General features: G+C 31.2%; 10 protein-coding genes and 3 long non-coding RNA genes across 25 annotated transcripts in view; 5 read left to right on the top strand and 8 right to left on the bottom strand.

Moving 5' to 3' along the window:
* The first annotated feature begins 3136 nt into the window (after positions 1 to 3136).
* LOC134710799 (uncharacterized) lies at positions 3137 to 7372 on the top strand. Its single transcript, XM_063571201.1, has 3 exons — positions 3137 to 3560; positions 4494 to 4605; positions 7133 to 7372. The coding sequence occupies exons 1-3, from the start codon at positions 3314 to 3316 to the stop codon at positions 7362 to 7364; spliced, it is 591 nt and encodes a 196-aa protein (XP_063427271.1). The 5' UTR covers positions 3137 to 3313; the 3' UTR covers positions 7365 to 7372.
* A 6165-nt stretch (positions 7373 to 13537) lies between these two features.
* Positions 13538 to 37829, bottom strand: LOC134688181 (ubiquitin carboxyl-terminal hydrolase 14-like). Its single transcript, XM_063548655.1, has 18 exons — positions 37738 to 37829; positions 35715 to 35860; positions 35091 to 35123; positions 34243 to 34347; positions 28832 to 28935; positions 27997 to 28058; positions 27661 to 27791; positions 26788 to 26862; positions 26307 to 26371; positions 24162 to 24244; positions 23825 to 23856; positions 23197 to 23262; positions 22636 to 22728; positions 21975 to 22100; positions 21433 to 21505; positions 20630 to 20737; positions 17756 to 17830; positions 13538 to 13919 (listed from the first exon to the last, which is right to left on the bottom strand). Exons 1-18 carry the CDS (start codon positions 37751 to 37753, stop codon positions 13837 to 13839), a joined length of 1476 nt encoding a protein of 491 aa, XP_063404725.1. The 5' UTR covers positions 37754 to 37829; the 3' UTR covers positions 13538 to 13836.
* A 5403-nt stretch (positions 37830 to 43232) lies between these two features.
* LOC134710809 (uncharacterized) lies at positions 43233 to 56269 on the top strand. The gene is made up of 3 exons (XR_010106128.1): positions 43233 to 43413; positions 54713 to 54762; positions 56220 to 56269. It is a non-coding gene; the product is annotated as an uncharacterized LOC134710809 (long non-coding RNA).
* Positions 56270 to 64025: 7756 nt separating this feature from the next.
* On the bottom strand, positions 64026 to 80508 carry LOC134710816 (uncharacterized). Of its 2 annotated transcripts, XR_010106130.1 has the most exons (5): positions 80323 to 80508; positions 76007 to 76062; positions 74912 to 74975; positions 67307 to 67430; positions 64026 to 64182 (listed from the first exon to the last, which is right to left on the bottom strand). It is a non-coding gene; the product is annotated as an uncharacterized LOC134710816 (long non-coding RNA). The 2 variants fall into 2 exon arrangements; XR_010106129.1 differs by lacking the exons at positions 76007 to 76062; positions 80323 to 80508 and adding an exon at positions 75844 to 76000.
* An 85-nt stretch (positions 80509 to 80593) lies between these two features.
* LOC134688189 (ras-related protein Rab-23-like) lies at positions 80594 to 111909 on the top strand. Of its 6 annotated transcripts, none has more exons than XM_063548663.1 (9): positions 80594 to 80619; positions 88254 to 88322; positions 94734 to 95177; positions 96282 to 96367; positions 102951 to 103027; positions 104857 to 104936; positions 105407 to 105489; positions 106955 to 107041; positions 107930 to 111909. In XM_063548663.1, the coding sequence occupies exons 3-9, from the start codon at positions 95023 to 95025 to the stop codon at positions 108112 to 108114; spliced, it is 753 nt and encodes a 250-aa protein (XP_063404733.1). In that variant the 5' UTR covers positions 80594 to 80619; positions 88254 to 88322; positions 94734 to 95022; the 3' UTR covers positions 108115 to 111909. The 6 variants fall into 6 exon arrangements, with proteins under 6 accessions (XP_063404733.1, XP_063404745.1, XP_063404740.1 ...); XM_063548675.1 differs by lacking the exon at positions 80594 to 80619 and adding an exon at positions 80673 to 80690; XM_063548670.1 differs by lacking the exon at positions 80594 to 80619 and having other exon boundaries at positions 88116 to 88322.
* Positions 111910 to 115090: 3181 nt separating this feature from the next.
* On the bottom strand, positions 115091 to 121540 carry LOC134688222 (uncharacterized). Its single transcript, XM_063548711.1, has 2 exons — positions 121240 to 121540; positions 115091 to 115511 (listed from the first exon to the last, which is right to left on the bottom strand). Exons 1-2 carry the CDS (start codon positions 121454 to 121456, stop codon positions 115162 to 115164), a joined length of 567 nt encoding a protein of 188 aa, XP_063404781.1. The 5' UTR covers positions 121457 to 121540; the 3' UTR covers positions 115091 to 115161.
* On the top strand, positions 121529 to 125629 carry LOC134688228 (uncharacterized). The gene is made up of 4 exons (XM_063548725.1): positions 121529 to 121619; positions 122390 to 122440; positions 124075 to 124383; positions 125425 to 125629. Exons 2-4 carry the CDS (start codon positions 122399 to 122401, stop codon positions 125545 to 125547), a joined length of 474 nt encoding a protein of 157 aa, XP_063404795.1. The 5' UTR covers positions 121529 to 121619; positions 122390 to 122398; the 3' UTR covers positions 125548 to 125629.
* A 6044-nt stretch (positions 125630 to 131673) lies between these two features.
* On the bottom strand, positions 131674 to 154626 carry LOC134688235 (uncharacterized). Of its 2 annotated transcripts, none has more exons than XM_063548737.1 (21): positions 154527 to 154626; positions 146814 to 146931; positions 145420 to 145614; positions 144335 to 144468; positions 143512 to 143620; positions 142464 to 142624; positions 141667 to 141783; positions 141172 to 141280; positions 140187 to 140365; positions 139713 to 139817; positions 138960 to 139046; positions 138547 to 138670; positions 138082 to 138255; positions 136972 to 137196; positions 136346 to 136458; positions 135643 to 135712; positions 134857 to 135093; positions 134258 to 134500; positions 133466 to 133702; positions 132707 to 132793; positions 131674 to 132014 (listed from the first exon to the last, which is right to left on the bottom strand). In XM_063548737.1, exons 1-21 carry the CDS (start codon positions 154539 to 154541, stop codon positions 131863 to 131865), a joined length of 2991 nt encoding a protein of 996 aa, XP_063404807.1. In that variant the 5' UTR covers positions 154542 to 154626; the 3' UTR covers positions 131674 to 131862. The 2 variants fall into 2 exon arrangements, with proteins under 2 accessions (XP_063404807.1, XP_063404816.1); XM_063548746.1 differs by lacking the exon at positions 154527 to 154626 and adding an exon at positions 147247 to 147332.
* Positions 154627 to 182381: 27755 nt separating this feature from the next.
* LOC134710827 (PR domain zinc finger protein 14-like) lies at positions 182382 to 196308 on the bottom strand. Its single transcript, XM_063571226.1, has 9 exons — positions 195962 to 196308; positions 195375 to 195664; positions 188679 to 188783; positions 188082 to 188242; positions 186334 to 186601; positions 185397 to 185526; positions 184410 to 184536; positions 183548 to 183658; positions 182382 to 183017 (listed from the first exon to the last, which is right to left on the bottom strand). Exons 1-9 carry the CDS (start codon positions 196030 to 196032, stop codon positions 182853 to 182855), a joined length of 1428 nt encoding a protein of 475 aa, XP_063427296.1. The 5' UTR covers positions 196033 to 196308; the 3' UTR covers positions 182382 to 182852.
* A 9875-nt stretch (positions 196309 to 206183) lies between these two features.
* Positions 206184 to 215302, top strand: LOC134688250 (uncharacterized). Its single transcript, XM_063548759.1, has 3 exons — positions 206184 to 206599; positions 212708 to 212878; positions 214475 to 215302. The coding sequence occupies exons 1-3, from the start codon at positions 206539 to 206541 to the stop codon at positions 214681 to 214683; spliced, it is 441 nt and encodes a 146-aa protein (XP_063404829.1). The 5' UTR covers positions 206184 to 206538; the 3' UTR covers positions 214684 to 215302.
* A 4116-nt stretch (positions 215303 to 219418) lies between these two features.
* Positions 219419 to 233510, bottom strand: LOC134701680 (uncharacterized). Its single transcript, XM_063562847.1, has 9 exons — positions 233471 to 233510; positions 233124 to 233179; positions 232130 to 232252; positions 230554 to 230587; positions 228642 to 228730; positions 226487 to 226554; positions 225686 to 225748; positions 221789 to 222076; positions 219419 to 220331 (listed from the first exon to the last, which is right to left on the bottom strand). The coding sequence occupies exons 1-9, from the start codon at positions 233508 to 233510 to the stop codon at positions 219779 to 219781; spliced, it is 1314 nt and encodes a 437-aa protein (XP_063418917.1). The 3' UTR covers positions 219419 to 219778.
* Positions 233511 to 234314: 804 nt separating this feature from the next.
* On the bottom strand, positions 234315 to 242767 carry LOC134710834 (uncharacterized). Its single transcript, XR_010106131.1, has 3 exons — positions 242689 to 242767; positions 235495 to 235560; positions 234315 to 234428 (listed from the first exon to the last, which is right to left on the bottom strand). It is a non-coding gene; the product is annotated as an uncharacterized LOC134710834 (long non-coding RNA).
* A 4703-nt stretch (positions 242768 to 247470) lies between these two features.
* LOC134688256 (uncharacterized) overlaps positions 247471 to 255137 on the bottom strand; it is a 9331-nt gene continuing 1664 nt past the window's right edge. Inside the window, exons 2-11 of one of the 6 annotated variants that reach the window (XM_063548782.1) lie at positions 253304 to 253820; positions 252574 to 252626; positions 252286 to 252414; positions 251533 to 251596; positions 251050 to 251131; positions 250894 to 250954; positions 250241 to 250308; positions 248936 to 249676; positions 248477 to 248586; positions 247471 to 247979 (exon numbers count right to left, since the gene is read on the bottom strand). In XM_063548782.1, coding sequence (XP_063404852.1) covers positions 247513 to 247979; positions 248477 to 248586; positions 248936 to 249474 — 1116 coding nt within the window. In that variant the 5' untranslated portion in view covers positions 249475 to 249676; positions 250241 to 250308; positions 250894 to 250954; ... (3 more) ...; positions 252574 to 252626; positions 253304 to 253820 and the 3' untranslated portion in view covers positions 247471 to 247512. Of the gene's footprint in view, positions 247980 to 248476; positions 248587 to 248935; positions 249677 to 250240; positions 251132 to 251532; positions 251597 to 252285; positions 252415 to 252573; positions 252627 to 253303; positions 253821 to 255137 lie in introns of those variants that run through there. The other 5 variants (XM_063548771.1, XM_063548819.1, XM_063548811.1 and 2 more) reach the window with 5 other exon arrangements.

The raw sequence follows: 255137 nt of genomic DNA on the forward strand, positions 1-255137 counted from the left end.
GAAATTATAATACATTTATCTCAATCATCATTTGAAATATTACTGATTGAATTCTTACAAAATGTGTGAACATTTATATAGAAAGCACATAAAATTGGCGAAAACCTTTCTAAAATCGCCAAATCTCTAATTCTACTCCATAGATTTTTCTTTAAAAACTACATGTTGTTGATACATAAATTTCCGTTATAATGATGCAAAATAAAAATAGAGCCACCGACTTCGTTTTTACGGTACACATCATTCAAAGTTGCGTTCTTTGTGAAAAAATCCAACAAAACGTCGAATTAATCATACGTTAGCGCGTTGCAGGCTGTAAAACGTTGATTTTTGACGTTTTTCACTACCAACGGGGTAACAAATTTATTATAAGACAAAAAACGAAATCGGTGACCCTATGATTATTTTATATTATTAAAACAGAAATTTATGTGTCAACAATGTATAGTTTTTTAAGAAAAATTTATGGAGTAGAATTAGAGATTTGGCGATTTTAAAACAAGTTTTGGAAGGTTTTTCGCCGAATTTATGTGCTTTCTATACAAATATTCACCCATATTAAAAGAAATCAATCTGCAATTTTTCAGATAATAAAAGAGATAAATGTATATTTTTTTCGATTTTCAGTTGTAGTTCAACGAGCCAAGGTTGTGTGCAATTTTTTAGCCAAATCTGCGACATAGCCCATTTACTGTTCCTTGACCTTAAAGAGCCTTCCCTTGGTGACTCCTGTGTTTGGAAAAATATTTATCCGCATCAGTCAAAAGTAGGGCTTCGCTTGGTATATTTCAGCCATAGCGTTGTCAATTATTTTCGACTTATGAGTTTGAATGTCCCTTTGGTATATTTCGCCACTCTTTTGTAATCGTCATAAAAATTGTCATTTTACATTTTTTTTTAAAGTGCATATATTCAACTAAAAGTTAAGAATCAGTGTTACCCATCCTATGTTTGGGTCGCAAATATAAAGAAGAAAAAAGTGACAAAGAAAGAGATTCAAACGGTTAAATAATATATTTATTTATTATTTATCGACTTTAACTATCTTTCAGTAACTGTGAGTACTCATAGATCGGAACTTTGAGTCATTTGTCTATATGTTAGTTGATTTGTTTTTTAAACCAATTTTACAGTTGTTATTATGTTTGTGGTGTTACTGTGTTGTCTCTTTCCATGATTATGAGAAAAAAATCGCTCACAAACATGTTTACATTGTCATATTATTGTTCGTTTCTGTGTGTGTTGCATTTTAATGTTGTGTCGTTTGTTTTCTCTTATTTTTGAGATATTAAGATAAGACGTTGCACGGTACTTGTTTATCCCAAATTCATTCATGTATTTGGTTTAGATGTTATATTTGTTATTCTCGTGGGATTTTGTCTCATGCTTGGTCCGTTTCTGTGTGTGTTGCGTTTCGGTGTTGTGTCGTTGCTTTCCTCTTATATTCAATGCGTTTCCCTCGGTTTTAGTTTGTTACCCCGATTTTGTTTTTGTCCATGGATTTATGAGTTTTGAACAGCGGTATACTACTGTTGCCTTTATTTACACCTTCTGCTTTTAGAATGTGTCTTTTAAAAGTCAAAAGCCTGAAATATAGCTATTGTGGTTTGTTGATTTAAGGTATATTTTTTATTTTTTGTTATTGTTCTGTCAGAAATCAGACCGTTGGCTTTTTGTTTGAATTGATTTATTATTCGTCATGTCTGGACTTATATAGCTGACAACACGGTTTGGGTATTGTTCAATGCTGAATGCTGTTTGGTGACTTATCGTGTCTTTTATACTTGTTTGGTAGTATACCCATTATAAATCATTCTACATCGCCTTTAATAAAAATATGGTAGCTACTAGTATTTTACATTTTCGCAGTTTATTTAAATTACAATGTCTTCGAATATACAACAAATGCAACAGTAGTATACCGGTGTTCAAAAGTCATTAATCGATGGGGGGAACAAATCCAGGTTACAAACCGAAACCGATGGAAACACATCGAATAAAAGGGTAAAAACAACGACACAACAGAAACACTTATGTGTAGAAAAAAAACTGGTGGGAAGTATTCCCATAAGAAGTCATTTCCCATCACCTTATTCACGACAAAAATGGTAGCTATTTTACATTTTCCCAGTTTATTTAAACTATTATCTTTTCGGCAAATACAACAAAGGTTACAGTAGTATTCCGGTGTTAAAAATGGCATGAATTTATTGAGAGAGAAAAAATCCGGGTTGCAAAACAAACCCGTGAGAAACACATTAACTATAAGAGTAGATCAAAAGAACAACAGGAACACCAAAGTACAACAAAAACAAATGTCAACACACATAGAAACGAACTATTTGATAATAACGGTCATATTACTGACTTTGTACAGGATAGTTGTTTAAGAAAAAAACCCAGCTGAAACCATATTGTAACTTTCTGACACCAGGTATGTATGTTACTACAAGAATAATGCATATTCTGATTTGTCTTGTCCTCTAAATTGTGTACGTATCAAATGATCATTTTCACTTACGTAAAGACTATGCTTTAGGTCTTTCTCTAAGCGGCATTTTGTGTGTACTTTCTTCGATGTTTGACTATCTTCTTAACGTGATTGTTTAAGTGTAGTTAAATTTTGAAAGTAATTTAGTTTATTTAAACTGTATACATACGCATCAGGAAATTACTGCCTTTTCTAAAACAAATCCTAATAGATACCAGGATTTGAAATTTTGTATTTGCATCAGAAGAGTGTTTCGTCTACAAAAGAATTATCAGTGACGCTCGAATCAAAAAATAAATTACAAGGCCAAATAAAGGTCGAACTTTTAATTTACTTAAATGTTTGCCAAATAAAAAAATGACAAATACACATTTTTGAAATCGCAAAATCTTATCAATTTAAAATGTTCAAATATTAACAATTTTCAGAAAAATCTTTATATATTTCGTTCATCAGTTCATTCTTTTTAATATTGGATGTTGTTGTTCAAGGGGTGTTGATTTGCATGTGTATTTTTAAAAGGGATTTTATTGACAACATTTAATTAATATTTTTTATATATATAAAAAATATTATGGTTATACAAAACTTTTCAACCGTACGTTTGTGGATCATTAAAATCCTTCAAACTGTGTTATACTTTAATTTAATATGTATACAGTTAAGGACATAGATAATGAGTGTTTCATGTACCAAGTGAACATTCTTTTCTAGAACTTTATAACAATATAAAATAAAATTATGTGTTACAATTTTTGAAAACACAGAATCTATTATTGGACTTTTAATCAATTAATTTAATTTTTACTTTCACATTCAAAAATGTCGACGTGTCGGATTTATTTGTCTGGTGCTCATAGTACAGGGAAAACAACCATACTTAATGACTTAAAGCCTTTCTTGAACGTGCAGTTCGAAGAAGAAATTGCGAGAGGTGTGATTAGGAAATTCGGCTGGCAACGTGAGGATTTCTTACCCGAAACACAACCTGAAAATTTTCTTAAATTGAACGAGGAAATTATACGACGACAAATACAGACTGAAGAGGAAAATAGCTTTATGTCTAAAGGTAGCTTAATTTCTTAATATCTATATACTATCAATGGTTTTAAATGTTTAAAGGGGTTCCAGCTACGAGATATGAAAAAAATAGAAAATGATTTCATTCATTAATAGAATTATGATAATAAAATAAAAATTAGTTTTAGCAGTCCATTTGGTACAATTTTGTCATAATAAACAAAGAAATATTGCTGACGATTTATTCACTTGCTATTGAATTATTCGACTTCATTAAATCCTTATTCATGTGACATTCAATTTCACTTGGCTAGAGAATGGTTACGCATGCATAAGTTGTTCCACGTGCATGAGTTATGTTTGGTCATTAAAAGAAAAAGAATGTCAACATTGAAAGTGAACAGAGGTGAATCATTTCGTTGACGTGATTCTATCCACAAAAAAATATTCGCATGCAGGTAAAAATTTTAATTGATATATTTTTTTAACCTATAACATGAAATCAAACAGACATATTACAAACCAATTGCATGAGGTTGCAATCAATTTATATTTCTGGGTTTTGTGATCGTCAGCAGTATTCGGAGGTCATCTCAACAGTTAATAAAACAGCGTCTAGACTAAGGTACACACGAAATTTGGGTATAAATTATCGAGTACATGCTCTCTGAACTTCTTTTTTTCAGACTAATTGTAATTTGGCTATACGTTTCAGTATGTTATAAATCAAACATGAGAATTTGAGTCAAATTGGTGAGCATGAATTTGACAGCTAGTACCACGTTTAAATGAAAATGAAAATTGTGAGAAGATCCGTGTATGGTGGCTCGAATTCATTGTTAGAGGAGGTATTCTCCTTGTTCTTAGCTTAATAGTTAAAATCATACCACAGTTAAAGCAAACTTTTCAAGATACAGCATTTGAATAACTGAATTACAATCGATCATAGCAATCCAAATATACTACATGTATCTCTTTTCAGACTTTATTGCTGATCGTTGTATTGACCCTTTGATTTACGTGCACACATATATTGGAGATGAAGCATTGAGAAAACTTCGTGAAATACCAGGAGTATTGGAATGGACAGATAGGTAAATGTATTTCTTAATCAGTTACGGTATTCATTTTTTTACTAGTGGAAAGGTAACTTACATGTATGAAACATTAATTTCAGTCAGAACTAAAATCAAAAAAATACGACGAATAAAGGCAACAGTAGTATACCACTGTTCAAAATTCATAAGGTAGCACTCCACAGTTAGGTGTGTAGTTTCGCATTATGGCCCCTGTGGATTTTTAAAATATGAGAGCTAGTGTGAAATAAAATTCATTTTTGGATAGCTGAGTACTTAAATAGCCTTCGTATTGGGTTTATATGAACATCAAGATTATACAATGCATGTAATATAGGCTGTTTTCTGTATGACAGTCCGTATTTTCATGCCCAAACCATACATTGGTCCGGCAATTATTGTAATGTTTTTTTCCAACTTTTTGTCGCACGAACTTTGTGATTAGATTTTACGAAAAAATGAGGCGAAATACACCCATTTTTTATTTGATCATAAGGAAGATCTATGCAAACAGTTTCTAAAAAGGTATCACTCAAAGGCATTGAAATTCTAGTTTGATCCAAATTTTGGGAGGATATGTGACATGTTTACCCCCCTTTTTGCAATATTTTATTGTAAATAAATGCAGAATGTTGCCATGGATACACATAAAAGGAATTATTTTTCACCCTTTTAATATTGAAAAATGAAATCTATGGAAGATACTGATTACATACATATGCACATGTACAACACAAACAGTATATTAGAAATCCAGGAATAGGAGATGAGTAAACATTTTGTGGCTCATTTTTAATTTTATTTTCTAACTGTGATCGATAGAGAAAAAACAAATCCGGGTTATAAACTAAACTAAAACTGAGGGAGACGTATCAAATGTAAGAGAACTATGACACAACAGAGACACAACACCGAAATGTAACACACACAGAAACGAACTATAACATGTATAATGTAACAATGGCCATTATCCTGACTTAGTACAGGGCATTTCATGAAAAATGGTGGGTTGAACCTGGTTTTGTTGCATGCTAGAAAACAGCATAAATAGTAAAATCTTAAAAATACTGAACTCAGAGCAAAATCAAATCGGAAAATTCCTAATGATGGCAAAATTAAAATGACAAAACATATCAAAAACGAATGGATAACAACTGTCATATTCATGACTTGGTACAGGCATTTTCAAATTAGAAAATGGTTTATTAAACCGGGTTTTAAAGCGCTCTATTTCTCACCTTGTACGACAGTCTCATCAAATTATAAACAATAACTCATCATAGATACCAGAACTAAATTTTGTATATACGCCAGACGCGCGTTTCGTCTTTAAAAGACTCATCATTGCAGTGACGCTCCAATTCAAAAAGTTAAAAAGGCCAAATAAACTACGAAGTTGAAGAGCATTGAGGACCAACATACTTTAAAGTTTTGCCAAATACAGCTAAGACAATCTATGCCTGAGGTAGAAAGGCCTTAGTATTTCAAAAATTCTAAATTTTGTAAACAGTTAATTTATGAATATAACCATATCAATGATAATTCATGTCAGCACAAAAAGTGCTGACTACTGGGCTGGTATTAGACTCGGGGAAATAATTCTCCACCAGCAGTTTCAAAAATATGAACAAGGATAAGTAATGGCTTAAAGTGAGTTAGGGTATTACTTGTTAAGAATCCAAAACATGTAGTCTACTGTTTGCATCATAGCTATAAATCTAGGATTGATAGGTTGATGTTGTGCTGCTTATATAGTTGTTAAAATTGAAACATGTTTTGCTGGGACAACATGTGATAATATTTATAAACAATTTCATATATGTGGCCAAATTTCAGAAGAGGAAAGGAGAATAAAATGGATAAGATAGCTCTTTATGTACAGCAACGTTCAGACAATGCATTCACAAATTAATATATAGGACAGTACTATTTTAAAATCAAACACCTATTTCACTGTAAAAATTTACAAATTTGTACTTTTTCCACAGTTGTGGTAGGGGTTTGGTTTCGATAGTTAAACGTTTTTTGGTGCTCTGGAATGCTTTTTAGTAAATGACTTAAGCTTTGGTATAAAGTGTTTGCAAAACAAAACGTCGAAAAAATCGTAACGTTATCGCGTTTCAGGCCGTAAAACGTTGATTTTTGACGTTTTTCACCACCCGCAAGGTAACAAATTGATTAATAGACAAAAAACGAAGTCGGTGACCCTATGATTATTTTATATCATTAAAACAGAAATGTATGTGTCAACAATATATAGTTTTTTAAGAAAAATCTATGGAGTGGAATTAGAGAATTGGCGATTTTAAGACAAATTTTAGAAGGGTTTTCACCGATTTTATGTGCTTTCTATACAAATATTCACCCATTTTAAAGGAAATCAATCTGCAATTTTTCAGATAATAAAAGAGATGAATGTACTATTTCTTCGATTTTCAGTTGTAGTTCAACAAGCCAAGGTTGTATGCAAATTTTTAGCAAAATCTGCGACATAGCCCATTTACTGTTCCTTGACCTTAAATGATTTTTTTATATATAATTCCAGGTTAAAAACAGCTTTCATATTTGTAATAAAACCACAAAAGGAGTGTATTGTGGACGATGGAGTTCGACTTTCACCGAAACTTAAAGAACTTGATGTCTTTCACAACAGTATACTTCGGGAATACAAACTCCTAGGAATTCCTGTCTTTGAAATTACAGAACTTGATAGACAAAAAAGGAAAGCGTTTATATTAGAAAAAATACAGGAAAGATTTCCTAGTGTTTTGATTTAACTCCAACTTTAAGGTTAACATAATAACATTATTTAATTAGAAATAAAGCATGTATGACATCTCTTTTGTCTAACATAAAATGTATTTCTTTCGTTAGCATGTTTTTTTCAAATATATGCTGCACATAAATGTTTTACTTAAACTTGACAAGATCCTCCGCAAATCACGTCTTCTTTTATGCAGTGACCATTTTAAACAATACAGAAACCTATATAATTACAATTCTTAATTACCGTTATCCGATACAAAGACCGAAAATTTGGATGACCAGAACTGTAAGAACCCCATCAGACACTGGTAAGTGTCAATGGTAATAACTCAGGAACAGAAAATAAAACACGATTTAAGAAAAAATTATAACGAAAAGTTTTTAATGAATGATTTAACTCAGGTGTCTTATTTTAATATAATAAGTTATATATCCGTTTCAATATCTCAGAGATCAGAAAATGATGAGAATATGAATCACTACCATAAGACACCATGTCCTGTTTGCTCTATCTCATTTCAATGTTCAGCGAACTATTAAATTTGAATCAATATCCTGATTGGCAAATATTCTAGTTCGCATTATGATGAACATGTGTATAGAAACGTTGAAAGTTGATGCGAGTACAATTTTATGGTAAATAAACTGTTCTTAACTTTTGTATGCAAGACAAGCGTTTCTTTAGTGACGCTCGAATAAAAAATAATATAAATAACCAACTGAAGAATGGAGTTCATGAGCATAATGAACAAAAACAGCTATTCCTGGGGTGGAAAACTCATAGTATTTTGATAATTCAAAAATTTGTAAACAGTTAATCTATCATTCTGACCATATCAATGATAATTAAAATGAATATAGAAGTGCTAACTACAGGACTAGTGATACCATCGGGTAAGAAACCTCGTCTTAGTGTTAAAAATTTTCAAATTAAGCTATTCCTAGAGTTGAAAATTTGTAGCATTTCGATATTTCAAAGTTTTGTGCACAGCCAATTTATAGACTCATCATAAATACCAGGATAAAAAAATGTATTTTGTGTCAGATGTGCGTTTAGTCTACAAAACACTCATCAGTAAAGTTCGAATAAATAAAAGTGAAAAAGGACAAATACAGTACATAGGTTAAAGAGCATTAAGGACAAAAAAATCCTAAAGGTTTTGTCAAATACAGCTGAGGTAATCTATTCCTGAGGAAGAAAAGCCTTTGTATTTCAAAATTTAAAGTTTGAAAGTTTATTTATAGTAATAACTATATCAATAATAATTCCTGTCAACACAGAAGTGCTGACGACTAGGCTGGTAATACCTTCTAGGAATAATAACTTCACAAGCAGTATTATTAGGAACAAACAAAAAAGAATAGCCAAACCATCACTTTAAGGTTAAATGTCGAAGATTAAATTGGAATCTTATTTTACTTATTTATATACTTTATGTATATTATTTTGTATTAACCTGAAACTGTTTTAAAAAAAAGTTCAAACCTCTATTAGATATGTTTCATCTCATTGATAAATGAAGGTTTTAGACAAATAGATATGAGCCAAGGTTTACCAGAAAGAGATGCAAACATATATATCAAACTTCAAGCAAAAATCAATTGTTCAGCGAACAATTGACGGTATTTCCACATCAAAGTTATTGAAACGAAGCTAGTTCCAGTTGACTCAAAGTTAAAAGTTGCATCCAATCACAAGATTCTTTATACTGATGTGATAAATAAATGGTTTCTGTATACGTTTGAGAGAAATAAGAGAGATAATGTGGTACTACCGGGTAAGTAAATGTCACTTCCGGTCTCATATAATAGCTTCTTTCACACTGATTCCAAAAAAAGAGTTTCATCCGTTTTTTCGAAAGTAACTTTAGTGATAAATTAATGTATTTATATCACAAATATATATGGATTCCGAGTACTTTTTCATGAAAAAAAGTCAGTTAACCTTCTATTAAGACATTTCAGGGGCACTAACTCCTATAAGATGCCATTAGATTTTTTCAGACAAATATAACATATCTTCATTACAATAAAGCAAACATTTTTCACTTGTTCTTATATATACACATGGAAAAAAGTATTGCAACATCTTGGTTTTTTGAAACTTGAAAATTCAGCCTCTTATTTTGGATGGAATATGTTACAATATTTGTAAAATAATATTGAAACATAGTTTATGGTAACATTGGTATTTAAACGAACACAAAAATGTTTGAAAAAAATGATTTATCTTACCACAATTTAATAACAAAATGAAGTGTTTTTTGTACAAAAAAATGCATTTTACAACTTTTGCTGTGGTCGAACTTTACAATGTCAGACATTTCAAAATTAATATTAAGATGATTATTCACATCATGGTTGATCGTTATGCGCAAAAGAACTAGTACTTTGTGCGCAGCCTCCATTCAAACGATTGACCTCATCTTAACGTCTACTGATTCCTGCCTTAAGTCGACTAATTTGTTGCTAAGGTAGCAGCAACCATTTCTGATGAAGAGAATTGTTTATTTTATGACGTGTTTGAACTGCGGTGTCCTTTCGACCACTTAACGACCAATAGTGTCCCATATATGCTCGATATGGTTCAAATCCGGGCTACGATTGTGCCAGGGAAATGTACCGAATTCCATTTGAACAATGGATCTTCTTCCACGATGCTTATTTCCAACTTGTGCGAGCTCTGCACTACATTGGATACGGACAACAATGTGTCTGTTCGTAAACAAAGGTCCCCAAAATGTTCTTATCGCACGATAACCAGTAGCGATGAGTCGATCTCGAACAGTTCTTGTTAAAAGGCTCCTGTATGCCCACCACTCTCTTTTTAGGATTGTATTGTATGCAATGGGCTTCCTTCTGACCATCCTTCTTTATGCTTGATTTTCTCTAGCAGATGGTATAGGGGGGTCTTCTTGATCTCGGAAGATCTTTAACATCGTTTATTGCCTGACTTTTATTATCAAAACGATCTATAGTGGAATGACGATGACCAACAATACGTGCGGTTGTTACAGCGACATTCCTGCTTCTCTCAGGCTGAAAATCTGCCATCTTGCTGCAGTTAACAGTTATGGAGGACCCATTACAAGGTTTCAATCACAAATCTTTATAAACTTTGTTGTTAGTGTTGAAAACAATGTGGATAAAAACATCTGTTTTGCTGTTTACGGGTACAGTAGCTGCATGTGAAGATAAGAACTTATCGAGTCGATATTTATTGATCAAACTCTGGTGATATTTAAATAATGTTTGAATAGTTCTATTTTTGAAAAAATTATCACAAACAAATAAAGAATTTTTTTTTATTTCAATTTCAATTTGGTGTTGCAATACTTTTTTCCATGCGTTTATATATTTATATAAAAAAAAATATGAACCTAGGACCTCGAATCATCTTTCGAATTGAACGAGCAATTAAGTACAATACATTTTAGGCTTTCATTCATGTTACAGAGATATTGTAACAATGAAATGTCAAAATATAGAACATGACCTTTGATCTTGACCTCAAATTTATTTTTATGAACCCAGGAGCTCAATTACACATACCTTATTTCTGTATTACTTACTTTTCATATGATACATTGAGAAACAACTTATATCAAATTCAAAATGGGAAATAACTGTCATGGAGTCTACAAAATTGATTCGGTTAAAATTTGACAAATCATCCTGAGGAATGCAATTTAGTAAAATAAATTAGTTGCTTTCTTTTACGGTCACGTAGATTTCACCACAAAGTGTTTTGGGAGATAACTCTTACAATAAAGTCTTCAATTAAACAGGATCATGCTCAAAAGCGCAATAACTGTTAGATATCACATGCAAACAATATAAGAAACATCTTGCAAAACCACAAAACAAGTTTGGAAATTTGGCTGAGGAAGAAAAAATTTAATCAAAACAAATACAAAAAATCTTTCCACAAAATAGTGGAAAGACAAAATTCTGATGTCTGACAAATTTGTCTAATAGACATCTGGGGGAAGTTATTTTGTGGGTAAACCAATCACACCTTCTCCTTTCAAAAAATGGTATTAAATAAATCAATTCAGGGACAAAGCAGACTACTTAGTATTGGGCTGATTAAATCCTTAGAGATAACAAGTCCAGTAGATAAACCTATCAATCATAGATACCAGGATTAAAATTTTCTACAAAAGACATATCAGTGACAGGCAAATAAAGAGTTTAAAAAGTTAGTATAGAACCATTGGTAGAAAATTTGAATTATTCTACCAATTGGCCTTATTTGAGTGTACAAAACTCTTTTAAATTGCTTACTACCCCTAACATATTGGTTGAGACTTCTCTTTAGGAATTTCCCTCAAGAGGTAGGGTAAACACTTAAATGTATAAACAATGAAATAATATATATTTTCCAAGCATTTTTCTTCGTTTTATCAATGTTTGCAGTAATATTCTACAAGCATTGGATTATATCAATCTCTGCATTTTTTTCTCTGTCAACCTATTGGACACAGGATTTTAAATGAGGTATTTGCTGACATTAATGAAAGTATTTTTCAAATAAATGCATCTCATTGTTGGACCCAAAAGTTAAGTTCTGAGTTCACAATTCAGACAGAATCAAAATCACTTTCGATGTTTAAACCTTTCCATGAAATTAACATAAATTCTTTTATAAAATAGTTGATGCCACATGGGGAGCAGGATCTGCTTACTTTTCCAGAGCACTTGGAATCACCCTAATAATTTATGTGTTTTTTGTTTTAGTGTTTTAGTTTATATTGACTCATGAGTTTGAATATCACTTTGATATTTACCAACTATCTTTTCCTCAATTATCATATAATAAGGTTCACTAATAAGATGTACGAAACCATATGTAGTGAAACAATAAATGGATACTGGATTGATAAAGACATCAATGCAATGACTACATGATGCAACTCCTTGTTCAAGCTATCTAAACAATGAATGTCTGAACAAAATGTCCACTTAACTCTATCAAGTCATTTTGTAAACAGTTGGGTGTTCACTTTTGGTACTAATATTTGAAAATTGTCAGGATAATTTTTTTACAGAATCAAGGATTTCTTAAATTTCACTGTACAGTCGACTCTCGTTATCTCGAAGTCAGCCGGACCGGAGAAATATTTCGAGATACACATAGTTCGACTCAAACGAAAACCGGAAGTTTGACTGAACAAGGGACACAACTCTTGCCTAGCATGGTAAAGCTAAAATAAATCAGGGTGAATATGGGAAGGGGGTCGATATTCTGGTATCAGATCGATGTATTTGTATGTCATGGTCTTTCGTTATTATAATAACATTGTTTTACTTATTCAATTGTTTCAGTTACAATTGTTTCCTATGGCTTTTATCCGAGAGAGTAAGTTCCAATCGATAGTTTCGTTATTCAGGTCGTTTAAAGTTGACAAAATTGTTTATTCTCGGATACAAAAGACTTTAAAAAATTTAAATTCCTCTTCATTTTGTTTTATCTCACTCTTTCTTTTAATAAAAGAAAATACAACAAGATTAAAGACGCCGATTGAGTAATTTTTAGGTTATCATCAACGGAAGTCATAATCCTTACTTTATACACATCCAAGCTCATTAGTGTAAATCACAATTAATTGTTTTGATAACATTTTAAATACTTTTTCATGAACATAAACAATGTATCACTCATTATTTATAAAAATTCTATATAAGATAATCTTAGGTAAACACTCGTGGAAACAGCATGTCATAAATCAATACAGTGGTCAGTGACTGGAAATTTAATTACACGTGTATTGTCAGATTAACTCTTCAATCCATTTAAATGCCGGAGGTCATGTTTTGACATATGTATATTAGTTCGAGATAAATAATGAATTTTGAATGGTTTTGTTAACCTTGGGATCGTAAATTTAGTTCGACTCAACCGAAATTTCGACACATCCAATTTCGACTCATCAGGAGTCGAATTACATACATTTATATGGAACAAAGTTCGGGACCACGTGAAAACTTCGACTCATCCGAAATTTCGAGTCAACCGAGTTCGAGAAAACGAGAGTTAACTGTATATTAATAATTATGTTTTGAAGTAGTTTTCTTCATTTGTACATAATACCCATAAAAGTAGATATTATTCTACACACAATCAATGATGAAAACAAACTTGCTCCAATGTTAGCATTATGATTTGCATTTATAAAAACAATTATTGATAGTTTAAGTTTATTTGCACCAATTGATAGAGTCTTAAAAATTTACAAATGAACAAAGAACAAATGTCATATATATAACTTAAAGATTAGCATTCAACAGAGAACTTTTCAGTGAAAATACTTGCGATGTCCCTTATAAATTCATTACTGTCATTTTTTTAATACAATATTTGTTCCTATGAAAGACGAACATTTTTTCCAAAAGGAACTTTCTGAATAACTGATGGGACATTTAAATAATAGAGTGTTTGTTCAAGACAAATTGTCTTTTTTCTAGGTAATTTATTATTAATCAAGTTTCCATCTTTTCTTCCTCCTCTTCAGCCTCATAAATTCTTGGTCCATATAATAATACATAGGCTGAATGCCAATCACCTGGAAAATAAGAAAAGAATTGTTTAATCAAAAGTACTGGGAACATCAATTCATCCAAGAAAAAACTTATGATTGTTTTTGAAGTTTGTGCATATACATGTTGCAAAGCAAAGAAACTAAGAATTTGTTCAAAACTTTCAAATATGCTGAAAAACTATAAATATTCTTATAAATCTGACAAATTCTTTTTGTGTATTGTCTAAAATATCAAAAACTCATCAAAAATATATTTTTGGTCAATTACTCTTATAAGGAGAATGTTGATGGTGTCAGTCTTATTGGTATTGTTGTCATCTTTAAGCAGCTATTAAATAATTTTTGCTGTATATAGTTTTGTCTATCTTTTATAGATTAGATAATATGTAAAACTAAATAAATTGGTCAAATAATTAAAAAGAAGTAAATTGGTGGTTTCAATCATATTGGTATATATGTTGTGTACGAGTTGTTATGTTGTACAAATTATAATTTGTACAGATATTTGTACAGATTTTATGTACAAGTTATCAGTGTTTTATGAACTGCTAATAACTCAAATGGATAATGCAAGCACACAGTCTTTTGTTTCGCATATATATCTGTCATATTTCCACAACTACATGATACAGTCTAATACTGAGCTTTTGATGCAACAAACATTATTAAAACACAAAAAGACTTATTATGGATATGATTTTGGTATGTGGAAAAAAATAAAATTAGAATTTAAACCATTCAGGTGCCCTTATTTCCAGTTTGAAGCTACAACAAATCGGCATAATTTTATCAAAAATGTATATTTACTTGATTTTTTATCTGAATAAATACACATTTTTGGGGGTCTCACATGTCACTATGGTTCAATTGTAACTACATAAAGTTAATTAAGTGGTAAATTCAAAAGATTAATAAGATTGATTGGATCAGCAAACATTATTCACTATATATATACAAGTAAGTTTGAGATCTAACTTGTACAAATAAGGGGGAATTTAAATAAATAAACCTTATGCTAGGATTTTGAGGGCTTTAGTCACTTTTGCACGTCATGAAAATCAACCTTTTTTTTGTGAAACAGCAATTAAGGGACCTAGGATGTATGTTACTAGCTTCATCTTTGACGTTGTCCAATTTTAAAGGACTTGTAGGCATGACTGGCAGTCAGTTTGTATGATTTGACAGTATTGGCCCTTATTATGAAAGATTCTGACATGAGATGTGGAATCTTAGTTCACAATTTCTCTTCAGTTTGTTCCAGAGGACATTTTATTTTAAACAAGAAATCACAGTAGAAATTTACTTCTAATGATTTTATCACTGTATAATCATGATTATATATCGTCTAAATCGATATCTGTAAATCATTTCTATCAAGTTGGAACTGTATAAAATCTTTTTGGAACGAGTATAATGACTGAAAGGAGGTTGTAAACAAATCAAGAATATATAGATAAAGGTTACAACTTTCGATTTTAAAATGAAACGAAAACGGGAAGTGACACGTGGATAGTAAATTCAAAACGAGTCCGGATTCATCAGGAAATTATCATTTTTCGGTTTTAAATCCTTTAGTAAGAGATATATATTTGTCTCTCTAGTTTATTTGCTTCTAAATGATTTCGTATTTTACGGGTTTTTTTCAGGGTCTATAAATAGTTATAAGACTACTTTCACGCATGCGTAGCACAAAGTACAGGAAGCACCTGTTTAACTCGTGAAGACAATTTGAATGTTCTGAATAAAGTTCTATATAATATTTTTTAAATGGAAATTGTTGAAAGCTTATGATGGCGATTTATATCAATTATGACGAAAATGCGTTCAAATGACAAATCTACAACAAAGGATCTTCAAATTGTGATCGTTTGAGAAATAATGAAATTCAAATGCGAACTGTCCAGGGGTAACAAATTATTTCGATGAAATTACGAAACTATACTCCTGGTTTATGAAATGCCAACTGACTGATTTTCTTGGGGAAATAATTATAATGGTCAATTATGAGATTTATTAATAATTAATGGATTAGTGACCCATGGGACGGCGAAAAGCAGATAAGTTATAATCACAACTTGTAACACCTGTTGAAAATATTAATTACATGGGTTCATAAACTTGTAAAAAACATAGACAGGTAGATTTATAGTATTTTAATGAGAAAATATTTTTACACTGTCTTAATTTAAGTGACGAAATTGATTTGAAAAACTTTCGTCAATACGAAAACCCCATCGTAAATATCGAAGTGACGAGCGCTAGCAAAATCACTGCTTATGTACACAAGTAAGATTGGTTCCGACTTGAAATTGATAAGTTTTATCAAACTTCATTGAAATTGCCATTTTTAATGCAAAATACAAAAATGTTAACATTTTAAATGAAAATTTAAGATAAAACCCAACATAAAATAAAATACATCCATTGAATAAATAAAATAAATATGGTAAAACATCAACGCAATTATTTTTTTGTGAATAATATAAAGTACTGTTCCAGTTGAAGGTTGTTGCAGTTCAAACATTGTGATACAGTTGACACATGAAAAGACATTATACAATTATGGCCCGTTGAAAAGGTGAATATCCAAAATTGTCAACTCGAGAAGGTTATTTCAATAAGGGCGCAGCCCGAAGTGAAATAACTTTCAAGGGTTGACAATTTTTAATATTCATCGATTCTAAGGGGCCACAATTGATTAAGAAATAATTCATGGGGGCTTGAATATATCGATATTTTACCACAGGTTGGCCCTTTATGGCAAATATTTTACCCTGAGCGATAGCGAGGGGTAAAATATCGGCATAAAGGGACAACCCGTGGTAAAATCTAGATATATTCAAGCCACCATGAATTATTTCGATTCTAATAGGACAAATACGGCAATTGTTTTGGATCGAAGCGCTCTAGGTGGAAGCCATTATTTGCCGTTCTCATAAATTAAAGCACTTTTAGATTGGCGTAACAGAACGGAGCAAACAAAAAAAGTGACATGCTCAAACTATTCACAAAACTTATTTAGATAGATTTGGATGAATTTTAATGATAATTAACTTATATGTCTTCTATGTATAAAAAAATGGGCTTATACCACATTTTAGTATCGTTTGTTGACATTTCCTTATTGTGATGATTTTCGGTATCAGAAGCGTGTATTTTCCCGTAAAATGCTTAAATTATAACGTCATCATTCTATGACGTCGGGTACTTCATTCATGAAAAAACATATGACGTGGGAGTACGATCGGAACAGCCAATGCAATATATTCATATTTTACCACGGGTGTGTACTCAAAGCGTTTGAAGGACGTCATGTTAGAATTTATTATACCGAACTAACAGTGGAAAGGCCTTTCGAACAATTTCTATATGTTTTACATAACAAAGTCAAGGACAAGTTGACGTCATTTGAAAATACATTTGCGTTCTAGAATGTACAACAAAATAGAATCTTTTTGTAAAATATTAATGGCCCTGAAAAGGACTGTTACTCAAAAAGAACTATCATCAGCTGCTGGCACTCTATTCATGTCTAATGCCTTATTTCCTCGTCTCTTCTTTTTCTTCGTCTCTTCAAGTGTAACGTGAACCCTGCCATTTTGTTTATTTACGTCTGTGATGTCATAATCCTGGGAGATAACTCAAATACAAATCAACAATCTCAAAAGGTTATTCGCCGGTGAATAATAGGGTTATTCGGGTTATTCACCGCTGGTGGAATTTTTTAGGGTTATTCGTCAATTCCTTGCAATTGAATGAAAAACAACTGAATTATTCCATGTCACGTGATAACGTTTCATCCAATAGAATTGTTTAAAATATATGTAAGGTATAATAATACAGAATACTGCCATACATACCTCCTCCTGAGAGCCTTAGTACATCCTCTGCAGTCACAGGACTAACATTATCATCATCGTACATATACCAATCATCTGTAAATAATCACATTACTTAGATAATTAATAAAGATACCATTATTTTTATTTGTAGAAAACAATCAAATGAGTGATGATTTATGACCCAAAAAAATGTTGCATCAAAGACAAAAAGCTGGCAATAACAAAATCACTGCATTGTGTAGCAATTTCCTGGTTTAACATTAATACAAATATAAGAGTTCCATGCTTCTTTTTTTGTAGTTTTATGGGGTTGTTAAAAGCATTGAGTGTTTTATTTACAAATCATAATTCATTATAGGATTAAACACATTTTTTCTAGAGGTTATAGATGTGTAAACCGGGGCGATTAACTCACAAACTGAATAAAAGTCCGATGGACTTTTATGTCAAGTTTGTGAGTTAGAGATCCGGTTTACACATCAATAACCTCTAGAAAAAATGTGTTTAATCCTTATAATTTTTCAGCCAAACATACGCGATTATTAATTTACATTATTACTTTGATGGCTACTACATGTACCATCAGAAGCACAATGGCATGTCGTAACTAAGGAGTACACCGCCATCTTGACTTTCTAAAAACTGAAATGTCCGATAAATGCAACAGAATCTAAAATGAACTAGCACCTACCTCAAAAACTTCATTTTAATTAGATACTATCCGAATTTGAAGTGTACAAGTAACGAAATAATCTTCAGTCTGAAAGTTTTCAATCGTATGACGTCATGTTTTGCCATGACGTAAATTTGCCAAATCATTCGTGAAATTTCCTGGAATTTTATTTAAATTTTATTTTTATACATTTTGGGGGCTTTAGAGATTCATTTCATTTCTTTTTTTGTTGTTGTTATACAGTAGACTCCGGCCAATCGGATACCCAAAATGTCAGCTAAAAATATCCGATTGTCCGATATATTCAATTAGCCGATGAACGTATATTCCTCCAAGTTTGTTTTTTTAAATTGACAGACACAACCCTAAGATACCAATAGCTATTATAGCTGCTTTATTAATGGAAATTTGTAACTAATCTCAATGTTTTTTTCAGGTACAAGTTCGGATAAATCGGTTGATTGAGTAATAGATCGATCAGTTGATTACAATGTATTTTGTTTAACTGTCAGTCTGTTGATTTTTTAATTATGTGTTGATTATCTGAATAAAATATGTACCTCTTAAATAATGAGACTTGTTGTTTTTGCGTGATTTGTTTCATTTGTGTGTTAAAACAGGTAAAAGCTAAAAATAACTATGAATTCTCGGAAGTAGGCTACAGGTAAATCTATTAATAGCTTAAGAAGGTGATCGAACTCGGATCTAATTTTCTACAGTTTTTTATTTTTGAAACACATTTCCATTTCAAGTAATACAACTACTTTTATGATTATAAAATTGGACATCAAGATGAGGAAAATTAATTTACTTTTCTATCTTATCTGCCGTGGTTCAAAATAAAAGGCTGAATATTATGTAAATTAGGAAAATGGCGTACATGTGTACAAGTTACATAATTCTATTTCACCTGGGATATGCTATTGACACACGATTCCTTATTTTTACACGGGACTTTTATATATATTTTAATAAATTGTTGAGAAAGAGGTACTTTTCATTCATATTTAATAATTATTGATGAACATCACGCATAGTTTATTATTTCTGTCGTGTCCCTGTTTGTGAAGTAAATGATAACGATCATATTTTGATAAACACATAACAAACACATCTTAGGCAAAATATAATATCAGATTCATAAAATAAACAAGACAACAAGAAGAAACATGTTTTATTTGACTATAAAAGATCGTTTTATTAATAAAATGAAACATTTCTGTACTGAAATTTTCTTAAACTTCATAATGGCGCAACTTCCGGCTTCATTTCCTGTCAAGAAAAATATGAAATTATTTCAAAATATTCGATTGTACATGGTTTCACACATTTTTCATGAATATTCCTATCCAATTAGGCGATATATTCTAATAACCGATATTCGATTATCCGATGTATTTTGACTGAAATGTATAGGGAATGGTTCGGTGTTTTGAAATAATATTACAATAGCCGATATATTCGTTTAGCCGATATCCGATTAGGTGGAGTCTACTGTATATGCATTAGAATATAAACAACTGTTATGCAATTGTTTTATAATCTCAACTTGCTGAAAATCCCAGTATCCCTGCAAGAATGAGAATCGCGCATGAATAGATTGAAAAGCAGTTTCAGAAACATGGTTTATCGAAGTGTGAACCAAGAGAAAAATTCTAATTGACCAATCCAATTCAAGTATTTATAAATATGCAAATAATATAAGAATTATATACTTTTGTGTCCAAGTTACCAAAGAGGATAGTGCTTAATGTTGGGTTTGAGTATATACATGTGTGAGAAGTACATCAGGCAGGTCAATTGTTAAAAGACAAAATTTTATCACCAGGTGAAAGGTAAGTGACAATATAACAGATAAATATACAAAAAGTCTGTACAAATAAAAATGTGTACAAAATTATTACTTGAACACAACATACATAAACACAGAAGAAAGTTGAAAAGGCTCTGGATATAAAACTGTTGACTTAAATTCCCCATAATTATGGCAGTTGGATTCCCACTCCCTATAATCTGATAAAAACTTAGTTTCTGGTGCAAGCTTCCTTTTAAGACAAAAGTCGCAAATATCCAACATTACACTTTAGTTCGATAACCCATTTCTGAAATATACATCTTTTTTTTAAATCTTAACAAAATAAGTTGGAATATTTGTTTTCTTCATAGTTTTAGTTCCTAGTGCATTATTTAAGAATTGAATTGATTAAGACTGTACTAACCTCCCTTTCGTCTAACCCAAGCAACATAATGCCCACTAGAACTGGATCTGCCTTTATGTGTTAATACAGCTTGTAGCTCATAATACCCACTGTTGTTTGAACCCACATCTGAAAGCATAAACCACAATGCATATCAAAACATAATAGACATAGTCAGTCAAAATGTTACCTTGTACTAAAAAGCCTATACTGACAGGTCAGGATAAGAAAATATACTGTAAATTTTTAACAATATATTAAACTTAATTCAAGATTAAATTTAGTTAAAAAAAAATTGAGGTAATATAAAACATAATTCAAGTAGCTTTAAATCTACAAAATAAAAATGACTGCATTTTTAAAAGATGTGGGAAAAAAGTCCTGGTTACCTGTTTTAATAGAAAAATACATAGAATATAATTAATTCTTCAATTTTTTAAGAACTTAATATTATCTTGGTGTTCTAATGATAATTTTTTCAACTCAAGTATGAGTTTGATTAATGGCTAGGTTAAACCAAAGAAAGAAAAATATTGATTTACATTTATATTCTGCTTCAGTTTTAGAAGAGAGAGCAAAGACATGTCAACTTGAGGTTAAATAGTAGAATTGTATTTGTAGGGTGATACAGACTGTCACAGTATGAACTTGTACCAAAAAAAAATTAACACACTACATTGATCTAGTACAAAGAAGTGTATACTATCATCCATATAACAACTTTATCATCCTCAATAAGTATGATATATTTTACATAAACAAAACACACTGACTTAATTATTATTTTCCAATAAAAAATGTTCACAACAAATTGATCTTCTTACCATCAGGAAAAGAATAAGGTTCTTGTTTTAACTTTATTTCTTTCTTCTCATCTGTTTTACCAGATACTTTGGCCTGTAATATAAATTAAATATAAATAACCAATATTCAGAAGTTATTATTTCATATTATAGTTTTGTGTTATAAGCGAAAAAGTCAAAAAGTACAAAAATTCCAGTTATTTACTGAATGTGTTACTGGTTATACTTCATTAAACAAGGTTGACAACTAACAAATCAGTCAAAGGCTAATTACCGAAAGTGTAAAATGACAAAGGAAGTAGTCGAGTAAACAAAAGCTTGGCAATAGATGAAAAAAAAATTGAACTGAAAAAATTGGAAAAAAAGTATTCAGAACTTTTTAACTGGATGCAATCCCCTTTTTTGTCTATACGTCCCCTTGTGTATCTATCCATCACTTGTTTGGTCCCCTGACCATATTTTGAGCTGCAGACTGAAAAAAGGTATCAGTGATCAATAAACATCTCAATCAGATGAGAAGAAAACAAGTAAATTATAATTAGAACATAAAAGAAATATTTTACCTTTTGTAATTCTTCTGCCTTTTTATCTTCTTGTTCTTTAAACCTATCCCTCATTGGTGCAAGTTCTTCTTGTAATTTTTCTGAACACAGATCATATACATCTAAACTTATTGGAAATTTAACATCCTAAAACAGAGAAAATAACCACAATTACAAGTTCATGTAAATCTTTTCCAGTTGTAAAAGTAACAACTTTAATTTACATCAATGTCCTCAACTCTACTATTTAGAAACATAATATTCTCAACAATCACACTTCATATGCATGAACTCCATTATAAAAATAAAATGTTTTGTGTGGACAGTCATAAAGCCTTCCTAGCATACCAATACATGCAAACCTGTTTGTAGTATATAATTTGATAAACACAATCTGTGATCTGTCATGAGAATATTCATTTACTGTGATTGTGTATAATTTGAGAGTATGTATTTATACTGATGATGCTCATTACAACTGTGTTTAGATGAAATGTAATGCATATAGGATAACTAATGTTCTGCTTGTAAGATAAAGCTGACTTGACGATAGCTTCATTACAATTATCATGTTTATGGATGTTTTGTTCCAAGAAAGTTCATTTTTCTCATAATGTGTTAATATGATGTTTTTAGGTTACATATTACAAACTGGTACAAATCTTAAGGGCCAATACTATACCTTTAAAATTTTAGCATTAATAGCTTCTTTTTCTTTGTAATAAAACCTAACAAACTGAATAGCTAAATAGGCTGGAATTCTCTTTAATTTACTCTAAAAAAAAAAAAAGAAGAATAAAATGTCAGTATTTATATGTCAATCTATCGACTATATTAGTGCTGTAACTTGAAACTATTTCTGACTTTTGTAAACTTCACGTTTTCATTAACAATGATTTTAACTAATCAAAAAAGCTAAAGAAATTCTAAACACTTGCTTCATATATATTTATACATGCAGGAATCCATGTTTGTAATAAAAAAATCAATTATGCTTACGAGTGAATAAAAAGGTTTTTAAATTATACCCTTTCAACAAATTAAAAATTATTTCCAATATTTATTTAATTCAGTATATTTCAATATGCATGTACGTTTGAAATCACCAAAGTATACTTCTAGGATAGGAGTGAGGTTCAAAATAGCTTTTTTCACATATAAAAATTACAATTAAGATCAATACAAACTTATTAACATAATTAAAACTCAAAAAAGTATTATCATGCAGATAAGAAACACTTACCGATTTTTTATATACTGCATCTCTTCCTAGAGTAGGTGAATTTTTAGTAATATGTTCTTCTAACCTCTGAAAAGAAAACAATTGTATTATCATATGTCGTACATCTAACTGCATTATATACAAGTTCATGTATGTGATAAAGTTATAAATGGTATACTATCCTTGGGATGAATACAACACTATATTTAGAAATATACAAGCTAATGTCTTCAATAGTTTCTATAAATATATGGCAAAAAGGAAAAAAAATACATTTTCTCAAACATGGTAAACTCTTTTGTAAGTACTGACTAAAACATGAAGTATAAACCACATTTCAACTAAATTTGTCCTGCTCAAAATCCTACATTTGCAACCATGCTAAATGAATGGGTGCTTTGTATTTCTCTTTTATACACTCAGATTAAAATACTTGTATTACATTGAATTTTAACACTTTTACCTATATCTACTCCAAAAGATACAGGAAAATAAGCAATCTAAAATTGTATACCTAACCAAAACTCCTTTAATAGTCAGTGCAAACTTTGAAGCTATCCAATGTCACTAACCCATACTTAAAACGTAAACAATTGAAAGAAAATATTAGTGCCATAGATTTGTGAAGACTAATTGTATTAATACTTACAGATCTAAGACCAGTGTGCATGTATTTAACCTCTGAAAAGAAATTATGGCAAATATATATAACAATTCAATATTGCACACTTAAATTATTTTGTGTATCATAACTGGTTTGAAATTATTTTATTTCTGAAATTTTATTTTTAATTTTTTTCTCTCTAAAATTTCTAATAAAATTGAGAATGGAAATTGGAAATGTGTCAAAGAGATACTAAGTTTTGAACCAATCTATCTATTTTAAACAAATTCTCATATCTCTTACCAAATATATCATTTTTAATACATTTTTTTCTAATTTAAACATTATTTCAAATACTAATTGTACAGATGTAATATCTTACCTTTTTCTATAAAACAACTTAATTGATAAAACTTTTCTGTCGCATGTGTTGCCACTTCTTCTTCGGCCTCTTCACATTTCATTCTGAGTAGGGTTAAGGATAACAAAAATTATCTGGGAGGAATTTTTCAACCTTATTGTATTTAAACAAGCCCTTTAAAGTCATAAGAAACGAGTGACCGGTGAAAAATTATGTTCTTCCAAATCTTGAACCATGCATACAAACATCATAAACTTAGTCTTCTGTGCACGAATTTATCATTTTTTTCGTGTAAATTTCGTATAATCTCCTAATTTTTTTTCAATCAGTCAGTGTTGTTGTTAAAGTATGGCAGGTAATTAAAGTTCGTGTTTTGAAGCCGAAGAAGTTTAACGATGGTCACCTGTTTGTCAACAATCGACAAAAAATAAACAAAAAGCATGGAAAGAGAGCACGTGTTTAACATGTAAATTCAGATAATAGTTTATTTTAAGGACTTTCATGCGTATTGTGATCACCGGATTTTTACGAGATGGGTCACACTGAGGTCACTTTGCATACGGAAAATATGTCGGGGGAATTGGTTGCTGGAAGCAAGCAATTAAAATAAAGTAAACTTCTTCTAAATATGAATAAATTAAATAATTTTCTTCAGAAAAAGGTATATGTACATAAGTTTTATAATGAAAACTATCCATTGAGTTATAAAAAACATATGCATTATTTTATTTGATTTGAGGTTTCTTATGACTTTAAACTGTAGGTAGTTTATTGTGAAATGTTAGTGTAGCTCCCTATACGCTAAAACACAGTTGCGTGCACATCGATTAGGCATGCAAAAAAAAAGACGCAATAAAAATTTATAAATTGAATGTTAAAGGAAACACATATGTTTTCACTTTTTTAATTGATGAAATATCATTAAATAACGGCATTTGTTAAAAAAAAAAAGTTTTATTGGGAATTATGAAAAATTCAGACAGTAACTTGTATCTTTTACAAGATTTGAATTAGTAATACTCAGTCTAAGACATATACATGTTTATAGTTTTGAAGAACATTTTATAGTGTACGGTTCATCAGTTTGGAATGAGATGTACCAAACTGCATTATAATTATTAGAACCCTTTGATATCTTTGACAATATGCCGAGGCGATGTGGTCGACAGACTACTGGAGCCAATTGCCCTGCAAAGACGCCAAAACAGTATTGGAAAGTCTAATTATTTTTAGCGTTCATAGACCATATGATAAGGGAACTGGAGAGTGGAGTTGCGTCTAGTATTATAAGAAAATTGCTTATCTGTGCTGAATCTTCTTCATCGTGTTGTAGGAAATATACTAAACGAAAAAATATCAACATTGTCAGAGACATACGAAACTGACCTGGTATGTAGTTTTGACGAATTCAATTGGGAGGTCACACGTACGCTGGTTTATAACATTTCTTGAGTGATACTATGGAGATCAGTGTACTACGTATGTTGAAAACAAATTTACGATCAACAATGAACAACAAGAGTTACTAGCATTACTGCATATTCATCGGAATTTCAGTGTGAATATTGACAAAATAATAGAGAAGTTTGTTTCTGCCTAGACCCTAAGAGTCTATTTTGAGTTAATTCTGTATCACAAATATGTTTTGTTTATGTATTACTCTTTCAGAAGATTTATTAATAGTTTTCATAAACTTTTTTTAAGTCCTATCTACACATAGCTCCTCTTTTAACTGTCTTATGACGGAAAACCGAAAAAAAACATTTTCTGCATAAAAGGGTCCCAAATTTTTTTCTCCTCGCTCTGCAGTAGTTGCTTGCACATTTTTTTATTCTAGCTACGCCCCTGAAGGATCTAATTTCATTGTTCAGGAAAAGGTGAGCCATGAATAGAAGAAGATATACAAGAAAATCAAAATTCGTATTACCTTCAAAGGAGCAGCCATTGCTATCCTAGTTTACTACACATACAAATTTTGTAAATCTATGAAAACCAGTTCCCATAAAACTTCGTGAACCAATATTATCTTCCCTACATAACATTGCAAAAATGTCACTTCTGATAATTGAATCTTTTAATAAAGGTTTTTTTTCACTTTCCTTTCCTAAAAAGATTTTAAAATCTCACTTCTCTTGTCTTCATTGTATAAAAATTATCAAAAGATACGAGACATCAAATTCTCCTGATAAATACTGATCTACTAGGCCTTGACTGCTAGATGCACTAATTGCCTGAAATGATATATAGAAATTTTACATATTCTACACATCTTCTGACTGGCACAATTTCAGTAATAATAAATAAATGGATATTTTTCTAGTTGGCAGGAAGACATTGTTATAATAATAATAAATTATATCTAATCTTACATATATTTTGCACTGAAACTACTACTGTAATAAAGAGTCTGTTCTTTAACCAGTGAAGGAAACTATTGAACAAATGTGTGAACGATAAGTTAAAACTAGTCTGACCCCTGCTTTGGAGTTTAGAGCTTGGATATAAGTGGAGACAGGTGTTTCAAGCACATTCATCAATCTCCTGTCTTTCCTGATGGATGCAAAAGGTTATAATAATTCACTAATAAACAAAGGAAATTAAAAAAAAATAGAGAAAAAATGTTGTCAATTTGTATGCTACGAATTACCATTGGTTCTTTTTTTACACCAGGCACTTTTTGTTGTAGACATCGAACTAATTCTGTCCAACATTCATTTGCATCCTGAAATGTACAATAACAGTATATTTAAAACTAATTATAAAGAAACAAATGACCATTAATTTAAAAAAATATAATACACTTCTTTTTATATTCTGTTAAAAAAAAAATCAATATACTGACATCAGTTTGGGTCGATGCCTCTGCTGGTGGACTATTAGTCCCCGAGGGTATCACCAGCCCAGTAGCCAGTACTTCGGTACTGGCATGAAAATACGGATTTTTTGTGTTAAAATTTGCTGTTACAATATATTAGAAATTATTTTAAATTAAGGAATGTGTAATCATTTACGTTTTTTGATTGAGTTAAGTCTGCCAATTGATATTTTATTGTGTGTTTTTCTATGTTGTGATGTTATGCTATTGTTTCAGAAAAAGGGAGAAGGTTTGGATCCATTAAAACGTTTAATCCCGCTGCAAAAGTTTGCACCTGTCCTAAGTCAGGAATCTGATGTACAGTAGTTGTCGTTTGTTTATGTAATATATACGTGTTTCTGGGTTTTTTTTATATAAATTAGACCGTTGGTTTTCCCGTTTGAATGGTTTTACACTAGTAATTTTGGGGCCCTTTATAGCTTGTTGTTCGGTGTGAGCCAAGGCTCTGTGTTGAAGGCCGTACTTTGACCTGTAATGGTTTACTTTTAAAAAAATGTTATTTGGATGGAGAGTTGTCTCATTTGCACTCACACCCCATCTTCCTATATCTATATACATTAACTCCATTCAAATTAACTTCTCATCTTTGATTTTATTTATTATGAAGGTAACTATCAATTATTAAAGATTAGACTAGTTTAATACCTGTTGAGCATAGCCTCCATGTTCACTCTTTTCAGCAAATTGTGGGTAGGCCATATGTAATACTTGTAACATGATAATAGGTGGAATGGCGGTTCCAGACTTATCCATACTTAAAAACAACTCTTTCATAGCTGAAAAAGTTAAACAATTAATAACTACTATATATCTTATAGTCACCTTATTATTTACTTCAATAAATCTTAAAATTTATTGAATAAGGACAAATAAAAATAATACTCAGTATATTAAGCTGTGCGGTTATCGAATCAATTCAATAAAGAAACATGTGTTGTAACTGCTTAAATAAAAAATCATTAAATAGACTGAAGAACTTACATGCAGTAATAAGATCAGCTGAACCTCCAGCATCCGCTCCTACTCCTGAACCACTGCTGAATCTATGGATGAAAATTTTATTTATGGTTTAAGGTAGAAAGGTCTAAAGACGCATCTCCAGATTATTCTTTTTCATTCCCATTTTCAATAGGCAAATCTTTTTGTAATGTATAATGTATAAATTTTGTTATTCTTAATTATTGGAAAAAATTAAGTTCAAATGTTGAACTGATGATGTCATTTTTAATGTTAAAACCATGTGATAAACACTGAAACTTATCAATGGATGTGTCAACCTCAAAAGGCAATGACCGCCTGCAACCATTGAACCTTTGAATCAATTTTTTGTTTCCAAAATAATTGAATAGCATGTTTACCATTGTAACAAAAAGTATCAAATATTATCTAAACATTCTTTAAAAAAACGTTAAATCAATTTAATGAATATTGCTTTATTGTCCCGTTTTGTCAAGGCACCAATGTTTTAAATGTGTAGATAAATAAAGACGAGTAATGGCCATAAACTATAAATAGGCGTCTTCAATGTTTCATATGCTTTACTTGGAGTCAATAATAGACATAACAGACATCGGCAAGTCAGCAATTTCTCCATTTATAAAGGGGCATATAACTCAAGACAGGTAAAAGTGATGCCGCAAAAATTAAAACTTGATCTGTGCTTTGTGGTAAAAAAGCATTGTGTATAAGTTTCATAACATTAGGTTGAGGCAAACTAAAGTAAGAGAACAGAAACCAATTTTGGGGTGACGGTCAGACATACAGATGGACAAGGGTAAAACTCTATGCCATATTAATTATATAATACACATCTTACCTTTTTAATCCATCTTTGAGTTCTGGTATACTTTTAAGACACTGTATTGTGGCATTCATATAACATGTGTTCCCTAGATTGGTTAAACCAGCCGGTAACTTCATCTGGAACATTAAGGAATTTTATTGTCAGTCTTCATACACAATATTAGGCGACTTGTAAGTATATTTGATGTTGCTAAAAAGCAAACTGCCATAAGTTACATTGTCATAATTAAACTTGTACCCATTCAGATAAACAAAGTAAGTTATAACAATACCACCAATAATCCAAACATAATTGTCTTCACAAGCTTACATTCATGAAAATATGTACTGTAGTACGCCGCTAGATTAAAACTGACGAGGAAAGGTAACACATGCCCACCTAAAGCTCTTTTTATGAGAGCCCAGGTGGTCGTGTGGTATAGCGGGAGGGCTGCAGTGCAGGAGATTTGGTGTCACGATATCACAGTAGCATGGGTTCGAATCCCGGCGAGGGAAGAACCAAAAATTTGCGAAAGCAAATTTACAGATCTAACATTGTTGGGTTGATGTTTAGACGAGTTGTATATATATATATATATGCATTGAGTAAGTGTGAAGGACAAAAATATGTTTTTACAAAGTATACATATAAAAACAAAATCATAAAGTGTAATTTATTTGGAACTTTCTAAAAAGAGCTTCTAATCGAATTATTTAGCAGTATAGAAATTATTGTAGAATTAAAAACCCTAGGATATTTTGCACTTGTTATTAGATATTTTGCACTTTTTATTGGATATTTTTCAGCTTTTCCATTTCTTGCATACAGTGTGAATAAGATTTAGGAGTTTAGAATATGTTGATAAATATTCTTAGGCATTTGCATTAAAGAAAAACAAACAGGTCAAAATTCACCAATGATCTTACTTAAATTATAATCAAAGCGCGAAAGCGCTGTAAAGGCAGTTAATTACAGGTTGTGTGTATTTCTAGTCCAGTTATATCATTATCTTCCATAGAACAGAGGTGGTTTGTAGAATTTAAGATTTAGAGTTCTTTTGTACCTTAGTTCACCTATACATGTATCTATAGTCTACTGTTTACAGTATATTTTCTGTGCCTCGCCATGAAATGCATTTTTAGCCATGGCCTTGTCAGTTTGCTTTAAATTTATGAGTTTGACTGTCCCTTTAGTGTCTTTCGTCCCTCTTCTTTAGACATATAAGAACTTTTCCTTTTCAATATAAATAGACTATTTTTAATTATTGATTGTATACGCATATTCTATGACTCCCATAAAAAAATAGTTCACAAAGATTGACTAGTCTCTGTACTGTGTGTATAGCAAGAACATCAAGTAACATAATGGTAAATGTACAACTTTTTTGATGACCATACCTGCCAATTGTCAGTATTTGCAGAGTATTTCCCCCATCGAGCTCGAGGCTCCCAAATGGAAATTTTGTAAGAGCAATTTTGTCGACTATTTAAAGAAAACAATTAATTCAACAATGGCTATAAGCTTGTTAATGCAAGAAGAAGCCAAAAACCACATTAGAATATATTTGAAGGGAATCCATGACAATCGCCCCATTAGCAAATAGCCCCACTTTTTCACTAACTCGCCCCACTTTAAAAAAAAACCTGCCCCAACCTGGTTTACCAAATCGCCCCACTTGTGAACTGTGTTAAATCCCGTTAATATTACTCCTGCCAACTCGCCCCACCTAATAGAAAACGATAATATCTAGATAAATATATTATTAACCAGGAAGAATTTAGTAATGCCAACTCGCCCCACTTATGTAAAAAGATGTTATCCCATTGTATATAAGTTAAATTCTGTTAATATAACTCTTGCCTACTGGTCCCACCTAACATGCCTAATGGAAATCGGTGAAATCTAGATAAATATATTATTAACCAGGATGAATTTAGTAATGCCAACTCGCCCCACGTATGGAAAAAGATGTTATCCCATTGAATATAAGTTTAATTCCTTATATTGCATTATGATACAATTAACAGGTTTCTTTTCAATTGTTATGCAAATAACTAAGCTTCAAAACTTACATTTATTCTTCAGTATATATCAATAATAGTAATTAAATTAATTTTCGGTTTGTTTGTATTCTGTGTAGATTAGTTTTCATTAAAGTGGTGCGAGTTTTTATTTTTAATTTTATATATATATATATATATATTAATCTAAAAAATACCGTTTTTTTATAAGTAGGGCGAGTTGGCAGGAGTAATATATATATATATATATAAAACAGGGTTCTCGCTAAGGCGAGTCCATGAGTCCTGGACTCAACAAAATCTGTCTGGACTCACCATTTTCAAAACTGGCGAGTCCACAATTACATCAATATTGAAATATTTTGTATAAACTGAACACAGTTACCATGACTCACCGTGGCCAAAAATGACGAGTCCCTGGACTCGCCTTCAAAAATCCTTAGTGAGAACCCTGATTTAAAATGATTTAACCAATTTCACATGTGGGGCGAGTTGGCAGGAGTAATATTAAACATGATTTAACCAATTTCACATGTGGGGTGATTTGATAAATCAGTTTGTGGTGTTTTTTAAAAAGTGGGCCGATTAGCCAGTGGGGCGACTTTTCCTGCTTCCATTTGAAGGCCCCCTTGAAGGTTTTGTATGACTATATGAACCATCTTTCACGTAAAACCCCCATGTGCATTTTGAAAAGTTGGCAGATATGTTTCTTACTCCAGGCAAAATCTACCGGTATGAATGAAAAAGAAGTTTTCAATTAAGGCTCTGTGGCCATAACAGCTGTCTCATTAGCATTTTAACCACTTCCCATATTTGCAATTAAAACAATAGAAGAAAATTATTCAACGCAAAAACAAAACTTACTTGTAAATATGAAATTCTCTTTACGGTATGAGTTTTTCTCCTTGTTTGAGATTGTACAGTAGTACCTGTAACTGCTTATACCTATATCTTATTCACTTTTGCTTGATAAACTCACTAAATATCATATACATTGTACCACATCTCCTTATTTTTATATGCATTCCAATAACATGAACAATTGTAATTCAATTCTATATACCAAAGCAAAATGAACTGCACCACTTTCATTCACTAGTATGCATCTTTTGGCAAAATACAAGACTTTGTTCTTAGATGACACAATTAATATAATATATATTTATTGATAAAAAAATAAAATTTGGTATACAAATCTTTAACGGTATAAAAAAAAGCACAGCTGTGTCATAAATTGTGAAATTTGTGCTGAAAACATAGACATTGATGGTATTTGAGTAATTCCATATGTGAAGCTCAACATTAGCTCGTCAGTTGGTGGTGGACAGTTATAGTTCCTTTCTGCAGGCTAGGATGAATGACTTTTCAGGAAAACCAATTTCACAAATCAAAACTTTCCTCTAGCATGTCTAGATTTCTCCTACAATATTCATCCAGTTTAGTTCTTTTGTTTTAATTGGACACCGTCCTGATTTTTAATTTTGCAAACCATTCAGTCTCTTGCTTGCAAATGGTGCATGAAAATAGGATGGGTATGGCAGTAGACAAGTCTCTTTAAAGTGGGTTTGTGCCCTGAAAAAAAGTTTTATAACTTAAGTTTAATTGAAACTTGTGCAACACATATACCTAAATAACTATATAACATAGAAGAGAGCATCATTCGTGTCAATGTTTTGTTCCTGTTTACATTGTCATTGATATTTTTTCAGAAAACAGAGGCATAGCTCATGAATTCCTGTCATTAGACATTACATCCTAAATTAACATAATTACTGCTAGAATGATTATCAGTATGATATACGTACACTACACTATCATTGTACAGCCCAAGTCTTCAGTATATATAATTGTTGCATTCATTCACTCCTGTGTTCAGTCGTTCAAAAATTTCTAAACATCAACAAATGAACTTTAATAACAACAAGAAAACACTAGAAAAGATACGTACATACAACCCGTGTTTAAGTGTATTTGAAAGAGAAATAAATCTGGTTAAACGATGTAAAAAGGAGAAATATATCTGGTTAAACGATGTATAAAGGAGGAAAAATTGTAGATATTGCATTACGATGCGTTCTACCTAATAGCACGTGGATATGTGTTTACATATTTAGACTTGACCCAGTATGACCCGTACCTTGTAGGTCGCCGCCGTCGTTTAAACACTTGACTACAGTCGTGTATAAGCTACAGTGGCGGATCCAGAGGGGGGGTTCCGGGGGTCCGCACCCCCCCTTTATTTTGGCCGATCAATGCATTTGAATCGGGACATATGTTTGCACCCCCCTGCACCCCCCCCCCCCCCTTTGCCCTGGGCTAGCACCCCCCCTTTCGAAAATACCTGCATCCGCCACTGAGCTAGACAATAAAAAGCTTAAGCCTGTACTATTTGTGTGAAGTAAATGTGTTTGTTCTGTACATTTAAATTGTTTTACCTGATAGCAAGAACGTATATCTATCCGTTTCCTTCTCAATTCACTTTGTCAAATTCTTCGAGCTTCTTCAAAACATACGTATTACTGCGCGCGCCCGGAAGTGAAAAAAATATGAGAAATCCTCGTAAAATAATGCTATTTTCAATTTTGTGGAATCCATTTTGTTATATTAATTATACAAAGATATAAAAAGTTTCGATTAATTATGAATTTGCATATTATTATACGGAACGTTTATGGACTATTTTTTAAGTCGGTCATTTTGGCGGTAAATCATGTACACATACACACGTAGATTGGCTGGTACCCGATTGTAATGTTACACATCAAATATATCAAATAGCTAATACCCGGAACGTAGTACCGGGAACCAGGATAATACGTAGATAACATACATAACTAATACCGAAATTGAAAACGCTTTACGGTTTCTCGTTCATAAACCGAATTCCGCTTTGAATTATAGAAGATGCAATATTAATCATGTTCAGTCGACTTTTCATTGTTATATCAACGTCTGAACTAATTAAAGAATCTTGAGATGTCAGATAACACTTGAAATTGACCCGACCTCTTTCCACACGGAATATACAACTACGTATTGATAGTTTGTAGTCAGGTTGACTGCTTATAATGCAAAATACACACTTATAACAAGTTCTATAAAACGAACAATACACACTGATCGTTTCTTTAGTCCCCAATGTAAATGAAAGAAACAAAAACCATATCATACCATAAAAAGAAGAGGAGAAATTCGAATATTTCCGGATCTATTTCTGGCCAAAAGACCCCCAGCATGGATTGCGTATGAAAAGATGAACCTCATGACTTAAAAGTCAGGCCTTAAAGCACTGCCTTTAAAAATCCTTAAAAAGATGTATCTAGAAACAGTTTTAACTAGAAAAACATTTTAGAATTAAACGATTAAAAATCAGATAAGGTGGAACATATTCATTGTTTGTAAAATTCCATTAATTTTCCTTACTGCTGAGGCTAGCTGTTGTTCACTCATATCTTCCATAAACATTACTTTCTCTTTTGGTGCTTCTGGAAGTGCATCTGCACTCCCCATCATTAAAACCATTGCACCCTGAAATGAAAAAAATAATTTCAAACATAAATAAAATTTAACATCAGTTAAAAGTAAAAAGACCTCAAAAACAATTTTTTATTTTGTATTTGTGTTTACCAATTTCTCATTGTGATTTAGTACTTTTTCTTATGCTTTTCAATATGCTAATGTGAGGTCCGATATTCTGATGTAAGACCTGCATGACATGGAATGTAGTGATATAACACTGGTTAAGTAAATGTAACACAGAGTGAGAGGTGTATGTCAGGAATATCCTCTCATATATGTATTGTACAAATCTATCAAATCCCTACAGTTTACATGTAATTTATCAAATTACAAGAATAGAGTACAAAATTATCAAAAAATGTGTTTTATATTTTCTTGAGAATGTATTGAAAATTTATAGTTCTTAGATACATTGATTTCCAAACTGATATTGTTTCCATTGTTTACACTTTGTTATTGTGAACAGATTTACTGACAATACTAGACATTTGTTTTACATTTGTGACTTCAGGGTCTTTTATAGCTGACTATGCAATATGGACTTTGTTCATTATTGGAGGCTGTATGGTGACCTATAATAATGATAGTTAATTTCTGTATCATCTAGTCTCTGGTTAAGAGTTGTCTCTTTGGCTATCATATCACATCTTCTTATTTATATTGTAAAAGAATGTGTCCGTCTGCACTGATATATAACTGCCATATGAAATGTGAAGAAAAGTACAGCTGTATTGATCATCCATTGAACTTACATCTTTAAGTTTGGCATTTCCCCAACTGTCATCCTAGAAAAAAAGGGAAGAATTTTTAAATATCACTAAGAATTTTTAAAAACACTGTCATGTTAACTACATGTATATTTATATGATAGACATAGATATCATCTGGTATGTAATCCATAGAATTATAAATGGCTGATTTTGTACTTTTGTTTTTTCTTAGACTAATTCTTTTAGTGTGCCTCTCTTTGAATCTTTTTAATTCCACTGACTAAAATAATGAGGAAGAGCTTGGTACTCATAGAACTAGTTTTACCCTATCGTGTTAATTTTTAGAGGTTGTCATTATTTCTGGTGTTTCATCATCATTATGGCAGTCTGGTAACATGGCAGATCTTACATGGGAATCACTATTTCATAGGGACTTCATTCATTAATAATTTGCCTTGAAGTAATTGAAATCTACTATCTACATGTAGACATGGTAGACATCCTAACACTTGCAAAATTACTTGTTTCCATTTAAACTGTGGAATGACTTCTAGATGTTAAATTGATTTATTTTGTTATTGTACTATTTTCTCATCTATGATCCTAAAACATCTTTTATGTGCATAATTTTGAACGAAAAATAGTTTTCAAATCAGTCATATTTACCTTAACAACCATTCCCTTTAACATAACCTTCTGTCTATCAGGCTGCACACCAGATAAAGCAAACAACTGTGCTTTAAATACCTCTGGAGGTTCATCTGTGTTACACTCAACATCACTGAACTTTTCTTTACCCCACTTTATATTTACTATAATAAAATAAATAATTTGCATTTTAAATCTATATCTTTGTGACAAGTTTGGTGACTGTTGTCACAGCCTTCATGGTTAGAGTCCACAAGCTCAATGCTCAAATTTTAGTTGGAATCTGTTTGCTTGTAGAGTAGAATTTTACAAGTCTGAAAGCAATCTTACAAGCCAATGTCATAGGACTTGTGGTTAAGCATGAAGACTGCATTGATGTCTTCCACATTAATATGACTGTGGTGTTTTTGCCGTGAAACATTTTTAGCCCACCCTGGCCTAAGTTTGGAATTGTTCATTTTATTATTGAAACATATATTTATTGCTATTTGTTATTTTTGTTAACACTGACATCATGCAAGTTCTTTAACTTGGTCTAAATTCATGAAATTGTGTGAATTATATATTGATTTTGAAGAATTGAAATTGATATTCCTGCATAATAAATTATTTTATTTAGAACTCTTTGTTTATACACCGAATCGCTAATTATTCCATTCTGGATAAGTTCTAAAATTACACAACTTTTTCATCCAATTGAAGCTATCTGAGACCCTGTTTAAACAATACGCCATGCATGATAATTTTTAATGAGACCTGTTTAAACTACCGTAAATACTTCAAACAAAATATTTTTTTACTTCAATTTTAATTTCTTAAAAGTGGATCATATTCTATCAAAGTTACTTGATGACGGTTTTCTTAAATTTTTTTCTCCCTCAGCTCACTGCTGATGATCTTTTTTTCAACGGCCTGACCCAAACAGGAAGTTGTATAAAGACTGTTTTTCCCGCATTGGACTTAAAGCAAAAAGCCATAAGGTGTATTTGCAGCCTTGTCTACTATGAATGTAGGACAGAAAGTCACAGGACAAAAAGTCACAGACAAAAAGTCACAGACAAAAAGTCACAGGACAAAAAGTCACAATTCATTTTTTCTGATTATTATCTTTGAATAAAAATGCTTCTTTTTACAAAAACATTTTGGTATTTTTCTTGAAGTATTGTATATTAACCAACTTTGTTAGCAAATTGTATCAAAAAAATATCAAAGATGATCAAATAATTGTAAAGAAAACAAAATGTCAAAGTAGATTGGCACTTAATGATGGCTTCATGATGCCAAGAAATATGTCCTTTGCATGGTTAAAATTAAATAAATCTTCATTTTTCAAGTAAAATGATAAATTTCATTAACTTTAATATGAATATATGTATTAAAAAGTAAAAATTTCAAGATATTTTTATTATATATTCAAACAATTGTCAAAAAAATATTTGTGACTTTTTGTCCTATCAAATTTGTGACTTTATGTCCTGTGACTTTTTGTCCTGTGACTTTCTGTCCGTTTACCTCTACTATACACCTTATCGCTATTAGCCTTATCGTACAGCTGACTCGGCCGCTTCAACTTTTGACCCATACAACAAACACTTTTCAGTCAGACATTTTGTTTTATGAAGTCAAAATTTTACGGGAACCTGTGTGATATCCAGTATTGGTGGACAAATAATGATAAGGTGCATTCCGCTCAGGTAGTTACATTTGAATATTGAGATTTTTACAACAGTACTACCGTCAACCATCAATTTGGGTGAACAGACTTAGAACACTTTAATATTTTCCTGACTAACAATTACTGAAGGTAGGACATTTTAGCCAGGGAGAATAATAGGCAGATCGGGTCAAGAACTTCTGTGACCAACCTAAAAAGTGCGCAGTCATATTTTTTTTTCATAGGTTTTTAGTTTTAAAATCTTTATTTACTTAAGTATTTCAACAACAGAAAAGACCTATATTTTGAAATTTATGTTTCTTAAACCTGCATAGTGTTGTTCTAGACAAGACAGTCATGGAAACGATAAAATAACTTAATAACAACCTTTGTAAGTCGGCATTTTTTAAAAGCATGAAAAACAGGAAGTAACCGTCTGCATCAGTGCGCAAGTGTGCAAGACTCATCGCAGACCCGTACTAAATGTAAAATAAAAGCAATAAATAATAAATTTCATTTATATCCCTTAATCTAATACATTTTTTTTTCAATAAGATGTAGTACAGTATTTTTTGCTATTCTGACGTTCATAAAAAAAAAAAGAAAAAACTCGTATGAAGTGTTCATTTTTAGCAAAACTGTAACAACCTATCGTACAAACTGTTAAAACTTCTAAAGCAAGGTTGTCGACTCGCCGAATCTTCCCGAAGTCCTCCTTATTGGTTAGATTTGACTGACTAACTGTATTAAACAATCTAAATTCAAAAGAAATCATGATCAACACAAAAAAATAATATGTTATTTTTGAAAGAATTTGGAAATTATGAAAAACTGACATTCATAAAGATTGATTAACTCAAGGATGTGTATAGTGACACTATGACCATACAACTCCTTGATTAACTCTATAAGAATTATAAACTGAACTGTAAATTGAATGGCTGAGTATCAACTCATTGGAAATCAACTAAGTTACCCGTATATATAGCTAGGTATAGATTTTTTTCAGTTAAGAAGTTTACAGAATTTCAGATGGATTATTTCTATAATTTCAACATTACCATGCCCCCAAATTTCAAATCTACACAAACGTATAGGTTTCTGTGACAAATTTATCGAAAAGATTTAGTGAAACTGAATGGAAAGATTATGTATGCGGCCTGATTTCAACACCTTAAGGGCATACGATACAGTTTTGATCCTGTATTTACAAGTTGATGAAAATTTGCATATAGGCTACTTTTTACCTGATTAAATCAAATATGTAATAAAAAATATACCTTCATGTGCTACTTTTTGAGTAAAATGAGGTCGAAATTTTGTATATTTGCTCAAAATTCAGATTTCTGGCCGTATTTTTTCGAAAGAAAGACATAACTTTTTTGTTTTAAAAGATAAATACAAATTGTAAAGCTCCCAAACATTACAATATTCGCTGATAGAATTCAACTGTTTCTGTAAATCATCAGAAGTTTCTGCCAAAAGTACTGTGTCGTCGCGGCATTAAAGGATTACGAACAGCTTAAAACTAATTTGAAGTTTGGACTCAAATTCTTCAGAAATACGCTCAAGCCCACGCAGGCTTTTGTCTTTCAAAAAGAGTAACTGTTGCCGAGTTTTGTTTTTAATAACCTACATTTTGGAAATTGTTCAACTGACATTGGTAAGGATGACGGAATTTTAAGAGCATTTTCATCCAAGTATAGATAACATAACATGAAAACATGTGTATATCAATTTCAAGTTCAAATGCTTTATTTATAGACGAATCTTTGTATAAAGAGAACATAAGCTCTATTGAGGTTTTTTTTATCGTCTTGTTGCATCTACATCTACATCTACGACATACCTCGAAAAGGGTATTTTGACCCATCAATCAAGTATAAATTTTACTTTGACGTCTTCCAACATGACAACAAATTTGTAAATAACATAATAGCAATCGTTCCAAATTGTGCTCATAATTTATGTACATGCAGGTTCTGTTTAAGAAACAACATCTATCTTTTATATGTGTTGGTTAGACACAGTGGCGGATCTGGAAATTTTCATAAGTGGGGGCCTACTGACTGACCTAAGAAGGGGCCCGCTCCAGTCACGCTTCAGTGAATCCCTATATAAGCAACCAATTTTTTTCCCAAAAAAGGGGGGGGCGGGCCCCCTGGGCCCCCTAAATCCGCCTCTGAGACAGAAGAGCCTGGTGAGTTTAGTCTTGAATTCCTCACTGCTCTCAATCTCGAATAGTTCGTCTGGTAGTTTATTCCAGTCTCTGATGGTCCGAGGAAAAAAACTGTAATTGTAAATATCGTTGTTTGGCCTGATATGTACATATCTTTTAGAATCCGATTGATCGAGTCTCGAAGTTCTTGGTTTTAAAATGTGCGATGGAGTAGGTATAGCAACCTTTTCATGCATGGATGGCTTTATGAAAGAGTGTTAAACGTACTATTTTTTTTTCAGGTTTCTAAAGGCTCAATTCTTCTAAAAGTGTTGTAACTTATCAAGCTCTCTTGAGTTGTTCATAAGCGGCTTTTGATAAAGCGTTCTGCACGGCGCTCGACCATCTCAATCTGATATAAATATTTTTGTAGATGAGGCACTGTATGCAAGCGTATTCAATATGAGGTCGGACAAGGGCAAGATAGGCTTGTTTCTTGACTTCCTATGGACAGGATTCAACATTTCTTCGTATGAAGCCTATAGTGCTCTGTTTCCTTTAATGATAACATTGTTAACTTGTTTGTCCCATGACATTGTGTTGGCAAGTTCAGCTCCTAGGTATGGGTTTGATGCGACTGATTCCAGGATATGTCCATTGATTTTGTAGTTAAAGTTGATGGATTATCTCTTTTTGGTTATTGTAAGGACACAACATTTTGAGGGATTGAATACCATTTGCCAAGTTTTGGTCCACTTTACCATTTTGTCAAGATCTTTTTGTAGATGTTTACAGTCGTCTTTTGTTGATATCGCTAGGTAAAATAAGCTAGCACCTGCGAATAGGCGAATATTTGATGTTATGTCGCTCTCTATGTCGTTTATGTATAGGAGAAACAGCAATGGTCCTAAAACTGTTCCTTGTGGTACGCCGGGTGTTACTTTAGCAGTACTTGAACTTCCCCCTTCCTGTGTGACTTGTTCTCTTTGTGTCAACCTTGTTTCTAACCATGCAAATATGTTTCCGTCGATACCATATGATGCAAGTTTTTTCCCAAACAAACGCTGATGTGGTACTGTGTCGAATGCATAACTAAAGTCTAATATAAGCATATCGACCTGTTGGTTATTGTCCAGATTTCTAGTAATGGTCTCTGCTGTTATAACAATTTGTGACATACACGATCTTTTGCTTCTGAAGCAATGTTTGAAGTCCACAAGTAAGTTATGCTTGTCAAGATGGTTCATGATGTGTTTGAATATGATATGTTCCATTATTTTACTTGGAACTGACGTCAATGATACTGGGCAATAGTTGGCTGGTTGACTCTGATTCCCTTTTTTAAAAAGTGCGATGATTGACATTTGTAACTAAACAGTCCTGTGGAACCTTTGATCTTCAAATGATTTGGTGAAGATTAGCTGTAAATATGGTGATATTGACTTTGCACACTCTTTCAATATTCTACATGGTAGGATATGTTCCAAACAAAGCATTTAAACAAGTAAATTCAAACAGACGTAGTCCATAGAACCTGAAAAAAAAACTACTAAAAAAGTCATATTTCTTATTTTTTAAAGGAATTTTCCGATTGATTCATTCATTGCTAAGATTTTATTCAGCATTTGTCCTATTAGAATCGAAATAATTCATGGGGGCTTGAATATATCTAGATTTTACCACGGGTTGTCCCTTTATCGCTCAGGGTAAAATATTTGTCATAGAAACACACAAATTGCAATTTTCTTCTTAATTACAAGATGTTTTATTTTGAAAACACCATTTGCATAAGTTTTCAATTTATCTTGTACATAGTTATTGATGATATAAAAGGCATGGAGATGTTATTGTTACAGATCAGCTCAATTATCGTTAGTAAAGGATCCTTCAAATTAAGGTTTGTGTACCCTTCTGTGGCCATTTTTGTACGAATTTTTCAAACCTCAATTGTATCAAAACTACAGATATAATGAATAATAGAGATAGGCCATTTAGTACATATTCTAAGGGGAAACTTGATGCAAAGCATTATTTTTTACTGTTTCATTGCATTTGATAGAAAAAGAGGACTTTGTGGCAAATAAATCAACAACAACTATATCAGGTCTATAACTATAATACTATAGAAGTGCATTTAATGTTCAAAATATGAACTGTAGAACTACTTTTTGTCAAAATTCTTTCCTACCATCTGTAATTCGTGATTGGAACAGGCTTCCACGAGATGTTAGATGAGATCCTTCAAAATTTACACTTAAAAATTATATAAATCGAGATACTAAGAAAGTCCCCACATATTATAATGCTGGTTGTAGAAAAGGCCAAATACTTCACGCCAGACTCCGGTTGAAGTGCAGTGGCTTAAATGAACACCTTTTCCAGACAAATTTTACAATCAATGCATTTGAATGGGGACATGTAATTGGACACTATTTGCTAGAATGTCATAATTATCGACTCATCAGAACACAAACCATTTCTACACTACCAATATATAATATACAAACATTACTATCAGGTAGTGAACTAATCAGTGATGAGGATAACGAAAATATTTTTAAAGTTGTACAAAGATTTATTTTAGAAACAGGGAGATTTGGTCCGTAACAATTATTTTTATGTCGATGTCGATTAAGATTTTGAAACTTTATTTGATGTAACCTTGTTTTCGAAATATTTGAAATAAAAAACATATTTCTCAGTTACATGCACTATAATTATTTAAATACGAGTTGATCACATTTTTTGATCAAATTGACTTCTGAGTAACGGGAAAACCACAGAATAAACATGTTAGCTAAGAACTGAAAATTACGTTATACGAGTTTCTAATACTATGTTCCTAATTTTGTCATTTTTTTAAAAAGGGAGACGGATTTATATAAGTTTTTCTTGTTTCCGAATCCCTGTATTTCATATTGTATAATTATATTTCGTGCACTTTTTGAAATAAAATATTGTTTAAACTAAATAAATCAAGATTTTTATAGATTTTTTTTTACAATCAATGCATTTGAATGGGGACATGTAATTGGACCCCCCCCCCTTTTTGTCATGGGTTAGTAACCCCCCTTTTTAAAATGGCTGGATCCGCCCCTGACATCATGTATATACAACATTAAATGGAAGTTTTTAACGACATTGACTGGCTATACTATTACAGCCCTTGCACGGTCGGCCCTGGCTTGCGCCTTTTGGGGCATTAAATAATGTATATACAACTCGTCTACACCATCTATATATATATATATATATACAACTCGTCTAAACATCAACCCAACAATGTTAGATCTGTAAATTTGCTTTCGAAAATTTTTGGTTCTTCCCTCGCCGGGATTCGAACCCATATATATATATATATATATGATTAATTGGAGTCGAACGCACCCGTGAGTCACGTGCGGGATCATGGCGAAGAAAATTGTTCAAAGCAAACAATAACATGTATATATATAAATACCGAGAAAGAAAAAGTTCAAATGGTGGAGAAAACAGAAGACAAGGAACATTGAAAACAAATTTAAGGAAAAGTCGTTTCGTTTATAATCACGGTAGATATTTGGTGTGCCGAACATGAACACTTTCAAGTAGACAAAAAATTAGTCATCACGCAGTAAATTATTTAGCTTCCGCAGTAACCACCGAGTACCGGAGGTATATAATATACACGGTTCCTGATACAATCACCGTAACTATCACCGTGGTCTGTGCGCATGCGCAAGAAACGCCCACCGAATTTCCTACTTTCATTTTTGAAAAATCTTCTATTTGGAGATAGATTTGTACGCATCTATTTACATTTTATCTGCGAAAGAAAATACACTTGCTCAGTTGCTGAAGTGGCTCTCTTTCTCGTCCTTAAGAGCACACATAACTTCTAAAACGTAAAAAAAAACATGTGAAAGGTATGAAAAATAATGCATTGTAACAATGAAAACAAACATCATCTTTAAATGCAAAATAACATTTTAAAGGAAAGGAGGCTTCCCCCCCCCCCCTTTTTCCTTTTCCAACTACAAAATGTGATCTGGTTCAAAAGAGCCGGACAATTAATACTTTTCATGTGTATGTGTCAGGTCAGTGTTCATAGGATGTGGCCGAAATGTTTTCTTGGGGAGTTCAGAAAGTTTTAAAAAGATTGTTATGGATCGTGCATGTATGAGGGGGGTAGGACCTTTATCAGGGGTCTCATTGGGGTGTTCCGATCCCAGATCCCGCTTACTGTTTTATCAGATTCCCGTATCCTGCTTACACTATATACGTAAGCAATTCTCATTTTTTTGTCATTTCCCTGGTCCCGCAAGACCTCATTTCATGTTTTCATGACACAATAATTTGTCTTTCACGTGTCATGCTTACAAATGAATTGGCAATCCCATGTCACGCTTAGACATCAATGAGACCCACTTTATCGGGACTCCAAGATCAGGTGTTTTTCGGGATTGACTATTTAGGGATCCAGGAATTCTTTTTTTGAATTTCAGGATGTCGGGATGTCAGGATTTAAATTCGGGATCTCAGGATTTCATGTTTTTAAGCCCAAGATTTTGGGATCAGGACTCCTCCTACCCCGGGTCATGTATGAGGGCGATACTTGTTATCCCGGGAAATCTTGGTACCTCTGTCTTAATGAATAACCGTAAAATAAAATTGCCAAATGACAATTATAACCTTAATCACCACTCTATTCATCTATCAACACACTGTATATATTTATCACCATTCAGTATTAATCTTCATTCTGTATTAATCACCACTTTTTACAACACAATATATCTATCACCATGCTATATATTTATCACCATTCTGCATTAATCACCCCTTTGTACAACACTGTATACATCTATCACCATGCTATATATTTATCACCACTCTAAAATCTATCAACACACTGTATATATCTAAAACCACAGTATATATTTATCGCCACTTTGTACGACACTGTATATATACCTAACACAAACAGTGTTTAATTTAGATCTTTCTGTATATATTTTTCATTATTGAGCACAATATATATATCTATCACCATCTACAATATCTATCACCTAACTTTATCTCTCTATCACCATACTTTATCTCTCTATCACCATACTTAATATATATACCACTTCAGATATATATATATATGTTTACATGCACACATATAAAAATTGTGGTTTTTATCCATCACAATCATAGGTTTGAACGTAGTTTTCAATTTAGACTTGTTTATATAATTTGCGAAAGCAAATTTACAGATCTAACATTGTTTGGTTGATGTTTAGACGAGTTGTATATATATATATATATATATCCACTAACTATCCACTAACTATATATCTATGTCCTTACTATACATCTATCACATCACGTAATCTATCACTACACTTTATATCACCAATCACCACTTTATATTAATATCACCACACTGAATATATATATATCACCACTTTATAAATCTATAACTGCTTTATAATTCAATCAACACACTTTATATAACTAAAACCACTGTATATAACTAATCACTGTTCTGTATAAATATCAATTTGTACAATACTGTATAAATTAATCACCAAAAGATGTTTATATTTATATCTCTCTGAATTTCTTTCCATACTATAGACCTCAACTGCCTCCCTTTATATGTTTATGGCTTCATTGTTTATATTCATCGCCTTGCTATATATCTTTTAGGTAGCTTCACATATCTCTTCCCACAATTCATATATCTATCACCTAACATTATACACCAATCACCCCACTTTATATATCTATCACCTCACTGTTGTCTTTCACCATACTATATATATGCATCACAACTCTTTATAAAGCTGTCACCACACTTTATATCTAGCACCGCACCTTATTTATCTATCACATCACAGTTTTACCTATCATCTCTCTTTATATTTGTATCACCATACTGAATATATCTAGCACCTCTCTCTATATATATGACTTTTCTACATTCTTGTAATCATGCACATGTTCTATGTACATGAAAATAGGAATATGGTATACTGTGAAAGTACTTTAATTCGTGGGTATCAATTTTCGTGGTTTGAGCAATATTTACATGTTCGTGGGTTTTTAAATTCGTGGATTTTTTTTTTCTAAAAAAAAGATTGAAAAATTAAAGCCTTCAGAAACGAAATTTACAAATAGTCTGGATTGAAGGAAATTGCAAAGTAAATATTGACCTGTGTTAATTGTAGTGATAACACTAATTAACCCATTATAAAGTGATCAACAGATCTAGATAAAAGACCATCAAAGGTGTTAATTAGGCCATAAACACGTCACCTAAAGAAAACAGTAACATAAGCAAATGCACTAAATGTATCTTGAATTGTCAAATAATTCTTATTAAAATAAAGCCCAGTATTAAAATATTATTTCCCATATGTACGAGAACTATGAAGATATAAAATGAACACTTTATCGTACTAGCATATCAACACCAGAAATCTTGACTAAAATCGATCAAAAATATTTTTATGAGAATTAAAAGATCAAAAGTTGTACAGTTTAGGCAGGAATATATATATTGACACGTATATTGTTAGGTATACTGTTCCCAGGTTTAGGTTATAAAAAATCAAATGAGTGTACTCCTGCATGCGGTTGTAGTTCCGTGACTGTTATTAAAGTATTCTCAGATTTGGCGTTATTCTATATTCTCTAGATCATATCAGTAGTCAAACCTACCGATGGGGATCTTTGCATGTCTTGATTTGGACAATGGTTGTTTTATTTCGTTGGACACTTAAATTCGTGGATAAAGTCATCCACGAAAACCACGAAAATTGGTACCCCACGAATAAAAGTACTTTCACAGTAATGAATGTTGGTCAAACAACCTTATTGAATACATGTATATATCCTTTAGTAACACATTTTTATAGTGACTATTTTAACACATGAAATTTCATTTTTATCATACCACACACTGCATATCTATTGCAACAGTCTCTTTATCTATTACCATACTCTCAATATCTATCACTACGTCCCTTTGTGTATTACCACATTATAAACACCTATCAACTTACTATCAGCTCACGGTATATATCAATCACTACACTCTATAATTATCATCATACTGTTTATATCTAAAACTTAATTGATATATCAATGACCTGAATAAATATTTAACACCCCAATTGATACATCTTTCACCTTTCTTCATATATCTATCATCTTACTTGATACATTTATCACCTCACTTTATATATTTAGCACTTCACTATAGCTATATATATTACTATACTTACTATATATACATATATATATCAATCACATCACTTTATTTATATATCTATCACCTCACTTTATTTATATATCACCTCACTTTATATATCTATCACCTAACTTTACATATTTTCCCCTTAACTTTAAACATCTGTCACCACAATGTATATTTATCACCACACCTTGTATATCTATCACCACCCTTTGTATATTTATCACCTCATTTTATATATCCATCACCACAATTTTCATATCTATCATCACACTTAATATATTTATCATCACACTTAATGTATCTATAATCACACTTAATATATTTATCACCTCACTATATACATCTATCACCACACTGTTCATATGTCACAACACTATATATCTATCACCACACTTTGTATACCTATCATCACCCTATATACATCTATCACCACACTGTTCTTATGTCAAAACACTATATATCTATCACCACACTTTGTTAATCTATCACCACCCAATATACATCTATCACCACACTGTTCATATGTCACAACACTTTATATATCTATCACCACACTCTAAATATCTATCACCACACTTAATATATCTATCACCACACTTTTGCATATCTATCACCACACTATTCATATGTCAAAAACACTTTATGTATCAATCACCAAATTATATACATCTATCACCACACTATTCATATATCAACTAACTTTATGTATCTATCATCACATTTTATATACAGTCTCTTTATCTTTTACCATACTCTCAATATCTATCACTACGTCCCTTTGTGTATTACCACATTATAAACACCTATCAACTTACTATCAGCTCACGGTATATTTCAATCACTACACTCTATAATTATCATCATACTGTTTATATCTAAACCTTAATTGATATATCAATGACCTAAGTAAATATTTAACACCACAACTGATACATCTTTCACTCTTCTTCATATATCTATCATCTTACTTGATACATTTATCACCTCACTTTATATATTTAGCACTTCACTATAGCTATATATATTGATATCCTCACTATATATATATATATATATAGATATATAAATAAAGTGATGTGATTGATATATACATATATATATATATATCAATCACATCACTTTATTTATATATCTATCACCTAACTTTACATATTTTCCCCTCAACTTTAAACATCTGTCACCACAATGTATATATATCACCAAACCTTGTATATCTATCACCACACTTTGTATATTTATCACCTCATTTTATATATCCATCACCACGATTTTCGTACCTATCATCACACTTAATATATCTATCATCACACTTAATATATCTATCATCACACTTGATATATTTATCACCTCACCATATACATCTATCACCACACTGTTCATATATCACAACACTATATATCTATCACCACACTTTGTATATCTATAACCACCCAATATTCATCTATCACCCCACTGTTCATATGTAACAACACTTTATATATCTATCACTACACTTAATATATCTATCACCACACTTTATATATCTATCACCCCACTTAATATATCTATCACCACACTTTGTATATTTATCACCACCCTATATACATGTACCACCACACTGTTCTTATGTTACAACACTATATATCTATCACCACACTTTGTTTATCTATCACCACCCAATATACATCTATCACCACACTGTTCATATGTAACAACACTTTATATAACTATCACCACACTCTAAATATCTATCACTACACTTAACATATCTTTCATCACACTTTATATATCTATCACCACACTTTATATATCTATCACCACACTATTCATATGTCAAAACACTTTATATAACTATCACCACACTCTAAATATCTTTCACTACACTTAATATATCTATCACCACACTTTATATATCTATCACCCCACTTTATATATCTATCACCACACTATTCATATGTCAAAACACTTTATGTATCTATCACCACACTTTGTATATCTATCACCACCCTATATACATCTATCACCACACTTTTCTTATGTTAAAACACTATATATCTATCACCACACTTTGTTTATCTATCACCACCCAATAAACATCTATCACCACACTGTTCATATGTCAAAACACTTTATATAACTATCACCACACTCTAAATATCTTTCACTACACTTAATATATCTATCACCACACTTTATATATCTATCACCCCACTTTATATATCTATCACCACACTATTCATATGTCAAAACACTTTATGTATCTATCACCACACTTTGTATATCTATCACCACCCTATATACATCTATCACCACACTTTTCTTATGTTAAAACACTATATATCTATCACCACACTTTGTTTATCTATCACCACCCAATAAACATCTATCACCACACTGTTCATATGTAACAACACTTTATATTACTATCACCACACTCTTAATATCTATCACTACACTTAATATATCTATCACCACACTTTATATATCTATCACCCCACTTTATATATCTATCACCACACTATTCATATGTCAAAACACTTTATGTATCTATCACCACACTTTGTATATCTATCACCACCCTATATACATCTATCACCACACTTTTCTTATGTTAAAACACTATATATCTATCACCACACTTTTCTTATGTTACAACACTATATATCTATCACCACACTTTGTTTATCTATCACCACCCAATAAACATCTATCACCACACTGTTCATATGTAACAACACTTTATATAACTATCACCACACTCTAAGTATCTATCACTACACTTAATATATCTATCACCATACTTTATATATCTATCACCCCACTTTATATATCTATCACCACACTATTCATATGTCAAAACACTTTATATAACTATCACAACACTCTAAATATCTATCACTACACTTAATATATCTATCACCACACTTTATATATCTATCACCCCACTTTATATATCTATCACCACACTATTCATATGTCAAAACACTTAATGTATCTATCACCACACTTTGTATATCTATCACCACCCTATATACATCTATCACCACACTTTTCTTATGTTACAACACTATATATCTATCACCACACTTTGTTTATCTATCACCACCCAATAAACATCTATCACCACACTGTTCATATGTAACAACACTTTATATAACTATCACCACACTCTAAATATCTATCACTACACTTAATATATCTATCACCACACTTTATATATCTATCACCCCACTTTATATATCTATCACCACACTATTCATATGTCAAAACACTTTATGTATCTATCACCACACTTTGTATATCTATCACCACCCTATATACATCTATCACCACACTGTTCTTGTGTTACAACACAATATATCTATCATCACACTTTGTTTATCTATCACCACCCAATATACATCTATCATCACACTGTTCATATGTCACAACACTTTATATATCTATCACCACACTCTAAATATCTATCACCACACTTAATATATCTATCGCCACACTTTATATATCTATCATCAAACTTAATATATTTATAACCTCACTATATATATCTATCACCACACTTTGTTTATATATCACCACCCAATATACATCTATCACCACACTGTTCATATGTCACAACACTTTATATATCTATCACCACACTCTAAATATCTATCACCACACTTAACATATCTATCACCACACTTTATATATCTATCACCCCACTTTATATATCTATCACCACACTATTCATATGTCAAAACACTTTATTTATCTATCACCAAATTATATACAATTATCACCACACTGTTCATATGTCATAACACGTTATGTATCTTTCACCACACTTTGTATATCTATCACACCTCACTTTATATATCCATCAACACACTTTTAATATCTATCATCACACTTAATATATTTATCACCTCACTATATATATCTATCACCACACTTTGTTTATCTATCACCAACCAATATACATCTATCACCACACTGTTCATATGTCACAACACTTTATATATCTATCACCACACTCTAAATATCTATCACCACACTGTTCATATGTCAACTAACTTTATGTATCTATCATCACATTTTGTATACAGTCTCTTTATCTTTTACCATACTCTCAATATCTATCACTACGTCCCTTTGTGTATTACCACATTAAAAACACCTATCATTTAACTATCAGCTCACGGTATATATCAATCACTACACTCTATAATTATCATCATACTGTTTATATCTAAACCTTAATTGATATATCAATGACCTGAGTAAATATTTAACACCACAATTGATACATCTTCCACCTTTCTTCATATATCTATCATCTTACTTGATACATTTTACATCTCAATTAATATATTTAGCACTTCACTATAGTTATATATATATTGATGTCCTCACTGTATATACATATATATATCTATCACCTCACTTTATATATCTATCACCTAACTTTACATATTTTCTACTTAACTTTAAACATCTGTCACCACAATGTATATCTATCAGCACACCTTGTATATCTATCACCACACTTTGTATATTTATCACCTCATTTTATATATCCATCACCACGATTTTTATATCTATCATCACACTTAATATATCTATCATCACACTTAATATATTTATCACCTCACTATATACATCTATCACCACACTGTTCATATGTCACAACACTATATATCTATCACCACACTTTGTATATTTATTACCACCCTATATACATGTATCATCACACTGTTCATATGTCACAACACTTAATATAACTATCACCACACTCTAAATATCTATCACCATACTTAATATATATATCACCACACTTGATATATCTATCACCACACTTTATATATCTATCACCACACTTTATATATCTATCACCTTATTCATATGTCAAAACACTTTATGTATCTATCACCAAATTATATACATCTATCACCACACTGTTCATATGTCACCTAATTTATGTATCTATCATCACATTTTGTATATCTATCACATAACTTTGTATATCTTTCACCTCACTTCATACAAATATCACCCACTGTGCATTGTCACCACACTATGTATATCTTTCATCTCACTTTATATATCTATCACCTCATTTTATATATGTATGGCCTGGCTGAAAATATCTTATTGACTTCACTGTTAATACTTTTTCACCACATTTTATATATGTATCTATTACCTCACTGCACTGTTTAAATCAATTACAACACCATCAATACTTGTCACCAGCCAGTATATATCTTAATACTATTCTCACTCAGCAATAGTGATGGTAAAGTTTTTTTAGAAAATGATACTCAATAAAAGATATATATAGTGTGCTGGTTGATATATTCCACGATTGCTACAGTCACTGTATTCATCACCACACTCTACATATCTATCCCAACACTCTCAATAGCTATCGCCATACTATGATTATCTATCACTACACTCTCCAAAGCCAACAGTCGTCATTATGTATATCATAATTGTCTGTATTTATATCATAATAGCCTCTATTTTTTTATTGAGTTAAGCCTGCCAATTGATATTTTATCGTGCGTTTTGCTGTGTTGTGATGTCATGCTATTGTTTCAGAAAAAGGGAGAAGGTTTGGTACCATTAAAACTTTTAATCCCGCTGCAAAATTTTTCACCTGTCCTAAGTCAGGAATCTGATGTACAGTAGTTGTCGTTTGTTTATGTAATTTATACATGTTTCTCGTTTCGTTTTTTTTATATAGATTAGACTGTTGGTTTTCCTGTTTGAATGGTTTTACACTTGTAATTTGGAGCCCTTTACAGCTTGTTGTTCAGTGTGAGTCAAGTCTCCGTGTTGAAGGCCCTACATTGACCTATAATGGTTTAATTTTTTAAATTGTTATTTGGATAAAGAGTTGTCTCATTGACACTCACACCACATATATCTATCTATATATATCATAACAGTCTCTATGTATATCCCCACATAATAAACACCTATCATCTTACTTTATTTATCCATCACCTCACTTTATATATCAATCACCACAAACTCTATATATCTATCCACATACTTTCGATATCTATCCCAACACTCTCTATATCTATCCCCATGCTTTTGATATCAATCCCCACAATCTCTATATCTTTCTCCTCAGTCTCTATGTATATGTCCTCACTATATAAAACCTACTCCATTACTTTATTAATCAATCATCTTACTTTATAAATCAATCACATTCTCTCTTTGATTATCATCAGACTTTCTACATCTTTCCCACAGTTTCTATGTTTATCGCCACATTATATTTAATCTACCACCTTAATAAACATACATATCACCTTAATTTATATATCAATCACCTCACTACATATATCAATCACCATACAATCTCTACATCTATCCTCATACTCTCTATCCCCACAGAGTTATGCATACTTTCAAATAATAAACACTGATCACCTTATTTTGTATACCTATTACCTCACTTTATATATCAATCACCACATTATCTATATCTATCCCCATGATCTCTGCATCTATCACCCACTCTCTATATCTACACCAACAGTCTCTATGTATATTTCCACATATTAAACACCTATCACCTTACTTTATTTATCAATCACCTCACTTTATGTATAAATCACCACACTCTCTATATCTATCCACATACTCTCTATATCCACCACAAATATCTCTCTGTAATTATCCACATATTAAACACCTATCACCTTACTTTATTTATCAATCACCTCACTTTATGTGTAAATCACCACACTCTCTATATCTATCCACATACTCTATATCCACCACAAATGTCTCTCTGTATATATCCACATATTAAACACCTATCAATTTACTTTATTATCAATCACCTCTCTTTATGTATAAATCACCACACTCTCTATATCTATCCACATACTCTCTATATCCACCACAAATGTCTCTCTGTATATATCCACATATTAAACACCTATCACCTTACTTTATTTATCAATCACCTCACTTAATATATAAATCACCACACTCTCTATATCTATCCACATACTCTCTATATCTATCCACATACTCTCTATATCCACCACAAATGTCTCTCTGTATATATCCACATATTAAACACCTATCACCTTACTTTATTTATCAATCACCTCACTTAATATATAAATCACCACACTCTCTATATCTATCCACATACTCTCTATATCCACCACAAATGTCTCTCTGTATATATCCACATATTAAACACCTATCACCTTACTTTATTTATCAATCACCTCACTTAATATATAAATCACCACACTCTCTATATCTATCCACATACTCTCTATATCCACCACAAATGTCTCTCTGTATATATCCACATATTAAACACCTATCACCTTACTTTATTTATCAATCACCTCACTTAATATATAAATCACCACACTCTCTATAATTAATCCCCATAATCATTGTATCTATCCCCACAATCTCTATGTATATCACAACATTATAAACAGCTATCACTTTTCTTTATTTAACAAACACCTCACTTTCTTTGTTTATCCCTATATTCTATATGTACCCCGCAAGTCTAGGTGTATCTGCACATAATAAAAACCTATCACCTTACTTTATTTATCAATCACCTCACTTTATATATCAATCACCACATTCTCTATATCTATCCCCATGATCTCTGTATCTCTCCCCCACAATCTCTATGTATATCACTACACTATATACACCTGTGCCTTTAGTTAAAATACCAATCACCTCACTTTGTAAATCAATCATTTCATTTTATATATATCACCTCACTCAAAATATCTATCACCTCACTGTTTATATTTTCACCTCAATTTGTATATTATGTCTATCACACCACTGGGTATATCTCTCAAAGCACCCTATTTTTACCAATTTCAAAGTGGATATGAGCATAATAATAATCTACTTTTCTGTACAGAAATCTGTTTATGTGTTTTTAGATTTTAAACTAAAAATTCCTCAATGTGACACCTATCATTGTTATTTTTTTTCAGAAAAGGGAAACTAGATATTTGAGAGATAGAAAATAGAAGAAAAGGAAAAGGTAATCTTCATTGATATTGATTTTGTTATACATATGAATGTAAAGAGTTAATTAGCAATCAAACAATCCTGGTTGAAATGAAATAATTGAAAAAAAATGTTTTTTTAAAGAATAACTGCTCCAAAATGTCATGCAATATTTTATGTAAATATCATGTCAGGTAACTTTTCAATAAAAGTAGCAAATATGGTATACTAAATGTGGGTCAATAATTCTAACATTCAAGATGAGTAAACCTTATAAATATATTGCTCCAGTGTTATTGTACTTGTAGCATTGTCTACATAATACGTCTGCTGGAACATACATAATGTATATACCACCACATATTATGTATCTACTACATCACATGATATAATTATGGCCACATATAATATAGCTACCGCCACACATAATCAACCACCACACTATTTTGTTGATCACCACACTGTTTGTCTATCATCTCACTGTGTTTATGTATCACCACACTATGTTTGTCTATCATCTCACTATTGCCTATCACCACACTATTGTCTATCATCACACTATGTTTGTCTTTCACCACACTTTGTTTGTCTATCACCACACTGTGTTTGTCTATCACCACGCTATGTTTGTATATCACATGTTTGTCTATCACCACACTATGTATATATAGCACCACACTTTGTTTGTCTATCACCACACTATGTTTGTCTATCACCACACTATGTTTATTTATCATTACAGTATGTTTGTCTATCACCACACTATGTTTGTCAATCACCACACTATGTTTGTCTATCACCTTACTAATGTCTATCACCACACTGTGTTTATCTATCACCACACTATGTTTGTCTATCACCACACTATGTTTGTCTATCACCTCACTATTGTCTATCACCACAGTGTGTATATATATCACCACACTATGTTTGTCAATCACCACACTTTGTTTGTCTATTACCTCACTATTGTCTATCACCACACTGTATATCTATCACCACACTATGTTTGTCTATCACCACACTATGTTTGTCTATCACAATACTGTGTTTGTCAATCACCACACTATTGTATATCACCACACTGTGTTTGTCTATCACCACACTATGTTTGTCTATCACCACACTGTGTTCATAAATTACCACACTATGTTTTTCTATCACCACACTATGTTTGTCTATCACCACACTACACTATATACACCTGTGCCTTTAGTTAAAATACCAATCACCTCACTTTGTAAATCAATCATTTCATTTTATATGTATCACCTCACTCAAAATATCTATCACCTCACTGTTGATATTTTCACCTCAATCTGTCTATCACACCACTGGGTATATCTCTCAAAGCACCCTATTTATACCAATTTCAAAGTGGATATGAGCATAATAATAATCCACTTTTCTGTACAGAAATCTGTTTATGTGTTTTTAGATTTTAAACTAAAAATTACTCAATGTGACACCTATCATTGTTATTTTTTTCAGAAAAAGGAAACTAGATATTTGAGAGATAGAAAATAGAAGAAAAGGAAAAGGTAATCTTCATTTTTATTTATTTGTCTATCACCACACTATGTTTGTCTATTACTTTAGTATGTTTGTCTATCACAACACTTTATATTTTAATCACAGTTTACATATTCACCAACACATTCTTATTACCAATTCTAGATAAAAAGAAATAGTTATGATTAAGCCTTGTTTTCTCCCTATATTGACATTTCATAAAAAAGGTAAATCATGGTTCTTTGAAATGCATTTCTAATGAAAAAAATGATTTGAACTTTTCATTTAAATGATTGATCTCACAAATGAATTGTATTTCTGCATTACAAATTTTACAATTTGATACAATCTGGGGATTATTTTCTGTCTTTGCATTGATGAAACACTCCTATTTATTCTCAGATGGAAAATGAATGTCAACTGTTTGAGACATTTAAATTTTGTATTGTATTAGACTAATTATTTATTCAACTGAACCATATATTATTTTGTAGGTTAAGTGCTGGATTTAGTGCTGGACACACAATTAAGAAAGAATAAGAACAAGAATGTCTTTACAGAATAGGGGAGACTATTTTACTGCACTTAGATTTGTGTTTTTGTTATAATTAACTGATATTGTAATTTGTCCTTGGATAAAATATCTGCAATGTGGAGGACAACTGAACTGTGTTCTTATATATTGAAGACCTACAATCATTTAAAATGCATGAACTTTATACTACTGGAAAATGGTTATCATTCAAGTAACAAACACAGAATTTATTTACATGTATAAAATGTTATCTGAAAGGTGAAAGGTGAAAGTAAACAGATTCCTGGTTGTTTGAATACAAATCAAAGCAGTTGTATTGTATAGTTAAGAATATATTTACGTTGTTTATGCATTATATATTGGAATATTTAGAATTGTACAATATGTTTAATTTTCTGAAACCTTCGTTCTATGTTATGTAGGTTTGATTTTCATGAAATAAAAAGTTCTAAAATTTTATTATTACTTTTACTTAATATCAATGTGATTATTTTCCAGCAACAATTGCTATATGATTGCTTTTCTATATATATAATGAAATTCTTCATCACTTTATTGACAAGAACTAAATATTGTGTCTATGATGATAATAAGAAATTGTAAACAGTCTTATGATAGGGAGACTTGGAATATCTTGAAATGGTTGTATATTAAACTCATGAAATAGAGTTATTGGTTTCCGAAATTTTTCAGATTATTCAGGAGGGAACATCTACAATCTTTTATGCACATTTTATATATTACCGACTGTAAGACATACATAGGTACTTTAGTCAGGGTGAAATATCCAAAAGACACTTACATAGTAGGGTGTATTATTGATATTTGAGCGGGAACATCAACAATGCATCATACACAGTTCTATGGTATTTTTCAAACTGCAGGAGATATATATATAAAGGTACACTATTATGGATGATATTCTCCATGAAAATTTATTCAGTAGCTGCAAGTGTCGAACTACGATGACATCTACAATGCTTCATACACATTTGATATTTTACTAACTGTAAGGGATATATAGGTTTATTAGTAAGGAAGAAATTTTTCCAAGAACATTTATACAGTAGGCTGCAAGTGTTGATATTTAAGAGGGAAAATCTACAATCCTTCATACACATTTTGTATTTTACCGACTGCATGACATATACAAAATGACAGAAATATGAAATATTTCCAGAAAATTATAAAGCTGTGGTTTGTGCTCATAGTTGAAGTCCGTACTGTGACCTTTAATTGTTAATTTTTTGTGTCAATTTGGTTTCTTGTGGAGAGTTGTCTCATTGGCAATCATACCATATCTTCTTTTTTGTCTAGCCTGCAACTTTTGTTGCAGAAAGCTCGACATAGGGATAGTGATGCGGCGGCGGTGTTAGCTAACTTCTTAAAAGTTTATATTTTAGAAGGTGATAGACCTGTATGCTTCATACTTTGTATATAGATGCCTCATGTTAGGAAGTTTCCGTCAGTCACATGTCCAATGTCCTTGATCTCATTTTTATGGTTCAGTGACCACTTGAATAAAAAGTTAAAAAATTTTGTAATGTTGAATTCTCTCTTATTATAAATAATAGGATAACTGTATTTGGTATGTGCTTACCTTGCAAGGTCCTCATGCCTGTCAGGCAGTTTTCACTTGACCTCGACCTCATTTCATGGATCAGTGAACAAGGTTAAGTTTTGGTGGTCAAGTCTATATCTTAGATATAATAAGCAATAGGGCTAGTATATTTGGTGTATGGAAGGACTGTAAGGTGTACATGTCCAAATGGCAGATGTCATCTGACCTTGAACTAATTTTTATGGTTCAGCGGTTATAGTTAAGTTTTGTGTTTTGGTCTGTTTTGATAACTTATTTCTCATACTTTATGCAATAGGTCTACTATATTTGTTGTATGGAATGATTGTGAGGTGTAAAGGTCTAGCGGGCAGAAGTTATCTGACCTTGACCTCATTTTCATGGTTCAGTGGTCAAAGTTAAGTTTTTAAGTTTTGGTCTTTTTATCTAATATTAAATGCCAAAGGTCAACTTTATTTGGTGTATGGAAATATATTATGATCTATATGTCAGTCCCGCAGGTTTTATTTGACCATGACCTCAATATCACGGTTCATTGCACAATGTTCAGTTTTTGTGTTTTGGTCTATTTTTCTTAAACTATAAGTAATAGGTCAACTATATTTGTTGTAAGGAAGCATTGTTAGCTGTACATGTCTGCCTGGCATGGTTCATCTGACCTTGACCTCATTTTCATGGTTCATTGGTCTTTGTTTAGCTATCTTGATTAATGTTAAGTTTATGTGACAGTTGTAATAAAGCTTTTTACTTAGGACTATCAACATAATACCAATGATTAGTAACGAAGACAAGATATATCAGTGTGTGCACTCTTGTTTATAATAAGGAGGATGTAAGTGGTGATATTTGAGAAGGAACATCTACAATCCTTCATAAATAGATATAAGAAGATGTGATATGAGACAACTCTCCATCTTATTAACAAGTGGTAAAAGTAACCAATTATAACATTTATGAATCAAAGTTCTGTCTTCAACACAGAGTTTTGGCTCACACCGAACAGCAAGCTATATAGGGCCCCAAAATCATTAGTGTGAACCATTTAAACAGGACCACAAACGATCTTTTTTAAATGAAAAAAACGTGAAACACTTATCATGCTTATGAACCACGTCAACAAACAACAACCACTTAACATCAAGTACCTCATTAGGACAGGCGAAAAAAACAAATGCAGTGGAATTAAATGTTTTGATACAAAGGTACCAAGCTTAACCCTTAAATGAACGATAGTGTGACATCACAACATATAAAACCTCACTATAAAATATGGATTAAAATGGGTTAACTTAATCAAAGGACATATTACCACAAACGTGAATATATACACTGAACGAATGAGTTTGTTATATGCCACAATGTTAATACAAAATCATTAAAATAAGGGATTATATGTTAAACAATTTCACAAGGATTACCACAACCTTTATTGTAAAGGTACACATTTGGGAGTTTACCGACTTCAGGAGCTATAAGCTACTTAGGTATAATTGAAATCTATCAATGTACATTTATACAGTAGGCAGTATGTGCTTGAATTCGAGAAACAACACCTACAATCCTTTGTGTACATTTGATATAATAAAAAATGTAAGATTATGGTTAGAATTTGTGAATCTGCACAAACTATCGTATCGTTTATGTTTGCACCACCACAAAACGTAAATCGTTAGTTCTTTATCTGTGTCTTTATCTTCAAGTTGTTTTTGTATTTACTTTTGTGGGACATGCGCTTCATCATATCTGCTCAGTATTTTACTCACTGTAATGATCACCATCTGCTCCAAAACTCCTAACCGAAATGTAATAATCTTTTGGCATAATGTTTACTCTCTAATGTTGTAGTGCAATTTATATGCTAGTAGATTTTTGGGTCAGAACTGTATGTGGGTTTCTTTGCCGAAGCATGAACGTATTTTGCAATAGGTTTATTTGAGAGATACACATTGTTAAGGATTTTTATAGTGAAAAGGATTTTGCGGTTTATACAAATTCTTGCCAATTTTTATCCACAAACTCTAAAAATCCTTCATTACCATCATTTATACCTTCTTATAATCTTAACCATATTATATGATATTTTACTACTAATTTTCTAAAACCATATATTTCAATAAATTAAACTTTCTCATGATCTTAACCATATAATCTTTTAGCATCTCATTTTTTATCAGATTTGTTATAGCGTATACTTTACACTTGGAGATACAGTAATATTCCCATGAAAAGCCAGAAATTGACTGGCACGCAAGCTCAAAATATAATTGTAGTTATCTTTAAGGCAAATTCGTTTTGGCATTACTTGAAAAAAAATCTGTATGCACTTAATCTGGTTAAACTTGGATGTAATTTTTTCTAGTTATCTTACTCAAAGCACATTTTCTTATATAAAAATGATTTATAAACATTAACAATTTAAAAAGCATGCAGTAGGACATATCTTTTGATAAAAGACAACTTATAATTGCAAGTCTCTTAAAACACACAACAGCAATAAACTATATAACTATTAAATATTATACACTGAATGGGCACTTTACACGAAACATGCGTCATAGGACTTTGAACACATATACAGCAATCCTTAAACGAACCTGTATTCACTGTTAATAAAATATCTCAATTATTTTATAAATATAAGGTTAAATCTTTAGTAGTTAATATACAATTTCACGAAAGGCTGTTCTCTCAGTCGCATTGATAAAAATGAACAAAGGCATTGTCTTCAAAATAACCGATGTTGCTTCAATTTTATTCGCTGTTTCAGACTGTTTTCCTTATTTTTATTTTTTAAATAGCAGACAAACTTGGTCCAAGTTGAGGAGTAACTTTTAATCAATTATGCGACAGTTAAATCAAGTGTCCATAAAGCACTTAACACTTTTTCAACATGGTATTGAAAAGTCCAACATTATAGGTGTAAATCATATTTTAACTGGTGTTTTCACATCAAACTTTAAGATCAACGGGTTATAGTTTATAAAGTATCATCATTCATCGAAACATTTAAGAAATTAAAATATTTTCTTCATTCCATTGTAAAATATGTTATAAATCTGAACATCGGACAGACGCTAAAGTAGTTTTTAGTCAAACAAATGTGTTAATGCTACGTCTATTTCTATTATTACTGAATAACTGAATGCAAACCAACAGAAAAATATATCGAAAACTTCTTTAAATCTTGTATCTTGTATGTAGTATTAACAAATATCAGTATTTCTTCAATCATTCTAAACCACCCACGGAAAAAGATATGTTTAGTGAAGATTTTTTGTGTGGTTTGTGTTGCTAAGTCTTTATGTGCTTTTATGCTGATGTTTGTGTTTGTGATTTGGTTTTTTTCTTTTTTATCCCTGATGTTGTCACTTTATTTCGACTTCTCAGTTTGTAAGTCCCTTTTATATCGATCGCCTCTCTTAAGCTCAACTTCTTGGAGGTTTTAAATAACTGCATCTTCTGTATGTTCCCTTCAAATCGACTGATGGTTGTGACTTCTTGATTTGCGTACTTCATTTCTATTTCATAGGTTAAAGGTTTTTCAAAATAGCCAGTTGTTATCCGCAACTAATAGCATGTCCTCTTCGGTCAGGAAAATGATGAATATGGCACATATACTTATAAAGACCCATGATGATATTATGTTAGCTATATATTTTCTCCATGAAAACTGTATATTAATGTTTGGCAAATAAAGTTAAAACGCATGACTGTAGTTTTATTTTTTTATTTTTCCACATTGTTCTTAGATTTGTTCGTGTGTTGTTGTGAACAAAAGTGTATTATCAAAAGATAGTAACGACCGTGTAGATTCCATTCACTACAAAACTTTAAAAATATCTACCGGTACCTTCATGATAGTTTTTGCTTTGAATAATTAAGACTTGATTCTCTCAATGCTAATATGAAGAGATCAATTCTGTCGGCTTATGTCTTTCGGGATTTGATATTTCACCTTATAATAAATTGCCAACTATTATCAAAATCATGAGATAACGTCTTTTGAGTAACAAACAAGTTTCAGCTAATCAACTGTGTCAACTCTTTAATAGTTTCAGTACATACAAACAAACAAAATACTCAGAATCACGGCTGATACAAGCTGGTTCCCAAACTCCAGAACAATACCAACTGCCTATACCTCTTACCATATCATAACCATAAACAAAACATATACAGACTGTATATGGGAATCACAGACAATAAAAAAAACCTGTAAATGTATCTTACAACCACCGAAATACAAAGACTGTTTTTAGAACCACAGACTATTTACATTCAGATTACTTTTAAGAACCACAGACAATACATTCAGACTGTGAAGGAGATCAACAAACAAAACACACTAACGTACCTAACAATTAGACAATTCATTAAGAACACATGCAATACATATAGGTTTAAGTGGATTAACGACCCACCTTTTATGTAAGTTTGTTTACACATTGTTGTCAATATAATGGAATTTTATACACCTGAGAGGTTAAGCTAGCTATAAAACCAGGTTAAAGCCACCAGTTTCTACATCAGAAAATGTCTGTACCCTTTCAGTAAAAAGACAGGTGGTATACCAAATATGTCTGTGTTTTTTGTTCAAACATCGTTATACATGAATAGAATTTGATGTGACAGTCATACAAGCGCTATAAAGCCAGGTTAAATCCACCATTTTTTGCATTTAAGAATGCAGGTACAAAGTCAGGAATATAACAGTTGCTGTTTATTCATTTGATGTATTTTATCATTTGATTTTGCCATTTGATCAGGAACTTTCAGTTTCTGCTTTTCCTAGGAGCTCTGTAATTTTGTTATTTTACTTCATACAAATGAAGCATATTCTTTTTGCTGTGCATGTTCTTATTTTGTGTCATGGAAGAATACCCATATCATGTGTTATTCTAATACATGAAGAAAATCTAGAAGTAATCTTTCAACTTAACATTGTTTCACACGTGCTTAAAAATTATACACTTGAAATGTGGTATGATTATCAAGAAGATAACTATCCAATGGAGACTTTCAAAAATGGCAAAACACATACCATATTGTATAATTTAGTTCAAAGGAGAAAACCAGCCATATCATTAGTGTAGAAAACTTGGGATCAACACATTCAGAAAGTGAGTAGGTTAAAATCAATCCAGTTTAGTCTGGTGTAAAATCATTCTGTAATTGCCAAAAGTGCATTTGATATAAAACATGTGTAAGGCAATTTCCTATATAATTTACATTTCCAAGGGACATTACTCATGGAGAAATAGTGGATTAATTGAAATGAATTTCAAACTAACCCCAATTATTGCTAAGATAAACCTTCAATATGAATTTCGTAGCAATCCTATGAATGATGTAAATTTGAAAAAGCTTTCCATGCAATTTTTCATATGATTTATATATCCAAGGGGAATAACTCCATCAATAATAATTGTTTGGCACTGATTATGACTCCCCTATAAAATGAATTCTAAACACTAACTTAACTAGGAGCTACATTCAGTTTAAAGGTAATCAAGTATAAAGGCATATTAAAACTGCTTCTGAAATTTCTAGTTGTTACAGATACAAAAAAGGTTAAAAAAAGATATGCATTTTTCACTTTACTAGGAGTATCCCATGTTGGCAAAGAACCCCAAGCATGAGAAGGAAAAATGACATAAAGTATCTAAGAACATAATATAACATGATTTATTGTACGTAGCTCTTTAATACTAATTGAATATAACTAAAACACAAATCTAAGTGCAGTAAAAATAGTCTCCTCTGTTCTGTAGACATTCTTGTCTCTCATGCTTTCTTAACTGTGTGGTAGGCACTAAATCTTGTTTAACCTAAAAAAAATTACAATATGGTTCAGTTGACCAAATGATTATTCCAAAACAATACAAAATTTAAAAGCTTCAAACAGTTGTTATTTACTTTATATCTAAGGACAAATAGGATGTTTCACCATTGCAATGGCAGAATCCCAAGATAATATCAAAATGTAAAACTTATAATGCAGAAATTCAATTCACGTGTGAGACCAATCATTTAAATGAAAAGTTCAAATCATTTTTTTCTTGGGTAATTACTTTCCTTTGATTTACAACTGTGATGATTAAAAGAAAAAGTGTTGTGATAGACAAACATAGTGTGGTGATAGATAAACATAGAGTGGTGAGAGACAATAGTGTGGTGATAGACAAACATAGTGTGGTGATAGATATACAGACTGTGAGGACAGATTTATACAGTGTGGTTATTGATTATGTGTGGCAGTAGATATATTATATGTGGTCATAATTATATATTATGTGTGGCAGTAGATACATAATATGTGGTGGTATATACATTATGTGTGTGCCAGCAGATGTATTATGTCGATAATGTACAATAACACCGAAACAATATATTTATTAGGTTTACTCATCATGAATGTTAGAATAATTGACAGACAGTTAGTATACCATATTTGCTGCTTTTATTGAAAAGACACCTAACATGATATTTACATATAATATTGCATAATATGTTGAAGCAGTTATTCTTTAAAAACATTTCTTTTAAATTATTTCATTTCAACCAGGATTGTTTCATGCTAATCCACTTTCAAATTGGTATAAGTAGGGCTTTGAGAGATATACCCAGTGGTGTGATAGACATAATATATAAATTGAGGTGAAAATCTAAAGAGTAAGGTGATAGATATTTTGAGTGAGGTGAAACATATAAAATGAGGTGATTGGTAATTTTAGTAAGGTGATAGGGTATATTGTGTGGAGATGTACATAGAGAATTTTGGGGTAGATATAAGGTTAATTGGGATAGATATAGAGAGTGTGTGGTAATTGATAATTCATGTGAGGTGAAAGTATGTACAGTAAGGTGATATGTGTTTATAATGTAGACATAAATAAAGGTACTGTGTTGATAGATATGGATAGCATGGGCATAGATATAGAATGTGTGTGGTGATTGATATATAAAGTGAGGTGATTGATAAAAAAAAGTATGGTGATATGTGTTTATGATGTGGTCATAAATATGGAGACTGTGGGGAGAGATGTTGCGAGTATGGGGATAGATATAGAGAGTGTGTGGTGATTGATATATGAAGTGAGGTGATTGATAAATAAAGTAAGGTGATATGTGTTTATTATGTGCAGATATACATAGAGAAGTTTGAGGTAGATATCGAAAGTATGGGGATATATAGAGAGAGGGTGTGGTGATTGATATATAAAGTATGGTGATTGAATAAATTAAGGTGATAGGTGTTTAATATGTGGAGATATACAAAGACTTTTGGGGTAGATATAGAGAGTGTGTGGTCATTGATAATTTATGGTAGGTGAAAGTATGTAAAGTAAGGTGATAGGTCTTTATAATGTGGTCATAAACATAAGAAATGTTTGGATAGAAATGAAGAGTATAAGGATAGATATAGATATTGTGTGGTGATTTATATATTAAGTGAGGTGATGGATAAATAAGGTAAGGTGATAGGTGTTTGTAAAGTAGTCATACACATAGAGACTGTGGGGAAAAGATATCTAGAGTATGGGCATAGATAAAGAGTGTGTGGTGAGTGACATAGAGAATGTGGTGATAGACATAGAGATGATGGGGATAATTATAGAGAGTGTGGTGATTGAGATATAAAGTGAGGTGATTGATAAATTAAGTAAGGTGATAGGTGTTTATTTTGAGAAAATATACAAAGAGACTTTTAGGGCAGATATAGAGAGTGTGTGTGTGGTGATTGATTTATAAAATGAGGTGATTGATAAATAAAGTAAGGTGATAGGTTTTGATTAAGTGGAGATATACAAAAAGACATTCGGGGTGGATATAGAGAGTATGGGGATAATTATAAAGAGTGTGGTCATTGATATATAAAGTGAGGTGATTGATATATAAAGTGAGGTGATTGATAAATAAGGTGAGGTGATAGGTGGTTAATATGTGTAGATATACAGACAGACTTAAGGGGTATATATAGAGATTATGGGGATAGATTACAGAGTGTGGTGATTGAGATATAAAGTGAGGTGATTGATAAATTAAGTAAGGTGATAGGTGTTTATTTTGAGAAAATATACAAAGAGACTTTTAGGGCAGATATAGAGAGTGTGTGTGTGGTGATTGATTTATAAAATGAGGTGATTGATAAGTAAAGTAAGGTGATAGGTTTTGATTAAGTGGAGATATACAAAAAGACATTCGGGGTGGATATAGAGAGTATGGGGATAATTATAAAGAGTGTGGTGATTGATATATAAAGTGAGGTGATTGATATATAAAGTGAGGTGATTGATATATAAAGTGAGGTGATAGGTGGTTAATATGTGGAGATATACAGACATACTTAAGGGGTATATATAGAGATTATGGGGATAGATAACAGAGTGTGGTGATTGATATATAAAGTGAGGTGATTGATAAATAAAGTAAGGTGATAGGTGTTTATTTTGTGGAAATATACAGACTTTTGGGGCAGATATAGAGAGTGTGTGTGGTGATTGATTTATAAAGTGAGGTGATTGATTTATAAAATGAGGTGATTGATAAATAAAGTAAGGTGATAGGTGTTTATTAAGTGGAGATATACAGAAAGACATTTGGGGTGTATATAGAGAGTATGAGGATAGATATAGAGAGTGTAATGATTGATATATAAAGTGAGGTGATTGATATATAAAGTGAGGTGATTGATAAATAAAGTAAGGGCGTAGCTTCTGTATAATGCGGAGATATACATGGAAACTGTTATGATATACATAATGACTGTTGGCATAGTTATGAAGATTGTAGTGATAGATAATCATAGTTTGGGGATAGCTATTGAGACTGTTGAGATAGATATGGAGAGTGTGGTGATGAATACAGCGACTGCAGCAATGGAGTAAATTATCAACCACCACACTATTTATCTGTTATTGAGTATCATTTTTTATAAAAAAAATACTTTACCATCATCACTATTGCTGAGTGCTGCTTGGTTGTAAATCATTTAACTATTTTTGTTATTTCATTTATCTTTTCTTCAATTTTCACCAATGACCTGTAAATCCCTGGAAAATCTTGTTTGGTATTTCTGTCAGAAGAATACAAATATAAATAATCAATTTTATAATTGCTACATGATAAGTGTACAATCTTATACAAACATATCTCAGTGGACATGGCATATCTGCATATAATCTTCCACTGTAAATTATACAATGACCAGTTCATTTCTCTCACTTATAGAAGATACAACAATAGCATATCGTCTAGTGAAAAACAGAAAAAGAATGATGATAGATGTAATCGTTGTGTTACTATAAATATGATAAGATGGTGATAAATAGATATAGATTGGTGATAAGTGTGGACTTAGTTATAGTTGGGTTATGTGTATATACATAAGGTGAAGGATAAGGTGAAGGATACACAGAACAGTAGTATGATATATACAGTGTGATGATATATAAACAAAAGGATGATATATATATATACATACTGTGTGGTGACATATATCAATGGTGTTGTGATTGATTTAAACAGTGTAGTGAGTTAATAGATACATATGTGCAGGGGATACATATATAAAAAAATATATATAAAATGTGATGAAAAAAAATCAACAGTGAGGTCAATAAGATATTTTCAGGGAGGTCATACATATATAAAATGAGGAGGTAGATATATAAATTAAGGTGAGAGATATAAAAATTGTGGTGACAGATACACAGTGTGGTGATTTATGTATAAAGTTAGGTGATAGAGATATAAAATGTAGTAATATATGTACAGTGTGGTGATAGATATATTAAATAAGGTGATAGATATATGAAATGAGGTCTATCTTACATAAAATGAGGTGATAGATACATAAAGTGCAGTGATACATGTTTAAAGTCAGGTGATACATGTTTAAAGTGAGGTGATAGATGAATAAAGTGATGTGATTGATATGTATGTACATATATATAGTGAGGTCATAGCTTATAGTGAAGTGATAAATATATAAAGGGAGATGATAAATGTAAGAAGTGAGGTAATAGATATATAGTAAGATTAGAGAAATAAATAGTTTGGTGATAGATAAATAGTGAGGTAATAGATATAAATAGTTTGGTTATAGATAAGTGTCTGGTGGAAAGAACATTAACAATGATGTCATCAAGATATTTTCAGAGAGGTGACAGATTCATATGAGGAGGGACTACATATATAAAGTGAGAAAGACAAAAAATATTGACAGTCAGGCCAATAATATATTAGCAATGAGGTGATACATCAATAAAATGAGGACATTGATATATAAAGTGAGGTAATATATATATATAAAGGTTGGTTTTAAATTATAGTTGTGTCTTAGATTTAAAAAGTGAGTTGATACATATGTATAGTGAAGTAAAATATACATAAAGTAAGGTGATCAATGCATAAATTGAAGAGATAAACAAAGCATGGTACCAGATGTTCGGTGTGGTGACAGATATATTAAGTGTGGTGATAGATACATAAAGTGTTGTGACCTATCATCAGTTAGGTGATAGATGCATATAGTGAGGTGAAAGATATATGAGGTGTGGTGACATATGACCAGATAGGTGATAGATGTATAGTGAGGTAAAAGATATATAAAGTGTGTTGATAGATATATAAAGTGTGATGATAGATATATAAAGTAAGGGGGTAGCTTCTGTATAATGCGGAGATATACATGGAAACTGTTATGATATACATAGTGTTGTGACATATGATCAGATACGTGTTAGATATATAAAGTGTGGCGATAGATACATAAAGTGTGGTGATAGAAACATAAAGTGTGGTGACATATGACCAGTTAGGTAATAGATGTATATAATGAGTTGATAGATATATAAAGTGTGGTGATAGATATATAAAGTGTGGTAATAGATGTATAAAGTGTGGTAATAGATACACAAAGTGTGGTGACATATGATAAATTAAGTGACAGAAGTATAAAGTGTGGTAATAGATATATAAAGTGTGGTAACATATGATTAGTTAGGTGATAAAAGTATAAAGTGAGGTGACAGATAAATAAAGTGTGGTGTTAGATATATAAAGTGTTGTAACATATGACGAGTTAGGTGATAGATGTATATAGTGAGGTGATAGATATATAAAGTGTGCTGATAGATGTATAAAGTGTGGTAATAGATATATAAAGTGTGGTTATAGATATATAAAGTGCTGTAAAATATGATGAGTTAGGTGATAGATGTATATAGTGAGGTGACAGATATATAAAGTGTGCTGATAGATGTATAAAGTGTGGTGACATATTATTAGTAGGCTGATAGAAGTATAAAGTGTAGTTATAGATACATAAAGTGTGGTGATATATGATCAGTTAAATGAAAGATGTATAAAGTGTGGTGATAGATATATAAAGTGTGGTTATAGATACATAAAGTGTGGTGACACATGATCAGTTAGGTGATATATGTATAGTGAGGTGATAGATACATAAAGTGTGGTGATATATGATTAGTTAAATGAAAGATGTATAAAGTGTGGTGATATATGATCAGTTAAATGAAAGATGTATAAAGTGTGCTGATAGATATATAAAGTCTGGTGATAGATGTATAAAGTCTGGTGATAGATATATAAAGTCTGGTGATAGATATATAAAGTGTGGTGATAGATGTATATAGTGTTGTGCCATATGATCAGATAAGTGATAAATATATAAGGTGTGATATAGATACATAAAGTGTGGTGCACATGATTAGTTAGGTGATATATGTATATAGTGAGGGGATAGATATATAAAGTGTGGTGATAGATACATAAAGTGTGGTGATAGATATATAAAGTGTAGTGACATATGATTAGTTAGATGATAGATGTTTATAGTGAGGTGATAGATATATAAAGTGTGGTGATAAATGCATAAAGTGTGGTGATAGATATATAAAGTGTGGTGATAGATGCATAAAGTTTTGTGACATAGGATAAGTTAGGTAATAGATGTATATAGTGAGGTGATAGATATATAAAGTGTGGTACCATATGATTAGTAAGGTGATAGATGTGTATAGTAAGGTGATAGATACATAAAGTGTGCTGATAGATATATAAAGTGTGGTGATAGATACATAAAGTTTTGTGACATATGATTAGTAAGGTAATAGATGTATATAATGAGTTGATAGATATATAAAGTGTGGTGATAGATACATAAAGTGTGGTGATAGATATATAAAGTGTAGTGACATATGATTAGTTAGGTGATAGATGTTTATAGTGAGGTGATAGATATATAAAGTGTGGTGATAAATGCATAAAGTGTGGTGATAGATATATAAAGTGTGGTGATAGATGCATAAAGTTTTGTGACATAGGATTAGTTAGGTAATAGATGTATATAGTGAGGTGATAGATATATAAAGTGTGGTACCATATGATTAGTAAGGTGATAGATGTGTATAGTAAGGTGATAGATACATAAAGTGTGCTGATAGATATATAAAGTGTGGTGATAGATACATAAAGTTTTGTGACATATGATTAGTAAGGTAATAGATGTATATAATGAGTTGATAGATATATAAAGTGTGGTGATAGATACATAAAGTGTGGTGATAGATATATAAAGTGTAGTGACATATGATTAGTTAGGTGATAGATGTTTATAGTGAGGTGATAGATATATAAAGTGTGGTGATAGATACATACAGTGTGGTGATAGATATATAAAGTGTGGTGATAGATGCATAAAGTTTTGTGACATATGATTAGTTAGGTAATAGATGTATATAGTGAGGTGATAGATATATAAAGTGTGGTGACATATGATTAGTAAGGTGATAGATGTATATAGTAAGGTGATAGATACATAAAGTGTGCTGATAGATATATAAAGTCTGGTGATAAATACATAAAGATTGTGACATATGAATAGTAGGGTAATAGATGTATATAGTGAGGTGATAGATGTATAAAGTGTGATGATAGATATATAAAGTGTGGTGATATATATGTAAAGTGTGGTGACATATGATTAGTAAGTTGATAAAAGTATAGTGTAGTGATAGATATATTAAGTGTTGTGACATATGTTCAGATAGGTGATAGATATATAAAGTGTGGTAATAGATACATAAATTGTGGTGACATATGATTAGTTAGGTTATAGATGTATATAGTGAGGTGATAGATATATAAAGTGAGGTGATGGATACATAAAGTGTTGTGACATATGAATAGTAGGGTAAAAGATGAATATAGTAAGGTGATAGATGTATAAAGTGTGGTGATAGATATATAAAGTGTGGTGATAGATATATAAAGTAAGGGAGTAGAAACAAAAAGTGTTGTGACATATGAATAGTAGGGTTAAGATGTATAAAGTGTGGTGATAGATATATAAAGTGAGGTGTTAGAAACATAAAGTGTGGTGACATATGATTAGTTAGGTAAAAGATGTATAAAGTGTGGTAATAGATACATAAAGTGTGGTGACATATGATCAGTTAGGTGATAGAAGTATAAAGTGAGGTGATAGATATACAAAGTGTGGTAATAGATACATAAAGTGTTGTGACATATGATGAGTTAGGTGATAGATACATAAAGTGTGGTAACATATGATTAGTTAGGTGATAGAAGTATATAGTGAGGTGACAGATATACAAAGTGTGGTGATAGATACATAAAGTGTTGTGACATATGAATAGTAGGATAATAGATGTATAAAGTGTGGTTATAGATACATAAAGTGTGGTGATATATGATCAGTTTTGTGAAAGATGTATAAAGTAAGGTGATAGAAATATAAAAGAGTGGTGATAGATATATAAATTGTGGTGATAGATACATAAAGTATGGTGATAGATACATAAAGTGTGGTAACATATGATCAGTTAGATGATAAATGTATATATTGAGGTGAAAGATATATAAAGTGTGGTGATAGATATATAAAGTGTGGTGATAGATACATAAAGTGTTGTGACATATGATCAGATAGGTGATAGATATATAGAGTGTGGTAATAGATACATAAAGTGTGGTGACATATTAATAGTAGGGTAATAGATGTATATAGTTAGGTGATAGATATATAAAGTGTGGTGATAGATACATAAAGTGTGGTGACATATGATCAGTTAGATGATAAATGTATATATTGAGGTGATAGATATATAAAGTGTGGTGATAGATATATAAAGTGTGGTGATAGATACATAACGTGTTGTGACATATGATCAGATAGGTGATAGATATATAAAGTGAGGTAATAGATACATAAAGTTTGGTGACATATGATGAGTTAGGTGAGAGATATATAAAGTGTGGTGATAGATAAATTAAGTGTGGTGATGGATATATAAAGTGTGGTAATAGATACATAAAGTGTAGTGACATATGATTAGTAAGGTGATAGAAGTATATAGTGAGGTGATAGATATACAAAGTGTTGTGATAGGTACATAAAGTGTTGTGAATTATGATTATTTGGGTGATAGATGTATAAAGTGTGGTTATAGATACATAAAGTGTGGTGACACATGATCAGTTAGGTGATAGATGTATAGTGAGGTGATAGATACATAAAGTGTGGTGATATATGATCAGTTAAATGAAAGATGTATAAAGTTAGGTGATAGATATATACAGATAGGTGATAGATATATAAAGTGTGGTGATAGATTTATAAAAGGTGATGATAGATGTATATAGTGTGGTGATAGATACATAACATGAAGTGATAGATACATAAATTGTGGTGACATATGATCAGTTAGATGATAGATGTATATAGCTATAGTGAGGTGATAGATACATAAATTGTGGTGACATATGATCAGTTAGATGATAGATGTATATAGCTATAGTGAGGTGATAGATACATAAATTGTGGTGACATATGATCAGTTAGATGATAGATGTATATAGCTATAGTGAGGTGATAGATATATAAAGTGTGATGATAGATATATAAGGTGTGGTGATAGATCTGTAAAGTGTGGTGATATATATATTAAGTATGGTGATAGATATTTAGAGTGTGGTGATAGTTATATAAAGTGTTGTGACATATGAACAGTGTGATGATACATGTATATAGGGTGGTAATAAATATATAAAGTGTTTTGATAGAAATACAAAGTGTGTTGACAGATATACAGTGTGGTGACAGATGTATAAAGTGATAAATGCATAAAGTTAGGTGATAAATACATGAAGTTATTGGATAGATATATAAAATGAGGTGAGATATATATACATATATATATATATAGAGAGAGAGAGTTAGGACATTAATATATATAGCTATAGTGAAGTGCTAAATATATAAAGTGAGTAATAAATGTATCAAGCAAGGTGATAAATATATCAAGTAAGGTTATAAATGTATCAAGTAAGGTTACAGATATATAAAGAAATGTGTTAGATGTATTATTTGTTGAGTTACATATATAGTCACGTCAAAGATATATCAATAGAGGTTTACATATAAACAGTGAGATTATAAATATATTGTGTGAGGTGATTGATACATAAGGCAAGATGATGGGTATTTAAAGTAAGTAATAGGTGTATATAATGTGGTGGTATATATAGATACTGTGGGGATATATATAGAGAGTATGGTGATTGTTATAGAGTGTGGTGATTGATATATAATGTGAGGTTAAAGGTATCTTAAGTAAGTTGATAGGTGAGGCAATAAGGAGATATACATAAAGACTTTTGGGATAGATATAGAGAGTATAGGTATAGATAAGTATATATATAGAGAGTGTGATGATTGATACACTAATTGAGGTGATAGGTATTTAAACTTAGGTGATAGGTGTATGTTATGTGGTGATATACAAAGAGACTGATGGGATAGCTATAGAGAGTATAGGTATAGATATAGGGAGTGGTGGTTGATATGTGAGGTGATAGGTATATATAATGTAGTGATACACATAGAGACTGTAGGGGTAGATAAAGACAGTATGATGATAATTATAGAGTGTGGTTATTGATATATACCATGAGCTGATAGTAAGGTGATAGGTGTTTATAATGTGGTAATATACAAATACATTCATCATAGATACCAGGACTAAATTTTGTATATATGCCAGACACATGTTTCATCTACAAAAGACTCATCAGTGACGCTCGAATCCAAAAAAGTTTAAAAGGCCGAATAAAGTAACAGACTGAAGCGATAGATATTGAGAGTATGGTGTTAGATATAGAGACTGTAGCAATAGATATGCAGTGTGTGGTATGATAAAAATGAAATTTCATGTGTTAAAATAATCACTATATAAATTTGTTACTAAAGGATATATACATGTATTCAATAAGGATGTTTGACCAACATTTATTATACCATATTCCTATTTTTATTTACATAATACATGTGCATGATTACAAGAATGTAGAAAAGTCATTGATATAAATATTTTGTGATATGCTGTAGCAGTTTTCCTAATAATTATTTTCTAACAAACCCTTCACCATCACTATAAACAGAATTGCTGAGTGCTTCTTTGTTATAAATCATTAAATTATACTTGTTATTTTATTTGAAATTAAATATACCTTTTTCTTTTCTTCCATTTTCACCCATTACATCTTTGTCCTTTTAAAATCGTGTTTTGTATCTCTGTAAGAAAAATCAAAATATAAATAATAATTCCTACATGAAGTCATTATAGGTTTACAAGCTTATACAAACATATATCAATGGAAAAGCAGAATTTGTTGGAATTTCTCTACCGTTTTAAAATTTAAAATATTAAGAAGCTATATAACCTAAGTTAAATTTTAGTATTGTACAAGTTTTACAACTTAGTTATACGGTATTAACTGTTTTATTGTATAAATTTCAAAATTGTTATAATCTAATCAAAGAAGATTGATGTGATTCATTTTACATCATGATCATACTGATGAAGGTTAACCAAAATATTTATAAATAATTACTTCATTACTGTTTTGTTTACTTTTAAGGGTTTAATTATATATAACAAGATGAGGTGGTGAAAGATATATAGTGTGGTAATTTATATATATAAATATGATAAAGTGGTGATACATAGATATAGAGTGGTGATAAGTGAGGACATATATATATATAGCAAATTTACAGATATAACATTGTGGGGTTGATGTTTAGACGAGTTATATATATATATATTGTAATTTTTGAATATAGTGCGGTGAAGAATATACAGAATAGCGATTATATATAACTTATGATATATAAGCAAAGTGGAGGTATACATATATACTGTGTGGTGACAAATATAAACAGTGTGGTGATTGGTTTAACCAGTGTAGTGGTAGACATATTAACAAAGTGGTGATGGATATATAGGGGTGACAAGTATCAATTGTGTGTTGAATGATATACATGTTAAGTGTAGTTATATGTACTATTAGTGTTGTTATATATATACAGTGTGGTTGTTGATATATATAGTGTGGGGATATCCAATATAATCATGATAGTTGGTAGCTAATAAAAAAACCTGAATCAATCCATTTCTTTCCTCTAGATACACCAACTGTATTTGAAGCAGTTTTTTCATGACATAGCTTCTTCTTCTTCCAAATATGATGAATATTCTGGCAAGTTGTGCATGATTAAAATGAATAATCAAAATGAGAAGCAGTTTTCTTCTTGATTTGTACCTTTGTATTACTTCCTTTCCATCAGAATTTATCAAGGTCCACTGTAGAATAGCAATCTGGAAAAATTCATATAAAAAATAACATTACAAATTCAGTAAATCAAAAGACATTCTACCATATCAACAAACTGTTATATAAAGCCCATTCTTACTTGTTAACATATATTAAAGCTGTTTTTTTACTTTTTAACATATAGATATATGAATCTTTAATATATAAAAAAAAAATATGTAATAGATCTATATAGTAAAAATAGATATACAGTATGTGGTAATAGAAATACATATAGTAATGATAGCTATTGGGAGTGTGGTGATGGATAAAGAAAGTGTGGTGATAGAAACATAACATGTGGTGATAGATTTGAACAATGTAGATCTATTCAGTTTGGTGATAGAATAAAAAGTGTAATGATAGATAAATAGTGTGGTGATAGATAAATTTAGTACAGAGATGATATATAGTAAGGTGATATAGATTTCTATTGAGGTGATTTAAAATTTATCAATATGGTGATATGTATTTAGAGAGTTGATAGTCTATATATACAGTGAGGTCATAGATATAAACATACAGTTGTAATAAATAAAAATGTAAACATCTTCTATGGTAAATATGTATAACATTGTATAAAGTCGTGATTTTATACAGAATGGTGATAAATATAAAAAAATGTATTGATAGAAGTATAAAGAAGTAATAGATTATTAGTGTGGCGATATATATATATATATTCATGTACTGTACTAAGCTGCTAGATTAAAACTGACGTGGAAAGGTAACACACGGCCACCGAAAGCTTTATTTTTGTGAAGCCCAGGTGGTCGTGTGGTCTAGCGGGACGGCTGCAGTGCAGGCCATTTGGTGTCACGATATCTCAGTAGCATGGGTTCGAATCCCGGCAAGGGAAGAACAAAAAAATTTGCAAAAGCAAATTTACAGATCTAACATTGTTGGGTTGATGTTTAGCAGGTTGTATATATATATATATATAAAGAGAGGTGATAGATATATTCAATATGTTGATATAAATACAAAAAGAGATGATAGGTAAAAGTGTGATGTGATAGATAAATAAGGTGAGGTGTTAGATATATGAGGTGTGGTGACATAAGACCAGTTAGGTGATAAATGTATATAGTGAGGTGAAAGATATAAAAAGTGTGGTGATAGATATATCAAGTGTTGTGACATATGATCAGATAGGTGTTAGATACATAAAGTGTGGTGATGGATACATAAAGTGTGGTAATAGATACATAAAGTGTGGTGATAGAAACATAATGTGTTGTGACATATGATCAGTTAGGTAATAGATGTATATAGTGTGGTGATAGATACATAAAGTGTGGTGATAGATACATAAAGTTTTGTGACATATGATGAGTTGGGTGATAGATATTTAAAGTGTGGTGATAGATACATAAAGTGTGGTGACATATGATCAGTTAGGTGATAGATGTATATAGTGAGGTGATAGATATATAAAGTGTGGTGATAGATATATAAAGTGTGGTGATAGATATATAAAGTGTTGTAACATATGATTAGTAGGGTGATAGATGTATAAAGTGTGGTTATAGATACATAAAGTGCAGTGACACATGTTCAGTTAGATGATAGATGTATAGTGTAGTGATAGATACATAAAGTGTGGTGATATATGATCAGTTAAGTGAAAGATGTATAAAGTTAGGTGATAGATATTATATAAAGTGTGGTGATAGATGTATATAGTGTTGTGATAGATGTATATAGTGTGGTGATAATGTGGTGATAGATGTATATAGTGTGGTGATAGATATAACATGTGGTGATAGATACATAAAGTGTGGTGATATAGATTTCTATTGAGGTGATTTATATTTATTAATATGGTGATATATAATTAGAGAGTTGATAGTCTATATATACAGTGAGGTCATAGACGTCATAGATATATACATAGAGTGGTAATAAATAAAAATATCTTTTATGGTAAATATGTATAACATTGTATAAAGTCATGATTTTATACAGAATGGTGATAAATATAAAAAATGTATTGATAGAAGTATAGAGAAGTAATAGATTATTAGTGTGGCGATATATATATATATATATATATATATAAAGAGAGGTGATAGATATATTCAATATGTTAATATAAATATAAAGAGAGATGACAGGTAAAACAGTGATGCGATAGATAAATAAGGTGAGGTGTTAGATATAAAGTGTGGTGACAGCTTTATAAAGAGTGGTGATGTATATATATATAGTGTGGTGAAAGAGAAAAATGTGAGGTCATTCACTGATTGGTGTATAATGTTAGGTGATGGATATATGAAGTGTGGGGATAGAAATGTGAAGCTACCTAAAAGAAATCTAGTGAGGCGATAAATATAAACAGTGAGGCCATAGACATATAAAGGGAGGCAGTTAATGACTATAGAATGGTGTAAAAGGTATTCAGAGAGATACAAATATAAACATCTTTTGGTGATAATATATACAGTATTGTACAAATTAGTATTTATACAGAACAGTGATAGTTATAAATAATGCTTTTAGTTATACACAGTGTGTTGATTGAATTATAAAGCAGTAATAGATTTAAAAAGTGGTAATACATGTATATATATTCAGTGTGGTGATACTAATATAAAGTGGTGATGGATAAATATGATGATGATACAAAAGTGTAGTGATAGATTAAGTGAGGTGATAGATGTATAGTAAAGACATAGATATATAGTTAGTGGATATCTATATCTGAAGTGGTATATATATAAAGTATGGTGAGAGAGAGATAAAGTGATAAAGTGACAGATATTGTAGATGGTGATAGATATATATTGTGATAAATAATGGAAAATATATATAGAAAGATCTGAATTAAGCACCTTTGGTGTTAGATATATATACAGTATTGTACAAAGTGGTGATAAATACAGAATGGTGATAAATATATACAGTGGTTTTAGATATATACAGTGTGTTAATAGATTTATAGAGTGGTGATAAACATATAGTGTGGTGATAGATATATACGGGAGCGTTGTACAAAGTGGCGATTGATACAGAATGGTGATAAATAGATAGGGTGGTGATAGATATATACAGTGTTGTATAAAGTGGTGATTAATGCCGAATGGTGATAAATATATACAATGGATTGATAGATTTATAGAGTGGTGATAAATATATAGTGTGGTGATAGATATATTTAGTGTGGAGATTTTAATATATTGGTGATATATAAAGTAGTGATAAATAAAGTGAGGTGATAGATATATAGATTGGTGAGAGATACAAAAACAGTAGGATGATATATATATACAGTGGTGATAGATGTTTGCAATGGTGATAGGTATATACAATGGTAATATATATCATGTATGTTTACCTTGGTGATAAAAAATAAATATTTTTTTATTATAAATATTGTTTTTATTATAAATATTTTTTAACTCGACATATCGCATTCCCGACCTGTTGATTATTTTCATTTCATCTAGGTGTGGTTAGTTTGATCTTACTTTGTAGTTGTTCATTAGTCAATATTTGATTATGACGTAAAATTTTCATGCTTTCATCTGAAATTCCCATTGTGACAACATAAAAAGACAGAGAAATATATTTCACCTCCAAATCTTGTGCAATACTATATTTATCCACTCTTGACTGTGTCAAAAACAATTGATTTTAATACAGCCTAAAGGAATGTGTACTTTTTTATCGTCAAGGATAAAAAATTACTGTTATAAATGTCATAATAAAAATATTGTCCATTGTGTATATTTTTTAACGGTTATTAGTGAAGACAGGGATACCAAGATTCCCAGGGGATTACAATTATCACCCTCATACATGTTCATGACCGGGGGTAGGAGGGGTCATGATCCCAAAATCCTGGGCTTAAAAACATGAAATCCCGAGATCCCTTATTTAAATAAATTTAAATCCCTACATCCAGAAATTCAAAAATAGAATTCCTGGATACCTAAATAGTCAATCCCAAAATCCTGAAGCTAAAAACACCCAATCCTGGTGTCCCGATAAAGGTCCTATCCCCCTCATACATGCACGATTCATAACAATCTTTTTAGACTTTCTGGACTCCCAAAGAAATCATTTCGGCCACCTCCTATGAACATTGACCTGACACATACACATGAAAAGTATTAATTGTCCGGCTCTTTTGAACCAGATCACATTTTGTAGTTGGAAAAGGAAAAAAGGGGGGGGGGGTGAAGCCTCCTTTCCTTTGAAATGTTATTTTGCATTTAAAGATGATGTTTGTTTTCATTGTTACAATGCATTATTTTTCATACCTTTCACATGTTTTTTTTTTACGTTTTAGAAGTTATGTGTGCTCTTAAGGACGAGAAAGAGAGCCACTTCAGCAACTGAGCAAGTGTATTTTCTTTCGCAGATAAAATGTAAATAGATGCGTACAAATCTATCTCCAAATAGAAGATTTTTCAAAAATGAAAGTAGGAAATTCAGTGGGCGTTTCTTGCGCATGCGCACAGACCACGGTGATAGTTACGGTGACTGTATCAGGAACCTTGCATATTATATACCTCAGTACCGAGGTATAATATTCGAGTACCACACCACCTGGAAAGGTAATGTTTAAATTGGGAATTTACTTTAAAATCTTTAAGGCACCTTGACAAGATTTATTTCTAGAGTAAAAGTATGCTCTTTTTCATTTCATTTGGGAAGTTCCAATGTATTTATTTAAGTAATTTTGCCGTAGATTGTGACAATATTTTAGTAAAGTATTTACAAGTAAAGGAATCTTTATTTAAATACGGGTTGTGTATATACATTGTACATATTCCCAGAGAAAACCACTGACCCTCGATGGGAAAACTGCTTATCCTAGTCAGATGAGATTGGAGTCAGTGCACCTGCACGAACGGGGTTCGAACTCACAACCTCAGTGTTGACTGGCTAGTGATTACAGTACTACTTGAAACTACTTAGATCACTCGTCCACAGAGGCCCCTAAAGATGTTGAGTATCAGTATTGTTCTCATACTCAAAAGGCAGTGTCTGCGCGTACCCACATGCAGGTATGAATAGTCAAATTGCCAGTCTAGGCTGCGCATACCCACATCCAGTTTTCTATTAAATGCCATCGGATCGGGAATGAAACTTGAAATATATATGGAAATTATCGATTATATGGGGATTTCGTGTAGAACGATTGAAGAGTATGAAAAATAATATTTTCAGATTGTATTTATTAAATAATGATACATAATAAACATTGCAAAATAAGATGCACAATGATGGAAAATGAAACTGTAAAAGAAAAACATGATAGATAATTAATACTATTATAAAATTTAAATGAAAATTTAAAGAATAAAACTTTAATAATTTAAAAATATACCCATATGATATTTTAAAATAATTACATTAGATGCATGTTTCATTATAATACGTTATTCTGATTGGCTAACTTCACATCACATGTTATTCCGTAAGCAATTGCATCACTCAATAAAACTTATCATTTATGATGACACGAGGTCCCACAATAAAGTGCACAGGTGAATTAAACAAAAAATTGATAGAGATCGTGTTTTAATGATCCTAGCTAAAAAATGTAATTATAAGTATTGAATGCTTCTTTTTGTAACTTTATAGGGTTATAAAAGCGTTGACTGTGCGTACATTTTCAGAATGAAGCGCGGAAAAATGTACTTCGGTCAATGCTTTTACACCCCTATATAAAATTTACAAAAAGAAGCGTTCAATTCTTAAATAATCTTTTAGTCTGACAAATGTAAAACAGAAACTGAAATTGTAAAATACTAAACTACTAAAATTAAAGCTTGAGTCTGAGACTACTATAACACATATAGTATGTTTGTTATAGTAGTCTCAGCTTGAGTTTATAAAAATTAAAGAAGCAAGTAATAATATCAATTTAAACCAATTATAAAAGATTCATGTAACTCATGAAATACTCCCTTCAAAAGTTACACTTCTATGCAAACAGTATTGTTTTTTTAACGTGGCTATACACATAGCCAGTTAAATGGTTAACATATGACTGTAATTGTGTACAAAGTGAATGCAAAAATTTCTGTTTCTGGAACAAGAGACTTGCTTTATGATTTCTTTCAATTCTGAGATTAAACATATCATTAATATCGTGAACGATTTACAATACAAAAACTAGAAGTTATTGACATAAAAAAAAAAAAAATGAAACGTGGCAAATTCGATCAAAAACTACCATGCCCTTAAAACAAATACCTTTTGTATTAGGCCTTTTTCCTGTCGAATTTGTTTGGAATTTTTTCCCACCATGAATGCAGGAAAAACTTATTCCTTATGTACTTTAAATCTTCTTTAATTTTTGTGCTACCGGTTCTTCTTTTCTCTGAAGCTGCTATAGACTCCGAATTTCTTTTATACAATTTAGAAATTTAACGCCTGATAGTTCTGTAAAAAAATTTCTAATGCATGATAAGTCTGATATGTCCTTCCCACATTTATAATATCACTCTTTTCCATTTTAAGACTATTTACTGTCAGAGAAAAAACTGTGCACTTACCTATATATATATATATGTGTATATTTATAAAAATTCTGAGTAGTTTTAATCAATTTATTCACTAATTGCAACAAATTCCGTATATATTTCACGTTTTATTCCCGATCCGACAACATTTTATTATAAAACCGTATGTGGGTACCCGCAGCCTAGAACTGCAATTTGACAATTCGTACCCGCATGCGGGTACACGCAGACCCTGCCTATGCAAAAATTATCTATCTGTCAGTTAGTGTCAATGTTTATTTGTTCAGATGAACAGAAGTTCCCCTGGAAACTTAGTTATAAACACGGTCATAATAAATTTATCTTAGTATTGAAAAAATACTCTATACCTGACCAATATTCTGATAGGAACATATACTGCCGAATTATTTAAAGGCATTTTTGTTTGAATATTTATACAAACTAGACATCAAAATATGACAAATTGTCAAAAGAGCATTTGTTTATTCGGCTATAGCTTTGTTTCAGTTGTTTTTGTTTTGTTTTATTGAAATACAATGTATATATTCATAGCAAATTTCTAACCAGGAAATAATATTTGTGTTTATCTTGTGAAAAAATAAAATTGATCTAAACCAAATACACAAATAAACCTTTAAAAATTCTACTTCTATTGGCACCAAGTTGCTTAAAATCAAATTTCTTAATATCAAATTTAAATCATTAACATGATTAATGACCTTAAAAAAAAATTCAATGTAGTCATGGTAGTTTCATATTAAATATATACATTGTAGATATAAACCTCAAGTGACAAATACAACTTTGATATAAATAATTGTTTTAAAGCATGTATTTGGCCATAGTTCTAGTTATTTTTTACATATACATGAATATTTAGTTTAGTTTAAACATATTTATTTATAGTGGATTGGGAAACAAGGTTTGCAACTTATATTAATCCCTTTCCACTTTGCGGGTGCGAGTGCTGCCTTGTAGCGCCATTACCCTACTCTTTTTCGAAATCTACAAGGGTGTCTTTAATGTGCAAGAGATATGGCTCTCTCTTAACACGGGCCAGCCATTTATCCTCCACCTTCTGACGGGCTATCATTGTTTCCTCAAGACCATACTCGCCAATGGTGTCAAGGGAGAACCGAAAATCGGTCTGTGAAATTTTCATCCTGGAACGGGAATCGAACCAGGAACCTTTGTGTTATTAGTCGGATGCACTAACCACGACACCACAGCTCTAACATGAATATTTGAAGCATACATGTCCATGTTGGTGTACCGTAATGGGTATAAAATCTCAACATTTTTGTTTTTACAATCCTTTGGTAAATAATTTTTTGTATGTTTCAAAGTTTCCAATAAATTGATTGAAAATAAATCCCTTGTTGCCAGTTCTAAGTCAAATATCATGAAATCCTGACTAAAAAAGTTCAGAGAATCTTTGAAGCAGTAAATATTGTAACTAATGAGTGTTTCTTTATTAAATACATTTGTAAATAAGGTCCTTGCTTTTGGAAGTTATTCCTATTTTAAAACCCAGTAGTGTAGAATCTCATGAAATGATGTTGTCAAATTTCTGGAAATTTAACATGAATTTTTATTTGATGTCAAATCAACATTTATATTTGAAACTATTGTTCACACTTTAGGCTAAGAATAGTATTCTGTTACAGCTTGGCTTGTGTTTTTGTTTCCAATCTTATTTAACTGTGATTGCCATGGTTCTGCCAAAGATTGTGGGTTTATTCTGGCACTCCTGCCTCATCCATCAATAAAAATGGACTGCCAAAATATGGCCAATATTCTTAAAGTGGTCTAGACACCAGCTATGAATAATTTTTACACTGAACTAGTACACATTTTTATGTAGGGGCCAGCTATGGCTTGTCTCAGGGTGCAGGATTTTCTCACTTCGTTGAAGACCCATTGGTGGCCTATGGCTGTTTTCTGCTCTTAGGTCTTAACTTGTTGTTGACTCTTTCACATATTCCTCATATCAAGTAATCAAATGCACAGTGTCCATTCCTTTTTGTTTAAGGAAAATTCTGTGTTCTTCAAATGCAGAAAACATTGCCTGCATAAACACTGAACATAAAATTTAAATGTGAGATTAATTATTGCAATTTTAAGTAATTTTGCATTCAAAATTCAAACATTGATTTGACTACAGAGTTTTTGATCCATTTTGTTGCTGTAAATAACTTAATGGGATTCTAGTAATCATGAAGAAATATAGTTTGATAAATTATTTTGTCCTTGTTGCAGCACAGGGGGCATTAGGTGTTACCTTTGTCTGTCCTGTTGGTTTGTCCCCAAAATTGGTTACCGTTCTCTAACTTTAGTTTGCCTCAACCAAAGGTTATAAAACTTAAACATGTAGTGCTTATTACCACAAAACACAGACCAAAATCAAATTGGAGGGTTTCTCTTTTACTGTTTAAGAGTAAGTCTATTTATAAATTTAAAAATTGCTGAATTTTTCCTTTCTATTCTCTAACTTTAGTTTACCTTAACCAAATTTTATGTAACTTATATACAATGTTTATAATCATAAAACGGTCTTAACTACATGGACTGTACATGTAAGTTCAGAAATTATTGTGTGCATTTATTGCAATTTTGACATTTCAGACCATTGTGATATTTAGAAAAGTCTTGTTTAATTCATATAAAAAAAAATTGTAAGGGTTCCGCGGAACCCAGTGTCTCGCCTACATTTGCTGTAAATGGCAGGCTCAACAAAAATGAGGAAAAAAATCAATAAAAATATTCTTCTTGATACAATCTTTTGATTGTAAGAATCTTCTGTCCAAGTTTGGTAAAAATCCAGCATAGTTTATGAATCTACTAAATGCTTTAAAAACTTTAACTGCAGACTTTATACATGTACATACAATGTATATGTAATGTTAACTGGAAGAAAAACTAAGTCCATTTAAATGTAAAATATGGAAAAAATGGATTTATTTTTTTACAAAATTTACTTCTGGATATTATCATGATTATCTTATGATCATAAATAAGCTTCTGTCCAATTTTGGTACAAAACCAGGATAGTTTAAGAAAGTTATTAAAATTTTAAAAACTTTAACCACAGAGTGAATGTAATGTTTCCCCGCAGAAAAACTAAGTCCATTCAAATGTAAAATATGGAAAAAATGGATTTATTTTTTTACAAAATTTACTTCTGGATACTATCTTATGATCATAAACAAGCTTCTGTCCAAGTTTGGTACAAACCCAGGATAGTTTAAGAAAGTTATTAAAATTTTAAAACTTTAACCACAGAGTGAATGTAATGTTTCCCTGCAGAAAAACTAATAAAATTGAGAATGGAAATGGGGAATGTGTCAAAGAGACAACAACCCGACCAAAATAAAAAAACACAACAGCAGAAAGTCACCAACAGGTCTTCAATATAGCGAGAAATTCCCGCACCCGGAGGCGTCCTTCAGCTGGCCCCTAAACAAAAATATACTAGTTCAGTGATAATGAACGCCATACTAATTTCCAAATTGTACACAAGAAACTAAAATTTAAATAATACAAGACTAACAAAGGCCAGAGGCTCCTGACTTGGGACAGGCGCAAAAATGCGGCGGGGTTAAACATGTTTGTGAGATTAAGTAAGTCCATTTACAAGTAAAATATTGAAAAAATGGAATTTTATTTTTTTACAAAATTTACTTCTGGATACTATCTTATGACCATAAACAAGCTTCTGTCCAAGTTTGGTAGAAATCCAGTATAGTTTAAGAAAGTTATTAAAATTTCAAAAACTTTAACCACAGAGTGAATATTTGTGGACGCCGCCGACGACGACGGAATTTAGGATCGCTTAGTCTCGCTTTTTCGACTAAAGTCGAAGGCTCAACAAAAACAAATTGTGAGTTTAAATTATTGTGAATATAACCCTGTCAAATTTTTCACAATAATAAGAACATGGCAATAATTTCTGAATTTACAGTATATGAATCCTGCATGGGTACATGTATGTGGAAGTTGACTCATGCATATTTACAAGTAGATATGTGGCCTTGAGAAACATTCTCCATTTGTTCTGTATAATTGAGAATAAATAATCTGTATAAAAAAGGAAATTTTATTATGAAAAAGGAAGAGATAGAATCTGAAATAATTCCAAATTAAGAGGATAACCTGTTATCTATTTTAAAGATACTGGCAGAAGTTTTTATAGCTTTGGCTAATAAGTCTTTGGTTGCAGTATTTTTTGTTGAACATTTGGGTACAGTGGTTAGTTCACTTCAATAGACAACTTTCGAGTTTGATGCATTTCCGCCAAAAATTATGGTTTAAGTGAACATCATTCGTGCGTTTAGGAGCATCGTCACTTCCATTCCAATGTTGAGCAAGTGGTTGAAAAATTACAATACTATATTGCATGAATTATTCAGCAAACTAAATTCTCAAAATTGACAATCAGCACTGCTGTCATTAGGGAATTGTGCTTAAGTACTTACAAAACAAAAAATATTTCTAGTTTACCCTGCACAACGACGATCACTAAGGCACTTGATGAATGTTGATAGTGCAGGGATACAGGCGACCTCCTCTATCTGGTAAATGATGTCACAAAGGCGCGCCTAATTGACAAGTTTTTTTCCGGTGACAGATGAACTCAAAAGTTGTCTACTAACTTATGTTTTGTTTCTTTTGCTCCCTAGGTGTTTTGTATCTTCTTCACTACAGTAACTTTTATCACAAAGTTTTCGGGTGCTCATGTCCTTCTGTGCTCAAGATATGTTGATATCTAAAAAAAAAATCACCAAAAATATAACAGACCCTTAAACCACCCTCATGACTTCGATAAAAAAGAACCAGATAGACAGACCATACATAGATAAACAACAACTAACAACAAATGGTCTAGATGGCCTATAACATGTATTTGACTTATACTAGTTTGATGTGGATGCCCTCCCCCCTCCTTTTTTTCCAATATTCAAAGTAGACCATATTAAAAGTTTTAAGAGAATTTTTGTTTGTACCTCCTTTGGAATCTCTACTGCTTAAGTATATGTTTCACATATATATATATATATATATTAAACTTTTATAATAATGAAGGGCGTAGCAGTAATTGGAACTTTGAAAAATTGGTAAAAAAGTATGGAGGAGGGAAATATAAATATGGCTTTTGTGAAATATTCTAGAAGTGGAAAAGTGTATGAAACATTATATGATATAGGAAACTAAACCCTGTGTGGAATACATAAATCCTGTGTGATCACTCTTATAATTTTAAATACTCTAGTCAGAAAATTGTATGCCTAATTATATAATTAAGAAACATACTTTTTTAATGAGATAAAGTATAAATCAGATAATAAGTCTGTGCCTTTAGAAAATCTAAGTTAATTAAGTAATAGATAAACAAAGAGATTTAGCATTGGATGTAATACTGTTATTTGTTGAATAATTAATGACTAAGAAGCTGTTTGTTAATTTTATCAGATTAAACAAATTATATAAAGTTGAGTATCAGTTTTCAAGTGGATTATAATTTATTTACATGTTTAAACAGGTAGAGAGATATGAATTTAAAAAAAACTTCATTTACATTTATACAATTAAGATTATCAATAATGCAATGAATGTGGCATAACTTACAGTTTGGAGATAGTATACATATTTCCTGATTGTTTAAAAGACTTTGATGTTGAAGTACAAACAAATTAATGGATACTTTATTATTGTTTCAGTTATAAGTGTAATGTTAGTAAACCAAGAGCAAAGACAAATCTACAGCAGATGAATGATAATTACCTACAGTAAGTTCTGATTGTTTAACAGGTAGCTTTTACATATAAATTGTTCTGAATTTTAATGCACATATAAAGCACAAGGTATTAACAGGCTATTCTTTCAATATGTAATTATTTTTAATTATGGAATTTTCATAATTTTTTGTGCTGGAAATTTTTAGTATTTTTTTTTAGTAAATTCCATGTTTATTTTCAGTCGTATCCAGCTGTTTTAAAAGGGATTGTTTCAACTATATGTCTCCTTTCAAATGCATTGATCGTCATCCAAAAAAAATGGGGGTTCCTACCTCTGGATCCACCATTGATTCTGTATTATAATGTTTTAGCAGTGCATAACACTTTCCATACAATGTATTTTGTATCGATAGTGTTGTCCGCCCCACAGTACATATATTCTATTGAAAATGTGCTATCTACTTTGTAATTGAAAGTTATGTGTGCAGCACAGAACATTAAGTTACAGAATAAGCATGAAATTTATTAAAAATTTCAAGCAGAAGAAATTATGCAAATTCTTTTATTTATAATAGTTCCAAGTTGAAATAATAGCCTGTTTATTCTTAATACATTATGTAGGTAGATGCATGATCTTTTTATAGGATACACTATTTGTATTATATTAGAATTTTAGTAATAGATCATCTCCTATTTATTCCATTGCATAAATCAAGTCAGTTTTAGCTAAAATCAGGTATTTGTTTGGGCATATACTAATGTACCATAAACTAGCTTGGTGACTTCATTTACAAAATTATACAGACATGACTAAAACCTAAAGGGGGTACAAGTATTCTTTGTTTTTATTTATATCAATTATTTATGGGAAAAACAATTATTTGAATTATATATCTTGACATTTAATCATAAAATTATAGACATATGTATAGTATATGATATTGTCAAATGATATATAGATAACTAACCCAGAACATAAAAACCGATCAACCAGAACCATAGCCAAGATGACCGATAATTAAATCTTCTTGTCATCTGTTTTTGTGTCAACAAATATAAGTGATTTCTGACAGAATACAAGTGTGATTATCAGCTAAGCCCACTCGACCTTATGTTGGACATGTTTGGTGGTCTTGCACCATATCTTATTTTCCTGGTCTTTAAATCATTTACTTAAAGATATAAGTAATGGCATGGACAAAGAAGAACAATATTATCAATTTTAGGTTCAATGATTAAGTTAGAGAATAAACAGATTATACAATCAATCTAAATACAATTAGCCATATGTATTAGTTTTAGGGTTTTATTGTAATTTAGGCTTGAAACTTTTCACTGAGGTTTTGTTATGGTTTAGAAAGTTATAGAAATATTTCCTTTTTGCAAATATACAAATGAAACTCTCTTTGCATTCACTCCAAAAAGCTGAACTATATGTTCCAATTGAATTTATTTGATAAAATAAACCCAAGTCATTAGGATTGTTATAATGGGGTTCTAGAAGGGCATTTTGGATGCATTTAAGAAATTTGGAATAGTTGGTATTTTCACTACTGTTATAATGTTTCTCAGTTTTCCAAATAAACAGGGTGATCACCTCATTCACCTGCATACATAATGAAACTCCTTTAATTTTATTGCGTTTTTAATATGACGTGCTGGCCTTTGTGTTAGATGATAGAGAACTCTTATAATTATCGTCAGTCATTTTGTTCTTGATAATCTGTAATATGACAAACAAAAATCCCCAGGAAAGCATGCTTATCTAAATGAAGGATCTTAGAAACAAATAATTAAAAACAGAAAGTGTATTGCATGTTGTCACAGTATTAAACAAGATAAACATGTAAGTCATTAACATTTGTAAAAACATCAAACAGATCTGTAATTATGTCTCACTACATGATAACAATTTATTATAGGCAAAAGCTTTTATTATTATGTAGAATAAACTGAATAACTGTTTTCATGGTTACTTAATAATCATTGAACTATCAAGTCTAGATACTGATATTAAATAAGAAATGATAGTATATATTTGTTTATATATATATTTGACATGATAGAAATGGAAATGCCAGAGAGAACTTTTAGTTTACTCATAAGTTTCATTACTAATATAAATATTTTCTCACTATAAATGTTACATGTCAGTTCTAATGAAAGTGTTCACATTGATAGGAAAAAATTGACATTAATAATCAAAATATAAAGTGTGTACTACTAAATAAAACAATTATCTCTATAGAGTATAATGTTATGTTCGATTATGTTGTAGTTGAGAAACTATGATAATAGATAATAAACACTCTTTTTATGCTGTTACTTGGTAATGATGTTAAGTTGCGTTGGTGGACAAATAGTATTGAATAAAAAGTAGAAAAAAGCAAATGGTGTCTTGTGTACTTTCCTTTCTGTTATAAAATATAAATGTTTATTTATAAAAAGTATGAGTGTTTGATATAGACCTATGCACTAGTAAACAAGTTCCATAAATGTTGTCACTTATTTATGACTAAAAAAAAGGATCAAATATGATTTTATAACATCAATGTTGTTAATTTAATACATGTTAAAAAAATGTTCAATTTGTTATGAATAAATTTCCATTTTATTAGAATTTATGCTTCAGTTGATTGTTATTCAATGTTTAAAAGTTTAATGCCAGTTTGTTATAACTTTCTTTTAAATTTCTTGTAAAATATGTCACATTTAGAGAGAAAATAATTGTCTTCCGAGCCCAGGGGTTTACCATACTGAGAGATTAGCTATTCAATCCTCACTTGATTAGATAGAGTTAATTAAGTTTTTGTTGAATTTTACATAAGGTCAGATGTAAAGAATTCTATGTATAGATATTTGAGTATAGATTTAGATTGTACAAAGTTAAGATTTAATCGGAATAGTATATAAATCTAAATGTCCTAGATCTTAAAATTGAATGGTAGACTCGTGGTGGTAGATAAAATAATATACTACCACAGTTCAATAAGCAATTTTCAGTAACGCAGGTAGCAGGAACATTCCCATATTAAAAACTTTGATGATCTTGGATTGTATACAGATAACTCTGTTGATAAAATATACAACTCATGTAAAGATTCTCTTCATGAATTTGTGAATATTGACGAACGTAACATCAGGATATCAATGTGAAACAGTATTGATATGGACATGTTGGGACACTTCATTATCTGTCCAAATCATTCCTGGTGATATTAACACATGGTTATACTTTAGTATTTATCAACATTATTTTATGATTGTTTACCTGTGAGGAATATTGGCCGTTATTCTACCTTTGTTCTGGTGCTATTGGAATGTAATCTAATTATAACACCTAGATGTAATCAGGTAATACTAAACTTCAATTATTAAACTTTCTTTTATTACTTTTCTGCTCAGGACTTTATTTGGTAAAGAATTTAATTTAGACTACATGTTCATAATAAATTTTACTTTAAATTAGAACTTGAGTCTTTATAATGTTTACATACAACTAAATATTGCTCAGTATTAAATTTAATGTGTTAATCTCGTGACAGAAGAGAAATAGGACTCCTTAGATGTGCTTTGGAAAGCTTTATAATGTGAGTAAAATATTGGAAGCAAAATTTAGATCAACGGATCATGAATGATAAGACAGAACCAATGATAATTCAAGACAACATAAACAAAAACAAATTTCTCTTTGTTTCAAAATATCAGAAGTTTAGAAGTTTTAGAAGTGAGGAAATTGACAAGAAAATATAGAGTGTCTGGTGTGATTTACTTAAATACTGTATTGTATGTCTGCAGATTAGGAAAAAAACACATTATAAAGCAATTCTAATTAATATACACCAGCTGTACATTCTTCAGCACAGTTTGAGGCCCTCCTCTCCATTCTTATGTTACCTAAACTTACAGTAACATGTCTGGTCTTAAACTCGCCAACTTATCTAAAATATTATTTAGCGTGTAATTTTTTCCTTACAGGACCTCTGTACATGTTGTATAGCCCATTTAATGTCCAATGGAGTCAAGTCAGTCTTTATAATAGGACAATTTGTCTATCTTAACAGGAGTATTTGTTAACATTTCCTCAACTAAATGCTGTTATTTGTTATAATAGCTTGTTAGTAGGACTTAAGCATACAAATTGAATTACTTTATATTTTTATTGTTTAGTATGTAATGTATATTTATGGAATAGACAAGGCTCTCTTTAAATACAAAGACACTTCATAGCAATTTAAATTGTTTGAATTGAACTGGAATTTAATTTTTTTAAATTGATATTCATATGTGGGGACTATATGTTGTAAGCCTAGAATCTATGTAAATAGGGGCAGAGGAGTACTTTAAAAAAAAAAAAGGTAAGAGTTTCATCTTTTTTTCAAAGAATTCAATAACTGCTACATTTTACACGTTTAAATAAGCAATTAGTAAAATGGATTCAATATGTACATGTGATATATTATAGAAACTTATTTGTTGTTGAAGACAGAATGTGACCTCTATATGGATTTTGACTTTGGGGTAAATTGGAAGCTGTCTTACTGATGTGGTCTTGTTAATTTGAAGAATTTTTGCCCAGTTTTAGTTACAATACAATGGAAAATTGTTTGATGTCATACTGTCAAGACTGTAAAAGAGTCTAAAGTGAGCCAAATGTAAACTTGAAGGTTATTTTTGGGGTCATAATGCAATAGCCATTAAAATGATCTCTATTCTGTTTCATATTTTGCTACTTGACAGAAATTATATGTACTTTTAAACTTGGCAATGAATCATTCCTTATTTGGTGTCTTGTTCAGAATTGTCTCATTTTGTAATCAAAACCAAGTCTTCTTAGTTCTATAAGACCTTAAAAGATTCAAAGTCATAGAATATTTTTGAATATATTTATAGAGAAACACATTGCACAGAAAGTTGATGTAAGCTGTTTTGTTTTATTCAAGAATTTACTAGGTCAAAGACAGTTTTAACTGCCTATTTGATATTAAGAAATAATGTACTAGTATAGGAAACACATGTGTGAAATAATTGGATAACATGATTGTTGCTAGGTTCAAATTTCTGTAAGGACAAATTTCAGTGAAATAAAGAGACTTTACAAAAAGATAACGACTAGGAGAACGATTTAGAATAAAAATTTGTTAAAAATGGTCATGAAATTTAATAGTATTTAAAAAGTACAAAAATGTACTTCATATCAGTTGTAATACCTCTGCTTCTGTAAACAGGTGATAACTACCATTAAATTGATTTATAGCAAAATATTACAATGAGATGGTTCTAGATGTCTAACAGTCTTATGTGGAGCACCTGTAAGTCTTGGTGTAACTGTGTAATAGACCACTTTTGAGTTCATCCGTCACCGGAAAAAACTTGTCAATTATACACGCCTTTATCACCGTCATTTGTGCGTTTAGGGGCATCGTCACTTCCTTCCAATGTTGAGCGAGTGGTTGAAAAACTATAATTCTATATTGTACGAATTATTCGGCAAATTGAATTCTCAAAATTGACAATCAACACTGCCGTCATTAGGGAATTTGTCAGTAAGTACCTACAGAGCAACCATTATTTCTAGTTTATCCTGCACAAAGACGATCACTAAGACGCTTGATGAACGTAAATAGTGCAGGGATACAGGCGACCCCCTCTATCTGGTAAATGACGTCATAAAGGCGTGCATAATTGACGAGTTTTTGTCGGTGACGGATGAACTCGAAAGTGGTCTATTGAATCTTTCATAGTTTTTAAAATCCAGTATGTTTAATATTTATGAAACAGCAGAAGGAGCATGCATGCCTGACTCAGCAGTTTCTTATATAAGGAGAAAAACATTCAAATTAATGCCTATTGTTAAGTATAAACTTAATCTGATTAATAAGTGGACAGGATTTTTCTTGTTTATAAATGTTAGAATAGTAGTTGGACGGAATACACAATATTAATGAATATTGTAAAAAGTAAACAACAAATATAATCCATTAGCCAGCTTTAATCAGCATTATAGAGTACTGAAATAGGAAGATGTCATTTGTGAAATAAGTGTTTTGCCTTTTTTAATGTGAATCAATAATACCTTTTAAAGTTTTGAAAGGGAAATTATATGATCTGCATTCATAGGATATAGGGTATGTTAACGATTTTTTGGTCCGATTGTTTGGGTGTATTGATTTGAGTTGAATTGTATTGAACATAAACATTTAAATGATGAAGAAAGTGGGAGACCATGAAATTGGAAATTTATAATAAGTCAACACAGTAGTAATGAATGACTACGATTTAACATAGGATGATGGAAACAGTTTGATCTTCTGACGTTATATTGTTATACTTACTCAACAAAGAAGGTGTGTTAAGACTATGTACCAGCACTTCCTACTTCAGAACATTCTAACACAGGGAGTGATGTAACAGTTTATGTTTGGATGAATAGTTATTTATTGACAATACTTTCAATTTCAGATTCATCTTTTAAAGAAACATACACTGGATTGGCAAGAAACAGGCATTTGGATATAAAATAAGCACCGTGTACAAACCTGCTACCGAAGAGCATTCACACTGGAACTTGTGCCTACCTAAATTAAGATTTACACAAACTTGGTGCACTAAGGTCCTATTAAGGTTCTATCACTGGAAGACATCACTGTTTGTTAAACATTATAAATTATGCTGTTGTTTCTGTTTGTTAACTGATGTTGTTAAAGATACATTTGTTTTATTTATAACTTTAAAATGACTGGGTGGTAAGATGAGAGAAGAAGAATTCGAAACGGCGATCAAAGTAGTAGTCGTGGGGAATGGGGCTGTGGGGAAATCTAGTATGATTCAGCGTTATTGTAAAGGAATATTCACAAAGGATTATAAGAAAACTATTGGAGTGGACTTTCTAGAGAGACAAATAGAGTAAGTTATATATCTTATTGTACAATTTAAATTATGCATATTTTGAATACATATTGAAGAAACTTCCAAACTTGTGTTAACCATACTTTGAAGGCATAATTTACTCTATGAATCTTATATCATTTCATATATATCATTTCAATCACCTGAAAATAGAGCAATCCCAGGATAGTAAGAAGTAAAAATAATACCGATGAAAAATCCTGTCAAGACTCCAGAGCTGGGCTTGTTGTTGTTGATATAGGTTTAATGTGGTTTGACTTTAGGTATAGATCCAGAAACTATAGAGCCTTTAATTTTACATTGAAGAATATGAATTAAGGAAAATGTTTACCCATTATAATAAAAAAAATTAAAACAATTTTTGACATTATAGAAACTGTATACACATTCTAAAAATGAACTCCTGTATTCATTATTGAGTTGTATAGTAAATAGAAAAGCATTTAATGAATGACACATTATCAGTACTATTCAAATGTAAAATTTAGATCATTAAATTCAAATTGATGAAATTCAAAACTAAAATTACTTGCATAGAAATTCTGCAATAACAATGTAAGGTTAATATATAAATGATAAAAATACTTTGATTTTTAATGAAATATCTTTATTTACCTAACCTTCTATGACAGGCATACACATGGGGTCTGTTGTCTGTCCCCATGCTGACTATAAAAGTGAATTTGGCACTCAACTTTCTTTTACTCTTTTTAGTTTTAGTGAAGTTATTGCAAAATTAATTATAAGAAAAGAGTTTGCTGAAACAAAATGTATATATTTTATATTGGTAAAGGGAAAAAGAATGGTAGAATTTTAAACTGTACATTGTATATACATGTATGTGAAAACCATATATACATTGAACCTAAGAAACTTAAGTTAATTTGCACCACAGCTATATCAACATTCTCTATATTTCCACTTTTTGTATTGTTTTCAAGAATGAAACAATAATGCCATAATTCATTGATAATTAGTATTTTCAGTTAAGAGGTTTCATGATACAGTTTGTTTTATTCTTTTACATCTATTCATCTTTGAGGTAAAAACATGGAACAAAACTTTGATAGGAACAATATACTGACTGCTTCTGTATTGTAGAGTTAACACTGAAGATGTCCGCTTGATGTTATGGGACACTGCTGGACAAGAAGAATTTGATGCCATTACAAAGGCTTATTACAGAGGTTTGTAAAAATAGAATAATAAACATATGCATAATTTTGTTTTAATAATAATATATATAGATATGGGAAGATGTGGTATGAGTGCCAATGAGACAACTCTCCATCCAAATAACAATTTGAAAAGGTAAACCATTATAGGTCAATCAATGTATGCCCTTCAACATGGAGCCTTTGCTCACACCGAGCAACAAGCTATATATATATATATCTACTCTAAAGAAGGGAATTAACATTGAGAATGGAAATGGGGAATGTGTCAAAGATTAAACTAGTTAAAATGCCAATATACATGTACTATTTTCTGCCAAAACCAAAATGCTGATCTAGAGTTGCTTTTCTCATTGTTGATTCAAGAGGGTCCCAATTTGGGATACCTTCACGATGAATAACAGTAAAAATTCTTTCCAAACTTTAACTGTAATTTTTTGTGCATGATGATAAAATGGACACATTCTTTTAGACGAAAACAAATCCACTGATTTTGACAAATCGTGTTATATAATTATTTTCCAAAAATAACAGTTACAATAATTATTAGCAATCGCTGATGTATCACCATAAAGATGTTTGGCAAATCACAGTAAAATTTTAATAAATTTGATGCTTATAAAAGCTAAAAAGAATGTTTGACGTCTCAAGTTAAAAGGCATTACTACCCTCATTCTAGGGGAAAAAGGTAGTGTTTAACATGTAGTATAATAATATGCACATACATGTAGTACACATATCAGTAAACTGATACATAAATGTAATTATTTTTATTTCAAATAAAGAAGTAAATAAATGCACTAGTTTTGTTACAACAGTATAAGAGTCTGGCAGGTGTAAATGTTTGACTTACAGACCAATAACCTTTTTGTATTGGTCACCATTTAGTCTGACTTACAGACCAATAACCTTTTTGTATTGGTCACCATTTAGTCTGACTTACAGACCAATAACCTTTTTGTATTGGTCACCATTTAGTCTGACTTACAGACCAATAACCTTTTTGTATTGGTCACCATTTAGTCTGACTTACAGACCAATAACCTTATTGTATTGGTCACCATTTAGTCTGACTTACAGACCAATAACCTTTTTGTATTGGTCACCATTTAGTCTGAATACTTACAGACCAATAACCTTATTGTATAGGTCACCATTTAGTCTGACTTACAGACCAATAACCTTATTGTATTGGTCACCATTTAGTCTGACTTACAGACCAATAACCTTATTGTATTGGTCACCATTTAGTCTGACTTACAGACCAATAACCTTATTGTATTGGTCACCAGTTAGTCTGACTTACAGACCAATAACCTTATTGTATTGGTCACCATTTAGTCTGACTTACAGACCAATAACCTTATTGTATTGGTCACCATTTAGTCTGAATAATTTCAGTATTAAAACATAACAGTAACAAAACTATGGTCCTGTAGAGCAGAATGCTATTAAAATAATATAATGTTGTTATAACAAAATGTAAAGGGTAAAATATATTTGAAATTAAAGTCGTCACAATGCCAGACTTATTTTTATGTTTTGTTATGCAAAATTGAAAAGATTTATTTAAAAGACCTGAATCACAGATGTTAAAATCTTGGGATTAACATTTTTATTTTAAGTACAGTTATGTATAATTTAGCTTTTCACTGTGTAAAGGCAGGGCCGATTTAAACCTTACAATCCCAAATAAAATACATTTAGCTGATTAGACTGGGTAACATGATTTATTATTTACTGTTTAGCGGAAGGAATTACATAGAAATCTTTCATGTCAATATTAGATTTGTTTTGAAGGTTTGAAAAGAGTCCACAATTTTGAGACTTATTAAAATTACTTTAAAGCATTTGATATGTTTAACCTGTAAATTTAAATTTAATGAATTTTAGACATGATATCTAAACTGCAAATGAAAATTTAATGGAATTTAGTTTATAACTATTTGATTTGCCCAAGTTTATTTGAATGTGTAAAAATAATTTTTTATCATGAAAAGTTGAAGTTTATTAAAGTTAACTTGGATGACCAACATTTGTAAATATTGTCTTTAAGTAGAATAAAATGCATTGGTAATGTTTACAAACTTGGGGAAGGAAAAGAACATGAAGAGTAGGTGTAAAGTGTTGTTTAATATGTAAAAATGTTTACATTGATGTTTGAATAGTAGTAAATCCATCGAGGATGATAAATTTGTACTTCCTATCATGCCTATATTAAAGGTAAATGACTTTCCACATATATAAAGGTTAAACTAGTCCAAATTATTTTGTGAAAATGCTTTCCTTTTACCTTTGAATTGGAAAGAAAAAAATGTTTGAATTGATACAGATTAATAGGTCCATTTAGTGGCAATTGTAAATTAAGTTTTGTAAAGCATTCATAAAGTTCAGATTTGCATATTGCATCAATTAGTGACTGACAAATATTTTCACCCTCATACATCATTTTAAAGTAACATTTAATTTGTATAAATGCATTCTCATTACATATAAAGGTTAAACTACTTACAAAAATGTAAGTAATCCAACATTTTGTAAACAAAAGTTTTAACTTAGCACTTTTGAATGGAAAAAATAGCACTTTTGAATGGAAAAAATAGCATAAATAATATGACAAATGAAAATATTTAAATATAGATAGAGAAAGATGTGGTGTGAGTGCTAATGAGACAACTCTCCATACATATATAGTAGGCAATTCCAAGGGAACAAACTGCTTCTCTTCTAACAAAGTTGTTACTTTAATAATGAGGAACACAGATGTCGCTAGTTGTTATGTATTGCCTGCTTTCTTATTATTTGCTAAGCATAGATATTTAAGTGGTAGTGACATAGAAGCTTGAATTTTGTTTACATCAGAAGTTAATTGATGTTTTAAATGAATGTCTTTGATCTCGCAATAGAAAGATGGTGTTTTAGATTTAAAGTAATCACAATTCATGCAAGATGTGCAGACTATTTATACAGTTATCCATTATTCACTTCTTACACATTTTAAATAAGAAATGAAAAAGAAAATATCAACTTTTAAGTAAATTGTTAGCGTTTTTGATAAATACAATTTCAGTTATAAGTCAAAAGTTTCACATTTTTTCACATGAAGTTAACAGGATTTATTATCTTATTTCCATATGAATTTTGATTTTATGTTTATGCACATTGTCATAAACAATAACTATAAATAAAAAAATATTTATTACGTTTTGAAAAACAGAACGAATCAATATTCACTTTTAATCTGACAAGTTCTCTAGACATGATAGAGGAGAGAGTAAGGGAATTATACTTGATAAATAAAATATATGCATAAGGAGGGAAAGTGGCATGCTAGTTCCACTATTTCTTTCATATACCTGACAAAGAATTTAATGAGCCATTTCTATTCTGCTGAAGTGCAGATACAATTTTTAAACTGCTCTTGATAAGGGAAAGGACAATAAAACATTAAACAAATATTGGAAACTCAAATTGAATGATTTTTATCTTTGATTATTTGATTTATATATAGATATCTGTATACAACCATGTGCATATTTTATAATCGATGTTGTTCAGTGCATTCTCTGATAACACCTTTATTAAAAAGCAAAGTAATCAAGGACGTGACTTTGTATTTCAACATTGATTTATGTTATTATATACCCTGATAAGTATTTAATTGAACTGCTTTTAAAACTTTATTACTTAATTTCTCTGTAGCAAACCATATTTCAATACAAGAAAATCAATAAAAAAAAACTAAAGCTATAATTTAAAACAGCTGATAAAAAAATATTCAATATTATTATAATTTTAGAAAAGAATGATAAACACAGCATTTATTTTTTACATTCTGTTTTTTTTTGGATATATTTCCTAACTGATTATTTACAAGATTGTATTTTTTTTTGTCCCTTGGAATTTGTGTCAGATTATTTTACAGATCAATGTTTAAAATTGTAATTTACATAAAACTGTTAAACAAAAATAGTTTCCATATCTCACACATATCTTCAGTGTATAAAAAAATCAAGGAAATCCACTTTACCAAAAGAATATATCTTACTAGTAAAACAACATATATATTTTTGCATAAGTTAATTAAAGTAAGAAAAGGGAGCAAACTGTTGAACCTACGTTTTTGTATCAACAATACCAAATGTCCCAAGTGCATGCTGAAAGTTGGTTCTTCTATAAAAGATCAATTACCTGTTGGAAATTACTGTAATGTAACAATCTGTTAATCAATGAACATCATCATTAATCTTCATTAATTGAAAGTTTATGAAAAGAGAAGATTGATTTTTTAATATTTTACAATTATCATGTCTGGAAAAATAATATCTATAGACACAGTAAAAAATTGTTTATATAGTTAATTTTTGTTGTTGCTTAATATAAAAAAGAAGATGTGGTATGATTGCCAATGAGACAACTATCCACAACAGACCAAAACGACACAAGCATTAACAATTATAGGTCACCATACGGCCTTCAACAATGAGCAAAGCCCATACCGCATACAGTCAGCTATAAAAGGCCCCGATAAGACAATGTAAAACAATTCAAGCGAGAAAACTAACGGCCTTATTTATGTAAAAAAATGAACGAAAAACAAATATGTAACACATAAACAAACGACAACCACTGAATAACAGGCTTCTGACTTTGGACAGGCACATACATGAATAATGTAGCGGTGTTAAACATGTTAGCGGGATCCTAACCTGGGACAGTGGTATAACTGTACAACATAAGAACGAACTATAAAAATCAGTTGAAAAGGGTTAACTCATCAGATAGACAAAAAAATAGTGGACGTGGCCGGGTACTCATACATCCCGACACAAAATGACACAATAAACAGATTTGAGAGTACTCACAGTTATCTGACAGCTAGTTCAAAGCCATTAACAACTAATAAAAAAATCATGCCTCTAAGACTGTTTTGATGATTTGTACTGTTAATTTTTGATGATTTGTACTGTTAATTTTTGATGATTTGTTCTGTTAATTTTACTACGCAGACCAAATATTTATACAGCAAATTATTTTTATTGTGTATCCTTGTTGCTTTTGTATTAGAAGTGAAAATCTATGATCAATTAACTATAATATAACCATAAACAATGTAGGCCCTGACATGATATGTAAATGTTTATCAATTGAAATGAAAAAATAAATGGCCAAACGAGAAAAACAAGAAAAAAGACAGACGGCAACCAACTACAACCAATAAATTACACGACAGAATGTGGCAGAGATATATATGTGAGCACTTATTCCCTCTCTCTAACAGGGGACAGTGGTACCGCAACACAACTTAAGAACAAACTCTAATTCTGTGGGAAATGGCTTAACATCAGATTTGCATAAAGCACACAATTTTTTTTTTACAAAAAGACAGGGCAGGGCAGGTTTTGCACGCTTTCTTTTGACAAAAATATGTAGATAAAGGATTATGTGTGTGTTAAAAAGTAGAATGTCATCATTCAAAGGTGCAGGCGTTTGTACCAGTTACTACACTAAAATTATTACAGATAAACTTACAATAGGTGCCGCTTTGAAGTTTGCATGCAGCAATGACAATAAGTCTGTTCAGATTAGAAAAAAAAATGACATCTTAATATTATATTTCTTTTTTTGTACATTCCTTTGTTGTAAAAAAGTAATTTTATTGTAAGCATGTTTATTCATTAATATTGACAATTCCTATTGTGAATTCTAATTAAAGACTAAATTTGAAAAACACTTTTGAATCCATTGTGTCCAAGTCCTAAATGATATCTTACAAAATAATAACCAATAATTAATATTGATGGAAATGAACCTAAGTAATCAATTTCACTATTGTACTGAAATGTGTATTGTGAAAAAATTCTACAGTAAAGTCAAAGCTTGAACCTGTTGAGTATATTGAACTCATCAAAAGTAATCTGAATGCTATTAAATACCACTTTGATATCACTTACTAAGATACTTCTGACATCATACATGGACTTCATTATTATTAATCAACTAGGCCATGGTATTCATGGTCAGTATATTATAGCTGTCATATGATTATGATGGTAGGAAAAAAAATGAAATAATATCATATGATGTTTCTTGAATATAGGTGTATCTTTTATCACAGAGTAAAAGTTTAGAAAATTATGACATTTAAAAAAAATATATCAATCAATTCAGTTTGCTTAATTCCTGCTGTCAAACTATAGGCTCAGGACAAAGTTAGTGGGTATGTTGTACATGTTATTCACTTCCATAAGTTGATTAAAGGAATTAATATCTTTATTGGTATAATTACCATATCACCACCAAGATAAATGTGATAAATGGTCAAATGGACATATTTCTGTAGGTAGCCAGGGTGGAATAATGCAAGTTAGACTGATGCTTGTACAAATTCAAGTGGTCACAATGAAATAAGTTGACATGGTATAATTGCCTATGAGCATGATGGGACAACTACACACCATTGTCCAAATGATGAGGTTGTCAATTCAAAAATGTCAAAAAAGTTTGGTTATTTCCACTCATGTGACTTTATAATCTTACCGTTATTTTTATGTTGTATATTGTTTAAAACAGAATATTTTCTATTTTTTCATAGGTGCTCAGGCATGTGTGTTGGCATTTTCCACAGTAGACAGAGATTCTTTTGAGGCTGTTGAATCATGGAAGAAAAAGGTAACATTATTTGTTTACCAAGATAGGGCAGATTGCTTATATTCAATATAAGCAACCACTTTTTTTAACATGGACTTGTAGACTTATAAATTCAAATGACATACCTCAAATATTTGCAAGACTTTCATCTGTCAGATATAAGTTTTTTTTTAAATTTTATTTTGTCATGCATATTTGCTGTAGTGCTTCAAACCTAAATGTATTTCGTAACTGAAACACTGCAAAACCTCTTATTTTATCAAATATTTAGTTTTATTCATTAAAGAAATTTTGACTCCAATTTTTGAGCCTTTAATTATCATGATATTGCATTATATGTACCTTATCAAACATTAATAGGAAAATGATTTTTACAAATCAATGAAACTAAAGATTTAAATTTGAGGTAAATATTGTTTTTTTCTGAGGAACAAGCTGGAACGAGATAAACTCAGGTGGTGTATCAGGTATAACAATCTAAGTGTACAATTTCTGTCATGTCAAAGGTTTATTGTTATCATGTTAAAAGGCAACAGTTCAAAACAAAACCATGTGTCAAAAATAATATATATTTATAGTTTGCTGTGATTGTATTATTTCACATCAAAATTCAAAACTATAATTTAAAATATAATTTAGGTTTTAAGTTATATACGGCTAAATTTTATTACTTTAATGTTAATATATTGAAACCTAAGAAAATAAATAAAATATCTGCATCTTTGTTCAGTATTTTCATTTCACTGGTAATGGCAGTTAATAAATAGTGCCATGTTTACATGCAGTCTGTAATGTTTTATTATTTAAACATTATCATAAATTTAGTTTCTACTGAGAATATTAATGAATTTGAAAATTGACTATTTATTATTGTTTTCTTTACCTTATGACCTTTAAGCTTTAAATGGGAGAAGTTTTTATTATTTGTTTGTTACAATAAATATCCACAGGACAGACCTTATAACACCTTTATTATCTAATTTGAATAAAAAGTTATGCTTCAAGAAAAGTTCAATATCTTTTTATCAGAAATACATTAAAAAATATTATGAGATATGAAAATCATAAAAGGTTCTATTTTAGTATTATTGTGATACTTTTAGCAAAGCCAACAAGTGAAATTTCACAATTAGTGAAATTTTGTCTCTAAAATTTGACAAAATCCAACAGTTTTCCTGTTGAATGATGTTTACATAACTCCCAAATATTACATAGATATATAAATGATGTTTCTAATTTTACATTTGTTGAATTTATTTTGTAAAAATAAGCAAGCAAATTTTAACTTATATTCCTAATAAAGCAATTCTGCACTTTGAAATACATGTATCTGATACTCCTTACAGTCTAGAAGAGGCTTTGTGGTTTCCTAAGGGCAAAGGAAAATGTATGATTCTGCTATTTATATTTTAAAGAGTCCACAAGGTGTTTAGAAATGATAAATACTGACTGTACACAACAACCTATCAGGATAAGTCATACACTAAATTCTGAAAAGCATAAAATCATAAAATCATCATGCACAAGAACATTGACATCTTGATGTTTAGGATGAAAACATATCCTTTCAAAGTTTGTTAAATTTAGACGGAAGATACCTTTGTGATATATAAAATTTTTAGCCATAGACAAACTAAAAATGCCAATACAAAAAAAGTGAGAATAACAACAACAGTCTAAAAACACAACATAGAAATACTAAAACATCAGTGGATGATCTCAGATGCTCTGAATTGGTGGCTAAATCCTATTCAACATTTTAATTGTTTACTATTTTTCAATATGCCCTTCATAACTGTTATAAATTCAATGTATTTTTACAATTTAATTGATTACGCTATTTTTTGAAGGTTGAAGATGAAGTAGGAGAGATTGGTATGGTCATTGTACAGAATAAAATAGATCTCATAGATGATGCTGTTGTAGAACCGTAAGTCACAATTAAAATTTGTACAAGAAAATTAAAATAGTTCATAAACAAATACGTCTCAAAAATCTAAGAACAGTAAATATGAAATAACAGTTGACATCTAAATATTTAGATATCAGAAAAGGGAATCATATCAAACCTTAAAATTTAGAAATTTAGAAATTTATTAGTAAGAAATCGTTACAAAATGTATAAAGAATTTTTCCAGCAAATACAGAAACTGTTGACATCGGTAACAACTGTTTCAACTACTATCAACAACACAGACATATAGAATAATATAATTGTGAAACAGATAATTTACTTCTCTGCATTATTGATGCTGTTTGATATATACAGAATTGATTTAAATTCTTACACATTTACTAGTCTTATACCCTGTTCTTTGTATATAAGTATGTTGACTATTTTTTTAATAGATCTCTCATTATCTGTTTAATTAAATATGTTTTGATATTGATATTTTACAGAGAAGAAGCAGAGAATCTTGCCAAACGATTACGATTAAGGTTTTATAGAACCTCTGTCAAAGACAACTTAAATGTAGAGGAAGGTTAGAAATTCAATTTATGTTTGAACAAAAGCTTTACAGAATTTAACACTCTCAATTATAGAAAACTAAAAATCTTATTCTAAACTAAATACAAAAAAATTACACTCACAAATGTAGATACATGAAAACCTATTGAAACCCATACAGGCAATACCGTATTTATTCTAATAAACGCCCCGGGGGCGAAGACAATTTCCAAAAAGGGGGCGTCAATTAGAGAAACGAATTTGTACCTTACTTCATTGACCTTTACCTGAATTTTGTTGAAACAGACTATAGTAACATACACGTGTTTCTTATTGTCTCCATTATCTATAAATAGCGTTTATCGGTAATGTGACCTCATCTAATAATTTGTTAAAATTTTCGAAAGAACAAACGTCATCATCAATGGAACATAATTTCAACAGCTCAATTAGGGGTTATCATGATTACAAAAGTATCTGGAGTTATGCAATCGGCGACAAACTAAGATGTGAACAAGAGGAAGCTAATCCAAACGATAAATTTGCCGTCAAACTGGTCTTTGTCATTGGAAATGAAGAAAAATGGGGGCGTTTATTAGAAGTCAAAAGTTCTGAACACACTATTTTCGGTAGGGGGCGTTAATTAGAAGGGGGGCTTTAAATAGAATAAATACGGTATTTTATACACTAATTATAAACAAGAAAAATAATTCCTACATAACCCTAAAAGTGTATACGCAGTCAAGTACTTAAAACCAATTCCTACATAAATAAACACAGGGAATTTTACACACAAAAAGGCATGAACATGAAAACAAATTTAAACAAAACACAGAATTCTATGCACTAAGTTGTGAATACGAAAACCAACTGAAACATTCACAAATAGTTTGACACAAAAAAGTCTTGAAGATGAAACAAATTGAAACCTTAACAAACAGAATTTGAATCTAAAAGATAGAAACATAAAAACCAATTTGGCCTCAACACAAGGTCAGGTGAGAGGAAAACCAATTTTGAAAAAACATAAACACACAGAACATTACAGAAATAAATAAGCAATATCAACACCAGATTGAACATAACCAAACAAGTCTAAGGAGTAGTTAACATAGTTATAATGAATTTATCTAATTGATTATTTTGAATTTTTCTTCTGCTATTTATGGAAAACATATAATGTTTTGTGTAAGAACATGTAATTCAATATTTTTATTATGTAATTGCAAGATCAAACCAGCTTATGAGGAATTATTTTTGTGTGCAAAATGTGAAATTTGTGCTTGATCAAAATTATAGAAAAAAGTTGAACTGTTCCTTGTGGTTGTTTTAGGATTAAAAACTGTTAAGGAATTTTTAATCTGACAAAATATTCAGTAATTTATAAATGATCATTTAGCATTTCTATAAAATTAGATTTGATTTAGATTTGGACCAATTGTGGTTAAAAAAAACCAACAATAAACTTGTTTTAAAATATAGAATTCTTTTATTTACAGTGTTTAGATATTTATCAGAAAAATACTTAGAACAGATAAATGAAGTTGAAGAGGAGGAAGAATATTTGCCAAAAACTATAGGAACAAGTAAGTTTGTTTTATATGAATGTATGAAGTCAGAAACAGGACAATAAACTAAAAAAGTCATCTTTGAACAATACTACATAGAAAAAGAAAAAAACACATGTAGCAACAGAATCATAACAGAATTATGTGCATACCTGACTGTATTGGCCTCCAGAACTTATCAAAATACTCAAACAACTACTGTCAATTCTTTATTATTTATGGAGTACCAATTTAAGGATTAAGTGCATATATATATATATAACAATAAACTACAAATTCTAATGTAGAAAAAAAAGTACACATTTTCTAAGGCTGGTAGGCAAATTTGGGAAAACCATGATATTGAACATCCACAAAAATGCAATGTTTCCTAGATCCAAAAAAAAAGAAGAGATGTATCAATGAAAATAAATGATTCCACAGCATCACAATACATAAACAAGGCTAATATGACTTCTAACTGAAGCTGTGAATGATATGAAGTATGCTAGAAGAGAGAAAAAAGGGCATGTATGAAAAACTAAGACTGTCCACAAGAAAATGTCGATTTTTATCTCACCGACAATGGAAGACATGAAATTTGAGATAAGGAAAAAAATAGGATTAAGATACCAAGGTGACAATCAAAATTCACAAGTCAAGGAAAGTGGGACAACTCAATGACAAAAGACTGTTTGAATAAATTGGCAACTATATGCTTGATGTATTTTGTTATTCCATTGTTAAAAAGTATCTTGCATTGGAACGAATAAACTTCTATATTTTCTCTTTTTCCTAAAATATATCACATTGACTTATTTTCATAACAATACATCTTAATATCGAATGTTGGAAAAGGAGATTAAGGATATATTTGAAAAGAACAACAATTGATGTTTTTCTATATATGGATGTTTTCTATTTTAGGTTTAATGGACTCTGAACCTATAAACAATAGTAAAGATAACCATGTGAAAGAAAAGAATGGTACAAAAAATAATAAACATAAATACAGAAATCATCACGATGATGGAGCAATCAAATTAGAACCTAGTAAACGACGGACAAAGGGCAAAAAATCTGTTGTTAAAGATAAATGTGTAATATTATAGTCTTTAGTCCAATGTGATATCATTGTCTGGTATAAGATAATTAGTGCTGTTCCTGACAACAGTAAATATCCAACCATGGATATTAAAGATATGGAAAGACCTGACCAATTGACCAATAGAGAATACTACTATAAGACAGTCTGGTTATGTAACAATTTTCACATTAATCAAGAGAATCACAGGAAAGCAGAAACATGTTTTACTGTGTGTGTGTCAGATGTTTTAAAAAAAATGATGAAGAAAACAAAGAATTTTGTGATATTTTGTATTATGCAGCTTTTTCTGTCTCTTAGAGTCTTAATTTTTTACCCCAGATTTTAAAATGCAGTATAATTTGTATGTGCAACTTTTGTTAAAACACTAAGAATGTATTTTTTATTTTATTTTTTTTATCTTTTTCAAGAACAATAACTGGGTTGGATTATCTCATTTGATACACATGTATGTGCCAAATTTTCCAAATAGAAAAGTGTTGTTTTATAACATGATAAATGATATAATATTATTATAGAGAAATTTCACAATTTGCTCTACATGTAAAATATGAATACTTTCACACATGGGAGATAACTCTGGTAATTCTTTCACAAATTTCATAAGTTTTAGAAAACAATGGTAATAATTATGAAAGGTTGATTAGAAAAATAATAATTATAAGTTAAACAAAACAGTGAACAAAAAAAGAAAACACAGACATGCAATAGCATGTTTATAAATGATATTAAATTGCCAAAGTTATTGTTACCAAATATTACTTTCAAGATTAGAATTAAGTTTTAAGTAAAGGTTTAAATTTTGTTTTTGTAATGCCAGTTATTTCGTTCATTATATATATATATGTTTAAATAAAAAGTACTGATTAAAATTTTATTGGTTTATACATAAATGTGAAGTGATGGTCAAAAGTGCATGATTTAAACAACAAAAATGCCACTATTAACCATGCACATAGGAAAAATTGACTGAAGAAGCAATCTTAGATATCCCATTTGCACATTTTGTTTAAAAGTTGTTAAACATGTTATATTAGGTGTCATATACCTATTAATTGGAAAATCTTGCTTTGAAATGTTTTTGTAACAAATATCCATATTGGTGATTTTGACTTTGTAATCAAACTAATATACACACTTTTTGTCTGCAATCTGAATATGCAAGAAATCATTTGTCAGTGTGAACATATTATGTGAAATGTGAAATGTAACCCTTTCTTATATGATGTGAAGTAAAACTAGATTTCCATACATTTCAATTTGTGTATTGATTGTATAAGGTTGTGCAATATTTCAATTCTATATTCACATTTTATAGGGTAGTTTGATCATAAATTAATGTGATTGTGACCTAAAAGTAGTTGTTCTTTCAAGAGTTGTGTAAATATTGTAATACCTTTGATCTGTATGATTTCTCGCTTACTTGCATTTAGTGTTGACTAATTCCATCACACCAGTCCTCTTATACATTCAGTTTAACATCGAACATAGCCAAAATGTTAGGTCGAATTACTTACGGATTAAGTTTTATATGAAATATATTGGTTTAAAAACTCATATCAAGTGGAATATATGTTATTTTTTACCATTAAAATCCTCTAAAATTCTATATTATTCTGAATAACCATCAGAAATGTTTCAATGAATTTCATTTTATATTGTAACAAATTTTAATTAGATTTCCACTCATAAACAATTATTCATGTACATTTATTATCACAATTACCACTACAATACATGTGACAGACCAAACATTCTCATGCAGAAAACTGTACTTTGTTGTCTTCACTGCTCCACATAGATTCTAATGACTGAAGGGTTCAAATCCATAAAAAGTGGCACTAAAGGGCAATAATCCAAACTTTAGCACAACTATCAAGATCATATGATTTTTATTTTTAAGTTGTAGGCCAGAGGCGGATTAAGGGGGTCAAGAGGGCCCGCCCCCCCCCCCTTTTTTTGAGAAAAAATTTTGGTTGGATATATAGGAAATCACTGAAGTGTGACAGGAGCGGGTCCCCTTTTAAGCTGCAAGTGGTTGGCCACTAATGAAAATTTCTAGATCCACCACTGTAAGCTGTTTGTACTTTTTTTATTTTTAAAGTGGATCCTGTCCTATGACTTAACAAACCTAGCTTTGTTTTTTTAAAAGCTTTTCAATTTCTGCAAGTGTCTGTTATTTCCTCTTAATAATTTGGTACAGTATTTAAGATTTTTTTAAACCTTCAAACAAAAGGGTGAAGGGTATGATAATAGCCAAAATTTTCTTATTGAGGAAAATTATTGATTTGCTGAATATTGACATTATCTTTCTTAAACAGTGATCTATTCAGTGTAAATTTCAGGTCAACCAGATGAATTCTGTTAAGTCATATAAAGGTCTGTTGCAACCCAACTCTTACCTAAATTTCAGTTTATTTAATCAAAATTATGTTTTGTAATTAGTTAATTTGTGTATCAAAGCTGCAAATGTGAGACCTTGATCTCATACTAGAAATCAAAATCAACTTGTCCATCTCTACTCCACTGGTCTCAACTAGAAGGAATATAAAATGTGTGGTTTTTCCATTTTCATGGTCAATGCTTCCTAATCATCTTTAATGGTTTTTATCAAGCAAAACAATTTACAGCAATTTAGGGAAAATCCAAACAGTAACTGAATTCATTGGAAGGATTCCTTGAAAAAGCTTTCAAAGATAAAATTTAGGACCACTGATGGTACTTATATCTAGTGTTGGTACTACAAATGTTTATGTATTCTTATAGTAAGTGAAAATTAAGATAAATAACAAGCAATCAAACTGGTATTTGTGATGTATGTTTTGTTAAAAAATGTTTGTTTTCAAGAATACAACATACCACATCTCACAATCTGTTTGAAAAAGGATTTATTAGATTTAACTGATGAAGAAAAAAAAATGTATAGTTTTATTTTGACTGGTGCTATAGCCTGTAGAATATTGCATTTGATAGAATTGTTTTATATTTTGGTGTATTTATCTGTAGACATGAGTGTTATGCTATATCTTAATATGGAAAACAGTAACAAGGGCATACAATAGTTTCCTGTTGGAATATCATTTTTATACCTGCAAGAGGATGCATGACTGGAACATTTTTATGTACATGGAAATTTTATCCCAAAAATATTGTAGGTTTACTACAATACTAAAATTGACTTGATGTTTTAAATCAGTAAATTTAATTTATTTAATTAATAAGGTACGTTGTATTCTACTTTGAAGTTAAGATCTGAAATAGTTGGAGTGAAATCGTTGGAACCGAAATTTTTTCTGTTAGAAAAAGAAAACTGTTTGTTTCCTGAATTGATATTTATTTCGTTTTCAAAAAAGTCTGTGCATTAACAGTTTAAAGGAGACGAGGTCATATGACTTTGAGATGATTTATAATCTCATGTACAACAATGTATGAAATGTGAAGTAATTTTTTTCTGTACACTGTTTGATCACTTGTTCAGACAGAAATGGAATCTGTTGTATAACAATACACATATCAAATCTATTTATTTTTAAATTGGGACCAGAATGTTATATATTCTATCTTTTTACACAGGGTTTAGTGGAAACAACTGCTGTCTCTAGATTTTATATAATTTATATCATTTTAAAGTTTTTTACACAAATGTTTCATAGTCATAAGTTTTTATATCATGTATAGATCTGTGTCACACTAATAGATCTGTTAATTTTTATTTGTACTAGAACAGTTACTGTACTTCTAAAGTACATGTTGATGAGTGTTTTACATGTTCATATATACATTAAATAATTTGCAAAAAGAATATTTGTTATTTTTATTCCTTTCATATTAGATATAGAGATGACTGATGAAATACTGGAGGTCAAATTATTCAAAATTGAAATAGTGTTAAAAAACTACAATTTAACATCACTTAGTATCAGGAGTGAAAAGTTTCAGTTTATTTATATGATGATGTTGAAATTTCATTGAATAACTAGATGCTTCCAAGAGTCTAAATTGCAGAGTTTGATTTATTTTCTCAAGGAGCAGAAATAGGGCTTAATGGAATACCATAACAAAATAATTTTGCTGGTTTTAAAGATGTGAACAGTAAGAAAAGTTTAGTCTAATGTGATCATTCCTTTTGTTTTGCCTCTGTAACTGATACGTTTGTAGTTGGAGATGTATTGTTCCAGATAACTCCTCCTAGTCTGAATGCTAGGAAGATTTCACTTCACCATAAAAAAAGAAGATGTGGTATGATTGCCAATGAGACAACTGTCCACAAAAGACCAAAATGACACAGACATTAACAACTACAGGTCACCACACAGCCTTCAACAATGATCAAAGCCCATACTGCATAGTCAGCTATAAAAGGCCAGATATGACAATGTAAAATAATTTAAACGGGAAAACTAATGGTCTTATATAAAAGAATAAACGGAAAACAAATATGTCACTAGCTGTTTGTAAATATATTGAACTTGAAGGTGTGCATCTGGTTAGGGTTTTAATTTTTATTAATATTTGCTCTTTTGGGAGATAGTTGAACTTAGTCATTTCTGGAGCATATGGAATGAAGCATTTATGGATAACTCCTGCTACAGTTTGAATGCTAGAGAACTCATCTCTTTTCAAACAGTTTGTACATATATTGAAGGTTTGCATGGTGTCAGGGTTTTGATTTTTGTCGAGCCTGCAACTTTTGTTGCAGAAAGCTCGACATAGGGATAGTGATCTGGCGGCAGTGGCGGTGTTAGCTCACTTCTTAAAAGCTTTATATTTTAGAAGGTAGAAGACCTGGATGCTTCATACTTTGTATATAGATGCCTCATGTTACGAACTTTCTGTCAGTCACATGTCCAATGTCCTTGACCTCATTTTCATGGTTCAGTGACTACTTGAAAAAAAGTTAAGATTTTTTGTAATGTTAAATTCTCTCTTATTATAAGTAATTGGATAACTATATTTGGTATGTGCGTACCTTGCAAGGTCCTCATGCCTGTCAGACAGTTTTCACTTGACCTCGACCTCATTTCATGGATCAGTGAACAAGGTTAAGTTTTCATGGTCAAGTCCATATCTCAGATACTATAAGCAATAAGTCTAGTATATTCGGTGTATGGAAGGACTGTAAGGTGTACATGTCCAACTGGCAGGTGTCATCTGACCTTGACCTCATTTTCATGGTTCAGTGGTTATAGTTAAGTTTTTGTGTTTTGGTCTGTTTTTCTTATACTATATGCAATAGGTCTACTATAATTGGTGTATGGAATGATTGTTAGGTGTACATGTCTAGCTGACAGGTGTCATCTGACCTTGACCTCATTTTCATGGTTCATTGGTAATGGTTAAGTTTTTGTGTTTTGGTCTGTTTTTCTAATACTATATGCAATAGGTCTGCTATAATTAGTGTATGTAACGATTGTAAGGTGTACATGTCTAGCTGACAGGTGTCATCTGACCTTGACCTCATTTTTTATGGTTCAGTGGTCAAAGTTAAGTTTTTTAGTTTTGGTCTATTTTTCTAATACTTTATGCATTAGGTCAACTATATTTGGTGTATGGACATATTTTATGATCTTTATGTCGGTTACGCTGGTTTTATTTGACTTTGACCTCATTTTCACTGTCAATTGCTAAGTTTCAAGTGTTTAAAATTGAGAATGGAAATGGGGAATGTGTCAAAGAGACAACAACCCGACCAAATAAAAAAAAAACAACAGCAGAAGGTCACCAACAGGTCTTCAATGTAGCGAGAAATTCCTGCATCCGGAGGCGTCCTTCAGCTGGCCCCTAAACAAATATATACTAGTTCAGTGATAATGAACGCCATACTAAATTCCGAATTGTACACAAGAAACTAAAATTAAAATAATACAAGACTAACAAAGGCCAGAGGCTCCTGACTTGGGACAGGCGCAAAAATGCGGCGGGGTTTGTGTGTTTTGGTCTGTAATTTTTTTATTTATTTATAAGCAATAAGTCAACTATATTTGTTGTATTGAAGAATTGTTAGCTGTACATGTTTGCCTGGCATGGTTCATCTGACCTTGACCTCATTTTCATGATTGATTGATCAATGTTTCCTTTTCTTGGTTAATGTTGAGTTTATGTGACAGTTGTAATAATGCTTTATATTTAGGTCTATCAAGATAGTATCAAGGATTAGTAAAGAAGGCGAGACATTTCAGTGTGTGCACTCTTGTGAATCATATTTGAACTTTTAGGACAAAGTTTATTGCTCCAAATTTCTAAATGGTTTGAGCAATAACCCCACAAAAGTTGATCCTAACCATCCCTTTATTGTATAAAAACATGCGGTATAATTTCAGCGAGATTCATAAACTTAAACACAAGTTATTGTCTAGAAACTACAAAGATGCTTATTTGGGCCCCTTATTCCTAAACTGATAACCCTAAAAATCAATTCCAACCTTCCTTCAGTAGTACTGAACCTTCTGGTAAAAAAATCTTGAGATCCAATTGCTTAAACTAACGTTATTGTCCGGACACTAAATGTGTCTTCGGACACAGACGCAGACCCAGACGACATGATAGCATTATACAAGGTAATTTTTTTTTGTGGTCGTATAAAAATGAGAAAACAAGAAACACTTATAAACCACATAAACAAATGACAACCACTGAACAGCAGGTTCCCCATTTCGGACAAGTGCAAACAAATGCAGCAGGTTTAACACATTTTAACAGGTGCCCTAATCTTGTTTAACATCTCTACTTGACATGAGTCCAGATGCTGAAGCACACACTGATACCTAAACAGCCCACCATTCAACTTTAATTAAACTGTTTTGAAGTTAAAAGCAATGCACAAGTAAACATTTAAAAAACTACAACTTTTGTGGTCAGTAAATATTAATAATAATCCTTTCGATGGTCTTTTTTCATGTTGCTAAGGACTGCATACCAAAAGCAGTACGTTAACTGGAAACATCAATTACTAAAAATATTCAATAATGTAATGCAAGAATAAGTAGGTTTTTTTTAATTTTATTTTTAACAATCAAAAAATTATAACAATGGAGTTGTTTAAAAATAACAATAACTATAAAATACCATTTTTCTCAGGAAAGTTACAACTATCAGTAATCATTTCTTTTAATTTTTTGCGAACCATTTTTTGATCATCGGCAGTACATTCTAAAATAATTCCCTGAAATCTATAATCAACAACAGTTCCTTCATCTTCAGCACATGCATTTAAATAGGATTTTGCCGTTTCAATGGCTGATGGTTTTCCTGATTTCATCTGTGCTTTTAAATTTTGTAAAATTTCATTTATTTTTTGAAGAGCGTTTTCCTGAAGGTCATTTCTTGGAGTTGTTATACTGACTTCAATTGTTAAACATCTACAGATAAGCCTTTCTGCATTTGCCTCTATTTCTTCTTTTTCATCTGAAAAAAAATATCAGTTTGAATAAAAGAAATATATTCAAAGTATTGAACCATACAACTCTGATATCACAAGATGTTTTTTTAACAATCTCTGGCAATTTATAGCTTTGGCATATTGTAAAAGTACTAGTAATGACATTTAGTCTTGTGGAAGACCATATTTTGACCTTTTGAGTTTTTAGTGTAATTAGGTTGCTGTTTGATTGGTATACTTCTTTTATTCAAATCAATAAAAAGATTTCTTAAATGTTCTAAGTGAAGCCAAATTTTTCGGCCTAACAATGACTTCCTAGGTAAATTTTTCAATTGAAAAGCTATTCAGGATCAGTTTACGTACATTTTGAATGTTGCTCAAGTTTAAAATGTTAAAAATGATTTATGCAAGTATAATTTACATTTCAAAATATTCAAGATAATTGATTTATAGACTACGGGATAGTGTACATTGATGATTCTAAGAAATGTTTTAAAACTTCTCGTGCAAGATCAGTTATTCCATTCTGTAGTAATTTTATTTAAAATATTTCTTCTATCCTGATTGACTTGTTGTATACATAAAGAAATATATGTCTTTTAGTTTCAGGGTATTGTTGTTGTACAAGTAATTTCTTTTACCATGTTTACTAGATAAACAAAGAATTTGTCTTAAATAGAATTTTCCCATGTGGACTGACACTTGACATCTTAAATTTACCAATTATTTTACATAGTTATGGGTAAAATGCCAAAATATCTACAATTGTAAATAACAACACTCTTTGGATATTAAAACTCAAGTGATCTTTTAAAAACATTAATAAGAGCAATTTTGGAATCACTTAAAGATCTATCAAATGGTGTACAGATGTCTATATATCAGTTTCTCCTTTAATCTTTAATAGAAATTAACATTAAATTGCTACTCAAACAATGTCTAATGAAAACTGACCAAGATTTTGGAAGTTTCCTGCAGTTACATCCGTTTAGGCAAGATCAAATAAATATTTGCTTTACGTTACTTTTTATGGTACATACTGTTTACATAGAGGGGACATGATCATCGCTTTATGGCATCCTTTCTTCAGAAAAAAATATAGAAAAGATTTATAAATTTCAAAATTAAAGCATATATATATATATGTCTATTCCATGCAGTGTACTTAAGATAAATATAAGTATAGGCTTTTTTTTCTTCGTTGTGAATACCACTGTCACCTTTATATAATTGTAATCAATTTAACTATTCAATGTCAGTTTATTGTCTTAATTTTGTATGCCACAACCATTTAATGTAAAAGTGTTTAACAGTTTGTGCTAATTAATATTGTCTATTGTTTAAAAGATGTTAATGTTTAGTATTTGTTCCAAAGAAATAAAATGATGTTCAACGTTTTCTGGGGAACTTTTGCTACGAAAAGGAAGGACAAATATCTGTTGACAGCATTTTAAGTAAATGCTGTTATAAGGCTGCATACTAGGATTTGCAGGAAAAGCCATCGAACTAAAAAGCTACATTCTTATCTATATACATGTACATATGTACTTATGTATGTATAAATGTTTAAATTATCATTGCTATGTTCATTCAATAATTTTGTGTTCATAATGATATACATTTTTTTTGTCAAATATGTGAACCGAATTATACAGGGTAATGAAGAGAAGAGTGTCCAAATGCATTGTATACAGACAATTTGCAAAGAATTTGAAAGATGTTAAAATCTGTGGCTAACATTGAAAGTTATTTTATGGTTACTGTCCATTTCCGTATGAAATTGGGTCCTCCTCTAGATATCCATATACAGTTTGTGGCAATTGTCTTAATAGTGAAAAAAATCATTGCTTATTGTTACTTCATGAACTTTTTGCGTGTAACTTACATTGTAGTCAAAATAATTATGACTTCTGGCAAGGCTATTTTAAATTTTTTCTGGGACGCATTCCTACGTAGAAAAGGTAGGAGTGCGTCCCAGAATTATTTGGACTATGGGCATGATGGGATGGGTAACTGTACCCAGCGGCAGTGCCATATTTATCATTTTTTATAGGGCTTCTGTACAATTAATGGTAAATATGATCCAAAGGACTGTTTTTAAGGTTATGGTTGTATTTTCACCTCAAAAACTACTCTGTGTGCAGACTTACCTGTGCTGTTTGGAAAGTTTTAAGGTCTAGCATCCACTAAATATATAAATGTTAAATGCATTTTGTGTTTAAGAAAGATCAAATCTTTCTTGGTTTGATGGGCATTTTTTTTCCTATATGCAGAAGGTGTAAAAATAAACATACACCTGAATTACTTTGAAACTGTCCACTGAGATAAACTCTTTAACTCACCTATAGTTGTGAAGAAACCTATTTTCCATGTCAATTAAGGACAATCAAAACAATACATTCATGGGGACAATTTAGAACTGGTTGACTCAGCAAAATATATAGGCATCACAATCCACAAAACTATTAATTGGAACACCCACATAGAGAGTATAGCTAAAAAGGCTATATCAACCAGGGCCTTCATCCAAAGAAATCTTCAGCACTGTCCCCAACAAACAAAAGCTGTATGCTACAAAACGCAAGTAAGACCATTGCTAAAGTATGCTCAGTCTGTGACCATTCGCCAACCTTAACATACAGAAATTAGAAAGTGTGCAAAGAAGATCAGCCTGTTGTGTATTGAACATTTAAACTACCAAAAAACCAGCAGTGTAACATCAATGCTAAAAACTCTACAGTGGCAACCACTAGCTGAGAGGAGGGCAAACTGCAAAGCAGCAATGATGTACAGGATAGTAAATGGCCTCATAGCAATACCAACGCTAGAGCTACACACTACATCATCTGTAGCAACAAACAACACAATTTCTCGTACCCTATGCCAGAACTTCATTATACAGGCATTCCTTTTTTCCCAGACAGCATACGGATAAGGAACAGCCTCCCACAACCTTTGATGGACAGTACCTCACTAGATGGTTTCTAGTAGGGGTACTGTTCTGCACCATCAGACGGATTTTAACTTGCATCTTTGTTGTCAGTTTTTACCTGAGGGAGCATCTCAAAGTTGCACCACAACTTAGTTAATTTTCCCACCTTATGCATAAAGGAAAAAAAATGCTCATCAAAATGCAAAAGAGATTTCATCTTTCTGCAGCACAAAATGCATTTAACCTTTATATATCTAGTGGATGCCAGGCATTAAAACTTTTCCAGGTAAGTCAATCAGTCAGGGGTATTACTTGTACAAGTTAATTTTATTTGCTTGAAGAAGTAAACAAAAAAATACATATACATTTATAAGTAAATAAATAATGTTTGAATAATCTCCATAATCTCTATATCACAATAAAAAAGTTATAAAATTTGTGTTTTCATGATCATAACTTTAAAAAATGTAATTATAAGTATTGAATGCTTCTTTTTGTAACTTCATAGGGGAATGCTAGTCAATTCGTTCCAAACCAGTTCGTTCCAGATTTGGACAATTCGTACCAAGTCAATTGTCAATTCGTACCAACTGATTTATTTTATTATTAATCATGCAGACTTAACAATTTGTTCCAACTGATTTAGTTCATTATTAATCAGAGTTAACAATTTGTTCCAACTTTATTATAATGTTTGTGTTCGTAAATCAACCCACTGTTCATGGCAAAAATTGTCAATTCCTTGTCATTTTTTTTATGTATATTTCATATAATAGATCGTTTTTCAATCAGTCTAAACAATTTGTTCCAACTTTCTTTCACTGTTTATGTCCGTATATCACTGTTTTTGTGTAAATCAACCTATAGTTCACGGCAAAAATCATCAATTTCTTGTCAATTTTTATGTATCATATTTTATATTTTCATATTAAAAGATCCTTTTTCAGCAATATCTTTGAAAGCTTTTATGGTTCGATTTTAACAAATATTTATGTTGAAAAACGCAGATTTATATGTACAATATTTGTTTATTTAGACATAGTTTTTTTGGGTTGTCTTTGTTTTTTCCCTTTTCTTGTCAGCTTATATCATATTTCGGGATAATCTGAATCTTTTGCAATAAAAAAAAATAAGTTTAAGGTTTACAAGTTTATTTGATATCATGTCATTGACACATATATATTAATAACAAAATATAACAACAATTCATTGATAATTGTTCAAAAGTCTTGCAGTTTTTCAGAAAGTTCTACTAGTCAATGGATGGCACAACGATAAGAGCAACGGATGACATCAGCTGGCTTACTGTTAGTTGCTGGCTTCTGTAGCTGTCCCACAGCTCCATCAGCTTGGACTGGGACCTCTTTGTGGCTGCTCTTTGGTAGCGCGTCAGTTTGTGCTCCGACACTAACTGGATCTGCATGGGTAGTTACCTGGCTTCATCACTTAATACTTTCAGCATCACATACAAGTGAAGGCTGGCACCCTTGGCCTTGCGGTTTAGTCTGTTGTGCCAGCCTTCCACGTCGTTGTTAGTACGAATGGGTTGGCCAAAAACAAACAACACACGAAGATTCCATGATGGAATGTAAAAACAATATCTGGAATTAGGAATCTTTTATAGCATCTATGTTTCATATATATGGTTTTTTTTTATTGGTTTGGAAGAAGTTGACCTATCAAAAATATGTATTCTATTTTCCACACCTCCAAGCCCACAATTTTGTTTCTTTTGTTTTTTATATTTCTTTGAAGTTACTTTTTTCGGTTTCGTACAGGAAACTGAGTAAAATTTTATATTGTAAAACATACACAATCGGTACTCACAAACTGTATAACATATGTATAATATGTAACTGATATTTCTGACGTTTGTTATTTATGTGTATGTTAACGCTATATACAACTTGTAAACTGTATATTTATGCATATTATACTGATAAACTGTATTGTTTAAAGTAAATACAGAATTGAGTAGTCACGATGCACGTAAGAAAAACATAGTGAATGTGGTATGGCTTTACTTATTATTAACAAGCATTTGGGACCCAAGCTATGACCCAAGCTAAGTGCGATATAATTCTTTTGATGACTGCATAAACAACTATTATGCGCACATCATTGGAATACAATAATCAATTATAATGATAACGAATTCTTTGAAAATAACACTAGGTAGTACTTTGTTCATTTTTAAAATATTAAATTGTCATGAAATACTTAATAATTAATTATTACCAATATATCATACCCTATGCAAATGGTTATTATTGTTAATACTGTTCTTGAATAAGTTGGAACGAACTGACAAGTTTTGGAAAAAGTTGGAAAGAATTGTTCAAGCAACTTGGGAAGAATTTGTTGGGACGAATCGGAGTTGGAACGAATCATCCAGATACCTCATAGGGTTGTAAAAGCGTTGACCGTGCACACATTTTTAGAATGAAGCGCTTCTGCGCTTCATACAAAATGTACTTCGGTCAACGCTTTTACACCCCAATGAATTTACAAAAAGAAGCATTCTATTCTTAAATATTTTTTTTACTTGAATAAGTAGTACCCTAGACCGAATAATCTGTCGTCTAAAAGCATTTTTGTTGTTGGTGCTTTTGTGACGACAGATTGTTTAACAAAAGCACCAACCAAAAGAAAAGCTTAGACACAACAGATTATTCGGTCTAGTAGTACCCCTGACTGTCTAGATCTGTACTCAAGAGTAGTTTTTGGCTTGTATAAATACACCCATATTTGTCCGTTTGTTATGATGAACTTTAATGTCACCCACACACACTCTTATATAGGTTCCAAGATATGTTGTTTACCAGTTGAAATTTCTAGGTTGAGATCATTGTCCTGTATTTTTTGGAGAGTTGCTAGAATTGTTTCTCTTTCTTGCTCCATTGCAATAGCCTGTTCTCTCAATTTTTCAACCCTCCTTTCCACATCGTCCATTAAATTACTTAAGTATGATTCCGAATTTTCAGATATTTGATCACATCCTGGGTATTCAATACTAAGAAGTTTTTCTTTAGCTGCCATAATGTCTTTTAAACTAGAAAGTGAAGAGAACAACAAACAGTTTTTAATTTCCGTACATTTTAAAAGACCGGTACGTTGTATGATTAGAAGTTTTCACTAGCTTCCTGTCGACAGGACAAGGTCATTTGTTTTTGGATTGAAGAATCTTTGAAAATCACAAAAGGTCAAGATTTTATTTTTAAAAACAGAAGAATCTGTCTGCTAGATTTAATTATGATTTGTTCTTTACTTATTATTTAATTTTTACTTCCTTTTAAGTTCAAATATAAAAAAGAAGATGTGGAATGAGAGAAAGTTCTCTCCACAAAACTGTCAAAAGTCCACAAATGACACAGAAATTAACAACTGTAGGTCACCGTACGAACTTCAACAATGAGCAAAGCCCATAAGTTGTCCCTAGAACCTTCTACAATGAGCGCATACCATAAGTTGTCCTTAGACTGGCTAGAGGCTGAGCCTTCACCTGTCACAGGAGGTTGTAAATTATATATTCTTGTAAGCAATAAGATAAGTTAGTCCAAATAATTATGACGATCTTGAAAAGCAATTATACTGCAGTCCCACTAGGCCCCGATCATACTACGATCTGTGTAAAAAAGGAAAATTAATTTGTTCTTGTAATCCTCGGGAAATCGTGGTACCGGGTGCTTGGGTGTATGATAGATATTTATTTTGGATTTTTTGTTGATTAAAATAGTCAATTTTCTATATATACTACATATTTATCACTACTGTTCATGTCTCAACTAGTTTTAAGTGATTTAAACGACTCAGAGAACAAACTAATTTTACTATCTAATCTATACTAACACTAAGAAACAAAGGAATGATAGCTAGTCAGTTTCTGAAATCTTGATATAGAGCATTGATCCACACAAATAATTAGATTTCCTGATACTTAAAAGTTTTATTTAAAAATTTGTATTATTTCAGGGGTTCACAATGCCAGATGCAACACGAGGAATTTATTTGGGACTTACTGAGGTTTGTTTATTTCTAGTTTCCAGTATACCTTCATATATGTAGGACTTGTGATGATTATTCTGAAACTTTGATGGTCACACTGATCTGCTATGGTTTGATTCTAAAGTGTGTGTGTCTTGATCACCATCACACATCAACATCCTCATCACATCTCTGGGTCCTACTAATATATTAATATGTGATGTACACTGTGCCATATACATGAAGTAATGTGTTATATTTTGATTCATACTTCTTAAATCACCTTTTCAACAGAAATGTGAGCTTTTGCCATTGTCTGTTGTCATCCTCCTCTGTTCAGTGTTTACTATTTCAAAAATATTCTAATCTGAAACTGTTGTACCAATTTTAACCAAACTTCAGCTGAATGATTCTTAGGGTATCTAGAATAAGTTTTTGTTTTATTTTCTGTTTAATATAAAAAAACATGATCACCATGGCTCAAATTAGAACACGGGGGTAAAATGTAGTTTTTGGCTTATAATAATAAATATCCCAAAATCTAAAGCATTAAGAGCAAATCTGTGTGGGTAAAAATAAAATGTTCGTTAGGGAGGGAAAGTTTTATCAGCTCATTTTCAGATAGATCTAACAACCAATTGTTGGGTTGCTGCTACTAAATTGGTAATTTTAAGGAAATTTTGAGGTTTTAGGTTATCATCTTGAATGTTATCATCATGATCATAGATAAAGATAAATTGTTAACAGAAAAATTGTTCAGCAAGGTAAGATCCACTAATGACTTTTTATATGACCAAAATTGTCATTTAACCCCTAAATGAGTTATATTGTCCTTCAAAGACAAATTTTTACAATTTGTTGATTGCTCATTTAGTTAGCTTACTTTAAAAACTACTGAATCAATATCAGCCAAACTCAAGGACTAAATGAGTTTCAGAGTACATGTATCTAGCAAAATTTTGTATTTTGTTTCCTTTTACATTATCATGATCATGTTCATGAACATAGCCCAACTATGGCTATAATGGTAAAATGCATTTTTTGCTTTTGAAGAAAAAAAGACAGATATATAGAACATTTAAATGGCATTCTTAATGATATATATGTTGAAAAGCACAAAATATCATTGATGAAAGGTTTAAGCAAAAATTACAGGTGAGCAATTCAGGCTCTTGAGGGCGTCTTGTTTTTTAATTTTACCCAAGTTTGTGTTGTAAAATTCTTATTTGTTCACACTATATGTAATTTCTAGATTGTAAACACTATATGTAATTTCTAGATTTTACACTATATATGATTTGTTCTTCATTCAATACACAGCATCTGGACATACTTAGAAACTTTTTGTTACAGCGTTGCAATCTAGTTATTGGGGTATTTTATTTGGTGCACACTCTAAGCATCACAAGTTTTTAGAGCTTTTGAAACTGACATAGACAAATACATATAAATGTAAATCTGTAAGACAACCAACATACTGAGAAACTAGTAATTGTATGAGATATATTGTGTTTCAAAATGAAACAGCTTTGTATTATATCTGTGGTTGATTTTTGTCTAACTAGTACAATTCAAATGTTAGAACAGATACATGTAAGCTTTATATCATTTTAAGTGAAAACTCCTGACTAAATTTAGTTGTTAGTGCTTGTAAATACTTTTTATTATTTCAGCCCTTTAGGGATCAAAAACGTGAAAAACCACCAGTGCCGTATTACAGGAGAGGTATAAATAGATTACTGAGGGTTTGGGATCAACATTATCCTGGACTTGGTGCTGGATTTGGTTTACCCCTGATTTACACACCTTTAACACCTGTAACTTCACAGTGGTACCATTGTCAACGAGATAGTAAGTGTGCAGACCATGAGATGGATTACTACAGATGTGCAAGTCAAGTTGGCCTGAGAAATGTACAGACAGGCAGAGAATGTCTAGCTGAATATGAAGATTTTAAAGAATGTATCAGTGGTTTTAAATCAGTAAGTCATAGGGTTTTTGAAAAATCCTGAATTAGAATTTGTGTTTTATGGTCAAAATTAACAGACATGTTTTCAGATTCTAGATGGGAAGGGTGTACATGTACAGGGGAAATGACTTGTCAACTGCAGATTGGTCAGAGTCAAAAGAAAGGGACATTTGACAAATCTGGAAATTTGAAAATATATTTACAATGTCAATACCCGTAACCTCATAATAAAAATCTTACTTCATGCCTAAAAATCCCACTAATATGTCCACTAGTACACTGTGCAAATTTTCATGCCTTTAACCATAAAGTGATCGATTTAAGGCCGTACGTTGACCTATAATGGTTAACTTTTATCAATTGTTATTTGGATGGAGAGTTGTCTCATTGGCACTCACACCACATTTTCTTATATCTTATTAATCTGACATAGACTACCGGTATACAAAACAAAGAACAAGAAAGTAGTATGATTTAAACTAACAGTTAGAATTATAGTTGTAGTTTTCTTCACATGGTTTAATATATATAAAACATATATGCTGAACATTTAGGGAAATGTTTTGTTGAAAAATAATTATTTTCATAAGTATACATTATTGCAATCCCCTATCATTGTTAGTTAGATGATTATCTCCCTTTAATACTATATTACATGAAAAGCCTTACAAGCTTAAAAAATTACATGTTATTAAAAAAACTTATACATAACCTTGTCTCTGTTGGATAGTTGTATTATTGGCAATCATTCCACATTTTCTTATTTTCAAAATTATATTGTACTGTGATTAAAATGCATTGACATATGTCCAATCATAAATGGAGATTCATACTTATTTAAGCTGGTCAAAACAACACATTGAACATACTGGAGAGTTAGATGACTGGATGGCTGGTAGAAAATATTATTTCTAGAAATGAAGGGAGGATAAAAGTATCAGTCAACTAATTTATTTCATGGCTTGGTTTGCTAAACTCAACTGGGTAGTGTCTGTAGGTCTTTTGTGTTCCTAAAAACACATTCTAATAATTTTTTGTTGTTGCATTTTTGCAGATGGAAAGGCGATGGGAGATGGATAGAGAAAGACACAGACAAGGAAGAGCTTATATTGACCCACCACCACAATTTACATGTGTTAGACCTTTCAATAGAGGACAAACAATGCATCTGGTTTAAAAGACTTCTTTATTTGTTATTTTATTCGTAGTGTATATTTGTTTGAATTAAGTGATTGTATTAAAAATAATTGGAAAATTCATTTTTGTATCTTGAATTAATGATCGTACAGATTTTTCCTTCATGTATTGTCATAGGTTGAAAAAGATCGATTATTAGTGATTATGGATGCAAGAAAAAAAACATGTTCAATTCCAAAAGAAAATCAACAGATAAATTAAAAACCTTGAAAGTCAATTTGAGAAACTAAAAAATACAGCAAGGACATAAAAGTTACTAATGGGTATATTAAAATGACATCTTTTAAAAGTGTTAGGACTTCCTGTTACTTAAAACTATAATAGAAAACACAGACTACATGATAATCTATACCAGTACAAGAAATACAAAACATGTTAGGTTTTGTAATTTTGCTATAAAGACCTATTACTGACCTTACTTTTAACAGACAAATTCACACATTCCGAAAGAACAATATTACAGTCTCGAGATTTTTATTATCCCTACAAAAGTAAGTTGGGAGAGGCAATAAAAAAGAATATGTTTGTTAGCTTTAACCCTACCTACCCAGAATATAGCTGCCTACTCAAAATAATTATTGTCCTGATGTGAAAAAGTTTTTTTTATTTATTTAGATAGACATGAAGACTAGAAACATCTGAATCTTCAATTTTTCTTTCCAGAAAAAACCTACTCACCCACTTTATCCATCTTTGGGTAGGATTTAGGCAAACTAAAATATTTTTTAGTGTAGTCTTGAGACTTAATCTTGCTGTTCCTTGTGAAAAAGTGAGAAGATACTAAGTAAGAATTTTTTTCAGCAGGCAACACCATCACAAAAAAGAAAATCACCATAAGATAGAAATATAAACATCACACAGAAAAATAAGGATTGAGCATCACAAACACCATTAGACAAAACTGCACACACTAAAATATGTCGCCTTCTTTACTTAAAACCGTTGATATAATATTGATAGTCCTAAATATAAAGTCATTTTTAATACAACTTTCATATGATCATAGAAAATGAGGCCAAGGTCATATAAACATAAGGTGAAACACCACTAATTTAGGCCCAGCCAGAAAGCACCTACCAGAAAGTAGTACATATTTAACACAAAATAGTTCCTAAGCATGAGTAATTTTCAAAATATGTAGAATATTTAGGTATTTTTGGTATCAAATGAAAGCTGAAGGACTGGTGATCATTGTAGAACACTTTTGGACTAATAATTTTGAATATTAAAAAAACTGCACCAAATTTTAAAAAGAGGGTACATTTTGTCTGTTTGTCAGATCTGAAGTACCTGTTTTGGTACATCTGAAGTTCCAGGAACTAGTTCTTTCTTATATGCCATTAAAGGTTTGTTGATTTTTTCAGTTTAAGACACCATAAAGTGTTGCTTTAAAATGCAATGATTGCCACTTTATTTGAACTTAGAATAAAAGAGGTGTGCCTGCTTGAAACGGAGGAATTTAACATAGAAAGCAATATGACCATGAATTAGTGGTGCACTTCCATAATGAAAAATACATGTACACTTACTAGGAATATATAGTTTCTAAGAAACAAGACTAATGAACCATGAAAATGAGGTCATGGACAAGGAACATGTGAAAGACGGAAACTTCGTAACACGAGGCAACTATATACAAAGTATGAAGCATTCAGGTCTTCCAACTGCTTAAATATAAAACTTTTAAGAAATCAGTTAACACTGCCATCGGATTACTATCCCTATGTCGAGCTTTCTGCAACAAAAGTTGCAAGCTCGACAAAAACATGGAAAACTCTGGTGTTCAGGAAGGGTCAGCTGTACACTTGTAACACACTTGTTACTTTTGTTTAAATACATTCATATTCAATGATAAGACATCCATCAAAAGAGGATTGATAAATGTATATTTTCTAATAAGACATTCAACAATACAAATACCATTAGTACATTAAAATACTTTTACTTTTAGACTTGAAAGAATGTGAAAATTAGATATGAAAACAAGGGTTATCAGGACTAAGGACAAGCAAAAATAACCAGAATAGACAATATGGAAATGGGGAATGTGTCAAAGAGACAACATATCCCCACAATAGAAAAAACAACAGCAGAAGGTCACAAACAGGTCTTCAATGTAGCGAGAAATTTCAGCACCCGGAGGCGTCCTTCAGCTTCAGCTGGCCCCTAAACAAATATATACTAGTTCAGTGATAATGAACACCATACTAATTTCTAAATTGTACAGAAGAAACTAAAATTAAAATAATACAAGACTAACAAAGGCCAGAGACTCCTGACTTGGGACAGGCGCAAAATTGCGTCGGGGTTAAACATGTTTATGAGATCTCAACCCTCCCCCTATACCTCTAGCCAATGTAGAAAACTAAACGCATAATAATACGCACATTAAAATTCAGTTCAAATGAGGTCCGAGACTGATGTCATGAGCATTGAATAAAAAAAATTACACAAAAAACATTACTAAAAACTAGTGTTGTCAAATAGCACACTTTTGCCTAACCGGTTACTCGGATAATCGTTTGACCAATTAACCAGTTAACCGGTAGATTAAGTTGATGTTTGAAGGACTTATCTATAGTACCCTACACATAAATATAAGAAGATGTGGTATGAGTGTCAATGTGACAACTCTCCATCCAAGTCATAAATTTACATTTTTATAGTACGTACGATGAATTGAAGTTTTTCCTTTGGCATTATAAGGCTTGTCTGTGAGGATTCCTGGCAAAGTTTTACTTTTAATATTCATATACATCGTATCAACTATGAGGTTTGTACTAACTTCAGATTGAAAAATTAAAAAAAAATTCTTCATCTCATAGAATTGAATATGTCTGAAACCAGTTCTTCTTTTATTTTCACCTATTGTCTCCGAAAAAATGTGGAGTGTTTCTATTTGAATTATTTTAGCATGTTATTCATACTATCAAGTATACATTGAGTACATTCACAATTTTTTAGTTAGCCTTTCTTTTAAAGTATGACAAAATGCTCATTGTTGAAGGCTGTTCGGTGACCTATAGTTGTTAATGTCTGTGTCATTTTGGTCTCTTGTGGTTAGTTGTTTCATTGGCAATCATACCACATCTTCTTTTTTATAAAACCTTGCACATTCAGATGTGGGTCAAGATCAAAAATGAAATACTGAAGTATATCGTAAAATTCTATCGAATTATTGATTTAAAGTTACTGTATACTAATACCTTCCTGGACTAATAGACATGTTCTAATTAATTCTATGTTTTTCAAATTAACAATATCAAGTAATATTATACAATTACTGTCTTTTGGTGAGGTAAATGTGTGGTTTTATTGACTTTTGAAAAACTGATATTCACTGAGGCCAACGGCCGAAGTGATTATCAGTTTTTCAAAAGTCAATAAAACCACATATTTACCGAAACAAAAGACAGTAAATGTTTTATTCCATATTACGAGAGAAATTAATGTAATGGAAAATATTTACCAAAACCAATTGTACATCAAACGTTTTTTACCAAAATTATACACGTAAAAGCACGCAACGTTTTGCCCGGTGAATATCCTTTTTCCGCAGGTGAATATGCTTATTTATTCAAAATCCAATTCATATAGAAAAACCTACTAATATTTTACCAATATGGAATAAACTGGACAATTGATCTGACAGATTAATTACCAGGACGATAATTTTTAAATATAACATAACTATTTAATGATTTCAATACACATTTATATCAAATCTATTAAAAATTTAAAAAAGTCTGGTTAACTGGTTAGCCTTTTTGGTATTCGGTCCTTCAGACTGTTAGCCATTGACAACACTACTAAAACCTAAAGTAATTGCAACACAAAAACCTTTTGAATCATTACCAGGGATGAAATACTAGAAAGCTTTTAAGACCCTAGAGAAGGTTAAACAGTTCTTGCGTCCCTTATGGCACCTATTGTGTTATTCATGATAAGTAAATATCTGTGAAAAAGTCTCATTTGGTAATGTTACAAAGTCTATTTTAGTATTGTTACAGTTTCATTTGGTATTGCTATTGGTAGTGTAACAATCGAAATAAAGGGCTGCGCTTTAGCACATGATACGCCTGTTGCTCTTTTAACTTGTCTTTTATGCTTTAAATGAATTTATATGATCAACTAGAAATAGTGTGAGCCTGTGAGCCATCATACAAAGGATCTGTTTTCACCGTTAAATGTCCGGTTGTTTTCGAATTTTATTTTTAATAAGACAGCATAAAATGTAAAATCTGACGAAATTGGTATAGTTGATGTAAAATCTAATATTTATACAAATCAAAAGTGATGTAACATTAATATATTCACTTAAGTTTCACCAAAGTTGCATAAAATCCCCCTTTTTTAAGTATAAAAATTCTTTACTTAAGAAAACATAAAATCTAAAATTTATAAAATGGAAAGGGAGCTTACATCAATAGATATAAACAATTCACCAAAGTTTCATGGACATTGGTGAAAGCCTTTTTGAGTTATTGTCCGAAGTGTTGACGACGGACCCCCTTTTTTTATGAATAAAACCCCATAAATCCAAAACTTAAAATCTGAAATTAAAAAAAAACGAAAGGGAGCTTACGCCAAAGATATAAACAATTCACTTAAGTTTCATGGAAATTGGTGAAAGCGTTTTTTGAGTTATTGTCTGAAGTGTGGACGACGGACCCCCTTTTTTATGAATAAAACCCCATAAATCCAAAACTTAAAATCTGAAATTAAAAAAAAACGAAAGGGAGCTTACGTCAATAGATATAAACAATTCACTTAAGTTTCATGGAAATTGGTGAAAGTGTTTTTGAGTTATTGTACGAAGTGTGGACGACGGACAGACCTACGGACAGACAGACGGACAGACAACGGTATACCATAATGCGTCCCGTCTAAAATACGACCGGCGTACAAAAAAGAGGACATAAGGTTATCATAAGTGATCATATCCTTTGTCATCTAAAACATATATATTTAATCAACCAAATCATGATGGCACCTGTATCACCTACAAAGGGATGACTTCAGTTTTACAACTTTGAACTCTTGATGCAATATAGCTTTCTAGTTTTTGTATCAAAGTTTAATTATCAACTGCTCCTTATTGCCAAACTTCTAGATATATGTCTAGATATGAAGCAGGGCTAAATGAATCTATTGAATCCTTTTTTTTCAAATACATGAGAAAGATACAGTCACCATTGTCACCAAACTTGAATTATTTTGCTAAAATCAGAGTTTTTTGGTTGTGTTCCTGTTGCTCATTCTTTGGTTTTCTATGTTGTTTTATGTACTATGGTTTGTCTTTTCAATGTCTTTTTTATGTTTAGCCATGGTGGTATCAGTTTATTTTCGACTTATGAGTTTGAATGTCCCTTTGGTATCCTTGCCTTTCTTTTAGCTAAAGGACATCATCTTATTTAGAATAAAGTGATATTGGAAAATGCTGGCTTCTTATATTTTTCTTTAGAAACTGTATAAATTAAAGTCTATCTCAAAATATTAAAGTTTGAAAATACACAGTTTTTTCTCTATGGGAATGTGATTGTATGGTGAAAAACCTTTCCTCCAAATGTAACAAATATGTCATTCAAATTTCAACTTTGATTTGGAAAAAAAGTTTTTCTGCCAGAAGGGGTATGACCTCTAGATCACACAATTCTAGTTTTCTCTCCATTGACCATTCTGTTTTGTGAAACAAAGTTGGACCAATTATATCAATCTATCATTAATAAGACCTTCCAATGTTGCTGCGAGATATTAGTGTATTTATAGAACTGCACGTTTCCCCACATTGGTTGCTTCTTCATAACTATTGAGCAGTTTTAAAAACCACTTTTGTACATAAAGTCATTCTATTAATTAAAAATGTTTCTCAAAATTTGTCACTTTTTACAAGAATGCACAAGCTGAAATGTTATGCCTGCTTGATTTAATTTTATGTTGAAATCAGTAATATGAAGGTTCATACAAAGATATCAGTAACATGCAAGGCAAGTTGAAAAAAATGTGCACAAATTCAATAACAAATAGACAACAGGTTAGAATCGTGCATTATTCAACAGATTTTCCCCCTGCAACCATTTTGGGAAATTTGCATTCTGACAACAAGTGTATTTAATTTTTTATTAAAATCAATTTCAGACTTCAGATATGCAACTTGCTTATATTATATAATGAGAGAAATATCATGAATATTATGTAATGAATAAATTTAGAAAAATTATCGTATTAATACTTTCATATCACAGTTTTACATTATAAAAAAAATATAGACGATGATTAGTGATTGTATTGAGAATCAGCCATCAGTCTCATCATTAAAATGTCGTTTAAATTGAATAGCCACATCATCAGTGGTTTTATGAGCCACCTTGAGGTAGATCATTAGTCCAGCAAATGCTGCAATTATTCCTAGAATAATCATTCCTATTGCTAAGCCAGCCATAGAACCTGAAAAAAAAAAGTTAAAAGATCAATAAAATAATGTGATTATTGTTAATTAAATCTAGCTTTTTTAAAGCAAATTCTTACTACTGGAAATTATCTAATGACCTAATCTAATTGTCTAATCGTTGATTCTAATTATTTGGCTACACATTATTAAATGATTATTGAAAACCTTAGTTTTTTTTCATTTCATGTACAAAATTTACAGAATTTCGACCTTTTTTTTTTTAATGTAGACCGAGGTTACAATCAAATTCTGTAAAAAAACACCCTATATCTTGACTTAGAAGTTGACTTTTCCACCTATCTTATACAATCTTTCATTTTTACTACATGTAAAACATTTTGGAGGATTGAAAATCAATAAGTCTCATTTCTTTTAAATTTTGTACTGATAAAACATTTACAGACGTTTCTTTGAAACTCTAGTATGGGAAGAAAATGGGTTCTTTGATAGAATATTAAATGTTAGGATAAAAAGAGTAATTGTGTTGGAGACACATATTTAATATATAATACTAATTTCATAATCTTTAACTGCCATTTTACCACTTAAAAATTTAATGAAGTTAAATTAAACTACATAATATAAAAATTGTGAATTATAAGTCATGATAAGACCTTAAAATCAGCAAATGTTTCTGGAAAAAATTTAATCAATTGATGATACTTAATCCATGGACATGTGACCTTACCTCCTGTGTATCCTGATTTAGTTGGTTTTGTATTATAATACTTGGATGGATTAGGAGTATATGCAGTTCCATCAGGGAAAGATTGTCCTGAAAAAAAGTTAAAAGAAAGTTGAAAAAATATCTTAATTCTGAAATGTAAATTAACATTAAGAATCAACAACAACTTATAACTCAATATACAATGTATATTGTACAAAGATGGTAAAACATATTCATATATTTATCCTTTTTCCAGACATCAAATTTAAAACTAGCTTTCAACTACACTATGTCAGCCACTTGATTATTTTTTTATGAGTATCCTTTTCACTATCTCCTTAAGTTTCAAAACATTTTGCTTTGTAGTTTCAGAGAAGAATATTCTGAAAATTGGATTCAAGATTCAAAGAAAAGTTTATTTAGACACTTTGTTTTTGATTAACTCAAGTGCAATCCTTAGATGTCCAACTGATTCTAAAGAACAGCCACCAGCAACCATTACTCAGCAGTGGCACTTATCATTTCCATTTTCACACAAAGTGGGAAACATTAATTTACTGAATGCAACTTCACACTTTTTTTCAGCATGACATTAAGGGTACTTATAGCATAGGGGGAACAGAGAGAGCTTTTTGGAAATTGTAAAAAAAAATAATCTGAAAGGTACTAAATAAGTGACAAGTGATGTTTGACACTATGACTCTTCATTGGAGTCATAATTGACTCATACTTCTACATATTAGTAACTATGGTAAACAAGTGTAAAGATAATTGACTTACTTGTATACAGATCACAGTATGCATTTGACTGAGCTATGACTTGACCCCCTTTAATGGAGTTAGTAGTCAGTCTACATTCAGTCAGGTTGCCACAGTAGTTAAAGCTAGCACAACTGAATGTCTCCTCTTGAACACAAAGTTTGGCACACTGAGAAGCATCTATCCCAGAAATGATTCTGTTATTTACTAGTGAAATCTGATATCTGGCTTTCTTCTTGAAATCATCCATATAATTTCCTGTAAAGTTGATATGTTTTAATAATTGGAAGTTTTTATCAGTTATATCTTCAGACCTTTCATGTTTCAACAAAAAATTCTTGTCTTAATTAAAATCTGCCCTAAAATGTTAAAGGTTGATTAAATTTAACATTAATATTAAAAAAATAAAAGAATTTCAATAAAATATATCTTATCTTTTCCATGTTGCATTTGCTTCAAATATACTTCATATTCATATAGTTATGTGGTACATAATTCAATGTTAAGAAATGAAAAATACATCATTTATATGTGCATTTAGGCAGAGAGCAAAACTATGGATAATATATGAGACAATGTTACTAGATCCTTATATATTAGTGTGTTTCTATAAAAGCAAATGCAGGTGAAATTTGCCATCAATGTATGTGTACTCCTTGATACATTATACTAGTAATTTTTGGGGCTTTTTATATATTGCTGTTCAGTGTGAAGCAAGGCTCTGTGACCCATAATGGTTTACTTTAACAAATTGAAACTTGTATGGAGATTTGGAACTCATACATGTACCACATTTTATATCTATTAACTTACTTGACCAGTGATTACAAAGGAGATCAGATTTAATATTGACTTGTGGTGCATCATAGTAATGTGTTTTTCCCAAGAAACAGGTTCCAATGTCTGTACAGAAGTCAAATGACTTGCAGTTAAATCCATTATAGTCCACACATAGTTTGGCACACTGGTTTTCATCAAAAATGTTCTGATAGATTGTGTCAGAGTTGGACAAAACAGTTGTTCCAGCAATCTTTGTGAACTTGGCTGTATAATCACCTAAGAAAACAGAATCATTTTTTAAGCATTATACTGGTGTATTCTTTCATGAAATGAAGCAACATTTGATTTTTTTAAAACATTTATACCATTTTTTCTAAATGATTAAATATTTTCTGAGGCATGTTATTTTCTAAATTTATAAAACTTTGTATCTTTTAAAAGATCTTCTTTTCATTAAAGCAAACTAAAGTTATCTTCTCAATATTACTTGTTTCAGAGGTAAGACAGAGGTAAGACAGACAGAAAATAAACCACTTATAATTCCCTATAAAGGTTTGGGAAGACTAATTTATGTACTGTATATCAAAGGCATTTCTTGCTTAAACATTTACATACAATCAGACAATACATACGGATATATAAATCAAATCCATTTTGATTTTTGATGAGTTTAGGTGTTTCATCTGGATGAATATGAGACAGATAACATGTTCCTGAGTTGTAGTCATATTCAAATGAGGAACACACGAAAGCGTCCTCAGTCACGCATGAGGCGGCACAATCATCCACAGACAATCCTGTCAAAATCAGGTCATCGAAGTTTGGTACTACCTTGTTGTTTAATAACTGGAACTGATTCAGTGTAGACACTATAAAATAATTCATAATATTTAATCAGCTAGATCTTTTTTTGCATTCCCTGTTGATAAATTTAATTTCGAAAAATATCCTATCAAATTATATCATGAGAAGTTACTACTTTGTCAATACAATGTACTTATTTTCATGTTTTGAGCAAAGACAAGTTTCATAATGATTCAAATTTGAGGAATATTTTTTGCAGACATACATTTTATTAAAGTAAGTTTTTTTTACATTTGTCCTAAAAAAACACAATTACTTGGAAAGTACTTCTACCAAGTCCAGAATATGTGTTATTACCCCCTGTTCCATCTATTGTTAATTCATAGTATGAAATGTAATCTGTTTATTCCACAACATTTTGACTTCTAATCTGAGCTAACAATACTTTCATGGTATGATTGCTATACCTTTTCCAATAAACAGAGCATAACAATGAGCTTCTATAGAGAAGTTAGAACTGACTACTCTTCTGCAGCAACAGGATTCAACCATAGATTATTAGTACTTACAATTTATTTGTCTTGTCATTTGTAACAAGAAGAAAGTAAACTTACCAGCTGATGGATTTCTACTTTGTCCTGTGGTTATAGCATTACTAACATCTGATGCTGTGTACTGCATATTCTAAATAAAAATTTTAAAAATCATTTAGTGTATTAGATTATATTATATTTAAAACAGTTTTAAAACTGTTAAAGTTGAAAAAGACTATGAATAGGAAAAAGGCATGATTCTATATCACAACCACACAGGTTTTCAATGATTTTTTTTTATAGAAAAGTACAGGAAATACCAGTAAGTCTCCTTCAAGTTTTAAAACAATAAATATATATTGTTCACTTCAAAATGTCTTTAATTCAAATCTTTAAAAACTTAATTATATTCAACCACCTAAAAAAAACTTGGTAAACATAGATAGATAAACTTAGTTCAATTTACATACTTAAATATTACTTCTACCAAATGGATAAGACACAAGCTTTTTTTTAACAAGAATGTCCTTGTTTCTTTTAAGGCAAATTCAGGTGAATTGCCATTAATGTATGTGTACTCCTTGATACATTATACTAGTCATTTTTGGTGCCTTTTATATATTTCTGTTCAGTGTGAACCAAGGCTCTGTGTTGAAGGCCGTACTTTGACTTATAATGGTTTCCTTAACACAAAACATAATAACAGAACATATCTAAAATGGGAGATAACTCTTAATTTTTAAAGAAATATTCTTCCAATACTTCACATTCTTTTCTGCTTTACCTTATTTGGGAAATTAATAGTTATCTGCACTGCTCCTTTTGTAACATTGTTCTTCAGATTCATCCAAGCTGTCTGCAATGGTACTTCTGGTTTGGAATTCATGTTTATTGTTTCTGAAAGTAAAATAAATCAAAAATTTACATCACAGAATGTTACTACTCTTCTGTTTGTAATAGTTTAACTCCATTATTCTTTCTGTAATTGACATTTCTTCTTGGAGTATTTTGGTTTGAATGCTATAGAATTATTATTAGGAATGCTTGACAAGTTCCATTCTATGGATTTATTTTGACTTACCGGGTACAGTTTTTCAACATTTGCTTTTATTTTATTTTTAATTTTGCCCAATTCTAATATTTTTTATGTACTTTAATTTTTACATTAAAACTTTCCCTACTCACTGTGACATGCAGCCAAGCATTGACAGTAAAATAGCACTTAGTCAAAACTACAGTAAGTCTTATTCAAAAAGGTGTAGAATATTCATTTTTCTTATTTTGGTGAATATACAGGCATACATAAAAGTTTAGATTGTACCTTTTTCTTTACTCCAGGATGTTTTATTTATTAATGGCCACAATACATATCTATTTTCCACCTGATCTCTATCATATCACAATACTTACTAAGGTAATGACTGCACTGAGCATTAGTTGCTAGTGTTTGTCCATCATCTTGTCCAAATCTACTGAGGGAACAAATCTGTGATGATGGACAGTAATCAAAACTGAGACATGTAAAGTTTGTATTAGTATAACAATAACTGGCACAGTCTTGTGCTGAAGATATACTTGTATAACTGATGTCATTGTGGTTCTGTAAGACCATGCCAGGAATCTGTTTGAATTTGGCTGAAAATATCAATAAAAATTAATAATTTGTTTGCTACTGTGGATTGATTATTATTTGTTGAATAACAATTTTCATGTATTTCATGAGTACATGTGAACCACGCAATAAAATGTTCAACGAATGGCAAATTTTCTAAGGCTTGTATGAAGACTTATCATGTGAACCAAGCAATAAAATGTTCAACGAATGGCAAATTTTCTAAGGCTTGTATGAAGACTTATGCAAAACCACGAAATTAAATATCTACAAACATGCAAGTTTACCTTTGTCCACGAAAATTGGTATCCACGAAAATAAATGAATCCACAGTATTTGACTATAGAAGTATTCTTGTCAGAGAAGAATTTGTTGGTAATTGAATTGAATTTACTTTCCTTTTTTAATTATCATTTACATAACTGTAATCTTCTTTCATGAACAGTCAATCACATCCATAGATACAACATGAGGACATTTTGTTAATAACCACCATTTCTGAAGTGAGTAAAATGCTATCACTTACTCAAGATAGCTGACAGGGAGTTATAAATTTTTTGCCGATAACCTGATTTATATCTATTGAAAATTCATGTCAATACACATAGAACGAAAAAATTCTTTTATTAATTCTGAGGGAAAAAAGAAGGAGTAAAGAAAACAAAATCATAAAAGTTTCATGGAACTTGTCTTGGCTGAGATTGCTGCTGTAAAAGTAAAAGTGAAATGTTGACAGCCTAAAACTTCATTTATGAGTCATTTATCAATTGATCAAAAAGTTAAAATATTGGAAATAAAAACCAGGTTAGTGTAAGATTTTTGACACTGTTCCTACATTTTTTTTTATGACTAGGAAGATAATGAATAATATAATTAATATCATTGAAACACATAGCATTTTAAATTACCAAGAACAGGTGCAGCGTCCACTAGTGTAGCCACAAAAAACGCTTTATCATCCTGGAAGTAGAACTGAGGGGAGGTAATCCTGAGGGGTGATACTCCTGTTGCAGCTGCCACAGCATTAAGTGTTTCAAACAAAAACAATTGTTTGTATACTCTTACAGGAGCATCATAAGTGCCTGAAATTAAATACACATCACATTTCATTTCTACTCAAAATTACAATAAATATCTAAACTTATTGATTTTGATCAAGAGTTTTGAAAAACTAAAGTATTCCTTGATATCATTACTGCTCAGATGGAAACCAAATAGTTTTTTTTATCAAAATTATGTAAGAAACTTATTTGAAGTTCAACAAATCATCAGATGTCGCTCCAATCACATGCACTTCTTTTCCTGTCAAAGGATAACAAGATAAATCACTGATGACAACAAAAAGGGGCACATAACAAATTTAATCAAATTACCATAAAATGTTAGTTTAAAACTGATGGTATCTGCTCCTGAAAAGCATGGACTGATATCAAATACTGTCAGCTCTGGGTTCTCTTGGTCAAAGTCGTAAAACATGTAGGTAATGGTCTGTGGTACCTACAAATAAAAGTCATTCAATTCTGTAAACACATTTGTTAATACATTTGTTTCATATAATGATAGCAATTGAATCCTTATCTAAAGTGAAAGTCAAATACAGCTGTCAGATAAACTTGTCCTATTTAAAAGTACAAGTACTTAAGCTTGTTGAGTGTGATGTTTTGTGATTCCACTAACTCCAATAATTTAACACTTGACTGTTTACAAAGACTATTCATTGTTATAAAATAACTGATAGTTATATTGAAAAATTTGACTCTATTTAGAGGCGACATCGGCTACTTACTGTTGGTAGTGTTACTATAAGTTGTATGGGTATATCACTTCCTCCTGGGTTAGTATTTCCATCATTATTTGAAGAAGTTTGGGTCATCTGAAAAATATATTACATTATGACATACTAGCTAAAGAAATAAGAATTATCTTATACCTCTTAGTTCATTGACCATTTTTTGTATGCCACATCCAAGGTTTCACTTAAGATTTTTCAATCATCTGTCAGGTTTTGTCATATGTTTATGAAATCACTGAATATGACTATACATCAAACATTTTTACAAGACATGAGCAACACTATAAGAGCCACTAGTAAAGCATGAGCTGCTTACCCTTCAATAGCAACAGTTGATTTTCAAGCAGTTAGTAATGGACATGTTTAGGGCCCTTTTTAGATTGCTGTTTTGTGTTAGTTGAGGGTCTGTGTTGAAGACTGTACTTTGACCTATAATGTTTTTTTTATTACAAATTGAATCTTGGATTGAGACTTATCTCATTCATGCTCATTCCACATCTTCTTATATCTAAAAAAACATCTTACAATAAATCTTTCATATCTAAATAAAAGTAAACTGACCTGATTGTGATCATCTAAAGTTAAAATTAAACAAAGTTAAAACATTTTTTGTAAACCATGACTACAGTTCAAGGACACATGCCAAATTGAAACTTCCAACCAAATGTCATCTGTATACATAACATGTTGGCTTGTGAATCTCTTTAAATAATATCCATATAACAACAATAATTATAAAGTACTTACAGCTAAGAAATAATATTCTAGTACAGCAGGATACATAAATCCTCCAAGAGAAAAGTCACTACGGTTTGAAATAAAAACATCACATAACAATCCTCTAGAAAATCTCTGAAAAAAATGTATAGCAAATATGTAACTTATCATGAGTTTTTCATTACCTAATTTGAATTTTCTTGTTATACATGTTATATGTAAATGATTAAAAGATGTTTCAAGTCCTGTTGAATAAACATTTAATTGAATTCTAAATATTTTACCTTAAGATTAATTTCAGGTACATGTATATCAAAAATTGTACATGTATCACTTTTCTATAATATATAACTCAACCAATGTAAAACCCTTAACTGGAAAGACTTAAATAAGTATACCATTGAGGGAAATAATAATATTAATGAAAACCTTGTTATAAGATTTATTTCAAACATTGGCTCTAGTAAAGATGTATTAAATATTCATGCAGTATGGTGTAATTACCTGTCCTTCAAATGTAAAGTTACTATCCAAATAGAAGATCTGTTTTGGTGTTTTCATTCTCATAACAAAGGCATTGGTAGAGATAGAATTAGTAACATTGATGGTAGAATCAAAAGAACCATTCTGAATAGGTATGATACTGCAATTCTGTAGAGCCTTGTCAATAGCATAAGCAACACCTGATTAAAAGAAACAAGAATGTGTCCATAGTACACGGATGCCCCACTCGCACTATCATTTTACATGTTCACTGGACCGTGAAATTGGGGTCAATACTTTAATTTGGCATTAAAATTAGAAAGATAATATCATAGTTAACATGTGTACTAAGTTTCAAGTTGATTGGCCTTCAACTTCATCAAAAACTACCTTGACCAAAAACGTTAACCTGAGCTTCACACTATCTCCTTCTTTGTTCAGTGGACCGTGAAATTGGGGTCAATACTTTAATTTGACATTAAAATTAGAAAGATCATATCATAGGGAACATGTGTACTAAGTTTCAAATTGATTGGACTTCAACTTCATCAAAAACTACCTCGACCAAAAACTTTAACCTGAAGCAGGACGAACGGACGAACGGAAGGACGAACGGAGGCACAGACCAGAAAACATAATGCCCCTCTACTATCGTAGATGGGGCATAAAAATCATCATTATAAAGTAATTGTGGAAAGCTTTAGTAAAATGTAGATCATTTAAAAGTTGAATGTATATAAATAACTGAATAAAATAGAATATATGAATAAAACACTTGTATGAATTACTGGTGGGATGAGCCACTAATATACAATGTAGGTCACTTTTCCAAGCTTAATGGTTTATGATGACATACCAAAATAACGATGAAACACATGAAAAGTTTGCAGAAGTATGAAACAAATTGATGTTTTACACAAAGTACAAATCAATCAAGATAGTACACAATGTCCAAAATAGTTTTCCAAATCTTTTTTATTTGTTAAAATTTGAATAGTTTGTGTACCTGTGTTGAAATCATGAATTTCAGCTGCGGCATCATTGTTTCCATAAGGCCATTGGCCACTTGGTCTAAAGTCATATCTTAGCAGGCTGTAATTGTCATCATAGTAAACCTTAAAGTAAAAGAATCATCAGTGAAATAAATATTCACAAATAAATGGTTTTCAATCTATTTGATTGTACAGATAAACAAGAAACATTAAATCTGACCAACGTACGAATCACCTCTATCAAGTCTATTATTTCAACCTGAGCACACAACTTCTATATAATTACAAATGCAAAGTAAAAAATAAGTAACAGTCTGGTACCCTCAGGGACTGACAGTTTACTAACAGTAGTAACAACTCATAAGAAATTAAAAAAAAAAACACAAAATTTGATTCCTGTGCAATTCAACACATGATCCTTGAATCAAATAAATCATCTTCATGGAGAAAAAATCTATGCTGCTTGAAATCTTTTTCATCTTTTTAATTCGTGTGGTTCTGATACTTACATCCACTTCTTGTACCCCACCAGTACCAATGATCTCCTCTCTATATATAAAGGCCTTATTTAATTGTGGTATCATTCTTGTCTGCTTTCTTCCTGGACAGACAACTCCTGATGGAGTCTACAATATAAAACATATTTCATATAATATTTGAATGAATATAAGAAGTAAATATTGATTAATATCCACATTGTTTAAAGATTTGACATGAACAGTAGAACAATGTTTAGGACTTTGAACCTTAGACTTCAAAGTTTAAAGTCATTCTAATTTATTTATGGCAATCTTTCTGATTGTGGACAACAATCATCACACCAAGTGTCATTAATATCTCTCAGACATTCAAAAGTCTTAAGTCTGACATTAATTTGTTTATCATGCAGATACTGAGAATAAAATTGTGTCATTTATGAAACACATCACAATGACAGATTCAAAATATTCCTAGTATTATTTATATTCACTCAGGCATTTGAAGGATAAGTTAGATAGACAGACACAAATATTCTAATTTTTTTAATCCACAAAACGTTTTGGTGTATATGTTAGCCTATCTTATATATCTGAATACAATATATTTCAGTGAATATTTCCATACAGTCCCATATAACACTAGAATTAAATTGCTATACATAATATAATTACAAAATTGTTCGGACACAGATTTTCAAAATTGTCATTCATAAAAATATAGTCCGAATATAAGCCTTTCATAGATAGCAATATCATATAAAAGAGTGAACTCAAATTTCTATCAGCCAGCAAAAACCTAATAAATGTAAAATTAATACATTATATACCTCAAAAACCGTGTGATCAGCATAAACAGCAGCTCTGAAATCTGTGTAGTCATAGTAATGATGTATTTTGTATGTGGTACCATCAGCCTGTATCATAACACCAGTTACTTCAGCACGAACTGGTATCTGAGGCCAACCAGCAGCTGTTACCCAGTTTTGATCTAATGATAAATAGTTTTTATTGTTATATCAAACATGTCTTTCTGATATATAAGTATTACTGCTATATGGTCAAGATTGCTTTCATTTTGTAATGTCCTAGGTGAATTAAAAATTTTAACTTTGCATCCATCGCATTATAATAATATAACACATTCAATCTAAATTTTGAATTGGAGTTAAACTTCCTTTGTTCTTTAATGTGTAGTTGAAATTGTATGATTAAGAAAATATAGATTCTATTCCATCCACATTTTAAGTAATTTTCAATAAACTAGTTATCTTGACAATTATACACATCATTTTGTAACTTGAAAATCTGAGTATATATCATTTATAAACTGCTTGACATAGACATTGATTAGATTGAAAGAAAGTCCACCTTACTGTGCTATGATGTTTGTACTGTCTTAAGTAGCCACAAAGCTAGGGAAATATATATAACCATTAAGTCAGTAACAATAGGATTTCATTATTTCCTGCAATCTTTACCACAAAATGCTTTTTCATTTAAGAATTGAATGCTTCTGTTTTGTAACCTCATTGTGTTGTAAAAGCGTTGACCGAAGTACATTTTTTATGAAGCGCAGAAGGCTTCATTCTAAAAATGTGTGCACAGTCAACGCTTTTACAACCCTATGAAGTTACTAAAAGAAGCATTAATACCTATAATGACATTTTTTAGCTAGTTTCATGAAAACCCGAATTTAAAAAAAAAAAAAATTTAATTCACCTGTGCACTTTATTGTGACCTCATGTTATCATGAATGATAAGTTTTATTGAGTGATGCAATTGTTTAAGGAACAACATGTGATGTGCAGTTAGCCAATCACAATAATGTATTATAATGAAACATACATCTATAAATGTAATTATTATCATATATACCTGTAAAGTAATAATCTAGAGTGAAGTTGGCTTTGACTGCTGCCCAGTACATACACGTTCTCCAATGATCTACATATACTCCTCTTATTTGGGTTTTCCCTATATATTGCTAAAATAAAAAATAACTTTTATACACTGCAATAAGACCAACTCTAGTATTGCTATGTAAGACCCCTTTTTTGCCAGATTAACTTAGATTACAAATATCCTATCTATATAATTGCCTGAAATATATCTCATTAATCAAAAGTAGACTTTCAGTCTGATAATCTCTACTGCAAAGGTTGTGATTTATATTATTCTTCAGCAATACTTTGTCAACATTTAATGTATAACTGGAGGGACAGGTATGTAAATTGAGAATCTTTCTGATTTATTGTGAAATTGTTCATGCAATGAGAGCCTGAAAGCTTTTAATAATCTGATAATATGATTATGGAAAAAAAGAATTTTGGATCTTTCATACTTGTCAGGATTAAATGATCCAAATATCAGAAAAATAAAATTCAGTGGTGGATCCAGAATTTTTCCTAAGGGGGGAGGGGTGTGTCGCTGACTGACCTAAGGGGGGCCCTCTCCAGTCATGCTCCAGCGATTCCCTGTATAATCAACCAAATTTTTTCCACAAAAGGGGGTGCCTGGGCCCCATAGGGCCTCCCCCTGGATCCGCCTATGAAAGAGCAATATCATATGGAAAACGTAAAAGATCCAAATAATGTTCCAAAATTTGCACTTAATGTTATCTTTTGAAAACTTGTTTTGAACATTTTCTGAATATAACACAACTATATATCTATTAGACCCACCCTCTACATACACATACCTCTCCAAATTTCTTTGCAAAGTGTAACACACCACTGGTAGTAAACACATGTGGTAATCCTTTTATAAACGATAGGCCAAATAAAAGATTATTGTCATCATTGGTCAAGTTGTGTACTACACAAGCCTGGTCAGCTGAAATAAAAATATCAATTAATATAGTAGTTTTATTAGAATCTTAAATAAAATATATTTTGTGAGGACACAAATGGGATATTTAATATTTTAATTTTTTTATTACAGAAAACAAATGGAAAAGACTGATTAGAAACTAAATATATAAAAAGTATGAACCACTTTTATTTATAAGTTAAGATTACTACTTTTCATAAAAATATAAGTAATATCTAATTCATTTTCATGTCTAACAGAAAATATACAGTTAATAATATGTTACTTATATTTTTTGAATTTGCATGAGAAAAAATACTGTTCTTATATTGTTGTGCTGAATCAAGATTTAAAAGTAAATAACAGTTTACTACTTAAACAGTGTTAGAATTATATTTTGAAGTTGCCAATTGTTATTGATACCTCACAGTTTCACACAGCCTTGTTTTATAGTTCGTTCTTATGTTGTACTATAACACCTCTGTCCCAGGTTCGGGTTAAGGTTGGGATCCTTCTTACATGTTTAACCCTGCCACATTGTGAATGTATGTGCCTGTCTCAAGTCAGGAGCCTGTAATTCAGTGGTTGTCGTTTGTTGATGTGTTACATATTTGTTTTTCGTTGATTTTTTGTACAGTTATTAGGCTGTTACTTTTCAAGTTTGAATTGTTATATATTTGCCATTTTGGAGCTTTTTATAGCTGACTATGCAGTATGGGCTTTGCTCATTGTTAAAGGCCATACAATGACTTATAGTTGTTAATTTCTGTGTCATTTGGTCTCTTGTGGAGAGTTGTCTCATTGGCAATCATACTACATCTTCTTTTTTATACTCATTGGGATTTTTACTCAGGTGTCTATGTTCAATAGCACTACCCCATGCATATAAACCCAGTTCTCATTCCCATTTAAACACACAAATTTTAACAGAAAACTATCAATTGAGACAAAATTATATTCCCTTATAATACTTACGTTCTACATAAAACAGCTGATCATTAGCATAATCAAAAATTAGTTTATAGATAGCTCCAGATCTCATTAAAGAAAGAGAAGCTTGATTGTTAGGATTGTCAAAGTATTCTTCTCCAGACATTGTGTAATTTTTGTCTATTATGGCAGCCTCAATTCTGGTCTGGAACGAAGAAGGTAGATTTGGAAATGGAGGAGCTGAAAAATAAAGAACAATAATTTCATCAAAAAGGCAGGATTCTATATTTACATATTCTACTAAGAGTTCATTTACAGACCTTATGAGACCCTCATATGTTGGTACATTGTACATGTAAGGTTGTTAAATGTCCCTTAGTAGGAGTAGAGTTAACTAAAAAACTAAAAGTCTTGGAAATAAAATTCTGTATTTTTCTCAGTAAGGTCAAATGAAGGTATCATGGATATTCGTCAAATGTTAAAGGATATATACTTCAATGCTTATACACAGACAGGATAGAGAAATATATGTCCTAAGGGAGCTACCATTTGATTTTTATGGGGGGGGGGGGGGGGGGCTAGGATGAAATTTGAAAAAAATAGGCAGGACAGGAGTTTTGAGTGAAAAAAAAAGGCAGGATGAGACACTTGCAAAAAAAAAAAAGTCACGCGACAATTTAGGTAAAAAAAGTCAGGATAAACTAAAAAAAAAAAGGCAGGACCGAACAGAGTGAAAAATAAAAAGGCAGGACAGAGATTACAGTTTAAAAAAAATGCAGGACAAAATTTTTCATCCTAGCCCCCTCCCATAAAAATCAAATGGTAGCTCTCTAAACACCATGTAAAAAAATGGGTTGAAACATGTTATGTACCATAAGGCATGATTAGAATTATATTGCCTTTTGTACTCACCATTCTTGTTGTTATTTATATTGTACTCACCATTCTTGTTGTTATTTCTATTGTACTCAACATTGGGTTTGATTTCTATTATACTCACCATTGGGTTTGATTTCTATTGTACTCACCATTGGGTTTGATTTCTATTGTACTCACCATTGGGTTTGATTTCTATTGTACTCACCATTGGGTTTGATTTCTATTGTACTCAACATTGGGTTTGATTTCTATCGTACTCACCATTGGGTTTGATTTCTATCGTACTCACCATTGGGTTTGATGTACTCAACATTGGGTTTGATTTCTATCGTACTCACCATTGGGTTGTTAATTCTATTGTAATCACCACAAGGGTTTTGATTTCTTTTCTACTCATAATTATGGTTGTGCTTACTATTGTACATTGGAGTTTGTTAGTTCTATTTTTATCGCCATTACTAGGGTTGTGATTTTATGGTTCTCTATAGAACTTATCAATACTCAATAGGGTTGTGAATTTTATTGTAACGATCATTAGGGTTGTGAGTTTTTGTACTTACCATTAGGATCGTTGGTTTGTGCATCTGTAGGTCTCTGACAGTACTGTGCTTGTGCTGTAACATATTGTACATACAATAATGAAACCAGACAAAGTCTACAAACAGCCTTACTCTTCCCCTGAAAAATAAATATAAGCACTATAATTAAGCTATTTTTTTATTACCATCTCATTTGCCATTATCCTTAATAAAATCCTTAACTAAATATTGGCACTGAAACTGTATTAAGACTTACGTTCAGAAATGAAAGAAATATAAATAATTATATTTAGATTAAAATATTACAAGCAAACACACTCATGTCACTGGAGAATGTAAAAAAAATGATTTTTTTTTTCTGTTGACTTGTCCGGTGTTGATTTAAAAATATCAAAGTGATAAAAAAAAAATAATAAATCACGATTGCAAGGGTATTTAAATAAAGTTACTTTACCTCCAAGATAACTTCAGAATGCTCATGCTATAGCAGTTCAATCATAAATTAACTATTTTTTTATACATGAACTTGTCACATTAAAACTACGACCGGAAGTCTCAATACTAATTTCCAGAACAATGGCGGAAGTGTAACTGAATGGACCCGTTAATTAACAAAAAAACTGCACGTTGTCTGTTTAGATCGGTTAACAGTAATGAGTTTATACACTGTGGAAGATTAAATCATTCATTCAACGTAGAAACATTGACACAAACCCAGAACAAATACTATTATAATACCAGTTCAGTTCAGTTCAGTTTCTTAATTTCCTAATTGGGGAATGTTGAAGTTTTGATGAGCTTTGGGCGTTCATGATGAAGGCAGAGACATGTAATTTGTAGATGTAAATGTCTCTCGTCGGACGCAATTATAACATTTACAAAAGAGAGGCGAAAGATACCAAAGGGACATTCAAAATAATGAATCGAGAACAAACGTATATTATATGACACACGGTAGTGTTATAAAAAAAGGATTTAAGTTTTTTTTTTAAATTAGATTGGTTGTAGTTTAAGAGAACCCTGAGTATTAAAACAGCAAGCCATAATTATAACATTGCAATTATCAATTCATCTTTTTTTTAATTTAAAATTTAAAAATTAAAATTTATCTTATTACAGCAATTTAAGTCCCTAACAAATTAAATAAAAAATGAATCCATAATTAGTAAAATGTATGTTTATATACTAGTACCTTCTTTTTTTTAATTATCTGGCAAACCATGGGACATGGACAAATGCATCCAAGAAGCAGACCCAGGGGACCTGTTCATCAAATTTATTTACAGCTACTTTTTTCATATTTGTAGTAAACATTTATTTTTATTACCTTTTGATTATTTCCATTTCTGTCACTTTTATGTTAAACAGTCTTCGCATACACGGTTTATCATACCCCTTTCTCTGTTTATTTTTGCTTGACACTTGAATCCTTTTTGTTAGGCAAAAATGACTAACATCGTAACATTTAGTAAGCACGCAAGAAATCGTCTTGTTTACATCATCGCTCCACTCAACTATGCCTTCGTTTGCCGAGCGAGCAATCAATACTACTAAAGACAAATTTAAAGTCGCTTCAAATAAACCAAGAATTTTAGGTTCGACTCTTGACTAGTCTGTTTCCCGGCCGTTATTGAAATTCTTGACAATACTTGTTAATATTTTTATCTTCCGAAGGCATACTGAATGTTTTACGGAGGGGACCAACCTAACTCTAAACAGTCGTAAAACTAACTTTTCATAGTATAGCACTGGTGTCAACGTGATGATCGTAACTGCAACTGCAACTGCAGTTACGATCATCCCAAAATGGCGGACACAAATAACAGCTTATTTTAAGATTTGTATTACGTCAAGAAACATTTTTATGAGCATTGCCATTGAAATATTTCTTCGGACAAGATGGAAAAGCAACAAGAAGAATGAAAATCGAGATACAAAAAATCACGATGATGATCGTAACTTTTATTTATTTTTATCAACGATGATCGTAACTGTCTGTTCCAACGAAGCATTTTCTGACAAATAAGGACAAATAAAGCTGTCTAGTATGCGAAAAAATGTACGTTATCAGCTGATATTGTGATAAGTACCGATTATCAGGTTATCTGCATGTTGATATCGTAAAATATCAGCTGCGAGACATAATATGAAGCATTTTGTCGAGTGAGCGTAGCGCACGAGATCAAAAGCCTTCATATTATGTCAAGCAGCTGATATTTTACAATATCAATATGCAGATAATCTGATAATCAATTTATCGGGCTATATTTGCGTGTTTAAGAAGTGTTTTCTTTGTTTCACCAGCACACAAAAGATGACTTGATAAGTTCGGGTCAAAGTTATTAACGTCGGTTCAAACATTATGACGTCGCTGATATGTCCGGGTCAAAGTTATTAAGGCCGGGTCAACGTATTTGACGTCACAAAGACATAATACGGAATAATATTAAGAGCTGAACAGAGTGATATAGACAGTGGGACGACCGATAATAATGAGGAACGATCACTGAGGGGAGAGTAACGTCCTATTGGTAAGTGAACACATGGTTATGACTTCCGCAGCGATATTTCGTATTTATTTTTTATATAGTTCAATATTAAAATGCATCGGGGTTAACAACTTTATATTGATTTGAGTATGTTTTATATAAATACGGTATTGGACAGTTCATATTAATGACCAGTTTATTAAAAATTAGAGGTTTTTCTAATTTTTTCCTAGTACTTTGTACTTCAAAGGGACAAGGGTACCTTTCGAGGATCTGGTATTTTTTAAGAATTTAGACTTTATAGTTTCTTTTATTAACAGATTTACGATATTTAAAGGAGAGGTTGAAAAAGTAAAGCATTAAGAAGTGTAATCATATCTGTTGAATGAAAGAAAACCAATGAAACAGTCAATAATTTAAAGGGAGCTACTATTTGATTTTTAATTGGGGGAGGGGTTAGGATGAATAATTTTGTCCTGCATTTTTTATGTTGAAATCTCTATCTTGCGTTTTTATTTTTACTCTATTCGGTTCTGCTTTTTTTCATCCTGATTTTTTTTACATAAACTAGTCATCCTGCCTTTTTGTTTTGATGTTCATCCGGCCTATTTTTACTCATTTCTCCTGTCCTGCCTTTTCCCAATCCCTCCCCCTATAAAAATCATATGGTAGATCCCTTATTGATATGTTTTGCTTAATACAACTTCTTCGACTAACTTCAATAATGCATGTTATATACCGTATAAATGTAAGGATTTGTAGCTTAAAAAATCTAATATGAACGTGTATACCATCTATTTCAACTTTTCCTTCTTTACATAAATAGCAAACCCATGGTAAATATAGGCAACAGTAGTCGAGTGGCGTATCCAGAGATTTTCATCAAGGGATGGGGGACTGGCTGCATAAGAGTAAGCCCGCTACAGTCATGCTTCATTGATTCCCTATACAAACAACCAAATTTCTCCCACAAAAAGATGAAACGAGCAATTTGACCCTCCCTCTAAGTCCGCGTCTGTAGTCTACCAATGTTTAATAGTCATCATTTGATTAAGAAAAAACAAGACCAGGCAACGATTTAAAACCGATAGAAAGTCATCAAAATAATGTAGATTCAAGCCTTCCTTTGCTTTATTCAGTTAAAGTTTTGGCCTGTATTCTTAAAATGTATTATGAGAAGGATATTTATATCAACTTCATATCAACGTAAATCCATGTTGAATGTTAACTAAATTACTCATAAGAAAATAATATTGAGGACATTTGCATATAAGTCTGCTAATCCTCCATATGTCATTTCTTGTTAGAATAGCAGTTTTCATTTATTCTTTGTCAAATTTTAAAATCATAATTTTTTTATCGTAACTGCTAAATATGGTGTCATTTAGTGATAAAAAACATTCGTAAATTTTGAGTTACGATCATCTTTTTATAAAAACCAAGTCAAAGTTACGATCATCTATAGACGAAGTTACGATCATCATCGTGATTTTTTGAATCTCGATTTTCGTTCTTCTTGTTGTTTTTCTATAGTTTATGAAACACACATTCAATGGCAATGCTTATAAAGATTTTTCTGAATATAAAACAAATATAAAAATAAGCTGTTAAAGTGGAGAAATGCCTATATTTGTGTCCGCCATGTTGGGATGATCGTAATTGCAGTTACGATCATCACGTGGACGCCAGTGGTACAGGTTTTTCATTGGAGTTATATCAACAAAAATATATTTTAACGTCATTTAAAAAAAAAGATATCTCATCAAGTTATATTATCTTATAATTTAAAATTAAGAATGAAAAAGGGGAATGTGTCATATAGAGACAACAACCGACCAAAGAATAAAAAGAACATCCGAGGTCCCACTTGACCACCTTTAAGTAAGATATGAATTGATTACATATGACAATCGTTTATTATCAATGCAGTATTAGTAAAAGATAACCTACAAAATAAATATAATTGTTGTGCAGTGCAAGATAAATAGATATATAAAATAATGTAAGAACAGAAATGATTTCATTACTCTTTAGTGTACACAACCGATTACGATTAGTGCTATCTACAATCCCTACTCAGACATACTGGTACACATATGAACATTTATATGTACACGTAGAGATAGCCCATATTGTAAAGAGTACCCAACGTGGGCAAAATTAACGGGTCAAGTTGTACAAGGCATTTTGTATCCGTGACAGTTACAAAACAATTTGTGTTCGAGAATTTTTATTAAAATTTAAACACGTTTGAAAATCGTCAGAAAAAGAGAGGCGAAATATACCAATGGAACATTCAAACTGATAACGGAAAAGTAGAAAATAAACTGACAATGCCATGCCTGAAAAAGAAAAAAAGACAGACAAACAACACTTCACAATACGCAACTTAGTAAATTTAGACGGAGAAACACGAACCCCACCAAAATAAGTTGGTGATCTCTGGGGCTCAGTCCGGAAGGGTAACAAAAGTAGATCTTTATGCACATGTGACATCCGTCATGTTGCTCATGCAAGTTAAGTTTGAAACCCGGTGATAAGTCTAATTCGATAGATCTCATGCGGGGAGAAGGGACGAGATTGTAGTTACGACAATTGAAACATATCTGCTGTCTTCTGTGAAACAGATATTACATAACGGTCAACCAACTCTTTATGGTGTCAGTAAAATTTACGAAGGGCTGATTTCAACGTCCCCCTTTTGAATTCTTTATTTAAAGCATAAGCATTCTTGTGACCAGCAAACACTGGAATGTTGTATCAACTGAGATATACATACTCAGTATGCAGGCGCTGCTGAAATGTTGCTACATAGAAATGGAAAGTTAACAATTTGGAAGCTGACATCATCTCCTTTGTCAAAAAGTTTTTTTTAACCGACACTCATTGTCAATTTCTAGGTGTAAGTCAAGATATGAGGCAGACTTAACTGTATCTGTTGTATCTTTCGATCATGGAATAGATGCGTTCAACATAGTCACCAAATTCTGAATTATTTAGTGGGAAAACATCATCTATATAGCGGAGAGTGAAGTTAAACATGTTAAAGCACCTGTCCTAAGTCAGGAATCTGATGTACAGTAGTTGTCGTTTGTTTGTGTAATATATACGTGTTTCTCGTTACTCGTTTTGTTTATATAGATTAGACCGTTGGTTTTCCCGTTTGTATGGTTTTACACTAGTAATTTTGGGGCCCTTTATAGCTTGTTGTTCGGTGTGAGCCAAGGCTCCGTGTTGAAGGCCGTACTTTAACCTATAATGGTTTACTTTTAAAATTGTTATTTGGATGGAGAGTTGTCTCATTGGCACTCACACCACATCTTCCTATATCTATCTAAAGGAAACTGCTCACTTCTCTTCTCTTCCTAAGAAGTTCCTGTTTGAAATCAGCCTCATATAAATAAAGGAACAAGTCAACAAGAAGAGGTACACAGTTGGTTCACACGGAAAAGGATAATTTGATGCAAAATGGTGAACCTGAAACTTAACTATGACACTATTGTTAGCATAGAATTTATACTTATTCTTAAAAGGAAATAAGGATTGTAAATATTTTCCACAAAAATTATAAGATGTGTTTTTTTAACTAAACTATAGTTTTAGAATCTGAAATAAACTATATAGGCCTGATTCCAGCGGTGTAAGAATAAAGCGCCAGTCTTAACAGACGGGACAAAAACAAAAGATGAACTGAAAAGCAAGGCTCCTTATATAGATTAAACTGACTTCACTACAAATTTGTAAATGGTGGTTTTTAGTATTGTTTCATATGAAAAAGACCAATATTTAATACAGTATTTTTTTCATAGTTTGTGAATGTTTTTAATATTGAACATGTCAAAATAAAAATGAAAAATGAAAAAGTTAGCTGATAATGAATACACCATTTGAGATGTTTATTCTAATTATCTTTAGACCAGTTTAAACAGGATATATTTTTAATTTTCAACAGTTTAAACATTACATGTTAGGGATAAAAAAAAAAACTGTTATCCCTGGTTCTCTTGAACAAACTGTCGAACCCAATATGAAGTGTTAGGCAAAGTGGTGTGGAATTGAAAACAATCTCAATGAGGTCATTACAGATGGAATAATTTTTTTCACATTCAAATGTTATGACCTTTCAAAGTTACTTTGTTATTGACTTCGGTATCATCAAACATTTCCATTTCGTCTGAACCTTTGATAACTATTAACTCTCGAAGTGAAAAGTCTAATTGCCAAAAATTTATTCCACACCATTGACATTTTCAAAAAATCATCTCATTCTTTTGCTCAAACAATATCTTCTTTTAAAGACAGTAACAACATTATGTATGTTTTATAGACAGATTAAAATGCTATAAGATAGTTCCAAACTACCATGCTTGAAACTTTAACCATTTGCATATTTTTAGAAATAAAATAAGAGGACAATAAAGATTAAATGCCTATAGGAAGTCAAACAATGTATCATGGTGTATTGTCTTGCAGACAGAATAAATCATTTGGGATATCTTTTCCCTAAGCTGCTTTTAGGAAAATCTTGTAAGATTTACGGTATTGTATCTAAATTGTTTAACAGCTCTAAAGAGAACTTAATTTCACGTTTAAAAACGTATGGTACATAAATACCGCAATAGGATATCGATGTTCAATAGTCATAATTTGTTAAAGCAAAAACAAATCCGGGTAACAAACTAAAACTGAGGGAAATACATCAATTATGAGGAGATCACTTTGTAATGAAATGGTATGAGCAAATACGTTGTTGATTCAAAACAAAAAGGGGAAGTAAACATGTTTTTCTTATTTATACGAACAACTTTTTATATGATACTGGTGAACGATACTGAAAACTTGCATATATACATACAGCATTGCATTGACAGTAAAAATACTGATATCCTACCAGTGTAATACTTCCTTTTTGTTAGAAAACAATTTTTCTAATCCTGTTAAAACCATTGATTTTTCAAAAAAAAAAATCAAAACTAAGCACACACTAACTTTAGTAAATTTTCGGTCAAAAGTTGATTCTTTGCATTTATATTTTATTTAGCACTGCGCAATAGTATAGTGTAAATTTCGCTTTCCGTAAAACAAACTATGTTGGGGCCAAGCTATTTGTATTTTGAGAAACATTAATAATACTCGGTGTACATTAAAAGACTACAAAAAGAGCCAATACAATAAAACATATAATGTATAAAATATAATAATTACTTATGTATATAAATATTAATATCTAAGGTATAGTACTTACCCCCATTGTTATCATTCAGTGAATCATTCAATAAAAGGTGGAAAGAGGGGAACGTTGATATGAACCCTGAACTGGACAAAGTGCATTATCTACCTATATAGTATGTAGTGATATATATACAGATGTGATAACGACCCTCTTATTCAATCAGTTTTCACGTTATCTTCTCTTTTAAAAATTAAAAACGAAAGAAAACAAAACAATAACGGAAATATTACGTTACAATAGTTCTGGATTGTACAGTGTATTAAAAAGACATTTGGCTATGTTGCAATTATTATGTACAGTGTTGACGAAAGGAGTCGATTTTGTTTCAGTTTATAAAGGATAAGAAACTTTTATGCAGGAACATTGTCCGCATTTCCTCTCTTGAAGTGACAAATTCTGAATGTCCGAAGTCCGTTAAATAACTATAATTGGACATATCTGACTTCACATCAACTTGCCCAATTAAACACATTTCTCCGTAAAACCAGCATGAAATATAAACACAAACACTATAGATGAAACTATCATATGTGCTCTTGAGACAGACAATTCAGACCTGTACATATTATCAAATGTATTTCATTACCGATTCCTTGACAAACTATCCTATAACCAAAAGTAAATGACAGACATATTATATGTCTTCTTCTTCGAGAGGAAAAAAAATCACAGATTCTAATGTGTAGAAAAATCAAATATGTTCACAGGTTTTGAAAATTAAGTCACTGTATGATCTGCAATAATGTAACGAAAGTTTTACCTTTGGTGTTTCAAATGTTAAGGTATGAGCAATTCTCATGAAGAAAAAAATCCATGAAAAGTCTTCGTCACACAAAATTTATACAATCTTATTTTCGTTTACTTTGTTACAAAACAACTACTGGTATCTAATTATGCGTTTCATAATAAAGCGATATATTCAAAGTAATGCTAGCATAATGTCACATACAAGATTTAACATGAAGATAAACTTTATGATGTCTTAAAGAACATTTCACGGCATTTCCTTAATATGTTTTGGGTTAGATTGATTAGATCATTTAAGTACAGTATCACTGGTATTAAAGAGATCATCGTAACTGCAATTACGATTATCCCAATATGGCGACGGCAGATATAGGTAAAATCTTTATGTAGTAATTTTTCTCAAATGTAGCATGTTTTTGTCAATAGTTACTCAAGATTTCAAGATTTATTAGGAAAACACTCAGACACATTTACAATGTGTTACAAGAGGTCATTATTGATAACATATATACATTAAATATGACAGAAATGAACAAGTGATTAACAAATTAATACAGACAAAATTTAAAGAAGAGAAGACAGTTTTCTGATAAACATTGACAATTTCTTATATAATTCAATATTGCAAAGTGACAAGAGACCTTCCATTTTTACAATGTTTGGATTATTTCTATAATACTGTGGTAAATATCTGTTTCTCAAATCTACTATCTCTGCATATTTACAAATAAATAATACATGATACTCATCACCAATATTCTCTTTGCATAAATTACATTTTCTTTCTGATTTTGGTATATTGTACATCTACCAGTTTCTATAGGCAATCGTAAGTTTGCAGTTCTAAATTTTGAAATCCATATTCTAGATGACTCTGGTGCAATGTTTTTCTATACCATTACATCATATTTGAATCGTAACGGTGCACTGGAATTGGCTAAGCGCTTTGAAAAGTGCTGTTGTAAAATTCAAGATGATAATCGTAACTCTATGGAATTTTTCTTGTTTGATAATCGTAATTTCTTTATCGGATAATAGTTACTGAAAAATAATTAATGTATCTTTCAGCATTTCAATGGTATTTTGTGTGTTAAAATGCAAATGTCCAGTTAATTGATGACATGGCCGTCGCCATATTGGAATAATCGTAATTGCAGTTACGATTATCTCTTTAATACCAGTGAGTATTGACTTAACATGTTTCATGTCTGCATGTGCATGTAAGTCATCAACCTTGTATGTACACGTCGGTTTTGTGGTGTTTGCGGGTGCGTTTTGTTCATTTCTAACTTGTGTAAAAAAAAAAAAGAAGACAAAAAACTAGAGGCTCTTAAGAGCCTGTGTCGCTCACCTTGGTCTATGTCCATATTAAACAAAGGACAAAGATGGATTCATGACAAAGTTGTGTTTGGGTGATGGTGATGTGTTTGAAGTTCTTACTTTACTGAACGTTCTTTTTGCTACTTTCAATTATCTCTATCTATAATGAACTTGGCCCGTCAGTATAGAAAAAATATTTTGTAAAAATTTACAAAATTTTACAAAATTTTTGAAAATTGTTAAAAATGACTATAAAAGGGCTCAACTGACAATTTTGGTCATTTGACTTTTTTGTAGATCTTACTTTGCTGAATATTTTTATTCAAGATAATAACCAAACTAGAGGCTCTAAAGAGCCTGTGTCGCTCACCTTGGTACATTTGTATATGTGAATAAGGACACAGATGGATTCGTGACAAAATTGTGTTTTGGTGATGGTGATATGTTTGTAGATCTAACTTTACTGAACATTCTTGCTGCGTACATATATCCCCATCTATAATGATTGGCCCAGTAGTTTCAGTTAAAAGTGTTAGTAAAAATTTACAAATTTTATGAAAATTGTTAAAAATTGAGTATCGATTCGTCTGAAATTTCCAGGGCAGATAGATCTTGACCTGATAAACAATTTAACCCATGCCAGTTTTGCTCTTAATGCTTTTGTTTTTGAGTTATAAGCCAAAAACTGCATTTTATCCCATGTTCTATTTTTAGCCATGGCAGCCATATTGGTAGGTTGACCAGGTCAACGGACACAATTTTTAAACTAGATACCCCAATGATGATTGTGGCCAAGTTTGGTTTAATATGGCGCAGTAGTTTCAGAGGAGAAGATTTTTGTAAAAGATAACTAAGATTTACGAAAAATGGTTAAAAATTGACTATAAAGGGCAATAACTCCTAAAGGGGTCATTTGACCATTTCGGTAATGTTGACTTATTTGTAAATCTTATTTTGCTGAACATTATTGCTGTTTACAGTTTATCTCTATCTATAATATTTTTCAAGATAATAACCAAAAACAGCAAAATTTCCTTAAAATTACCAATTTAGGGGTAGCAACCCAACAACAGGTTGTTCGATTCATCTGAAATTTTCAGGGCAGATAGATCTTGACCTGATAAACAATTTTACCCCATGTCAGAATTGCTCTAAATGCTTTGGTTTTTGAGTTATAAGCCAAAAACTGCATTTTACCCCTATGTTCTATTTTTAGCCATGGCGGCCATCTTGGTAGGTTGACCAGGTCACCGGACACAATTTTTAAACTAGATACCCCAATGATGATTGTGGCCAAGTTTGGTTTAATATGGCGCAGTAGTTTCAGAGGAGAAGATTTTTGTAAAAGATAACTAAGATTTACGAAAAATGGTTAAAAATTGACTATAAAGGGCAATAACTCCTAAAGGGGTCATTTGACCATTTCGGTAATGTTGACTTATTTGTAAATCTTATTTTGCTGAGCATTATTGCTGTTTACAGTTTATCTCTATCTATAATATTTTTCAAGATAATAACCAAAAACAGCAAAATTTCCTTAAAATTACCAATTTAGGGGTAGCAACCAAACAACAGGTTGTTCGATTCATCTGAAATTTTCAGGGCAGATAGATCTTGACCTGATAAACAATTTTACCCCATGTCAGAATTGCTCTAAATGCTTTGGTTTTTGAGTTATAAGCCAAAAACTGCATTTTACCCCTATGTTCTATTTTTAGCCATGGCGGCCATCTTGGTTGGTTGACCGGGTCACCGGACACAATTTTTTAACTAGATACCCCAATGATGATTGTGGCCAAGTTTGGTTTAATTTGGCCTAGTAGTTTCAGAGGAGAAGATTTTTGTAAAAGTTAACGCAGGACGACGACGGACGACGACGACGACGGACGACGACAGACGCCGGACGCAAAGTGATGAGAAAAGCTCACTTGGCCCTTCGGGCCAGGTGAGCTAAAAAGGTAAAATTTCCTTAAAAATTACCAATTCAGTTGTTTGATTCAACTAAAAATTTAAGAGCAGATAGCTCTTGACTTGATGAAACATGACATGAGTTTAAATCCAAGGACACCTTGTGTAGAAGATTATTAAAAAGAAGTAGAAGCTGTTGTTGGAAAAAACAGTTTCATGAAAAAGATGGCCAAACTGTACGACAAATGAAAAATGCAATTAGACACACATACCACCACCATTAAATTATAATTATGGTGAATATTCTGAGAACGTCCATTAAGTTCTGATCAGGGGTTTAAGAGAATTAAATACATATGTTGTCTGCTATATATCTAATTTTGTCGGACAAGTTAGTGTTGGAATCACTTTGTCTGATTGGCACTCACATCTTCTTATTCAAATACGCGGTTTGGTTTGTGGTAATGTGTACAATTTTGGTGATACCTGTTATATCTTATGTTTACTTTTTCTAGACAAAACTCACATTTGATGCAGCCTTTTCAAACATAAAAAGCACAAGATATTAGATATTACCAAATATACTTAACATTGAAATAGGTCTTAAAGCTGGCAATGAAATACATTGATGAACTGTATTAATTGTTATCAAAACCATATTTTACCCGAAGATTAGAGATTATTTTTTTGGGGGGAGAAAAAGTTGTAAACAATGATTTTTTTTTATTAATATTAAATTAAAGGATAGTTTTAAAGTGAAAACATAGATTTGTCAACAAAATTTAATGTGCTCATGATACGCATTGAAAAATGTTATATAATAAACAAGAACTATCTTTAAAAAAGATATCCGACGTATTTAAAATGAGTATATGTTTAAAACTATCATTTCGATAACCTTTAGAAGCACGATGACTTAATGATGCAGAACGTCTTTAATAAAATCTCCATCTGAATGTAACTACAAAAAAATCTTTACTAAGTCTGGTAATATTAAGGCAATAATATATAAGAATATTGTGATGACACCTAAAAAAAAATTGTCAAAAAAATCTAGTGCAAATAAAAAGAAACAAATATACATTTACTACTGTTTATGTTCCGGACCATATGAGTATTTGGACCATACGCGTATTGTCCGACCGTACGCGTATGGTTTGGTTATTAACGGCCGGACCATATGAGTATTTGGACCATATAGGTATATATTTTTTTCAAATTACATATATATAAACGTTTCAATAATTCAAAAACTTTATCTTAAAAAAACAATGATGGTTTAAAACATGACAATTTTTTAATTTTATAATCCAAAAAACTATGTGAAAAATTTAATATTGATGCCATAGTTAGTTTCCATTGCTAGTTACATTCGTGCATGTAGGCTTGGATGACAATCACTTCCACACGGTATCATAGCTTTTTTGCATTTGCAAGAAATTTGTGCACGATCTTTTCATTTACTCATTTTGTTTGCGAGTGAAAAACAAGCCAATGTTTTGCAGCGGCGTACAGCGATACCGAGGTCTTTGGCAATTCTGATATCTATGGTGTTTTTAAGAAGCTCTAGATCTCAAATATCGTAAAATGACTGCAATACACCATCTTCACAACACAACTTAAATAAATTAATAGTATGCTACTTTCCAGTGACTTCTTATGTAACAGTTCATTAAGAAATTTTTGGAATTTAATTTTTTAGTCGACATATTGCCATTTACTCGTAATAACAAATCGGAAATGACCATCGGTAATGACCATTGGTATAAAATGTGTTTACTTTAAATTTGACAATTAAGTAAAATTAACTATGTGAAACTTCTTATTTTTATTTAGCTTATCTTTTTATTATAATATAATGATAAAATTACCTATATGATGGCGTCTTTTGAATGAACGGTCATATCATATGAAGAGTTTAGAAGTATTAAAAGTAAACTGTAACAGAGTGTTAATTACCCCGACCATACGCATATGGTCGGACCATATGAGTATATACCCATATGGTCATGACCATACGCGTATGGTCCAAATACTCATATGGTCCGGAACTTTTACATTAAACTTAATTCATGGTTAACAAAGCTAGAAACTGTTGGTAGTATAAGTAGTATCTTTCTGTTTACATTCACCAAAATCCCGCGGAAATCTCACATGCGTAGGTGCGTTCATTTAAAATTATATAATTGTCCCGAATAAACAGCTGTCATGGATGCAAAGAGCTATTGGAGAAACAATTATTTTAATAAAAATATAAATCTTTGTAAGATCTAGTTCAAATATTTATAGTTTTTCACGAGCTTTCCATCACGAAATAATTTTCGAGACGTTTTTTCAAACACAACCAAATCACCCACCATGACAGCATTTTGTCCAATCACAGAAAGGATTTTCGAGCATGCGTAGTCTGTTGCCATAGTGAAGCGTCCTTAAGTTCAAAGTGCACAAACCGAAACTATACCGACTACGTCGGAAAAATAGGTTAGAACAAATGAGTTTTTACAAGGGCGGAGGCTTTATTGATAGTTTTAAAAGGAATCTTAAGTGTAAGCAAATGATTCGTAGCGGACAATAAAAACACAAAGAAAAACAGAAAACACCATGGCTGAAAGGAAAGACGACGAACAGACAAACAACATTATACTAGAGTACATTAAAAAAAAATACACAAAAAACTCAAAACTGAGCAATTTGAAAAGGTATAAAAGTAAGTATTCAGGAATGAGTAGCATTTGGTGAAGTCATTATTGAGGAAAAAGAGACGGTATTGTTGAAATATATGGTGATTTGTGACACAGGTATTCTAAAACGGTCAGCCAAATCATGTTTAAGTCCGTTAAACCCCAACTTATAATTTCACCAAAGTGTGAGTAATACAAAAACAACAATCCCTATCGTTCCAAGGACACTTTATATTCTTAGATATATGTCATATGTATCCCATTGTTGTCGTGTTAAGAAATAGATAAACCAGGAAGTTTGTCTCTAGTAGTATATTATATAAAGACTTCACTTAACATACATTTAACCTAACAATCACGAAACTAAAACAATCACTTTACAAATTGTGTGTGTGGATGTAGAGTTGTCTCATTGGCAGTCATACCCCATCTCTATATATCTACTTAAATGTGTGATACTAATATGTTTGACTTTTGTTTTTAATTTATTTAACAGTCAAAAAAGTTCTAAAAATGAACGACGTGGAAGATAGGAATGCCTACCTGATACGTGCATTTATTCCGTTAGATATTCTACTTATTTTGTTTATTATCATAGGAGTTACGGGAAATGTTCTAGTTATATATATCTATGGATTCAAAATGAAAACTATTAATGACGGTCAATACTTTATACCATACCTAGCTGTGGCTGATTTACTAGGAAGCATTATTTGTCCTCTGTTTGGACTATCGATGACTCTAATGCCGTTGACGTATGAAAATGATGTACTTTGTAAACTTGGATGGGTCTTTGGATCCGTTACAACTTTAATGTCTATTTTCCTACTTGTGACGATTGCAATTCAACGTTATTTGAAAATATGCAGGCAAAAAGGTCCTAGGATGACATTAAAATGGAAGAAAATAATCATGGTGTGTGCTTTGTTATTGTCAGTTGTTATCGGAGGGACGTCCGTGTTCACCAAAGGCTCAATCCCAATTCACAATACAAACAGAAACGTCACTGGACAGATTTGCAAAACCATAGCGGGTACTTTGTCTGTCGTTTATGATGGTATATTGGGTGTTGGTGCTATTATTTGTTGTGTGTTATTAATTGTACCGTATTGCTTAATAGCTCGGAAAACACATAAATATCTTATAAAGGAAACCCAATGCGAACTTCAAAAGCAAACAGAAACTAAAAATAAAATTACTGAAAATCAAACCAAGGAACATTCCATTTCAACTCCGGAACAAAGTGACATTGAAATGAAAACGTGTAAACTCAAAACTCATGAGAACCAAACCACACGCCATTCCATTTCAACACTAGACACTGAAATGCAAAGTGAAAATGATATTACTTTACACGACAACGAAGAACTATCAAATAACATAGCATTAGACACAGAAAACAGTTCTATGAGAAAAAACAAAAATAACATAAGTGAACAGCCTCACAAATTACGAAAGACAAACCGAAGGATCATTAGCCAAGTTACAAAAATATTCATGATTATATCTTTTATATTTATAATGTGTTACATTCCTAAAATAATAATCGTACTTTTGGAAACAGCTTCAACAACTTTCTGGGAGAATTCTACGGACTTTGAGAGACTGGTTCTAATGTTTGTGCATCAAGGTTATATTTTGAATAATATTGCCAATCCTTTAATCTATACATTTTTCGATGAAAAATTTAAAACGGAGATGAAGAATATCTTCTGTCATAGTATATTTTCAAAGAAAACCTGAAAGTAACGAGCTTGACATTTCTTTACAATACTTTTGAGAGAGAGAGAGAGTACCTTAATTAGAAGAAGTAGTACTCAATGTGGTACAATAGGGAACAGAGAGTACCTTAATTTGAAGAAGTAGTACTCAATGTGGTACAATAGGGAACAAAGTAAAACATTACACAAATTTGAAAATCTAGGAATTTTTATAATCCTTTAATCCTTTTTCGTACTTTATTTGGCCTTTTAATTTGAGATGAGGTTATTTACAAACACTAGGTCGATGACACTGCTGGTGGAGGTTTTTATTCCCCGAGGGTATCACCAGCCCAGTAGTCAGCACTTCTGTGTTGTAATGAATTATCATTGATAGGGTCATAACTATAAATTTAACTGTGAAATTTTGAAAATACTACGTCTTTTCTAACTCAGGAATATATTACCGTAGCTGAAGTTTGCAAAACTTTTATGAATTTTTAGTTATCAATGATCTTCAACTTCGTACTTTATTTGGCCTCTTAAACTTTATTTTTATTTGAGCGTCACTGATGAGTCTTTTGTAGAAGGAACGCGCGTCAGGAGCAAATACCAAATCTCATTCATGGTATCTTTGATGAGCTTATTGAAACATTTGTGAATTGGTTAAATAAATCAAAATAAGGATATTGTAAAGAACATATTATTGTTGCTTATATCTTTTTAAAAGTAAACAAGGAATAAGAAACCAAGTACGCATCCATACTTAAATATCTTCCGCTTTAAAAGTACATGTATGTTTTCCTAAAAAAAACATATTGAATTATTCGAATACACATTAAACATTTTTTACTGAAAGGATACAGCGATTTCCTAGTTTAGATCATAATGATTGTAATTCTTTCTATCGCACATATTGTTTTAGATAAAGTGTTTCTGTTGTTTTTCATAAAATAAATACTGTTTAAGAAATAATTCATGGAAGTCATTGAATTGTTGGAAATTTACATATGATCTGGGCCGTGATATTCGAATTTTATCCTGAGCGTTAGCGAGGGATAAAATTAACGAATATTACGACTCAGGCCATGTGTAAATTTCCAACAAATCTATTGCTTCCATGAATTATTTCGATTCTAATAGGACAAATAAGTTCATTCAAATACTGAAGCGAGGGTGTGTATGCTGTGTGTGTAGCTGTTCTTTTTTTACTCATTGTTAGATAAAGCTTAAATATTCTCACAAATCTTTAGCTTGCATTGATTATTTCGTTAAAAACAGCTAGAAAAAATATGTTTAAAAACCCAATATTTCCGATTTTTAATTTACATGTTTTTTTCGTAAGCTACCGTCAAATCCAAAATTGACATTTCGTAACGAAGGAGCTGCCATGTTGACTCGCTGAAATCAAATGTAATAGAATAGAAAACAAAATAAAACAAAACTTCCTTAAAATTCCATTTTAATACAATATTATACGAACTTCGGTGGTTACAAAAAAGTTTATATTTTTGTAACATTGACTAAATTTTGTTTTTATACTGCAACTTAAACTAGTATATTAATTGATATTTTTTAAAATCGTAACATAAATATCAAGCTTATTTTCATCCCTTTATGGACCCCAGATTGTAGAGAAAGTATTCCATGATGAAATTGACATTGCACAAAATATAGCTGTGTTACTATATTTAGGAAATAAACAAAACTAGTTGCAATATGTATTAATTCTTTTTATTATGCATCCAAATAAGAATAAAATTTCTTTTGTCTTTTTTTTTATTACAATTTCTAATACAATAAGATTATATTGTAACATCTATGATTATATAAAAAAGAAGATGTGGTATGATTGCCATTGAGACAACTATCCAAAATGACACAGACTTTAACAACTATAGGTCACCGTACGGCCTTCAACAATGAGCAAAGCCCATACCGCATAGTCAGCCATCAAAGGACATGATAAGACAATGTAAAACAATTCAAACGAGAAAAATAACGGCCTTATTTATGTAAAAAAAAAAATGATCGAAAAACAAATATGTAACACATTAACAAACGACAACCACTGAATTTACAGGGTTCCTGACTAGGTACAGGCACATACATAAATAATGTGGCGGGGTTAAACATGTTAGCGGGATCCCAACCTCCCCTAACCTGGGACAGTGGTAAAATAGTACAACATAAGAACGAACTATAAAAAAGTTGAAATTTTGTATATCTCTGAGTCTGCGCTAAGTATAGATATATCGAGAATTTTCACACAGTGCTGTTTACATAGTGAAAGAAGCACGTCATATTAGAATCAATTGTTTCGATGACATTTTGATATAGATAATCCCATTATAAACAACTATTTTATTTTGAGTCGACTTCAATCGATTGTCAGTCTTCTTGTCGAAGGTCGGAAAACCACGAAATAGCCTAAATGCGGTGCTTGAAAGTGACAATACAACACCAAAAATCAATCAAATATTTTGGGTCAAATGCGAGTCTGTTAAGAAACAAGGCAGTCATATTTTTTTTTATCTTTTTGTTTAAATAAAATACACATGTAGCATAATGATTATGGGACATATTTTTTTAACGGGTTTACTTTTTTGTTACTGTACTTCCTTGTTTAGGTTAAAAAAAATAACGTTTATCAATTTCTCGATGGCACTTTCAACATAATTAGATATAACAAAAGTCTATATGACTTATCCTTTCTTCGGATTTATATAAATGACATATGGAATCTTAGAAAACGTCTTGAATCGATGTTAACAGTTCAAAGGTCAACTCATGTATTTGTTCAAATTCAGAATTCTGTAAATTTGGATATGGGGGCAATTAAGCTGTTCTTTATTAAAAATAATTTGTGTGTAGTCTCCATTATGTTGAGAAGGGAGAAAAACATTTTTTGAAAAGAAATACATGTGGTGTAAATGTTTTAGAGGGGGCTCATGCACCCATCATTTAAAATGTACTGTTATTGTTGGAATAAAAAATTCTTCCGACATTTCTAACCATTCATTTATAATTTACGATATGCATGATAAACCATAATACAAAACATGCAAACTATCAAAATGCACACCTAATCAACTAAATCAGCATCATTTTAAAATAAACTAGACATGAAAAAGTCCCGAAGTTGGTAGTGAAATCCAATAATGAATTCTATAAATGATTTTAAAACAGTGTTTGACTTTAAAAAAGAGAAGATTTGTTGTAAGGATGTATAAAAAATTATCTTTTTTTTTGCACAAATATGAATGTATATGTGAAAATATGAATTCGTAATCAATGCAGTAATATGTGTTCATGCTACTCATTGTTTTCTTAAATGTATCATATGAAAAGAATGAAGGTATAGTCCAGTCAATCTAGCATACATTTGACCCTAACCCGAAAGTAAATGCAACAGAAAATTTCTTAGTTTTAATCTTCAGCATTATACAACAAATACTCACAAATAAAAAGTCCCCTTAAAACTATCTTGAGGAAGACTTAAAAATTTCTATGGAGATTTGCATTGAAAAGGGAGATAACTCTTGCAAAAAAAGGCAGACATATCAATTAAAATTGATACAAAATTATAACTTTACCACTTCTATTCATCAGAATATATTGATCCAGTTAAAATTCCTATGGAGATTTGCATTCAAAAGGGAGATAACTCTTAAAAAAAGGGAGAAATATCAATAAAAATTGATACAAAATTATATAACTTTGCCACTTCTATTCATCAGAATGTAATGATTCTTGATTTTTAAGAGGTCTTTAGAGTATGACAAACAACTCTAAAGGTGTTTTCATATCTTTTATCAAGCTATAATCTAGATTTTGTAATTCATTAGTTGACCATTTATTGAATTTTTCAACATGTCCAGGTAAAGAATCTCAAATTTAATAAAAATAATTAAGCATGTATTCTTCATTTTCTGGTGTAAAGTTTCTTCAGATAAGTAAGTTGCTGAAACAATATAATATACAGATATGAACAATACCAAATTTTCACATTGCTTTTTCAAAATTTGAAATTAATTTAATGAAAAGTGCACGAAAAAAATTAAACTACCCATAACTCTTCGGGTTTGTACATTTCATGATTTAACTTCCCTTCCAATGTTAATTTCCATAGGAAATTAAAAATGCTGATTTTGAGTCTTCCTCAAGTTAGATTTTATGAGACTTTTTTCTGTGCATATAAAGAGCATTGATTAGAACTAAAACATTTTCTGTTGCAATTAGTTTTAGGTTAAATCCTAGTTTGACTGGACTAGTATAGAACATTCTTGTTAGGGAGGTTACCTTTATATTTTTTAAATGTTCTTTTAGAAGGTCTCAAATAGAGACAGAAGGTATGTAGTAGAAATCAATAACTGTAAGTCGAGGAGAGATAGACAACACATTGACCGAACAAAGGAAGAATACGATCCGAAGAAGGTTCCGTTTGAGGCAACGTTTTCAGCTTCAAAAGAGCTTCATACGTCAAGATTGTATCGGATCTTAAAAGTTGAGATACTTCACATTTATTAGCAAATATATTTAAAGAGAGATAACTCTAATCATTTGACTTTTTATCTTATTTCAAAATATGCTTTTATCGGTTGAGATTGTTCTAAAAGTATTTTATATTACAATTTATAATCATATTGTAAGCTAAATTTTATATGTATATTTTTTTCATTTGAAAATTTAAAATAGCAACTTTCAATTCATAAATTGTGTACGTTATTTTTTGCTTTTAGCGGACGATATTTTTTTTAAAGTCTGCATAACTTATCCTGCCTTCACACATATATTAAAATTAACGGTACCAATTTTCTTGCACCAGATGCGCATTTCGACAATACATGTATCTTCAGTGATGCTCGTGGTCAAAATATTTGAAATCCAAAGGTTATATAAAAGATGAAGAGCTATAATCCAAAAGGTCCAACAAGTATAACATACTATATGAAAACTTGAAATTATGTTAACAATTATAACTTAAATGTCAGGTCATACAGTTGCTTCAATTTCAGAATACTTTTTGCTGATTTTTTTATTTATAAAAACCAATTTGTGAGTACTCTCCATTATATTACAAAGGTAGAACAACAAACCAAAATTTAAAGAAACAGATGCTGCATACATGTTTTAAAGGGTATTCAGGTGTCCAATTTTCATATGTATTGTAACTGCTGAAATGAACAACTCTTACCACTATTCTAATCAATGAATTATCAGATCACTATAGACATGACAAAAAAAAACAATTTCAAACAAGCCAAATATCATAATGTACACTTGACATCGAAATAATTCTTGAAGTCTGTAGTGAAATCAAATGATGAATTTTATAAATGATTATAGAACCTTTACAAATAAGTGCGAAGGGTACCTTGGTACGTTTGAAAAATTGTTTTATAATGTGTTAAATGGAGACAGAAGATACTTAGCGGACAATCAAAAATCGTTAGTCGAAAAAAAAACCAGATAAGACTTTGGCCGAATAAAAAAAAGACGACTATCCGACAAATAACAGTCTACAAATTAAAACACTACACTAATAATAATAAATTAGTTGTACCGTATTGTTTAATAGCTAGAAAAAACATTCAAATCCCTGCAATAGCATGACAAAAGTGAAGTCAAACTGCATATATATAGCAAAATACTGAAAAAGTAATCCGAGGACCATTCATTTCAAGATTTGTTATTGGACCAATAAATGTTAATAACATTACTTCACAAATCAAAGAACAACAATCTTGTGAAATGACATTATAGTTTGGAAAATAATTTATTGAATAATAATAGAAATAATAAAAAGAAACAGTCAAACAAATTATTAAAAAAATCAAATGATCTTGAGCCACGTCACAAAACATTAATATTTATATTCTGCTTTCTTCCTAAAATTACAATTTATAACAGAAACACATATTATTATTCCTTATCATCAAATACGACTGTCTTAAATACCAGTTGACCCAGTTATTAATCTCTCGGTTAAATATCACCCTGTGTTTAATATAACACAGGGTTAAATATTTTAATTGAGGGTAACGTAACGTAGGGTTGTGTGTTGTTCAACTTCTTTTTAACCCTTTGTTGCTTAACCCATGGTCAAATTTTCCATGAATGTTCATTTTCATCAAAATAAAGAACTACAACCCCGTTCCCTTTTTCACGAATGTAACCTACCGAATTATAAACCGGGTTTGTAATAACACGAACAACACGACAATTGCAACGTGTGAAGCAGGTTCTGATTGTCCTTCCAGAGCACCTGATATCACCCAAGCTTTTGGTGGGGTTCATGTTGCTTAGTCTTTAGTTTTCTATGTTGTATCGTGTGTACTTTTTGAATTGTCTGGGTTTTTTTTCTTTTTAAGCCATGGCTTTGTCACTTTATTTCCGATCTATGAGTTTAACTGTCCCTCTTTAAAATATGTCTGTCTTATAAAGCACGGCATACTCATTACTACAACTTTCAAGGCTTCAAAATATAAGCACAAAAAAAAGATATTTCCCGTTTTGGGCCATTGATTTTGCAGGAAGTGATATTTGAAATAAAATTTACATTTACACAATATCAAATTGTAACCATGTTTAGGAAATAAAGACATCAGGAAGTGTCTGAAATGCAGTATAAAATATGAGAGTGATACTGATATACATTAAACCGTCAAATGTAACACAATTTTAATAAAACCACAAATTGGTCAAAGGAGTTTAAAAATGGAAGACACTTTTTATTGGAATGCCTACTTAACTCGTTTATTTATTCCATTACATATTCTTTTGGTTTTGTTTATAATCATAGGAGTTGCAGGGAATGGTTTAGTTATATATATCTATGGATTTAAAATGAAAACTATTAAAGACGGTCAATACTTTATACCATAACTAGCCGTGGCTGATTTACTAGGAAGTGTAATTTGTTCTTTGTTTGGACTATCGATGACTCTTATGCCAGTGACGTATGAATTCGATGTGCTCTGTAAATGTGGATGGCTGTTGGGATCTGCGACAACTTGTATGTCTGTTTTCCTACTTGTAACGATTGCTATTCAACGGTATTTGAAAGTCTGCAGGCGAAAAGGATATATTCTGACATTGAAATGGAAGAAAATTGTCATGATTTGCTCTTTGTTCCTATCAGTTGTTGTCGCAGGACCATCAGTCGTAACCTATGGCTCAATCCCGTTTCAAAGTATAAACAGAAACGTCACTGGAATGATATGCGGGAACATTACTGGCACTGTATCTATCGTTTATGATGCAGTATTGTGTGTTAGTGTTATCATTTGGTGTGGGTTATTAATTGTACCGTATTGTTTAATAGGTCGGAAAACATACAGATATATGAAGAAAGGTAATCAAAGTGAAGTTGAACTGAAAAAGTTCAGTAAAAACAAAACTTTTGAACAACAAACTGAAGAGCAATCAATTGCAACACTAGAAAGTGAACTAAACATTGAATACAGCAAAAATTATTCCAGCAATGAACACTTATCTGATAAAATCCTAACAGGTCAGGGAAAACAATCAGTGATAAATTACACTAAAATTATAAAGAAACCGACAAAGAATTTAACAAAGACAAATCGAAGGGTTATCAGCAAAATTACAAAAATATTTATGATTATAACATTAATATTTCTGATTTGTTCTTTTCCAAAAATATCAATAACAATCCTCGAAACAGTTACAGCCGATTTCTGGGAGACAGCTTGCGACATTGAGAGGTTGGTTTTAATGATTGTGCACCAAGGCTATATTTTGAACAATATTGCAAACCCTTTCATTTATGCATTTTTCGATGAAACATTTAAAGATGAGATTAAAAATATGTTCTGTCAAAGTGTATGTGCTAATAAAAGGTACATACATACCTTGTTTATCTAGAGTATATTTGATATTGTATGAATATATTTTAATGTAGAATTTGGAATAAACATTAACATGAAACTTTCAGAAATTGCTATTTGCATTCAATTATAAGCATAACAAAAAAGTTGAATAATGCATAAAGGCCGTACGGTGACCTATAATTGTTAATGTTTGAGTCATTTTGGTCTTTTGTGGATAGTTGTCTCATTGGCAATCATACTACAACTTCTTTTTTATATAAAAACTGATACTTTAAGATCTTTAAGGATAACTACAGAAAAGGTTACCAATATAATATATCTATACTATAGATTACTTTTGCATCCTTTAAAGTAAGTTTTCTTAAAAGAAAGATGCATGAATTTTTCAAAGGATACCACGATATATCAATGAAGCATTAAATTGTAACCCCCCCCCCCCCCCTCCCCCTAAAAAAAGTAAAATAACTAATTTTAAGTTTTGATCAATGTTACTGCTTCGATCCACTACAAATTAAATGACATTTTTGATTAGTTTTACGATGCAAATAATACGCTTTTCGGTATGGCATTGAAAATTGAAAAATAACGCACCCACTTTTCATTTTTAATTCAATACTTTTCGACAGCATATCAGCAGAAGAGAACAGAGATTTTATAATTTAATATTGAACTGTCTGGTTTTACAAAATAAGATATAAGAAAGTTAGAGTTATTCCATAAGCTGAATGCGAACTTTAAATAAACTCATCATAGATACACGGATTGAAATTTTGTATTTGCGCCAGACGCGCGTTTCGATTACAAAAAGATTAATCAGTGACGCTGGAATATAAAAAAAATACACTTATTGAATCATCTTGACTCAGGAACAATTTCAATGTCAAGTATTAATAGAAACATCACTAAAATTAATCATAACCACATATGAGCAGGAAACGAAAAGTGAAAAAATCATTGCTTGTAGTTTAGATATAAATACACTGATACAAAAGGAAAAATATAAAAGTAGGCTTGAACATGACAAACAGACAAAGTAAATGCTTCCCATCTTTTGTGCATAACAATACAATATGGTTGAAAAACAAGATTTAAGTCGATTTTAAATAACAATAACTATAGAATTAATTTACTTGAACAATAGTCCGGAAACCAAAAAATAAAAAAACTAACTTTATTAATATAAATATTGTGATACAAAATCACCATTCACACGAAAATTAAAATGTAACAAAAAATCTTTAAAAATTTGTAATTGCGTCCGGTTTTTTTTATTTCGGTGTCACTCTATTTGTTAATAATCATACATTAATAAATTATTACAGGATAAAGCAGTAATATTGGCTTATTATACATCCTATTTTATATACAACTCAGTTTTAAATTATGAATGAGAATTGTTTGTATATCCATTCTATATTAATTTGAACCAAATCAGTATGGACAGGACGCAGGATGGCAGACCGGAATCGAATTTGATGATTTATGAATAAACTCGAAACCTATGGCATAATAAAAAGTGTTTGGTGTTATCAACCATAATAGATAATAAAGATTAAACAACATCGCAAAGACAAGTTGATAAAGAGGGGAATTTTTCGAATTTGTTCGTTTAGAATGCATATAAACATGTTTAGGTTGTCTTCCTTAAATGTATTTTAGCACCTCTTTTCAAAAGAAAATTGGCTAATGCAGGCGCTAGATGCTGATTTCAAGATTTTATTATAAAAATATGAAATAAATAAATAAACAGATAAAAAATAAATTGAAAAAAAAGCATGCACACATACATATACATAAAGGAGATATGGGTTAACTATTTTACCAATGTTATTTCAACTGATCGTAAGGACAGTCTATTTGAAGATGTGTGCGATAAGGTTGATTGCCATTATAATTATTATTGAGTTATAATCACCTATCAATGCACCGAAAGGATATACAAAAAAAAATGAGTGTATAATATGGCACAAATAACAGGACACTTCATTGATGAGTTTATCCAAAAACTCCTATCTTTAGATGGACTGGTCTTTAATAAGCGAACCGGTTAAACTCTTCCCCGTCAAGTGAAATAATTCAAGGAATAACCATCAGGCAAAATATTAGTGTTTTATTTTCATGAGTTATCAAATTTGAATTTTTCACCGTAGTCAGTGAACAACCTTTGAAAACACCAAATTAAATATAACAAGCAAAATGTTCTTTCGGGCAAATTTTGTTTTCATTACAACATTAGCTGTTGTTAACGAATTACGTGCCTTTGTTCATTAGGCAAGCTTATGTTTGGTTTGTCTCAACTGATAGATTAATAATAAGACTGAAATGAAAATATAATTTAAACCACAAAGTACGATAAAACATGTCAGCGAAAGCTTTTTCCCAATTGTTCCAATAAGTGTCAGATTAAAATGAGTTTCTTAGTTTAATATCATAAACTAAGGTTTGTACGTTAGGGACGACATCAAAAGATCGATGTAGGATAAAAAAAACTTGAATCAAATAGTTTGGTGGGGGGGTTAAAATTTTGCAAGTTTTGTTTATCTAAAATCGATTTTTACATATATCCCTATTGGTAAATCAATTTTTCCCAAATTAAGTTAAGAGAGGGGTATGGGGGCAGTGAAAAAACTATGTGAATTAAGGTATGTATCCTACATTGAACTTTTGATGTCGTCCCTTAATGAACTACCAACTCATATATATCCTTTGACCGACATTTTAATAACTATAAAACTTAACATTGTCAAATGATTCTCTAATATATAGACAACTAGAACACACCCGCGAAATCGCGGGCATTCGCAGCGTATTTGAAAGGATGTAAAGTGTTGTAGGAAGAAAATTTAATGACAAGTTGAGAATTTCAGGAAAAGTATCAAAAGTCATAGGTACTTGGGGACAGGAAAATGATTTTTTTAACCCTTCTCCTTTATTTCCTAAATTCCCATTCTTTGTTTTCTATTAATTTCAGTATGAACATACGTTTAGTGTACATGTATTATGAACATTCCAGTCAGGAGCCTGTAATTCAGTGGTTCAGTGATATTTGTTTTTCGTTCATTTTTTGTACATAAATAAGGCTGTTAGTTTTCTCATTTGAATTTTTTAACCTTGTCATTTCGGGGCCTTTTATATCAGACTATGCAGTATCGGCTTTTGTTTATTGTTAAAGGCCGTAGGGTGACCTTTAAATGTTAATTTCGGTGTCATTTTGGTCTCTTGTGGATGGCTGTCTTATTGGCATTCATACCACATCTTCTTTTTTTTGTAAAAAATTTAGTGACTTGAGAATTTCAGAAAAGGTATCAAAAGTCATAGGTAATTTGGGACAGGATAATTGTTTTTCTAACCCGGCTCCTCCTTTTTCCACAAAAAAAATCCTTTTTTTTTGTTTGTTCTCTATTAATTTTAATGACACATGAATAATTTGAGCGCTTATCTGTATATTATGAACATTCATTAAAGGGGGGCGGGGCAGAGGCGGAATAAGGAGGCCCGCCCCCGCCCTTTTCTGGAAAATAATTGGTTGCTTATATAGGGAATCACTGAAGCATGACCGGAGCGGGTCCCTCTTAGGCAGTCAACTGGCCCCTGCGTACGAAAATTTCTGGATCCGCCACGGCGGAGGGGCCCTGATCCCAATATCCCGGGCTTAAAAACATGAAATCCCGAGGTTCTGAATTGACATCCCGAAATTTCGAGAGAAAAAAAATCCCGGATCCCGAAATGGTCAATCCTGAAATTTCGATCTTAAAAACACCCTTTCCAGACGTCCCAAAAGTGTATTTTCTTTTCACAGTCAATTCTCAGTTTAATAATTGACCCACAGCGGTCATTGATATATTATTCAGACCCTCTCTATTTAATAAACCCTGTGACTGCCGTGGATAGTAAACTTGAAAATGATATCAGACAAAAAATACACTTTATTCGTAGTATATTTATTTGTTTTAAAGTAAAAAGAAAAAACGCAAACCGGAGGTCTAATCTGACATAGATTTCGTCCAATGACGGATATAATACAGAAAATACACTGTATTCGTAGTATTAATGTATGTTCAAACTATACAGAAAAAGGCAAACCGGAAGTCTAACCTGACTTAAAATTTCGCCCAATGACGGAAACATATCCGGACGTCTTTTTTCTCGTTTTTCATCCAAAATAACTCAATCTGCATAATAATATGAATGGATGAGAAATGCGATTATGCACTGTACCCATAGGACACAGAGGCATGATGATTAATTTATTGTGGAAAGAAGAGAAGTGACACCCAAAATCAGGTCTTCTCGTTTAATAGTATAGATAGGCAGAAAAATAAATGGAAAAAAACCGATACGTGAACAAGATAAATTAATGAATTACATTTAATATAAATGGATTGCCGTACAAAAGACCTTTGCCTACATTGTCATTTTTTTGTTTCTAGAACAACTCTCATTTTAACAAACCGTATCCAGCACAAGTGGTATACAGCTTCAACGATTGAATACAAGATCAAACATCCCTAGCAATCTTATTTAAAAAAAAAAATGATGTAAATGCCAATAAACAAAAAAACTCCTGAAATGTATCAGAATTATATTTCAAAAATGTATCTGAACTATATGTTAAAGGCATCATTGATTACTACTACGTTTAGCTCCTCCTCTTTTTAGTTTTTATATGAACATATGGCCGTGTGATGAAGTTTCAGTTTTAATAGAAGAATGCAAGCAGTACAAGAAAACCTCCTACGGATTATGTGTACAGACACCATAGGCATTTGAGGAAGAAAACATGACTTTGTTTATTTGTACAGCTGGACATGGTTACAACCAAAGTCATTGAAAATTAACACTAAAATCATAACTTATTTCTCGTCGGGCCCTTGGTTAGACAGGAAGTAAATGTAATAGAATTTACATAAATCAAAATTTAACCATATTTAGGAAATAAAACAGCAGGAAGTGTCCCGACTGCAGTTTACACTATAATAGCTACACTGAAATGGATATTAAACACTGAAATGCGCGATACGTATTTGTAAGACTTTATTATTGAATTTTTGAAAGTTTGAGGTGTTTTGAAATGAACAATACGATTTATTGGAATGCCTACCTGGTTCGTTTATTCATTCCGTTAGATATTCTACTGGTTTTGTTTATAATGACAGGAGTGGCAGGGAACGGTCTAGTTATATATATCTATGGATTTAAAATGAAAATGGTTAAAGACGGTCAATATTTTATTCCATACCTAGCCGTTGCTGATTTATTAGCAAGTGTTATTTGTTCGGTATTTGGACTATTGACGACTGTTATGCCACTGACGTATGAATTTGATATACTCTGTAAATTTGGATGGTTGTTGTCATCTGGGACAACTTTTATGTCTGTTTTCCTACTTGTAGCTATTGCAATTCAACGGTATATGAAAGTCTGCAGGCAAAAAGGTACAATGATGACATTAAAATGGAAGAGAATAATCATGATTGGCGCTTTGTTTTTATCTGCTGTTCTCGCAGGACCCTCCGTGGTTACCTATGGCACAATCCCGTTTCAAATCATAAACAGAAACGTCACTGGAAAGATATGCGGGAAAATAACGGGAACTGTGTCTATCGTTTATGATAGTGTGATGGTTGTTGGTGTTATCCTATGTTGTGGGTTATTAATTGTACCGTACTGTTTAATTGCTCTGAAAACACATAGATATCTTAAAAAAGAAGTACAAAGTAGATCCGAACTGCAAAAACGAAGAAAAAATGAAAAATTCGAAAACCAAAACACCCAGTCTTCAATTTCAACACTAGATAACGAGTACAGTATTCCTGTACAAAGCAACGAACAACAATCTAGCGAAAGTGTAATAGATCTTGATAACAATTCATTGAGTAATTACAGTACAATTATAAAGAAACAGTCAATGAAAATACGAAAGAAAAATCTGAGGATCATCAACAAAATTACAAAAATATTCATGATCATAACATTAATATTTTTATTGTGCTCTCTTCCGAAAATTACAATCACAATTCTGGAAACATTAACACCGAATTTCTGGGAAGATACACCTGACTTAGAGAGACTGGTTCTAATGTTTGTACACCAAGGCTATATTTTGAATAATATTGCAAACCCTTTCATTTATACATTTTTCGATGAAACATTTAAAACTGAGATTAAAAATATTTTCGGTCAAAGTATATGTACTAGAAAACGGTATATACTGTAAGACGATAATTAATAGCTTGAGTATTTTATTTTTTCAACATTTTATTGTGAGAGGAAAAAAAGCATACTAGAATTAACACTTGTCTTATATTTTATGAATAATACTTGGTTATGATGTTTCCCGATTTGTTAAATACTGTGGATTCATTTATTTTCGTGGATTGAGGAAAACTTGCATTTTCGTGGATATTTGTTTTCATGATTTTCCAAAAGTCTGCATTTAATCAAACAGAAAATTTGCAATTCGTTGAAAATTTAAATTCGAGGTTTCCCTGTACCCACGAAGTCCACGAAAAGTGGTATCCAACGAATTATAATGAATCCACAGTAAATCTATACTCATATAAAAAAAATAATGCCCAATTTGTTGCATATTCTTGCTTGTTTTGATTGAAAGGAAGTGATGGTACTCAGTACAATTCCTTTATTTTTTTTAAATCGTTGTTTAACTATGAATCTGTTATATATAATTCAACCTTGAATTTTTTTTAAATACTAAAACTTCTAAATAGATTACTTTAGTTGTATTTGGTAAAAAAATTAGAGAATTTTGGGTCCTCAATGCTCTTTAACTTCGTACTTCTTATGGCATGGCCTTTCTAACTCTTTTTTTTATTATTAAAGTCTTTGATGAGTTTTTAGGACATGAAATGTACGTCTGGCGCAAATACAAAATGTTAATTCTGGTATCTAGGATGGGTTTAATTATTGTCAACCTCTGATTCCACTGCTGATGGAGGTTTTATCACCAGCTTATTAGTACTCATTGATCATTGATATGTTCATAATCCTAAATTATTTGTTTACAAAACGTTGTATTTCTTGAAAAACTAAGGCTCTTCTACCCCAGGAATAGATTACCTTAGCTATTTGTGGCAAAACGTTTAGGAAGTTTTGGTCCTCAATGCTCTTCAATTTTATACTTTATTTTGCCATTTAAAACTAGAGGCTCTAAAGAGCCTGTGTCGCTCACCTTGGTCTATGTGAATATTAAACAAAGGAAGCAGATGGATTCATGACAAAATTGTGTTTTGGTGATGGTGATATGTTTGTAAATCTTACTTTACTAAACAGTCTTGCTGCTTACAATTATCTCTATTTATAATGAACTTGACCCAGTAGTTTCAGTGGAAAATGTTAATAAAAATTTACAAATTTTATGAAAATTGTTAAAAATTTACTATAAAGGACAATAACTCCTTCGTGGGTCAATTGACCATTTCGGTCATGTTGACTTATTTGTAAATTCTACTTTGCTGAACATTATTGCTGTTTACAGTTTATCTCTATCTATAATAATATTCAAGATAATAACCAAAAACAGCAAAATTTCTTTAAAATTACCAATTCAGGGGCAGCAACCTAACAAAGGGTTGTCCAATTCGTCTGAAAATTTCAGGGCAGATAGATCTTGATCTTATAAACAATTATACCCCGTCAAATTAGCTCTAAATGCTTTGGTTTTTGAGTTATAAGCCAAAAACTGTATTTTACCCCTATGTTCTATTTTTGGCCGTGGCGGCCATCTTGGTTGGTTGACCGGGTCATGCCACACAGTTTTTAAATTAGATACCCAAAAGATGATTGTTGCCAACTTTGGTTAATTTGGCCCAGTAGTTTCAGAGGAGAAGATTTTTGTAAAAGATAACTAAGATTTACGAAAAATGGTTAAAAATTGACTATAAAGGGCAATAACTCCTAAAGGGGTCAAATGACCAGTTCGGTCATTTGACTTATTTGTAAATCTTACTTTGCTGAACATATGCTGTTTACAGTTTATCTCTATCTATAATAATATTCAAGATAATAACCAAAAACAGCAAAATTTCCTCAAAATTACAAATTCAGGGGCAGCAACCCAACAACGGGTTGTTCGATTTGTCTGAAAATTTCAGGGCAGATAGATCTTGAGCTGATAAATATTTTGACCCCATGTCAGATTTCCTCTAAATGCTTTGGTTTTTGAGTTATAAGCCAAAAACTGCCTTTTACCCCTATGTTCTATTTTTAGCCGTGGCGGCCATCTTGGTTGGTTGACCGGGTCACGCCACACATTTTTTAAACTAGATACCCCGAAAATGATTGTGGCCAAGATTGGATTAATTTGGCCCAGTAGTTTCAGAGGAGAAGATTTTTGTAAAAGATAACTAAGATTTACGAAAAATGGTCAAAAATTGACTATAAAGGGCAATCACTCCTAAAGGGGTCAACTGACCATTTCGGTCATGTTGACTTATTTGTAAATCTTACTTTGATGAACATATTTGCTGTCTACAGTTTATCTCTATCTATAATAATATTCAAGATAATAACCAAAAACAGCAAAATTTCCTCAAAATTACAAATTCAGGGGCAGCAACCCAACAACGGGTTGTTTGATTCGTCTGAAATTTCAGGGCAGATAGATCTTGAGCTGATAAACATTTTGACCCCATGTCAGATTTCCTCTAAATGCTTTGGTTTTTGAGTTATATGCCAAAAACTGCATTTTACCCCTATGTTCTATTTTTAGCCGTGGCGGTCATCTTGGTTGGTTGACCGGCTCACGCCACACATTTTTTAAACTAGATACCACAATGATGATTGTAGCCAACTTTGGTTCAATTTGGCCCAGTAGTTTCAGAGGAGAAGATTTTTGTAAAAGTTAACAACGACGACGGACGACGGACGACGGACGACGACGGACGCCGGACGCAAAGTGATGGGAAAAGCTCACTTGGCCCTTCGGGCCAGGTGAGCTAAAAATGTATTCGAGCGTCACTGCTTAGTCTTTAGCAGACAAAACCTGCGTCTGGTGCAAATACAAAATTGTTATCCTGGTATCTATGATGGGTTTATCGTAGTGACTGAAACTGAATACCTTTTATCCAGTAAGATTCGTAAATCCTCGTGATTTAAAATAAACTACTAATCTAAATGGGACTAGTACAAGAATTAAACATAATATAATTATAAGGAGGAAAATAAAAGTGAAACAAAATAAGTGTTTAACAAAAAACACAAAATTACCGCGAACATTTTTAAGACATTATAAAATTATTTCATTTTGTTAATTGATTTCTATCTTTTGTTTTGTAAAACATTAAACACGATAGGGAACAAGTTTAAAGTTCAGTTTGAAGGACAGTAATAATAGATTTTTGTTTTTCTACAATAATCAGGAAACGAAAAGTGAAAACAATAATTGTTAGTTTTTAAGATGTTATGCACTGATACATTAATATTATTTATGCGCACATTTTTGCATTTAGTCATATCATGGAAGTAATATATTTCGCTTTATTTCCATAGTCATATACTCCGAAGTCATTATAGAGAAATAATCGCATATATCCAAAATATTACACTATTAAAACAATTGCACTAGTTTTGAAAGAAAGTGACATGACTCTTAAGAATTAGAAAAATTTCTATTCCCGTTCTATTTAAGTTTGTACAAAAGTATCACGGATTGCCGTCCGGATCAATAGATAAGAAATCCAATTTTTGATTCTAAAAGATGTTACTTTTTTTCATTAATTAAATTAAATAAAAAAATCGCATATATTAGTATAAATAGATGAGAACTACGGGTTTTTTTTTAAATTTGAATCTATATACATGTCATTTATGTACGTATGTTGTGATATGAACATATTTATTAGCACTTATTTAAAAGGAGAGAAAAAAGCTAATTAAACTGGTTCTAGATGTTAAAAGTGTGATTGAAAACTGTTTCCTGATGTTCAAATAAATGTCGTGTTGAAGTAATTTTCACAGTTTGTTAATGTTCTTTTAGATTATTGATACTATCCTAAAATGTAAATCCGATATTTCAGTCTAACTACTAGTAAACAAATAGTATAAACTATATAATCTGGCTGACCACTTTATAACAGTAAAACTCAAAATAGTCAAAACTGCTTCTCTATGATACATGTTAAGCAATGGAGCAAAAGCTTTGGTACACAATCGAAAACTATCGAATGATGATTGATTATGTGGAGTATCATTTCCTAGACGAAGACAAAACGTGCAAAGTAAGACGTTGGTATTCCTTACAATGGGTAGCGATGTCATCATATACAATTATTCTACATGATGATAAATTGTTAGAACTCGAGAGTATCGTAGCTCAGAAGTTGGTGTTTTGTAACTAACATGATTTAACATATTTTCCAGATGCCTTTCATAAATTAAAACATTATCAGGGAAAGTTGACCTTAAATAAATTTGCCTGTTCAGTCAGGAATATGACACTTGTTATCAAATAGTTCTTTCTATTTTTATTGGCGTTCGGTATTGTTGCACACCAGTATTCCGGTTGTTCCCTTGTTTTCCCTCTTATGGTTGGTGTGTTTCCCATGGTCTAAAGGTGTCAGACCACCAATTAAAAATCCCTATCTATAAATCCATAAATTTTACAATTTTTACAGCTTTCCTAATATTTTACTTTAAGTTGAACTTCATAGAAACCAGCTATATCCTGAATCGTACAAGTATCACCTTTCTACAAGCCAACCTTTAAAATCTTATAAGAAAGAAAAGACCTTCTGAACTGAGGTACCACTAAAATTAACCCCTGGTTTTATGGAAATTTTAAATTAGTAGTATGGTTACTTTACGTTCTTCATTGGATGGAGTAATTGGTGGTCTGACACCTTTGGTTTATAACCCAAATTTGTTTTCTCTAAATTGATATATGACTTTTGAACACCGATACACATGAGTACTTCTGTTGCCTTTATTAACATACCATGTCTGAGACTTTTACTATTCTTTAATGTCCCCTTTGGTCAAAAAGCTTCTGATGTTTGTACGTATTTATAAATCCATGGATTTCAATATTTCTCTCTATATATATATATATATAAAGAAAACGTCAGTAGCACCGATACGTCAGGATTTTCGTTCAGTTTTTTGTCATAGCCACCAGAACGACTATTTCCAATTTATAAGATCACAAAATACGATGTGTACCCATATTTCTTACTTAAAATGAACAAAAAACTATAAACAAGAAATATATTAAAGTGGAGCACGAATTGCTCGTCTTACAATAACAGCTGAGTTCACCCGCGGGTATCGGTTGTATTCATACTCTCAATCATAAGTTTTTATTTGTGGTGAATTTTGTTTGTCTGAAAGAGGGGCGAATGATACCAGAGGGACATCCAAACTCATAGATCAAAAATAAACTGACAACGCTATGGCAAAAAAACAACCAAAAAAAAACCCCAAACAACGAGAAAAACAATAGTACACAAGACACAATATGAAAAACTGAGCAAGACGAACCCCACCGAAAACTGAACGTTCTTTTGATTTTGTCCTGGAGTTTTTTTTCTTCTGTATTTTGAAAATAAAACAAATAAACATTAATTTTTTCATGTGGTTATCTTTAATGCATAAAACTAATATATTATAAATATCAACAAAAACAAACACAAAACATTCTTGATTTCATCAAATGTCCATTTTAATGAACAAAAACGTGCAGTATATATAAATATCGAAATAACAAATAACAATTATGTACAACAATAAAGTATCGTCACTCGACTATTATGGCTGTTCGATCCTCAATTTCTAGAGAGAAAATACAAAAGTTTCGCAATTTTTCTCCTAGTTTTGTTCACTTTGAGTGTAAAAACAGAAAAGTGGATCGAACTAGCATATATTGGAGTCACGACATTATGCTTTTAATTTTGCATATATATCTATTAAAATCGGATTATTGCTGTGCGTAATGCACAAAAAAACAAGAGCGTTATTTATATATATAAGTTGTGAAATATGTTCACAAGTATATGCCGTTTTGCATAATTCGAAAATATCTTCTCAGCTTAAATGCGTGTTGAAGTCACACTATCACCTGCTGCTTAGCACTTTTTATTACTGTCAACAATTTTAACGGTTTCACCAAACTCTCTATTCTATATGATGGTGTGAAGCCATGTGTAATTTAAGCTCATACGTATGTGGAAAATTCTTGCCACAAATTGCACATGGGCAAGGTTTATCTTTTATATGGGTTCGTCTCACATGACTGTCATGTGCGGCATGGGAAGCAAAAGCTTTACCACAATGTCGACACTGAAATGAATAAAATACAATAAATGCCTTATTACATTTTGTGCGTTTTCCAATATTTTGTTACTTTATATCACACTAATATGTGCTACTGCGTTTCCAGGAAAATGAATTCCTACTCTTTTAATTACTGCTATATAAGATTTTTGTAGTTTTAATTTTGTAATATGCTTATATGAATATTTGTTTAGAATGATATGTGACATAATAGTACTTAAACAATATGAAATATTGGCAATCTCTGGTATACTAGATGTGCTATTTTTAAGTGGTTGGGATATCTGAAAACATCTTTGCAAGACTCAGATGTAAATGCTGTTGGTAACATTTTTAACATTGAAACAGTTTAAAAATTATTATTAGATTATGCGGCATTACCTACTGCAGTAGTGCAATTTCTATAAATTATTATTTTGATCACCAACAAATTATAATTATTTTTTTCGTTAAAATTTAAACAACAATGGTCGGTATTTTTAATAATATACCTCTTTTGTCTTTTGTTTGTATTATAATTATATTAATATGCTCACCTTGAATGGTTTTTCTCCCGAGTGTTGACGTATGTGCGTGCGCAGAATACTGGATGCTGTAAAAGCTTTGTTACAATATACACATTTATATGGACGTTCGCCACTGTGGACCTGCAATAAAAACATTTGGTTTTGTAATTCCATGTGGTAAGCCATTGAAATATTAGGTCAATCGGGAAAAGCAGACCAACGAGTTAATAAATGAGTTAGATCTCAACGTCATGTAACAAATATTGGAGTCAAAAGAGAACATGTTTAAAATGTGATATGATTGTGAATCCCGCATTGTACAATACAAAAACACTCAGTACGATTTTAAAACTGTGTGAGGTAACCGAAATTATACATGTCATCCTTCCGTGACGCATTATTCGAACTTGGAACCGACTGGTCTTTACTGTTTCTTGTAAAAGCAATGTGCTTAGTGGAACAGAAGTCATACCAATAATAAAATCTTTGGGTTAACAAGTCCTTGGATCGAACCCTAGACCTTCCGCACTTGGGACGAGCACGCAACCACAAGAAAAGCGAAGAGAAAGTTGAAGCTCTGGTGTTTTAACCGTGTCTTATCAAATGTGGTCGACACCTATATGATATGTTTAATTGAATTTAAAACATAAAAGGAAAAGAGAGCATCGAAAACACTATAAGCTAGAAAAGAAACAAAACTGTAAGTTATACTGCAGGAGTGAATGACCAAATTTTGAAGAGGGGAAGTCAGTCTAGAAGTACCACTGAAATTGACTATGCTGAAACCTAAGGCTGTAAGGATGAAAATATTATAAGTAGTGAATGACAAACAACATACATCCTCAACTTGAAATGTACACACAATGAATTATCTTTACACTTTTAAGCTTACCCTCATGTGTTTATTAAGACTTGAGGACTGGCTAAAACTTTTCCCGCAAACAACACATTTATGTGGCCTATGTTTCTCATGTACATGTAGTATGTGAATTCTAAGCCTATCTCTTTTTTCAAATGACCTGTAAATTATGAGAAATAAAAATCCATTACAATTCATTTATGTTAAAACAATTAGAAACTACGCAAAAATAGGGTTGCATCTTCCTCAGGTTACGTTAACCTTAGAGGTTATTTGTTTATCTTGAGGTGCTTTTTTATGTTTTGTTATATAATTATGTATTGGCTTCACAAACTTTGGTTTCCGGTGTGTATAATTAAGGTTACCCAAGAAACATGATAACATATTAAAAGATTAAAGTCCGTCCTAATTTGTACAGTTGAATTGTTTAATGATACAAGATTTAAATATTAATTTTCTGGTTGCACTGGGAGCCAAATATGGGGCTTCTTTTTGGGAAGGACGCTAAATATGTTGATTTTTTTATGAAAGGACGCTCAAAGTGTTGCTTCTTTTACGGATTGGACGCTAAATATGTTGCTTTTTATGGCTAGGACGCTATATGTTGCTTTTTATGGCTAGGACGCTATATGTTGCTTTGTATGGCTAGGACGCTATATGTTGCTTTGTATGGCTAGGACGCTATATGTTGCTTTTTATGACTAGGACTTGATATGCGGCTTTTTATGGCTAGAAATGGCTTCTGTTATGACTAAGACGTTAAATGTGTTGCTTTTTTTAATGGTACGATGTTCATTATATAGCTGCTTTTATGACAGGATGCTAAAAATATGTTGCTTCTTTTAAGGATAGAATGTTCAATATGTTTGCTTTTTTTCTGGCTAGGACGCTAAATATGTAGCTTCTTAAATGGCTAGGAAGTAAAATATGTTGCTTCTATTTTTGGCAAGGACGCATAGTGTTTTCTATGTTCTTATATATGTTTATAAATTATATGTGTAATGTTATTTAAATTTTTACCTAGTGCACAGATGACATGGAAATTTCCTGTCGCCTTGGTCAACACACCGAGTATACTTCAGATGCTTATCTCTATAATACTTATAAGCAAACACCTTCCCACATCTTTCACATGAAAATCCTTCACTTGCTGGAAAATATTAGATTGGAAATATTGGTTCGGAATATACAATTTACATGTATTTCACAGATTTTTAACGTGTTGATCGTTCCAAAGAAGTCTGGCTTTAGTACAAACAGTTTTGATATTAAACCGTTTGGATAAAGTTTCTGTAAAGTATGCAAAATATTTATTTTTTTTATTTGAGAAGGGTAATCATGCTGCAAATATTTTGACGTCTGCACAAATAAAAACCTAGATAATAGTGTGGAAGATTTGTATTTGGTACTGTATGAAAAATAGCATGGTCGATGGGTTAGTTTTCTCTATTGATTTATTTCAAATTTTTCATGTCAATGCATTTTGTAGCCAATCATATGGTATGATGCTTTTTCTCATTGTTGATGGTCGTATGGATGCCAATAATTGCTTACATGCACTTCATTTGAACTTTGGTGAATAGTTGTTTCATTGGCAATCATACCACATCTCCTTATATTTAATGTTTTACTGCAGGGAGCCAGTGTATTTTAAATTGCATATATATCATATATTATCATTGTATTTTTTGTACAAAATCATAAATTATCGTTGTATTTTGTGCACAATTACAAATGTTAATTTTGTACAAAAAAATGACCTTTGTATAGTTTTTTCTTTTGATTTTAGGAAGTAAAAGGGCTGGGCGGTTAATAATTTTCTTTCTTTTCTTTTTTTCGGGGGGTGGGGGGGGGGGGGGGGTGGGTATTTCTAAAGTTTAATAATGCATTCTCCCTTAGATAAGTGTTTTTCTGTTATTTGTGTTATTTACAAAGTTTAACTAGAATAAAAACTAACTATTTAGTTCCTCGGGAGCGCCGCCATCCGCCATTTCTTTCAATGAAACTGGTACTCCCATAAATTGAAGATAACAGTCTCCGTACCAAACCAATAGTTCTGTGCCTTGTGGTATATCTTTACAGACTTCATAAAATATGTCTCCGTCAACCTGCATAGCGATCAAATTCTGCTCATGGGCATACCTTGCACAATTCACAAAAGACATCCATCCGCCTGTGGGACCACGCCCATCAACAAAATGACTAAGCTTGCCTTCATAGAAAATCTGTAAGTACAAAAACGAAGTTACATGACTGATATATTGAAATTATCTACAGATTGAGAACGATGTCCGGTTGTGAAAAATGTTTTAAATTTATTTTTTTTGGAAATATGTACCAACAAAAAAATATGAATATATCATTTATATACATTTGTAGATAATAATAAATAAATAATTATTTTATTATAGTGTCACGGGTATAGAGGGACAGGTATGGCACTACATTTGTACAAAAGAAAACGCAAAGATAAGAAAAGGTGGCATTCTTTTTGGAATTGCATTTGAATCCAAAATACTGGATATCCATCAATATTTATTTAGATGTTTCATTTTGTTGAATGGTAACATTCATTTCAAAATTAACACATATAATTGTTATAACGATTGAAATTTATTCATTTGTTGAGTTCATTTTTTACCGTCTTTATAATATAACAAGCTGATTGCAAAGTAATCATGACTAAAATTCAATAGAAATTATATTTCTTCAAATTTACTTCAACAAATTAAAAAAGTTATGACTGTATTTCAATGTGCATCAAAACAAATATTATAATAACGGATCATCTATGAAAACATTGAAAGTTCAGCATAACCAACACTAAAAATACTGTTATTTAATATTGACATGTTAAAGTGACATATGATTGATATGTACAAATCACTTCAACCTATAAAATAGAGAACAGAATCGTCCCATATTTAAAATAAATGTATCATTTTCTCAATACTGTTGTCATCCGTCACGAGACGGTGTCGTGTTCACATAAGTAAATAAAGAGGTGCCATAATGCGACGCTGTTGGTCTTTAATTGTTGCACATTTGCAATTAGTATTTATTTATAAAAATCACCTACCTGAAATAAAATGACAACTTTACAATGCTAAATCTTTGTGGAACATCACCGGAGTGATTAAAATGTTTAAACAGTTGGTTTAAATGTGCTCTTTTTCACTATTAGACACACGTTAAGTGTCTATTTTAATCAACTTGAAGTACTTCATTTAAGTGAGATGCATTTGAGTACACGTTTCGGTCCGAGCTGTAACTGGCATTGATATTCAAAATAATTTAATACTTCGATCGTAATGTTTATTTCATGAAATTAAACACGACTCTGAAAAAGCAGAGACATCAAAAATCTGTATGAAATAGTTAACCGTATATCTTTATATATAAAGAAAATAGGTTGTTTGGGAAAATAGATAAAAGTAAAATAAAATAAACAAATTAATAGAATAAAATATCACGTTATATAAGGTACGCTAGGAGGTACAAAATGTATAAACGATAGTTGATAATGATTAAGGAGAAAGGAGTTGTGTATACTGCAAATACGATTGCATAATATTCAGATTTTTTTACTTTCGGGTTCACAGCAAGAAGCAAAAAAATGTCCTATCTGAATTCAGGGTTCAATTATGCCATGCTAACCACTGTATGTCACTTTTTTTGTTACATAACACGATGTACTGTACTTACCTCCCACATGTAAGAGTTATCGTCGTTATTTTTGACTTCACTTGTGTTTACTGTCTTTCCTTTGAATGGACCAAACTTGGTACCCCGTGATATTACGGTAGATGTACAAAACACGCCATAATGGATGGTTCTAGCAAACAATGTTTGTAAGACTGTCAAGCCTGAAACATATCAACAGACATGAAAATAAGCATACAACAATAGTAATTACCTACATATATATATGTAAAGAATATGTATTTTCAGATACATGTATGAAATGTCCAATCTGCTGGGGTGTAGGTTAAAAATGTCTTTCTTACTCATTTTGCATATTTTCTAAATACAAATCTATATCCATCAAAATTTCAGTTTTAAACCATCCATGGACATTCATAATTTGATCATATGTTAGGATTGGCGTCAAAAATTATATCATGAACATAGGTATTTAAAGGTTCAGTTTAAAAATGTCCTGGTATGAAATAAATCCACAGAATTGGTACTTTTTTGTTGTTGATGAATATAAACTATACAACTACATTAAACCTATATCATTATTTCAACACAACCACTCGATTGTATAACTTTGTTTCTGTTTAGTTAAAGTATACCTACCATCTGGTATGTCCAATCCCGAGAGATCTAATGGTTTGATATTTGGAACTGGAGTTGAACTCTCTGACTTTACCGGACTATTTCCTGTCAGAATTCGGTCAATCCCTAAATCAAAGAAAAATGTGCTTGAAATAGGTTTTTTTCTCAAAATTATAAAGATAACTCTTATTTTAATATTTATATGTGTAGAGATTTTTAAATATATATGAATACAAGCTACTTTGGAAAAGATAAAGTCATGAACGATCAACGATATAAGTTTTGGTAACTTTATCAATGGTTTTAGTACTATGATGTTTTCGCTCGAACAATACCAAAGTAAAGTTAGAGTATGGGTGTTTAAATGGGATAGGCGTATTTATATGTTTGTCACGAATAAAAGAACATTCAAGACGGTCTACTTCTAGAATCTTTATTTGGGTAAAATAATTATTATTAAGTAATTGTAATTGCTTTACAACGCATCAGCAAAAGAAAAATTAATATATGGTGGCGAAAAAAGATTTTATAAAAATTCGTGCTTAAATCCACTAGTTTTGCTCAGTGAGTAATTCATGTTTTATATGTTGAATTTCGGCATATTGATTTAACAGTTAATCATTGCGAACGTGTGACTTTGTTTTGTCAACCATTCATCTTTAAAGACGTACAAGATGTTGCATTCATTCTAGAAGTGTCAGTATTTTTATTTTCTATCATACGTGATTTTTACTTAGGAGACGGTAAACAAGTCATGTGTACAAAAATTAATATGAAGTATTTAAATAAAGGCAATAGTAGTATACCCCTGTTCAATAGTTATAAATCGATGAAACTAAAACAAATCCGGGTCACAAACCGAATCTGAGGGAACAACATCAGCTATAAGAGGAATTTCCGAAAAGGAAACAACAGAATCAATGAAAAGCTACAAAAACACACTGCAACATACATATAAAGGACTATGTGATAACAACTGCCATTTTTTCTGACTTCGTACAGGACATTTCAAAAAAGAAATGACGTGTTAACCCTGGTTAAATCGGGCTAGCCAAACCTCCTGCTTATATGGCAATGTTAAAAGATACACCTAAAATGGCAGCATGCGTGACAGGAATGCAGTACAAATAAATGCAAGAAAACTCATGACAGACAAATACATTAATGAATTCTATAAAAGTACATTTCAACATGTAAACCACAAATTAACAACTAACAACTAAAATCAATTTACGACGGACCACAAATATAACTAGATGCAATAAATTACATTAGTCTGGTGTTTTTTTTAATTTAAAAAAATGTAAATTGTAAATAACAAGATACTAGTATTCAAACTGTGGCCAATATTCACTAACCCGAGGGAATCAGCAGCCAATGTGTAAATTTACTATTGATTCAATGTTGAATTTTTCTTAATCTCAAGGTATATTTAGCTTTAAACGTTTTTGGTACAGCTTTTCGAAATTTTACGTTTTTTAATGTCTTTGACTTCGGTTTTTTTCCTTCGTTCAAAATCTTCTTGCTCGAGCGCCACTGATGAGTGTAAGGTAGCAGAAACGTGCGTTTGACTATCAAAACTATATTCCCGGTATCCTTGATTTTTCAATATACATGATTTGTAACAATTGAATAATAACATCGCGCCTATATTTTAATAATGTCGTATAATTTATTAAGTTTGTTCTATAGTTATAGGTCGTCGGTCTGATGAAAGTCCCGGAATTCTATCATATGGTGTTTAATTCTCCTTGATATTATAAATAATTAGATTATTGTGTTAGGAAACATTCAGCAGGGATCGTTATCAAATTCCTGGAATACGAACCAACATTTCAAGTGGACTAAATATGATAAATACTGTGCTTTGTTCCAGGCAATCGAATTTAGAAGTCTTCTGTGAAAGAAGTAAGAAAATTATCAACTCCTTGAATAGTGCGCATGTGACAAATATGCCGCGAATTATCCTCTTGTGTGTTGAGTTGTGCATTTTGATTACAGATTGTGTAAACATAGTCACGTCAAGTCGATAATAAAAGCTCTCTAAAGATGTGATTTCTTCCTTATTTACGTCCCTACAGTTCGTTAATATTTACAAAATTACGATATTCTTAGATATGTTAAAATATCCACAATTTTACCAATATTCAGAAATTTCCACAAAAAGGAAGAGAAAAATCAAATGTATCAACAATTATGTGACAAAATTAATTAGAAATTCTCTTAGGTTTTTGGTATATTATATATAAAAGAAGCGTGGTTTAATTGCCAATGTGACAAGAGACAACAGAAATTAACAACTATAGGTCACCGTACGGCCTTCAACACTGGGCAAAGCCCATACATCTCAGTCAGCTATAAAAGGCCCCGAAATGACAAATGGTATTCATTCGAAATCTTGGTTTTGGTTAAACAAATAAATAGGGCGGTCAATAAATAAAAACTACTAAAAGAAATACATGTAAGTTACTACTTTTCGATGAAAATATACATAAAATGCCGAGAAGAAGAGAATCGTTGTACTGTTATAAGGTCAATATGATTATGACACATTACGCGGCGTCGTATGAATTTCTACTGTTGGTCTGAATGTTCATTTAATCATTTTAACGAACAATAAATGTTTTTTCAAGATATTTCTAGTTCCTTGCGACAGGTATTTCTTTACTAATATGCATGTAAATATTTCTTCAGAGATAATGAAATGAAAATATTTTGTTGAATAGGGGACTAGTTTTCGAATTAAAATTCTTGTTTTTAAACACGCTGTTAAGGGGATAAATAAATAAAAAGATTTGATACCCTCTTAATGCGATAGAGATTTGGAAAAGTATGTACCTAAGTTGAAAAATTTAGATTAGCAATTAATCCTTTGTTTCAACAATACTGACCACCACAGGGCTAAGAAGCATTCAATATACTGAAATCGACCAATGAAAAAGCTTTACCAAAGCACCTGCTAACGGTTATCCAATTAAAAGTTGACACTCTTTTTGGAGATTTCAACTTTATTATTTTAGTATATGACTGATTAGAAAAACATATTAAATCAAGAACAGTACTGAAAGAAAAGTAAATGAGATTTACATTAATTGTTTTTATACTATCCTTTGTGGATTTAAACATAATCTGGAATATGTTAATCAAAAAGATTTAAATCATTGTCCAACGCCATGAACTTCTTATAAAGTCCCTGCAGGAAGAAAATAAGAAGTCAGCATACTCGTATAATAAGTTCCTTGAATAATACAAATTAGTTTAATCTTTAATTATAAAACTTAAATGTGTGAATGCCCTTTCATTTGATTTATTTTCAACCTTTCATTTGCTGATGTGGCGTCCAATCCATTTTTTTTTCGAATACAATTATGTATTAAAATATTGAGGTATAAAAAAGAAGATGTGGTATGATTGTCAATGAGACAACTGTCTACAAGAGACCAAAATGACACAGACATTAACAACTATAGGTCACCGTACGGCCTTCAACAATGAGCAAAGCCCATACCGCATAGTCAGCTAGAAAAGGCCCCGATAAGACAATGTAAAACAATTCAAACGAGAAAACTAACGGCCTTATTTATATAAAAAAAAATGAACGAAAAACAAATAGGTAACACATAAACAAACGACAACCACTTAAATACAGGCGCCTGACTTGGGACAGACACATACATCTATAATGTGACGGGGTTAAACATGTTAGCGGGATCATAGATCACGAAACGATGTAATCTTTTCAAAACATGTATTCAAATGACCCTAAGTTTTCAAGATTTTTTTGGAATCAATATTTGCAGTTGACCGTGTGTTAAATTTTCGACTTTGGTGCTTTGATGGTTGATGCTGGAGTATGCTACAAACAACCAGACTACGAGTCATGCATAACATATTTATAATTCTATTGTTTCATAGGTTAAAAAAAGTTAAGGGTGATTAATTCGATAAATAAGTTTACAGTTTTTTAGGGAAATTTCCAACATATTGCTTCTATCAAATTAACTGATTCTAATTTCTATATGATATGTTGTTGTTGATGTAATATGCATAACGTTTAATTAGTCAAAATCATTAATATAAAAAGACATCTCTTTAAAGGAATCAACTGTTTGTTTCGGTCATATTTAATTTTTTGTCAGTTTCGATGTTTATAGTTTCTGCATGTCTATATATCTAGTCATATCTGTTAAGTTTCCGTGCTCACTCCCCAATCTGTTTTTGTTGTGAATCTAATATGGTTCCAAGATACTTTCTTACATATTCGAACTTTGTCCTAATTCTAGTAACAGCAACAAAGTCGGTCTTTCTGCAGGAACTCAGGGGAGGGGGACTAGGTTAATTAAGAATCTCTGTTTCCAGGTATATGATTTCCATTAAGTCAGATTGATTTAGTAGAAAATTAAAATGTTTAAATTGACAAATATACGATGGAAATCATTGATATCTAGTTTATTTTTTGCATGTGCATTTAACTTGCACCTTTAGTTCTGAAAAGCTGCTTGAATTGCTGGTTATACATGTATATATAAGGCTTTAGTCGTCGGAATATGGCAGCACAACCAAAATTATTTTAGTAAGGAATTTATTATCATTTTATGAATATAAAAAAAATAATGATAAACTTGATAAATGCGAGTATACATGTAACAATTTGTAAATTGCTCTATGCAAACCTTACGATTTTTTTCTGCATAAAAATTACTCAAAATCCGAGTAAATGTAAAACAGAAACGATGCTTATTTGTTATTTAACGGCTGAAGTGAGAAGTTTTGTTCTAAATTTTGATATCAGTAATGTTATTTAAAATGAAGGATCATACTGCTTTATATATCTATCGTATATGTTTACATATATCTTGAAATTTCCAATGTGCAGTTAGAAACATAATGAATAGAAATGTCTTATGGAAGGTCATACCGAGTTTTATGAAATAAAACAATATAAACATAAGGATATCTGGTATGATTGCCAATGGGACAACTATCCTCAAAAGTTCAAATGAAGTGAGTGTAAGCATTTATATGCAAACGTACAACCTTCAAAAATTTAAAACCCCATACCGTATAATCAGCCAAAAATGGTACTGACATGAAAAAATTCAATTCAGAAAATTAACAGCTTAATTTAAAACAAAACAATTTACGAAAAACGAATATGACAGACACGAACTAGTGGCAATCACTGAACTACAGGATCCCGACTTAGAACCGGCAAATATAGAATATAGCGGAATTATACATTTTTGTAGGGGTCAACCCTCCACAAACCTGGGACAGTGGTGCAAAAGTACAAGAATACATAAGAATGCATTATTGATTCAATGATTGTTTCTTTCTTTCCATCCGTATAACTATACTTTGTAGTGGCTGTGTAATTATCACGAGCATTTCTCGTGTATCTTTCAACTAAAAATGGTATGATAAATTCCGTCCAAAGCTTGTTTCAAACTGTATAGTTATGACACTCTTTATACATGTAGTTGTTAATTTTTATTTAAAATTGAAAAAAATAATCTTTATCTGTTTAAGTTTGAAAAAAAAAACTTTGAGTATACGATGCATGGTTGTGGGAAACAGTAAGGAAAGCACAGACGAGTTAATATTATTCCTTATGATAATTTTTTTTATATATAACTCTGAACAAAAAAGAAAGACGAAGAAAAAGACCTTGTTTATTCGTGTGTTTACTTCGAACGATACGTTTAAATACATAAGACATGATAGACCTGATAGCATTGTATGTTGCAACTTTACTTTGAGCTCTTTTAAAATTGTAATGGTAAACGCCAAATTGTGTCACCTTTAAGCGCAAGCTAGTGTTTTTGGTAAATACTTATGCGGTTTTAACATTGACGGTAAATGAGACTATATTAAGGATGTAACAAACATAAATTGTTTTTAAACATATTGTTTGGCACTTCTTGTTACTCACCTGTTGTGGTGTTAATAATTGTTTAAAAACGGAAATTTCTGTTGACAGAATGTGCATTCGAGACCTTATTTGCCCTTTAAAAGTTTATTAAAGTATGTGAAAAGTGTCAACTGAAACAAATACTGTAAATACATGTAATCTAAGAAATTTTAAGGCCAAAAGATAGTACAGTATTTTCTATATTAAAAAAAAAAAAATAATAGGGAAATATCAAGTATATTCAAGAACCATAGGAGTTATTCAAGGGAATTTGTGTTCTTTTGTACATAAGATATAATACTCATGAAGATGATAGCAAAGAATGGCCTCAAAAACTTAAAATATATATATTTCAGAATATTAACGGATTTCAACAGGAAACCAGAAAATCGCCTTTGAACAGACATCTCAACAAAACATTTATCAAGTTAATTTGATGTAAAGTACATTTTTTTCATGGAGCTTTTTTTCTTATTTCTTCATTTATATTTTAAGCTATTTAAAACGAACATATAACTTACTCGCTTTAATATTATTATAAGAAAAAAGTTAACGCTACGATTGAAAATTCTAATTAAAGATTTTGAGATAGAGGGAAAGGGAAAGAGAAAGGGAGGAAAACTCGCTCGTAGAAGGATGAACATTTACTTTTAATATCTTTTATTTGAAAAAAATGGGAAACTAGTTGATAGAAAAATAATATGAAAATGTCCAACTATATGTAACATCCATTTGAAATATATCAGTGTTGAAATGTACAAATCAAAAACATAATAAACAAAACATATAGATAAAAATAAGCTTACCGTGATTGAGGTCCAAACTTTTGATGCCTGACAATGCATGTCCTTTACACCGGTCCACTTTGTTCTGTGTGTACCCGTACAATACCATATCTAACTCCTCTCTACTAAAGTTAAATGTTGGTATACCCAGAGGTGGGACCAGTCTCGGATTGTAAAGCCTGGTGTGAGGAGGTTGTGAAGTGTTTGATACTTGCGATGTTGTCGTTTGTGATGGCATCGGGGACTGTGACATCATTGGAATATTGAACGGAAATTCTGGTCCTCCATATCGAAATCGCTCCATTTGCATGCTGAAATGTCCATTCAATGATGTTTCGTAATGTTTTGATAAAAAACAAATTTTTTTTTAATTTTTTTTTCCATTTATCTAAATTATTTATTTATTCAACCATTTTGCCTATTAATTTTTTTTCTTGATAGCATTTTCCTTTTATTATGATATTCAAATTAGATTTTATTTGCTTTACTTTCATTGAACTTATACTCATGGAATCAGTATATACTTTACATTGTAATTATTTTCACACACATCTTTTCAAATAAAATAAAACAAATTAATTTAGAATAATATTTTTTTTAAAGCATACCTCTGCAAAGGTGAAATAAAATGTTGCTGAATCAGCGGCATCATATTAGGTCTCTGTATGTTAACCATCATATTTCTGGTCTCTATTTGTCGCAATAATTGTCCCGGAATGATGAACAGATCAAATCTCGTTAACCCTCTAATCGCCGATTCTTTATAATAGTATTAAGGATTAATGTAAATATTGTCAATTATTTGGTCGGTTCATCATGATACGGCACCTCCCCGCGCCTGCGTCACGGTGTTGGTTCAATCAGATTTTAAGCAAGGGTACTTATATTTCATTTTCTCTAACTATATTTAAATTTAAAACGATACTTTTTTTGGCTAAGAGTAGTATATCTCATTCTTTCAGATAAAAATATATTTATTAATTCCGGATCTACAAAATTGACGAGGGTACGATTATCAGGTACAATTTAGTTTGTTGGAACTTTCCACAAAATATAATAAAAAGGAACATGTTTTCAGTCTGCAGAACTATATTTGCTATTTTAAAATTATTCTTGCTATTTTTTATGGTGATTTTTAAAATTTTAATTTATGCAAAAATAAATAACAGAAGTTGTGAAGTAAGTATTAAGAGAAATGAAACTATAACCAAAATGAACTATTTCATTAAAAAGAGTATCAATTAAAAGGTATGATCTATCTGACTAAGTAAAAACTTTTAAGACTAAACTGCATACCTACAAATATTTTAATTAATTTTATTTATTTCAACTCATTCAAAATCTTTCATTTAAATAAAACGGTATGACAAATGAACCCCGACTTAGTGTCGAATAGTTACTAACGAAAGTAAATATTTTCACACCTGAAGCGAAACAAGGTGTTGGACAATACGAGAAAAATGGAACCACAGATTTGTCAAATGTATGTGGTTTTCAGACTGACACGATTAATTAAATAACAATATGTAAATTACATTAAATAATATCCTAATCATTGGTATTAACCTATACCTATTGTCATTTACTTCGTATCTATTTGTTGAAAGATGAGTGATAATATTAAATTGCCTGTGGGAAGTTTTAAGGATTAGAGTCCCTCAAATTTTATACAAATAAATAATTAGATGAATTTTATATTTGTACAATATGGTGAGAGGAATTTGAAAAACTAACAGAAAAATAGAATTCCCATATACAGTAAAACATACGAATAGTAGAATTTATTTCAATGTTACAATATCATGAATATGCTGGGAGAAAATGCTTAGACATACTTTCTTTTAAAATATAGCTGTTGGCTATTAATCTTCTGTTTTATTTTACATTTTGGTGAAAATAATAAAATAATGTGAATCTACCATACACCCAAATTATATTAATTTGCCTTATGCATAGAAATGCGCAAATAAGAAGCATGAAACATTCAACGAAAGGTCATATATTTTTATTTTTTTTATTAAAATTTCTACTCGTAGTGGTAACTACAAATGTGTTAATCGTTACCAATGAAACTAATCTCTTTAAGTGTATATATATACGGTAGCCACTTTGTGGCCTATCAAAACCAAAATTTGTATTAGCTTTTTAGTCTTTAAAATTTGTTAAACGGTACGATTTTTTAAATCATGAAAAAGGAGTTTATGAAATTAGTCAATTCATTTTCTTTTCATTCTAAATTTTATAAATTAGCTTCTTCAGTAAGCAGAGCACTATTCGCAGTTGTTGTATTTCACAAAAAAAACATTATAACATGAGTTTAAATTTTAAAAAAAAAAACCTTGAGACAAGACAAATGCCACAACCTGCTGAATAAAAGTGACATAGTGTATTTTTTTTTATCTTGACAAAAGGACAGTCACATTGCAATGAGCCTGTAAAGCCTGAGCTAGTGATTCAGTGGTTACCGTTTGTTGCTGGTCATCATATTTGTTTTTTATTTTGTTCTTGTATCTATGGTTCAGGACTCAGTCCGTTAATTTTCATGTTTGAATTGTTTTACATTTGTCATTTTGGATTTTTATATAGCTGACTATGCATGTGTATGGTGTGTATTTAAAATTTTTGCTGAGGGCCGTACGGTGACCTACAGTTGTTAACTTCTATAATCCTCTATGCCTTTTGGTCTCAGGCGGGAGAGTTATCTCATTGGCAACCGTACCACATCTTTTTAATATTTTTATATATAATATTGAACTATGTAACATATACTAGTACTATAGAAGCAGTATACTGATTATTTATTGTGTTAGCAGAGAAGTATAGTCCACATTCCCGCAATGTGTTTAATTGAAAAGATCGAAAGATAACGAAATCTAGTAGGATTTGTTTATGAAGTTAACTTGATATTTCAACAATTTTACGTATTTGAATGATTAAATAAAATTGAGAATGGAAATGGGGAATGTGTCAAAGAGACAACAACCCGACCAAAATAAAAAAAAAACACAACAGCAGAAGGTCACCAACAGGTCTTCAATGTAGCGAGAAATTCCCGCACCCGGAGGCGTCCTTCAGCTGGCCCCTAAACAAATATATACTAGTTCAGTGATAATGAACGCCATACTAATTTCCAAATTGTACACAAGAATTTAAAATTTAAATAATACAAGACTAACAAAGGCCAGAGGCTCCTGACTTGGGACAGGCGCAAAAATGCGGCGGGGTTAAACATGTTTGTGAGATCTCAACCCTCCCCCTATACCTCTAACCAGTGTAGAAAAGTAAAAGCATAACAATACGCACATTAAAATTCAGTTCAAGAGAAGTCCGAGTCTGATGTCAGAAGATGTAACCAAAGAAAATAAACAAAATGACAATAATACATAAATAACAACAGACTACTAGCAGTTAACTGACATGCCAGCTCCAGACTTCAATTAAACTGACTGAAAGATTATGATTTCATCATATGAACATCAGGCACAATCCTTCCCGTAAAATTTATTATTTACGTGCAACTTGAATAATGTATATTACGAAATGTGATACTTTAAAATACTCTGAATATATATGTTACAATAAATTGACAAACATTGTACCTTGCAATCAGATTTAATGTTCTCATAAGTGCGTATAAGATTTAAGGCATATCTTCTATTGTATATACTACAGTAAATTTGCAAAAAAGAAAAGAATTGGTAAACTTCCTAGAAATTCTGGATTTAATAATAAAGCCCCTGGTTGTACACAAGGAATTTACAAAATCACTGAAATAGTTGAGAGCATTTTTTAAATTCACTGGTAACTATATATAGTTCTTAATTTCTTTAAAAAAAAATATAGCTTCTTTTAGATTTATTAATAATACATGCACTTTGGACTGTTTATCGTTTGTGTCCTATGATGTATCTAAAGACTGCCCTACGACATGTCTGATCATGCAGATAGAAGCTCTCTTAAGATTACCACCCCCTAAGCCGTCCCAAACCCGGCTATCATAAGCCTTGCCTTAGACGTAAATAGAAAAATAAAAAAAAATGTTTATTTACAGAATAAAAAGGCATAACAGTTTACATATCAATATGATAATTAAAATAAAAATGATTTAATATAATTTATAAGTTTTGTTATAATAAAGATAATGATAGTGTTTAGTTTTACTTATAAACTCGAAAAAAAAAAGAATAAAATAAATACAAATACAGATACGTACTGATTCTCGACTAGTCATAGAGAACATAACGAATATTTACATATTTACGATTATTACAACGAATCATATATGAATAACAATAAGATATCAAATTAAAAATTACTTCTGGGTATCTCCAGCAGTGAATCTCCAAGTAAGCGTTATTAGTTTTTATTTTGCTTACAGGTGAACCGGTGGTTTTCGAACAAAAAAAGCTAGTATCTATAATACCATATAGAACATATCTTATTCCAAAAAATGTCCCTGCCGGGTAGGTTGATATATATGACTTTAATCTTTTTGTAAAGTTAAATATACAGTTAGTGCGCAATACAATACGAATATATATGCAATATCAGAAAAATCTACTGAGAAACATTGCCAGTTATCTAATCTAAATAATTGTTAATTATTCAAATTTTTGTAATATTACATTGTTCGTAACAGATGGGTCCTTGTAATGAAAAAAGCCGACAATTTCTTGAGAACTGAATCGAAAATATGGTACTGCAAGGGATTTTTTTTACTTCACGTCTTTGGATAAAGTAGAATGTATTAATGATTATTTGTTGTATATTAAACATTTACCGGTTTTTTTTCCTAACATATGACTTATATTTCTTTCAAATATAACCGACATTGAACTCAAAGTTATAGACGTACACAGCTGGGTTAAAATCTAATTTATACATTAAATATTATCGGTTTCTCGCTATGATTCATTTTTCATAATATTTATTAAAATAATTTCTAATGAAAGACTTATAAACCCAGTTAAATAAACGTAGTACTGTATGCGCTTTGATACGATCCGACCGGTCTTCCTTAAACACACAATACTTTTGTCCGGTGAGTAATTTATCGGTGTTTTGTAAAAATAATAGTTATTTCGTTTGAGAATTAAAATACTTGTAGCGTAGGGTCATTTTATATAAGTTAGGAGTATTCGAAATATTTATTGATATATTTATTTTATTCGTGTATGTCCATTCTTACATTGATATATAATTTGATACTCTAACAAGATAAGATATTGAATTATTTTCGGCTGTATACATCTAAAATAAATATGCATAGAATGTAAAAAAGGAAGAAAAACATCAACAATCGTAAAGCATTATTAAATTATTAGATTGAGATTGTCGATCCTCTAAATATGATTTCGAAACTTATGAAACAACATTTCAGTAATTTTCCGCAGTATATATTTTTATAAGGCTTCAAAATTAGAGGGACCACTATAATTAAAATAAGTTTGAAAATGATAATTTCATTATCCTTATAGTGAAGCAATAAATTTACTTTTTGGAATAGTTCTTTATCTACGTTTCTTAAATATTTTATTAACATTTTGGTCAGTGGATAAGCTGACCTTGTTTTCGATAGAAACTGAAATTGACGTCTCTTGAACCACCTGAGCAAAAGTTTCCATGAAGTAGTTCTATGACTCCAAATCTAGTATGTTGACAATATCGCAGCTTGTTTTTCCAAGATGAGTTATTATAAAAATAAGGAGCTGGTGTATTTGATTGGCAATGAGATATCTTTCCACCAGAGACCAAATGCTCAAAACCCACTCCGCATAATAAGCTATAAAAGATAACAAACTCCCCCCCCCCCCCCAAAAAAAAAACCACCCCAGTTATTGAAAGTAAAAATCAACGATTCGGTTAATGAACATATAACAACAAGCGAAACATAAACATGATATACAATTACAAACAACAACAACTTCACTTTTAAAAAATGTGGAGGGGCTAAGCATTTCTACGACGCCTTGTTCTGACGTCGGAAATTACAAATTACGGATATCGCTACAGTACTATAAACGGTTGACGCATGTGTTTGTAACTTTCCATTTGCCGTTCTTTTGTTTACATGTATATCCCGTTTTCGTCCTTTGTTGGTCTGGTATTGACCTACATATTCTCAGCACAGTCCCATCTGTAGTAATCTTGCTTTTTAAAAGTTGTTCTGTTCTATTTTTTATATTTGCTTATATTTGTGGTTTATATTGTACATATTAGAAAATGCTCATATGAAACTGTATTGCTAATATTTAGGTTTATACAAATGTTGACCAACGTATATATATGTCATATGAGATTCCTCTTAGCATTATCATTTTGCAATTTACATATCCTTACCGTATATTTGGGAACTAAAATGCAAACTTAAAAACCTTCTAAATTCACATCAGAAAATATGAGTCAATTTGATTGGAGCTCCACTCCACTCAGTGGAATTGGTTTGGAATGTTTTCAGTTGAGGAAATAGTTAAATAACAAGATTTTAGCATGAAAATCACATACATACTGAGTTAGCGCCACACATTTTTCCAGTTTAAATTTTTCTTCCTATGTTTGCGTTTAAACGCAAACCTTTGCGTTATAACGCAAACCTTTGCGTTGTAACGCAAACCTTTTGCGTTAAATAACGCATTTACCTTTGCTTTATAACGCAAATATCTTGATTTCAATTATTCATTACGTTTTCTATATATGTCCGTCTGTCATTCACTTTCGGATGTGATTTACATGTACTTGTAGATAAAAAAAAAAAAAAGAAACATACATACATGGCCAAATCATTATAATAAATATGCATAGGAATAATGGAATACTTGAAGTGCAATTATACATAAATTAAGACTGATTTGTGCATCAGAAAAGTATATAATTTAACAAGAAAATAGATATAGTTTAGTATATAGTCATTATTAAATTGAAAGATCAAAAATAATGTCAATCGTTGGAGCAACCCTCCGCTATGCAGTGAAAATTCACCATGCTTCTTTTCGAAGCTTTACCGCTCAAAAACTATCATAATAATTTTACATGACGTACATTATATACATGCGCTTTGACACAAAACATGCCCATAATAACGCAAAATCTCGCAGTAAACGTTATCACTAGGGCGAGACTAACGGTAACCTCAAATACGGAACGGATAATCTGAATCTTACGTATTGTAAAACCTCCAAGTCAAATAGACAAAATGATCTTTCTGCTTTAAAATGAATTATTAATAAGGAAACATTTTTTTTTAAATCTCAGAATATGATCAAAATTCTTTGATAGAAAGTCATTGAATTTTCATTTCAATATAATGAAGTATTTTTAAGATGCTTGGATAGTACTTTGAATATCTAGAGAACATAAGTTTACTTTTTTAAATTGTTATTTGGATGGACAGTTGGCTCATTGGCAATCACACCACATTGCTTAAAATTATTTTAGTTGTACCTTTATAAACAGGATCGCTTCCGACTCTCCGTATTTACACACTGTTATTTTCATCATGTAGTACTGGTTCCCAAACCTACGGTTCCAACTGCCTCAGACATAGTAGATCTTAGATGAATTTGATTGTTTAAAGTATGCACCTTTTGGTAATTTTATACTCCCTAACGAATATGGGTAATTTTACATCTTCGGCTTTCATGTTTTTAGGTTTGACCGTTCCCGATGACGATAGATTCAAAAAATAGCTTTGGACGCATATCTAGTATAATCTACAATATTTATAAAGTGTTATTTCTTTCTGTATGGTTTTCATTGTATTTCTTGCATATGTACCTATTGTTAGTCTTATTGTCGAGATTAACTTGAAGGGACGGGTTGATATCTCACAAGAGAAGACTGCAGACTATTAGACTTTTTCAACATCTCTCGACACCGACTAATGACACCTACAATTTACAGGTAAAATTGATGGGTCGTCTCAAAGACAAAAACCTTCATGATTATCAATACGTTACATATTGGATTGGCGTCCGCCGATGTTATATATATACTCGGTGCAAGAAAATTGGTACCGTTAATTTTATTCAAAATATATATCAACCAAATAGATAAATAAATATATGTATCTGTCATATAGTTTTCTTATTTTGTATGTCTCATGTTGAATTGATTAAAACAAATTCAGCAACCATTCTGCATCCTGGTCCGCTTCTCCTCAATTTTATGATTATGTGAGTCTTTTACCAAATATTTGCCTCAAGCCAATAACGATTTATTTGATGGTGTAAAAGATTTGATAAAATTTCCAAAAATTATAAGAAAAAAGTAAATACTGGACTGTCCGTATCACACTTGTGAACACGACCAAATTGGTATTTTTCAACCGGTCTTCACCTTAGTTGATGTACATATCCAATTTCTGAATGGATAATCACATATATATTTTGAAGGTCTAAGGAAAATATCACATCTATTTTTTTTTATCAACGGCGGATTTCTCCGCTTCAAGATATTTTATTAGAGTTGGTGTTTTCACGATGAATTTTAAAGAAAAAAAATATAATTGACTTCTTGTTTTAATGTTACAACATCTAATCAGTACATATTTTTTTTACATACATGCCTATGGAATTTATATTTCAAGTCAGTGTTAGTTAACACTATAGAGCTCGTTGACATTGCAAAATCAATATGGTCAGTGCTAAGCAGGGGCTTGGATACCAACGGCTGATGTCCCGAAAACAACATACCTTGTCCCTTCGTCATATTGTTCTTCTCCTGTTCCTGGAAATGACCTTTCAATTTCTTACAAACATTTGATACACTGTCATTGCTGTATTTTGTTTTGTTTTCACCGGGTCAGAATGTGTTTCTCTATATCCATTTTGCGGAACAAAGTTTTGTACCTTTTCAGACACTTTAGAAACATGTGCCGCCTTTGTCAACAGACATAATAATTGTTAAATTAAATTTTAACCACAATTAAGCATGATTTGTTCTTTTATTTTTCACCAGGACAGCTAGAAGCTCAACGTCTCAAAAGATAAACTGTAAAAAAAATCAATGCTATTTGGACTTTGTAGAAAAATTGTATCATTGTCAATGAAAGTTATAAAATCAATAATGATTTCATTTTTTTTTATTTTTGAGACGACCCTTCACATTTTACCTGTCGTAGTCGTTCTCAACTGTAGGTGTCGAGAGATATTGAAAAGGTCTATAAGTGTGTCTGTCAAGCCAAAACCTCGTAATTTTCTTCTTCTTTGAAAACCGATGGCAATATCAGATCTTTGATAGTTACTGTTATTAGACAGGTCAAGTCAGGTCAAATCAGGTCAAGTGAGGTCAAGATCAGAAGAAATGAAAAGGTTTTATTTAAACTGTATGGGTTATTCCGCTTTTTACTGGATTCGGCATGTCAATGTTATTAGATATGGTATAAAATAAAACTATATATATCACTTCAATAAGGAGTTGTGGTACAATTACCTATGAGACAACTGTCCACCAGAGTTCAAAAGAAGTGGAAGTGAACAATTACTTTTATCATATTCAGAGGATTGACACTCTCAATCTAATAATTCAATAATACCGTACACGGTTGACTATAAAAGGTCCCGCCAAGTGATCACAAGTGATATGTTGTATGATTTGCATAACCATTGCATTTTAACGTTCTATATCCGAACTGGTTATTATTGTAATTTAGTCATATACTAGTCTGTTTCTTGTTTAAGAAGGATACTTCCTTTCCCCATTAATTCTTACCAGAAGACCCTCAATTTAACTTTCAATTGGGTACATTAGAGTTGTGTGTTCATTTTTTTCTTTATTTCCGCGCAGTTATAACAAATATGAACGTCAACAAGAAGCAAACTGACCCATATGAATAAGACTGAACTTTCAAGGTACAGGATTATGTATCCTTCATGGCGTGGCTCTCTGTACCTTTGCTCTTCTGTAAAACGGTATGATTTTTTTCTTTTTTTTCTTATTGTGGAAGATTTATACGCCAATGGGACAACGACCCAAAGACACACCTAATGACCTGTATCTTTTATTATAACTGTATCAATTGCATAGTAGTACATTTTCTACATATTTTCGTTCTGAATTGTTTTTTGCGACATTTTTTTTAATTACGGTACTGATCTTCAGAGAGGGAAGAGTGAGTGCTTGTCTTGTTTTAATAGAAAAGAACTTGGAACACTACGAAAAAAATAATTTATTGTAGATAACTGCACCAAATTTGTAACGTTTTTTATGCTTTCTGTCCTGAGTTTCTGTCTGACGTATTGCCACAATTATCTTTCTATTCGCATTTTCTTCATCTGATTTTTTTTTCTCAAGAACTCTATTTATCAACTGGCAAGATCTTTTTTTCTTCTCTCAATTGATAGTCATTTCTTTCTTACCGACGCTAAGCACAACGTGATGGTACCAATGCATGAACATTCATGGTCATACAGTTATGTTTCAAATATTGTAGATTCACGGCATTGTACAGTAATTGTTTTACTCTTAATCATTTTCATGGACATTTGCTGGCATGCATAGCAGACGATGTAACGCAAGAAGACAATGGATTTCGTTCTTGAATATCGAGTAAAACCGAGGGCCCAGATGACTGCAAATATTTAATATATGAAAAGTAATATAATTTGATACAAGTAAAATAGTGTTACACGCAGAACAAATGAAAACCAGATTAATCAATTACTATATAATGTATATGTTTAATTGATTAGAATGGTTTACGTTAGTCTGCTAGTAATTGATAAAATAATTCCTAATTTTAACCAACAGCAATGAAACCCCAATTTTTAAATGAGCAAATAACGACATAAAATGTTATTAGAATTTCTTACAGATCAATACACAAGATGTAATAAAACATTTGGAATCCGCCATTGAAAAACAGCTGTTATGTGTGTTCTTTTAGCTCAGTGTAATCGATTTTTCTTCATCGTCGTGTTGTAGTTATCAATGTACATTAATGTATAGATATTCTTTAATGTCTGCGATTTAGATATATAGCTCAAGTAAATAAACATTGACGAGATAACAACAAAATATTTCCACAGAAGTGAATTTTAGTCGACAATTCCATTGATATAATTTCTCTTTCATTTTCATTGATCGGAAGGAAATGGTTGTATAACAAACGATTAATGCTGTGTTTGTCAAAATCTGCTTTGTGTCAATTACTATTATGATGAAGACAACGAAATGATAGACATTAAATATGAACCACATATTTTATGGATTGTTACTAGCATATTTTGGAGATATTTATTTTGGCGAGGGTAAGTCTATTTGATGTGAATTTGGTTTGTGAATGTTTATTATCTTTTTCTGCGTAATATGAATTAAAGAAAATTGGGAACAACTTAACGACAGAAAATATGTATAGACTGTGGTCAACACACGGTCTTCAACCGTATAAACAATATGTCGAGCACTGTAAATCACTCTAGTTCACACAATTTGTGGAGAAAATAAACAATATTTCATTACCTTCACATTCTAAAAGTACAAGAATTTATAGACATTACTGAAGTAAACCACTAACGATGTTCCTTAATTGTAACAGATTAAACAAATTGTGGTAGGGTTTTACAAGATTTCTAGCAATCAACCCCCTTGTATTATATGTGTTAGGGTTAAACTACGGTTCAAGCACTCAACCCCGCCACCTTTACGATTTTTGTTAGGGTTAATAGGTTTCTATAACTCACCCCTCTTTATTATATGTGTAATGGTGATACTATGGTTCTAGCATTCAACCCCAATTTTATGATATGTTCTAGGGTTATAATAGGTTTCTAGCATTCAACATATAAAAAAGAAGATGTGGTATGATTGCCAATGAGAAAACTGTCGACAAGAGACAAATGACACAGACAATCACAACTATAGGTCACCGTACGGCCTTCAACAATGAGCAAAACCCTTACCACATAGTCAGCTATGAAATGCCCCGATAAGACAATGTAAAACAATTCAAACAAAAACTAACAGCCTTATTTATATAAAAAATTTGAACGAAAAACTAATATGTAACACACAAACAAACGACAACCACTGAATTACAGGCTCCTGACTTGGAACAGACACATACATAAATAATGTGGCGGGGTTAAACTTGTTAGCGGGATCCCAACCCTCCCATCACCTGGGACAGTAGTATAACAGTACAACATAAGAACGAACTATAAAAATCAGTTGAAAAAGGCTAAACTCATCAGATGGACAAAAACAAGTGGACGTGGCCGGGTATTTATACATCCCGACACAAAAAGACTCAATGAACAGATTTGAAAGTACTCGCAGTTATCTGACAGTTCAAAGCCACTAACAACCAATAAAAAAAATCATGCATTTAAGACTAACAACCTTTTAATAAATGTGCTAGTGTTATAATAGTATTCTAGCACTTAACCCCCTTTTAATATATGGCCTAGGGTTATAATAGGTTTCTAGCAATCAAGCCCCTATTAATATTTGTGTTATGGTGATACTAGGATTCTAGCACTCAAGCCCCTATTATTATATGTGTTAGTGTTATATTAGGTTTCTAGCACTCAGCTTCCCTTTGTTATACGTGCTAGGGTTGTACAAGGTTTCTACAGCAAACAATCAACCTTTTATAATATGTGTTAAACTAGATTTTAAGCACTCAACTTTTTTTATAATGTGTGAAAGGGTTAAACTAGGACGTAAGCACCAAATCTCTTTTATAGTGAGCTAGGATTGTACTAGGTTTTTACTACGGTTTTTTTCACAGTCAAACATTAGTTTAAGTATCTGTGTTCTGTTCTACGATTAATCTCTCGGTCAGCGTAAGTATAAGTATCTGTGTTCAGTCCTTCGAATTATCTCGCGGTCAGACATTAGTATAAGTATATGTGTTCTGTCCTACGACTAATCTCTCGTAAGACATTAATTTAAGTATCTGTGTTCTGTCCTACGACTAATCTCTTGGCCATCCGTTATTAAAAGTATATGTGTTAGGTCCTTCGACTTATCTGTCGGCCAAACATTAGTTTGAGTATCTGTGTTCTGTCCTACGACTAATCTCTCGATCAGATATTAATTTAAGTATCTGTGTTCTGTCCTTCGACTAATCTTTCGGCCATCTGTTATTATAAGTATCTGTGTTCTGTCCTAAGACTAATTTCTCGGTCAACATTAGTAAAAGTATCTGTGTTCTGTCCTACGACTAATCTTTCGACCATCCGTTATTATAAGTATCTGTGTTCTGTCCTAAGACTAATTTCTCGGTCAACATTAGTAAAAGTATCTGTGTTCTGTCCTTCGACTAAACTCTGAGTCAGACATTAGTATAAGTATCTATGTTCTGTACTTCGACTTATCTCTCGGTCATACAATAGTACAAATAGCTGTGTTCAGTCCTTCGAATTATCTCGCGGTTAGACAAAAGTATATACATATCTGAGTTCTGTACTACGACTCATGACTCGGTCAAACATTAATAAAAGTATCTGTGTTCTGTCCTACGACTAATTTCTCGGTCAACATAAGTAAAAGTATCTGTGTTCTGTCCCTCGACTTTCTCGGTCAGACATTAGTATAAGTATCTGTGTTCTGTACTATGACTTATCTCTCGGTCCACATTAGTAAAAGTATGTGTTCTGTCCTTCGACTTATCTCTCGGTCATACATTCATGACATTAGGATAAATATATGTGTTCAGTCCTTCGAATTATCTCGCAGTTAGACATTAGTATATACATATCTGAGTTCTGTACTACGACTAAACTCTCGGTCAGACATTAATAAAAGTATCTGTGTTCAGTCCTTCGACTTATCTCTCGGTCATACATTCGTATAAATATCTTTGTTCAGTCCTTCGAATTATCTCGCGGTTAGACATTAGTATTAACATATCTGAGTTCTGTACTACGACTAAACTCTCGGTCAGACATTAATAAAAGTATCTGTGTCAGTCCTTCGACTTATCTCTCGGTCATACATTAGTATAGATATCTGTGTTCAGTCCTTCGAATTATCTCTCGGTTAGACATTAGTATATACATATATGAGTTCTGTACTACGACTAAACGTCTCGGTCAAACATTAATAAAAGTATCTGTGTTCTGTCCTACGACTAATTTCTCGGTCAACATTAGTAAAAGTATCTGTGATCTGTACTACGACTTATCTCTCGGTCAACATAAGTAAAAGTATGTGTGTTCTGTCCTACGACTTATTTCTCGATCAACATTAGTAAAAGTATCTGTGTTCTGTACTACGACTGATATCTCGGCCAAGCATTAATAAAAGTATCTGTACGTGTTCTGTCCTACGACTAATTTCTCGGTCAACATTAGTAAAAGTATCTGTGTTCTGTACTACGACTGATATCTCGGCCAAGCATAAATAAAAGTATCTGTGTTCTGTCGTACGACTAATTTCTCGGTCAACATTAGTAAAATTATCTGTGTTCTGTACTACGACTTATCTCTCGGTCCACATTAGTAAAAGTATGTGATCTGTCCTTCGACCAATCTCTTGGTCATACATTAGTATGGATATCTTAGTTCTGTCCTTCGACTTATCTCTCGGTCAACATTAGTAAAAGTATGTGTGTTCTGTCCTACGACTAATCTCTCGGTCAACATATGTATAAGTATATGTGTTCTGTCCTACGACTAATCTCACGGTCATACATTAGTATAAATATCTGAGTTCTGTCCTTTGACTTATCTCTCGGTCAACATTAATAAAGGTATCTGTGTTCTGTCCTTCGACTAATCTCTCGGTCAACATTAGTAAAAGTATCTGTGTTCAGTCTTAAGACTTATCTCTCGATCAACATTAGTATAATTATGTGTTCTGTCCTTCGACTTATCTCTCGATTAACATTAGTATAAGTATGTGTTCTGTCCTTCGACTAATCTCTCAGGCATCATTAATAAAAGTATCTGTGTTCTGTCCTCCGACTAATTTCTCGGTCAAACATGAGTATAAGTATCTCAATCAGTTTCTTTTCAATGAACCATCGATATTACTGAACTTATAATGATCCTAGTCTTTAAACTGGCTATAATTAATTTATCAGGGGAATAGAATTCCAATAAGTCGGCTCATAATATTGCTTTCGAATCCTCTTGATATTTTGTATTCAGTCATTTAGAATATATCTAATTACGTTTTTCAAATTAATCGATAAGAGATTGTTTGTCCATGGCAACTTATTCTTAATTTTGAGTCCATGATGACAGGCGAAATTGTTAACTAGAACAATATCATTTTTAATATATGCAAACAGCCCTTTCTTGGAAACCTCCTAGCAGAGTTTTCCTACTATCATATCGCTTTTATAGTTTCAGCGTATTTACACATAACATATGCAGGTGACCAAAGTCGGAATTATGAAATTTTAATCGTTATAAATGGTAAACGGTTTTATCATCTACCATTGGGTTGGAAATATATGTACCTTTGAGATTCTTCTGGTCGTCAAAAGAAAATATGGAGCAGTTTTTCAGAAATTTTGATCTTTTAAACAATTGACTATTCTGTCACTGCACTAACATCCCCGTCTTTGCATTGTTTAGATTTAAGCGTTCCTGATGAAGGTAAATCTAGAGTGTATATTTCATTCGTACATGGACTGTGATAAAACATTCTTAATTTATGTTAGAGATACAATTTTACGCTTATCCGAGGAAAATTTTAAACGGAAAGTCCTTAAGCAAATGGCAATATCAAAAGCACAAAATCATCAAACGAATGGATAACGTATATCGTATTCTTGACCTGGTCATTTTCTTATGTGAAAAAATGAGGATTAAATCTGGTTTTATAGCTAGCTAAACCTCTCACTTGTATGACAGCGACGCTATGAGCTAATAGTTTGTAGAATGATTATCATAATGAAACTTCATTTAAGCATTCTACGTAAATGGTCAAATTAAATCTTACGTAAACGTCTATCTTCCTTTCTTTATCTAAAGATGCTTTGAATAGCAGAGCAATTGATACGCTTATCCAAAGCTATCATTTCATTGACAAGTTCTATGTGAAATGTATACAAAATCGATTTTAATGACAAAGTAAGTTCTTAATCGTGACTCAGAGATGTATAGAAAAAATATGTTTTCTTCTCCTGAATAACGTCTTGTTATATATATTTTCTAGACATTAATCACAGTTTGATCTCAATTTTACAGTTTGGCTAGATTCACATTTCCGTATGCCTTAAGAAACAGAGGAGACAAGTAAAGGAATAAGCAAATGTTCCATGACTTGAAGATGAATTAATAGTATATATTTAAAAAAAAAATGTCTTTTTTTTCTGTTTTGTCTTACAGATAGTCACTATTGTTCACCCGAATCTAACTATTACCACTTTTATATAAAAAAAAAACCATATCAAGGTCACATAGAAGGTTTAAACTTTGAAAGTTATAAAAGTTACCGTATACCAAAGTTTTTACCAGTGATCAAATGACATATGGGTTAACTTCTATAGGTTACCGTACGGCCTTCAACAAAGAGCAAACCTCAACCCACATAATAAGCTATCAAAGGTCCCAACACGAAAAATCTTACCCTATTTTAAATTTTAAAAAAAAACATCAACCAATAATGTGATGTTCGGGTTTGAGTGATTTAAAATGATAACTGCACAATCTTTTATACGAATACTAGATTATTATAAATATACATTTAATTTGGCTTATCTGATGGTTGAATCGTCCTGGGGGTTACGAATCATGCTTTTCCGTGTTTATTGATTCCAAAATTTTGTTGAAATTATTAGTAACTATCATTTAAGTGCGCAACCTGATAAAATAACTAAGCTGTATAATTATGCCACTACTTATTAAATATAAAATCTATATTTAATGATTTTCAATCCTCTACCAGTTGGTACTTTGTTGATCTTTCTAAGTTGATATTATTTCATCTATTTTTTCATCACATTATAGATTTTATTATTTCAAGTTTTCATGTTTTCCTTTTAATCGCAGAGTTGTCATATATTTAAAGGCTTTTTAGTGTTCGAACAGTGACTGCTCGTCGATATTTCCTCAAATAGCCTGTAAGCTTTCTTTACCTCCCCCCCCCCCCCCCCCCCCCTTGGGTGTTAGCTTATGTTAGCTTACAAAGGATAAGTTATCAGTAAATATACATAATATTATATTGTTATACACATTTGTTCACTCCTGATTCATATTGAATATATTTTGTTCCTATTGCACAAGAATAACCCGTCTTCCTTTATCAAACATTGCATTGTACGGAATAAGAAGAAACACTGCTATACTAAGTAACTTGCTAATTTTAGCCCATCAAGATAAAAAAAAAATGATGAATTTTGCCAAAAAAATACTTTTTTCGATACTGTATTATAATTCTATATAATTTTCTTATACTTTAAGCTGCAATCATTGATTGCTATGTCTGTTCTTCAAAGAATAACAGTAACCCTGCATGTACGGACCCATTTCATCCAATAAACAACGAGCTTTCTGTAGGCTGTCACCAAGGAATGGAGGGAAGAAAAGGACTATTTCCGGCCAGATATTGTATTAAAATGAAAGGAAACAGCAGTAAGTTAATTCGTTATATTAATTTGGGAAAGCTTTGATCAGAACAAAGAAATCGCCGGAAAGTGTGATCCATCAGCACAAATAAGTTCTAAATAATGACTTTAAATCTATACAGATTTTCATTTACTCCGTTTTGTTTTTATTATTTTTTTGAAACTGCTCTTTCAAAAAGAATGTAGATTGAGAGGCTCAGATTGATGACGAAAACAATGGTTGAAGAAATACATGAAATCAAAGCACAGGTTTATCTTATACCTTTGTAATTTGGTTTCTGAGAATAAAGATATATATATATCGCCAATGGCAGTCAGCAGGGTTAAAGAACATCAGTTGTTCGACCTATTAGTCAAATGCATTTTGTTTAAATATACTGTTTCACTTTTTTTGGTATTTTGGAAAATGTTGTTTGTGTTGTTTTTAGACCCTTCCACAACGAACTTTGTTTTACATGCACACGTATAACAATTGTGGTTTTTATCCAACGCAATCATAGGTTTGAACGTAGTTTTCAATTTAGACTCGTTTGTATTTTTTTATTTGGGCTTGTATCATATTTTCCCTCCGGTTTATATGATCCGTTCATCCTATATTGACTCTTAAAATCCAAGAGTTTATCTAAAAATGAGGGTACTTTTTCTAAAAATGAGGGTACTTTTTATATGGCCTTCCAAATACCTTTTTGATCCCTAACATCACTGCAGAGACATTTATTGTCGAAATCCGAATCTGGTGTACTAAAAAAATATTGACACCGTATGTTTGTGGCATAACATCGTGGCCACAAGTTAAAAAAAAATCTGTTTAGTATTTATATCAAGATCCATTTTGTTACATCTTGTGATCAATTTTATTTGGCAATGGCCAATGGCAGACAGCAGGGTTAAAGAACATCAGTTGTTCGACATGTTAGTCAAATGCGTTTTGTTTAAATATACTTTTTCACTTTTTTGGTCTTTTGGAAAATGTTGTTAGTGCTGCTTTTAGACCCTTCTACAACGAAATTTGTTTTACATGCACACGTAAAAAAATTGCGGGTTTTATCCAACGCAATCATAGGTTTGAACGTAGTTTTCAATTTAGGCTCGTTTATATAACTTTATATGATACGCAATAATGGCCATCATTTGAATCCCATGGACACATTACCCATTTACTTGTTTACATATTTGAAATGACTAGGTGATAACAAGCTTGTACGCCAACTTTCGTTAAAATATCACCGTTAAATCAACACTGTATTGTACGTAGTCTTTTACTGATGTTCACATATCGTAAATCTATTAGGTATAGAATAATAAAAGCAACACACGGAAACTGAAGGAATCAAATGAACTCTAAAAGGAGTGAGACAGGGATCGTCAACAGGGATCTTCTGTCTTGACAGATATGTGCACGCGGATTCTGTACAGTGGATAATCCACACCATGCAATACAATAATCGGCAGTTGATTGTGCACAAGCCTATTTGGGAATTTGTTTTAGTGCACTCAGATTATCATCATATCATGTTTGTTATTTAAATACTTTTAACTTAAACTGCATCACTTAAAAAATATAAAGTGACAATAACTTAATAATGCTTTGTATCTGTTACAGGTATAGATAATACACAAACTATCATACGTTATTGTTCTCTGAAGACATTCGACAACATGTGTGGAAAGTTTAAATTTGAAGGTGTTCCATATACAGGGTGTATAGTATCCTGTAACAAAAGAGCCTGTAATGGTAGCTCGAACAACAAAATACACGTGTTTTTGTGGTTATGTTTGATGCTGGTTATGGGATATAGCCAGAAAGCGTGATGTGATGGCGGTGTGTGAAGCTGAGGTGTGAAGAGCTATCTTAATTTGTCAAAAGTGTAAGGCGAGACACAATGCACATATTGGTGTGTTATTTGAAAAAAATATAGGCATTATGAACACTGATTTTTGAATTAAGTGTGCGGTTATCATTACGTGTCTATGATATCTTTTTCAATTATCATATCATTTACTTATTAATTAAAGTTTGTGTGAATAACTCAGAGAAAAACAATGAAACACTACCATTATTATATCACATACAATTTTAATGAGAGTTTGCTATTTTGTGATTACATGAAACACGACAAGAAGCAAACAAAATCGATAAAAGTTTTTGTGTTTACTATTTTTCGAACCAGGTACAAAGAAGTAATTCTAATTAACTGTACAAATCAATTTACTCAAATACTATTTGAGAACTAATTGAACTAATGTTTACCTTTTCATTCACTGTTATTTTATTTAATGGAAATGTGTTGTCTCAAAAATATCTACTTACTGAATATTTTTCGATTTGCTATTGTGAGCCCGACTGTTATTATGGTTACACTGTTTGGATGCAGTGTAACATGTATCTATATTCTCGTTGTTAGACGAGTCTTAATAATGGAATACCTAACTCTAGTTTTGTCATTGATCTCATCTAACTTCGTTTCAAAAGTTAAACCACAAAAATTCTAAACTCCAGGAAAAACTCAAACGGAAAGTACCTAATCAAAAGGCAAAATCAAAAGCTGAAACACATCAAACGAATGGACAACAACTGTCACATTCCTAACTTGGTACAGGCATCGTTGAGTAAAAACTGGTGAATTACACCTGGTTTTATAGCTAACTAAACGTCTCACTGAAAGTCGCATAAAATTACATCATATTGACAACGTTGTGTGAACAAAACAACCCTAGTTTAAAAGACTTAAGGATGTACTTAGGTGAAGTTTTGGAATAAGTGTCAAATGTTCGGAATCCTCAGTGTTTTTCCATACGATACAAGGGAAAATATTTTGCACCATAAAATCTATTTATGTTTTGACATAAGGCTCAATAGATCATAAAAGGGCATTTGACAAAATTTAAGTAGATTCCTGAGTTTCTTTCTTCTGATTTGAGACCCAAACAATAGCAACGCAAATGTATTCAGACAATTCCCGCCATATTTATAAATCAATTATCTCGAAAAGGACCTCCATGACCTATCATTTTGTTTTTAGCTTACTTTGATCCTCAGCTAAACTCTTCCATCTCAAAGTATCAATTTTTAATTCTTGATTTATTTGATTTTACCTTAGATCACTTGCTAAGTACATTCTTAATTATTCTGTCCATCCATTTTCCGTGCCAATATCATTAATCGGATTATAAAAATTAACAAAATGTTCAATGTTGCTGTTTTGTATATATATATTTATATTTTAATTTAAATGATGCTGAATGACAACGGATTAATAAATCATTATTTATAAAACGACAGTTTTTTTTTACATAATTGTAATGATGTCCTACTATACTGGTTATCGGTTTTATACTAGACTTATAGACAATTTAATTTACTGAATTTTGATAATAGAGATTAAAAATCAGCCTAAATCTAATGTCTGAAAATCAAATCCAACAGTGTTAGAATAAGATTTTTATGATGACATTTTTTTCACTCAAGGAGATTTGAACTCACACCATTAATGCACAACAGCACCAATCTGATTCTGCAAATATGTTGATACACTTCTGTGATATAAAATATCTTATCATAAATATAGTCATATTATAATTATACATTGAATTGTTTTACTTTATTTTGGTTCTCTTAACCATTACATTATTAACTTTAGGAAACCCAAGATAGAGACGAAAAATAACAATAACCACCATCTCTGTCAATAACATCGTATATGTAAACATATATATGAAGAGTTGTCTCATTGGCACTCATACTACATCTTCCTATAGTATATATACAATGGTATCAACACATACAGATTGGTTTATACAATATGATATGGTACATTGTATTTTCACAACATTTAAATAATACATAAAATGAATACAAAATTACAAAATCACAAATTAACAGAGAGAAAGAGAGGACGAGACTTAAAGAAGCATTGGAAAGTTTAATCACAAAAATACTGAACTACGAGGAAAATGAACCTTAATCAAATGACAAAATCAAAAGCTCAAACACATCAAACACATCAAACGAATCGATAACAACTGCCATATTCCTGACTTGGTACAGGCATTTTCTTACGTAGAAAATGGTAGGTCAAACCTGGTTTAAAGCTAGCTACACATCTCACTTGTATGACAGTTGCATTAAATTCCATTGTATTGACAACGATTAGTGAACAAAACAAACGAATATAACTTAAACATAGATACGGGATCTGAATCTTTGTATTATAAATGTACGAATAAGTTACTCGTTATCTTATTGATTGTTTACAACTGTTTCTAAAGTTATTAAAAGTCTATTGTATCTGTTCAATAAAACATTCATTTGTATGTTATATACTTATTGATACTAGATCTAATGTATTTTTGTGTTTAAAGACAAATGTTAACAAATACTTTTCGATCTTGAATACACATATCAATAAACTTCGACGAAATAAATCCATGTGATGACAAGAAGTTTTGCTTTTAAAAGCGTTCAATTGAAGATGCATGCATTGAAGAGAATTTTTAAAGAAAATTTAAAAAGGGTTAAAAGAAATAATAACTACAGGAGGACAGTCGTGTACACCATTAACACTCAAACTTGTTTGACTCCAATGCTTTGTATTAACACAACTAATATATCATATCGGCTTTAGGTTTCATTACTTTTATATCTCAAAGCTTTAAAAATTACTAGAAAACCAGATACTGAGGTCAAGCAAACTACGTATGTATGAATTAGAAAATAACCGTGTCATGCTTCATGCATGAAAATCATGTACTACAAAGATTTTAGTTCACTGAGACACCCCTGTAATTACTGTCAAATATTTTTTTGCGACAGACTTTTACTTTTGGTTCCTGAAAATACAAAACTAAAGAAATATTTTATGTAATAAAAAGTAAAATCACAAAAATACTGAACTCAAAGGAAAATCAATTTGGAAAGTCCATAATCACATGGCAAAATAAAAAAAAACAAAAAAACAAAACACATCAAAAACGAATGGACAAGAACTGTCATATTCCTGACTTGGTACAGGCATTTTCAAATGTAGAAAATGGTGGATTAAACCTGGTTCTATAGCGCTAAATCTCTCACTTTCTTAACAGTCTCATCAAATTCCGTTACATTTACATGATGCGTTAAATAAACAGTCACAATTAATAAAATAGTCCAAATATGGGTACATCAGTCATCATCGTATAACAATTTAACAGGACACAAAAACATCTACTATCTACGAACACATAAGTGGCTGTTAGTGTTTAGCCATTTTAAGTTCTCTAACCTCTGAAGACATACTTTTATAGATTTTGTATGTGTTTCGTAGAACTATTCAACTAATCAGACAAGGATTATAGAGGCATACAATAATAAATGGTTTTATTATTTATATGATACATTTGTCCTTCATAATACAACTGTCGTGTGGTTGTTATGATGTAAAGTGAATTAAATAAACGGTTACTAAGACCTACTGATATAACTAGGACAATTTTGACATCGTGTCATCACTACTTATTTCGTCAGTGCAGTCAGGACTCTACTTCGTCACAATTATCGCCCAATAGACAACTTTAGAGTTCGATGCATTTTCTTCAAAAACTTTTGTTTTAGTGAACACTATACGTGCGTTTACGGGCGTCGTCACTTCCGTTCCAATGTTCAATGTTGAGCGAGTGGTTGGAAAACTATGACGCTATATTGTACGAATGATTCGGCAAATTGAATTCTTATAATTATCTTTCAACACTGTTGTCATTAGGGAATTGGGATTAAGTACCTACAGAACGAATATCATTTCTAGTTAATCCAGCTCAATGACTATCACTTAGACGCTTGATGAATGTTTTATAGTGCAGGGATACAAAATGTTGGAGAATCAATTTGTGTTTTTACCTGTTATGATTTCCACCAAAACCAAGTGTCAGAAGCCTGACAGGTGCTGCAGTAGAATATGATTTTTTTTTATACTCTTTGATTATTGGATTAAGAACATTTGATTTTTCCCATTGTTGGTTTTTACCGTCCATCATTACTTTAGTATCATTGTTGAATTGAAGGGGCAATAAATATTCAGGAAGATTATAAGTTATTGTAATTTTCGCATCATCTGTCTATCCGTCTATAGTTATTCGAAAATCTGTTGAGTAAACATGGCCTGAGCAAGTAAACAATGTTCATCACAAATAAAAAAAATCAGAAAATAGTCGGATAAATAAAAGGAGTAGGTACGGTAAGGATCGATTTTGGCTTCAAATTTCAGGTTCATCAGACGAAAGATTTTGACCACTTTTTTAACATTCATTTGAATCAATTAGTATATGTAAAAGTCTTTCGCTGATTCAGTCATTAAAAACGATCCGATTCAAGCTCAAATATGAACAATCTACCAAATATGCCGAAAAATGTCACTTTTCAGATGTTTTTTTGTCCAAAATGAAAGTGGCCGCATTCGTGTTCATCCTCAACTTTTATATATATTATGTATTATCATCAAATACAACTTACATTTCAATATAAAGGATGAACACGAATGCGGCCACTTTCGTTTTACACAAAAACCGTCTAAAATTTAACTAAAATGCGGTAATTGTGAAGATTTCAGTAATTTGGCGTGGCTTAATGGTGCTTATATCCAATATATGTGCATTGTACAATAAAAAAAAAAAACCAGCCCATATTTATATAGAAGAAACATTCTACTGTCCAATAAATAACTAAAAATTACATTTTAACAATTTTGTAAAACTGCTATATTTTAGGGCCAAAAAAGGGTCTTACTGGACCTACTCCTTTAGTTATCAAATATAAATTGCAAGTTATAATGACACGTCAAATATCTCATAATAACAAATGTCAGATCACATAATGTTTTGCTGTTTTGTAACAGATTGCAGTCTTATTATAAAGTCTCTAACTTAACATATACGTTTAAGTAATACATGAATGAGCGTTATATAACTTCGTTAAAAATAATTCGCTAATTCTAGAGACGTGTTGCTTTTTGTCTTTTTGTTCTTCTGAAAATGCTAAGTAAAATTTGAATGGCTTGATGGATGCAAATTCACTTGGTAGGTCGATATTTTTTTCCATCAAAACTGGAATAACTCTCCCCTTCTTATCATGATCTCTCAAGGACATGTTTAATACTATTTCTACTTGATGACGTAAAACATTAGATTCTTGTAAGCTGTAATAAGGCGTTATTAAAACAAAAATGTAATGTCTTTTAAACAAATGTTCTAATTGAAAAAAGCTTTCCCCTGGAATGAAAACATCACTGGATAGATCTCCTTTTAGATCTGGAGCCAATTTCATCAAATGTTCTAAAACTTTCTCGGCCATTCTGTCATATTCTGGTCTATCTGGATGTAGAAATACCACATCAATATCATATTCTTGTATATCTTTGCGTAGAGATACTACATTACTAATAACATCATTTCCATGTTTAAGTAAATCTTCATAAGAAGACAGACATTTGCTGGATAAAAATAAAATGAAAAAAAACCATGTTTTAATTATTGTGCTTAATAATCTTGAAAATATGCGAACGGTGGTATATATTTATAAATATGACCATATAATTGATATTTATGACAACACCGAATTGTTGACTACTCGACTGGTGATTCCCTCGGGGAACGCCAAAAAGCAGTGGCATCAAGCCACTGGTGTTAATAGGTATCAAAGGAACATGGCTTATAAAACATTACAACACAACAGAAGTCACCGATCATATCATCTCAGTTATCGGTTCTGACATGATTTACGACAAAACCTTCTTAAATTGTTCGTTTATAAATTTATAAGTTATCCCTCTGACAAAGTTGACCTGAGATGGATTTGGTTATATTGAAAGTATTTGGTCATATATATCTTGAACTGTTCCTTTTCTTATTCATCCTTGACTGCTTCGGACTAATGAAATGTATAATGTACGGTTTAATTTTTTAGTATATCAAAGCCAGGAGCGGATTTAAAATCCAGAATTCTAAAACAAAAGCTGATCCACTGAATCCCTCTTAATAACTTATCACAAACGATTATACGCTTTGAACAAAAAGAAGGAGTGATCCCATCGAGCAAGAGATAAAGGATACAAAAGATACAGTTAAGTCTGCCTCATATCCTGACTTTCATCTAGAAATTCCCAACGAAGGTTGGTTGAAAACAAAACTTTACGACAATAAAGATGATTTCAGGACCCAATTGTGTACTTTCCATTTCTATATAGCAACATTTGAGCAATGCCTGCATACTGAGTATGTGTCTCCCAATTGATACGATATTCCCGGTCTTGTACCTTGATATCATGATTTCCTTGGTAGAGGATTGCTGCTCACACGGAAGCTATTAAACCAAAATTTTTTACGGACTCCATCATGAGTTGGTTGACCGTTATGGAATAACCGTTTCATAGATGATATGAGATATGTTCTTTATGTCGTAACTACAACCCAATTCTATTTTCACCGCGATATAACCTACCGAATTAGAATATTTACCGGGTTTGTAATTACATGAGCAACACAACGGTTGCCACATGTGGAGCAGGATCTGCGTACTCTTCAGGAGATCACCCCAGTTTCTGATGGCGTTAATGTTGCTTAGTCTTTAGTTTTCTGTGTACTATTATCTGTGTGTTTGTCGTTTTATTTTTTATCCATGGCGTTGTCAGTTTATTTTCGATTAATTACTTTGACTGTCCCTTTGGTATCTTTCGTCCCTCGTTTGAACTAATTCCCTAAATCGTCATACTGTAAACATTGTTTATTGACTGAAATTACAAGTAACATTCTGTTTTCGATAACTTAATGATTCTAGTTAAAATTTAAAATGGGGAAACATGATTAGGACATAAAATGCACTTTTCTATTTTGCAAATTAACTTTTTTCTTTTGTTCTTCATATTGAGCTCATATAATTACTGATTATTACCTATCATTTTCTGGTCCTAATTCCCTTCCTCTAGTTTCGTCCCTGTATGTTTTAAAAGATCCACACTCTTTATTTTCGTTTATTACTGTTTCCCTGCTGTTTAGGAGTTCCTGATTTCTTAGTAAAGAAATTGATGTTTTGCTGTGTTGCAATGTTTTGTACTCAACTGTCTCATTCGACTGTATGACTAATGACGTTGTTTTAGTTTCATCTTCCTTGGTTATTCCATCTTTTGTCAGTTCATCTGCCGTCAAATCGGTCTCATTTCTACTCGATATAAACTTGTCACTGCAAAAATAAAGGCTTCATTTTTTATTGTGCGAGCATCTGATATTTATGCAGAACTGTAAACCAATAACAATACCATTCAAATTTTTTTGAACAATACCATATGGTATACTTAAAATTGAGAATAGAAATACTTGTTTACAACATCAATCTGCATTTAAGGTAAAATTCTTTTGTACAATCGGTGCTTTACTTTACGCATTTTTCGATATACCATAGTGTGTATTTATAATTATCATATACTTAGACTTAATAATATATGATTTTAACTGTATGATAATTGCATTAAATTAAAGTAAATTCCATATTTTTTCGAAATGGTGTTTAGCGGGCTGATATGAAAAGTTTATCACATGCTTCGATTTTTATCACATGCCTTTCCGTAACGTTATCGCATGGCATTCCGATGATAATCGGCAAATTTCGGAAAATACACCTCAATGCTACGTTTTCTATGAAAAACATTACAAAGAATTGTAGTAAAACAATTATTTAGATATTGGAAAGCATATTGTGTAAAATAATAATAAAAAAAATAACAAAAAAAACCCAAACTAGGCATACAAATTATTAAATAGAGGCATTTTTAAAAGTTTCAAACATAATTTAGAGAGTTACTTTAAAAAAGTTGACTTTTCCAAACAGTGTTCATTACGTATATTTTTGTCGATTCGTCCATATTAAAATATTTTGAGAAATATGATTAAAAGATTTCATATTGAATGTCGAATTTGGGGTCAGACCTCCATGAACTTTTCAATCTTTGAACTTCTCTATGGGAACCAGGAAAAAGGATCAATATATGAATCTGTTAATTTTCTCCATTGTTAAAGCATATTATAAATAAACTCATCATAGATACCAGGACTAAATTTAGTATATACGCCAGACTCGCGTTTCGTCTACAAAAGACTCATCAGTGACGCTCGTATCCAAAAAAGTTAAAAAGGCCAAATAAAGTACGAAGTTGAAGAGCATTGATAACCAAAATTCCTAAAAGTAAAAGATCATAACATATCATTTTTCATATCGCATGTATTATCAGCCCTCGGTCAATATCAAAATCGAGCCATGCGGCCCTTAGGCTGATATTGAACCTAGGGCTGATAATACATGCGATATGAAAAATGCCATGTAATAATCTGATAGGACATATGTCATTTATATAACAGTGCATGTTATACGATCTGTAAGTTTACTAATTTTCTATATGCAAACAAAAGCAGATTGCCACAATATTACAACACTATTCAAGTTAAGACTTTACAACGATTAAATTAAAGCTAATACTCTTGATGTGTTTTTTTTTCTATCAATGTCATTTGTATTTAAAAGTGTTTTTTTCGAGCCAATATTTGGACAAAAAAACACATTCAAGATTTTAGCAAAGGCAACATGAACCCCTGTAAAAATCTAAGGTGAACATAGAATCTACCACAAACAAGGGTAAATAGCAGTGGCTGAACGTATATATGGCACATGTAATGGTACTGGTGTTAAGTACGCAACTTTTGGAAATGGTAAAGTGACATCACAATTGAATTTAGGGATGGATTGTAAACGGCAATAGAAACAGAGATAAAATAACGGTCAATTAATAAGTGATGATCTTGAAAGTATATATTATAGGTACTGACGTTGTTAATTATCTTAGTTATAATGTTCTTTTATTTGTATTTGTAAATAATTAAACTTTACTTTTTTGTTCCTGTTTGGTAATATCCTTTTGGCGTTGCTCGGTTCGTATGCATTCCGTCAAAGTGTTGTTGTGCTGTAGTAATTTTGTGTATTCTTTCATTTTCGCTTATGTGTCTTGTCAGTATGAAATTTTATTTTTCGTGTTGACATGTTTTTTTTGTTTTTATAGTGATAAAGATTATGACACAATGTTGACAGCTGTACTCCTATTTGTGATATTTTCATCTATAATGTCTGTTTGTTTGTATTGTCACACTACTTATAAATTAACTGGGTACAAAACTTTGAGTTATTTTGAAATAATAAGGCTTATCTGCCTCATGAATAAATTACCGTAGCTGTATCTGGCAAAACGTTTAGGGATATTTGGTCTTCAATGCTCTTCAACTTCGTATTTTATTTGGCGTTTATCATTTTTGATCCGTGCGTCATTGAAACGCGCGTCTGGCACAAATATAAAATTTCAATACTCGTATCTTTGATGAGTTTATAGTAAGTCCACACGTTGTTGTCAATATAATGGATTATTGTGCGACTGTCATACAAGTGAGAGGTTTAGCTAGCTATGAAACCAGATTTTTAATCCACCATTTTTTTATACAATAGTAAAGCATGTACCATGCCAGGAGTATGACAGTTGGTTTCCTTTCATTTGATGCTTTGCACTTTTGATTTTGCCGTTTGATGAATGATTTTCCGATTTCAATATTCCTTATAATTTTGGTTATTTTATTTTAAATGGGTGATGGTTACTTCATTTCATTCTCCATAAAAAGCTCATTTATAAATCAAATATCTTTTTGGTGTCAGTTTTATAGAATTTTTTCATCTGAGTGTCTTACAAGGTATGATTCGTCCCTTCCAAAATAAGATATTTGCATCTTCGTTCGCCATTCTTTTTATGAAACAAAAATAGATTAACTCTTTCAATCCGTCGACCTTTTTTATTGATGAGGAATACTAGGGTAAATGGTAAACTCAAACGTTTTATACCACTGTATGAGAAGAGGGACTTCGATTGTATGTCATTTGTGGGCTGTTCGGCATGGACCAAGGCTCCGTGTTGAAGACCGTACTTTTAATCTATAATGGGTTACTTTTACAAATTAATTGTGACATGGATGGAGAGTTGTCTCATTGGAACTCATATCACATATTCATATATATATATATGGATATATATACAAAATCTTTGGAATTTTAGTGTTCCCATCTGGCTTCAATAGTTGTTTCACATAACTGAAGCCTGATTTTTTAAAATTGCTTTTAAAAAAGAAGTGCATGATTAGCAAACTTCGAGACTTTCAAATGATTAAAAAAAAAGATTGTGTAGCCGGTTTTTTGGAAATAATGATTAAAGTTTTTAAAATTCTTTTAATGTTCAGTTATATACTGGGTCATTTCTGATATAAAAGTAGGAAGATGTGGTACGGTTACCAATTTGACAATTCTCCTACCTTGACCAAATGACATAAAGTTAACAACTTTTAGACACTTTACGGCATTCAACGCTGAGCACAACCCCATATGGTCAAGTAAAGTTCCCGAAAAAACAAATGTAAAACAATTCAAACGATAAAACTAACGTACAGATTTATGTACAAAACCTAACAATGAATAAAAAAAAATGTTATATACAGTACCAAACGACAACAATAAAATTAAAGGCTTCGGACTTGGGACAAGCACATACAGAATGTGGCGGGGTTAATCACGAGCATCACTGAAGAGACATGTATTGTCGAAATGCGCATCTGGTGCAAGAAAATTGGTACCGTTAATTTTATTAAACATGTTTAAAGGAGCCAATTCCTCCCCTAACGGATCAGCGACCCTTTTCTTGTACTTCATATTGTTTTACTTCGATATTTACCAGGAACAATGCATTTAAAATGATTTAAAAAATCTTACTTCACAGGTTGATGTCCTGGATACAATATTTCGTCTTTTGTAGTAGAAAGCAGTTCTTTTGTCCTAAAAATTATAACTCAAATATGTTGGATATTCAAGAATTGTTTGTAATTTTTCGACATAATGTTTTTATAAAGTTAATTTAAAAGATTGATTTATTATCTTTTGGCTACTGTAATCTCTGCCTTATTGCGTTCCAGTTTTTGTTATAACACATTATAACATTATAAAAAAAAAGAAATTTAGTGACAAAGTGTTTCATTAAAATCAGTAATTTGTTGTATAAAATAATAAAATCATGCATAAAGAATCAATTATTACTATTCGACGTTGCCTTCATATACTTATACTTCAGCAGCTGCGGTACCGACCCCATTTTTTGTATTAAATTCTTTGCGTACTCAGTAGATGTGTGCTGGTGTATCTAGTACTAAACTGTAAGCAATCAACTGTTGGTATATATATATACACAACTTTGACTAGTTTGATTAACGTGATTGCATTAATCTATTAACAGTTTTTGAATTGTTTCTTACGGTAATCTAATGTTGAAGTAAATTAAGACAATTTATTTTACTTTACTTTTAGTAATCTATGTGGTGATTAGTGAAAATGTTCGTCGTTTTGTCATTTTTGTCTTTTTTTTTACCATGGCTATATCATTTTTTCTTGAATTCTAAAACAACGAAAACAGGTGCGTTGAGAAACAGGTATATCAGTCAACAAATTCGTTTTTGGATTATTGTTTTTGGGGAAAGGAAACCACGTTTCTAATTTATTCACATCTACATTTGTGCTTACCTCAAGAGACTGACTATTTTGTCACTGGTTATGTTTGTTTTCCGGCATGCAGATGGTTCACCTGTCTCCTGTAATATTTATCATTTCAAATGTAAGTCAACAGAAACCTCCCTCAGTGAGATTGAGGTATAACGTCATAAGCAGAGGTTGAGAGTATAACTGTCAACCAGGTCAATGATATTTGATTTTATTATTGCATTAGCATACACGACTTTAAGTTAAACTAGATAATATGCGGTTTAGTCCTCATAATCATGCTTTTATAAATGTGGCGAATTTTACAATTGCCAAAATTTGATCAACTTATTCATACATAGATATATATTTGTGTTTAGATATAGGAAGATGTGGTGTGAGTGCCAACGAGACAACTCTTCATCCAAATAACAATTTAAAAAAAAGGTAAACCATTATAGGTCAATGTACGGTCTTCAACACGGAGACTTGGCTCACACCGAACAACAAGCTATAAAGGGCGCGAAAATTACTATTGTAAAACCATGTTTATCAACACACACATCGGAATAAAAGGAAACCAAAGGTGTCATCAATGAAAACTCAGTTTGTAAACGGCGGTTTTTCAAAATTATATAACACTTGCTCTGTTGCACTTTAAAATACTTTCAATATATGTTAAGAGGAATCTGGTGATCTTCCTCTTATTTGAACTTTTTTAAAAGTTCGAGTTTCAACATCAATCAACTTTTATATTTAAATGCATCTATATTTCGTTCGCAAGGATATGCCTTATTTATTTATGTATGTACTAAAGAATTTCGAAAAATAACATAATTGAGTGGCTGATTTATGTTAAGATAAGCTTTAAAGAAGTGTGAAATCCAAAGGCATGCAGCAATAAGACAGTTTATAAAATCTAACATTTCGGAATGCTCTTCATCTTCGTACTATATTTTTTTTTTATTTTTTTTTTTTTTTAACCTTTTTTTATTTGAGATTCACTGACGAGTCTTTTGCGTCAGACTTACAAATGTTTATCTTGCAAGGCATCTGTGATAAGTCTACTATACTTCAATTATATACAGGTATTCGCGACATAACCCTGTGTTACTATTTTTATTTTTCAAAATATTAAAGTCATATGAAACGGGTGACTGGTGGAAAATAATGTTTATCCAATTCTTGAACCAATGCATGTATATATCATAAACTTAGTCTTCTGTGCACGTTTTGATAATTTGTTTACGCATTATAGTAAACTTCTTCTTCATGTTGACAAGTATTTTCTTTAGATAAAAGTATATGTACATAAGTTTAAAATTAAAAACTATCAATTTTTTTTAATATGAGGTTTCATATGACTTTAAATCACTATTTTTTTTAAATATGCATAAATCTTATTCATTGATTTTTTGTTCTTTCTAAAAAATGGGTTTTATGAGTGTTCCAGACGAAGTGTATCCAATTTACGACAATTCATATCTGAATTCTTTTTTACTAGCTTTGATTGTTAAATGCTTAATGGCAGCTTCCCGTGCGTATTATATATATATATATGAAAGAGGTTTACTATTTACAATGACAAGAAGAATTTGTAAATTTCGTGCCTCCGAAAAGATTTTACAGAATTACATTCAGCAAGAACGCTCAAACTCAAACATTAGAAAGCCAACTGGATTTAAATATATGGGTATAAATAAGCGCTGGAGCTAAATAATTTGCACCCTATGTTAAGGATGAAGTAATCCTTTCGAAGATTTACGGATGAAATCATGATCTTATGGAAAGTTATGAAACGACAAATAACGTTCAAAAAGACACTGTTACAAACAACCACGGAATTTTTTTGTTTGTCGGAGTTGCAATTATTTCACTCAATTGTGGCATCATCGAATGTTTAATTGCCAAAAGATAAAACAACGGGTACCAAAAGTGGAACGAGAACATAAGAACTTACATTAAAGATATTACATCTAGTTTTTTAATTGCGCTCGTTTTGCAAAAAAAATAAAATGTATTACAGAATGTTGTTTGTTTTCTAAGTTTTTCGTTTGGCCATTGGTTGGTCTGTTGTTTTTCTAATCTATATGGATTTTAACCCGACTTTGATATTCTGTCCCATCTTTTTATGTCATGAAAGGCCGAAAAAGGGATCAATATTTTCAAACACATGTATAAAATTGCTGAAATTCGTTACCCGAGGTTTGTTGAACTGGTAGCTTTTATCTGAAACTGTATGTGATCTTGGTGGTAGACACTTAGAAGACTGTTTATATATGTCTGCGTCTAAAACAATGTAGAATAGAAACTAGTAACTTAATACAATTATCCTTTTTTTAATTTCTAATTTAAAAGGTAACGCAAAAGTATAAAAGCACTAGACATGGACGCATAAAGTGGTGATTAAAAGCTTACATAAATTGTATTAGCGTTAAAGCATATTTTGTTCCACATGCACCTGTAATATTGTCAAGTGTAATGACCAAAACCATAAAATTAAAATTGTTGTGGTTTTGTATTAAGAACAATACATGTATCGTTGAATCTTTTTTGAAGGTTAATTGAATGCGTACTTTTGATTTCGAAGGATATTCTTATGAATTTACACCGAATCTATTAAGCATTGAATGAACAAAGTTTTAATGCCTGAAGATACATAAACCTGCAAATTTTTTTTTTGTTCTCTTTGCAGAATGAATTGATCAAATTGTTGTAAACACTCATCAAAGATACTAAATGTATTAATAAACAATGTTTTAATAGTTATCAAAGGTACCAGGATTATAATTTAGTACGCCAGACTCGCATTTCGTCTACATAAGAGTCATCAGTAAATGTCATAAGGATTTACCAAAGCATACTAGAGTGTGAAAAAATGCCTGGCTCCTAACGAATAACTCTGGAGATACTTATATCTATACTGTCAACAATGAAAGGTGGCTAGGTTATAAGACCCAACATTTATAAAATTGTGGAAGCATGACTTACTTGTCTTTGTAGATTGACAAAAAGTTATAACGCTTCCGTCTTTGTGGGCGTTTAAAAAAAACTGTTTAATAACTCGTTCATGCGTTATTTGGAACAGCTTTCAAATATAAGGAAACACAAACATAGTAGTGCTTTATAATGGATAAATCTTTGTTAAAAATATATCCGGGACAAATGATTATAAGATGTATATCTATTTTAGGTGATATACCTTTACGCATTATTTTATATTCGTGCGGACCACAATTCATATGAGTTGATAGCACGTCTTGTGAGACCAATTTGTTATACGTATTATGATCACAGGCTTGTCACCGGTAGTTTATAGTAGCGATGTAAAAGTTGTTTCAATCGTTTAATAGCTCAGTTTAAACGGGACATACATGTAGATCTATAATAGAACCAAGAACGGAAACAATGAATGTGTCAAAGATACAACAAACTTACCAAATAGCAGAAAACAGCCAATGCATTTACGCTAATTATATTCTTTAATAAATTAAAAAAAAATGCAATCTAAATGAATCAAATGCATTATAAGCACATAAAGATAAAGGGTCAAAAGCGCAACCTTGTATGTATGATTTACAGTTACATTCATGTGAGCATATATAAAATCGCAGCTTTCGGTACTGCCTCTAGAACTTGACGAAGACGCTTTATTATATGTCTGTTTTATCAAATGTGGTTGAATCAAGTTTAAACATCTTCATTGGTATTTGTTGTACTAAAAACATATATGACAGGAGTACATTTTGTATTTGCAGGAAATTTATTAATGTTTGGAAACAATTCCTTCGGCACTGTGCTTGAAAACTTGTACCTTCTCGGAAATGTGTTTAATACACACCTCCCCCTGCTTGTTGTACATGACGTATTTATTTAAGAATCGCTTGAGCCGAAGTTCTAACTTTAAAGGGGTCTTCTGTGCTTTATTTTCTAAAGGTTTTAGTTTTATTACTTCCCATGTACATTTGTAGAATAATGTTACAAAGAAAATAAAATGTTCACGCATGTATATTCCATTATGTTCGAATAAAGGTGAAAAGCAAAGCCAGATTTCAGAAAATTGTTAAAACTGAAGCAAATTATTTACATCTGCATTCATTAGAAAATAATACCTTCACCATGTGTCAGATCAAAAGTTTTCTGAACCTGAAAAATACACATAATTGAACATTACAAAATAGGAAGAAGAAATGGATTACCAATGAGACAACTCTGCACCAAAAACCAAAGGACGAGGAGATAAACAGCTTTAGGTCAAATAAAACGTACGACAACCAAGTAGTTGGCTATTAAACCCAATGAAAAAAATTGAATCAATAAAAAAGAGAATACAAACGGCCTGGTGTACGCTTACACCAAATGTGACATTCAGGAAGAACGACATCCACTTAATTGGAAAAAAGCACTAAAACATAGAAAATGTTGTGTTGGTTCAACAAATTATTGAGCGTTTACCCCCATTGCCAGGAACAGTAGTGTAACAACACACCGTAGGATCTAATTTAAAAATTCATTTCTCATCGACGGCATGTAGGATATTTATATATCTCGCTTTTGCTTCTGTTGTCGTAGGCGGAATAGGGCCAATATATTACCTTACATCTAAAAAGAATAATCAAAATATACGTTTCATTTTCTTATCTATGGAATAATAGTATGTTCAAAGTTGCTGCATGTAACGCAAACAGTAGTATACCGCTGTTCAAAAGTCATAAACCGATTGAAAGAAACCAAATCCAGGTTACAAACTAAACCTGAGGGAAACACATCAACTATAAAACGACAACAATAAAGCATCAAAATAATGAAGTGCAACAAAAAACAAAGAACAAACGATAATTGTAGATTATCGTTGATTATCTCAACGAGATTGATTTTCTCGCTTGAGCTGGAACAGCGGAAGTGAGAAAAGCAATCGAGTTGAGATGACCAATGATAATCTGTTTATCGCTATTTTACCTATGACGACGTTGTCAATTTCATCATGTTCATGTCAATTTCGTTAGCAACGCCACGTGGCCTCATTAGTTTCTAGTGATAATTATTCCATCTCAAGCGAGTAGCATGATATGAAAATTATCACAAAAAAAGATCAAAGGAAAAATGCACAAAATAGCGATAATACAAAATACATTGAAACGTACAATTAGATATCAACTGCCAATAGTTATCAAATGTACTAGGATTATCATTTAATACGCCTGACGCGCGTTTTGTCTACATATATTTAATACTCATCAGTGACGCTCAGATCAAAATAGTTATATAGCCAAAAAAGTACACAGTTGAAAAGCATCGAGGACCCAAAATTCCGAAAAGTTGTGCCGAATACGGCTAAGGTAATCTATCCTGGGATACGAAAATCCTTAGTTTTTCGAACAATTCAAAGTTTTGTAAAGGGGAAATTTATAAATAATGACCATATAATTTAAATTCATGTCTACACCTAAGTGCTGACTGCTGGACAAAACGTCCACCAGCAGTGGACTCGACCCAGTGGTGTATATAGTTATCAAAAGTACCCAGATTATAATTTAATACGTCAAACAAGTCAGTTATAATGATTAGTTACTGGTACTCAATGATAGTTGACAACTAAACATTAACATTTTATTCCGCCTTCTTCTTTACACACATTTAGCTTATACAACAAACGAGGTATACATTTGTCAGATGAATAAAACCCACCTCTTGTGTCAGCTCCAATATGACACCTATCTTGGCATATTGACTTTTGTCTAGTGCAAGTGGTATCGACAGTTGTAAAGCCTGTAATTTTATTATTAATTCATCTTTGGTTTTACATTTGTCCTGAAAAAAAACTCTCATAAATTTCAGTAAAATAAAACATAATGCATGACGTATATCTTGAAGACATGTTTTGTATAAGTATAAACTGCTTGTCTTGTCGAGTTTTCAAGCGTATTGATAAGAAACGTACATGATGTTGGGTACATTATATATATATAATATTTTCATTTGTTTGATACCACGCTTGTTGATCCTGTATATTTTTTCGACTTTGTCTTGAATAATTTAAACTGGTTGTATTGAATTTGTTCCCAATTAACCCATGCTAAGTACAAACACGAACCAAGGGGAACACATGTCGGGCTTTGAAACAATTTCAATGACTGCGACTCCTTAACAGGTACTTCATGATTTTAAGTTTCTCTTTTTGATATAAGTTATGTGCTTAGTACTAATTTGATGAGTCAAGCAGTTATCAACTGATTTGCCAGTTTGATCTTAGGGTGTGTTGCCCGCGGTTGATTGGTTGATTGTTCACTTACTTGTTTTACCTCGCCATATACATTGTGTACTTGTCAAAAGCCAGGACTTGAAATTCAGAGGTTGTTCTTTTTTTCTTAACAATATGTTTTCCCTTCTTAGCTGTATCAAGCCATTTGTTTCTCTTTAAAATAGTTTAATATTTTGTCACACTGAGATCTTGTTGCTTTGAATATTGATATTACCACCTGATTAACATCCCTTAAAATTAAAAGACAACACTCTCTAGCATTTCGTCAAAAAAAAATTATAAGAGAGGGAACCACTTGTTTGATCTGTGATTTTCATTTAATCTTATAAATAACCCGCCATATACTACAAAGACTCAACTATGAGGGGAAATAGAAATATTATGTGCAACTATCGTTATTATATAGTAATCACAACTCACACACAACAGCTTTTTCAATTTGTTTTCAACATCAAGAAGGTGATCATCTACATTTCCTGTAAAAACACGAAACAAAACAAAAGTATAAAAGAAAGACAGTATAGTTTCCTAAATCCAGAAAAAGAGTAGATTTTTCCTGAAGAGCTTATATATGCTATATAATCATTTTGTGACCGAGACTTTCCGAACAATGTACAAAAAAGATGACTTATCAACAAACTTACATTGAGAGTTGGTTAACCGTTATGGAATAACCATTTCACAAATGATATCGGATATTTTCCTTACGTCGTAACTACAACCTCCTTCCCTTTCATGAATGTGACCTACAGAATAAGACTATTTACCGGATTTGTAATCACCTAAGCAGCACGACGGGTGCCACATGTGGAGCAGGATCTGCTTACCCTTCCGGAGCACATGAGATCACCCTAGTTTTTGGTGGGGTTCGTGTTGTTTATTCTTTAGGTTTCTATGTTGTGTCATGTGTACTATTATTTTTCTGTTTGTCTTTTTTCATTTCTAGCCATGGCGTTGTCAGTTTGTTTTAGATTTATGAGTTTGACTGTCCCTTTGGTATCTTTCGTCCCTCTTTTCTTTTACAAAAAAAAATTAATAACTATGATAATTATAACAATAACAATAATAGAAATGAAGTTATAAAGACAAATTATAAATTAAGGATGTTCGCTGCTCAATTTCAAAATAAATAACTTTTCATTAAACTAGTATGTTTTGATAGGGAATAAATTGAAGAATCAAAAAAGCAACAAAAAAAATAGGGGTCAATTTGCTTGTTTTCGAGATATAAGCCATTGGAATTTTGGCGGGAAAATTTTCTCTCTTGACTTTACATAGCTTTACCATTGACCAGTTAAAGTTCTGAAATACTATTTAAAAATAATTAAAATTTTATAAGACTTTTACAAATGACTAATAACTTTACATGTAAAAGATTTGTAAAAAGAAAAATGGGGGTTCATGGGGAAAATATTTTAAGGCATTCAAATGGATATAACCAGAGGATTCCGAAAATCTGACTAAAATTCCAAAACATGACAAGCAGACATCCTTAACTTGCTGAAAATATTACATGTATATGTAATTACATGACACGGAAATTATTTTAATATAATGGAAATATTTTGAAGAATTTCAGATTTTGAAGAATTTACAGTACACCCACCTTTTGTCTGTGCTAGATGACATGTCTTATTTATTTCCTTTATAGCCAAAACTTCGTCATGTGTTTCGTTGGAAATACATGGAATTGGCATCTTTTTCTAAGAAAATCCCACTGCATTCCTGAAATCAACCATAACAACGAATAATGTCAATTTATAGAAAAAGGTTTATTGAGAAATGTAATAAAATTGAAAAACTGACGTTCCAAATTCACAATTGTTTTTTTAATATTTCTTATTTGCTAAAAGCATATGTTATCTAACTTTGTAAAACTTTATAATCATCACGGGGGAAATGGTGAGAGAAATACCTAAATATTGTGGGTTTTTTTAATAAAGCTATCAGAGGGGGTGTAAATAAAAGGTTGTGTGTGTGGAACTTATATGCCATGTATGATTGGATCAGAATAGAAATTATAAAAATAGAAAGGAACATTTAGTTTATATATCTGGTGTGAAATTTTTTCCATACAATATTGAAAATCCAAATCTTTAAAATGACAACAAAAATAGATTTCTTCCTCATCCACACATAATATGATAATAAACAAATTATGTCAAATATGGATTAATATGGAGCAAACAACAATTGCACAACAAAAGGTGACGTTTACCTTTATCAATAAGTCTAATCAGTAAAAAAATGATTTGAAGAATACAAATCCTTGAATTTTCTGCTTCATAAATGCAATATTTATAAAGCTTGATGCATGCTACCACTTTTTTTTAATATATCTGCAAGTGTAATCATTCAATAACAATGAATCTTTATTTACCTTTTTGTAAAAGATAAACTGGGTAAAGGTTTTAACCAATTTTGAGGCTATACAGTCATATTGTAAAAGCTTTTATTAAAGTGAAAGTAATAAGATATGTCATAAAGGAAATCATATAAATTATTTGGCTGAACTACTTTATCAAGTGTTTTTTTTTATACCGTTTTACTTGTAATTATACAAAAAATTGTATCATATGTCTCTGGTTTTACATTTCTGCAATTACCTTTTCTCAAAAAAGTATTCCCTTTCAGCATTATTATTTTTAATAATCACTCTTAAAATAAAGTCAACGTTTTCGCAAGTATTGTGTAAGGTCTTTTTTTTTTAAAGATATACAATGTTTCGAAGGAGTAAGATAATAAGGTCATGATTTTGCTTTATTAATAATCATAATTCTCATATGCATACCTTTTTTAACCAGGTATTAATCCTTCCTTTTAAAAGTCACTCCAAACCACGATCCATATCTTATGACTACAAAAGGTAAATTATAAGCCTCAAATAAATATCTAAACTATTACATGCACTTTTCTTGCGTTCTATGCGCTTTTGGGGATTTATTTTCACCTAGAACGCTCGAAACGATACATTTGATAACACCCACTTATTAACAAACAACTTTAAGTTAAGAGTATAATAAAGAAAAATACTGAACCCCGAGGAATACGGAACGTCCCAAATCAAATGGCAAAATAGAAAGCTCAACCACACCAATCGAATGGATATTAACTGTCATAATTCTGACTTGGTACAGGAATGTTTTTATGTATGAAATGACGGATTAAATTTGATTTTACAGCTAGCTAAACCTCTCACTTGTTTGACAGTCGCATTAAATTTCATTATATTGACAACGATATGTGATCAAAACAGACATATAGGTAAAAATGTCAAAATCTGAGTACAGTAGTCAATTTTGTGTTATAATCAAAATCACTATATAAACAAAATAATATGTAACTAAGAAGCACAATAAGGTATATGGACAAAGCACAATAGCAACTAGAGGCTCTTGAGCCTGTGGTGCTCACCTTGGTATATATGCACATTAAACAAAAAACACAGATGGATTCATGACAAAATTGTGTTCTGGTGATGGTGATGTTGATGTGTTCGTAGATCTTACTTTACTGAACATTCTTGCTTCTTACAATTATCTCTATCTATAATGACCTTGGCCCATTATTAACAGAAGAAAATATTTTGTAAAATTACAAAAATTGTTAAAAATTGACTATTAATGGCAATAACTCCATAAGGGGTCAACTGACCATAAAACAACAAAATTTCTTTAAAAATTAATAATTGAGGGACAGCATCTCAACAACCGGTTGTCCGATTCATGTAAAAATTTCAAAGCAGATAGATATTGACTTAACTAACCTCATGTCAGATTTTCTCTAAGTGCTTTAAATATTCGTTTCACAGTTATTAGCAAAAATCTACATGTTACCCTATTTTCTATGTTTAGCCTTGCGGCCATTTTGGTTGGTTGGATGGGTCGCCGCACACATTTTATAAACCAGATACACCAATGATGATTGTGGCTAAGTCAAATTTAGTCCAGTAGTTTCAGAGGAGAAGATTTATGTAAAACATTACAAAAAAATACAAAAAAAGGAAAAAATGACAATAAAGGGCAATATCTCCTTCAGGGGTCAACCGACCATTTTGGTCATGATGACTTATTTGTAGATCTTACTATGCTGAACCTTATTGCTGTTTATAGTTTATCTCTATCTATTATAATATTCAAGATAATTACCAAAAATGGCAAAATCTCCTTTTCAGGGCAGATAGATCTTGACTTTATAAGAATTTTACCTTCTGTCAGATTTTCTCTAAATGCTTTGGTTTCAGAGTTATAAGCCCAAAACTACATTTTCCCTCTATGTTCTATTTTTAGCTATGGCGGCCATCTTGGTTGGACGGCTCACCGCACACATTTTAGATACCCCAATGATGATTGTAGCCAAGTTTGGTTAAATATGGCCCAGTAGTTTTAGAGGAGGAGATTTTTGTAAAAATTTACGACGACGGACGACGACGGACCACGAATGATAAATGTTTTAGCTTAAAATAAAAGTCAACAATACACAAATTTATAATAGCACAATAACATAATGACGGGATGTATAAGTAGACGAGCCACGTCATATGTATTAAAGAAACACAAAAAAGCATATAGGCAAAGCAGATCGGCAAAAATGTGAGACAACAATACAAAAACTATTAGAACAATAATAAAATGAGAGATGAATAAGTACAGAGTCTCGTATAATGTATAGCAATAAAAACAGACACAACAGTTAAAGTAATATTTATATCATAATGCAATGTTGACTGCGGTACATCTATTTGTGACATTTTTACCTATTATGTCTGTGCGTTCTGTTTACACATAGTTGTCAATATAATGAAATTTTAGACGACATCCATTCAACTGAGAGGTTCAGCTAGCCATAAACCAGATTAAATCCTAAATTTGATATATCAGTAAATACCTGCACCAGGTCAGGAATATGACAGTTGTTAATCATACGTTTAATGTGTTTGATCTTTTGATTTTGTCATTTTTTTCAGGAATTATCTGTTTTGAATTTTCCTCGGGAATCAGTATTTTTGTGATTTTGCTTCTTCTTTTTTTTTTATCGTTAATGGACGCTTGCAATAATTCTCTGAGAGGCCCGTAGATGAACCGTTGATAAGGAAAATGTCTGCCCTATCCGACAAATCAGTTGCAGTCAAAATTTTCCAAACTTCGTCCCGAATATTAATGCAGTAATTGCAATTGGATGTTATGTAAAAGGAAAACTAATAAAGCAACCAAAATAAAGAAGAAAGAGTAACCTTTCAAATTGTGATAATTTCATTATGACATAATTATTACATGATTAATTATTATGTAATTAGTTGCTATATTGTGATGTCCACACTTGAATGAATTTAGCGTATTTGTTCTTCATAGCATCCCAAAATATTTTATAGATTCTTGTACAACACAGCTTGACCTCCAAAACTGCCATAGGTCACACACAGAGCCTCAAACAGTCAATGCATTCTTTTTTTTTTAACATACAGATAGCCTAGCCCTCCCCAAAACTAATTTTATTGGTAGATAGGATTAAGAACAAAGGAACGATAGAAAAAAGTCCTTGATTAAGTAAATGTCCGATGACTATGCAGGAATTACAAATACACAGATGCCTCGTGTATCCTAGTTCAACGCTCTTAGTACGTCAAAGATCCTAGCAGTAATTCTCTGAGAGACATGAAGCTGCACTGATAATAAACAAAATATCTTTATCTATCCAACAACCAGTGGCAGTCAAAATTTTCCGTATGAAACAACAAATACGTATGCTATCGTAATAAAAAAAAATTAAATCATATTCAGCTACTTTCATGATATATTTAGTAGTGTTGTCAAATCGTACACTTTTGCCTAACCGGTTACTCGGATAATCGTTCGACCGATTAACCGGTTAACCGGTAGTTTGAGTTGGTACTTGAAAGCCTTATCAATAGTACCCTACACATGTGGTATGAGTGTCAATTTGACAACCTTTCATCCAAGTCATAAATTTACGCTTTTTATAATTGAAGTTTGTCCTCTTTGATATAAGGCTGGTGTGTGAGGATTCCTGTCGAAGTTTGACTTTTATTAATCAACTACACCGTATCAACTATAGCGTTTGTACCAACTACAGATTGAAAATAGAAAAACCTTCTTGATCTCGTAGAATTGAATATGTCTGAAACGGATTATTCTAACAAAGTTTCTTTTCACTTGTTGACTCCGAAAATAAATGTGTGTTTCAATTAAAATGATTAATTATAAAAAAGAAGATGATTGCCAATGAGACAATTCTCCACAAAGAGATTGAAATGACACAGAAATTCACAACTATAGTTCACCGATTCTTTACTTTGTTTGCATGTTACTCGTACTATCACGTCGTATACATTGAGTACATTCACATTGGTTTGCATTATACAAATTTTTAGTTAGCATTTCGTTTAAAGTAAGACTAACCCTTGCGAGACGGAGGTTGTACATTTAGGTGTAGGTTTACACACTATTAGATCAGAAACGAAGCAATGAAGTAAATCGTAAAATTTAATCGCATTACTGATTTAGAGTTTCTATTAAAAAAACAAATATACTAATTATGTTTCTTTAAGATCCTGCCTCAAGCTGAGATACAAGTTCTAATTAATTAATTAATTTTATGTGTATAGGATTAACAGTAGCAATCAATTTACTGGACAATTGTTCTGTCAAATTAATTACCAAGACGACAATTTTTAAATAAAACCTAACTATTTAATGATTTCAATACAATTTTATATAAAATCTGTCAAAATTGAAAAAAAGTCCGGTTAACCGGTTAACGATTTTGGTATTCGGTATTCGGTCGTTCGACCGATTAACCGGTTAACCGGTTAACCGTTGACAACACTAATATTTAGATATCACATCTAATAGGCGTTAAACATCTATTTATTATATTGAAATACGAAATTGTTGTAATATAAGAGTTTCAGAGATCTTTGATTCCAAACCGATACATTGTTCACTGTTAGGCACATTACACTTTTAGTATATATGAACTGGATTCTTATGTCATGTTAAATCTGGAATCTTATCATTAAATTCTTTTTTAAGTTTTCAAGAAGTCAAATGAAGTAAATAGAAGATTTCTAAGTTACAAACAATAACACAGTCTGATTAATGTCTTTTCAAGATTTGTATACAGAAATCAATACTGAACAGGAAGAAAATAACATTTAAAATTAGAATAACTTATTACAATATAAATTAATACGATTTAAATTTTAATCGTTTCCTTGAATGAGGAGTTTCAAATCGTGTAACTAAGCTTATTAGTACAATCGACATGAAACTACTGATTTCCTATAATAATTTCCTTTTGCCATATATATTTTCGTACGCATAAGGCATTATCATCTATATAATGCTGAGTCCACACGTAATTCGAATTCGATTCGCATTAACTAATTCGAATTAGTTTAATTCGCATTCGAAACGTTTTACGTCCTAACGTCACTTCTAATTCGAATTAGAATTCGCGTCAACTTCGCTTTACTGACCAAACGACGTTAACTTTTAATTTGTATTAACAAAAACGTATTTCCAATGCGAATTGACTAATTCGAATTAGTTAATTCGAATCAATTCGAATTAAAAAAGAAGAGTGTGTGATCGCGATTAGCGAATTCGATTCGCATTCCATTCGAATTCAATTCGAATTAAATATCCGTGTGCAGCGAAAAAATCCAACACCTAAATAAACTTAAACAAATTATGAAAAATGCAATTACATTGTCCCCAGCGCAACGCATATTATCTGTCCAAAATTAATAACTAAAACATGTATTTTTGTTTTTTCAATCTTTTTTTTTAAATTATCTTACAGAATTGAAAACTTAAGAACAGTTTCTTATATTTCCAAGGGACATACAACTCATTAAAATATTTACTCGTCAATTACAATTTGTATATGATACCCTTTGATATGAATTTGATAAATATCGGACAAAAAATGTATACATGAGAGCATTAACTTCCACTTTTCCATAGAAGTAATATTTCTAAGGTGCAAACTCTATAAAATAATTAGATCGGCGCTTATTTTTTACGTCGTCGAAGACATTGCTGATAAAAACTTTAATATAAGTTCCATAAAAATCTGTCAAAAATTGTCAACACGAGAATCCTTACAATGCAATTTACCATAACATTAATGTTACCAAGGGGCATGACTTATTTTAAAAAACAATCAATATGCACTAAATCATTCTGGTATCTATGATGAGTTTATTTCGAAATCGTCCGAAAACCAATACTAGTAATTTAAGTTCATAAAAATCTGACATGAATTGAAAGTGCTAGCAATGCAATTTTCCATATCATTCATGTTTCCTAGGAGCATCGCTCTTTTAAAAGAATAGTTGATCGCCACTGATTTTCGAACTTGTCTGAGACAATGATGATATAAATATTTAATGTAAGTTTAATAAAACATCTTAATTCAAGATGTGCGAGCGCTAAAATATACGGACTGACAACGGTATTTCTATTTCCCCCGCAACGCGTTGCACGGGGGACAAAAGTATAGCTCCGATGTCTTTTTCCGACGTAGTCAGTATAGTTTCGGTTTGTGCACTTTGAACTTAAGGACGCTTCACTATGGCAACAGACTACTTATGCTCAAAAATCCTTTCTGTGATTGGACAAAACGCTGTCACGGTGGGTGATTTGGTTGTGTTTGAAAAATCGTCTCGAAAATTATATCCTGATGGAAAGCAAGTGAAAAACTATAAATATTTGACCTAGATCTTACAAAGATTTATATTTTTATTAAAATAATTGTTTCTCCAATAGCTCTTTGCATCCATGACAGCTGTTTATTCGGTACAATTATATAATCATATCATTTTTAATGTAAACTTTGTTGTACGAACGTACATGACTTTTAGAACGCACCTACGCATGTGAGATTTCAGCGGGGTTTTGGTAAATGTAAACAGAAAGAAACTACTTATACTACCAATAGTTTCTATCTTTGTTAACCATGAATTAAGTTTAATGTAAACAGAAGTAAATGTATATTTGTTTCTTTTTATTTGCACTAGATTTTTTGACAAATAAAACTTTTAGGTGTCATCACAATATTCTTATATATTATTGCCTTAATATAATTAGACTTAGTAAAGAATTTCTTGTAGTAACATTCAGATGGAGATTTTATTAAGGAGGTCCTGCACCATTAAGTCATTGTGCTTCTGAAGGTTATCGAAATGATAGTTTTAAAATATACTCAAATTTAAATACGTCGGATATCTTTTTTAAAGATAGTTCTTGTTTTTTATATCCACAAAACCTCTTACTACTTGATTCTGACATTTTACTCATACTTGTTTACTATAATATCAAATGATATGGTTATTAGTATTTACACAACATGTTTTTCATGGTTATCAAAGATAAACAGTATGTGGTAAATAAAAGGGTGATTTGATAGAAGCTTTCAACCATATTAACTGTATCTTCCTTATTTTCATTCGGTATATATTGAAACAATTAAATACATTTCACATGTTCATTTCATATATTTAAACTATCGTAATCGTTATTTTTGATTTAAATCATTGTCAACTTGTTTTAGTTATTTTTTAAATAAATGTATGTAGACAATACATGCTAAAAAAAGCAGAAAATATACAATGCATTAAAGGAGGAAATAAAATTCAAAAAATTCTAATGTGAAAGGGGCAAGAAGGCTTTTCTACTTTAAAACAGGTAATGTTTCTCGTTAGTTATATAGATTGGCCCTTTGGTTTTTTTTCTGTTTGAAATGTTATGCGCTGATCTGTTGTGAGTTTTTTTATGGCTTGAGGTAAGGTGTAAGCCAAAGGTCCGTGTTGTAGACCGTACTCTGACCTAAAATTGTTAGATTTTTAAACAATGTTACTAGGACAAAGAGTTGTCTCAATGGCACTCAATCCACATATTACTATTAGATTTTTTTAAAGAGACCTTCTGTTTATTGTTTTATTAAGCAAAAATCCACTTACCAAAACTGAGGGCTTTGTCGTCAATGTGAATGTGCAGGATCAATCACAGACGACGACAATGAAATCAACTTTAGTTTCGATACTAAACGTGCGGTTATAATGTAACTTTTCAAGATATATTAAGTCATTTCGATTCCTCTTTCCGTTTCACATATTTGTCGATAACACGTTACTTGTATATTGGTTTTGATTTCCCCACACAATTTATTTTTTTGATTTTATCAAAATTTATTTCATGTCATCTTCAATTGTTGTAATATTTACAGGTCACGTAATGTAATGCTATATATATATATTTGTAATTCCATAATTTCAATCCTAGAGGGAAACAACCACAAAAATAACTGAGAATATTGTTCACCTGCTCCTGTTATAGTAAGCCAATGATCAAGATGATTACAACTAAAAAAACTACTTGGCGATGGAAAATGTACAGGTTTACATTTGCATATCACTTGATTTTTGATACAAAATAATTCATGTGAATGCAAAGGAATTGTTAAATTTATTTGAAAAGTATTAATCATAAAATACATTATTTAATCGAAACTCAAACATAATACTTCAATGATATTGAGCCTAAAATTTAATGTGGACCGGATGAATTTTTTTTACATACGATTTCTATCAGTTTATTTATTTCCTGTTTCATTCGCCGTATGATTACGGTTTATTATATATGAAGGCGTTTATGTTTCGTATATGTAGAAATTAATTAACAGCTTATCAATGTAATATACCGATTTGGAAATTTAATTTTTTCATTCAAACATTTCGGTGACTAAGGCAACAATAAAAGTTACAATTGAGCATAAAAATGATAGAGGTAAGAATTGTCATCTGTAAAAAAAATGAAGATAACATAAATACCGAACTTCAAGGAAAATTCAAAGCGGATAGTCCCTTTTCAAATGGCAAAATCAATAGCTGAAACACATCAAACGAATCGATAACAACTGTCATAAAAGTGTAACTTTAAATAAGAGCCATTTATATAATTTAAAAAAAAATCGCTAAGAGGCACCTACCATTGATATAACCAAATCATTTCTCTGCGTGTATATCACCAATATTTTACTGGTTTTTTATTCATTTACTGTTAGATATACAGCATACAGTTTTATATATAACACGTTCTTTATAAAACAATTTTAAACTATGATTCACCGTACAATCAAAATCAGAGTGTTTTATTTTTTCCGTTTAGCTGTGTCATACCCGAATCCTCAGCGAAATTACCACTAGTCCGAGAATTTTCTCTTACAAAATACACGCCCGCATCCTGAAATTATTCATATTCTAAGAATATAAGTTATTGAATACTCTTAGAAATTTTAGTTGAAATACCAGTTTTTCTATAATTTCATTGTTATTGATCTCTCGTTCATTTGATTGACCTTCACATCGTAGAACAAAACAATATACTTTATTTTGAAACACTCGTACACATATACGTGTGATACAAGAGGCAAAATAAATAATCATATTTATGATTGCTACACAACAATGTTAATATACTTGTTATCATATGATTGATAGTATAATTACAACAGTTTAACTAATTTCTCAATAAAAGTTTTGCATAACTTTGATAATTCAAAATGAAAGCAGCCCTTGTGGTAAAAGTAAAATAACAAAAAAAAACTAAACTCAGAGGAATTCCAAACGAAAAGGTCCTAATTAATTAACTGGAAAAATCAAAAGCTCAAGCACTTCAAACGAATGGACAACAACTGTAATTTTCCTAACTTGGTACATGCATATTTTTAAATGGTATATCAAACCTGGTTTGATAGCTAGCTTAACCTTTCAATTTAAGACAGTCGCATACAATTCTATTATACTGACAATGATGTGTGAACAAGACAAACATATCTAAAAGAAAACATGTTTTAACCCGCCGCATGTTTGCGCCTGTCCCTAGTCAGGAGTCTTGCCTTTGTTAGTCTTGTATAATTTTAAATTTTAGTTTTTTTGTGTATAATACGGAGTTTAGCATGCCGTTCATTATCACTGAACTAGTAACATATTTGTTAAGGGGCCAGCTGACTGACTCCTCCGGTGCGTGGGTTTCTGGCTGCATTGAAGAACCATTGGTGGCCTTCGGCTGTTGTCTGCTCTATGTTAGGGTTGTTGTCTCTTTGACACATTCCCAATTGTCCTTCTCAATTTTATAATAGATAAAAATGTAAAAACAAATAGGAGTACAGCAGTTATATTCTTAACTATTCATAGTTCTTAAATTCTAGACACTAACTGGCACTTAAATAGATAGTGAAATTGATTCCTTATTGACAAGGAAGAGAGATGACACTGTTTTCCATCTCTAAGAATTCCATTTAGACTCCATTTCTATTGGTATTTTAAGGTTGCAGCATCGCAGCTTATTAATATAATTAAGATCTTCAGATAGGAGTCTTACTAAATATTTTGAAAAGACAATAATATTCCACTTCAATGATATGTGTATTTGACTGTGCCACTGTTGGATTAATCTATCTGTTTATCTCTGCTTAATATTCGTTTTTATCTAAATATCTTTCTTTGATTGAGCATTACGTATAAAGCTAAATCCAGTATTGTCAAATATAGATTAAGCATGGATTTAACAAACAAAAACAGAAAAATCGGAACCATTGCATGGTGAAGAGAGAACATTCCTTTCAGTTAAGTGTCTAATAAAGGAGTTGATGATATCAACTTCAGCAACAACGTTCTTCATCACAAAGGGGTAACATATAAAATTCCACTTTATTTGTAAAATCAATCTGTTAAGATTTTATTCTACAGTTACAACAAATAAACTCATCATAGATACCAGGACTAAATTTTTGTATATACGCCAGACGCGCGTTTCTTCTAAAAAAGACTCATCAGTGACGCTCGAATCCAAATAGTTAAAAAGGCCAAATAAAGTACGGAGTTGAATAGCCTTGAGGATCAAAATTCCTAAAAGTTTTGCCAAATCCAGCTAAGATAATCTATGCCTGAGTTAGAAAAGCCTTAGTATTTCAAAAATTCAAAATTTTGTCAACATTTCATTTTTTAAATATAACCATATCAACGATAATTCATGTCAGCAAAAAACCATTGAACCTAAAGTATTTAGCAACAAGCTAGCACTACAAAGAATACATAATAAAACCTATAACATGTGACTGTTGCTTCTTGCCTAATATTTTCAGTCCGTATTTCCATGTTATTAATGTTGATCTTAAAGATAATATACACCTATTGACTGGGTGTGAGGGTAATAGCAAGTTTGTTGTCCTTGAGATACCAATTATTGCCCGAGGAAATATTTGCTGAATTTGGAGATTCAATTTTTTAACAAATTGTCAACATTAATTCCTATAGGGAAGGAATTGTTCACACCTCCTTGTCGACCTATTCTTATTTTCATATGAGTCGGACTTCCTTCAGACACTTGTCACAAAGAAAAAGACCAAAGAAGGCAGATTATTTTATTTTGCATTCAGATATATCTTGATGATGTTCTTTCAATTAACATTTTAAAAAAAATCTGGTCGTGTTCCCTTTATATATCCTGCTAAACTAGAAATTAAAGGAACAAAAGACACGGCTTTCTATGCCTTGTTTACAGAATTAAACATCAAATTTTACATCAGCGGTCACCTCAGTACCAGAGGATATCAGACGCTTTCAATGTTTAAATAATCAATTTCCCCAACCTCAGTAGTAATATATTATCTTCACCTGTATATGGGATTTCCCAACTCGTCCGGTATCAAAAAGCTTGCAGCTGCTACTTTTTAAAATTTAAGACACAAGTGTCTTATTAGCAGAACTTTGGGAATCAATGGTATGTCAAAGAACGTTTCGTCCTTTTTCTAAAATATTTCCTCGGAAGATACCAAGACCTTTTCCGTATCAAATTCACAAATAATACAACATGGGCTTGAAATATATTCTATAGATATGACGTTGATAACTTGTTACAGTACTGTATTCTTTTATTTGTCTTTTTTAATTAATACTTTTACTGTTGAGTCTTATTTTGGTAAACTCCGTTTGACGTGTCTCGGTACTTATGCATCCCGTCATTGTGTTATTGTATTATGGTAAATGTTTGTATTCTAATGTTTCGTTTTTGCTCATTTACTTTGTCTATATGCGTTTTGTTTTTCTTTGTTGGCATTTTTTTTTTTGTATATTTGTTTGTTTCTAAGTGATTAAGACTAAGCTACAAATTATGTTGACTGTTCTTATCCCAATTCTTACATTTTTACCTTTTACATCTGTTTGTTTTGTTCACACATCGTTGCCAATATATGGAATTTTATGCGACTATAATAGAAGTGAGAGATTTTACTATCTATAAAACCAGGAAAAATCAACCATTTTCTATAAACAAAAATGCCTGTACCAAGTCAGAAATATGACAGTTGTCATCCATTCGTTTGATGTGTTTGAGCTTTTGATTTTGCCGTTTAATAAGTGACTTTCCGTTTAAAATTTCACTCGGAATTCCGTATTTTAAACATTTCATTTTTGACTGCTTTATCCAAATTTTTGACAATTTTCCCTATTATGGCTGTTATAAAGTTATAAACTTAAATATAACATTAAGTATGTCCATTTTGACATAACGCTGAAATTGCTACCGTGTGGGTGATATAATTTTTGTATATTTGTTAAATTATATTCTTTACAAATGTTGTTCGTACATAGAATGTATTTTTGTGTAAGTAAAGTAGTCATATATCTGACTTTTTCTATGGAATATCTTTCTTGGGGTTTTATGAAAACGAAGAGTTTATATATAATATATTTATTAAATAATTCATGTCTTAAAAACTATTGTTAGCCAGTATTCAATTGTTTACTAAATATAGCTTTCAAAGCATTGCAATAATATGAACTGATTTCAAGTTTATTGTGTTCACTTTCTTCTAGTGTTTTGTAAAACTTCAGTGGATGGATTGGAATGAATTCCAAGGGTGAATGTCCTATATTTTCCATAAAAACAGGTATTAGCTTGCACATTTTCATATCGAAACGAAGTGACAAATGAAGTAACGTTCGCACTATGTATCTTAATACATTTGCACGTTCATAAAATCTAGTGATTAGCACAAATATGTTTTTATATTTTAATAGCGGTTTAATGTCAAATACATTTCTTCCGGGAAGAAATATCGCTTCCTGTGTTTCGCCTGTAAGTCCAATCACTGTTGTCTTCAAATGATTTAGATATCTTTCTGCCAGTGCTCCATCTTCCTTTTGATCTGAATGAAGGATCGCCACGTCCGCAGTACTCATTCTTTTATCTGAAAGAATGAAAATACTTGACAACGAATCCCATAGCACCAACCTTATTTTCCCAATGAAAGTTTCAACTTCATGTTCTTATACCGGTATATCTGCTTTCTAAAACCTACTCATTCAATTGTCAGATATATTTTTGTCTAAATTGGCAGGTAATATTCGGTACTTGACATTGGAAGAAAACGATTGCTCAAATCATTTAATAAATAAATGTTTTTTTTACAATATCTTGACAACAAGATATATTAAAAATACGATTTGTTCACTAAATAAATAATTTAGCACATAGCATGTAAATTTTTTAGAAAATAAGTTCAACAACACTCAAAGGAGATGAGGTATGTTCCTATGAGTTTGAATGTCTTTTTAATGTCCTTTGTCTGCTTTTTGAATCTTTCAAAAGAAAAATTAGCAGTTGAAATAAATGAATAGAATTGCATGAAATATTTAACTTAAACAAACAAAAAAGATATTTATACATATTTATCTCATTACATACTTAGACTATAAGGATCCGCATATTCGTCGACTGGTGCGTCTTCTCTAAGTTCAACACCTAATGCTTGGTAACAAGTGCATTCTTTTTTTTCTGTTTTCTTTTTCTTTTTACTAATTATATAAGAAGAATTTATACATCTAAATATAGCAGTTAAATAACTTATTATAGCAAAGAAAAGAAACCATAAGGTGCAATAGTTATTCAACAAAAAATTTCAAAATTAATTCTGCAACTTTGGAAATATCCAATTTTGGTGTTTTACATGCTCAACTATTCACTTAATATATTTAGGCATTTGCATTATTTTCTATAACTTCTATGATGTTTTTCTTGACTTAAAGCTTACAAATCATTGGTTTTGTTCATTTCTACTGCAACTTAAACGTGTGGTTTTTGTTGTTGTCTTGGTAATGCATTTGCCCTGATATTTTAAGGTACGTTTTCCTTTTTACGACTTACATGTTTTCCTTTGAATCTCTGTGAAATGTATCCAATCTTTCATCTTTTGATTTTGGCAGTTGTTTCTCTACCCAGTCCCTCAAATCAAGTCCAGGTCTTGGATTAGAAAAAAAGAACTGGTGTTTTGTTTCATTGACAATATGTTTAATTTCATTTGACAAACTTCTAAGAACAAGTTTGTTATCAGTAACATTCAATGCATCGTCGACTTCCCTTATACATTTTGAACATCTTTTCATCTTGTGTGGTATTACAGACTGACTTTGATCAACTCCAACAGTCGATTCTAATTTAGACGGCTTTTCTTTTGAAGGATATGCACTGCATATTTTTCCGTCTTTCTTAGTGGCAGCATCGTCCTTATGTTTCTTTCCAGGCCTATTTCTAGTTGAACACATTTCCCAAGACACATTTATCTTTGCATCTCCATTTTTTGTAGCAATGTGTGTTTTTTTTTCGTTAATATTTTTGTAATCGTTTTTTGATTGTAGTTCTGTGATTAACGAATGTGCACATCGATGAGGTAAATGAGGATTCATTGACCCGGATAAGATGGACTCCTCAGTGACGTTTATAACTGTTGATACTGTTTCCTGCGCAAGTTCCGGTCTCCGGCAACGAGGTTTCACACGTTTATGTTGATGTACAATGCTTTCTTCTCTACAGATTTTAGTCGCATGCGGAATCGATATTATCTCGTTAGATTGATCATCAGCAGAGTCAGATGGCTGTTTTTGTAACCTGAATAAAAATTTATAGATCACGAGGATGATTAAACAAAATCATTGAGGATCTTAAAATTGACAGACCAAGCTTTTTTTTTTAATATTTACACAATCACTATTTAAATTTCTGATACAGTCTTATTAACAAAACATTATAAGTTACTATAACAATAAAAAGAAACATTTGAATATGTTAACAGCATGCTCGTCGACCAGATGCAGTATATTATTGGGACTCCCAACTTTGAGAATGTGTTCCAAAGACATCACGTGTTACCTAACAAATATCATTGATTTATCATGTAATTTTTACACAACTAGCTAACATTTTGAATGAATTTACTTAGTTTTAATTTTGCATGGAGTGATGTATAGCAAGAGATGCTTTTCCTGTCAACGCACCGGGTCTGGCTCTTTTTTTATGTAGTTCCTTAATTTTCGTTTCTTACTATGGCTTTTCTTGTCCTTATCGATTAAGAAGATATGAACATCGGTAAACTACTGTCCCCTAAATTTAAAAAAAATATCTTCACTTATTTTTATGATTCCAGGAATCTTCTTCTCATAATAATCTAGGTACCTGCATTGAGATTGTTCTTCTACTGTGTCTGTGTAAGACTCTGTTGTGTCTGTAGATTGGCATACAATCTGGAAATGAAATTCAAACACATAAACTTGTGTAGTGTGAATCTTAATTAGTTTTTTTAGGGAAAAGACATTTCATCAATTTAAATCAAAAGATAAATAAATGCAAAACCGGCACCCATTTGCAATACCACCTAAGGTTCTTTGATACCCCAAATGCGGAATAATCAATCATTATAGACTAAAATAGTAACCGTTATTGCTTTGAAGCATATTGAAGCAATTTGTGAAGAAACATAAAACTTTGTATGCAAAGTGCAAACAATTAAAATTACAACTGGAAATTTGCCCACTTTACATAACTGTATATATAGCATCTTTGAAAGACCCACCGAATCACTACCTAAGATTGGTTCTTATTACACAGTTATATACCGTATTCCAATTTATGCGAGCAAACGAAAGAAAACCACATGTCGGCAGCTGAGGTCTGTTTTATTAAAGATAAATTACCTACATGTCTTTTCTAGTTTTAGGGTGCTGTTATTTCATTGATGTTTACACTTAATTTACTTTTATTTGTTTATGAAAACAAAGAATGTTAAAAAAAATAATAAATTACCAAATCTTACTAATTTTAAAACTCACTGTGTATCTTTTATCTTTTACACACTCTGCAATGTCCCTGTAAACCGTATATTATTCTTTTCTACAATAACAATTATTTCAATTGCATGGTATCATACAAGCAGAACAAAAAACCCTAAATAACTAACTTAATTTAAATTCAGATGAAAAGAATACCTGATTTTTAAAAGTTGAGTTGTCTTCATTCAGTGTCTGTTGTATTATTTGGTTCCTTTGCAAGTTTGAACAGCAGGTAGATCTGTAATATGAGTCAGTATACTTTGAAAATAGATATTGATACATATTTGGACCATAAGATTTACGTTTTAGGTTAAAATATTAAGTTATGTATACTTCACGTTCTCCTGTGTGTAATTTCGCCTATTGCCTTTTGCTACATTTAAATGGCAAAATCAAAAGCTCAAACACTCCAAACGAATAGATAACAACTGTCATATATTTTTAAATTATTCACTGGGAAACTACTACTTTTTGTACAATGATTGCATTGGTTCTAAAAGTGTGTTTAAGTTAGACGACAATTGAAAACGTATATAAAGGTACACCATTATGGATGCGAATTATTTTTAAATGAGTAACCCTTCTGTTGTCTTTATAATTTAAAAAACCTATAACTTTAATCTGTATTTTTATATCTACCTAATTTTTGTTTCCAAATATGATAATAATTGGTGTCCTCTGGAGGCTCTAGCGTTTTACCGACCTAATAAAAATATAATATGTCATTTACAAAACTTTTATAAGTTGGTGACGATTAAAAGCTTGACATAACATATATTATATAAATTTCTGTTTTATTCTAAAGACAATACGTAACAGCCGATTATTTTAAGCTGTTTTTGTCGTTTTAATTATGTCTAATTGGCATACGTTTCTCATCTCTCTTAATTACATTTCTACTAACAGTTTTTCTGTGGTTGATAGGGAATGGAAATTCACCACTTTTTCTGCAAAAGTAATGTCTTTTATTGTAAAAGCATGGTTTGTTATAGAGTGGTGACTGTTTTGATATGTAGGTGGCATTCGGCTGTCATCTGCCCTTTGAGTTGTTTTCTCTTTGGTATAGTCCTCATTTCTTTTTTTTAATTTAATGATATATAATAACATTACGTTCGATAGTTTCAGACTGTATTGTGAGAGGATCGTAGTCTCCTCAAGTTAATTTTAAGTGGCAGTCCAGATTTCTTGTCCTTCATCCATCACTGTGTACTTTGTTTTACTGTTGTCATGTTTTCACTAATAAAGTTATGACCAGGCATTGTTCGGGAGGAAACTAATGATCAATTGAATATTCGTGAATATGAAGAGAAAGGAAAACCACATTATAAAGTCCATATGACGAATGCTGGCATTTTAACACATGAAAGTATATTTAAAATCAATAAAACTTACACGGGTCAGCATTTTCTTCAGCTCATTCAGTTTGACATACTCTTTTTTATTTTTTATTTCTAATTCTTGTATATCTAATTTAGTAGTCATGGTTATCTGGTTAATTTGTGAATTTGTGATTCCTTCTCCCTGTGATTTGATAAACAAAAAAGTAGAATTAAATCATAAATCATAAAATGTCTTAAACTCAACCGAGGCAAAAAAGATCGTGTTTTCATATTTCTATGTTATTTTAATACAAAACCATACTCAATGAAGATTGATACAACTTTAAATAAAATGTCTTACATTCCTTTGTAGTTCATTCAGTTGTTTCTGTATTTCACCAATGCTTGCTTGACCTGTAAAAGTTATTTTAAGAATAATATGTATTATGCATTTCTTTGTAATCAAAACAGGTACTGCTATACAAATGCTCATAGTTCTTTCTTCTTTGAGTTATCATCTAACTTTGATCTTAGCATTTCATGGAAAGGTGTGTTGCATGCATTCGAAATTGTGTTACTAATGACAGTATATATATATATATAGAATAATAGGTAGTTTCGTTTTTCATATCATGTGGAATATCTAGACGAGCCCGTTAGGGCGAGTTAAGATATTCCACATGATATAGTCAGTATCAAAAACGAAACTACCTATTATTCTGTTTATCGTTAATTATGACGTCACACAATGTATTGCCTAATATTTTCTGTGAAACAGCCAGTACGCTGATACTCGAATATATTAGGCAGTAAGATCAAAGGGAAAATATACGAATTACCGATAAATTCTGTTATATGAAAATCCCATAAATCCGAAAAAATGAAATATGTAATATATAGTGATATTAAAATGATTTCTTCATACTACGGAATAACTGAATTTATTACTGGTCGTAGTTGTAGATTGTTTCGTCTATGCTAGACACGAAGACATTGGATGAATATCGCGGCTAAGGAGACACAAAAAATGCAAAAAACAAATGTTGATATTAATTCATTGAGTATATTTAGTAGTGTTAATTGATCCTTACCTGAAAACACGACAAAACCTTTGTCGCGTATGTCACAAAACCTTTGACCTAAACATCCTGGTCTTCTAAGATGATTATCAATACTATCGGCTACATCACAGCATTGTTTAAAATAAGAGTCAAACTCATCCCTTGTGATATTCGTATTTGGTAAATGAGATAATTTGTTTCTAATTCGACACAGAGTGTCTAAATGTGAATTAATGGTTGTTTCTCCAAACAAATATTTCAAAATCTTTATTAAAAGACTTAAATCGAATTGTTGATAACCTTTCTGTGGACTTTCGAATATATAAATTTCTTCAATCTTGCTGAAAAATGTTCTTCCTCTAACAGAGGCGTACCAATCAGGAAGTTGTGTGTGATTCATGAAGGATTCTAAAAGATTTCGCAGTATCTCAGGGAATACATCTATCGTTAATTTATTAAGAATGGGTAGGTACATGTTATACTCCTCCATTGTTTTCAATATTTATATTTGTTCCTCCGAAGACTTTTAATTTGATGTGTACAAGACCTGAAAAAAAAATTGATATGATGTATATATGACCGTCTGCCCAATTCTTTTCGGTATAGTTCTTTAAGTAAAGTACGTGTTCTTTAACCAAAAACTAAACTAGTCGAACCATAAATGTTTTTAGTATGTAAAGGTGTGTTCTCAATGTTCTAAATAAATTCATCTTATATAAAAGCCTATTAGATAAGATCCAAAGTAGAAGAGCATTGTGTACCCAGAATTCTGAGAAGTTTTGCCAATTACAGCAGCAGTCTTTCTTTATAACATATCTTTGTCTGCTTTGTATACCCATAATAATACTTTTATTTGCACCTTTGAGTGGAAACCAAAAGAGGTAAACTCCAATTTTATCTTAACCTCTACGTATTTATAAACTCGCAGTTATCGAACGCATTTGAGTATCAAAATAAGCAGACATAATCTATTTGTCATTTAGATGCCTATCTAGCCTAGTCCAATATTGACATTTAAGCAACTTTATTGCAAGCATTTTCGATATAACATATTGTTTGCTACATAATTTAAAGTATCGGATAGTGTTACTTTTTACGTTCTATATAATGTTCTTACTTTTGTAGATTTATAATCAACTGAATGCTTTATATATATATATTCTAATAAAAAAAAGAAATGGGTTTCACATAAAACGTTGTGTTATTTTCACATTAGATATTAAAATGCATCATGAACAGAAAAAATCAACTTTGCATAAGATAAAATTATAATTCTTTTATTCCAATTAAATGGCCCATGAGGAGCAAATGAATGTATTTCAATGATTTTGACAATTGACAAAATAATACTTATAAACATATAAAATATGAATATAATCATTTCATTTCTTTCATCCAAAACAACATCAAGAACAGATCTATACGCATATAAGTAAAAAAAAGCTTGACATTAATATAGTTCGTTTCAATGTATGTTGGCGTTTGTTTTTGTTTTTTTTAGTTTTTTTACACTTCAGTCTTTTTGTTGTTCCTTTGTTTTCCTCTTAAAGATAATGTGTTTCTCTCGGTTTTAGTTTGTAACCCCGATTTGTTTTCTCTTAATCGATTCATGACTTTTGACCCCCGGAATACCACTGTTGCCTTTATATATTATTTTAACAAGCAAATGTACTTAATGGGTAAACATATTTGTACTATATTAATAGTATATTGAATTGAAAAAGTTATTAAAATAAATTTCAATTATTTTCAATACCTGAAGGTTGTCTTGAATTCAAAGCCATTTAAACTTCGAAATGGTAATAAATTATCCAAAATTGTATCATAGAAATCTTTTTGCAACTTCAACTTTATCCACCATAAT

Source organism: Mytilus trossulus, chromosome 1, assembly GCF_036588685.1.
Source record: "Mytilus trossulus isolate FHL-02 chromosome 1, PNRI_Mtr1.1.1.hap1, whole genome shotgun sequence".
Classification (NCBI taxonomy): Eukaryota; Metazoa; Mollusca; class Bivalvia; order Mytilida; family Mytilidae; genus Mytilus; species Mytilus trossulus.

Bases quoted from the DNA above. Each gene is read 5' to 3' on its own strand.
- LOC134688235 (XM_063548737.1), bottom strand. The intron at 144,469-145,419 runs GTAAGTATTATA...TTTTTATTTCAG, and splicing joins TCAGCTGTTTTATGTAGAAC to CTGACCAGGCTTGTGTAGTA. The intron at 134,501-134,856 runs GTATGTATTGTC...CTGTTTTCTTAG, and splicing joins TGGATTTGATTTATATATCC to GTGATTATACAGCCAAGTTC.
- LOC134710827 (XM_063571226.1), bottom strand. From the start codon at position 196,032: ATGATGGTTAACATACAGAGACCTAATATGATGCCGCTGATTCAGCAA. The intron at 185,527-186,333 runs GTTAGTTTTTAT...AATATTTTCCAG, and splicing joins CGCTCCCGAGGAACTAAATA to CAAGTGAAGGATTTTCATGT. The intron at 184,537-185,396 runs GTAAAAATTTAA...CATAATTTACAG, and splicing joins CCATGTCATCTGTGCACTAG to GTCATTTGAAAAAAGAGATA.
- LOC134688250 (XM_063548759.1), top strand. From the start codon at position 206,539: ATGAACCACATATTTTATGGATTGTTACTAGCATATTTTGGAGATATT. The intron at 206,600-212,707 runs GTAAGTCTATTT...TTATACTTTAAG, and splicing joins AGATATTTATTTTGGCGAGG to CTGCAATCATTGATTGCTAT. The intron at 212,879-214,474 runs GTAAGTTAATTC...TATCTGTTACAG, and splicing joins TAAAATGAAAGGAAACAGCA to GTATAGATAATACACAAACT.
- LOC134688181 (XM_063548655.1), bottom strand. The intron at 26,863-27,660 runs GTATTAAACTAG...TGTACATTTCAG, and splicing joins ATGGAGGCTATGCTCAACAG to GATGCAAATGAATGTTGGAC. The intron at 23,857-24,161 runs GTAAGATATTAC...ATTTCTTTTCAG, and splicing joins AAGTTGTTTTATAGAAAAAG to AGGTTAAATACATGCACACT.
- LOC134688222 (XM_063548711.1), bottom strand. From the start codon at position 121,456: ATGGCAGCTAAAGAAAAACTTCTTAGTATTGAATACCCAGGATGTGAT. The intron at 115,512-121,239 runs GTAAACAACATA...ATTTTTTTTCAG, and splicing joins CAACCTAGAAATTTCAACTG to ATGAAAAAGAAGAAATAGAG.
- LOC134710799 (XM_063571201.1), top strand. From the start codon at position 3,314: ATGTCGACGTGTCGGATTTATTTGTCTGGTGCTCATAGTACAGGGAAA. The intron at 3,561-4,493 runs GTAGCTTAATTT...ATCTCTTTTCAG, and splicing joins AAATAGCTTTATGTCTAAAG to ACTTTATTGCTGATCGTTGT. The intron at 4,606-7,132 runs GTAAATGTATTT...ATATAATTCCAG, and splicing joins GTATTGGAATGGACAGATAG to GTTAAAAACAGCTTTCATAT.
- LOC134688228 (XM_063548725.1), top strand. From the start codon at position 122,399: ATGCCAGATGCAACACGAGGAATTTATTTGGGACTTACTGAG. The intron at 122,441-124,074 runs GTTTGTTTATTT...TTATTATTTCAG, and splicing joins TTTATTTGGGACTTACTGAG to CCCTTTAGGGATCAAAAACG. The intron at 124,384-125,424 runs GTAAGTCATAGG...GCATTTTTGCAG, and splicing joins GTATCAGTGGTTTTAAATCA to ATGGAAAGGCGATGGGAGAT.
- LOC134688189 (XM_063548663.1), top strand. From the start codon at position 95,023: ATGAGAGAAGAAGAATTCGAAACGGCGATCAAAGTAGTAGTCGTGGGG. The intron at 95,178-96,281 runs GTAAGTTATATA...TCTGTATTGTAG, and splicing joins TTTCTAGAGAGACAAATAGA to AGTTAACACTGAAGATGTCC. The intron at 107,042-107,929 runs GTAAGTTTGTTT...TTTCTATTTTAG, and splicing joins GCCAAAAACTATAGGAACAA to GTTTAATGGACTCTGAACCT.
- LOC134701680 (XM_063562847.1), bottom strand. From the start codon at position 233,510: ATGTGGCACCCGTCGTGCTGCTTAGGTGATTACAAATCCG. The intron at 228,731-230,553 runs GTATTATTTTCT...ACATTGTTTTAG, and splicing joins TGATCTGACACATGGTGAAG to ACGCAGACATATATAAACAG. The intron at 225,749-226,486 runs GTAAGCACAAAT...TATAATTTTTAG, and splicing joins AAAATAGTCAGTCTCTTGAG to GACAAAAGAACTGCTTTCTA.